The following is a 264166-nucleotide window of genomic DNA, read 5'->3' as shown; positions in this document are numbered from 1 at the left end:
CTATGTCAGCTCACCTAAATAAGTTTAAAGGGGATCTTTCATGTCCTCGGGGCACTGTTGAGAGCTCTTCACTGTCAGAAGGGCGTTTCTGACAGTCTGCAAGCAACGCCCCTCCTGACAGTCTGTCCGGAGCTCTGTACTGTGAGAGGGCTTTCCTTACCGGCCAGCCATGACACTGAGTGGTGAGAAATGCCCCCCCCCCCCAGTACTAGTGCGACCACCCCGGGAGAACCGTGCAGGAGGCTGGACTGTCACGGTGACCTTATAGGCACCAGAACTCCCAGGAGAGGTGCACAGGGTAATAGGCAGAGTCAGTTAGTTGTGACGCCAGTTGGAGTATTGAGACACCCACTGGTCCCTGGGCTGAGATGGTGATGTGGGTGCCAGTGCTCTACTCCAACAAAGAGCATTTGCCCAGGGCTTAGCTACAGGGAAGGCAATGTCCAGGCCAGGATCAGTAGAAGTGCTCACTGCTTTATTGTAACAGGCATCTGCTGGTCACTTGTCCTGTAGCAGTGAGCTGTGGCACAGGGGCTTGTAGCTGGATGACACCTTCCCATGTATTAGCAGAGAGTCTAAGATGGCTGCAGATCCAGCTTCTGGCTTACTGCAGGGGCTCAGTTACCTTGTAGAGGTCGGTGCAGGCTGCCAGGGTTATAGCTCTGCTCAGCCTGATATAATCCTGTCCTCTTACTGATAGTGATGGGGGCGCTGTCACACAGCTTCTCTGTCCTGCTGCTGCTGTGGCAATCCTCACAGCACCCAGTGTCTGACACACAAGATGGCGGCTACTGCCACACTTCTCCTTCCTTCCCTGGCTCTTACAGAATACTACTTCCTGTCCCTGCTATGACTATTTCCTGTTCCAGCTACAGATCCACTCACCATAGTGTGTGTTGCTATGGAGACCACAGCTCACTAGGACAAGTGATACCAGAGAACAATAGCTTAACAACATTACACAAATGAACACAAAATGAACATGGCGACATATACAAACTATCATAACATGTAAGGCACTTATATGGCCAAATAACCATTAGTAACTCCTGTGAGGGGGTTACACTAGTCTATAGACGAGTACTGTCAGGAGGTGGGGGCTCCTCTGTCGACTTTTTAGCAGTATATAAAACCGCATGTAAAACTACAATATTGACGTTTCAGTCATGCGACCTTCATCAGAAATGATCCCATATAGCAGGCAGCACACAGACATGTCTCATTGCACTCAGGCTTAGATTTCCTTGTCGGTTCCTCCTCCTGATCTGCACACAGGTTTCTGATCACTCGGCTCCTCCAAATTGATTCTTTGTCCTCACTTGGCCCCTCGGCTCACTGTGGTATATATATGGGATCATTTCTCATGAAGGTCGCATGACCGAAATGTCAATATTCCCTGATCTAGCTCTCGATCTGTTCATACATGCCATTTTTGCATTATGTCCATGGCGTAATCACGGTGCTGAATACTAAGTCTACTGGTTTCATTGATGACAGCATCGTCTACACAAAAGATACCTGTATGCAAATACACTGTTAGATAACTTGTATCTTACAGAAAGAAAAACTCAATAAAAAAGTGATAATTCAAAAAGTAGGAATGGCATCGTCATCCCCATTGGCCTTTAAAGCAGTTTTCTAACTTGAAGTCCATCCATGTGGCAGCTCTGGCATTCTTTGAAACCTGAAATTATAATTCATGCCATTTATTTATTTATAAGCTTCTTTAGCAGGATTATAAAGGCGACGTATGAAGTCCGCGCAGTCTACTCATTTCCATTGTTCGGCTTCGCAGGTACGTTGCGATGGCTAATTAGAATTACCAGGACTGTTCATAACCGTGTGGGTCCATCATTGAAATTCTATACAACACAAATGTCCCCTGAAAAGCAGGCCTTAATTTGACTCACTAATTTAATTAATGCCGTGCGGCTGTCACAATGAACAGTCCGGCTATATGAAAATATGAAATGGTTTTGTATGGCGTATTCGCTTGTGAGTTAACGTCGCTTGTGAGTTAACGTAATAGCAATTATATGTGTGATGTGTGGCAACTTTGAGAATGTTAAACACATAATAGGGATTGTCAATCTGAAATCAGCAATTTCCGCCTGTGTTACCTTTAACTAGCAGCTCTGCAGCTACAGCTTATTTAACTACCCAGTGGAAGCCCTCCATAAGCGATCACAAAAATGATGGCGCCATTTATGGCAGCCTGTGTTTACTGAAGAGGTGTTTCATGGGTTCCCATGGGTTTGGATGGCAAGTACCTAAACCTGAATATAGATATTCCCTATTGTTATTCACTGCTGTTTGCTCACTACATATATGGCCTGGTTCACATCTGCGTTTGGTATTCCGTTCGGGGAGTTGCATGGGGCCTCCTCGAATGGAATACCGAATGTATAGACAAGTGGTGAGCAATGAAAGCACATAGATCCCATAGACTATCCGTGTGTTTTCCATGTGGTGTCTGCACAAGTCATGTGGAGAGGAAAGTAGTTCATGAAATACTTTTTTCTCCGCATGATTCGTGCAGACACTGCACAAGAAACACACAGACCCCATTATAGTCTATGGGGTCCGTGTGCTTTCATAAGCTCACTGCTTGTCAATGCATTCGGTATTCCGTTCGGGGATCCCCATGCAGACTCCCCAAACAGAATACTGAATGCAGGTGTGAACCAGGTCTATGGTACATTTGTGTGATTTATAAAAGCGATTATTGGGGCGCTGCCTTTCATAAATGTGTCACCATTCGTAGGCAGTAAAGTCCAGCTATGTCTTGAGAAACCGCTTGAACTTCAAGGAAATCAAATCACAATTAGATCCCTAATCATTAAAGGGATCCTATCTTTCAAACACAGATGGAGGCGGCGCTGGAGAGAGTTCTCTCACAGCATTGGGGGCGCCCCCAGTGCTGTATGAGTGCTGAGCCACGCCCCCAGTGCTGTGAGAGAACTCATTTGCATACCGATAAAAAACAGGATTTCTATGAAACGGCGGCGCAGAGAAGACAATCAAAGGTAGGAGAAGAATAGCCTTTCTTAAGGCTATTCCGACGTGTTACTCAGAAAAAAAGTATTTGTATGATAGGATCCCTTTAAAGCTGTCTGATCTGGCAGCATATTATAAGATTATTGGGCAATCAATATGAAAATCATAAATCTGGTTTATTACAAGCTGCTTCTGGTCTTTGTAGTTGGGAAGACCTACCATATAGAAAACATTCCCTATTAGAAGAACATCAGTCGTGTGCTTTGCTTTGTTGTGCTTTATGGGGAGTACGTGATACTTTGGTTCTCCTTCAAGTAAACATTCAGTAATCTAAGGATTGTGTGTCTTGTAATCTTTGCCCATCACCAGTTTAGTAAAAACGAATTGCTATATAGACCCTCCATTAGGTCTATGCTATAGGGTAGAAGCAAATAGATAATGGTTTGAAATCCTAGGACAGAAACTATGGTTGGCCCCTGACCTGCATTTACTTCTCATCACAGTTTAGGAGAATAGAAGGGTGAACTATGAGTAACCCTCTAATTCCTACTTATTGCAAGTGCTTTTAGGTCAGCACTCATAATGGACTGCCTTCAAAGGATAGCTGCCAGGGAGTGCCTTATTTCTTGGTTACTGAAATGGTTAAGTATACATTACCTCCACATCTACACACTATATTGATACTTCAAAATGTCCTCCAGAATTTCTACATCATTCATATTTTCTAACCAAAAATGAGAAATGTGGAATTGAAACATGAACAATTATTTGATTTGTTCAAGACGTGTAGATTATGTTGGAACAGCTGCATTCCAGAAGAAGGCAAAAAATTACACAAGACTTATGCCAATCGTCCCATGTCATGGGAAAAAAAATTCTTCCCAACTCCAATCTAGCAGTCAGTATAAAACTCATAACTTGTAATATTTTTCTGTTTGTGAAAGTCAACCAGACCCTCTTTAATAATGGCACTATTTAAAGGGGCTCTATCAGCAAAACCTAAAAAAGAATGATCTACTTACGCATCGTGCACGCTGGGCGGGCATTCAGGGTGTGTCTTCTTCTTCATCCACGCCTCCTCTTCCTCCGATGTCTTCAGGTCCCATCCTCCTCCGGCGCTCGCTAACTGACATTGATAAAAAAAAAATGGTCTGGGTGCATGCGCAGTAGCCGTAGTAGAAGCCACATGCTACTGCACATGCGCCCAGGCCATTTTTTTTTTTTATCAATGTCAGTTCGTGAGTGCCGGAGGAGGACGGGACCCGAGGACATCGGAGGAAGAGGAGGCGTGGATGAAGAAGATGGCGCACCCTGAATGCCCGCCCATCGTGCACGATGTGTAAGTAGATCACTTTTTTTTTTAGGGTATTATTTTAAACGGGGGGGGGGGGTAGTTTAATATAACATTTACGGTGCCTGAATAGCCTTGATTTTGTTGATAGAGCCCCTTTAATATTCCATATAATGTATTGGGAAGCTGGAAAAATTCAGAATGGGCTGGATTTGGAGAAAGTGTTTTTCCCCGTTATGGCATTCACTTATGAAAAAATAATTTTTATGTTTGTAGACTCACCATTTTCAGACATGAGGATGTATAATTTGTTTATGTATGTTTTTGTTTAATTTTATTTGAAACCTAGGTAAAAGGGGAATATTTGAATTTTTTTGTTTTTATTGTTATATTTTTAAAAATCTTTTTTTCTTTTAATTCTTAACTATTTTATTAGCCCTTCTTAGAAAGCTTGAACCTACAATAGATTAACTCCCAATTTCTACAGCTTCAAGCGCAAACTAAAGACACATCTCTTCAGACAGGCCTATCACAATTCCTAATGTCAACCCCTCCGTACTACAATTAGAATCCCCAAAATGTAACCCTCCTCTGTCCCCGCTCCCACACTACCCCACTTGATATGGTGTCTTTCCAGCCTAACTTATTTGTTCAATCTCCATCCACATGTTACAGGACACCACTAGTGACGGCTCATACAGTATTATTTGTGTATTGACAGTCACCTCTATTACAGAATTGTCTGAATACTGTATAAGCAATGCCGCCCCTGCTACCTCTTGTGTCACCCCCTCTACCTCATAGATTGTAAGCTCTTGTGAGCAGGGCCCTCAGTCCCATTGTGTGAAATTAAGTTCTTTGTTATGTATCAGTCTGTATCTGAACCCTACAAATTGTACAGTGCTGCAGAATATGTTGGCGCTATATAAATAAAATGTATTATTATATTATTAGACTGCAATACAACTGTATTGCAGTCTATGCGAGTTTCACTACATAACTATTGAGGCTGGTCATAGACCATAGATCATTTTTTTTATGAAATATTTGTTATCAGAGTGAACTTTGATCATGAACATTAGCTCCAGGTTTCCTCTTTTTATTAAAGACCCGGCATCTGCCGTAATAGTTTGGTGATTTTGGGAAGGGTTTAAAGACCACCAAACTACAGTTTCAGGTGATTTTTTAGAATAAGCTACCATTTCTAATATTTCTGTAGTCTATTTTGAGATGGATATAAGAGCCACAATACCAAGCATTGCGTGTACACAAATAATGGTGCTGTGCTCAGTATTCAGTGAAGAGGCCACAGAGCTCACCCAAATGCTGCAGTATTTACAGAGAATTGCCCTGCTGCCAGGGGTGACCGAAAATGTATCTACATGCACTTGTAGGACTGGAGACCAGTGCGCTCATCTATTATTTTTTATGGTAAAGCCAATTACTTATATTGCAGAAGATGTTCATTGGTTGTAGAGATATCATCAGTGATCCTGATGAAGAACTTCATTAAAAGAAACCTGTAAGGTGGATTTTCTATCCGAAACATACCCCAGCAATGAACGTACAGCAGTAAGATAAACCCTTTCCAGCCATGCCCTCGCTAATCTCTCATTTGCCGAAAAGTAAAGATTTATGCTTTAAAAAAACTGAGATATTTGTATTCTGTGGAGTTCTAACTAGTCATAGGGGCAGGTAGTTGCTGCTTCTAGTCATATCGTCATCGCCGATAATCATACCTTGGAAGGAGTGACAGGTGACTTACTGTTTGCCATCACCATGTGAGCCCTAACTAGTGCCAAATTTAGGGCATGTATCATTATATTTCTCCATTACTGTCATTATATTACTATATTATATTACTATCATTATATTACTGTCATCCACAAGGCTCTCCATAATGCCGCACCTCCATACATTTCCTCCCTCATCTCTGTCTACCGCCCAACCCGTGCTCTCCGCTCACTCAATGACCTAACACTTACATCCTCTATTATCAGAACCTCCCACGCTCATATACAAGACTTCTCCCAAGCTGCAGCACTTCTCTGAAATGCTCTACCCCGGACAATCAGATTAAGTCCCAATTTCTACCGTTTCAAATGCAAACAAAAGACACATCTTTTCAGACAGGCCTAGCACAATTTCTAACGTAAACCCTTCCATACTATAATTAGAATCCCCAAAATGTAACCCTCCTCTGTCCCCGCTCCCACATTACCCCACATGATATGATGTCATCTCAGGCTAACTTTATAGGTCCAAGCTCCATCCACATGTTAAAGGACACGACTGTTGACGGCTCATAAAGTTTTGTTTGTGTAATGACAGTCACCTCTATTACAGAATTGTCTGACCCCTGTATAAGCAATGCCGCCCCTGCTACCTCTTGTGTCACCCCCTCTACCTCATAGATTGTAAGCTCTTGCGAGCAGGGCCCTCAGTCCCATTGTGTGAAATGACGTTCTTTGTAATGTATCTCTCTGTCTGTATTTGAACCCTACAAATTGTACAGCGCTGCGGAATATGTTGGCGCTATATAAATAACATTCATTATTATTATTATTATTATTATATTTCATGTTATAGCAGGAGTTACTCATACTTAGTAGTTCCCCACTGACTCATGGCGTATACAACATACTACTTTACTGTAACTTTTTTCCAACTCCAACTCCACATTGGCACCAACTCCAGAGTTCTCCATAGCACCGCTTAGCTACTCTGTTTCTTTTGCACAGAAAACCCATAGCTAAATGTGCTAAGTTGTTTCTATAAATTTCATTCACTTCTATTAAAGTTATGGGAAACAGGGTACAGCAGTCCCAGCCACGTCCTTGGCCATGATTTCCAGAAATGGGAATATAATGAGCCACGTATAGCGAAAAACAAGCCAATAAATGCATTTTACTTACAGTTCTATGTAGCATTATTATACCATTTTGCTATTATGAACATTAATCTAACTAAATATTACTAAACCCTTATATCTATGCATGGATAAATGTGTGGCATCGTCCCAAGGGTCTTCCAGAATATATGCAAAAATTAATTTTGCAATTCAGATAAGGATTTTCAGAAGATTCCAGAATTAAGAAGCCTCATTAGAACTGCTCTCCATCATGGTGATTTACTGCCTCTTGTAAAACAGAAGAAAATAAATAAATGGCTCTTATAATGATGGATTCCTTCTGTTGTGAAGAGCAGATTAAGGAGAAAGATCAGTGAGAAGATAACATTGTAAAGTCTAATTCATTTCTCGTAACTCCTACAATATACATTGGTGATAGAATTAGGTATATCATAACCAGACAGCAGGAGCGGTTGATGTCTTGGAATCCTTTGGTAGATTACTGAACTACAAGAAATAGAAATCTATATTTTGTTGACTTGGCCCATTTCTAGTTGCGTGGATAAGAAAATACTTAAAACAGTTGTTGACATTTGGACATTCCTGTTTTGCGAAAAGTGCCCCTGATGGTAAAACAATCTCAGGGTATCCTGCCGACTGAACCTAACAATCAGCTATAACCTGCGGGCAATGCTGGCCGCACATCTTCAAGTCCCCTGCAGTGTCTCCATAGAAAAAGTGAAGCATTATGTAGTTCCTATTACTATCAAAATATTGGTATTCCAGAGCAGGAGGATCTTTATGTAGTAGCACTTTACCCAGATGAGAGTTCACAATGGGGAACCCTCTGTACTACTCAGAATGCCCGAATTACCGGAGTAATTGAAATGGGTTTTCTAAACCAGGCCACCTATTTAAGGTCAGGGAATCATGGGACGTAAATGGTGCGATTTGCCCGGAGCGGGGACACCGCAGGAAAAATCACAGTGTTTTGCAGTCAGGTCAAAGTGGATGGGATTCTACCACCCTTTATCACTTTGTGGTAAAAGTTGTGGTGCAGAAACAACATGATTTACAATACCGGTGCAGTTTTGGAAATCGCAGTATGTCAATTATACCTACAGAAATGCCTGTGGTTTCCCCATGGGTATAATTCAAACAGAAAGTCCATAGAGGAAACCTCTGATAACTCTTTCTAAAGCGCAGCGGGAAGAATCCCGATGCGTTGCCTCCGCAGTTTTTCCTGCAGCAGGTTTTTGATGCCGGACCCCGCGTGGGGCCTTAGCCTAAAGGGTTTTTCCAGGCAAAAAAATGAGGGCATTCACTAGCACAAAAAAAGAAATGTTACCTCTTTATTGCTCCACTGTCCCAGAAGTAGGGGATCAGTTGTCCATCTTCGGCACTCCAGATATATCAATGTCCCCCATGACACCCACCGGACTTAGAGATCATGTGCGGCAGTCAATTACGTCACTGTATTTTGGTATAAGAGCAATGATGTAAGTGACTACAGGAAGCTGGTCATTGATGACATCACAGGAGTGCAGGAACTGAAAGATGAAATGAGAGGGCCAAGACCAAAAGGACCAAGAAGAGGTAATCAGAACCTATCTTATTTAATCTTCAGCCTTCTCCATAACTATTTTTTATTTTGCCCCCAAAAAACCTTTTAATGCATACATAATAAAATTTCTGTTTAGTAAACCGGAACAGAACTTACCTCTGTTCCCAGATTATCCAAATGATGAGTACTTGGACCACTTACTCACAAACTCCTGCAAGATCATTTTCAGAGACACATTTGGGACTGTACCTGTGGGTTAATATAATGTACTTTGACATTCAAGATGGATGGATAGGGTCCAACCATGTATGGTCACATTTTCTTGATGATAGGTTTGCGACCTTTTGCAGGAGGTTTCACTTTTTATGTTTAGATCTCCTTTTTATGCTTCACAAGTTGTTAAACATTAGAACCAAGTGTTACATGAAAAATAACTGGTGGATGTCTTCTATATATAAATTAATGTTATATGAGTTCACATTGTGCCCTTCACTCCCATGGCTTCCTCTTCTAGATGACTGTAGAGGATTATGTTCTCTGCTTATAACTAGAATAGAAAATCAAGATAAGAAAAAGATAAACTGGGAATCGAGAAAAAAGATTAAGATAAGATAGCAAATTCCATTCGAATTCTCAGAAAGGGTTTTAATGACCGTGTCCATAGTTATTACATAGCACATTCATAACATAAACAATATCTGAAACTTCTTCTATCTAAGCAGGGATCTCAAACTTCCAGCAGCGTCCCAACCAAATACCACAGTACAGCACACGTAATACCTATGGCAACACCAAATACTACATGAATCTACCTCTCCTGGGTCACCAGCTGATTGCTCATAGATTGCAAAATCTTATATGAATTGCAGTTTTGTCATCTGTGTGTGTGGCTTAAAGGGATTTTTTCCAGGCAAAAAATCTTTCTTTTTTTTTAAAGGTCTGTTAGTGCTATTAATGGGTTAAAAAGTGCACCCAAATACCTTTAGCAGGGTTTTGAGTGATTTCTGGATTTCTCTGGGAGTTCCTGCATTTGTTTTCATGGATAGCTTCCTGTTCTTTTATCCTACAACTACCATGATGCATTGCACTTCACTCAGATCCCCCTCTCACTCACCCCTCCCTCCCTCTCTCACTTCCTCACACCCCCTCCCTGTTTCCCTAGCTAGTCCATGGACTACTAGCCCAAACTAACTAACTAATGCAGCCCACCCCCCTCCACCCCATCATACTTACCTTTCTGCCTCTTTGGATCTTTTGGGAACTGGAGAGCACTTGCTTCTGTCCTCCTCATCACATCTGCCGGCGCCTGCTCAATACAGCTTGAGTGCCGGCACTCATGCATAGGCGTGGGAGACCAGCAGGTGTCCAGAAGAGGAGGATCTGGCCCCTCTGAAGAAAGTGACGTTTTGTGCCCAGAAGATCCAGACATGAAGACAGGTAAGTATGATGGAGTGGGGTTAGTATTGGTGACATTCTGTTTCTGGAAACAGAGAAATGGAACATCCATGGAAAATCAGAAAATGTACCTGTGACCACTCCAGCAATATGGGTAAATATCAATTTTTTGATAACGTAAGCTAGAAGATAGGCAGGGGGAGAGTATTTAGTTTAGTGTTAAAGTATCATTTTATCTCGGACAACCCCTTTAAAATGTCATAATACCATATCATACAAGAAGCTCAAGCCAGTCCATTACATACAAATGAATAATAAATGAGCCTTAAGGAACACAATGTTGTGAGCATTAGCTCACTAATGTATAGGACATACTGTCGGAGAAGACTCCATGCTGACCAGCAAACATTAGTGACATGTTATATATGAATATATATGGGATTCTAATAGGAGTCTTAAGTATAATCAATACAATGAACATATAGCAACAGACGAAGCAAACAAAGTTTTCAGAAGGTATTGACGTCAATATCTACAAACTTTACATCATCTGCTCGTATTGGGATTGTGTCAGCCGAAAGATTAATGTATTTAATGTGTTTATGGTTAGATTTGGTTCTGCTTTGTCAGTGTACGGACATTAGACCTAATGCCAGAGATGCAGGAAAACAACAGATGCTCCGGTATTATTATCTAAGCCAAATCACACACAAAGAAACCTAAACATAACAACGGTCACGGGAGACATCCTATAGTGCCAATATGGACAGCCACTTGTCTCCCCTAACAAATAGAAGGATGGATAGATCCTAGGACCTGTCCAAGTTAGCAGCAATTTGCATTCATAGCATTGCCCCCAAACTAGAATTTGTTCCCTGTTGTTCCTATGCATCTAATATTTTCAATATTTCTTAAATATTTGCAGATGTCTTTAGAAGCATAGGTGACCTTTTCTCATTGAGTCAGTCAGATTTGCAGCATCCTGCCTTCTCTTTGATCTAGTTACATCGCCTTGAAGTCTGAGCCGGCGCTGCACATTATAAGAAGCTCCGATAAATGACACTTGCATCAAAAGAGTTATTATCTAATTCTTTGTTTAATTTCAATCAAAGCTTTGTCTACACGGCTAAGCATGTGACTTACTGATTATTACTCTGATATCCTCTGCATTAAGTCTTCTGAGTACGCTGGATTATCTGGAGGAATCTTAGAGAAATCTTCATACGGAAATAGAAATCTCGCAGGAGATGACCTTAAAATCTTATCGAAAAGTACAATTCACTTTTCAGCCATAGTAGGGTTAACATTCCACCCATCAATAATCTTCTTATCGTATGGGTCTTTCAGAACAGTGTTCCTAAGATAGGTACCCCTTGGTAATTAAGGGGATGGGTCGATTAGAGTACAAAGACAGGCTATCAAATTTGGGAACAAAGGCGGTTTTTGGGCGACCTAATTACCATGGACAAGTATATGAATGGGTAGTACGGAGATCTTTCCAATAATCTCTTTACAACGAAGGCTGTAACGTCTAGAGGAAGAAAGATTGTATCATGGCCAAAGTCAGAGCTTCTTTATAGTAAGAGTGGTGAGACTTGGGAATACACAGATAAAGGATGTGGCGGTGTCTGATAAATTGCACAAGACGAAACTGGATGAAAGTAAAAATATCACAGAATTTTTGGGATAGGATATAGACCAGTTGCCATACAGTATTTGGAGCTGGGGGCAAATGGCATCTTCCCCATCGATCTCTTTTTGCCTTCCAGTAGATCAACTTAGTAGGTGTATATATAGGACTGGTTTGGCTTGTACATTGATCTAACATTTGTTAATATCTACTCAAATTACTTAAGTACCCCTACATTTAAGATAACACATTGTGCGGCTTAGAAACATTACCCAACTCCGTGGGCCACACATATAGATATATCCTTCCTTACTTCTCTTGCCTGGACATTGTGAGATTTGTAGATTTGTCGTGAGATTAACAGCTTTTGAAAACAACATCATTTTGCGATATTGTATCACAAGGTAATATTCTATATGTGTCTATATATGGCCATCCCCAATGGTTGTGTTGTAAATTGCAGCCTGTCAAGGCTTTTGCTAGTATCTCACAATCTCTCTCATTGCATTTCATTAATTTTATGAAAAATTAGAGTCCTTGACTAAATTCAAACTAAACTCAGATCCTTGCCTATAGTGCGGTAGTAATGAGGAAGCAATGTCAATCACTAGATGACCATACAGCCCAACAAAGGTACTACCATTTTGTACATATTCAATAGACTTGACTTTTATGGGATTCTCCTGCAAACCAAATCATAAAGAAAAGTTAATTTACATTAAATAGGTTTTTCTTGTTGCATTTAGGGAACATTGTTGGTCAGACAAGGATGGAGCTCAAGTACCTATGGTTTGTACCCTGTTTGTCAGTGACTTTATGATGGTTCTGGTTGTTTGGAGTCTATTAGCCCAACCATTTCTCCATCACTGCTGAGACAGAGAACAGGGATGGCTAATGAGTCAGACAGTCATCCATCTTCGTCATGTCACCAGAACAGACAGGAGAAGGGACATGTGCCTGTGTCAGAATGAATGAAGTAGTGAATAGAGATGAGCGAACAGTAAAATGTTCGAGATTCGATATTCGTTTCAAGTAGCCCCTCAATATTTGACTAATCGAATCGAATATCGCACCCTATTATAGTCTATGGGGGGAAAATGCTTGTTTCAGGGGTAGGCAACGTTCAATCAAATTACACTTACCAAGTGCATGAGTGAGGGTCGGGCTGGATCCTCCGAGAAGTCTTCTCTGTGCAGCGTCCCCGCGGCGTCTTCCGGCTCTGAATTCACTCTGACAGGCATCAGGTCTGGGCAGAGCTGACTGCACATGTCCACACTACAAGCAGACATGCACAGTCGGCTCTGCCCAGGCCCGATGCCTGGCAGAGTGAATTCAGAGCCGGAAGACGCCGCGGGGACGCTGCACGGAGAAGACTTCTAACGGTAGGCGAAGAACCAGCGTTGATTGGCCGACTGTATAGTATTCGGCCAATCAATGCTGGTTCTGCATCGAACTTTTCCATTCGAATAGCGAGTGGTACACGATCGAGTACGAGTATTTTGAATACCTTAGTATTCCATCGAATACCTACTCGATCGAATACTACTTGCTCATCTCTAGTAGTGAAGTTTCCTGGACTTCAAGACCAGCACTGAAAACAGGAAATCACCGGCTATTAATGAAACTATATTACTTTTTATCTCACCTGATAACACTTTAAAGGGGTGGTCCACTTGTCTTGAGTTGTAATTGATTTCTCGTCTGGGGATCACTGATGATGAATTTGTGGGTTCCAGCCATGTCATGAATCTCGGGATATGTGATCCGAATTATCATTCTTTCCCCCCTTGGATTTCTTTGCCCCCATCACGATCTCACAGGTAATTGCCTATGAGATCAGGGACGGCGCATGTCGGGAAGGGGTTAATAGGTGACGCTCCACAGATTCCAGCCCAGTTGGAATTTTCTCGTTAGCTTCCACTGTTCCTGAACAACAAATGCAGTTAGTTTTGGTGTTTGATGTGCTATTTAAGCTCTGTAATGTGAAGGTGGGCGGTGTCAGACAGGGGATGTGATTCAGAGCTCCAATCAGAGGCAGCCAGTGTCAGTGTCAGTGTGTGCTCCTCTCTGGCAGTACAGAGCATAATACTATATCAGGCACCAAAAATAACAGCATTGAATGCTCGGGAATGGTGGGGGCTAGAGAAAAATTTCCAATTGTTCCAGAATCAGTGGGGCAGTATTCAGTGAGGTAAAGAACTGGAGGTGGTGAAAGGTCCTCTTTAAATCAAGGGGTATAACTAGTAGGGCATGTATAATAATAACTTTATTTATATAGTGCCAATATATTCTGCAGCACTTTACAAATGAGATGTATCCAGGTGGTATGGGCCATTGAGCCTCTCTGCATGGCCAGGGAACCAATTTACAAAGAAAGCCTAGCTATTAATTTCCATTGATATTAATGATTTTGCAATTTGAGTGCCAAGTAACGGCTTCTGCATTAATGAATGTTTTGCCAGCAATGGGAATGAAAATGTCTATTCATCTCTGGAACCCTACCGCCACTCAGCCACGGCACAGTCAGGTTCTATATGCATGGAGGATGAAAGTACTACAGAAACAGGGCAATGGGGAACCATCATTTTATGCTTTACATGAAAGTCTCCATGGAGGAGGAACTAAGAAGAGCTGAGCTGTTACTCAACTAAGATTCTAAGGGATCTATCAGTATTATTTAATTCATGACCTGCCCTTAGGATAGGCCATCAATATCAGATCAGTAGGGAGCTGACCTTTGATATATCTGATATTGATCTATTCTAAGGATACCTTTAACCTCTTAATGATCAGGCTTGTTTGTTTTTTTCATCTTGATTTTTATTTTCACCATTTGTGTTTTTTACAGATTGGATTTGCCATGGCACCATTGTTAGGGTATATATAGTTTTACCATACAATGTGCTACCTTTATTCTGTGGATCAATATGATTACATTTGATACCAAACGTATATTTTTTATGTTTTACTACTATTGCACAAAAACATCTTTTTTAAAAAAAAAAAAATATGTTCATGTCTCCATATTCCTAGAGCTACAGAATAATGTTTTTTGAGTTTTTTTTCCCCTGAAGAATAGTTTTTTATAAGTTAAAGTTTTCTTGGGTCTGAATTTGGGTCACATATGATACATATTTAATAGTTTTTTTATTTCATTGTTGGATGAACAAAAATAGCAAGTTTTTATTTTTTGTGGCATTCAGCGGTATGGTTAAAATTTATTTATGTTTGTTAGGGAAGTGATGATATTTATTATGTGGTTTTATTTTAATTTTTTACATATTCAATAATTGTTTAAGGGGAAAAATGTCATCCATTGTGGGTATTTTTTTTATCCTTTTTTGTAATAATTTATTATTATACTATAATTTATTATTATACTTCAGCACAGCATTTCTTGTATAAAAGACTGAAATATTTATGTAATTTCCTGCAACCCTGGCAGCCCTATAGCAGTAAATGGAGCGCTGGTCTTGGAAGCTTCATTCACATTGAAGAAGCATAGGGGATTTTCAGACCCCTGTTCTCCTCCTCCCTGGGGGACCTAGTGGTTGGATTGCCAGCAATGTGATACTTATACCTTATCTTGTGGGTTGGGGATCTATCTTTAATGGGACAACTCTGTAGAATATTTAGTAAATTATTTAAAATAAGCTCAGAATTTGTAAAAAAAAGGCGAAAGAAAGAATATCATCTATACCCCGTTGCTCTAATTGTGATGCTTCCTGGTTTCGCTGCCATACTCTTCTTTCTAATCCTTCTTGACATACAATAAACTGGCTGCTGTGGAGACCTATGTGCCGAGAGAAGTCGGGAAGCAGAGACTGGCAGGAATTTGAAACGCTTTCTAACAAGAACTTTGGGGAAACCGTGAAATTTTATTTATTTCTTTTTTACACTTTTCCAAGTCTAAAAGTTAATATGTATCATTTAGATAATCCCTGTAAGGGGGTATTGTCACTCCTTGGGGAGAGACCACCATATAGGTGTGTGGAGACTTAAACCTTTAGCACTCCACTTTGAAAGGGACTATGGGAAGAATATGCAAATCTGTCTTCCATGATGTAATTAGGAAGTCAAGTGCCTCAGTGTTGCAAACCAATAGAGGGCGCTCACTGGAATGTGCAAGCATGTCTTCCCTGATGTAATTAGGAAGACAGAATCTCATTGAAATAGCCCAATAAAGACTGCTCCCTTTAACATCATGCTCGGCCTTATAAGTCTCCACACACCTATATGGTGGTCTCTCCCTAAGGAGTGACGATACCCCCCTTACCCTGTCTAAGCCTCTCACCTCTACCAGGTTAGTCTTCTCTACACCGGGCTGACGAGATGCAATAACATTGAAACGGCTGTCCTCGGTTGAGAGACTATACCTGGTAATAATCCCAGCGTCATTGCAAAACAAAGGCCTCTTGGAAGATCGAGCATGATGTTAAAGGGAGCAGCCTTTATTGGGCTATTTCACTGAGATTTTGTCTTCCTAATTACATCAGGGAAGACAGGCTTGCACATTCCAGTGAGCGCCCTCTATTGGTTTGCAACACTGAGGCACCTGACTTCCTAATTACATCATGGAAGACAGATTTGCATATTCTTCCCTTAGATAATCCCTTTAATAAAAGAATATTTTATAGGCACATCATGGTTTTAGTACGTTACACTATATATATATATATATATATATATATATATATATATATATTTCTAATGTATATTAGAAAATTGCATAATTTTTAATGATAAAACTAGCCATCATTTGTTGGAACCATAATACCCCTTTAAGACATGCCAAAACCAAGGTGCATAACATCCAGATAACCCAACTTGAACTGATAAGATTTATATCTGTCAACTCCATTTAAGCACTTAAGATTGAGCTCTATATTTAGAGGATGACTAAAGCTGCAGTCAGTCCGGCATAAATCCTACAATATAGTGATCTTATTATTAAATGCATGTCCTGCTGCAATGTGATGATACATATATTGTCATCCATCCCTGGGTTCTCCATAGAAGCCATTCTCGGTTCTTCTTGGAGAGTATTACTGACATCAGCGGCTAACCACAGAGACTGAAACTAATCATGTAAGTGGTTATGTGAAATAGGGGAAATGTCATAAAATGCCAAGGCAAAGTATCTACATGTAGCATAATATAAGCAATAATGTAATAGAACGAGGCTGTAAATGGAAATCAGCGATTATAATACTGGTTTGCCAGCAACCTATGCAGCAATGATGACCAAACAATTGTTATATGCATTATTATATTGTTTTTTGTATCTGTCTAAATTAAAGGGGTTGTTTTAATGAGGACATTACTGGAATATTACTAGGATTGCTGTGAATTGGCCTATTGCTTGAAAAAAGTGGCGTTGATTTATTCCTGAATAGGGTTGAGCGATCGTGTTCGGAAAAGATCGGATTCCGATCGGCGATTGAGAAAATTTCACGATCGCGATCGGAATTTCGAACACGATCTTTTTATGTGGGATCGAGATCAGTGATCTTTTCCCACAATGATTTGCTTAGCCTTAACACTGAGTATACGCTGTATACTCAGTGTGAAGGCTCCGCTGCAATTCCATAGGAATTAGAGATGAGCGAGTACTGTTCGGATCAGCCAATCCGAACAGCACGCTCCATAGAAATGAATGGATGCACCTGGTACTTCCGCTTTGACGGCGGCCGGCCGCTTAACCCCCCACGTGACGGCTACGTGCATTTATTTCTATGCGAGCGTGCTGTTCAGATCGGCTGATCCGAACAGTACTCGCTCATCTCTAATAGGAATGAATGGAAGCAGCCGGCACACAACCTTAACCCCCTGTGCGCCGGCTGCCTCCATTCATTCGAATGAGAGGCTAAACTAAACATCTCTAGCAGCTACTTACCTCTAGAGATGGCTGCTCTAGTGCCCTCCTTTTTCTTGTCCTCGTTGCTGCTCCGCGTTGCAGTCTTCTTGCCTCGCTGCCCCGCCTCCCAGGTTAGTGTTTAAAGCGCTAGTTAGGCGGGGCTTGTGGCTTAGGAGAGTGTGGGTGGGTACAGGGCGGGGAGACGTACCTCCCAGTACCCGCCCACACTCTCCTAACCCGCCCACACTCTCCTAACCTGGCAGGGAGGGGGAAGCGAAGGGAGAAGACTGCAGCGTGGGGCGAGGCAAAGGAGAAGGAAGGTACCGGAGCAGCCATCTCTGGAGGTAAGTGGACACCAGGGGGGACTAAGTAGCCACAGGATTTAAAAAAATCCTCTGGCTACTTTAGTGATTCACTACACAGCGTGGATTCTAACAATTGTTAGATTCCATGCTGTATAGTGAATAGGATTGCTTTTAAAATCTGATCTCCGATTAATAAAAAAATCCCATTGACTTGCATTGGGATCGGAATTGGGATCGAGATCGGGTTCGAATGAAAAATGATCGGAAATCGGATTTTAAAATCGATCCTGAAAAGTCAAGATTGGCTCAACCCTATTCCTGAAACAGGAAAATAGAACACAGGAAAAAGCACAAAGCCTGCCGTATTTGTGTTTCCATATATTACCTATTGGCCATTTGTGTAATATCCATATAGACTGCAAAACACCTAAAAATGTAAAAAACAAAAACAAAAAAACCCCACAAAATAATAGTGTGGAGGATATTAAAGTAAATGAAAACTTTTAACACGTTTATGGAGTGGTCTATACAATTTGTCCTTTTGTACACAATGATCTTGCATAAGATTCGGATCTATATTTATAATGCTGACGCTAGGTTCACACCTGTTTTCATGGAGTCTGCTTGGGGAGTCTTACGTGGCTCTATAAATGCAAACTTTAGCCTTATATTCTTTTTTCTTTGCCTATCAGTATGTCTTTGAAGTGCGGAAGAAAACCCATGCAAACACAGGGAGAACATACAAACTCCTTGCAGATGTCCTTGGCAGGATTTGAACCCAGGACTCCAGCGCTGCACGGCTAACCACTGAGCCACTGTGCTGCCTATTTATCCTTATATTCAAGGTGTAACTGGCACAATATATGTAACTTTGTCCCTGAGGTAGACAACCTCCCCTTATGACAATTGCCCCTAAAATGGGGCAATTGGCATAAGCCTGATGGGTTTTTTTTGCCTTCCTCTTGATCAACACTGTAGAGCAGGGGTAGGGAACCTTCGGCTCTCCAGCTGCTGTGAAACTACAACTCCCAGCATGCTCCATTCACTTCCATGGGAGTTCCCAGAACAGCAGAGCCAGTATGCATGCTGGGAGTTGTAGTTTTGCAACAGCTGGAGAGCCGTACGTTCCCTACCCCTGCTGTAGAGGATTGTAGGGTTATAGGTTGGACTTGATGGACTGATGTTTTCATCTAACCTCATCTACTATGTAACTATGTATGTAACCTTTGGCACTTCAACAGTTATGAAACTAACGCCTAGTATGCATGCCTGTTCTGCTCTAGGATGGCCCCAGCAACTGGCGCACCCAGCCAATCGCCAGGGGCCCACCCAGTTTCATAGTTACTCCCCACCCCTTCTGTGCTGACTGGGTTAAGTGTGCCACCCCTGGAGCTAAGAGAAGAGGTAGAGGGAAGATTTTGTTCCCATATAATCCCTTTAATATACTGCAAGTATAATCTTTAACTCTTTCACTACCCTAGACTTCGGATGTTAGATAATAACTTTAATAGCTTGTACAATAGTTTTCGATAATAAAGTTGACAACCCTAATTCACATACAGTGTAATGTCATTTTTTAGCTACTGTATTATCCAGGAATAATATGCAATGATGTCTGAATAATTATTTATATAATATATGAGAATACTTTTACATCTAGTGCGGTCTCCTTGTAGTTCATACTCTTACTTTGTATAATATGTCCAGGATTCACTTATGTGGTCCTGGCTGGAGCTGTTTATAAAGCTGAAATATACAATGTTTTATGTTATGTCTGCTGTCCTGGATGGAGCCAAAACGACTTTCTATACTCTAACCTTTCTATAACCTTAATTTAAAGAAAACATATATTTCTATGACTAAACAGCCATAACAATCTCTATCTGTAACTCTCTTAATAAATAATAGTAAAGGCTGGGGCTGCGTACATTCTTCATAGTGTGACAGATGTCATAAAAACTCATGTGAAAGTTACATTGTATAGAGGTGAACTTTTATTCACTGTTCCATGTGTTGCATCGCTCTGCTACCAGGGTTAGTAATGTCGTCTATAGTTCATTACAGATGAGCGATTTGTTTATAACAAATCGGATTTCCAAAAAATTCGGCTTCACCTGAACGGAAACTTGGGGTTTGCCACCCACAAATTACCATTATATTCGGCTATCTGTTCAAACCACAGAGTATAATAAGTGGAGGCAGACTCGAACTGGTCCACTGGTGCACCAGTGAATCCTGTCCCTGTAGACCCCCACTGCTTTTTTAATAGGCAGTCACCAGCTGGATTATTCTATCCAGTAATGGCCCCTTTTAACTTACCTATCCCTGCTCTTGCTCACTGCTGCCTCTGCTTCCCCTTCAGCCCTCCAGGAGGCCCCATAAGCCGCACATTATGTCATCTTGTAACAACATGTGTGGCACACGGGGCTTAATGGAGGCTGAAGTGGGAAGAGGAGGAGGCTACAGGCAGGAGCAGGGATTGCTAAGTGAATGTAACAGTCAGGTTCTCCCATCCAATCGTTAAATATACTGAGTGTAGGGCCAGGGGGAGGTGTGGAAACATAATAAACAATGATTACTTATCTACCCTCACCTTTACCCAGCCCTATCATGGTGCTATTTGTTTGCCTTCTGGTCTCTTATAGGCTTCTTAGTATGAAATATAGAGATGGCCATACCTTGCAATATTTGTTATTCAAATATTTGGGAGGTTTTGTTTGTTGGTTCTGGAAGTGCCATTATTATATTCTGGGGTTAAGTTTAAAAATAAGAGTCTAAAATACACTATTTATTTATACACTTACATACCCTACATAATGCCATTGTTTGACTGCCACAATCTAATGTCCACTTATAGAATGATAAGTGGTATTGGGGCTATAGATAATATATATAATGGGAGCTCATAGGTGATGTTTGTCATTGTATGACTGCCACAATGTAATGTTCACTTATAGAATGATAAGAGGTATCGGGGCTATATATAATACAGACTGAGCGCCCACAACCTGGAGATGGAGACGGGGTGACACAGGCAGACATACAAGCCACGGGAGACTGTGCCAGTACTGTGACCAGGGGGCCCTAGAAGACAAGACCCACTTCCTGCTACACTGCACCAAATACTCAGCAATGAGGGCTGTCTACTACCAAAGACTCTCTGCCCACATCCCAGACTTCATATCTGCAGACGAGAAGAGGAAACTCTGCATCCTACTGGGAGAAGAAGAGGCCACTGTGGAGATCGCTGCCCAATATGCGTTCAGCTGTCACCAAACAAGAGGAAGATGAGACTCCACGGACTGTTATATCCCAAACCACCCACCCCACCCCACCTCCCCATATAGCGGTCACCAACTAAGAGGAAGATGAGACTCCACGGACTGTTATACCCCAAACCACCCACCCCACCCCCCATACCCACCTGAATCCAATGAATCCAACTCCCCCCCCCACACACTTTACTAGCTTTGGCAATGCCAAATATCTATTCGTACGTGCCAATAAAGCTTGTTTTATTTGATTTGATTATAATATATATAATGGGAGCCCGTAGGTGATGTTTGCCATTGTATGACTGCCACAATGTCATGTCCACTATAGAATGATAAGAGGTATCGGGGCTATATATAATATATATCGGTACTATTCCGTTATCGGGCCAGCAGCAGCGCATTTCAGCACCAGCTTTCGGGACAGCAGTTCAGTTCAGCAGCGGGAATTACAATGACATCCGAGGACTGCTGGCCCGATGCTTGTGCCCAGTAGCCAGTACATCAATGACCCCCCCTCCATCTCCTCCTCCTTCCAGTGCTGCCCCCCAGCTCTCCTTACATCTACCCCGTACCCTCTCCCCGCCACATGACTAAGCCGATGCTGGCCCGATGATAGAGGCCGTGCTTGTGTGTAGTAGGCAGTACATCGATCGATGCCCTCATCCTCCTCTTCCTTCCAGTGCTGCCCCCCAGCTCTTCTTACATCTGCCCCGTACCCTCTCCCTGTAATAGGCCTCACCGTAAATCTTGAGCAATGAATGCTACTAGATAGCCGCCGGACGCTGCAGAAAGTTTGTCCCTCCGGCTCGCTGTAGCTCACCGTTCCTATAGTCGGCGTGTTTCTTGTCAGGGCCTGGATTGAGCCCCGGTGTCTTTCCTTTCGGTCTCGGTACTAGCGCTGAGGTGAGGCCTAGTCGTGTGGCGGGGAGAGGGTACGGGGAAGATGTAAGGAGAGCTGGGGGGCAGCACTGGCAGGAGGAGAAGGATGGGGGAGGGGGGTCATCGATGTACTGGTTACTGGGCACAAGCATCGGGCCAGCAGTCCTCGGATGTCATTGTAATTCCCGCTGCTGAACTGAACTGCTGTCCCGAAAGCTGCTGCTGAACTGCGCTGCTGCTGGCCCGATAACGGAATAGTACCTATATATCATGGGAGCCCGTAGGTGATGTTTGCCATACAGTCTGCCACAATGTAGTGTCCACTTATAGAATGATAAGTGGTATCGGGGGCTATATATAATGGAAGCTTTTCTTGGCATACACAGAAACCAGTAACATGATGTGATTGTAGTCTAAGGCAGTATATTGTTACAATTTATTTTCTCTAATGTGTTTATTTGGATTTCCTCCAGATTCTCTGAGAACAAGTACATTTGTGAATAGTGCCCAGTGCACATTGCAGCAGAACACTGTATGCTGATGCTGTGTACATAGCAGGAGATAAATATCTGAGACACGTACCTTAAGCCACACTTCAATAAGAGTATCAGAACATGTGTATCATAATGCTCTTTGCAATACACGTTACTTAGTCAGTGTCTTACTTCTCCCCATTATGTCCCTGTCGCAATGGAATCTCTGCAGCGTTGCGGTAATAACATCAGATGACATGCTTTTCCTCCACATTCACCTAATTGTTGCTATTTGCAGTATCAGCATGCTTTAAAGCCAGGGGTCAGTGCGGTAATGCATGAATGACGGTACATCATGGCGAACGAACAAAGGAAAGCACTCATGGTACTGGCAGCACAGCGTGCCTTATCACTACATCACATTTTTACTATTTTCCCACTATCTTATTCTTTTGTGAGCCTGATTTCTTCCCTGGTAACATTTCTCTTTTATATTGTCTCTATTCTATTCTGAAATTCTCCTTCTTGTATGCGAATGTCAATCACTCTGTGTTTCTTCCCTGTCCACTTCTCTTCCCAAAACTTTTTTGGGGGGTTTGTTCTTTTTTTGTAAATACCATGGGGGAAATGTATGATTTATTTTACGCCAATTTCTGGTATTAAAAAGTTAAAATTCTTAATATTTGACTGATATTGTGACAAAAATAAATTGACTTTTGATGTTTGTCACGTACACACTTTTCTGTAAAACCGGTGTGTGGTGACATGGCTTAGTGGACGGGGAATGGCTTCCCATATTCGGCATAATTTATGCTGGAAAATGGCATAGATATGGCTGAAATCTAATTTAGATCCTAGTTGGCGTGCATCTGAGATTTGGGGATTTTGGCACATGGATGGCCGGAGATGCTTCTAATTTAATGAAGGGTATAGATGATAGTAGGTGACCACCTTGGCTGCCATCCTGTAACAGGCAGGAAGGAACATGATCTTATTGTGGAACGTGCACAGCTTAACCTAATCTTCCTTTAGATAAATTTGGCATAAATCCCTCCAAATATCTGCTTTACACAGACAGGTGTAAGATATACCTTAAGTCTTAGAAAATGTGGGCCACTGTCTAGTAAAATGGTCTTTGCTGAGTAGGGCTCCCTTCTAAGTTTAGTTATTGAGCCCCATGTCTACTTGTTGCGCCACTTTCAAAGATGTATCTTTAACATGTTTCCTACTTTTAGATGTTGGCTATACTACATTTAGTTGCTTTGTTGCTTCTTTCAAGTAGTAAGTCATGTATAGAAATGAAGACACATATTGAGATAAGAGAATCCTTTAATAGTCCCACCATGGGGAAATTCAGTTTGATACAGCATGATGGATAGTACAAGTAGTATATAGCAAGAGAGAACACATACAAGCTCATGCTGACTGCAGGCATCTTCCAAGCATAAACAATAGACACAAAGGATACCTTAGAAAAATAGTCTGCAGGTTTTTTCCATTCCAAATGGTTAGCTTTTCATAGTGCAAGGGTACTTGAGAAGAGAATTCTTAAAGATTCAGACAAAAGAGTGAAAAAGGAAAGATAAGGTGGCTTTCAGCTTGGAGTATCTGTATCGGGCTGCCACTCACATGGAGGCATCTTGGAAAAAAAATATATAGTTGCCATTAGTATGACCGAACCGTATGATCAGCAGCCATGTCTAATTTCAGTTTGGGAATCCTGAGCAGCAGCAATAAGTCTCATTATGATCCCTATGTAAGGAGCAAACCAGACAAAGGACAAACACCACACTATATATTTTTTAGACTTGTTTTTATTGAATATCAATAAGCAACATTGTAATGAAAATATTACTGGCCCTTTCAATTAAGTAATGGTCGCAGTGACTCTCAATTAAAGCCTGTATCTATTTTACTGATGCTATTAATAATAATTTTTGTAGTTTGCATTAGAGACAGGTTGAACTCACGAGGTTCACTGTGAATATTCATCAGGTTGAGTCCTCTGGTTCATTTTGTACAGATCTTGTTTGGGTAGAACTGGAACTGCTGTTATTATACCCTGGGGTCTCATCAGTCCCCCATAATACAATAAGTGGAGGCCCTGGGGAGGTGAAAATAATAAACGCTTATACTTATCTTACCTCATCTCTCCTGAGCATCTTTGCAGCATCTGGTGGTCCCCAACGTCCTCTTCAAGTCCAATCAGAAGCCTTAGGCCTCGTTCACATCTGCGTCAGTAATCTGTTCAGGGGAGTCCGCATGGGGACCCCTCTGAATGGACTATTGAATGCATTGGCAAGCAGTGTACAGTGAAAGCACTTGGACCCCATAGAAAATCTACTTTCCTGTCTTATGACTCGTGCAGAGACCGTGCGGAAAGCACACAGACCCCATTATAGTCTATGGGGTCCATGTGCTTTCATTGTACACCGCTTGCCATTGCATTCGCTAGTCCGTTCAGGGGGTCCCTATGTGGATTCCCCGAATGGATTACCAACCCAAATGTGAATGAGGCCTTAGAGCTAAGGCAAAGTGAGCATAGGTGTTTTTATTTTCTGTCACCTCCCTTGACCCTCCACTTATTATAGTCTGGGGTCTGAGGAGACCTCAGATTATAACAGCTCTTGGTGGGTGATGACCCCAAAAAGTTTAGTGCTTGGGCAAACTCAAAAGTTTTGGAAATTTTAGGTCAAATCTGGTTCTAAATGTGATAGTTCGCCCATCTATAGGCGGTAATTTATGTACACTACATTGACCCTTAGGCTCGTGTACACATGAAGTCATAGGAGGCTATTTCTTGTTATTTTGGAAGACAAATTGTATATTTATAGAGGCAGTGAAGATACATTTGTAGAATCTTTCCAACAGTCCCAGTTGTCAGGGAATGTGCTGCTTCTTTGTTGGCTGTAAGCAAACATTTGCTCGATTTTGAAGTTGTTATTGACTTTTCTAATAGTTTCTTTTGGTGTGGGGATAACTGGAGATTTCCACTTCTGACTTATTGAAGATAAAGTAGCTGCAAAAATATAACAACTTGCTCTTGTAAATGCAGCAGGGATGAGATCTGTGTCAATCTGATGTGTCCCAGTTCAAGGGAAGTATGTTAAATATATTGTAGAACAGAGAGAAACAGATAATTGTACAAGTTCTATGAATGGGCCGTCCCACGAGGTGTAGAATAAGATTGTTTCGCTAGCAAAGAGGAGATTCCTGTATCAAGCATTTTGCTAGTTGGGTACAGAACCAATGATACGATAATTTTGTCATACAGTTTACGGTGACTAGAGATGGACAAGCCTACTTGTACGGAACCTGGTTCAACCAGAATATTCCAAATTGTTTTTTTTTTTACGAAACTGAACAAATAGAGATTGGTCTCAGGCGAACTAAAATGGATGCCGCATTATACACTTGGCTAGCTTAAGATGGCAGAGTATAGTAGGTGGAGGACGAGTGGCAGCATTTGACGCTCTCTCGGGGATATCATACACCCAGGGTCACTGCTGAGTCCTATGATGGAGCCTCAACAGTGATAGGGGCATGCCAAGCATCAATGTGACTGCTCATGACCCAATCACATGCCTCATCTGTGCCCATGGGCATATGATGTCACCAGGAGAGAGACAGATGCCAACGAGGCCCAAAAGAGGTAAGCGAACAAAAGAAACCCCAGAATATAAAAATCTGAATAAGGGCTTAAATTTTCCCAATCTCAAGCAACTAGCCACTAGAATATTGTAAAGAGCCAAGAGTGTATCTTCCATGAGGCAACCTGAGGAGATAGCCTCATAGAATAAACTGAGTGGCGGCATTTTTTTTTTTTTCATCGGTAGTTATTTTAATTATTATAACAAGTAGTGGTGGATAATTTTCCTTCACCTGTCCATGCTCTTGTCCAGAGTGCCCTCTGCTGCCTCCTCTAGATGGTGCTGCACTTACATCATGACCCTGAAGAATGCCACGATGCTATATACAGTGTATTAAAGTTCTTCAGCGTTGGCCACAGAACACATTGATGCAGCAGTGAAGAGCTGGCTGGACAGGAGCTTGGACAGGTGAATAAAAATTACCTGCCACTATCTACTTACAATAGGGAGTGGCCTAATATATATACTGGGAAGGGTCATATAACCTGTATGGGGAAGGGGGGTCCTAAACTTAGTGGTTGTGGTGGGGGTGTAAAAAAAAGCCGCAAAATCACGGCTGCAAAATAACGCTGCGTATACGATCCAGGCTCCCATTGAAATCAATGGGAGCATTTACGGCGTGCAAAGTCTCACAGGCCGTATACGTGCCACATCACGCAGCACGTTACTCTGTATGAATAGACCCATATACTGATTTGAACTATAAAAAGGGGATCCTAAACTGTGTGTAGGGGGTAAAAAAAGGAGGGTCATATACTGCATGTGGGCTATAAAAATGGGTCATATACTGTGTGGTGGTATAAAAGGGGTAATAAATTGTGTAGGGACCATAAAAAGAGGCTCATAAACTGTGTGGGGTCATAAAAATGGTCATATATTGTGTGGGGGTAAAAGAGGGTCATATACTGTGGGCAACAATAAAAAAGAGTCATATAGCATGTGGTGGCCTAAAAAAAAGGGGTCATAACCATGTGGTGGGCCAGAAAAAGGAGGTGTTATACCATATGTGGCAAGGCAAAGTGGATTATAAATTGTGGGGGGGACCAAAGAAAAAGAGGGTTATGTATCACGTGGAAGGCCAAAACAAAGGGTTGTATATTGCATGGGGGTAAAAAAAAAAAGGGGGCGTTATAGTATATGGGGACCAAATAAGGGTTTTTTTCATCTGCCAATGGGGGCCCCATTACATAACCAATAATAGCCAGGTTAGGTACCTTTTTTTGTGGGGGGGCACCTTTCCATAGTCCCCTCAGACAGCAGAGAGGCTAGGTTCACCCCTAGAAATAGCCACATGTTAAAGCTGTGCACTTACACCATCTTACTCCAATAACACATAATAGTCACTTCTTCTGGCTTTCAGGAGGGATAGTTCCCTATTTGTCGGTACTTTTCTGCTCTATTTGCTTGTTCTTGACTTTATGAAATTTAAATGTAAACCTTATTACAGTAACCGAATTTAGATGCGGGATTGCATATTCCTCCTAGAATGGGGTCAGAGCTGAATTTTTTTGCAATCTCAGCTTCTTCAGTTAAAACTTGATACAAATTGTTCAGGTCTTTTTCGTTGATTCTGCTTTTCCTCGACTCTCAGGCACAGGTTGTACATTTACAGAGAAGTAGAAAACTTATCAAGAAAGATTTAAACATCAAAGACATTTGTATAGCCAGAAGGCAAGAAGCGAAAGTGATGGCTTGATAAAAACCTTTAAAGGGATTTTACAAGAATTTGGCACCTGGCACCCACCTCCCCTACTGTTCAGGAGTGTTGTCCCATCTGAACACTTCAATAGATAGATTGGTGGAGGCGCCAGGTGATGGACTAAGGATAGGTCATCAAGTCCTGTATGTCCAACTTTGTGTCCAGTTAAAAAAAACTGGACGCTCATGGGCGGTCATTTTGCAACCCATTCAAGTGGATGGGTTTGAAAACTGACTGCCGGTTTCCATCTCCTGTCCAGTTTCTCAGGCAGAAGACGGAAACCTGCAAAGCACAGTCACAACTATTACTGGGGCAGTAAATTTTGTTTGTTTAGATTGTTTCCTGTGGTACAAACCTATGTGCACACTGTGCATACTCATGTATACTTGCCAAATAACCAAATTTAGTGGGACAGTCCAGGATTTCAGGTACTATTACACAGTACTGGGCAGTGGGACATATCTCCCAGCTTCAACTCATCTTCCTATGGAGGACACAGATAGAGATACAATGGTAGGGCAGGAAGCTGTCCGCCTCCTGCTTTACCATTCCGCCCCTTGTCTCTGCTCCTGGCAACTTGGAAGTCTTGCAGAAATAATTCAGAGGGACTAATTTGCTGCTGATCCCTATCATTTTCAGATAAAGTGTGTGTTGGTGGCTGGGGACCAAGGTTTTTAGTTCTTGGTTACAATTGCAGAGCAACAGCAGAGAGATCCTTACAGCCGGGAATTGGTCTGGCTGGATGTTTGTGAAAAAGATGGAGCAAAATTGCTGATATTTTGGAACACAAGTAGAATCCTTTATATGATTCTCACATTATTTATTGTAATACAAGGTGGGAAGGATAGGATCAAAGGACAGGAGAAAAATAGCTGGTATTGTTTTGTAATTTCTACATTTAGTTTTCCTGTAATAGTGAAGGATATGGAGGGAGTTCTGGCTGTCTGGAGTAAGGTATGTGGTGTGGGTCAGATTTTATACAAAGCTGCAGGTTTGTCTTCTTTATACTATCTGTGCTTATTTTTTAAAAATCTTATTACATATGATGAAGCACTCTTTTAGTCAGTGGGTGATCCTATCAGTGACAGTCACTATGTAGGACCACCCCCTGACTTCATTATGTGGGACCACCCCCCTGACTTCATTATGTAGGACCACTCCCCTGACTTCATTATGTAGGACCACCCCCCTGACTTCATTATGTAGGACCACCCCCCTGACTTCATTATGTAGGACCACTCCCCTGACTTCATTATGTAGGACCACCCCCCTGACTTCATTATGTAGGACCACCCCCCTGACTTCATTATGTAGGACCACCCCCCTGACTTCATTATGTAGGACCACTCCCCTGACTTCATTATGTAGGACCACCCCCTGACTTCATTATGTAGAACTATTGTTTCTAATCTAAGTATAGAAAGAACAAAGATGTAACTGAATAAATTGCAAGTTATACTGACACTTATCTGCCTGCTGACCTCCTCTAGCTCTGTAATATGGTGCCTGCAGATTTACACTTTAATTCTCTTACAGCTTCTTTACTATTAGAGCCGTGAAGGTGTGGAATAGTTTACCTGGTGTATAACAAAAATAGAGAATCATTTTAGGAAAGATCTGGTTATTCCCATTAAAGGGGTGTTCCAATACTTTTTGCACTGCACAGAAAGGGTCACGGCAGGCTCTACCTGCTCAGGAGGCTGAGGGCCTTTGGAGTCCAGGGGGAACTTCTTAGGAACTTTTTGAGCTCTGTGGTAGCATCAGCCATCTTCTTCGGAGTGACCTGCTGGCGGGGAGTAGCATACCAGCCAGGGACAGAAATAGGCTTGACAGGCTGGTTAGAAGAGCTATCTCTGTCCTGGGGAGCCCCCTGGACCCAGTACAGATGGTGGGTGACAGAAGGATACCGTCCGTGGTGAGCTCCATGCTGGAGAACAACTCCCATCCCATGTATGAGACCGTTGTAGTACTGGGCAGTATTGTCAGTGACCGACTGCTTCACCCCAAGTGTGAGAAGGAGAGCTATCGGAGATCCTTCCTCCCAACCACGGTCAGGCTGTATAATCAACCTCAGGCTAAGCGAAGATCACTCCGCACAGCGAACTAAATGATCCTGAAGTCTTTAATTTCTTTTTAGTTGCTATGACTCCTAGTATCTTTTCTATCTTCTATTCTGAGCTTGTATGTGTTCTTTCTTGTAATATATTACTGTATTATCCATGCTGTTGTCACACACTGAATTTCCCCATGGTGGGACTATTAAAGGATTATCTGATCTGATCTTATTTTACATTGCTCCTAGTGGGCCTATGGACATAAACAAGTACTCACCTTCCCTGGACCTCTGTTCCCAGTGATGGCAGGTTTCAATGTTTGTATATAGGTCTCTTGACTGTGCCAGATGACCATAGCAGCCAATCCCAGGCCTCAGTAGTCACCTCTTCACAAACGGCATGTCAGGTCCATTTGTGAAGAGGTCACCTCTGAGACCTGTGATGTCGCTGGTTGACATCAGCCACAAGAATGGTTGGGGGAACGTGAATATTTTTTTGTTAGCAGCAGTTCATAATAATGAAAAATGTCTCCCAACACTCCTTCAAAGAAAACAATATGTCTGACTACCATATCACTAACAGTCAGGAAGAAATTGTTGGCTATGGTTTGGCACCAATAGGATATTGACTTCCATTTGTAAAAAGCATGCACTCAGATTTATCTTTCTGCGCGTGTTCTTTGTGTTTCGTGCTTTGAGCTTCGCACTTAGTATTTATATTTAGTTCAATGATCCACCATTATAGGAACTTGTGTTGTGAGAAGTAGATGTTATCATATTCCACCAGCTCAATGGTGGCAGGAAGCCAATCCAGGGTAAATTTGTCACAGTTTATTATCAACATATTGTGACGTCAGCTGCTTGTGTCGCTGTGCCAAGATTTTTTTACAGCAATACACAAAAGTGTGAAATAGGAAATGTGGAGCCAGCCATCCAGAGGATACAAACTCTAAATAACATGGCTTTCAAGCTATTGTGGAGAGGAATGAAAGTATTGAAATGGGCACAAATGCCCACAAGCATGGCAGCAAATGAAATGTCCTTCATAATCACTGTATTTTGCTTCTTTGACATATTATATAAAAAACTTCTCAAAAAATAAAGGGAGCACTTAAATAACCTTCTAGATCTGAATGAATGAAATATTCTCATTGAATACTTTGTTCTGTACAAAGTTGAATGTGATGACAAACAAAATCACACAAAAATCATCAATGGAAATGATATGTATTAACCAATGGAGGCCTGGATTTGGAGTCACCCCCAAAAATTAAAGTGGAAAAACACACTACAGGCTGATCCAACTTTGATATTTCCTTAAAAAATGTCAAAATGAGGCTGAGTAGTGAGTGTGGCCTCCACGTGCCTGTATGACCTCCCTACAATGCCTGGGCATGCTCCTGATGAGGTTGTGGATGGTCTCCTGAGGGATCTCCTCCCAGACCTGGACTAAAGCATCTGACAACTCTTGGACAGTCTGTGGTGCAACGTGACACGCTGGAGTCAATACCAGGAGGGAGGGCAGTACACCAGCAGACGTGGGGGGCCATAGGAGGGCAAAAACCCAGCAGCAGGGCTGATACCTCTGCCTTTGAGCAAGGAGGAACAGGAGGAGCACTGCCAGAGCCCTGCAAAATGACCTCCAGCAGGCCACAGATGTGCATGTGTTTGTACAAACGGTTAGAAACTGACTCCATGAGGATGGTATGAGGACCCGACCACTGGTAATAGGGTCCAGCAATGGGAGATGGATGGAGAGTTACACCCACATCATGGGGCCTACCCATATGACGTGATGGTTCCTTTCTCGGTTGTGGGTAGTAAGTGCGCGGACTCTTACCTGTAAAACCCGCTCCAAGAGCTCGGTTCAGTGTGCCGCTGTTATCAATGTGAACATCCTGCTAGAGTGTGTTTGTATGGTGCCTTCTCTAGGTTTGGTGTAGTCTATCTGTCCCCTGATGAAACTTTGACACCAGCAAAATACATAGTGTAGGGTCTTTACAGTTCAGGGCAGCAACTCCCAGCATTATTAGACAGACTTGGTTCCGGAGACTTCATGCCTGGGTGATATACCTGGGGGCCTCTTAAGGGCTAGTTCACATGTGAACAAAGGGGCGGATTTTGACAGCGGATTTCACTTCAAAATCCGCCCCTTTACAATGGTGGTCTATGTAGACCACCAGGCTTTTTTTTTTCCGCTAGCGGCGGACTGCCGCTAGCGGAGAAAAGAGAGGACATGTCCTTTCTTCAGGCGGAAGCCGCGCAGGCTCAGCCGCGCGGCTTCCGCCCCCGGCAGCTCCCTCCTATGTCAGCTCATTCATTTGAGCCGACAGCAGAGGGTTAAGCCGCGACAGCGATGGTCGCGGCAGACGGGTTTTGACAAGAGAGAGACGCGGCTCACCGCGTCTCTCTCCGTTTCAAAACCCGCGCAGGCAGTTCACGTGTGAACTGACCCTTAGGGAAAGCACCAGCTGGTTAGCCTATACTTTGGGCTGATTCCTAGGCTGCTCATTTGCTATCATATGAGGGTCCAGCTCTGCTGTATCATAGGACTGGTTTCCATTTTTGGTTGATTTGGACACTTTTCTTTTGAGCACATATTATATTTGGCTAATTCAATAAAAGTTAGGATTTATTATTTTTGGGACATGGAATTCTATTCAGTGAACTTTTGTATTAATGATAAAGTCAAATCCATCCTGAACCAGTGAAATTATTATGCGTGCAGATATACTCACATTCATAGCTCTGGGTTATAAGTTCACATTGAGTTTTTTGCAGGTCAAAATCACTTACCAACTCTCTCAATCTTTTCAGAGAAAAGAACGCTAGCTGAAAAATCGGCAACTGTCGCCTATTGAAATAGGAGCTGTCGTATGAGCCAGATTCCAACTCAAAATTCACCTGCAAAAAATAATTGTTTTTACATAGCTTTCTTAGGCATAATGGTTACCTCTATGTATTTATTGGTCCACATTTACTTATAATGACATGTACATGTTGGAACATATATAACTATCTGTTGTATACTTACCTGTATTCGTGGACCTGCATTGGAACCCATAGACTTATTATTGTATTATTAGGCGACTAAACTCTGGAGTGTCTTTGTTGTAGTGGGCTGGATGTATTCATACAGTCTCATTGTCCTTGTTCGTCTGTTTGTGTGTATTTTAAATTTATATATGTTTCAGTAAAGCTACATTCCTATTTTTGGACTAATTTTGTGCATACTCTTGATTTTGAGTGTCATATTTACCTGGTTCTTCCAGTTCTATATATTGTCGTTCAGTATGGTAAGGACATGTTTTGTAAGAGGGCCGATGGTACAGCAGACACCCGGTGCTCATGCCCGTGATCGGTACCCACACTCATTGTGGGTATTAACCCCCTCTTCAACTTGGCCAAAGCTGACCAAGACGCCATTTTGCCAGGGATCACTGGCACCCAGGGCAAGTTCTGGGACGGGCATCCTGTTACCATGACAGCTGGGAGCCTTGTGAAGTTTCCCATGCCTGTTTGTAATTTGTTTCTATTCCGGTCTGCTCTCTGCAACCCCTAATAGAAGCGTCAGTAATTTACAAAGCATTGCCATGAATGAGGACAGAGGCCTTAAACAGTTTAAGGCTAAGGCCCCATGTTGCAGAAATGCAGCTTTTTTTGTTGTAGATTTTGTTGTGTTTTTTTGAGCCAAAGCCAAGAATATCTACAAAAGGAATGGGAAATATATAGGAAGTTCTTATAATTCTACCTTCTGATCAATCCACTTCTAGCTTTGGCTCAAAAAAAAAAAGCAACAAAATCTGCCACAAAAAAAGCTGCATTTCCGCAAAGTTTGGCTTCAGCCTTAAAGGGATCCTATCATTCAATCACATTTTTTTCTCATTAACACGTCAGAATAGCCTTAAGAATGGCTGCTTACACAGTATTGTAAGCGGCCATTTTCTCGTGGCCGGCAGGCATGCGCAGTCGACTTGCCCTAGGCCCAAGTCCTAGAAGTTAAAAGCCACCACCGGAGGAAGACACGGTGAAGACCTCGTTCCAGAAGAAGATGGAGGCGGCACTGGAGAGTTCTCTGGCAGCATTGGTGAAGTCCCCAGTGCTGTTTGAGTGCTGAGGACCACCCCCAGTGCTGCGAGAGAACTCATTTACATACCGACAAAAAACGGAATTTCAAGCGAATGGTGGTTTCTGGGAGTCTCTGGTTGCTGCTGCATACTCAGCATTTGTTTAAATGGTGTAACTTCCTGATTTGCAGCTTCCTGTGTAGCTGTTACACTAGTTTCCTCTCACTCAGCCCTCCCTCACTCCATTCCACCCCCCACCCCCCATTTTCCTAGCTAATCTATCCTGCCCACTACTAACCCCCTCCCCTCCCCCTGCCTCACTAGCTAAGATATCCCATCTATTACTAACTCCTCCCACCCTCCCTCAGTCTCCCTAGCTAAGCAATCCCGCCCACTACTAGCTCCTCCCCATTCCACCTAGCTAAGCTATTCTGCCCAAAACTTGCAGAGCGGAAGAGAGGAGGAGCTCCTTACCCAGGGTAAGTTTTGATGAGGGTGAAAAATGTAAGTAAATTAGAAGTTAGGAAGGGGTTTAGTTTAGGGGTTGATTATTAGTTTATCCTGGACAAAACCTTTAATAAGTAGAGAAGAATTATATTTCTTTAGTAAGATATATAACAAAGTTTATTACGTTGAAATATACTATTACTTTATGAAAAGTTCTATAAGTGGAGGTACAATTTCAGGGAATCCAAGACTGTTATAGATTTTAGTGCATAACCCACCTAGACTTCCTTGAAGAGGCCATAGGCAGCCACCTCTATATGCAGATGCAATAAGAGATCAGGAGGGATGAGGTCATGTATGTGGGTTAGGGCTCCCACTAAATACTTTGGGGTCTCTGCCAATCTTAATCCAACCTTGTACATTCCTAATAATACCAGTGCTGACCACCCCGTAGAAAACAGCTGTAATGTTTAGTAGTTATTTTCATGAAAGTAAAAATGGAACAAACCCTTGAAATGCAGAAAACAAAGAAGAGGAATTGTATACAAATCTATAATTTTTTCTCTCTCTCTCTCTCTCTCAGACATTCATTTTGGGCTCTGTTCTGCCCAATCTAACCCGCTTTTGTCTTCTTGCTCATGGCAATCACTGGATATAACATCAGCTCTCACCCTGGCCGGACTCCAGTCCCTTTCACCAGATAATTCTACATGATGACAGATTCATGTGCGAAGAGGATCAGTGAAAACTGTATTGTTTTATCTGCTGATATGGAAATGTAGAACTTGGCAGATGTCTCCTATAAATAAGAACATCAAAGGGGGAAAAGAGGTGAAACGGTTATTAAAGGAGTATTCACTACTATACACCACAACATAATGATTGGTGGAAAATGAGCCGATCCAGAAAACAGAGGGACAGTCACACATATTCCCAGCGGCAAGCAGAACACTCTTCTAGGTCCATTGGCTTGTAGTGTGGTTTTCTGTACAGTGGGTGGGCAAGGAGAATTCCTTTAAATAATAATATAATATTTACCTGACGTCTCAGTGATTAAAAATTCTTCCTCGTGAGCCCTGGTCTAAAGATTTCCCCCATTTCACAAACGGTCCATTATCATAAAATGGCCCAAACCAGTAAAAATTAAAGATTTTTCCAATTAATATTTACCTTAACCATAAAGATACTGTATTATAGGATAGGGGATAACTTGCAGACTGGTGAGGTCTGACCACTTAGACCAACAGCAATGAGAAGAACGGAGCTTTCTGAATGGAGTAGTAGTCAGACGGGTGCACCCAACACTCCAGTACTCGCTATCTCCGGTACTCCTATTGAAATGCAGGAAGCGGTATGCATTATTGCACCATTGATAATAGTCGTACTCCATGCTCCTGACTGCCTCCCCCCACCAAGCTGCAATTCATATCCTATCCTATGGAGATAAAATGAGCCTTCAATGTATGATCTCTAAGGGTTCCACACCTGGGACTCCCCATGTTCAGCAGAATGTAGGAGTGGTGGTAGTGGCGTAACTAGGAATGGTGGGGCTCCGTGGCGAACTTTTGACATGGGGCCCCCCCTCCCTGACCGACAGACTGACATGACGCCGAAGACATCAACCGACCCCCTCCTACGCATTCCTGCGCGTTCTATTATGCCCCATTGTTGCCCCTGCACACAGTATTATGTCCATAGTGGCCCCTGCACACAGTATTATAGCCCATAGTGGCCCCTGCACATAATATTATCCCCCATAGTGGCCCCTGCACACAGTATTATAGCCCATAGTGGACACCCATAAACAATTATTATACTCTGGGGTCTTTTCAGACCCCAGAGTATAATAATCAGAGACCCGGGGGAATAAAAACATAAATAACTACTGTTTCTTACCTGTCCCCGGCTCCTACGCTGTCTTCTCTGCTGGCTGCTGTCGTCCTTCTTCTATGACGTCGGACATCACATGGCCCAGGACACAGGCCGGGTTCAAGTGACATCAGAGACGTCAGAAAGGACGTCAGGAAGGAGGCCTGGCAGGATCATGGAGAAGTAAGTAACAGTATTTTTTATGTTCCCTTACCTCTCCCGGTCCGCCAATCATTATACTCGGGGGTCCGAAAAGACAGTGCTAGTGATAGCAGCGGTAGCAGCTGTCACCGGGCCCCTAATGTCCTGGGCCCTGTGGCAGCCGCCTCTGCTGCTATGGCGGTAGTTACGCCACTGAGTGGTGGTACATAACCACACTACAATGGGTATGGGTATTGTGATAACAGGTCATCGGGCTCCTGCGAGGAGTCGTGTCTTCCGTGGACACCTCACACACCCATTTAGGGCTTCTGTATGTATATTCAGATGTGTAGTCTTTTTAAATGTTTTTTTCTGACGATTAATCTACAGATAAAATAGAACCATGCACTACTGGTGTCTGTTTTTCAAACCCAACACATTCATTCAAGTCAATGGGTCCATGAAAATGAAGGACAGCACAGCAATGCCAATGGATTGTTGGTAAGAGATGCTTGAAAATTGCATTTTTGCAGTCATGTGACTTTTTGGCTTGGGCCAATATCATCCTCCTTCTATTTGGTTAACAACAGATGACCTATGGATGGAAATGAGATCAAATGGAAGAAAAACAGACATGGGTGTGTGAATACAGCCTAAGCCCTGGTTCACATCTGAGTTCAGTTTTCCGTTTGGGAAATCCAAACGGATAGACTTTTCTCTCTGCATATTTCTTGCGGATTGGGGAACGGAATGGCCTGAATGCAGATGTGAACCAAGCCTAACTCTCACTCGTCCAGAAGCAGTACCATAGAGCATGTTATACAGAATTACTGTAGTAGTCTGAGATCCAAAACCTTCTGTTAGCTCCAGCATCCTATTTGTGTCACTGCCTGTTTCTCAGCTTTCATTTCATTTGGCCCCTGTAATTTAATGCTTCAGTAAACTGCAATCTGTCTTGGAAGACCAGGATGGAATTCAGAACATATCCCAGAGTGATTGTCAGTTTAGGAAGGATGGGAGGAATAAAAAAGCCTAATAAGTGAAGAAAATAATATTTTTCTCTAATAAAATCCATTACAAAGTTACTTATATACACTTGCACTAGTTATGTAATGTTTATTTAAAGGGGTTGGCCACTTTCATAGCAATATTGAAAGGAAAATCTTATCATATGTGAAGCAAAAAGTTATACAATTTTCCAATATACTTTCTGTACCAATGCCACATGGTGAATCGCTGACTCTATTGATGATATCACTATTTTTTGCTCTTTGGAGCAATGGGGGTGTTACCGCTTACCTCATTTAAGGATCGACAATGCCCTTTGTGGGGAAGGTAGCTCGGTAGTAGCAATGGTGTGGACCCAACCAGTCAGAGACAGAGACACAATATCTTGTGCAAACAGGTTTATTTGGAAAAACAGCAATATAACAAAACAAATGCAAAACAAAATACAGACTTAACTTCAGGCAAAACGTCAAATAAAACCCTGCTCGTCTGAGCACTAACTAAACAGGTTAGGCTAACTATATGTGTGGCTTACTACCAGCCATACAAACAAACAAATACCAGACAGGTCTCATCAGTCTCAGTATCTCAGGACAGACCCAGGTGCCTCCTCCCACTCCCAGGAACTGCCCTGAAGTGCAGGCTCTGCAGCCTTCTATGGCCCAGTAAGGCTCCTAGGACCCACACCTAGGCTGAGACTTACTCAAGACCCACCCTGGACCATACATATGTCTGGGGGAGATATACCAGGACTCCAACACTCTGCCTGTCACCTTCTCATACCTTGTAGCTCCCAAGATCCATTTGCATATTGATAAAAAGATTATAGCCTGGCAGAAGAGGCAGCAATTCCCAAGGAGAGCATATTGTAGGTTATGGTCACCTGAATCAATCTGAGGGGCTGGCTTGTTGTGCTGAGTTCTGGTGACAGATTCCCTGTAGTATAGTTCTGGGGATTGATAGAGGCCATACAATTATATATCAATACAGAACACAAAAATTTAATTTCATCTTGATAACCTGCTGCTAGGACATTGGGAGTCACAATATTATTTCACCAGTTATTTGGGGTAATTGTACTGAGAAAAGTGTCATGTTGTCCCGGCATGAATGCATAAGTGGGTAAAATCTTCTGCGATGGATTTAATAAATGTTCCCTGAAACCTTTCTTCCTCCGGTCCCAATACAGAATTATCACTTTACTTTTTATAAATTTTTAAGGTGTTTCTCAGAATATAAATTGGCTTATTATAGGAGACAATAGCCTGAACTATGCAAGAATACCTGCTGTAGCAAGGTTACATGTCATGTCAAGCCTTCCAATCTCTATTGCTGTGCAGTCATTAATATGTATTCATTGGCAAACATTACAAGAGTCTTTCTCATATTACATAAACTTGTAATTTCGGATAAGTGGTCCTTTTATCCAGCAGGCTGGAGAGGCTGCAGGTCAGCAGTACTACCAAGTCTCTACAAGACAGTCTGCTCAAATCTGACCTTTGGACTCTGCTTTGCAAATTTGGAAATTCACACGCCTTCCAGCTCTGTGTTATGATGAATCCTACGCTGTCAAATAAAAGGGCAGCGGCAAAACAGCAGGCAGCCGATGGTGTGATTTCTACAAATAACTGGAATTAAAATCCACTCCATGCCAGCAGCTATCCACTAAACACACAGGCAGGGAACAAATAACAATTATCCAGAGAGACGTATAATATATTGTGACAGAGTGTGACAACATGTATTATTCATCATGTGTCACTGCTGTATAGGTGTCTCTATCCTTCTTTCATTGTGGACATACACTACTGAGTTGGATGACCTAATACACAATCATAGCATGGAGCGTTCCACTTTTACTATAAAAGTCTACACCTGTAAGGGAATTGGTAGTTGTGCAATTTCCTAGTGCTGCTGCTAAAACCAGGCAGAAGGAAGGACAGAGACAGTGAGTCCTAAACTCAACCCAGCCCCTGTCCCTGCCTACTTGCCAGACCTGCCCTAGGCGACAGATGACAACTGGGCGGCACACAGAACAAAACAGGACAAAACAACACAGAAGCGAAGTCAGTAGAGATGAGCGAACAGTGTTCTATCGAACACATGTTCGATCGGATATCAGGCTGTTCGATGTGTTCGATTCGAATCGAACATCACGTGGCAAACTCCAAAAAAATTTGATTCCCCTCCCACCTTCCCTGGCGCTTTTTTTGCACCAATAACAGCGCAGGGGAGGTGAGACAGGAACTACGACACCGGAGGCATCGAAAAAAATCGGAAAAAGTCATTGGCTGCCGAAATCAGGTGACCTCCATTTTAGACGAATAGTGGATTTCAAATCCGGGTCATATGAGAATGTGAACTTTGTGACTAAGAGACAGGGATAGCTGTACAGGCAGGGATAGCTAGGGATAACCTTTATTTAGGTAGGAATGTTATTAAAAATAACTTTTTGGGGCTCTATCGGGTGTGTAATTGTGATTTTTGTGACATAAACTTTTTCCAATAGGAATGCATTGGACAGCGCTGATTGGCCAGAGTACGGAACTCGACCAATCAGCGCTGGCTCTGCTGGAGGAGGCGGAGTCTAAGATCGCTCCACACCAGTCTCCATTCAGGTCCGACCTTAGACTCCGCCTCCTCCGGCAGAGCCAGCGCTGATTGGTCGAATTCCGTACTCTGGCCAATCAGCGCTGGCCAATGCATTCCTATGGATTCCTATATTCACACTCGGCTCTGCTACATCATACACTCGGCTCTGCTATATCAGATGGGCTGACCGGCACATCAGATGTAGCAGAGCCGAGTGTGCACACTCGGCATTGCTACATCACACACTCGGCTCTGCTATATCAGATGGGCTGACCGGCACATCAGATGTAGCAGAGCCGAGTGTGCACACTCGGCTCTGCTACATCACACACTCGGCTCTGCTATATCAGATGGGCTGACCGGCACATCAGATGTAGCAGAGCCAAGGGTGCACTAGAACCCCTGTGCAAACTCAGCTCACGCTAATAGAATGCATTGGCCAGCGCTGATTGGCCAATGCATTCTATTAGCCCGATGAAGTAGAGCTGAATGTGTGTGCTAAGCACACACATTCAGCTCTACTTCATCGGGCTAATAGAATGCATTGGCCAGCGCTGATTGGTCGAATTCCGTACTCTGGCCAATCAGCGCTGGCTCTGCTGGAGGAGGCGGAGTCTAAGATCGCTCCACACCAGTCTCCATTCAGGTCCGACCTTAGACTCCACCTCCTCCGGCAGAGCCAGCGCTGATGGGCCGAAGGTTGGCCAATGCATTCCTATTGGTAGCAGTGCTGAGCCAGTTCTGCTGAACTACACCGTGTGCCGGTCAGCCCATCTGATGTAGCAGAGCCAAGTGTGCACACTCGGCACACGGTGTAGTTCAGCAGAACTGGCTCAGCACTGCTAAGTCTCTGCATTCGCATAGGAATGCATTGGCCAGCCTTCGGCCAATCAGCGCTGGCTCTGCCGGAGGAGGCGGAGTCTAAGGTCGGACCTGAATGGAGACTGGTGTGGAGCGATCTTAGACTCCGCCTCCTCCAGCAGAGCCAGCGCTGATTGGCCAGAGTACGGAATTCGACCAATCAGCGCTGGCCAATGCATTCTATTAGCCCGATGAAGTAGAGCTGAATGTGTGTGCTTAGCACACACATTCAGCTCTACTTCATCGGGCTAATAGAATGCATTGGCCAATCAGCGCTGGCCAATGCATTCTATTAGCGTGAGCTGAGTTTGCACAGGGGTTCTAGTGCACCCTCGGCTCTGCTACATCTGATGTGCCGGTCAGCCCATCTGATATAGCAGAGCCGAGTGTGTGATGTAGCAGAGCCGAGTGTGCACACTCGTCTCTGCTACATCTGATGTGCCGGTCAGCCCATCTGATGTAGCAGAGCCGAGTGTGTGATGTAGCAGAGCCGAGTATGTGAAGTAGCAGAGCCGAGTGTGAATATAGGAATCCATGGGAATGCATTGGCCAGCGCTGATTGGCCAGAGTACGGAATTCGACCAATCAGCGCTGGCTCTGCCGGAGGAGGCGGAGTCTAAGGTCGGACCTGAATGGAGACTGGTGTGGAGCGATCTTAGACTCCGCCTCCTCCGGCAGAGCCAGCGCTGATTGGTCGAATTCCGTACTCTGGCCAATCAGCGCTGGCCAATGCATTTCTATGGGGAAAAGTTAGCTTGCGAAAATCGATGAAATAAAGTGACTTTTATGCCCCCAGACATGCTTCCCCTGCTGTCCCAGTGTCATTCCAGGGTGTTGGTATCATTTCCTGGGGTGTCATAGTGGACTTGGTGACCCTCCAGACACGGATTTGGGTTTCCCCCTTAACGAGTATATGTTCCCCATAGACTATAATGGGGTTCGAAACCCGTTCGAACACTCGAACAGTGAGCGGCTGTTCGAATTGAATTTCGAACCTCGAACATTTTAGTGTTCGCTCATCTCTAGAAGTCAGCAAGCCAAGGGTCAAAGCCAGAGATACAATGCAGTACAAAATCGTAATCCAAAAGAATAGTCACAAGGGAAGCCAAAGTTCAGAGGTCAGTAATACAATAGTAAGTAGGAAGCCAGTGAGGACAAAGTCACAGGACAGAGTCAAAATAGCCAGCAAACCTGTGAAGGCTGATGACCTGTATATAGGAAGTCCAGGACCTGGCGCAGACTTGACTGGTAGACAGGCTGTCAATCACGCAGGCAAGGATAAGATTAACTATTTGATGAACAGAGGGAAACAAGGTGATGGGTGTGGTGGAAACTCAATTACAGAAGAGAGGTAATAGAGCAGTGTTCAGACAGAGCAACAAAAAACTCTAAGCAAAGAATCAAACTGAACACGACTCCTGTATCGCAGTGTGCTAGCAGAGGGTGGTGCAGAGATCCGAACAGGCAGAGACGTTACAACACCCTTCTGGGAAGACTTTCCACTAGAATTTGTAGAGTGTCTGTGGGAATTTGTGTGCACTCAGCCACTCAGACCACTTGTGGGGTCAAGCACTGATGATGAATAAGAAAATCTAGCTCTCGGTATTCCTGCCATAATTATCACAAATGATAAAGTGATGTCCCTGTGCACGTGAGTTCCCCCAATCCAAACTCACCAAACTATGTACAGGGACAAAGTCATGCTGAAATAGGAATGGGCCTTCTTCAGACTAATGTCATGACTACTGTTTCTATGTGAGAGAGGGAGACACAGAGTAGATTCTCCTCTACTGACTGTATGTAGTGTATGGGAGTTAGCTTGTACTCACAAGCTCAAAGAGAGAGAGAGATGTAAATTATAGATATAGACTGGAGAGAGGAAAACTAATGAAACTGCAGAATATAAGTCATATAATAGCCAGAAATAGTGTTACTTATCGTGTACACACATAGCAGCTCAGACTGAAAAGTCAAATGAGACAGGTATGCTTTAACCAGTTCTGGGCTGCCCATAGACTATATGTATATCTGAGTAGTTCAACCTTAACTCTGCCCAAGATCAGCTCTGCAGTTATGGTCAGGAGAGTGGATTCTTAATGTATCAGAGGAGAAATCAGCTACAAATAAGTACTATTAAGATTCCCCAAAAGATCTATTATGACTTTATGGGGATAGAGGCAGAATGTAAAAATAGAAAAAATAAAGCAAAATAATTTAAAAAAAAAAAGTTAAAACCACACCCACATCAGGTTGTAGCCCTGCCCCTGATGACAAACTATATAAAAATTACTGTACTGCAGAGGGAAAACTTTTTTAGGCTAAAGCCTCACGGGACGCTATAAAGTGCTGTGGGAAAAATCGTGGCAGGATTGCATTGCGGATCTTCCCACATCACTTTAAACAGAAAGTTCATGGAGTTTTCATTTATTACCTTTGTTACCATTATATCTACAGGGAAGCCCGTTTCTGGAGATATAATTGACATGCTGCAGTTTCCAAAACCACGCCGGTTTTGGAAATCGCAGCATGTCCATGCTGCAGTTTTCACCGAAAAGTGGGGATGGGATTTAAAAGAATCCCATCCCCTTTGCAGTTACTGTAAAATGCCGCGATTTTTCATGCAGCGTTTCTGCTCTGGGAATATCACTGCATTTCCGGCCCGTGGGGCCCCGGCCTTAAAAAGTTTTTTAGTAGTCCTTTGTGCTAATTAAAAAAAAAGGTGACAAATGTGAAAGAGACACATTTTCCCTCCTTTTTTGCTTACATTTTCCTGTATGTATTAAAAAAGAAAAAAAAATCAAAAATCAAAATAAAGCCCTATGTGTCACCAAAAAAGGACAAAAATTTATTTGAATAATCTGAGTTAAAAAAAAAAAATGTTTTAACCCTCAAAACCGCATGTGTGAAAAAAAATAAATAAAAAGTGTCCGGTCCTGAACCAGGGAAAATAGCCCCGTACTGAGGTGGTTAAACAAGTATACATAATAGATAAAATTATGGGGATAATGTCACTCCATAAGGAGAGACCACCTATTAGGTGTAAGGAGACTTAGCCATAGTCGCTCCACTGTAAGGAATCATGGGAGGAATATGCAAATCTGTCTCCCAAGATGTAAATAGGGAGACAGTGCCTCTGCACACATCTAATAGGTGGTCTCTCCTTATGGAGTGACATTATCCCCATAATCTGGTGTCTCAGCCTCTCACTTCTACCAAGTCAGTTCTCTCTACGCTGCGCTGACGAGGTCCAACCAGACCGAAACAGCCGTCCGTAGCTGAGAAACTAACTTGGTAAAAATCCCATATTATGCAGTAAAGGCTTCTGGATAAGTTGGGCATGATGTTCAGGATGTATCGCACGAATCGTTCGTGTGGGCAGTGTGTGGCAAGCCCACAGAACCCATTATAGTCTATGGGGCCCGTATGCTTGAACTGCACAGCGCTTGCAGTTGCACTTGAATTTAAAAATGTTACAAATATTATAAAGCTTAAATAAACCCCCTAAATATCTTTATAACATTTTATATGGTAAGAAACTTATTTCAAGTCTAGAAGTGTAGCACTTTCCAGCACAGTTTCTTCATTGTAGACAGTACTATAATATATAATATAGTATTTTTCTGTGGTTAGAGTAGGGCAATAAAATAGTGAAAAAAAAAGTTTTAAAAAATATAATAAATAAAAGTTCTAAATCACTCCTTTCCCTAGAATACATATAAGGGCGGGTTCACACCAGCACCCGATCTCTGTTATGCAGGTTTCCGTTTTCTGTGGGCAGAAGACGGAAACCGACATACATTGTCCGCCGGTCTGCTCTCCGTGGCAAAACTGTTTTTTCTTTTACTGGACACAAAGTCCTGCAGGTCTGACTTTGTGTCCAGTTAAAAAATCAAAACATTTCGCCGCAGAGAGCAGAAGACGCTAACCGGTGGACACTTTTCAAGCCCATGAATGGGTTTGAAAACTGCCTGCCGATTTCCGTCTCCTGCCCAGTTTCTCGGGCAGGAAATGGAAACTTGTATAACGGAGATCAGGCGCTGGTGTGAACCTGCCCTCAAAGTAGAAAATTACTGTGAAACTCATACACATTAGGTATCCTTGTATCTGAAAGTGCCCGGTCTACTGAATATAGGGGATCTGCAGTGCTCTTATTCCGTTAGGAAGGGGTTAATAGGAGCTCTAAAGATACCCTATATTCAGCCAGGCTGAGTTTCAAGTGGGGGGAAAAACCCCAGTCCTCAAGCTCGGGGAAGGGGCAGACAGACAACCAAAACACCCCTCCCCTTCCCCAGCATCTACTGCACCAAAAAATTCCGTCCATTTTAATTTTTGAAATTTTCCAGTAGCTGCTGCATTTCCCCCCTAGGCTTATACTCGAGTCAATAAGTTTTCCCAGTTTTTTGTGGTAAAATTAGGAGTCTCGGCTTATATTCGGGTCGGCTTATACTCGAGTATATACGGTACTCTCTATCTGACATAGTAGTAGGACAGATAGTGTCTAACTTTTAGACAGTGCAAAGTGTGAGAAGGTGACAGGCAGAGCGCTGGAATCCAGATATATCAGCCCCAGGTTTCTGACATATGTGTGGTCCAGGCGGATCTGGAGTAGGCCTCAGCCCAGGTGTAGATCCTTGGCTCATTACTGGACCATAAAAGACTGCAGATCCTGCATTGCAGGGCAGTTCTATGAAGTGAAAGGAGGTGTGTGGTTCTGTCCTGTAACCCTGCGTCTGGTGAGACAATATTGCACTTGTTTTGTTTGTGTGTCTGGAAGTAAGCCATATGTATAGTTTGTTTACTATTACTGTCTACTTAGATGCTCAGACAAGCAGGTATTTATTTTATGTTTGCCTGAAATTAAGACTCTATTTTAATTTACCCATTTTGTGCCTGAAGCCAAGGTTTATTTGTTTTCCTTTTTTTTTTTCTAAATAAACCAGTTTGCTGCATATTTTTTGTCCCTGTCTTGACTGTTTGGGTCCGCACCACTGCTTCTACCGAGCTAACTTCCCCACAAAAGTTAGACCAGAGAGTCAGGTTTTTTTAATCAGATCTTTTTACGGAAATTTCTTTACATACAGGCTGAACACCACAAACAATATACAAGTGAAATAGAAGAAAATATACAGAAAAAATAATTACCCAGTAGTACCAAAACAATACTGTAACCCTCCAAAAAAAACCATGTCCATCACAGCACACACAACCCATAAATACGGTGAAATATGGCTCAGTTTTTCAGAAATAGAATAGTCAACTAATCACTTATATACAGAAATAGCAGGCTTCCCAGCAAGTACTAGGGAAGAATACTGGCTACACATCATAGAATTAAGACCGTCGTCTTCTTCCAGCGGTTCAAATCCGATTGGTTCAAATCCAGCGCGTGTGCAGTAGCGCTCCCTCCGGAGCTACTGCGCACGTTTCGGCGCCATTTTCCGGCACACGCCAGATTTTAACCAATCGGATTTGAACTGCTGGAAGAAGACGATGATGAAGCCGGGGAAAGGCCAGGACCAGAGGGCGTCACCGAAAGAAGAGGAAGGCGTGCCAAAAGATGACGCCGGATCGTGCATCACCGCGCATTGTGCACGATAAGTATAATTTACATATATGTTTTTAGGGTTTTATTTTAAAACGGGTGGGGAGGGGGGTAGGTTATAATAACATCAGCGGCACCTGAATAGCCCTTTTAAAGGCTATTCACGCATATGTGGGGCTCATACAGCATACTTTTGCTGATAGAGCCCCTTTAAAATTGAAACTTGAAAAAGTTTCTACAGACACAGCATGGTGAGTAGTTGTAGCAACTAATTCATGTTTTTCTTTATTATTTTGTCTTTGTTTAAATTCATTAATCATGATAAATCATTAAAGCAGAAAAAATATTATACCAGGACGGATAAACTGCTGCCTCTGTGTTTTCTTGAGATGGAAATCCCCGCTACCCTGTGACGTCTCGTGTCCCTTTCCTTAGGCCACTGATTTGCCTCAGTGGTCACATTGACCTCAGACGACTTCCTACCAGAAGAAAACAATGGAGCAGCAGTTTGTCCAGGGAGTCACCAGGGATAGGTGAGTATGCTTGCTTATTTTTTTTTCACCTTCCCATGCCTAATATATAAAACCTATCCTGGACAACTCCTTTAATCATTATTACCATTAAGTATTATAGTGCTTCATCAGACATGTTCTGAGAGTAGATATCTGGATATATTCCAGTAGTTTTAAGGATATCTGGATATCTTCCCTTTGTTTTAAAGAGCAACATCAAATGTGGATCTTTAGAGTTTGGTAAAGTAATGGGCTACAAAGAACCAGTAGAAGACAACCACATTTGGAGCTGACTGGACGTAAGGAAGTTGAATTGACTCCAGATGGTTGACCGTATCGGTCCTGCTTCAGATACAGTATGGGTGTGTTGAGAAAGTCACGTTAAGTCTGATAGACTGGTAAAATTCTAGAGATGGTAGACTTTGGTTAAAGTTCCATACAAGTTCCATAAGAACTTAAGACAAAGACTAAAATCCAATTAACCATAAAAGCTTCCAAAATAATTTTATATCATAAGAAGGAGTTGGGTTATGTTGGACTCCACTCTCTAGAGGACCTAGATCTTAGAAAAGTAAGGGGGTAGCAGACCTGAAGGCCACCAAAACGATCATGGAGAGAAAATCAAACATCAGACTCCTCTCTCGGGTGTCAAAATTTAGAGGCCCAATTTCATCTTTGCTATGGGACTCAATTATCAACAAATAGCCAAGGCACTTCCAAATTATGAGTCGGTGGGCCAAACCATTGACTCCTCTATTTTTCCAACTCTCACTGGCACACATGATCAGGCAAATGCAATAAAGTTCCACTAGTTTAGGAATTCTAATTTATTCTAATTGTATAATATTATTTAAAATAATGAATTATTTTATTATGAAGACAGAGTCACGGTAACTTTTCCTGACTATGACTCCTACTCCATGACTCCATTTCTACAGCCCTCTTGGGACACGACACCCATTTTTTTGTACAGTTCCGCTACTTGCCTTGGAAGTAACTGATCGATCTACTGCCGTGTCAAGACTATCTGCAGCTACATGTTCATTGCTAGTAATGAGTGTTTTATAATTCCGTAAAACTTACATCCCAATCTGTAAAAGTACGGTAGCCTTGCCAATCACGGGAGGAACGTCTAGCATATAATTAAAAACTTATGTTATATGCAAGGACTCCCTGAGTGGGAAGCGATGAAGAAGCTTTAACAAAGGATAGCAATTAATTTATTCTGGATAACAGACAGCGCAGGCAATGCACTGACTGGCATGTAAATATCTCATCATTGGCAGACTTGACAGGACCTCATTAGGAGCTGTTAGGAAAATTACAGGTCAGAGCTGTTAAAATGTGATCAGTCAGCACATCACCCTTAATGACGGCACATCTGTGGTGGGGAGAGGCGGCTTCGGTTTTGGGTATTCTATCTTAGTTTGGGATCTCTACTTGATGATTTAGGATATTTGGATAATCTGGGGTGGTGGAGGATTTTATCATAACTGAAGATTATTATTACCATAGTCCACAGAGTGGTCCTCAGCTCCTACTAGACCCCATGTACTCTATGGTAAAATACCAAGTTGCCACCATTATTAGTACCATGGTCTACAATGCACACAGTACAAGCAACCACTCCCTGATTTTCATATAACAAGGTAATACCAGCTCCCAATTAGGAGTATAAACTGTCACAATATAACCTACCCAGTAGACACCAAGAATGGCGCAGTGGTCCATCATGGTTGCTGCCACCTGTCATCTCTATGAGAATGCTGACAATAAGCATAACACAGCTCTTGGACCCTAACTGATCAGACACTTATCATTTAACCATTGGATAGGTGATACATTACATTTTGGGACAATACATTTAAAGAAACACCCAGGTGAAAAACATTATTGTCTATCCCCGTCCCCCTCATCTATTTGTCTTGTCACTCTTCAGGTTTCTTTCACATATGTTACACTCATATTCCATCAATCCAACTTCTGCTTATATCCTTATAAAGTCAATTTTTTTTTTATTACTCTTTCTTATTGTTCTGCTATTAATCCCATGATGTATCAGCACTGCATCACATTGGCAGCTAGAGACTGTACTATATCTACCTGCTGTATGCAATGTAATTATCCTTCTATTTAGATTCTCCTAAATAATCTAAGAAGATAAGTATATAGCTCTGGTGTCAGAAGGCCAACACCATGCCTGCTCCAACCCCAATGCCTTCATAAATGGCTGACAGTCATGGCTAGAGAGCAGCAATAAAGTATTAGGTCCTCACTTGTTTAATATCTTTATTAATGACCTGATAGAGGGTTTACAAAGTAGGGTGTCCATATTACAAAGCAGGGTGTCCATATTACAAAGCAGGGTGTCCATATTTGCAGATGATACTAAACTTTGTAAGGTAATCAATAATGAGGAGGATAGCAGAATATTACAAGGGGATCTAAGGAAGCTGGAAGCATGGACGGAGACTTGGCAAATGAACTTTAATGTTGACAAATGTAAGGTAATGCACTTTGGTTGACGTAATAAAATGTATGACTATGTACTAAATTATAAATTACTGGGTAAGACTGCCAATGAAAAAGACTTAGGGATTTTGGTGGACAGCAAGCTTACCTTTAGTGACCAGTGTCAGGCAGTTGCTGCCAAGGCAAATAAAGTTATGGGATGCATCAAAAGAGGTCTAGATTCTCACGACAAGGACATAGTTATGCCTCTATACAAATCACTGGTACGGCCACACTTAGAATATTGTGCATAATTTTGGGCCCCGATATACAAGAAAGACTTGAAAAAGTGCAAAGACGGGCAACCAAAATGATTAGGGGAATGGGTGGCCTGGAGTACGATAGATTAACAAACTTGGGGTTATTCAGTTTAGAACTACGGGGAGATCTAATAACAATGTACAAATACATGAAGGGACAACACAAAGAACTTTCTAAGGATATTTTTACTCCTAGGCCAGTGACAGTGACAAGAGGACATCCACTACGTCTGGAGGAGAGAAGGTTTCACCAGAAACATAGAAGGGGATTCTTCACAGTAAGAACAGCGAGGCTCTGGAACTCTCTGCCCCAGGAAGTGGTGATGGCGGATTCATTAAACAAGTTCAAAGTGGGCCTGGATGCCTTTCTTGAAGAGAACAATATTACTGGTTATGGACTCTAGATTATAAGGACACGTTGATCCAGGGTTTTATACTGACTGCCAGATTGGAATCGGGAAGGAAATTTTTCCCCTGAAATGGGGCAACTGGCATGAGCCTCATGGGGTTTTTTGCCTTCCTCTGGCTCAACACTGTAGGGATTGTAGGGTTATAGGTTGGACTTGATGGAATGATGTCTTCATACAACCTCATCTGCTATGTAACATTGTAACTATGACTGTCACTGCTTCCAACCAATCCCTAAGGTTATTCATGACATACATATGCATACCTTTATTTTAATTCAATGAGTTCCTCCCCTCTTTAGTGGTACCCTATGCAGTTGCCTCCACAACCTAACCATTGTTTCAGCCCTGTGTTTAGTATAGGCACACTACAACATAGGACACTGTTTGAACCAACAAGAGATCACATGGAGAAGATATGAGTATCTGGTACAGAGCTAGCAACTTTTAGGTAACTGTCTTATAAAGACATCACTATAATAATGCAATGTTCCTGTTTGTATAACGTCAGCTCCTGCTTCCTCTTAGCTTGAAATAACACAGAATAATGGTCATAATTATGACATATCCAGGATTATGGGAATAAGGATGTATTGAGGAGCATGGAAAAATCTTGTTAGTTCCAGGTGGAAAAAGGGGCAAGTCTTGGGAAAATCGCATCACATGAAAACCCCAGACCTGAAAATAAATATATATCAAACAATACTGTATACACCATAAATTACATGACAAAGATGAGCAGATACAGGAAGACATTGCATCAACAAGTGGAGAATGTCCGAAAAGGTTATCTGAATGTATTGCTACAAAACAGAACAGTGAGAGATAGGGAAAGCTGGATAGAGCATTGCCAACCCTACTTTCCCATTCCTTGACCTCAGCTCAATGGCGGTTCAGGTCTGAGCTGAAGACCAGTGTAAATGGCAGCTATTGAAATGGATAAATGATCAATTATTCAGAATTTTTTCCTACAAACCTATATATAAGGATGTGGAATCGGAAACAGCATTGGGTGGAGTTGGAATCATAAAAATGTATTTACTCCAGTTTCAAAATAAAATGATAAATTATTAAATTATATTAATAGTATTACTACTATTGCAAAAAAAAAATTATCATATACATATGTTATAGTCCATCAATCTTTAAAACTGATCTGACCATTTCTTTTCTTAGTTAGTTATTGAAGATCCTGCTCTTATTTTGTCTGGTGTCATACACTGTCTACCAATAAGTATCTGGGCACCGATGCAAATGAAGATATCTGCGGTCGTGATGTACATCACACCTTCCACCATTAAATAGGAAACAACATTGGCATTAGTGCATTGGCATTCAGGGTCGGACTGGGGTGTCTAGGGCCCACCAGTGGAATTGTTTCTAGGGGCCCACTACCAGGACCCTGCAGACCAGCGATACCGAGACAGGGCAGCTAAAGGTAATACCATCTCGGGAGCCATGCTGCTCACCTGCCATACAATGTGCAACAACATACTACCTAAACCTACTGCTACACTCTGTATTTAAAGTGAACAACGCGGCTCCTAGAAATGTTACCATTACCTGTAGCCACACTGTCCTGGAAGAGCTGATCTGTAGAGGTCCTGGCTGTTGTATCATCACAGATGTAATATTGACAGCCTATCCTAAGGACAGACCATCAATATTATAAAGATGGATCAATCCTTTAAAGATTTGTCCAGGAATTGGATCAACCCATGTGCCTAGCAGGAGGTGTAAAATAAAATATAAATAAAAAGTGCCTTCACCTGTCCCCATTGCTCCATTGTCCGCCACCAGTGTCCATTTAGTCTCATGCCGGCACCTCCTTGCTGGGAGTCCTGCACCTCATGGGACCACTGAAACCAATTAGATACAGGATTTCCAGAAATAAGACCATGAGACTGAACAGACAGAGGCAGGAGGATAACGGGGTGCTGGGGACAAAAGCTCAATGAAAAACACTGCGTCTCACTGTTGTGCCTAATCCTTAAAGAGGACCTTTCACCATTTGGGGCACATGCGGTTTAATACACCGCTAGAAAGCGGACAGTGCGCTGAATTCAGTGTAGCTTTCCCGTTCTGTGTCCCGGGTGAAGAGCTATCGGTGCCATTACCATAGCTCTTCACTGTCAGAAGGGCATTTTACAGTCAATCAGTAACGCCCTTCCTCACAGTAGTGTCTATTGCGCTGTACTGTGTGAGGGGGCTTTGCTTACCGCCTAGTGATGATGCTGAGCGGTGAGGAACGCTACTTCCCCCCAGTACACGTCTATGGACGAGCATTATCAGGAGGGGAGGGGGGCGTTCCTCCCCGATCTCATAGTACAGCGATATAGGCGCTGCTGGGAAGAAGGACGTTCCTGACTGACTGTCAGAAACGCCCTTCTGACAGTGAAGAGTTACGGTACCGGCACTGATAGCTCTTCACCCGGGGCACAGAACAGGTAAGCTGCACTGAATTCAGTGCACTGTCGGCTTTCTAGCGGTATATAAAACAGCATGTGCCCCAGGAGGTGAAGGGTCCTCTTTAACATCTGTTTTTTTTGTTTTTTTTTAGGCGCTGCCCCCTGAGAGGCTGGCTGCCTTGATGCAGTGCTCCAAGCTGGGAGCAAACTTTTCTTTCCTTTTTCACTATTTTTCTCTGTATCTTCAAGAATCTGGTAACCAAGCAATCTAGCACTATGAATTTAGCAACTATAAATCGAATGGAAGACCCTGTGGATTTTTTTTTTTTTTTTTGTTCCTTTTGTTTCCATTGTAAAGCATGGACTCAAGACCTGGTTCAGCTGGTTTCCACATGTGCCTGTTACCATCCCCCCAGCTAGGACAGCATGGCTCTCCTTGCGGCATGGAAGAGAAACCTACATGGAAATGCGGACTTCTTCGTTCAAGGAGATGATTTCTGGCGTCAATTGCTGATGTGTGAAGATGCTACAGCTGACTGGTATTTCTTTCTATTACTGTGGACACGTGGGACTCTGTTACAGCCTGGGAACCTACCATCACCCACCTACCCCAGGAGTTATGGAAGCTTGGCAAGAGAGCAGCACCATGTATACCTGGATGGTCTCTGACTTCCTTGGGGCAGTAAACACTGTGGTAAGGAGGAGGAGGACGGCTTGTGATGAAGGACATTTGGGGCATTTTTTGTGGTTAAAAGGACAATAGTGCTGATGCAAGATACCGAACTATCAGCTGTGAGCAGGAGATCTCACCACCTACCAAAGGAACTGCCACATGTTATCATGATAGCTGCATATGTCCCCCACCTCTGCAAAATTTCTGCTTGTTATATCCACATGCTGTGACCCCCCTCCTCGTGTCCTACAACCAGTCGGCTGTATTATTATTATTATTATTATAATTATTATTATTAACATCAATCTGCACAGAGAACTAAATGATCCTGCAGTGTGTCTGTGTTTCTTTCTTTTTTAGTTGCTATGATTCCTAGGATTTCTCTATCTGCCATGAGCTTCTATGTGTCTCTCTCTTGTTATATACTACTGTACCATCTATGAAACTGTATCACTGAAATTTCCCCATTGTGGGACTATTAAAGGAATATCTTATCTTATCTTATCTTATCTTATATACTGTACATCACACTATAAGGATAAGACCTAACACAGCGTCCCACAGCCAAAAAGCGCTGTGGGAAAAACCTCGGCGACAACATATCAGTTTTCCTGCAGTGCTTTTTGCAGAAACTCCACAGAGGTTTCCTCTGAGGACTTTCTGCTTCCATTATACCTATAGGGACACTGTAGGTGTTTCCGTAGGTATAAGTGCTGCGATTTCCAAAAACTGCAACAGTTACCTACACACTCATACATATACATTCATATATACTCACACACTATATATATATATATATATATATATATATATATATAATTAGCATAGCATATACACATTTATATACATTCATATACCATATATACTATATATACTCACATATATACATACACTCACACATTATTATAGCATACTGTATATACACACACATACCTGTATACAAACATACAGTCCTGACACAGTATACAACACACATGCTTTAGCCCTTAAGTACTATCATGGTGTCTATCATAATGATATGTGTATGGTAGTGGTGTATGATAGACACCATGATAGGACTTAAGGGTTAAACAAATGTACACATATACATATTAAATATTACATTTTACCAAAAAAAAAAAAAAGAAAAAAAATATACTCACATTTGTGAAGCAGCAGCAGACTCCTCTGTCCCCACACGGGCCGATTTAAGCCATGACTCACTCTGAAGAGGAGGGGGAGGGGGGAAAGTCCCGGCTTGCAGAGAGATCGCTTCCTTAGATTGCAGGGAGAGCAGCTGCCCCTGGTGTGCTCCCCATGTATGAATAAAGAAGCACGGCTGCCATCAGTTTCCCAGGGCCCCGACACTTACACAGAGGGGCCTCCTGCCAGGGGTATACTATATTAATAGGGAAAGTATACCCCTGGCAGGAGGCCCCTCTGTGTAAGTGTCGGGGCCCTGGGAAACTGCCGGCAGCCGTGCTTCTTTATTCATTACAGCGCTGCCTGCAGCCTGGGGCCCCAAGCTTACCAATCGGGCCCCTGCCACTAGCAGTGCTCAGTTTATCAATGCAAATGCACTAGACAGGGGCCCGAACCAGCCCCTGACATCCCGATCGGGCCCCTGACCAGTGCTTCTGCATTGAGGAAATGAGCACTGTCAGTCAAGGCTCAGGGCCTAACGGGGGATTCCCTGGTTCCCCGGCAGGCCAGTCCGACCCTGTTGGCATTAGTCGCATGCAAGATGCCACAAAGTGCAGAGTTGTCCGATTTCGAGAAAGAGGTAATTGTGGGGTACCACAGAAATGGTCGATCCTTAAGGACATAGCAAGCGAACTGAATTAGCCAAAATCGAGAGTGGCCTATGTAATTACGAAGTGGAAGGCAAACACTGATTGTCGGAATGTTCTCCGAGTCGGCAGACCCCCAAAACTGGGAGATAGAGACCAACGGGTGCTGGCCAGAGAAACCGCACCCAACCGATGGCTCACATACACCAGGAGTGTCACCAGGCATCCGGGAGTATTGTGTCCATCAATACCATCTGTAAGGAAGCATCTGCTGGGGTCTGCCAATTATTGGATATGGATAAATGTTGTTTTTCTATTCTACCACAGGTGTCCATATACTTATTGGTGGGCAGTGTATAAGGGTCATGCCTCAAGGGGCATGGAAGCCATTTTTATCTGATTTATTCCACGCTTGCACTATTAACACCAAAATCACTACTTTTCCCATGAATTAGAAGAGCTTTGCTGCTTCTGACATTTATGAAGGAGTCAGAGTTGGAACTGGAGTCAAGTAATGGAAAATTTGAAGAATCGGAGTCGATGGTGCGATCTAGTGACTCCACAGTCCTGTGCATACGTCAGTCTGCTCAGCTCCAGCTGCTCTATAACCTGCTTCCTGCAGACTGGACTGCATTGTTACGTGATAGGTTGCCTTTAAGTCAGTCACAGAAAAAAAAAGCCAAAATAAGGTGTAGTTGGAAGAATTGCTGACTGTCTCCCACAGCCTCAACCTTTGAACTCCACAGAGTCAATACCACAGGTAAATCCTGCAGCAATAATTGTCATGCTGAGGGCTTAGGAGACTAATCCAATTTTCTGATATAAAAGTTGTTTATTTTTTAGTACATACCTATTTTGTATCCATTTTTCGGATTTGACCAATTTTGAGAACATTGGGTAGAACGGTCCAGTGTTCAAGGTGCACTAGGTAAGGAGGCCTCAGTCCGACGGATTTACTGTAACATCTGCCAGAAACCTGCCATAAGTTATACCTGGAAATTCAGACCAACTACTATCTGTTCCAAAATTCAGTACAGGTATATTGGACAGTCTGAGGTGCGACAAAATTATCTCACGCCAGCAAAGGAATAGATTAAGACTGGTGTCAGAAATAGCGGTCTTAATAAATACGCCCAGATGTCTTCAGGAAGGAACTAGAAATGAGCGAACACTGTTCGATCGAATAGATATTCGATCGAATATCAGGCCGTTCGAGGTATTCGATTTCAAACGAATACCACAAGGCAAATGCACTAAAAATTCGATTCCCCTCCCACCTACCCTGGTGCTTTTTTGCACCAATAACTGCGCAGGGGAGGTGGGACAGGAACTACGACAACGGAGGCATCGAAAAAATAACTGGAAAAAGTAATTTGCTGGCTAAATCAGGTGACCTCCAATTTATACGAATGGTGGATTTAACACTCAGTTAATTTGAGACTGTGAACTATGTGACTGTGAGACAGGGACAGATGTACAGGCAGGGTTAGCTTGGGATTACTTTTATTTAGGTGGGAATGTCACTCACACAGCTCTGTGGGGCTCTATCTGGTCGGGATCCCTGTCAGCTTGGCCATACTCTTATTTTCCACCATAATTTGCAAAAAAATTCTTACAAAATCAGACAATGTGATTTTCTGGATTTGTTTTCTCATTTTGTCTCTCATAGTTGAGGTCTACCTATGATGTAAATTACAGACGCCTCTCATCTTTTTAAGTGGTGGAACTTGCACTATTGGTGACTGACTAAATACTTTTTTGCCCCACTGTAAGTGCTGCACATGAAGCTTATTCTATAATGCCCACATTACATAACAGTAACAATGGTGTCCTTCATTCCCTGGGCTCTGCGTTCTGACTAGTCATGCACCTTCTGAATATTTCATCTTGTTCCTTTCTCTTCGGTCAGTGACATTTAGGCAATGTGAGGGAAGCTGTCACTTCCTAACATTCAGAAAATCTCAGACTCCACAGTCAAGGACATGGCGTCCCACCGTTGCGCCCTGAGTAATGGATCACAAGCCTTCCCAGTTACAATGTGTAAAGTTCTCTGAAGTTGGTCTGTACTGCCAAAATCCTTTGTTGCCACGTGACCAAGTGATCTTATTAACCCTAGCCTCCCAGGACTTACTGCAGGTAACACCGCAGGCTGGCTGTAATGGTTTAACAACCATTGTCTGAGGCCAGGTTTATGCCGACACCTCGGAAAGCAGCAGATAGGGCTTACAAGACATCTAGAGCTTGATCCCTGCTTGCAGTTTACTGTACATTTACCTATTGGACAAGTACACACATTCTAATATTACATCCGGGACTGTGCAAAAGTTTTAGGCAAACACAGAAAAATGTAGCAAAGTAAGAATGCTTTCAGAAATAGAAGTGTTAATATTTTAAGAAAATGTAAAGTGAATGAAGAAAAGAGAAACCTAATCCGTATCAGGCCAAACGAAAAAATGCAGCAGTTTACAGTCCCTGCAAAGTGGATGGAATTCTAGTAAATCCCATGCACACATTGCAGAAACAGCCACATAATGGACTCGCCGCGCTTTCCAAAATCATTGCGGTTTTGGAAATCGTAGCCTGTCAATTATAATTACAGAAACAACAGCGGTTTCCCTATAGGTAGAATGAAAGCAGAAAGTCCACAGAGGAGACCACTGTGAAAAGCACTACGGGAAAAATACGTGATACGTTGCCGCCACAGTTTCTCCCGCAGAAAAGTCGATTCCTGGAAGGGCGGCCACACCAAATATTGATGGGATTAGATATCTCTTTTCTTCACTGACTTCATTTTGTCAATTTTCATTTCTGAAAGCGTTCTTGCTTTGTAGCATGCCTAAAACACATATGCCTAAAACTTTTACACAGACAATATTATAAAGGATTTTTACTTATAGGTAAATAAAGAACAATCATTTTACAATAAAAATTGTGCAACGATTTTACAATATTGATGAACCACTGTCAGGATTAACAATGGGTATCAGATCGGTAGGATCTGACCCCAGCACCCCTGCTGATCACCTGTATGCAGAGACCCATAAGTGCCGCAACGCTTAATTGTTTACATGGGTCTATCACCCTCGACGTCATAAATTTAGCAGCGACGGTATAAATTGTTACAGCTTTGTGCATTCTGTTCCTAATGATCTTAAATATCTCTGCTCGATGTCGCAGTGTGGTACAGAACGAAACATTTCACAGCTGAATTTTCTACAATTGTGTTCAATCTAGGCAATCGTCTATGAGCAAGCGCATCACTGACATATAGTAAATATTTAAAGGCTTGATAATAAGACTAAAGATTGGCCATACACTTTAGATTCCTGACTGCCAGTGTGCGGCCAACCGATCCATGATGGATGTTGTTCATATGGAAGATCCCACTGTCAACATTAACAACATTAACATGCCATACATTGATACCTTCAGCTGACAGCTGGTCAGAAATATTCAGCGTGACCAATATGCCTTTGGCACAGTAGAGACTTATGTTGATCTGCTGTCAGTTCATGGTATTTATTGGTCAATAGATGTGAACCCAGCCTTACTCGGTGCAAGAAATTAAATGGAATCTAAAATCATCACTGGGTCAAAATTACGTAGACACAATGTGAAGCACTTGCCATCAGCCGAGGATTCTGGGATTGGCCATCACATTCTCCCCTCATGCCAGGGCACATTTTACGGTGATCACTATGTGGCTAAATGATAGGTTTGTGCTGAGGACGTGAGTGGCGGCATTTGGTGTTCAGTTCACAGCTTCCAGTAATGGCGCTACAAGTGTAATCCTACAATTAAAACATGATTACCCTTGAAGAGCGAGTAACGCTAAGCTGCTTAGTAACCAAGTCGTCTCCGAATACTCCCAAATAAAATTCTGCAAAACGAGAGGCCATCGGATAATTTTATTTTTTATTGTTGTTTTTTCTTTCTTTCCAATCAATCGCCCTTCACTTAAAGTGATTGAGCCCTGTTTTCCAGCAGGAATACATCAAAATGCGGACAGAAAATCCATGGCGTTGTGCGCATTTACAGTTAACCTTTTCAGCCACTCTGGTGTGTCACGACATTGTGCATTAAGTTTTTCACGTGCTTCCCTTTATACTATAAGCCTCTAGTTCCATTAATAAAGACGCTCAGTAAATGAAATAGAAATATTCTCTTATGGTAGAGCTAATACATTTAGCAGCAGCTGCTATATATATAAAATAGGAAGCGGAGGCTTAATTCACAGAACACAGAGATTATAATGTATTAAGATCGTTCTGTCGTTCATATTAGGAGTACCTAATGTAAAACAGACAGGGATGTATTTACTATATAAGGAGGCAGAAGTATAGGGTGGAAGCTAAACTCGATAACACGTATTTAGTACTTAGGGAAATTGTTACAGAGATAATTAATATTCTATTAAAAGCTTTCAATTAAAGGAGACTGCGCTATATTTCTTGTTATACTGCATTGATACCAGATTTAGGGTGGAAACAACTGCAAACAGATGTCCTCAGTGATTTCCAAGGAACATAGACTACAATGGTGCTGTGTGGCCCACTGGCCTGTTGCAAAAGAATGGACGGCTTCATATGCCCATTAATATCATTGCGTGTGCGTGCAGTCTGTGTTTTAAGGTCTGAAAGATCTTAGGTATTTCCAGGGTAGGAATCGTGGTCAGATTGTTCCCCGCTATTTCTTGGATGAAGGAAATGGTAGAACATTAAAATAATGATCCTGCAATAGAACTCATATAATAGTGCTGGATTGTGCCTAAATAATGCCACCATAGAAGTGACAAATAATAGTATCACAGAATACCACATAATACTGTGAAAGAGAATTTGTATCAAGGAGCCATAAAGCAAAATCAAATCTTAGTCCTGTGCTTGAATATATAAATAGTACGTTATAGTGTCCATATAATAATCCTATACTATGCCCACTATAATAGTCCTATACTATGCCCAAATAATGGTCCTATACGGTATCTAAATAATAATCCCATACTGTGTCCAAATAATAGTCCTATACAGTGTCCAAATAATAATCCTATACTATGCCCAAATAATAGTCCTATACTGGATCTAAATAATAATCCCATACTGTGTCCAAATAATAGTCCTATACTGTGTCCAAATAATAATCCTATACTGTGTCCAAATAATAGTCCTATACTGTGTCCAAATAATAATCCTATACTTTGCTCACTATAATAGTCCTATACTGTACCCAAATAATAGTCCTATACTGTATCTAAATAATAATCCCATACTGTGTACAAATAATAGTCCTATACTTTGCCCACTATAATAGTCCTATACTGTGCCCAAATAATAGTCCTATACTGTGCCCAAATAATAGTCCTATACTGTATCTAAATAATAATCCCATACTGTGTCCAAATAATAATCCTATACTTTGCCCACTATAAAAGTCCTATACTGTGCCCAAATAATAGTCCTATACTGTATCCAAATAATAATCCCATACTGTGTTCAAATAATATTTCTCTATTGTGTATCCAAATAGAGATGAGCGAGTACTGTTCAGATCAGCCGATCCGAAAAGCACGCTCGCATAGAAATGAATGGGCGTAGCCGGCACACGGGGGGTTAAGCGGCCACCGTCAAAGCGGAAGTACCAGGTGTATCCATTCATTTCTATGGAGCGTGCTGTTCGGATCGGCTGATCTGAACAGTACTCGCTCATCTCTATGTCCAAATAATAGTGCCATAATAAACCCAAATTTTACCTGAGCCACCTCCAGGAAAAAAGTTTTTGGCTAGTTTTGAAATTGTGAAGTGCCCCTTCTTGTAAGCGAGGCACAATTTAGAAAGTAGTTTTAAAGGAAGTGATCATATCTGGATCCTAGACTACTTTACAAACCAACTGAGTTTGTCTGTGGGCTGTGTGTCTGACACTGTGATCTGTAGTATGGGGGCACCACAAGGTACAGTTCTTGCCCCATTTCTCTTCACACTGTACACTGCTGACTTTAGGCACAACTCATCCAGCTGTTACTTACAGAAGTACTCCGATGACTCTGCTATAGTAGGCCTTATTACTGATGGCGACAATAGGGAATACAGAGACGTAAAGCGGGACTTTGTTGAATGGTGCCAGTGGAACCACCTCAGGATTAATGCTGGGAAGACCAAGGAGAGGGTGGTGGACTTTAGTAAGTGGAGAGGTGCCCCGAATCCATTGGTCATCCAGGGGACATGCATTGAGATAGTCAGGACGTATAAGTACCTGGGTGTGCTCCTCAATAATAAGCTGGACTGGGCTGATCACCTGGATGCACAGAAAGGGCCACAGCAGACTCTACCTGCTCAGGAGCTGAGAACCGTTGGAGTCCAGGGGCCACTTCTTAGGGCCTTTTTCAACTCTGTGGTAGCATCAGCCATATTCTTCAGAGTGGCCTACTGGGGGAATAGTATACCAGCTAGGGACAGAAATAGACTTGATAGGCTGGTTAGAAGGGCCAGCTCTGTCCTGGGGAGCCCCCTGGATCCAGTATAGGTGGTAGGTGACAGAAGGATACTGTCCATGGTGAGCTCCATGCTGGAGAACAACTCCTATCCCATGTATGAGACCGTGATAGCACTGGGCAGTACTGTCAATGACGGACTGCTTCACCCCAAGTGTGAGATGGAGCGCTATCGGAGATTCTTCCTCACAACTGCGGTCAGGCTGTATAACCAACATCAGGCTAAGCGAAGATCACTCCACACAGAGAACTAAATGATCCTGAAGTCTTTCTTTTTCTTCTTAGTTGCTATGACTCCTAGTATCTTTTTCTATCTATGAGCTTGTATGTGTTCTTTCTTTTATTATATTACTGCACTATCCATGCTGCTGTAACTCACTGAATTTCCCCATGGTGGGACTATTAAAGGATTATCTTATCTTATCAGCTACATAGTCCTTGCCCTGGCTACACCAGTCTCTGGTTCAGCAATAGAAAAGAAGTATAAAAACACTTGATAGTTTTCAGTAGTTGATACCTTTTTTAATGGCTAACTTAAAATAATAACAGATTACAAGCTTTGGGGATTATTCTTAGATCCCTTCCTCAGGCATATCCACTGGCTAACACGGTACAAAAATATTTTTTCCTTATACTATAGAAAAGACTCATTATGTGCTCATTTTAATGGTATACTGAGTTCAGGAAGCAAATGAAAAATTGAGCAATATTTTTATTTGATATTGACTTCAACAATGGAAGCTCAAGTATAAAAAGTTAAAGAATAGAGATGAGCGAATACTATTCTAAACGGCCGTTTCGAATATCACGCTCCCATAGGAATGAATGGTAGCGGCTGGCACGCAGGGGGTTAAGCGGCCGGTCACTGGCGCCGGCTGTGTCCATTCAGTCCTATGGAGCGAGGTATTCGAAACGGCCATTTCGAATAGTGTTCGCTCATCTCTATTAAAGAACCTTTGATGTAGATTCTTAAATGATGGCTTTGTCTTGGAGAAAGTAAAATGGTCACCACACTGTGGTAAATAACTTTTCTCTCTGCCAATTTCAGTATAAAAATGGCAGACGACCAACGAACACCCGGTTGACCCCATTATAGTCTATGGGGACCGTGGATGTCCACGCATAACCATGGGTCCAGGGGATCTAAATGGCAGAGACCCTTGCACAGATGTAAACTTTGCCTTATATAAGTTTAACACTGCTCCTTCGAGTCGATGATTTCTTCTTTAAATATTTCTAAACTTAGAACAATTGGCTCCAAGACTCGCTCAATTTTATACCTGTAGAAAATTATATTGAGTTCTTACAAAAACTAGCACATCGGCTTCTCATGTATAGCCGGCCTTGTGTTTTTTATTCTATCATCAGCTTTACGTCTAACTAAAAGCCAAACGTTCTGACAACGGAAAGTAAATACCTGCACAATTTAACAACTTATCTCCTGATTCTGATGATAAAAAGTTAATCACAAAAATTGCTTTTTATTATCACTGTGCAACAGACAATCAATAGTAAACCGGGAAAACTTCCAACAGAACCATATTCCCTGACCTTGTTATCTGCCTACGACTTACACTCACTGCATAAGATTTTCCATTCCAGTGTACTTGAAAGTCAACAGACCGAGATGCTTTGGCAAAGAGTCACCATCATTAGCAGAAGCGGGTTGGCACAAGCTGGTACTATTAGAATCGTGCGAAACCTCTTTATGAATTTCCCTTCAATGCCACTTAAATGAAGTTAAACGGGAGTCGCGTCCTTAGTCACGGCTTTATATTTCGTCTTTGTGCTTTCCTCAGTAAGGCCTTATTCACACATCTGTATCCACGGTCCGTGCTCAAAATATATGCCTGACATGGACCCCACCATTTAAGACTAAACTGATGCATTTTTCTTGTGTTATGGGTTCACCATTGACCCTATTGCAGAAGATATACCACCTGGTTATTATCATTGTACATGCCATATAATGTTACCACCAGCAAAGTACTATTACTATATGTTTTGCACTATAGCACTCTGATATTAATGTTACATAACTTACATGAACATAACCATTTGTTGACAAATACACGTCCCTAAAGCCCATGTAGAGGCCATGTTGGTTCACCCAGCTGAAGATGAAGGCCAGCCCTCTGTCCAAGATCAGCGTTCTTGGAAACTTTGTAAAGGACAGTGCGCATGTACTGCGCATGGGCTTGACGTCAGTCCTGTACTTCATAGCAAGGCCCTTCTAGGTGTAGACTGTCACGCACATGCACAGTAGATGTGCCCTGAACTTTACAAAGCTTATTGGGGCTGAGGCTGAGACCCCACATTGCGGAAATGCAGCTTTTTTTGTTGCAAATTTTCTTGTGTTTTTTTGAGCCAAAGTTAAGAATGGATACAAAAGGAATGGGACATACATAGGAAGTTCTTATATTTCTCCCTTCTGCTAAATCCACTCCTCACTTTGGCTCAAAAAACCGCAGCAAAATCTGCAACAAAAAAAGCTGCGTTTCCGCAATGTGGGGCTTTAGCCTAAAAGCAAATTTTTCCCATAGAGAAGCATTGACTAGGGTTGAGCGATCGGGATCGGGAAAGATCGGATCCCGATCGGTGATCGAACAAATTTCATGATCGGGATCGGCTGGAAAATGATTGGAAATTGGATTTTAAAATCGATCTGAAACCCTGAACCCAACCCGTAAGGTCTTAGCCTAAAGCAAGAAGGGGGAATTTCTCAAGGCCAGTGACTTCTCTTGAATCATCTCCAGCTCATAGCTGGCAAAAATATCAGGCACCATTTACAATGGGTCAGCCTACACTACATCCCCTTTCAAAAAAGTGACAGGGGGAGTGTAAAAATGTCATTTGCACCAAATTTGGGTTAAATAATCGTGCCATGTTTAACCCAAATTTTACCTGAGCCACCTCCAGGACAAATGTTAGTTGCTGGAGAAATGTAGACCAGTGATTCTTAAAGGGTGAGGTGTTCCTTCTTGTTAGCGAGGCACAATTTGGGGGGTAGTCTTCAAGGAAGTGATCATAAGCTACACAGTCACTACACAGTCCTTACCCTGGCCGCACATCCCATTTTCACAACTTTTCAGGCATGGACGCTAATAAATCTGCCGCAGCGTGTTAAGATATTAAGCGTATAACCTCATGCTATTTGCTTCTAGTGTACACATAATAAGGAAATGGTTTGACTAGAGGAATATTCTCCTTCATTCACCTTCTTGGCCGTCGTCCATTGCAAATATCTTGTACAAACAGTAGCAGAATAATGTATTCAGAAACATTGATCATGAGAATTTTGTGCATGGAAATGTAAAACTAAGACATCTGGCGCCAGCAAGATTCACCTAGAGAATTAGGCTGAGGCCCCACGTTGCACAAACGCAGCTTTTTGTGTTGCAGATTTTGCGGCAGTTTTTTGAGTCAAAGCCAAAAGTGGCTACAAAAGGAATGAGAAATATATCGGAAGTTCTTATACTTCAACCTTCTGCGCAATCCAGTCCTGGATCTGGCTCAAAAAATGGAAACATCTGCAACAAAAAAACCTGTGTTTCTGCAACATGGGGCCTTAGCCTAAAGGGGTTTTCGCTTATCTAGTTTTCATGCCATGATCAGATAGATGTGGTAGGGGTCTTATAGTTGCCATCTAAATAAGAGAATGGGGGATGTACCCAATACAAACCAGGAGGAGATTGATAGCAGCAGATTTACAAGAGCAAACACCTACAAGCAGTTAGGGAGGAAAAATGAAGTAACTTTATCTACATAAGGGATCCCCTATATATAGCTGGAGGGGTCCTATTGGGCAACAAATTAATATATAATGCAAATTACCAATAAGCAGTAAAGTCCAGTGATATCTAATATAGCAACACAGACTGCAGTTATATAATGTATGGGAATGTAATATCGATGGGATGTGTGGAGCACATAGACACTATACTGCACTACAGACGCAACCACGTGATCAAGCCATGTTATGTTAAACACCCCTAGAGGGAATAAAAAAGAGTGAAAACAGTTTTAGAAATATAAAAAAAATGAACAAATATTAGAAGTTTTCATCCCCCCTTTTCTATTTTTCAGATAAATCAAATAAACAACAAGAGAACAGAATTGGTCCTGCCATGTCAAGCTATTAAAATATCATGCTATTTATCTCATATGGTAAATGACCTGGAGGAACATTGAGTTACAACTTCATGTTACAGGTAGAGTAGGAACAAAACACAGGACAATGTATCACGTAATTATATATAACAATTGTAGTGCGTGTCAGGTTCTAGCCTTAGGCCTGCTTCACATCTGCGTTTGGTAATCCGTTAGGGAAGTCCACATGGGGACCCCCAGGATGGACTATCGAACGCATTGACAAACGGTGTGCAGTGAAAGCACACAGACCTCATAGACTATAATGGGGTCCGTGTGCTTTCCACGCGGTCTCCGCACTAGTCATGAAGACAGAAAAGTAGATTGTGAAGTACTTTTCTCTTTGCATGTTCCATGCGGACACCACGTGGAAAACATAGACTATAATGGGGTCCGTGTGCTTTCACTGCTCACCGCTTGTCAATGCGTTCAGTAGACCGTTTGGGAGGGGTCCCCATGTGGACCCATGTGAACAAGGCCTTAGTTCTAATAGTCGAATAGACAAACAGCAGCTTCACCCCCTTCCTATAACTTTATGGTGACTTGATATATTATTATAATATGATATTAAGTAGAGATATAATGTATAACCCTCAGTTGGCCTCTGTACTTGTAGAAAATGTCCCGCATGTACTGCAAAGTCGTAGCACTCAAGCACATTTCGCCCAGTTGACAGACTTTGAGAGGAGTCACATCATTGAATTGAGAGAAGCAGGATGGTCACTTTGATTACCAGTCGTCTAAGCCATTCTGACCCTGCTGCCATTGATATCCAGCCTCCCTCGTCTTTATCTACAGTGGTGTCGTGAACAAGATTCCTGGACTGCTGCAGACTGGAACCATATTGTGTTTAGCAACAATTTCAGATTCTGCTTGGGCTCAATGGTCTGATTCGAGCATAGAGGGTTTGTGGTCAGCACTTTAATCCTGCCTTTGGTGTAGAGCGACACACTTCCCAAATTGCTGGTGTGATGAATCATATGCTGGGAAACAATCATATACATGGTAGTAATATGAGGGACACTAGCAGCTTGAGGGATATGTGCTGAACATCCTACAACCATATGTGATGTCTCTCATGGTAATGCTTCCAACTGGCATTTTTCAGCAGGATAATGCTCGCCCATAATTTTTTTTTTCCGCTTACTTGCCAGGATTTTGACTTATCAATAACTTATGGAACCAGCAGCAGCTTCGGCAACCTATTAGTGTGCAGGATATACAGACCCAGCTATAACATCTATGGGCAAGTGAGCCGCAGGATGCCAGAACCTGTATGTCTCCATGCCCAACCATATCAGGAATATTGTCCCTATTCTTCAGATCAATGTGAATTCTATTTTATCTTCTAATTGTAAGTGCCCCTATGGGGTGAGAATTTTCTCCCATCATTGCTAATATATGTATGTCATGATGGGAAAAAGCATTTTACTTTTCAGAGAGCAATCCAACCAGTGATTCTCTAGCGTGCTATGGGTGCCACGTGGACGACCTCTTGACTATCTTAATAACTACTCTCTGACTTCACGGTTCACTGGTTCCTTTTCAGACTCTGAGATTGATTTATTCTTGGACTTAGAGGGTGGCGGGGGACAAGGTGGTAATAGCATCTTTAATGGGTCTTATTGTGTGCCTATGATGTCTGTCTACTATGTTACCATAATGAAGAACCTTTCATCAACCTGCTTTATTCCAGTCCCAACAAATATTAAGTCTTTGCATATATGGAAGTTTTTTATTTAAGGTGTACTTGGTGCTAAATATGGTGCCATTCTCACCCTGCTGATATACTGCTACATCAGTATTATGAGAGCGAGGGTCCAAGTAATAGTTACTGGAATATCCATATGAGTGTTGCATTAAGTATGTCTAGTGGGCTATACAGTCTATACAGGTATAGTCATCTAGACATTACACATTTACCACTCCAGCTCCTTCTAGCCCCACAATTATGCCCTCAGCAAATATTCTTCTGTTATGTGTTAGATAATGGATTGGTCCTTCAACTGATCAACATGAATTGAATGGTCCATTCAATATGACCGACACCAGCACAGAGACCACCTGAATTGGCATATCCCACCAAGAGCTTCCATTAGGTCATCAGTCTTGATGAGACACATCAACCTTCTACTTCACCTCTGACCGACCATGAAGACATAGTCAATAGATTATTGACTACAAATTTGCAATGGATTCCATGGGGTCACATAAAATTCTTGAACCCTTTCTAGTGTATCGACACTCACACTTCCATATCAGCTCAACTGACAAGATGCCTCTCTCATGTTTGCAAGAGAAAAAGACTTTCTTAGGCTAGGTTTACATCTGCATTGGAGACTCCGCCGCAGAAACCAACAAAAATCGGTGGAGAGAAAAGTCCTGCATGGAGGACTTTTCTTGACTACAGTTTCAGTATAAAGACAGAAGAAATAATGTCAGACCTGACAGACTCCCAGGTTTCTTTTAGAGTTCCAGCTCTTCAACCTTCAGGTCCAGATCCAGTGTTTTTATGCTGACTGCCAGATTTGGAGTTGGGAAGGAATTTTTTCCCCTGAAATAGGGCAATTGACATAAGTCTCATGGGGTTTTTTGCCTTCCCCTGGATCAACACTGTAGGGATTGTAGGGTTATAGGTTGGATTTGATGGACTAATGTCTTTATCCAACCTCATCCACTATGTAACTATGTATATCACTTAAATGTCCATTGAAATATGTTTTGGGAAAACTGGATTCAATGACATAGAAGATAAGTGGCTTAGATGGTTCTGTTCTTTGGTTGTTTATGCTGCCATTATTACATCATGGAGGTAATATACCCTAACTATTATACTGATGCATTGTGGGATTGGGATCCTTTTTAATATTTTGATCATTACAAATTGACATTTTTATGTTACAGAAAATTACCACATTAACCATAATATCACCCAAGCACCTAGTCATGATAATATATTATGTGACTGCACACTCTCATGTATTCCTTTGAGTTTCTGAGAGCAAATCTTGAAGTCGGCAGGAAACATAATGCACTGAGAATGCCCGATCCTGCTCCATATGTCTGTCTTTTAGAGCTGGTTAATGTACTATATCCATTAATAAAAATGGGATTTTCCAATCTTATAAAGTGATGCCGTGACTTTCTGATCTGTGGAAGTCTGACAGCCAGAAGTTCTATTGATCCTGAGAATGAAGGGGCCATAGCCATGTTATAATCTTATGTACTTGTTACTGGAGTTCCAGCTAACACTGAATGCACCAGAGGATGCTGTATCGAAAAAGAGAAGGGACCTGTAATAAAAAGTTGTACCTTTTGTGGCCTATTGCCCCACCCTCTGAGAGCACCCTCACCCAAAATGGTTATTATTGACTCAAATGGACACTTTAGTGTTGTTTGTACCCGTTATATTGTCTGGAAGACCATGCGCTCAGTAGTAACAATCATCTACTCAGTGTCTTTCCTTATCCTGCTCCCTATCTGCTCCGTATAACCCCTCTCTATAACCCCACTCATATAAACTGCCCATAGTTGACCCTCATTCACAGTTAGGTCATCATGTCACCATTAACTTTAGTGTTATCAGCTGAAGTCGGTGCAGCTTCAGGGACCTTTGGTGACATAATCATCACAGTCTAAGGTCCAGGAAGGTTCATTTTAGTATTACCTCTACAGTGTTTTGCTGAAACATAAACTAGTCGTAGATACATGTCCTAGACATGGGCGTCAGTATTAGACATGGCTACAGTTACTAAGGAGAAGAAGATAATAGACGGCGCTCTCAGGTCAAACGAGTAAACTTTATTCGGGAGAGATGCACCTCTCCCGAATAAAGTTTGCTCGTTTGACTTGAGAGCGCCGTCTAATAACAATAATAATAATAATAATCCACCTCACCCCCCGATCCTCATCGGCTGCTCCCCTCTGCCAGTCCCTACACTGGCTACCCATAGCCCAGTGAATCGAGTTCAAGCTACTAACGCTAACATACAAAGCCATCCACAACCTGTCCCCTCCATATATCTCTGAACTAATCTCCCGCTACCTGCCCACACGTAACCTCAGATCCTCCAATGACCTCCTACTCCGCTCTGCCCTCGTCCTCTCCTCACACAACCGTCTCCAAGATTTCTCCCGTGCATCCCCCATACTCTGGAACTCCTTACCAAGACACATAAGACTGACCCCCACAATCACAGGATTCAAGAAGGCCCTGAAGACTCACCTATTCAGGAAGGCCTACAACCTCCAATAACACCATCACCGCACTGCCATCTGTACAGTCTCCCCCTCTCGTTCTGTCTCTACCCCCTTCCCTCATAGATTGTAAGCCCTCGCGGGCAGGGCCCTCTACCCCACTGTGCCAGCCGATCACTGTTAGGCTGTATTCACACAGAGTAACGCCAGGCGTTTTTTGTGTGATTTTTGCACATAGCGCCGCGTTAACGCCGCGTAGCGCTGCGTTAACGACGCGTATACGCCGCGTTAACGCCGGCCAACGCCACCGCTAAATAGCGCGGCGTTAACGCGGCGTATACGCGGCGTTAACGCAGCGCTACGCGGCGTAAACGCGGCGCTATGTGCAAAAAACACACAAAAAACGCCTGGCGTTACTCTGTGTGAATACAGCCTTAGTATGATATGTACCTGTATATTTTGTGTATTGTATGTAACCCCCAAATGTAAAGCACCATGGAATTAATGGTGCTATATAAATAAACAATAATAATAATAGTAATAATAATAATAATAATAAATTTTATTTCTATAGCGCCAACATATTCCGCAGCACTGTACAATTTGTAGGGTTCAAATACAGACAGATATATAACAAAGAACGTCATTTCACACAATGGGACTGAGGGCCCTGCTCGCAAGAGCTTACAATCTATGAGGTAGAGGGGGTGACACAAGAGGTAGCAGGGGCGGCATTGCTTATACAGAGGTCAGACACTTTTGTAATAGAGGTGACTGTCATTACACAAACAAAACTTTATGAGTCATCACTAGTCGTGTCCTGTAACATGTGGATGGAGCCGTCTATTATCTTCTTCTCCATTGTCTATCCCGGTATCCGGTGATCGATAAGTGTGCTGCTCCCTCCACCTATATTTGGGCTATCTTACGTGGTTGTGAGCGTTGTTTCGCAACCACAACAGGGAAGAGGTCATCTGATCGAACTTCTATTTTTCTGTGTGAAATTTCAAATCTAAAGTTCTGTACCTATTGCACTATAAGTTTGCTCGGTGTCTACCTCTTTTTCTACAGTTACTAAGGAGCGGGTTATAACATTGCCTTTTTGGCTCTCCAGGGCCCATGGTCACTCAGATCACTCACCAACTTTAACAAATATCTGTAAGCACATGCACGACTGTTGGAGTGCCACTTTAAATGTAGTATGGTCATATATGGGTGGGTATTTTTCATTAGGGATGGAGACTTCCTATAATTCTTCTAGATTATGGGGATAATGTCACTCCTTAGGGAGAGTCCACCTTTTCAGGTGTGTGGAGACTTATACAGCCATAGTTGCTCCACTGCAAGGGAACATGGGAAGAATATGCAAATCTGATGCAGTAAAGCCTTCTGGGAAAGTCGGGCATGAAGTTCAGGGTGCTTCCCAATAGAGGGCAGCATAACAGAGGCACTGTCTCCCTGTTTACATCTTGGGAGACAGATTTGCATATTCTTCCTATAATTCTTCTACCAGTCATTGTACTGTACTATAGGTCCCAGTGATAAGAACTTTGCTAGTCACATATAGTATATGGTATATCTATCCTAGCCTACTGTTGCTTCTAAAACATCTTCTGAGTACATGCCTGGATTCCTCATAAAATAACAATTCTGGACTACGTTTTCTTAAAACTTTGTGTTTTGCCGTTCCTCTGTTATCCTTCCTGGAAATGTATTTATAGATTGACAACTGGCTGTTACCATCGCCCTAATCACTGGGATGTGTTCTTAATCCGACGCTGTCCAATCCATGGAGACTGTGTCATATCCTATTGTTAATGGTAACATCCAGTTGTCAATATATTTATACATAAGGAGTAAAGGAGGAACGGAACAGTTCTAGGAAAAGGTATTACAGAATGTTATTTCAAGGAGAGGACAAGTATTTACTAAAATAGACAAGACATAAGAGCCAACAGATCTGAGAGCTCCTGCCGACATTACTGCTCATATCATATATGGAAATGTAACGCATAAAGGAAAATTCAGGGCAAAACCGCCACAAAATCCACCTGTAACTTTTTGAGGATATCACTGTGAATTCTTTGCTTATATAGGCCAAAAAAATTATCTGAAACTTTCTGATTTGTCTGCACATACCCTCAGGCTGGGAACACACTGGGATGAGAAGCAGCGGGTTATCTGCTGCGAAGACATCAGTGGCCGACCTGCTGCGATCTACAGTATCAGAGGCAAAGTGGATGGAAATGAGAGGAATCTCTACACACTGCAACTAAAACCTAAACTGCAAAGTGACCCCCAACATACACTAAATGGGATGAACATAGAACAGCTAAACCTGCAAGATATCTGCAGCAAAACAATCAGAGCGCTTGCAGGAGAACATGCTGCAGAATTATCTTGCAGAAAATTCTGCAGCACATTCTCTCGCCTTAGGCTAGGTGCACACAACCAAAGTGCAAAACAGCTGTGAAAAATTGACATTTTTCATGGCCATCTTACATCCGGCTGCTATTTTCACAGGACCTTAATACATTTAAGTGCATGTAGGGATCCGTGACAATGGACAAAAATAGAACATGGGCATGGACAATAATAGAGAATATTGGTCACGTGAATAGCCCACGTGTGTGACAGCCATTAATAAACATCTATCACATGGGCGATATTCATTGTTGTGTGACTATAACTTTAGCCTACATGCAGCACCCTGGAGTGCTGCTATCTTTTGTGTTTGTCTATTGTGCCTCCAGGTTATGTTGGTATGTCCCATCTTCTATGTTCTGTTACCTGTGTTTACTATGCAGCTTTCCCTGTTGTTTTTCCCCCTTCACAGTTGAAAACTCATGCTTGGTTCATCCCTGGCCAATCATGGGCCACTGGGTGAGGTTGTAGGAAGACCATAGTCTCCCCAGCGACTGTTGAAATTCAGTCTAGTGCTAGCAGTCACCCTGTACAGTTCATGCTGGGCTGTGCAGGAGGAAAACCAGGACTGGAGCTCAATGGCCACCAGTAAAGTCTCTAGGATTATTTAGCACTCCAGGCTCATCCAGAGACAGCCCTGAGACAGGGAATTCATTTGTGTGTCTCTACTGGAAAATTTGTCAGCCGTGCCAGGAGGAACAACAGAGGAAACTCATTCGGGCCTAGTCTCCAGGTAACCAGATCCCTGTCAGGACTCCTTGCCCCACTACTAGCACCATCATCCTATTTTAGGAGTGGTGCGAGAAGAGGAGTAGTTATAGACTGTTATCCCTGAGCCTGTGACATCTCTGGGCAGCCTCCTATGACCAAGGCAGGGAGACTGGACTGTAACTACTACCCCCATCTGCAAATTGCTGGTTCTACTGTTCGTTCCAGTTAATAAACTGTTAACTAGTTTTCACTGCCTACCTGGACTCCTGAGTCGTGCCTGCATTACCATTACCGGCTCAGAGAGGAGAGGTCCCCTCTCCAACTAGAAGTGCCCCGAGGGGAAACACTACTACTACCACCACCATCCAGTAGTGCTACAAAACCCCCCTCGACTGTGTCCGGCCCTAGAGTGGGATTGGGGTGTATGAGGAGTATGCTCGGCCTAGCAGGTGGCACAGCCTTCGCCATTACTATGCCCATCATCCGGTCTCCTCCACTGGGTTGCGGCTTACATACATATGAATGTTGTAAAAATGGCCGTTAAAAAGCAGATGAAACGATTCTTATAATTAACTGGCGATTTCTATCCGTGTGTCACTTATTTTTATCTATTTTTTAACTGTTTGACCATTTTAATAGCTTCTCAACTGTTTTTAACTATTTGTTTCTTGTTAGTGTTTTTTATACCTATCCCACAAATTCATTGTACAGACTTTAAAGCTAAGGCCCCATGTTGCGAGCCACAGTGAAGAAGCACTGCAGGATAAACCGCAGCAGAAGCGTATTGTGTTTTTTTCTACAACACTTTTCACAGAAAGTCCACAGAGTTTTCCTGCTTCCATATAGGGAAGCTGCCAGTGTTTATGTACGAATAATAGACATGCTAAGGGGGCATTCACATGGAGTAAAGTGGCGCTGATTCTGCCACAATAACTCGTGGCAGAATCAGCGCTGATAAAAAGACTCCTATTGAGTTCAATGGGTTCCGCACGGAAGATGGAACCCATTGAACTCAATGGGAGTCTGGTTCTGCTGCGAGTTATCGTGCCAGAATCAGCGCCACTTTACACCATGTGAATGCCCCCTAAGATTTCCAATACCGACAAAAAAATGGAGCTGCTGACTTCTATTTGGTCTGTTCAGCCAAAAATAAAACATGTCCTGTTTTTTGACAGGCAATATGCACGGTCATGAATGTGTGAATACACCCATAGACATACGTTGTTGTGAAAATGTCATGTGACTGATGTTTTTCACTGTCATGTACATAAGGACTTAGTGTTTGTTTGTTTTTTGTTTTTTTTTAAAGTGTAACTGTACAAAACTGGTTTCCAGTATTGAAAATCTACAGTATTCTGACTTAGATTCTAAACTGCAGTACCAGACCCAGATCATGGACAAAAGTGGCGCTGTTTCTGAAAAAAAGACCTACAACTCTTCACTCTTATATACAGTATTAACACAGAAGAATCAGCATTGACAGCACCGTACACAGATCATCCTCCAGCACATCATCACCAGCTCCAGTGCAGTTTACAATCTAATTTTCCGACCCCAGACACGCACTCTCTTCCTATCCATGCCCCATTCCTATAACACACACGAAGCATCTGGAACCATGTGATTTGTAACCATACTCAAGAAGATAACTCTGCCCATGTCTACGCCCTGTTTACAAAAATCTTCACAGCCCCATTAGCTATGGCTGCCTGTGCTGTAGATGAGGTGTGCAGCATGTGCAGGATGTTTCTACAAGCCCCCTGTGTGCGGTATTGTGTGCTGCCTAGAGAAAGCCGCCTGCTAGTGCCCAGTGATTAAACCGCACCAGGTGCAACTGACAGTGTATAGTGTCTGCAGTTATAATTAGCCCCTAACTCATGCAAACTATGCCGCTCAATGACCCCCGCCACTCACTGCCTGCCCATGTGGACATAGGTCAATACTGTCACTTGTACAAGTGGGAGCATTGCATAAAACCAGCCAGCTACATTATATAACGATCTATTTATAATAGCAAAGTATCCATTTAATAAACATTGTATCATTACATAAACATACAACATCGTGTCATTGTATTAAATACATTGTATTATTTATATAACGCACAACATTGTCATTGTATCAAATACATTGTATCATTTATATAATGCACAACATAGTGTTATTGTAATAAATACATTGTATTAGATAAACACACAACATAGTGTCATTGTAATAAATACATTGTATCATCTACATAAACACAACATAGTATAATTGTAATACATACATTGTATCATCTACATAAACACACAACATAGTATCATTGTAATAAATACATTGTATAACATAAGTCACAGCTGTCACGGTTTTGCAAAACTAGCACATGTGAATAAAGCCTAAGCAGTGGTCTCTGAATATGATGTAATGTGTTCGTAACAATAACCTTTATTTGTATAGCACTAACACATACCAAGGCAAGTTATATAAAAGCATAGAAATAGAATAGAAACGTCCAACAATAAGAGTGCAGTCCCTGCCCATAAGATCTCGCAATCCATACAGAGAGCAGGCTTCAGAGTGCAGAAATGGTTAACATCCACAGGAACAAGGGGTGTATGCCATGAGGATGTGTGCCAGCTCTTCCCTGTGCACCCCAGTATCCCATAGAGAGCCCTCACCATATGTCTGTGTGTGTGTAGCCCCAGTCTTACCTCTGCTCAGCAGCCTCCTCCAGCCATGCCCACTGTCACCAGTGCCCTCCCCTCTCAGTGACACTGACTTTAAATCCCATCTCAGCCTCTCATAGTAGTAGAACTCTGGAAACATGAATTACACAGAGAGCAGTGGCAGCAGAAGGGGCATCAGCACAAGGGCTCTGTAAGCTGGAGCACCCTGCAGTATTCCTGACTCTATCATTGCAGACCTGAGTCCTCTCCTTTCAGCAGCTGCAGAACATTCCCCACATTTCTCCTGTAAGAATTCCTCTGGATGTGTGAGGAGCAGCACAGCTTGTCCATGGAACTTGTCCTAGCCCATGTAATGCCCACCTCTAGCTGACTGCACCTGGACTGTGAGTTCTTTTATTTTTTTTATCCACTTGGAGGCTGTAGATAGACTTTCACCATGAATATCTCAGTACAGAATGATTCAGACTTCAATTCCACAAATGGTACTGAAAATGAAATTAACCCCTTCCTCCAGCCTCCCTGGCAGATAGCCCTTTGGGCAGTAGCCTATTCCATTATAGTGATTATCTCTGTAGTCGGGAATATCATTGTCATGTGGATCATCTTAGCCCACAAGAGAATGAGGACTGTCACCAACTATTTCTTGGTAAACTTAGCTTTCGCTGAAGCTTCAATGTCAGCCTTCAACACTGTGGTGAACTTCACCTATGCCATCCATAACCACTGGTACTATGGACTGATCTACTGCAAATTCCATAACTTCTTCCCCATCTCTGCTGTGTTCACCAGCATATACTCCATGACAGCAATAGCTCTGGACAGGTGAGACCTCTCTCTATGGTGGAAATGGAAAATATATGTAAAATCTGCAATGTATGGAATAAGTCATAAGTAATGTAACACAAAAGTTTATATATATATATATATATATATATATATATATATATATATATATATATATGATATGTAATATATATATATATATATATATATATATATATATGTTTTTAATAATATTTTTATTAATATTATTTTTATATTACTTTTGGTAAATGTAGCAGAGTTGAATTTGTCATCTCCCTTTTGGGACTGAATTATACAATCCAATCAGGTTCGGAGAATGAGATACGTTCACCTGCAGTCCTATGTAAAACCATAGACATTATACTGTGACACATTGTGCTATATAACAAACTCAGCTCTGCTCTATCTGGCACACTTAGCCATGTCAAATCTGGTTGTCTATCAGTATTCTATTTTCAAGACATACCTATACATCCACATGTATGTGCCAGATGTAGGACACAACAGATGGCAGAGAGTGTTTGCGAATTCTTGCTATTGACCCATGAGAGGTGGGAGAGAAGAGCATGGAAGGGAATTGGGCAATGTCAGACATATGCCTTTCAGGCTTGAAGGACTGCATAGGGTTTGAGGGTTTAGATCAGGTAACAAGCTGTCAGTCTGTGAGTCCAGCTGTTTGTAAGCAACTAACATGTGTGCCATTATAGGACCAGACGTGTAGCCTATTAGACCTATAATATATGACAGGGGGTAACTTATATAGTAAACTGCACAGAACATAGCGTGGAACTATTTTTTACCTATAACAGATGAAGTAAAGCTTTCATGTAGCATAAGTCTATGTATTATGCATGGTTTTACATAGGACTGCATGTGATCTATCATAGTGCACAAGTACAAATACAGCCCTATTACATCTGAACCCAGGGTAATGTGTTGTTTTTCTCGAAATATTGCCTCCTGTGTCACACATGAGTCTCCTTATGACAGCTGATGATGTACAGTGCTGTGTATTGGCAGCTGTACTGATGAAATTCTCTCTGCGCTCTTTATGAGCATGTGGGATGGGATATGAGGAATACTGTGCTATGGTCCAGTCTATAAAGTTATACTTCATCAAGTGAGACGTTCCTGGGTAGATCAAGAAACGCCTGTGTCTTTAAGACATTGCTTGTCAGTAGTAGAAGTATTCCATATTGGAAGGCATGTGAGGCTGCTGTCAGTGTAACACTGTAAGCTCTATTGTTAGCTTTGCAGCAACTGTAACCAAGGTAGGGAATGGTAGGGAATTTGCCAATACTGCCATTGCTGTTTATGGAGCCTGGGCTGTTGTGAAGCGTTCCAGCACATTGTGACAGCCCCTCTGCTCTTTCCATTCACAGTACAGGTGCCTGCATCCTGCCAACAACTCCATCGTATTCTGGGCTCGTATTACTCCAAGTGTTGCAGGCTAGGTATAAAGGGAAACGCGTTTCCTTAGTAAAACCTTAGGTTCATTTGTTACAATGTTTGTCATTTGTGTATACTTAGTGCTTCCTCTTATTCTAGAGCAGTTGCTGGAGGTTTTTTATATAGCTCCTGGTCCTTCGTAGCCCTTTATGGAATACACCTGCTGGTGCCCATCTGGTATTTAGCACCTATGGCACATGCGCTACCAGCCCCCATAACTATGTGAGTGTGTCAGAAATTACATGTGCAATTGTTCTGATAGCGTACAGGTATATGCACATGAGCAAGTTAAGTGCAGATTTTACTTGTGGTGTTCAACGCATTCAATCCACATTATAATCCATGAACATGATGCAGATTTTGTATTTAACTTTACAATCCGTAGAATTGTATCAAAAATAAGCTTCAAAATTTGTACCAAAATCCACATTGACGTAAGAAAATCTGCACCAAAGTCTGTTCCAGTGAGTGTGTATCTCCCAGATTTCAGTGTAAACCCTGACCCTGCGCATGGACCTATCTGTATTCCTAATTTCAGCAATGTGTGATTTATGCCCTAGGCTGGGGGATGTAACATGTAACCGAAATCCATCCTGTGTGTATAAGTAGCAGTCTGTGAGTGTCAGCACCACAGGCGAGAGCAGTTATTGACTTAGTGTAATCCACCTATATGGACATGAAGAAGCCATTCATCTAAATGTAACATATCCACAAGATGAGTGTTAAAACTACAGATTCAGATTTGGTAAAAACACCTTATTGTATTGTCAGCATAGTCAATAAGAGCTTAAACGGAACCTGTCACCATGAAGATGCAACCTGTAGGCGGTATGTTATAGAGCAGGAGGAGCTGAGCAGATTGATATATAGGTCTGTAGGAAAAGATTGAGTATAACCTATCATCTATCCATTTATATGTATGCTCAGAAACAGTGATTGAGTCAAGGGGGCGGTCCTACCAGTGATTGACACCTATCTCTGTATGTACATGTAGGGCTGTCCGTTATATAGAAGTAGACATATACTGTTCTGCTGAATATTTTCCCATAAATCTATATAGTAATCTGCTCTATAACATGCAGACTAGATGACATTTTCATGGGTTCCCTTTAAGTCGTTCTCCTGGTTGTCTTAGTGTTCTCCTAATTTTGAGAATTGTTTTCACCAACCATGGAGACAAGGCGAATACAAAGACACAAAGTATATAGCCAGTCTGGAGGAAGTCCTCAGCTTCCTATATCCTATACACGAATGTGACCCATGGCACTGTGCCCACAATGCCACAAGGGTGGAGGTTACCGATCATTATAAAGCAAAAAGGAACAATGAGAATCTTCAGATATACTTAATGTCTGCTCGATTCTTAGGCTATGAGACTGTAAGCTGGAGAGGGACAGAGAAGAGGGACTTAGTTTAGGAATGCAGATAGATAAGACTAGGCTGGTTAAACCTGCTGAAGATCAGAGACATGGCCGTTCCTCGAGCCCATTCTGAGTTACCAGTCTCCTTGGTGCATAAGATTTTGTTAGAGCTTGCAACACTTTTCTAGTGCTATTTATTTTTACAGCATTAGGCATTTGCTTAAAGAGGAGTTGTCACCAGGTCAGAAACACCCAATGACATACCTCATCTATCACCCTGAGCATTTTGGTGTTTTGTTTATCCAAATCCGCTCAGCTATTCCAAAGATATAAGGCCTTTTTTGGTCTTATTGCAAATTAGTATATACTAGTGAAGTGGGCGGTAAGATTGCAAGACATACAGCAACCCGCTCTCAGAGAAACCACGTGGCTACTAGACCCTAATCTGCATCAACAATAAAAGGGCTTATATCATTGGAATAACTGAACAGATATGGATAAACAAAACGCCAAAATGCTCAGGGTGACAGTGACTATTAGGCTGAAGCCCCACATTGCAGAGATGCAACGTTTTTGGTTGCAGATTTTGCTGCGGTTTTTTAAGCCAAAGCCAGGACTGGATTGAGCAGAAGGTACATGTATAAGAACTTCATGTATATTTCCCATTCCTTTTGTAGCCATTCCTGGCTTTGGCTCAAAAAACCGCAGCCAAATCTGCAACCAAAAAAAATGCATTTCTGCAACATGGGACCTTAGCCTTAGATGGGTTTTCAGACCAATGTTATAGATATTTCCCCAATATATTGTATATTGTTTTCCAGGGCTAAATGATCTGGTTTTTCAGAGTCACAGCATGTCGGTCACCATGTTAGATTTTACAATTTGCTTAGTCCTATTTCCATGTGAGAACGTCTTAGCGTATGATCAATGTATAGTGTCTATAATGACTTACCTGTATGAAGTACTATGTGAATAGCCTAGTACACATTGAATGCATTCCTGCTGATGGTTTCCATCCACAGGATCTCTCAGCATTTATTAGTTATTCAAAGAATTTAGAAATTTGTTGGTAGATTCAACCACTCTGCAAACATAACCTAGTCCACATTGGATGCATTCCTGCTGATGGTTTCCATTCACAGGATCTCTCAGCATTTAATAGTTGATAATAGAATTTAGAAATTTAGTAGATTCAACCTCTCTGCAAGCAATGGAATGGAATCTACAGTCTGATACGTTTGTTGGTCCGCCGACATGGGGCTCCTGACAAATTGGGGAACAAATACATTGCTGAGGCTGTCCATACACATAGGTTTATTTGAAAGGACAGCAATTCCCTAAACCTTCCCAAAAACATGCACACTTGGATTGGAAGAGGGACACATTTAAAAAAAGGAACCCATTGAAGTCAATGGGAGGCTTTTTTTTCTGCACTGAAATTCCACACCAAATTTCTCACCATTGTGAATGGACCATTTTTTTTTTTGCCAACTGAGGAATACAACTGGGCATCATGAATTCCATCATACTTGGTCTTCATTTCTTCATGTTAGTAGATAGGTCTCCATATATATTGGGGCCAGTTTCAGTAGCCTCAGCCAACGTTAGCCCAATGTGTATAGAAAACTTTAACCTTCTTGAAGACTGTGAGAGAACTTGGGTCGTCTGTTCTCAGAAACAAAATGTCTTTTATATCAAAGTGATAGCAGCCATGTGAATGGTGTTATCTCTTGTATATAGGCAGCTTTGGGTTCTACGATATTTACCCTTGTGAGAATATACGCTGTATCAGTGAGCAACATCTTGTGGTTTCACATGTGTGTGTAAGATAAGCTACGTCTTGTGTATCAAGGATCTGCACTTCATGTTAATGTTGCTGTATAATGTGCTTTAGTGGATTCTGTCATTGACTTATGAGAACTCCAACATGCTTAGCGCTAATACTGATGTAAAACCGTATACACTGTGTCTGGAGATTTTCTTTAGTGCACGGCTTTTATTTGTTTAGTTATCTTCAAGATGTTTGGATATAAAGTGGCTGAGGATTCCACTGCTCATGTTAGTGAAACATTGTAGCCTTTTGTCAGTACACTTTGTCTTACATTGTGTCAAATTGATTATGACTCCTGGTGACAATGCCATACCTGCCTAAGAGGAATGTCACACCATCAGTGACGTACAATATGGAGGCTTTTATTAAGGTAGGAGTTAGAGGCATGTCACACACACCAGCATGCAAATAGAAGCGCATGTGTGGATTTGACAAGTAGATTGTTACTATTTAGTGTACGTAGATTATGCTGCCATATTGCACACATAACTAATGGCGCTAGAAAGCTTACATAAAAAATGCTGTCATACTGTATAAATAAGGTTACGTTCACACCTGTGACAGATGACTGTCCAATATAGATCCGTTAGAAAACCCGGATGAGAAAATCTTGCAAGCCCAACTTTTTTGTTAAGCGATTTGAGACAAAAAAAGTGATTTTTTCATATTTGTCCTCTGTTTTTCCATCTTTCTGGTTCTGCGACGGACCAGTAGAACGGACTTCCCGATATAGATGTAAGCGCAAAGCCGTCATATCTAAATATGGCCATACAGCAACAGACTGTTCAAGTGAAAGGGGTTGTCTAGGATTTAGGCTAAGGCCCCATGTAGGGGGTTGCAGCCAAAAAAACGCTGCAGGAAAAAACTGCGGAGGAAACGCATTGTGGTTTATCCTGCAGCGCTTTTCACTGAGAGTCCACAGAGGTTTAGTCGGCAAACATTCTGCTTCTATTAGAGAGCTTTCACACGGGGCAAAATGGCTCGAATTCTGTCGTGACTCTGCAGTGTCCCTGCAAATTCACACGGTGTCCCTGCAAATTACATGTGGGATTGCCGCCAGAATCCACGTGGTTAAAAAGCCTCTCGATAGAGTTCTATGGGGAGTACTTTTTAACCGCGTGGATTCTGGCCGCAATCCCGAATGGAATTCGTGCAGACATCACGTGAATTCTGTGCGGAGTCGGGTCAGAAGCTTTTTTTTCAGCGCTGAAATTCCACACCAAATTCTCACCTTTTTTCTCTGAGTGAATGGACCCTTTAATGAAACCACTAGCGTTTCTGTAGGTATGATTCACATGCTGCAATTTCCAAAACCGCTGCTGTAGTTTCCTGCAATGTGTAGATGTTATTCACTAGATCCCAGGGCTGTATAGCCCACCGGCCTTAAAGGGATTGTTCAAGATTTATTAATTGACCATAAGATAGGTCATCAATTGAAGATCAGAATTGGTCCAACTCCCAGAATTGAAGAGGCTGAAGTCCTGGGGTGAGTTAACAGAGGTATAGAGGATCCTCAAAATAGGTTCTCTTGCATTACACATGACTTGAAGATAAGACAAGATAAGATAACCCTTTAATAGTCCCACCATAAGGAAATTCAGTGTATTACAGCAGCATGGATAATACAGTAATATATTACAAGAAAAGAACACATAGAAGCTCATAGCAGATAGAAAAGATACTAGGAGTCATAGCAACTAAGAAGAAAAGAAAGACTTCAGGATCATTTAGTTCTCTGTGTGGAGTGATCTTCACTTAGCCTGAAGTTGATTATACAGCCTGACCGCAGTTGGGAGGAAGGATCTCTGATGGCGCTCCATCTCACAATTGGGGAGAAGCAGTTGGTCATTGTGTAATTCTTCATTTTCACCTGTGGTAGCGCTGAAGGAAAATTCAACACTCGTTTCTAAGTTTTTCCAGAAATTACATCTGATCATTGATCTCTTAGTGATCAATTTATTGGTAAGGAAAATTTCTAATAAGTAGAGATTTACAAAGCTAGCCATCCCATTAGTGTGTAGTGAAGCTCCCGCTATGTATTGTCTGTACCAATGTAGACAAGTGAGCAATGAACAGTAAAATCTCCTATTCCGCAGCCCATATACTCATGAATGCAATGTATGCGCGGACACAAAAGCAAGTCTTCTATATTAACGGAGAGGACAGGCTGTCTGATACAATATTCTCTACGTTCTGTGCCGCGCTTAATCTCTTAAACTAATGAAATTGGTCTTTTTACACGAACCGGTCTCCAGAGGAAAGCTTGTTTAACCCTGGACACAGGGGAGTAGCTAGTCAGCAGGGCAACGGAGCAGAAAACAAATCCTTAACTCGCTTTGCCTTATCAATATATAATTATCCCACGCCTCATTTATTAGTAGGAAGGTCCCTGGGATCCATTGTGTTGTATGTCAGGAATTTCTCTCTTTATAGGGGCACTATCTAATAAGAGGGGCGCACACACAAGCACTGTCTATACCAATGTACACACATCTGTTCCCTGTTAGCAGGAGATTCATAATCTCTTCTCAAGATCTCGCTGCTTAGAATACTTGACACTGTGGTTTTGTCTGTTTGTTCTTCCTAATATTGTATGTATAGCAATAGGGTTTATTAATATTTAATTTTCATAAGCAGTCAGCCATAATGAGAGCTGCTTTACCACGCTCTGGCTTTATTACTGGAACTACCATTATGTCAGCAGTACTATGGTGGGGGATCCAGTTGTGCTGTGGAGAGCAAATGCTGATAATAGAATCCAACTGATATCTCATATACTGGCTTATTGCTACTCTGTCATTTTTAAACAATATCACAATAGAGACCTAAAGGGTTAAATTCTCAGAAGAATTGCTTAATCTTCGGTATCTAGCTATCATCTATCTATCTATCTATCTATCTATCTATCTATCTTCTATCTATCTATCTATCTATCTATCTATCTATCACATATGTATCTATCTATCTATCTATCTCCTATTTATCTATCATCTATCTATCTCCTATCTATCTATCTATCATCTATCTATCTATCTATCTATCTATCTATCTATCTCCTATCTATCTATCTATCTATCTATCTATCTATCTCCTATCTATCTATCTCCTATCTATCTATCTATCTATCTATCTATCTATCTATCTCCTATCTATCTATCTATCTATCTATCTATCTCCTATCTATCTATCTATCTATCTATCTCCTATCTATCTATCTATCTATCTATCTATCTATCTCCTATCTATCTATCTATCTATCTATCTATCTATCTATCTATCTATCATCTATCTATCATCTATCTATCTATCTATCTATCTATCTATCATCTATCTATCTCCTATCTATCTGTCTATATATCTATCTATATATCTATCACATATGTATTATCTATCTATCTATCTATCTACTATCTATCTATCTATCTATCTATCTATCTATCTCCTATCTATCTATCTATCTATCTATCTATCTATCTATCTCCTATCTGTCTATCTATCTATCTATCTATCTATCTATCTTCTATCTATCTATCTATCTATCTATCTATCTATCTATCTATCTCCTATCTATCTGTCTATCTATCTATCTATCTATCTATCTCATATCTATCTATCTATCTATCTATCTCCTATCTATCTATCTATCTATCTATCTATCTGTCTAACTATCTCCTATCTATCTATCTATCTCATATCTGTCTATCTATCTATCTATCTATCTATCTATCTATCTCCTATCTGTCTATCTATCTATCTATCTATCTATCTATCTATCTATCTCCTATCTATCTATCTATCTATCTATCTATCTCCTATCTATCTGTCTATCTATCTATCTATCTATCTATCTGTCTAACTATCTCCTATCTATCTATCTATCTCCTATCTGTCTATCTATCTATCTATCTATCTATCTATCTATCTCATATCTATCTATCTATCTATCTCCTATCTATCTATCTATCTATCTATCTATCTGTCTAACTATCTCCTATCTATCTATCTATCTATCTCATATCTGTCTATCTATCTATCTATCTATCTATCTATCTCCTATCTGTCTATCTATCTATCTATCTATCTATCTATCTATCTATCTATCTCCTATCTATCTATCTATCTATCTATCTATCTATCTCCTATCTATCTGTCTATCTATCTATCTATCTATCTATCTATCTATCTGTCTAACTATCTCCTATCTATCTATCTATCTCCTATCTGTCTATCTATCTATCTATCTATCTATCTATCTATCTCCTATCTATCTATCTATCTATCTATCTATCTATCTGTCTAACTATCTCCTATCTATCTATCTATCTATCTATCTCATATCTATTATCTATTTATCTCATGTCTATCTACTGTATCAATCTCTCTCTGTCTCTCTCTCTCTCTCTCTCCATTGAAAAGTAATTTTGGTGGATGTCCAATAGCTATTTATGTTGGTGACAGCCATTACTAAATTGGAAAAAAGGTTGATGTCCTTCCAAATTCAATACAATACAATGTTATTGTTAATTAAATTGTTCAATTATATAAAATAAAAAATCAGTTATTACAATATTACATTACTATAATAATACCACCAGATTTAAACATACTGGAAATTTACAAGTCTCCATAGACATATAGAGACTCAGTATAGTGACTCTTCCCTTATTGTATAGTCTGCTCCATCCATGGAATTATAGAACCCCCATAGACATACATAATGGCTCTGCCCATATATATAGTCTGCTGCCTCCATAGAATTATAGCACCCCCATAGTGAACCTGCCCTTATATACCACCTGATGCCTCCACAGAATTATAGTGCCCCCATAGACACACATATTAGCTCTGCCCTTATATACAGTCTGCTTCCCCCATTAAAGGGGCTCTATCATCGGGAAAAGTCATTTTTAGATAAGCACATCCTTGAATAGCCTTTAGAAAGGCTATTCCATGCCTACCTTTTGTATGTAAATTGCCTCAGTGGTTTTTGAATGAGCTTGTTTTTATTCATATGCTAATTAGCTTCTCTGTGCACCCCAGAAGTCTCATCGTGCACCCTCTGCTATTCTTTCCTATGTATGTATACAGCAGGGCTGCTGGTGATGACTTCTTGCTTGTACACACAGGAGATAATAGAAGAGACGAGTCCTGCTGGGAACTTCCTGTGCTGCCTGGGAGTTAATTTTCATATGAACATAAATGGGCTCATTCAAAAACCACGGAGGCAATTTACATACAAAAGATATGTGTGGAAGGGCCTTTCTAAAGACTATGCAAGGATGTGCTTATCTAAAAATGATTATCTAAAAATGGATGTGATTAGTTAAAAATGAATTTTCCCAATGATAGAACTCCTTTAAATTATAGTGCCCTCATAGATACAGTGTATCTTCCCTTATGAACAGTTTACTGATCCTCCTAATAACAACTTACTGCGAAGTTTCCCAATGCTTGAAAAAATCTTCCTCTGCAAACTCACCTACCACCAATCATCCAGAAGCCATGGCGAGCCTACAGGTCACGCTCAACACACTAAGGCTGATTCCACTTCTTTAATCTCCTTTATCATTTCCTTTTATAGATGTCTGTACCTCATAAATGTGTTACCCCTGTCATCTGCTCCACTGGAGTAAAAACGATCTATGATACATAACCTTCCACTTTCAGAAAGGGAAAAATTAACCTTTTCATGGCAAAAATAGTAGTTGCCCCATTGTATATCGTCAAGATGGGATTCTGAAGGGGCTCTGTGGTACAAAAGGGGACAGACTGTTGTCTTTATGGTAGTCTCAGCCCAGAAAGAGAAAAAAGGGAAATATAAATGCTGCTAAGGGTATGGATGGGACACAGCTTATCGTTGTAGGCCCAAGCTGAGCGTTTGCATCAGGGCCTGTTGGCCTTCACTTAAGCCCCAAGTGTAGATGAAACATTTGTAGTGAGAAGAAAGCCTCATGTACAGGAATGAGTGAGCGGTCTGAAGTGGGTTACAATGCTCCATTATGCCCCAAGTATTATGGAGCATTGCCTATCCACGAAAACAAATTGGGACTGAACCCCACCATTGAAATCAATGTACCCACTTGGATGACACTCAAATGTTATCCAAGTGTCATTCAAGTGCCTTCTATTACAAAATCCTGCCCTGCACACATGGTTGTGTCCATGAGGGTAAGTTCCTGGAAAGACTATGGCTACCTTTACTGGATGGTCTGATCAGACCCTGCACATAGTAAAGGGTAGAGATGAGTGAGTACTGTTCGGATCAGCCGATCCGAACAGCACGCTTCATAGAAATGAATGGATGCACCTGGTACTTTCTCTTTGACGGTGGCCAGCCGCTTAACCCCCCGCATGCCGGGTACGTCCATTCATTTCTATGCGAGCGTGCTGTTCGGATCGGCTGATCCGAACAGTACTCACTCATCTCTAGTAAAGGGCACCTGCTGTACAGAATGATCAGTGCCTTGTACCTTTGCATTTTACAATTATTCTTGTTCTTGCCATTGCTATAATATAAAGACCGTTCACGACTGCCTGTACATTGTGTGAAGCCATGGCCAGCGTCACTGCTGAAGTTTTCTGGCCCAAGCCATCAAAGAGTTAACTGCACAGATTGTTTTGGAAAACCAGTCTCCAAAGGAGCTGAACAGAGCCGCATTCGCCGCGGTTTTTCTAGTATAATTGAGAGATGTGAATAATTACACTGTTGTCTATGAACCAAGCATAAAATGAAGTCTTCAATTAAATCTTTAGCAAATTTACAGTATGTTGTGGATAAGATGAATATGTTATAATAGACGGGAAGAGAATACATACCATCTGTAACTTATGAAATTATACACAACAATCGAAGACGGGATGAAGATTGGCCCACATATAGCAATCTGCAGATGCACATTATAAAGGTACAAATTTCCACATTTTTGGCCAAATTGGAAAAACTATGAGAAAAGTGCATAGAGTCTGGCGTAGATTGGCAAAATGGAGAAGGGGAAAAAAGTGCAAAATTTAGGCTAAACCTAAATCTGTTCATAGCAGGAGAAGAAAGATGTTGGAACAGGCTCTACACATGTCTTTCCTGACCTTTCCTCTTGGCCGGACGAGTCAAGGGATGCAAGTTAGTGTTTCAAAACAACACAATTTCACAATACTCTTATATCTGACCGCCCAGTGGTTGTGATGTCACTTAAAGTCTGTTGAGGAGTTTGCTAGCAAGGTTTTGGTTTCTTGAGAATTTCAATCTTCTTCCCATTTTTCTTCCACCTCAGCTTGACTTGGATCTATGTTGTTGTTCTACTGCAATAAAGTACCCAACATACCTGATATTAGGAATTTATTTAGTACTTGCTTTGGTTCTAAAATGTAAAGGGTCCAACTACTGCTCAGCTGACATTACTTAGATGACAACCAGCTACTGTACTTGCCGTAAGTACTTTCTGCAATGGAAAACATAGCACATGGTACCCGAACTCAATCCATACCATGCAGTGGTGAAATGGCTTAGAGGATCCTTAAGGCTGAGTCCCCATGTTTCAGAAACGCAACTTTTTTTGTGGCAAATTTTGCTGCGGTTTTTAGAGCCAAAGCCAATAACGGCCGCAAAAGGAATGGGAAGTTCTTATACTTCTACCTTCTGCTCAATCCACTCCTGACTTTGGAAACCACAGCAAAATCTTTAAAAAAAAAGAGCTGCACTTCCGCAACGTGGGGCCTCATCCTAAAGGAGTTTCCAGGGACTTTCTAAGGGTGAGCTCACTCTACCGCTATTAACAACAGATTCTAGCGGAGCCCCCTTTGTTTCTGTCTGTATTCATCCCATATGAATAACATGGCAGAAGCTTTTCCCATTATGTTTTTTACTTTTCTGACTGACGAAAAAGTTGTGCATGCAGGACTTGATGGAAGGAAGCGCCGTCAGGTTTTATTTTTTGTAATTAATAGTAAATGGGAACGGCGCAGATGGAGTGGGCTCCATCTACATCCAGCCCTCTGCTGCCATTAATCTTCTTTGCTCTCTTCTTATGATGGTTGAGAGCAATGGACTGTAAATACAGTAGTGTAAAGTTCCCCTAATTTGTGACCTATCCTTGGTATAGGACATCAATTAAACATCTGTGGGGTCCAACACCCAGTCCCCCAATGGAGCAGATGGTTGAAACAGCATTCTTAGTGCTGCTGCCACTTGAGGTCATGATTATCAGTCACATGACCTGATCGCAGCTCAGTCCCAGTTAAGCAAATGAGATGAGTTGCATTACCAAGCACGGCGTCTATATAAATGAACCAATCTGTGCCTGGTATGTTTGCAGTCAAACATCTGATCCCAGGTGTCAGACCCATACTGATCATTGATTGATCACCAATGGATAGGTCATCATTTAGTAGGTCCTGGCAAACCCCTTTAACCAAAATCACACTAAGGTAAGGGTGACGTTGTTGACATTCTTTGTACTTATCATCTGTGCGAATCTGGATGAAAGATATGTTAAGTCCTAAAGTTTAGGAACCATCATCCTTGCAGTAACGACTATTCTGGCATCCTATAAACTTATACTATGAAGTTACCGTTTAAAGAGTTTCTTATGTTAACATTTGAAACTTTTCCTGTTACGGCAATTACTTCTTCCCTCACTTTGTAGTTCAATAAGGGTTAACTGTGCGGTGACATGTCCTTGTCACTTAATCTCGGCTCCGTGCTGCAGTATCGTGTTTGGAAACCCTAAGGCAGTTACCATTTAGATTTTCTTGTTATAGCCTCACCATTCACTCTCAATTGTAGATTTCTATTTCAGCGGCATATGGCTCCTTGTTATAGACTTCTTCAGGACTATACTGCTCACTTTGGTTAGTGTCCTGCTGTAAATTGCAAGCGAAATATGTGCAAAACTGCTGAGCCCGAATGTAAAAACCAGAACATATATAGATATGCACTTTTGATGTTGCCAGCAATGATAGAAATCCCTCACCTCACACACACAATTGTACCCCCTAGTAGTCACAGCAGTACCTACCTACTATATTTTAGCAACCAAAACAGTACCCTCTGCCCAGTGGGACACTACAGTGCCCTTTCTACACTCATATAAGTGCTTCTTTCTCCTATCACTTGTATCCGTGCCTTCCCTCCCCATTAGTCACAGCTGAACTTCCTCCCCTTCACGAGTAGTAGTCACAGTCATGGCATTGTCACTGTATACGAAAGCTTGTTCTACTTACCTGAGCTCTCGGGATTTCTAATCTTACCATTTTCAAGATAACTGCTGTCTACAACATCTGCAAAACCATGAGACCCTTAACAACCAATTTGCAAACCATTCCAATTTGGAGAAAGCTACATATTGATGTGTAAAACAAGAAAACAGGGGTCACCTGGGTTAACACATAATGAATACCTGTCCCTAACATAGGTCATCAATATTAGACATACCCTGATGGATCGATCAGCCATTCACAGGCAGCACTAGCTCCGTCCTCTGTATAGTGGCTAGATCTGGTTACTGCAATGGAAAATGAGCTGTTATAATCAATGCACAGTGAACTGAACTAGAATAACTCATTGGTGGTTTCATGTAGAAAAGAATACCTGGCGTCCGTAATAAGGTCCTTGGAAGAACCCAATGGTAACCAATTGCAGCTCTTACCCGGGCACCAATCTGGCAAGGTGGTGGAAAACACAATGATCCATCCTAAGGATGTGTTAACCCAGAAAACCGCTTTATACTAAGGCCCCCACATAGCAAGCCACATCCAGAAAGCACTGCAGAAAAGATCGCAGAGGAAACGCATAGCACTTTTAACAGGAAATCCGCAGAGTTTTCCTCTGCGAACTTTCTGTCCCTATTATACCTATACAGAAAACTCCAGCATTTCTGTAGATATAATTGGCGTGATGTGATTTACGAAACTGCTACGTTTTTGCAGTTTTGTTCTACAATGTGTGAGTGGGATTAGCCAGAATCGCTTCTACTTTGCAGGTAATGTAAAATGCTACATTTAATGCTGAATCTATCGGACATACCTTATGTGGCACTACTTGAGGCTAAAGTCCCATGTTGTAGAAATGCTGCGTTTTTGTTGCAGATTTTGCTGCAGATTTTTTTTTAGCCAAAGCCAAGAATGGTAGAAAATGAATGAGAAATATATATAACGTTCTTATACTTCTACCTTCTGCTCAATCCACTACTGGCTTTGGCTCAAAAAACCGTATCAACTGCAAGAAATAAAGCTGCATTTCTGCAACATGAAGCCTCAGCCTTAATCTATCTAAAATACAAAAAGTCAGACAGCAGCTCCACGCTAGCACAAATGTGGTGACTGGTGAATCCCACCATGGCTGCAATTTAAACACAAACATGGTCTCTGTAGTGTGCATTGAGACATATGCAAGCAATAGGTCACAGGTAGGCAACCTTCAGCACTCCAGCTGTTGTAAAACTACAACTTCCATCATTCATGCTTGCTCTGCTGTTCTTGGACCCCAGAGTATAATGATCGGGGAACCAGGGGAGGATACAAACATAAAAAAAACCTGTTAATTACCTCTCCCTGGTTCTGGCGCCCTCCTCGCTGGTGTTAGCCATCTTCAATGATGGACCAAACGTCACGTGAACCGGGCTTGTGTCGCAATGCATAACGACGCAGGCCTGGCCCACGTGACATCCTGGGCGTCACCAAACAGGCCCGAAGTCTTCTGAAGTGCAGGAGAGGTAAGTAACAAAGTTTTATATGTTCCCTCATCTCTCCTGGCCCTTTACGTATTATACTCAGGGATCTGAAAAGACCCCTCGAGTATAATGATAGTGTTTGTGGGGCCTAGAGCCTCACTTACTGGTCCTGGTTCCTGCTCACAGAGGCCTCTGCAGAAAGGGAAGTGCTGGTGGCCATAAGCCCGAACGACGATCAGTAAGTAAATAGGGCCCGGTAAGTAGATAGGTAACGATCAGTAAGTAAATAGGTGACAGCCTATTAAAAAAAAAACATCAGGGGTCTGCCGGGCCCCCTAATGTCCTAGGCCCTTTGACAGTCGCTACCACTGCTACCCTGGTAGTTCCATTCATCCTTCCATCCATCCATTGCATGTATCATCTCTCTATTCTCTTACAGCAGTGCCTGCCCATAGACAAATCCATCCCTTCCTGCTGACACTTACAGTACATATTAGAAATAATGGTAGAAATTAAAGCGTTCCTAGCAGGGCAGCTGTAAAATCCCTCCCTATTAGCAGTGTGTGCGCAGAATGCATAGAGTGCTATTACACTGTACAGATTATATGTTAGCGCAGACATTACTCTATAACTTGTCAATTCCCAGCACCAACTGCAGCACCTGGAAAATGTCCTGTCTCCTCTGCTGTGTTATTATGAAAGCAAGGCGAGGTTATTATTATTTTCTATCGCTCAGGAGCAGCACGGAACCAACAGTGTAATATATACTGAAAGTTAAGTGTGTACCCAGTGGGGGAGAAAGCGTACTGTCTGCTGCCGAAAACCGCAGCACACAAACCAAGATTGTACCTCTGCCTTTGCCATCTGTTGTTCTGCTGCATTTCTACTGCTGAGAAACCAATGGGAGATTGTTTGGGGAATAATATTTTATAGAGGAAGTTTTACTAGAAATTGTTTTAGTGGAAATTACACATTAAAGCCAGCCCTGCAAATATTGACTTTAGAAAGAGAAAGTGGACAATGGAAAAACATGTCTTCCTTTTGTCATGTCATTGCAAAAATGGTGGTAAGTGAATCTGTTGGTATGACCAAAGTCACGTTCTATCCTGTGGCCCACCAGGAAGGATTACATTGAAAGAGGTTGTTGGAGAAAAATTGCTAAACTAGTCTAAAATTGCTTAAGACCACGTGTCTGGGCTATTGATGACCTATGCACAAGGTGTCCAAAACACGGACCCCACACCAATCAACTCAATCTATACAGGGACCCCGGATTTACTATTAGTTAGTACAAAGTGAGACCGGAAGTCTTGACTGACTGATGCTGGATGATAAATGTGGCATATCTATAGACTAGCTAGTCTACAGGGTGGGCCATAAGTATGGATACACCCAGATAAAATGGAAGTGGTTGCTGATATCACCTTACCGTTTGTGGTGTAATAGAACATGGGATATAGTACATGGTTTTTTTGTGCAATTCTCCATGTGTTTGATGTGTCACATGACCCCGTTCCAATTGAAAAAAGTAAAGTTGAATCCAAAATAGCGGCCATGGGCGTCACCCAGCGTCAAATGTTTCCCCCTCCCATGTACTAATATGCCACAAATGTGAAGTTGATATCAGCAACGACTTCCATTTTATCTGGGTGTATCCATACTTATGGCCCATCCTGTAGATTTTTACCTCCTTTTAGTTGGGTCACTTTGAGCCAGAATTTTTCGACACTACTTTGGTGAATTTTTGGTACATTTAAGCCACGCTCCACATATTTATCAAGTTACAATGCGCCGAGATGAGCCATACTGTGCCAAACATGAACCATGTTTACACCAGTCTCTTTTTGTAACCACAATAGTAAATCTAGTTTGTTGTATATGGCAGCGGGGTTGGTCTTAGATTAATACATTGATCTTCTGCCGGCACCCCTACACAGTGAGCGTAACTAAAGTCTCACAGGCCCTGATGCTCACCATAGGACCCCTGCACTACTTTTCCTCATGACCTTCAGTCGTGTCCCATTATCCTTGCATTTTATCAGCCTATACATTTCCCTTTCTTTCTCTTTTTGGATCCAGACCACCATGAATACTTGTTTACAACATGTCTGTGCACACATGATTCCCATCAATCCCAACCCCTGTCATTGCCTCCCACCTCTCTGATGCAATGAAGCGAGACAGGTGAAGAAGAGAGGTCAGTACAAAAAAATCATCCCATGCCAATTTTAGGAACTTGAGACTTCAACCCTCCTAGTAGTGGCTGGACACCTCTCTGGCAGGCTGTAGAAAAACATCCATAGTGAATGTGTTGAAGGTAAAAACACTGCTCCGACAATACAAAAGGGTGGTGCAGTCTAAATTTATCAGTATATTACTTTCAACCTTTGAGACTCTGCCTATTGCCTAAGCCATTGGTGAGACTATACTTTTAGAATCACTTATGATGGTCACCCATTATACAGTATAGACAATAAAAAATATACAAGCCATAAGAGTTACTCCAGAAGACACCTAAGACTCCACCAGTATTGACAACTTGCAGATCATGGCACAGACCTCATGAGCATATGCTTGACTCTACCAGTTGTAGATAGTTGGGTCCCCTTTGCCAATGTTTCCTTCTGCTTGGCACTTCCAACCACCAAGATTTTGTGCCTATCACTTATGATGAGTACCCATTAGATACACTATAAAAAGAAGACTTGCTATAAGAGGACAACTAAGGCTTTATCAGTGTTGAGAGCATGTTGGTTCGTTGGTTGGTTCTGGCACAGATTTCCATGGAGAGATGACTGAGTATGTATTTGTCTTCTCGGGTAGGGTCTCCATTGGTAATGTGATCGATAGGACTCTCCTGACCAGTGGTAATGTCTCTTACATTCTTCACACTAGTTAGTAAAATCCCAGCAATGTTGTTCTTTCATAGCTTCTTAGCTAATACCAGACACTAGGAGACTTAAGTGCTAAATATTGTAAATTTCCTTAAGCTGCAGTGTACTTTTGTCTAAGTGACTGTACAAATGTGAGACGTTCATTACCAAGGATTTCAGCTAATAAATCAAATGTTTAATCGTTCTCCGCTTCTACGACTTCATTGAAAAAATAAACTGGGCTACTGACAAAAGCCATCCTGTCTGTGAAGAATTTTTATAGTGTGCTGAATATAGAGCGTGGCGGCTCTCTTATAATTCTCGGAGAGGAGCCTACAAGGCAGTGGGGGAGATAAAAGCTTCTTGTCCATCCACTCCTGTCTTTCAATAAATGCATAACCGCAATTTTCAGAAATAATGTGATCCTTTTGCATAACAATGTCACGATCTCCACTGGGTAAAAGGAACAGATCATGTGTTGTTGCTCCTTACGTGACTTCTGCAACACATACTTGGCTTTTGTGATGGGTAAGGTGACTCTTTATGGTAAAGTTAGTGCAGGCAACATTCAGAAAGTTTTGTCTCAACGTGGATCTGTACTGGAACATCCATTCCTGTCCCAACGTCTCATTAGTAGTAAGGAATGAACGTAAAAGGGATCCATTGAATAGATAAATGTTAGATCAGAAGGTGTTCAATAACAGAGACCTGCTCGACCACTAGAACAGGATGTCCCAATCGCCTAATTCACCCATTTGCACGACCACCACACATGACACAATCAACTGCTGTCCATTCCAACTCCTTGTTGAGGTCTAGAGCTTATAGGGGGTTGACTAAGGTTCCCTTTTCTAGCAATTTCTGGAGGTAACAGTGGTCGCAACCCCACAATCTAAGATTTAGTAGCTATCCAGTGGGTAGACCATATGAAGGTCAAGCCTAACCTACGTAGGTCTTATGGTAGATGTCCACTGTCTGTCAATGGAGCCTGTCTATCCAATTACTAGAACTCTAAGGCAAACACAACCAAAGTTATGTCACAGTGAAAGTGATATTATTATACCCTGACACCCCAGAGTATAATAAGTGGAAGGCAAGGGGAGGTATAAAAAATAAATAAAAAAACATTCACACTCACCTTCCATTAACTCTTTTGAGCCTCCTTGTGGCATCCGGCACTCCACCAACTTCAGTGACGCCATGAACCATGGCTAACTGCTGAGACATATGATTGGGCCTCACCACTGACATCGACACAATGTCATAAGTCTATAAGATCTTCACTATTATCAGTGCCCTATGTTTGATGGTTTCCAATTTCCATTCTACAGAGACCACAAACACAATATTGCTTCTGCATCATGTTCATCATCTCTCATTTTGCTGTCACAGTTTTTTAACTATGATAATAATCTTTACTTGGCTAACCCATTAATGGGTTGAGATGTATTAATGAAGTACTGTAATTGTTATTATATATAGGGGAACAATCTGAAATTAGAGAAAGAAAATTGAGGAAAATTCCCATTCTGCACCATTGCCTGGTTCCTCTCATCAGTTAGCTATATTCTGTCATTTACAGCAGCCTAGAGACCACAATTGGCTTTCCAGCTGTAGTCTCATAAACAAGTCTGTCCTGCTTCTGGGCTGGCATGGAACCTACTGGGAAAAGACAATCCTCTTGACTACCCAGCTTCTAATGTGTTGTTATTAACTATTTCACATATGGCGGTAAATTGGAGAATATCAAATTACTCAATTCATATAGGTACACCTAATAAATTTAGAAGTCCATCAGGGTTGACATATTGTCATACAATATAAAGGACTGTTCCAGTAAGAGCACATTTATCCCCAACCATTGGCTATCTCTGATGGTACGCATTCAAATGTATGTCCAGGCACTCTGGTCAGAACTAGAGTACAAAATACCCCATTACCCAAGATCAGTTGGCGTCCCAGTAGTAAGACACTCACCGATCAGCATGTTACCCCCTTTTCTTTGGACATCGAGGAGCTTGCTCTATCTGGAATATTCCTTTAATCTAGAGTATTGCAAAAGTGTCTTCAACGGACCCTAACAGAACATTGACTGTTTACTAAACTATAGCATGTGTGGGGAGTTTATCGGGGATGGGGGTATGGTAAGATAAATGATTACCAAAGAGGAAGAGTAGAACCCATATAAAGGCTGTAACATTGCTATGACTGTTTCCATATCATACAACCAGTCTACTTACCTGTTCTGCTATATACTCCATTCTACATAATATATGCAAGACCAAGTTAGACAAGAATGGCTCCTCTTCTCTCCCCAAAACCCATTACTGTCCCTCGCCCCACAATCTTCTACAGTAAAGATGTTTAGTTAGATGAGGGCAGGTCATGTATAGAGGAGATAGGTGATAGATTAGATAAGGATGTGAGGAGCCATGCTTATGTATCCGCTTACTATTGGATTTCTGCTATATGTTGTGTGCTGGTTCCTAAAGTCACATGTCCTTCTTGGCCAATTCATTGATCCCTACTGCATGCTCCTCTGATCATGAAAATGTCTGCAGATGGAGGTGTATATGAGTCAACCCAACGATAAGCATATCCCTTTGACTGTTCTGACATTGTGCATGGACAGACTCTATTGCATGCTTGGAGAGACCATTGCTGAGGAAACCATCTGACATCCTGCAGGTAATGTGCATGGGTCCCATTATTTAGAATAGGACTCGTGCCTGATGGACTGTGATTGTGAAGGTTATATGTGGCTCGCGATCATCTCTCCATGCCATGTGTGACCGTCAGGATATATAAGGTTTGGGACTAGCGTTCTATGGGAATATTTTCCCCTGGCGGGGGGGGGGGGGGGGGGAATTCGCACAAGTCCTCATGTTGAGGTATTAAAGGAGATATCCAGTTTTTATGAAAATATGGGCCAAATCAAAGGATGCATCAATACAAAACATTTCGTAATATATATTCTATTTAGATTCTGCACCATATATCTGACATATTTTCAGGTCATTAACCTCAGCTGTGACGTTTTGTTTATAAGTTCACTACCCCTCCCTGTGAGCAGGTCAGCCATAAAACAAAACATGACAGCAGCACCTGTTCTTCTTGTCGCTCAAAGCTACTTATACTGACCTCAGATGTGATTTATTACCTAGTCAGATAAGAATAGGATAGGAGAGTGGTTCTGCATGGACAGAAGAAGAAGCGTGACGCCATACAGAAGGAGTGGCACACAGGCAGGGTTTATTTCCTGTGATGTGATTCCAAGCAAGAGTGGAGAAGGAAGGAGAAACACAGAGAGTGAGAGCAGGCAGATGAATCATGGGAAGTGTAGTTCTTCCAAAGATCCACTCCATGAAAATAACAGTCACACAGGGAGCAGATAATAAATTCAAGCAAAGACAGCTCAAGGGTAGCGCGTATATAGCACTGCTATGAATATATTTGCCGGTAATCCTCGGACTTTGGATAGCCTCTTTAAGAGGTGTAGAAGTGTGTGATCCTAGCCTTGGTGGTACTTTGCTATAAATACTTTGCATAACAGGTCTCAGAAGCTCTGGATATAATGCACCATGTTTAGCTTATAACTGTAAGGTGCCTCCAATTCCAAGGCACACAGAGAAAAATCTGTTCCCGGACATCCAGGACAAATTAGAGCCATAGCGTTCAATTGTCCCCCTTATAAAGTAATTTCGGATTGCGTTGGCTTTGGCGTTAATGTGCCAGCCTAACAGAATCAAGCAGTTTGATTTTGCAAACCATGAAACATAGATGTACTGTGATTTCTAAGTGGGCAGACGCCACTTTTACTGATTGCTCGCTGCGAGTGGTAAAGTCGCTGCTAGCTCCATGTGTTATTGATGTGCCAAAGCACACATGGATACATAGGAATATATCCAGAGAGGATTTCACCACACAGGATATTCCTGAATATTTCATCTGGTTTGCAGATGTTACATCTCATTTACTCTGGAACTGTCCAAAACTAGACAATAACCTATCGGATTTGAGTGGTGTTGTGATGTATGATGAGAAATATGACAGTCATGGGCTTTAGGACTCCAACCCCAATGGAACATTCTACACCTTTCAGTAATGGTGTCTAACTTTTTTCCATTTTTTTAATTGAATCTGTGGATAAAAAGTGCGCATAGTTGGCGCAGCAGTCGCTGAGATAAATATGTATTCTCCTGCGAGGTGCTAATTGGCTTCCGTGCCTGTAATCAGTCTAGAATTGGGAATGGAAGTGCTTAGAGAATAAAAGCCGCCGCTTGCGCGAGACAAAGCGCCTGATTAGCCCACATTTGGCAGGTACATCGCAAGACACAGCTGTGCGTATTATACAGGAGCGCAATAGGATTATCTGCCTCCTTCACATGTCCCCGGCCCTCTGTGACATGATGTAGTCTTGTACATTGCTTCGAAAATTGTTAACACATATATTGCCATGCAACGCAGATGAGTACGATAGACCAATAATGTGTACAGGGATTAAGGAGCGTTTACCACCAAAATGAGAAAAAATACCAGAGTGTTCTTTTTGTGGGGGACAACTAGTCGTGATATATATTACAAAAAGGGGTGGATTGAGAATTTTGGGGAAAAAAATGAAATTTTTGAAAAATTTTGGAAAATTAATAGTCCGAAAAGTTGTAGAACACTTAGGGGTTGATTTATTAAAGGGGTTGTCTGGGCTATTTTTTTAAATTTAAAAAATACGCACCTGTCCCCGCATGTGAATGCTGAGGTCAATCATCGGCCTCAATGGAAGGGAACAAGGATGTCCCAAAGCAGCAAGACCAGACCGCTCTGGAAGGACACCTGAGCATCAGGGAGAGGTGAGTATGTTTTTTTTTTGTTTTTGTTTTTAAATCACCTCCCCCACCCTAATTTAACAAAAAATAGCCTGCACAACCTTTTTTAGGATCAGAGCTTTGTGTGCCATTCTTAACCACTTTAGTGGGTTGATGTGAGATGTGCCAACAGAGTCCCAGAGGATCGTAAGTGGGGCACAAATACAATCAGGTGTATCCAAAATTGAGACTTTATCATGCCTTGTTTGCAGGGAACGGGTGTACAAGACATGATGTATGCCTCTTAGTATTCCTTTCTTCCACAGCTAGCCGCATTGATGGGCCTGAACCTATATGTTTTACTAAGCCCTTGTTGAGGTATATTGGTCTTATCTACTGTGACAGGTGTTGGGTGACTACTGGCATATTGTAATGATGATACACACGTGTCTTCCTTACCTTTCTTCCTAGCTAGAAATGTTCACATACATACGTCAAAAGATGATTAGCTTTTCAAGACAACACTATGGCTATATTGTATGTGTGTATATATATATCTATAGATATATATAGTGGGCTAGAGGTTGTCCAGTGTTTTAAAACATGGCTGCCTCCTTACAAAAAATAGGATTACACCAGTCTACAAATTGCGTTATTGCAGTCTCACAACACCAGACACAATCTGTAGCAGAGCAAACCAAAACTTTGGTAATTGGTTAAACCACTGCACCGTGATATCTTATCATAGACAAATAATAACAGAAGCAAATAACACAGAGAACCCTATTGGAGTGCAGTATAAATCTGTGAGCTGAGTGGCCCCAGCACTATCAGGGTTGCACTTCGAGGCTCTTGGGCCCAATGCAAAATCTGAAACAGGGCTCTCATCTATTATGTGCATTTCTAATATTGGTGCCATTGTTGTGGCAGGGGGCCATATACGCATCCACAGACACCACTATTGAGGTTTAACTGCAACAAGTACACACCCTATAGCTATGTGCATGACATCCATCTAATGCTAAGCTCATATATGACATAATAGGATAAGTGAAAGATATCTTTAACCTCTGCATGTTTCTCCTTGTTGTTGAACGTGATCCTGTTCTGCTTTTAATGCTGTCAAACAACCAACAGCCTAACTACATTTCTGTGCAGTCTTCTGATGTTCTGTATTGATTCCTCTCCACCCAGGAGAAGTGAGAACTCTTGTTTTCTCAGATACTAAGAAACACATGTTTTATAATATACCCTGATGCGCCCATTTATCGATTAGAAAAAGCTAATGGCTGGTAACCCCTTCTAGTGTCCAAGTCTATAGAATCCATGGACTATATATATACAAAAATAATGGAAGTGAAATGCACAGTGAATTTATTGTAAGTTACACCAGAGGCTGGTATACATTCTAGCTCAAATGTGTGCCAGTTTCTAAGAGGTTTAGCTTTGACTTTGCTTTGGCTTAGCTTTGACTTTCCATTCCATGGAGAGCTTGAGATGCACTATATTCATTAAGAGGCATGCACCCCTTATCTTACTAAATTTGGGAAATTGTGCTCCCGAATACAGGAGATTCAGACTGGTGTATGCAATTCCAGTCTGGATAAAAGGACAGGTTTCATAATAAGGTATATAGTACGTGATCATGGGTCATCATGGAATAGGTAACACACACTAGCATAGACAGAGGTGGAAGAGCTCCATAGCAAATATCAAAATAGGTCCTTTTATAAGTTAGGATCAGACCACACCATCCATTCTATGGTGACTCTTTCCCATCCATTAAAGAAAGACGAAAGTTTGGCTTCCATAATATGAGGATATATGATCATTTTGAACTTTCCATCCTAAAAAGGTTATATTTTTGGTGTCTTTAAGAGGACCTTTCACCACCAACTCCAACTCTTGACATCCTTTGATAGACAAACCTCTACTGATTTCACCACACTTGAATTTTTTTTTACCTGTCCCCCACCATCCCTGAGCAATCAGTTCTGTAGGTTTTAGCAACCAGTATATGCTAAGTAGGATCTCTACTGTAAAGTGGGTATTCCTGAACTGGAGCAGAATGACGAGGTCTGCCCACCTGACAGCATAGAGTCTAATTAGCATATTAGGTGCTAAAACAAAAATGATTGCTCAGAAATGGTGGGGGATAGAGACAAAGTTCCAACTTGGCCAGATTCAGTGGCGCTGCACCTGTTAAAGGCGGCAGGGTTGGACTTGGTGGAGGTTGTGAAAGGACCTTCAAGGGGTTACTCAGAAACAGAACAAAGGTTCTGCTTTTTTCAGAAACTGAGTCAGACCTGTCCATTTCAGAAAAAAGCTGCATTCACTGAATATAATTCAGATTTTCATTTCACTTCATTGCCTTCTTATATTCATGAACGGATTTTCAATCTTTCTTTTGAGGTTGTACATTCATTGACATCTCCTTAGAGAATTCTAATTTTAAACATGTCTGTTCCGAGGAGGTAAAGATGTAAAGGTCCCATCACAATGTTCTAGAGATCCTCAATTTGCTGGATTTGTATTCATAAAGAAAAACAAAGAATGATCAATAGGAAAAATTACCCACAAGGCTGCGGCTGTAATGAAACGTTGCAGCAGCTGTTGCCAGGTTAGAGATAGTTTGAGTGTGAACAGACAGAATGTTAATCTCTCCCAGGTAGAGATGTAATTGCTGAATATTGTTTGTTGATAATATTACGTTTGCCTGATTTATAGATATACATAAGGAATAAGCTAATAGAGAAAACAAAATAAAGAAGCCATGAAAATTCTACTTACAGAACCAGACTGACGCAATGTGCACTATTATATCCGCCCAGGGTATTGATGCAAAGGGGGCGTTCAACTTTTTATTGATCCATGGAGGTCCAACACCAAGAGCCCCCATGGATCAGTGGTATGAAGCAGCAGTGACGCTCCCTGAGTGCCTCTTCCACTTCACACGCCATATGACATCACGTTCAGTGGTCACATGGCCTTAACATAGCCTAGCCCCATTCAAGTAAATTGGCTGAGCTGTGTTGCCAAGTACAGGTGTTGTACAAATGTTTGGTAAGCACTAAAGAGGCTACAGCTCTTATGCTAGGTTAACACTTGCACTCAGGTTTCCGCCCTTCAGGTCTACTTGGGAACCCGAGAAATGGAAACCCAATCCACTTAATACCCGCAAAACCCAAGGACCCCATTGACTGTAATGGGGCCCATCAGCTTTCCACCCAGTTTCCTGTTTGGTGGACTTTTCACTTTGCATTTCTCAAGTGAAATAGGGGACGGAATCCATGAATGGGCAACAAATGAGAGTGTGAATCCAGCCTTGCCCAAACACTATGGACTCTTCAAAAAGCTGATCGTACAAGGTCTCAGATGTCTTATCCCTGTTGATCTTTAAAGAGGACCTTTCATGGGTTGGGGCACAGGCGGTTTTATATACCGCTGGAAAGCCGACAGTGCGCTGAATTCAGTGCACTGTCGGCTTTCACGATCTGTGCTCCTGGTGAAGAGCTATCGGTGCCGGTACCGTAGCTTTTCACAGTCAGAAGTGTGTTCCTAACAGTCTTTCAGGTACGTCCTTCTTCCCAGCCTGCCTTGGTCTGCACCCACTCCACTGACTTTCGTAAAATTGTCAAGAAGGAACATCATGGTGCATCTTAGGTGCAAGAAAGCACTGTACACCAAAGACGTACCACATATACACCCATCCACACCAGAAATCTGACATAGTTGGGTTAGTAAATTCACCTTGTGTGTCTAAAACACGTGGGATATACAACCCCGTAGGCCACCTTTTGACGCAAATTAACCCAGAATTTAGGTTCATTTCGTTACTCTACCCTAAACTTGCTTTTGTTGCAAGTTTTCAAATTTGACAAGTTATGAAAAAAATCATTATATGGTATAAATTTTCTGTATGTCATTGCAGTTTTGTTGTCAGTTGTTGTGTTCCTTTAAGAAACGCAAGTAGTTTTACCTAAAAACACCTTTGATAAGAATTGGCTTACTCAATATCATTAAGATCCACAATGTAGGTGAGAAAAATCGGTATGTTGTAGTCGACTTGACTAAGGCTGGGTTCACACCGTTCAGGGAAGCAGGGCTTTTCTCTCTGCATTTTTCGGGCAGAAACCCGACAGACGCCATTATAGTCTAAGAGGTCTGTGGGTGTGCACGGGTAACCGCTTTTTAAGTGGATTGGGTTTCCGTTTTTCGGGTCACCAAGCGGACCCGAAAAATGGAAAACCAAAAGCAAGTGGGAATCTAGAGTTAGTAAACCCATGATGGTCCATGGTGGTGACGTCTACCCCCCAATCACCGCTTCATTGAACCATCTTTACCCTGAGAAGGTGATTGGGGGTCTTCTCCACGACACATCTGTTTTTTGGCAGATTTATACACAAAGTGCGGTCCTTTTTGTTCCAGTTCCAGACAACTAAATGTGATGAGTTTGAGTCTGCAACATCTCAAAATGTGTAAAGTGTTACTGCTACGATGTTTGTACTTTAGTCCAGGCATGAATAAAATATAGTATTTTATATGAGCGGCACCAGACTTTATCTTTAATGCCAACAAATACCCGCCTTGCAGGCTGACAAGCTTGTTATGTGCACCCCCTACCTGCGATATTCAGACACGAAAACTGTCTTCAAAGACGTTCCAGGTGGTGAGCCTATTTTGTTATTTTTTTAGTTGACGAAAGCCAGGGTACACATTCTGCTACACTGCGGTTATTACCGTACATGACTCTACTGGGACTCATGGGAGCTGCACTATACAGCTAGTCAGAAGATTTTTCCTATTTTATCTGTTTGAAGCACAAACAAGAGAAGGGTTCAGTAAATAGTCTGGGATTATTGTAATATAATATTAGTAGATTATATACTATATTGCATATCTAATATTGAGGATCACATGATAAGGGTGATCTGTAAGACTATCCATTACCTATGGTAAAACTTCCATCCAGTTCTTTATGTTTTAAGAAAAATCTAACCTGGTTCAATGAGACCATTGGTTGGAAATAAACATGCCAGACTTCTGGTTTTAAGGGATCATGCTATAAGCAATATTTATCTTCTATCCATAGGACAAAGAAGACATTGTTGATCAGTGCGATATGGTGATTGAGACCCCACCGGTACTGAGATCAGGGGGAATTTCTGCATTGGCTTACATCTGGCTGAATTCTTGATGTATGCAGATGAGGCCCCGTTCTCATTCACTTCAATGGGATTGCCGGAGATAGTCGAAGTACAGTACTCCCAGAGTTGGGTCACGTCTGTGTCCACCAAGGGTTCCACTGTATTCACAGTAGACCAGACATTTGCCAAAAAATGTCTTATACATACTGTGCTATATGTCGGGCCATATTCTATTGAAAAGCATAACTGAATAGGACATTTAACATAGAGGCATAACACCAAAGATGCAGAACTTCTACAAATGGCATCTGTGTATGACACGTAACTATAGTACATGAGGTTGTGTGTGTCTGGGCTCTACATTTGGCACTTTCATTACAGGAGTTTGCCAACTTTGCAATTGTCAAAGCAGTGAATGCAGCCTAATAGATGTGTTTTGTGTTTCACACTATACATTATACAGGGGCTAATGGATCTATCAGCTTTCAGTGCTGGCCTGTTAGTACAATGCCGCAGATTTACGGTATTCCACTATTATATTCTATCTATACTGGGAAATCGCTCAAGTGTCTTCTAAATTATTCCTTAGGAAGTATTGCAGCATATGGCTCTGATCTTAGATATCCTGATCTTACCTGGATTGGTGTAGATTAGTGGGTGATACAGTACTAACACTATATCCCTTGATAATGGGCATAGCATGTGCAAGATAAAGCATTAACATAGGGAAAAGTTGCATAATTCCTTAAAGGGGTTTTTTTCAAGGAAAAAAGGGGGGGGGATTTGCGCATCTGCTTACAGTTTCACACGCTGGAGGATTAGATACGCGCGTCTGCACACAGTACCATACGCCGGGGGATTGGATACATGCGTCTGCACACAGTATCACATGCCAGAGGATTGGATACGCGCATCTGCACACAGTTCCACACATCAGAGGATTAGATATGCGCCTCTTCACACAATACCACACAGGGGTGGATTAGTTACGTGCGTCTGCACACAGTACCACACTTTGGAGGATTCGATACATGCCTCTGCATACAGTACCACACGCCAGAGAATTAGATACGCATCTCAGCACACAGTATCACACGGAGAGGATTAGATACGCGCATCTGCACACAGTTCTACACACCAGAGGATTAGATACATACATCTTCACACAATACCACACACCGGAGGATTAGATACACGCCACTGCACACAATACCACATGGGGGAGGATTAGATATGTGCCTCTGCACACAGTACCACATGCCGGAGGATTAGATAGGCGCCACTGCACACAGTACCACATAGGTGAGGATTAGATACCTCTGTCTGCACACAGTACCACATGGGGCAGGATTAGATACATGCCTCTGCACACAATACCACATGCCAGAGAATTAGATACGCACGTCTAAACACAGTACCACACGCCAGAGGATTAGATATGTGCATCTGCACACAGTACCACACCAACAAGGATTAGATACTTGCACCTAAACACAGTACTAAACGGGGAAGGATTAGATAGAGCTTTACTCCAGGTATTCATAACAACTGATCACAGGTTTTTCACTGATATCCAAAATGAGATACACATAATCACATGACGCTTATGGACGTACACAGAAACAACATACAAAATACACCAGTGCAAAATTGGACAATTCTTATGGGGCCACTACACAAACATAAAATGTAATATACCCTTGCAAAGCCGGGTCCTCCTGCTAGTACTCTATATATACCGCTCCCCCTGCCATATACATGAAGCCTTAACTGCTCTGCAACAGACAACATTGTAAAATAGGAACTCTTGTAGTTCTGAAACGTAGACAATCTCAGTGGAATGTTATCATATTGGGATGACTGCTTGATCTGACTCTGAAGGAGTTGCGTGTTCTTAAGATATCAGGGAGATGACACATTCATGGGAAATATGAAAAGCATGCTCCAATTTAAAGAAGTAGAATTATAGATCTTCTTTGGATTGAGTCAGAAGTGATCTAGCATTCAGCATATTAGCGGTGTAAGTCGATATGATGGCAGACGCACTTATCTTTTGTGTGGATCCGGCAGGAAACCAGCATGTCATATCTAAACAGGCCTCCTGCCGCATAGTGATACTGACGACCAGGATCCTGTCTCTCTGGCTTATATATAAATCTTTGCACAGAGATTATCATATTATTTTTTGACATTTATTTCCTTTTTTTTTTTTTTTGGGGGGGGGGGGTTGCAAACATATATGTTCAAAGGTGTCCGATCACAAGTCCAAAAAGGACTCTAAGTGAGCGCCTATACTATAAGTGGTTTACCATCTTATTATTACCCTTGTCTTTGTTGATTTTTAGCTCATCTTCCATACGGCAGGTCTGTGATCTGTGACTACATGTTGCCTGCAGTGACTATAGGTAGTCGGAGGACCGTGAATTGCATAGTTACATGTGCGAGCCAATAGTCCGGGCTGCAAAATATGGAACAGGTCCTATTCCTGTGCGATTTTAAGGCCCTGCTTCCACGGCTCCTTTTCATTGAATGAAAGAGGCCACAGAAGCACGGCCGGGCACATGGGTGACAACCGTGTGTCGCTTATGCCGTTCATTCATGGCCACAGGCTAGTACATGGTCATGTGCAACTATCTTAATATAGATTATCATACTCTGGGGCTTCTTCAGGAGTCCGGGAATGGTGTGTAAAAATTTGATAAAATTTCCATGGCTTCATGGCATCTGTCTGCCATCTTCTACAGCCCTCAAGTCACTACTAAGGCTTGTGAGTGGTGAACCAGGGGCTGGAGAAGATGGTGGAGGGCCCAGGAAGAAGACTGGAATTCCTGAGAATACAGCTTTCCATGGTCTATGACCATTACACTTTGGGCTCTGAAGAAACACTGGAATATAATACTCAGCTTTGACTGCAAGACACACCCCAAAACTGTAGGTTTTGGTAGAACCCAAAATTTTTGGAAAATCCATAATGAACACCAATTTTTACAAATTGGTTTGCCCAACACTATTCCCAACATACCACATGCCACTTATAGTACTATTCATGTCGTAAGTGTCAGCAGGTCCCTTTCAGACTCTGGGGCCTGGATACAACTACTACCCATGCACCCCCTTTATCTATTCTCCTGGTGGTCTTGTTCAATACCATGTTAAGTTAATGTGTTGCCAAATTAGGTAAAGACCTACCTACTCCCATTGCCTTAGTGAGGACATACCTCACCAGTACCTCCCACTACCTATGTTACCGGTTGCCCCAGGTTAATATTAATCCTTGCTGTAATACAATGTTCATAAACCCTTTAATAGCTACAAAATATGCTCCTAGTGTCCTTTTTTTTAACAATGAAATCTTTCTGTTGTATTGGCTCATATAGTTTATTTTTTCCATTGTTTGATGTCATTGTTTACATTCTAATGTAGTTTCTTAATCCTGTAACTACACATCGTTGTTTAATGTGTGAAGCTGGAAGAATTTGGCAGGAATTACTTTGCCAACACCTGTCCAGATTAAAAACCAGTTATATAATGTTCACACCGTATCCCAAGTTCATCTTAATAGTCAGATACATTTCCTTAGTATATGCACAGCACTGTACAATAGTTTAGGTAAGTGCAAAAAAAATGCCGCAAAGGAAGAATGTTTTCAGAAATAGAAGGGTTAATAGATTATTTTTTGTCAATTAACAATATAAGGGTGCATGCACACTACGTAACGCCGGGCGTGTATGAGAGCCGTACACGCCGGCGTTACAGCAGGGCTGCCGAACACTTCCCATTCACTTCAATGGGAGCGCTCGTAAACGCCGCTGTTACGAGCGCTCCCATTGAAGTGAATGGGAAGTGTTCGGCAGTCTGCTGTAATGCCGGCGTGTACGGCTCTCATACACGCCCGGCGTTACGTAGTGTGCATGCACCCTTTATCAGCAAAAGTGAAATCTAAATCCCATCGATATTTGGTGTGACCGCCCTTCGCCTTCCATCACCTCTAGCTACGCAGGTTTTGAAGGATGTTTTGTTACAAACATCTTGGAGAACTAAGCCCAGATCTTCTGTGGATGTAGACTTGCTCCAACCCTTCTGTCTCTTCATGTAATCCCACACGGACTGGATGATGTTTAGATCAGGGTTCATACAGTAATCCCAAACATACAAGTCATTAAGAACTATCTCCAGTGTAGAGAAGAACTAGAAATCCTCGAAATGATGATTTGACCCCTACAGAGCCCTGATCTCAACATCATCCAGTCTGTCTGGAATTACACAAAAACAGAGAAAGATTTGAGCAATAGTTAAAAAGTTTTGAATTCCTTCCTTGTATTTTCCATTGCACTGGTTCTTATGATAACTTGTACACACAATGCACCATCAGTCAGGTAGAACTTTGGGCTTGATATGGTTAACTTTCCACTTACAAAGTTTCTTGTTAAATTTCTCATAAAGCTGAGTTTGCATATTTACCTTATACAAGTCTACCATATTCTGGTGGTGACTTATCTCCTGATAGAGCAAAGGATCTGGTATATATGATATATTCAACCCATGTATCTTTCATCTTCTGTTATTGGAAAAAATCAGAATTTGGGGGTAGGAGTACATTGCTCATCTTAAGCCTTTATCGTTCAACTTTTATCCATAATGAGCCACGGAAAATGGGTCGGACATTGTGACTTATAGGAAATATTTCATTACACCTGAAGATCTCTTCTCAGCTCACGGACTTAAAAAAAAACATGTTATAGGGAACCTGTCAGATCCATGCTATGTTAGCCACAACAGGTAGCTAGTAGTGACGCCTCTCTCATTATAAAAACTATGATTCACTGCAAAACCCTGCGTCATTTTGAGTAGAGCCGGACATAAGGAGAAGTGCCCAGTAGGTGGCTCGCCTCTGGCTTCTTCCCACCCAGTTTGGTTTGATTGACAGATCTTTTCCTATACATGCCCCCCCATCTGTACTCGTCCATGGACTAATACTGGGGGGACATTCCGCTCCGCTCAGCGCCATGGCTGGAAGGTAAAGAAGGCCCCCTCACAGTATAGCACTACACACAGTACTGTCAGGAGGGGCGTTCCCAGCTAGACTGTCAGGAACGCCCTTCTGACGGTGAAGAGCTATTGGCAATCTCTTCCCCCGGGGCACATAACGGGAAAGCCAACAGTGCGCTGAATTCAGTATACTGTTGGCTTTCTAGCGGTATATAAAACCGCATGTGCCTGAGGACATGAAAGGTCCCCTTTAAAGGGATTCTACAATTAAAACTTTTTTTTTTAGAAAGGCTATTTGTCTCTTACCTTTAGACGTGGTCTCCGCTGCGCCGTTCCTTAGAAATACCGTTTTTTACCAGTGTGCAAATGAGTTCTGCCGCGAAGGGGGGCGGGCCCCAGCGCTCAAACAGCGATGAGGGCGTCCCCACCGCTGCCAGAGAAGTATCTCCAAGCGCCGCCTCCTTCTTCGTCCGCCACCTCATCTCCAATATCTTCCGGCGCAGGCTCGTAACTTCTAGCAGAGCAGACTGCGCAGTCGCACAGGTCATGGGAAAATGGCCTCTTGCACAGTATTGTCACAGGCCATTTTCCCATGGCCTGTGCGCCTGTGCAGTCTGCTCTGCTCTGCTAGGTTACGAGCCTGCGCCGGAAGAAGACATTGAACATGACACGGCGGACAAAGAAGGAGGCGGCGCTTGGAGACACTTCTCTAGCAGCGGTGGGGATGCCCTCATCCCTGTTTGAGCGCTGGGGCCCGCCCCCATCGCTGCGAGAGAACTCATTTGCATACCGGTAAAAAACGATATTTCTGAGGAACGGCGCAGTGGAGACCACGTCTAAAGGTAAGAGATGAATACAGGCTATTTCGACGTCTTATCCACACAAAAAAAAAGTTTTAATGGTAGAATCCCTTTAAGGCACACTCCTGTTAGCAAATAGTGGCCACATCTTGATCAACATATTAGATACATCTTTCTTAGGCCGCCTCTTGGATGGCTTAGTTTATTCCACTATGGATTGCTAAAATTGTTATCAGTCTATTGGAAGATCTGTTGCATTTAAGAACTTTTCTGAACCACGTCACCTATTTTAGACAGTCTAATGTGGGACAATAAGTGTCTAATATAAGGGGGCCACACAGTGGCTCAGTGGTTAGCACTGCAGCCTTGCAGCACTGGGTCATGGTGTTCAAATCCCACCAAGGGCAGAAAAACCATCTGCAAGGAGTTTGTATGTTCTCCCTGTGTTTGCATGGATTTCCATCCCATATTCCAAAAAAGACATACTGATAGGGAAAAATGTACATTGTGAGCTCTATGTGGGGCTCACAATCTACATTTATAAAAAAAAAAAAAAAAAAAAAAAAGAATAAGTGTCTAATATGTCTAATATATCTGGCACACAATATGTATAGCAGTTTTAACACAATAAGTCCCAGAATTCTGGTGCATTTTGCTTAATAAATCTGTTTTATACTTGGTTGGTTGCTCTGATGTGCTGCTATATCCCGACACCACACATCTTTCCATTTCCGTGAAGATTTAGTAAAGCAGAAGCCTCTTCATTTCTGCGGCAATGTGATTCATCAAGCAGACAGGTTGATTAAACAATTTAATCATATATCCCCTTATAAATAACAGGGGATCAGGTCGCGTCACCACTGGGGATTTCTCAAGTTAATTGTTGTTGAGCTTTTTTTTCTTAGCCAGGTCTTCGTCTTGTGTCAATCTGTCCTTCACAGCCTTCAATATTATATATGTAGGAAATCTCGCTTTCCCATCATGTCCCGTGAGAGGCATTGATCTCCCTAGGCCAATACTTTGAAAGCACGAGCGTTTCTTATCCTAAACTCATATGTTTTCTATATGAGCAGACAACAGAAAGGGAACAACTATACAATATTCTCCTAGAAAATTCATATTAAAGGGTAGCGCTCATTTTATCCAACTTTTGGATACATTAGGTCATTGATCAGTGAGGTCTTGGTTCTCAGATACCAACTGATCATAAAATGAAGGGGTAGAAGTCTGCTCTTTTCTTTCTGTTCAGCTCAGCTCTTCATGTGATCGCTGTATGGACTGGACTTTCTATCGATCCATAAACCACTCACTGCAATCTTTGAGGAGAGCCAAGAAGAGCAGAACAGAAAGAATAGGAGGGGGAAGACCTTCATTTTAGTGATTGATCCACTCCACTAGGGTCAATAAATGTATAGCAGCAATATCACTCAAAGAATGATACAATGGGATCCAGGTTACATGCTTGTTATGAACAGCAGAACTTATTCTGCTATTTCATTATATACCATCAGTGGTGTAATTAATGTCTTGTGGGTCCCAGTGGAATCTTTGTCCCTGCAGTGAATTCTTGATAGTGATGGTTACGGGTGATAAGGAGTTTAAGCCACCTTAGTGTGGTTAGGGTATCTGTGGGTCTCCTTGTTATATGGGCTGGATGGAAGCTGCAATCTCAATACTGATGCCAGTGCTTATGGGCCCCCTAAGGCTCCTGGGCCCCAATGAGACCGCACCCTCTGCACCCCCTCAAGTTACACCCCTGTATACCATCTTTTATTTGCTTGGAGCAGTTGCTATGCAACTGCAGTAACCATTCAACTGTCTAACAGCCGACTCATCAGTGGATCAGCAGATCACCGTGCTCAGCTCAGACTTGTTTGAGGAGCAGTTCTAGACTGGTTAGCCTCTTCTTAAGTATTTCTGGCTTCTGCAATGAATAGCTGATTATAATGTAAGCTATGTACATTTTATCCCATCTATTCTTGTATATGTATAATTCCCTTACCTAACCACCTATGTAGTATAGTTTGAGCCATCACCCATTCATATGCACCAGTTTCTGCCACGTATTGGTGAGTTCTTGTACTCTGTATTGCCTACTGTGTTGATACATGCTTCATATTATAGTTCTTGAGACTGTCAGGTTGTTATAAAATTTGACCCTATTGTAAGTCCTGAGGGTATCTGAATACCAGGAGACACGTTTAGCAGTAGCTTCCGAGACAGGCAAGTGCTATAGGTGAAGTCCAGTTCTGACATTTAGTGTCCAGCTGGTGTCGTTACTAGAGATGAGCGAACACTATTCGAAACAGACGTTTTGAATAGCACGCTCCCATAGAAATGAGTGGACGTAGCCGGCACGCGGGGGGCTAAGCAGCCAGCTGCCAGCAAAGTCTGCGTGTAGGACGCTTCCATTCATTTCTATGGGAGCGTGCTATTCCAAACGTCTGTTTTGAATAGTGTTCGCTCATCAATTCGTTACATGAATATTGGAATAATGCATTTGCCTACAAAGCACAGTTGAGGGTAAGTATATACAATATCTTCTTCAATAAAGGGGGCTTTTCTCAGGGAATCTGAAACTATTCACGTAGTATAAGAAGACTTGCAGGCCTGGCTATAAGCCTTCTGCAGAAAGCTGAGATCTTCTAATACTACTACTAATAATAAGGTTTTCTGAGCTTACTCAGTGGGACTTGACATCCATTCCGTGGTCTCATCTTGGATTTCCGGGACAATTTCTACTTTCTTCATTATAGATGGTTGCTCACTGCAGTTCAGTTGAGATCAGTTTTCATTCTTCCACACTGTACATTTCATATGACTGTCCATGGTTAGACCATACACTTAATTTATAGAGAGAAAACAGAAAATACACCTATATGTCCTCATTCACACTGACACCATCATGAATGCAGACCGGCTATGAATCCTGGGGGTATATAGCGTCTCGCCCAGCACATGAGAGAGGGGAAACTATTCGGAGATCTCCATTTCAGCTATGCTTTTAGCACTGTATATAAGAGATACGGCTAACTTAAATATTTCTTTTTGCCATAATGCCGTATGATTTGCTCTATGTTAAACACTTGCCGTTCATTGTGTTTCTACCCCTATTAGTGAAGAAAGGGAAGCGATCTCTGTGTTTAGGCAGCCATATAAATTATGGCTGGATTCACATTAATCTTACTCACAGAGGTATTTTTTCCATCCTGTGTGCATGAGAGTGATGGTCCCTTATGCCACTTTAATTGAGAAGCCTTTCTTATCCGCAGTCTCCCTTGCAAGCCTTTCTCTGGGTTTCTCTGACAGAGTTGTCTGACTTTGGAATTTGAAGCAGGGAACGGAATAAATTGTCTTAAGAATATATAGGAAAGTTTGACAGTGACCAGCAATACAGAAGATAATACAGTAGGTATAACAAGACAGAAAGATCTGGCATGAAGTGTAAGGAAGGAATATCACTACACTTTGTGTGGAAGAGAAGTGAAGGAGACCCTTAAAATTCTAAATTTGTATGTGGGTGTCATTATTGTAAGTGAAGCTCTCATGGCAGATGACTAGTTTTGGGTGTTGGAACAATGGCGTTAGATGTAGTACTGTAGCTGAAAAATAACTTATCAAGGACCTGCTTGTCTGTTTTCATAAATACTTGCATTTCCCATGAAATAACAAGACCAGAGTCCCATATAGCGTAAACGCCGCAACAAAAAATGTGGCGTATTTCAGTATCTGCAAAGTGGATAGAATTCTGGCTAATCCCATATACACATTGCAGAAAATAGGAACTACAAGGGCAACACAGTGGCTCAATGGTTAGCACTGTAGCCTTGCAGCGCTGCAATCCTGTGTTCAAATCCTGCCAGGAACAACATCTGCAAGGAGTTTGTATGTTTTCCCTATGTTTGCATGGATTTCCTCCCATTCTGTAAAGACATACTGATAGGAAAAAAAAATGTACATTGTGATCCCTATATGGGGCTCACATGTTACATAAAATAAAAACTAGGATCTACAATTGACGGTATCTTGAACTTTTACTGGGCTTCTTTAGCTCTATCTAGAGGCGTAACATGAAGCTCCTGGGCTCCAATGCAACATGGCCCAGACTTCTGCTATATATAATAGTGCTGCCTTCTTACATTTTAGGCCCCGAGACTCCAGGTATCAATTGCTATGTCTGCTAGAGATGAGCGAACACTAAAATGTTCGAGGTTCGAAATCCGATTCGAACAGCCGCACACTGTTCGAACGGGTTTCGAACCCCATTATAGTCTATGGGGGGGAAATGCTCGTTTCAGGGGTACGCAACATTCGATCAAATTCTACTTACCAAGTCCATGAGTGAGGGTCGGGCTGGATTCTTCTCCCTGCGCAGCGTCCCCACATCCTCTTCTGGCCTTGAATTCACTCTGCTAGGCATCGGGCCTAGGCAGAGTCGACTGTGCATGTCCACACTACAAGAAAATGGCCGCTTACAAGCGGCCATTTTCTTGTAGCGCGGACATGCGCAGTCGGCTCTGCCCAGGCCCGATGCCTAAGCAGAGTGAATGCAGAGCCGGAAGAGGACACGGGGACGCTGCACAGGGAGAAGACTTCTAAAGGTAAGAGAAGAACTAGCGTTGATTGGCAATGTATAGCATTCTGCGAATCAATGCTGGTTCTGTATCGAACCTTAACTTCGTACAGCTAGTAGTATACGATCGAGTACGAGTATTTCGAATACCGTAGTATTCGGTCAAATACCTACTCGATCAAATACTACTCGCTCATCTGTAATGTCTGCACCCCCTATAGCTGTAGCCTTGGCTCTATATATTGTTGTGGCTCTTTCAATCCACAACAATGTGAATCATTCTATAAAACTAGATAAAACCTTAATCCCAGCCCGGTCATTAATAATACTAAAGTTCTATCTAGAACTCTAAAACTGTAACAATCTCTAACACTGAGTCATATCTAAAGCAGAAAATTTCAGCTTTTGGCCACCTTTGTAGATGACAACGTGAGTACTCAATGGCCCATGTCTGTACTTAGCTCGGTGCCAATTTACCCCTCAGTTAAAGATCTGAGACAGACTGTTAGCTAGAGGCGCCCTGCCCAACAATTCCATGTAATAGGCTGGTAAGCTGTTTATCTCAAGTGTCCAGACTGGCTCGCTTAACTCAACCATTCAGCTTGGAGCTAGACTGGCACTGTGCTGGCGGTAGAGAAGGTGACTAGCAGCTTGGCAGCCCTCGGACTATGCCATTCCCTTTCTCAGTCTGCGATATTAAAAATAAATTTTGTAAGAATATATTTAGGTGGAGAACTTTTATAACTAACAGTAAGAACACGTTCCGAATCTTAGTGCACCCTGAAGTCTCCTTCCTAATCAGAATAATTGATTGCAATGATGATGACTGAGGAGTAATCCATTGACCTGAATTTTAAGCACTGAAAGAAATCAATAGACTTCTGGCTACTCTCGTTATGACTGTGACTAAATTGTACTTGTCCTGTTGCCAAATTAGAACTCATTCATTAGCAATGCTAACAATGTGGCTGTTTGTAAAAATGAAGGGATCACTTGATGGTAGTCAGATCTGAATAAAGATGAAAGTCGTACAGAACAGTACAAGAACTAATGTCTTACATGGATTTTCTGTACTTTTACGTGCTATACCATAGTTACATAGTTACATAGTAGATGAGGTTTGATGTAGACATTAGTCCATCAAGTCCAACCTATAACCCTACAATCCCTACAGTTTTGATCCAGGGGAAGGTAAAAATCCCCATGAGGCTCATGCCAATTGCCCCATTTCAAAGGAAAAAATTCTTTCCCGACTCCAATCTGGCAGTCAGTATAAAATCCCTGGAACAACATGTCCATATAACTTAGAGTCCATAACCTGTAATATTGTTCTCTTTGAGAAAGGCATCCAGGCCCTCTTTGAACTTGTTCAGTGAATCCGCCATCACCACTTCCTGGGGCAGAGAGTTCCAGAGCCTCGCTGGTCTTACTGTGAAGAATCCCCTTCTATGTTTCTGGTGACACTTTCTCTCCTCCAGACGTAGAGGATGTCCCCTTGTCACATGTGTGCTAAACAAAGAGTCTGCAGCATAATGGGATGGTGCCGTTTTTACACAATATGGGAAATTCATTATCCCATCGACACAAGTTTTTCTGGCATAGATGGGTACCAATGCAGTAAACATTTATTGCAAAGACGTTTCTCTTGTTGACTCCTACTTTGGTGGGAGGTTGGAATCAGGCTGTTAAGTTTCACTGTCAGAGGAATCCTTGATCAGAGCATATACAGTATATGCTTGGCGAATCAAGAATGGATATATATGGGAGTCGGAAATTGGATGTGTAAGACCAGCTTTACACTTATATGTGGAGATGACAATACTAAGCAGCAATATATACAACCATCTCATGGTAACCGCCAAGTCACTTTTATCTAAAAGGTCTGTGTTATCTATATCTTGTTCATGGTCTACTTGGTATCTGGAAACTTCCCTGTTATCTTATTGATGGCACATAAAACACATAACTATGCAATATCAGCTCGAGTCTTCCAGGCTCCCATCTGTCATTTGTTACAATTATCTGTAGATCATTAGATGATAATGGAGGTATCTCTTTATATGTGGCTGCATTTCCTGGTAGAGTAACTTTCAATGTCCTTTATACTAAATACAGTATAATGGTAACAGGTGAATGCAACTTCAGAGACTCAGATAAAATTGTTAAAATGTATCCTGTCCCTGTCGTGACCTTACAAATGTGGATTTTAATACATAGATTTCCAAGACTTTCCTCATGGATGGAGGTAGTCTGTCACCAAGGACAATGGCCATTGCTGTTGTGCAGGTTTAAGCTTCTGGGCTCTAAGGCTAAACCGGTTAAAAACTCCCAACTAGTGATGGGAGCTGCATAAGATTTGAGTTGCGAATAATCACTGCGATATTTCTTGTGTCAAATGTGCACCACATCGCCGATGCTTTGTCCCTCTCGATAATTTCCATGAAAGTGAGCAGAAATTGGGACATATTTATTATCACTCAGTTCCGGACTGGCGTAGATTTAGGCTAGATTCACACAACATAGATTTACCCATGACATCATAGGAGTCCCTGCCTCCCAGCAATATACTGTCCTATATAGAGATGAGCGAACACTGTTCCGAACAGCACACTCCCATAGAAATGAATGGATGTAGCTGGCACGCGGGGGGTTAAGCGACCGGCCGCCGGCAAAGTGTACGTGCCAGCTGCTTCCATTCATTTCTATGGGAGCGTGCTGTTCGGAACGGCTGATCCGAACAGTGTTCGCTCATCTCTAGTCCTATACTATGCAATTGGTTCGGGACAGTATATTGCTGGGAAGTAGGGATGCTAGGCCTCATACATAACTATACCGCTAGTAGTTCTGCTCCCAGCATACCGTTCAGGCCCGTAAATTGATTATTTCATGTGAAATGTCAATCATTCCACTTAGTCAGCCTTTCATTACATAATGCACAGCGGTTACTTAGAGTTCCAGAAAAAAATGTCTAATAATAGCTTATAAGACAATAAGATACTCTGTTCTACCGGGAATTGCTGATCGTGCAATGTGGGTCCATATCACCATTATCATTACTTCCACCACCACCACAATGACCAGATATCATTGATGAAGACCTGACCCCATACCCTTGGAGATGTCCTTCATCAGAACCATACCGTGTCTCATGAAATATATAAATATACAGATACTGTAGAAAACACAAACCATAGACCCATTTACACCACTTCATTAGTCAGTTGGATTTTTTTAGTAACAGGACAATGACCATTTTGTTCCTGCCATGTCACGCTCAGCCTGTGCACAACTCAATAAGCCAATGGCACAAACAGCGAGCATCTCTCCGTATCTTATGTCCCTGTTCTTCTCCACGTGCTACTTGTGCAGTCAATCTGATTCTGTGGTTTATTACAGTAATATCTGAAGGATCAGGTTTCTCAGTGAAGTTCATCTCTATATTCGGCACATCCACTTTTTGTAATGCACTGCTAACTCTCAGCATGAATAAGTTTCTGTCTGACAGTCTGAACAATTTTCTTTCCAGCAGAAATTGAGTTACTGGAACCATTGGGGCTTGAATATGTGTTTTCCAGTCTACACCGTAGACAATATGAACGCCAACCCTTACCCTTTACTTCCTGCATCTCACTTTCTGGTCTGTCAGAGCGCCAAACTTCTCACTGCCCAGACATATCTTATCACCGCTACCAGCAAAGTGTTCAATAGTCCATAACAATGTCAGCCTGACCAGGCCCAACACAATGGAGCTGGCACCTCGTGTTCTGTCCTTGAAGTAATCTTTTCCTATAGAGAGCCAGAACTTCCAATCTCCCAGTAAACATACAGTACAAACACCAGCCGTAAGACTTTGTTTTCTTGCTTCAGAATCCTCCATTTCACAAGTACGTGATGTTTAGTTTAGAGCTGTCCGATTTGGCGAGAATCTCTTTGCCGCCTTTTTATTTTCTGTCTGACGGATTCATGCAATGTTCCTATGTTTTCGTATCATTTTCTGCAATCTTATACAAGTCCTATAGTATGAGAATGAGTATTAAAGGGAATTTGAATATCATATGAGTGTGTGTAGGGTGTGAATTTTTTACAATTATTTTTAAAATTTTAAATTGGGATAAAATTGGTTGCAAATCCAACACTCTATGAAATATGTAGTTCCTATATACATTTATATAAAATGTGAGTTTCAAGCAGAATCCACCTGAACCATCGGAAAGGAGAGATAGTGAGGGCATGGACTAGCATCTTTGTAGTTTCAGGGGTGAGGAAGGAGCAGATTCGATGGATGTTCTTGAGTTGGAGATGTTGAGGGTTTGAATGTGCGTCTTGAAGGATAGGTCAGAGTCCAGGGTTATCCCAAGACAACAGACCCGTGGGACTGGGGTAAGTGTTGTTCTATTAACTTTAATAGATGGGTCAGGTAGAGTTGCCGTGCGAGGTGGAGTGAAGATGAACTCCATTTTCTCCATGTTGAGTTTGAGAAAGCGGGAGAAGAGAAAGTAGGCTATGGCTGCTGGACAATCTGGAACTCTGAAATTTCTAGCAAATTTGAGGAATAGTATGGGTTGAAATGTGCTTCAGAATCAGCTATAAATTTCTCCATGTGAACATAACCATGCTCAAACTCGACCACAGATATGTTTCTGGTGTGCATCAGAGCAACATGAAGACTGGTCATATTGTCTTCCACTGGAGCTAGTCCTTTTTTTTTTCTACATATAATAAGCACACTTATTCTTGTGGGGTTGTCTTTCTTATTTTTGTGTTTGTGTCAAAAATGGCCTCAAAATCCGGCTCAAAAAACGGCTCCCATTGACTTCAATGGGAGCCGAACACTTCTTTTTTCCATTAGCTAGTAATTAGCTAGTAATTGCCCTATCTTTCCATGGATTCCGCAGCTAACTCAGCCGCGGCATCCGCAGAGCGAGGCTCCCTCCCGATTCAGCCTATTCTTCAGACGTAATCCGGAGCAGAATGCAGCGACATCCCGTCACAGCTAGCCACACGTAAGTGTTCACACACGGAATGCAAATTCCGCCGTGTGAACATATAAGGCTGAGTTCACATTTGCATCAAAAGTTCGGTTATCACACATGGCAGAAAAAATTACCAACATACACTAGGTCTTCTAATAAAACAAGTGGGCACCATGATAGAATCCAACAGATCCCATAAGTCGATGAAGTCGATGGGCCACCGTTGGCATGTGTCATGTGATGGATCTGTAGCAGCCATGTGGCAACTTATTTTCTGATTTTAGTCCTTTTTTACTTTTCAACAACATAATGATATTTATGAAATAATCTTTAAGAAATAGAGACCATTATTAAAATATTGTGCCCAACCCACCATGGGCAAAAAAAAACATCTGCAAGGAGTTTGTATCTTCTCCCTGTGTTTGCATGGATTTCCATCCCATATTCCAAAAAAGAAAAACTGATGGGGAAAAAAAATGTACATTGTGAGCTCTATGTGGGGCTCACAATCTACATTTAAAAAAAAAAAAAAAATATATATATATATATATATATATATATATATATATATATATATATATATATATTGTGCCCAAGACAATGTAATTTGTTAGCACCCATTTGCCACCCATTATAGAGCTGAATATCCATTATTCATTTCCAGCTTGCTTTACGCATTATGCTGACAATTATATTATTCAATTGAATCTGTATAGAAATAATTCTTTCAATTTGTTTTTTTCTTTTTGAAGATTTTGGAAGAATAAACAATATTCTGAAATGGACTTTTTCCCATAGACAAAACACAATAGGTACGAGAGAGCTATTTTTATGATATTACACGGAGCCAATTTTGTGATTCATCCGGTTCTGCTTGGATTATTCTTGTACTTTCAGAAAGAAAAATTGTATGGGATTATTATTTACACAAACACTGGGACTCCGGGATTAGACGGTGTTTATGAATGTTTATGCTACAGCCTGATTCTAGCAATGGACGTAGGCCAGAGGCCAGCTCCACCTAGGAACATGACGGTGCCATTTTCTTATCCTTCTCACATTCTCTGTGTGTGACATTATACATGCCAGCTGAGTTATACTGAATAAACGCAGATCCTTGCCCGGTATTTGCATTGTGTAAATCATCTATCAATCCCCTCACAATATTGTGCTGTTCGGATCCAGACTGGGAGAACGCCAATGTAAAATGGTTCTTAGGAAAGCCTAAAACTTTTATTTCGGAGAGTTACAGAAATGTTTTGCACATACATTAAGGCTGAGGTCCCTATTTTTTTTAGCCAAAGCCAGGAGTGGAATGAGTTGGAAGTCAAGGTATATGAGATCCTTTTCTACACTGTCTACCAATAAATATTTGCAAATGAAGATATCTGGGGTCGTGATGTACGTCACGCCTTCCACCGTTAAATAGGAAACAGGATTGGCATTAGTGCATTGGCATTAGTCGCATGCAAGATACCACGAAGTGCAGAGTTGTCCAATTTCGAGAAAGGGGTAATTGTGGGTACCACAGAAATGGTCAATCCTTAAAGGGGTATTCCCACGTCGCATACTCACCAGTCTTCATTGCTGCAAAATCTTCTGTCTTCCTGCTTTGTTGCGTCATTGGTGGGCGGGGTTACATATGCAAAGCCAGCGGCGAGATGCCGCTGGCCCTGCGTGCACGCTCATAGACCAGTCTAGCCTTCACAATGCGAATACAGACCCGGCATCCGCCTCTCTCTATTACAGTGGATGCCGGGTCTGTATTCGTATTGTGAAGGCTAGACTGGTCTCACCATCTATGAGCGTGCACGCAGGGCCAGCGGCATCTCGCTGCTGGCTTTGCATATGTGAATACAGACCCGGCAACCGCTGTAATACAGAGGTGGATGCTGGGGACGGTTAGATGCCGGCACAGATGCACAGATGCCTGCAACCTCGCTATGCTCCTGCCCTGCATGAAGCCAGCAGCGGCAGGAGCGATGCAGTTATTCCGCTCCTCCGTCCCCCGTCCCCCCCGGAATAGCATCATTGCTCCTGCAGCTGCTGGCTTCATGCAGGGCAGGAGCATAGCGAGGTTGCAGGCATCTGTGCTGGCGTCTAACCGTCCCCAGCATCCACCTCTCTATTACAGCGGATGCCGGGTCTGTATTGGCGGCCCCTTCCCCCCAAAGGGTAAACTACCCCCCTCCCTCCAGGCTCGCTCCCGTGCACTTAGCCCCTCCTCTCTCCCCCCTCAGAGCAGCAGATACATCACTTGACTTATGACCAGATAAGTCAAGGGATGTGTCAAAAAAAAATGAATAAAGTGATATAGTGGACAAACAAAGCAGTTTTGCTGAAGCAGTGTATTTAGGAAAAGTCTTACATCCACATTAACAAGCAGTATAGATAGGATCCTTGTGATGGGACAACCCCTTTAAGGGACATAGAAAGCGAACTGAATTACCCAAAATCGACAGTGGCCTATGTGATTACGAAGTGGAAGGTGAACGCTGATTGTCGGAATGTGCCCCGAGTGGGCAGACCCTGAAACTGGGAGATAGAGACCAACGAGTGCTGGACAGAGGAACCGCACCCAACCGATGGCTCACATACACCAGGAGTGTCACCAGGCATCCAGGAGTATTGTGTCGATCAATCCCATCCGTAAGGAAGCATCTGCTGGGCTCTACTAACTATTGGATATGAATAAATGTGTTTTTTCTACTCTACCAACAGGTGTCCAAATACTTATTGGTAGATAGTGTATTTCCTATTCCTTTTGTAGTCACTCCTGGGCTTGGCTAAAAAAATGCAATAAAATAAAATTGTGGGGCCTCGGCGTAAAGAAAATCTAAGCATTAGAGCAGTGCTCATGGGGTTGTGACCCCTAGTTCATCACAAGAACGTTATGACCATCATGTTCACTGCCTGTGATCTAGAACTCGAGATCATTCTCCATTGCATGGACAGTATGACTGCATCTTCATGGGAGTTGGCCCCTTTGGGTATAATTTGCCTAAACTAAAAATATATATCGCTTGGGGTATGGAATATAGATGTAAAATATATTTTACTAATATTGGGGGGGGGGGAATCTAAATCTATACTATATAAGGATATGAGAATCCTGTCTATATGGGCTTGAAATGGTGCAATATGGTGACATTAAGAATGGAAGAGGAATTTGTTAATATTTGTAGGAAAACTGGGTTTTCCGAGTAGATGTAAGCTTGCGGCAATCCTTCTGTCTCTTCATGTAATCCCAGACAGACTGGATGATGTTGAGATCAGGGCTCTGCGGGGGCCGTATCATCACTTGCAGGACTCCTCCTCCAAAGGGCGGTCACACCAAATATGGATGCAACTTTTTTTTTCATTTACTTCATTTTGTTAATTGATAAAAATAATCTATTAACACTTTTGAAAGCATTTTTCCACACCTGGCTAAAGCTCTTGCACGTTACATAATTATTTTAGTAAATCCCTATTCATGAAATGACAATTGTGGCTCATCCTAGAAATGTATAAATTCCTTGATATCCGAGTTACTCGGTTGAGGTCTGTCCTTCCACGGTATGATACAATGCTGACTGTTTAGGAACAAGCCTCATTGACAATGGGAATGGTAACGCCCAGTTGTCATTTTATGTAAAAATATTTTTTATGGATAAGAGAGGAACAAGATTTTCCATAATTGCAATTTTATGAGGAATACAAGTAGTTACTATGCAGAAATATCAGTAGTGGTGACCGACCATTTTTAAAGGGTTTCTACCCCATGGTAGAGAGAAGAAATCTTCACTTATACAATAAATTTTTCATCTCCATCACTGTCTTGGATAAACGATAGCTGGAGACATAGACATTACAGGCTGTCCTTAAATAAATATAGTGCTGAAAAAGGGATGACCGCTGCAAAATCTCTTGGTTCCTGCCATTGATCATGTATGGAGATTGGAGCAAACATCGGAATATGTTTGCTGGTGGAGAAGATTGGAATTTTTTGCTAGTTCAACACTAAGGAGTAGAGCCCTGGGGATCGCCACTGAGTTAATGACTATATCATAAATGTGTTAGAGCGCCATCTGTGTTTCGTCAGTGGAACTTATCCAGACCCCATAGCTACAGTATATCTGCTTCTCAGTCATAGGTGCTGACATATACATTTATATGGAAATACAGGGCCATATAACCTAAACACATATCCACCTAGCATAACAGCAATACAATAAGAAAGCCGTCAAAGATTAAAGATATGCAGAACTAGGTCCCTCTCAAGGTTACCTCCTCCCAATTCCCATTTCCAAGGAGGTGATTGAAGGATTAGAGAAATAACTAGTAAAATAGAGATAGACGCTAGTAAGAGAGATGTTCCCATACATTAAGGGATTAAAAATGTACAGGAGGAAAGTGCTAGAACACGGAGTCATGGCTGACAAGTGACAGGCTCCTGGGAAAACCGGCGAAAGCGCTTTATAGAAAAGGTGGAGAATTTCTAACAAGCAGAATTGTATTAAAGGCAGTGTGGTCATGCATGAATTCGGGATTGTGTTTTTCAGTAGGATTTGGTCATGAATGTAATTGAAGGCCCCGACCTTACTATCTGCTCAGTCAACGCGGCTGCCAACTTCTAATTCTAATAGCGCAAGCCTTGTGAAAATAGGGATTTTACATAAACATGGTTTCTTCACCATTTGCCATGTTTGCTTCACGTAGAAATACTTCTGTCTAGGTTGATTTCTATTTATTGTATTTATTCAGATAACCCTAGATAGTGTCATTATAAAAAAATACAACAGTCAGAAGGTAGGGGTATGTTCACACAGTGTAAAATATACTTAGGACTAGTTCATACGGGGCCAATGGAGTGGATTTTGACCATGGATTTCATCTCAAAATCCGCCTCCATACAATGGAGCCCTATGTGAAACACTAGCGTTCGATTTTCCACTAGCGTTTTTTTGCCGCTAGTGGAAAAAAGAAGCGAGCTGCCCTTTCTTCAGGCAGTTTCCACGGCTCGGTGAGCCGCGGCTTCGGCCTGGCGGCAGCAACCTCCGGTGTTGGCCCATTCATTTGAACCGACTCGGGGGGGGGGGAAGCCGCGACTGAGAAAGTCGTGGCAGGCGGGTTTTGACCCGAGAGTAACGTGGGGAGCATGACAAAATCCGCCCCCTGTGTGATCTAGCCATTAAAGTTTTCAAAGCAGATTCTGAAGCTTTTTCTAAAATGTTTTTGAAGAGGTTTCTGAAGTAGTTTTTGCTTAGCACTTAGGGTTCTTTTTCATAAAATCTCCAGCATTTTTTGGAAAGACCATCTCAAAAACTTCTTCAGGCTAAAGCTCCACGTTGCGGAAATGCAACTTTTTTTGTTGCAGATTTTGTTGTGGTTTTTTCTGTCTTCCATGTCGCCAAGTTTAAGTTGGACTGCCACTAATTCTTCTCTAAGGCCGAGTTCACACGGGAGTTTTTTGGACCAGATTTTGACGTGGTGACCGCCTGAAAATCCCGTCTAAAAAAACGGCTAGCCGCGAATGGATGCCGGTGCATTCATTTTGCCATCTCCTCGTTTCCGAGGGGAGCGGAGGATCTCCAAGATGTAACTCTGCCAGGTATTACCGGCGCCACTTCTAGCACTTTCTTCAGTGAGGCCTCGTAGTTCTACAAAGCAGCGGCCATGTTGTATGACATCAAGCTACACCCCCCTAGTTGCGATTTTTTTGAGCCAAAGCCAGGAGTGGATTAAGCAAAAGGTAGAAGTATAAGAACTTTCTATATATTTCCTATATAATGAGCATCCTTATAATATATAAAAATACGGATGTCTGAATCTGACTGAATCTGAATACGTGACTGAATCTGACAACTTTTCTCAGCCAGATACAGTATATGGTTAAAGTAGTTGTCATATGCCTCCGCTTATACAATATACAGCAAATAACACTTTTTCTATTTTTTCCTAGACTTGGTTACGGTGCAATTGATCTCAAATTCTTGCCTGGAATTGTTCTATAATACTATTTTCTTTTATGACTTTTATATGACCAAAAAAAAAGAAGAAAATGATGGCGAATATCATTGTATTGTTGTGAACCTCATTGGTATTAGTGCGGGTAGGTCTGCTGCTCAGTCAGTCGGTAAGCCTCCATTACCAGGCGGAACAACATACGCTCATTTCAGTATCTGAGGCTGACCTGCTGTTTCAGGCCATGTCTTACCAGCGGTGGCTTTGGATTAGTATGGTGCTCATAAATGGATTTATGTCTGTGTTCTGTCAAACAAAACTTTAGTCTCTGAAGAATTCGGCCCAAAAGTTTACAAAGTTAAGAAAGTTTAGGAGATGAGCAGAATGTCCTGAGTAACATAGGTTACTATCCAACTTTTGTTATCAGGTTCTTAGCCATAATAGCTCACATTTACTACGGTAGTAATCCATTTGGCAGAGTGAACAAGTCTAGAGGAGAAGTAGAGGATTCAAATTATCCCTGGAGATTGCATGTTCTATGATCTGCACAGGTTATTATACGTTCTCTGTTCTTTCATTCACAGCGATATTCTTTTATTCTAAATTCAGCTTCATCCTTTACGAGATTTACGACACTAAAGAGCAAACGGTAACATAGTCTTGCCTAGGGCATGTAAGAAACTAGATTTCAGGTAGAAGCAGACAAGGAAATTCACTATCGAGGGAGGGCAGGGACGTCAATGCTGCACCGAGAGTAAAGAACATATTGTATTCTCAATCCAATTGGTACATACCCATGGGACAGGTGGGTAAATAGAGGAATGCACAGTGTGGGGTAGCAGGCAATTCAAAGCTATCATTCTCTCCTGGAAATCTATACTAGATCCCGACGTATAGTCATTATAATCATTAAGGGATAACAATACTCTAAGTTCTTAAATCATTAATGGGGTTTTCTAGGCAAATGATATTGATGATCTGTCCTTAGGACCAACACCCAGGACCCTCACCAATCAGCTATTTCAGCTGCCCCTGGAGAACAGTGCCAGAAGCCCAGAAGCAGATAGCTATGTATTCTGGGTAGTGCCCATGTTGGGTTACTGAAGCTCCAATAGAAGTAAATGAATGCTGAGCTGCAGTTACTCAACGCAACCACTATGTGGAGAACAGAGCTATCTGCTTCCAACTCTGTTCTTCATATGGTGGCTGGTGTGAACAGCTGATCAGCAGGGGTCCTTGGTATTGGACCTCCATCCGATCCAATATTAAGGAAACATCATCGATATCACCAAAGCCGACACATCTGGCCAACTTTACTCTTACGTGTATAGGCACCCTAAATCCTGTTTTTTAAACATCCAAATACGGATTAGTAATATCAAAATGCTCAATAAATGGCTATAAAGGGTGTGAAAATGTACTGTCAGTGTCCAGCTTAAAGGGATTTTACCATGGACATAACTATATTTGAATTTGTAGACAATTAAAAGTTAAACATTTTTGTAAATTCTTCTAAATTGTTTCCATGCCCATTTCTCTGTAAGATGTAAGGAAATCATATATACATTTCTGACAACTGCCACACCATAGAAAGTTTACACATTCATAGTTGTATCCATTGATAGCCTATCAGTAGAAACACTGGAAAATTGATGGAGATCCTGAATATGAGGGCTGTTCTGTAATAAAGTGAGTGGGGCTGAGATGCAATACCAAACACAGCCACCATATAGTCTAAGGCGCTATACGTAGTGAAGGGACCACAGCAGCTCTCTTAGCTCAGCGTTTTCTAATAGTTTAAAGGAAAATGGATTTTATAAACCATTTAACCCCTTTAAAGACAGCTCCATGTAAGACTCAGGGTTGTCAGTCACTCAGCATTACAGCACTACAAAAATGGAGGCCACAAGATGAAGACTAACAAATCAATCAATGAGAAAAATGAGAATTCGAAGCAATGGAAGACTTAAATTATACCTTATATCTAAAAAGCCAGTTCATTTTTCCTGCTCTTGTCAGATTTCACAATTGTTTATCACAACAATATGAATCTGTCAGATCAGTTCTGTTGTCTTTATGATCTTATGGACCAAAGGGAAAGTAAGAATAAACTGCAAGAAGCCTCAAGAAATAACTCTGTCCAATGCCTGCACTTAAGCAGAAACTCTCAATATACAGATAGATCTGCAGATAAGATCATTAGAATGGGAGGCCAAGTATTGTAGCTGTGTCCACACTGAAGGAAATCGGTCATGTGAGGTTAATATGATAGAGGGAGAGAAGCTGAGCTCTGTGATATATAGGGTTATATGATAGAGGAGAGAAGCTGAGCTCTGTGATATATAGGGGTATATGATAGAGGAGAGAAGCTGAGCTGTGATATATAGGGTTATATGCTAGAGGAGAGAAGCTGAGCTCTGTGATATATAGGGTTATATGATAGAGGGAGAGAAGCTGAGCTGTGTGATATATAGGGTTATAGGATAGAGAAGCTGAGCTCTGTGATATATAGGGTTATATGATAGGGGAGAGAAGCTGAGCTCTGTGATATATAGGGGTATATGATAGAGGAGAGAAGCTGAGCTGTGATATATAGGGTTTTATGCTAGAGGAGAGAAGCTGAGCTCTGTGATATATAGGGTTATATGATAGAGGGAGAGAAGCTGAGCTGTGTGATATATAGGGTTATAGGATAGAGAAGCTGAGCTCTGTGATATATAGGGTTATATGATAGGGGAGAGAAGCTGAGCTCTGTGATATATAGGGGTATATGATAGAGGAGAGAAGTTGAGCTCTGTGATATATAGGGTTATATGATAGAGGGAGAGAAGCTGAGCTGTGTGATATATAGGGTTATAGGATAGAGGAGAGAAGCTGAGCTCTGTGATATATAGGGTTATATGATAGAGGAGAGAAGCTGAGCTCTGTGATATATAGGGTTATATGATAGAGGAGAGAAGCTGAGCTCTGTGATATATAGGGTTATATGGTAGAGGAGAGAAGCTGAGCTCTGTGATATATAGTGTTATAGGATAGAGGAGAGAAGCTGAGCTCTGTGATATATAGGGTTATATGATAGAGGGAGAGAAGCTGAGCTGTGTGATATATAGGGTTATAGGATAGAGAAGCTGAGCTCTGTGATATATAGGGTTATATGATAGGGGAGAGAAGCTGAGCTCTGTGATATATAGGGTTATATGCTAGAGGAGAGAAGCTGAGCTCTGTGATATATAGGGTTATATGATAGAGGAGAGAAGCTGAGCTATGTGATATATAGGGTTATATGATAGAGGAGAGAAGCTGAGCTCTGTGATATATAGGGTTATAGGATAGAGGAGAGAAGCTGAGCTCTGTGATATATAGGGTTATATGATAGAGGAGAGAAGCTGAGCTCTGTGATATATAGGGTTATATGATAGAGGAGAGAAGCTGAGCTCTGTGATATATAGGGTTATAGGATAGAGGAGAGAAGCTGAGCTCTGTGATATATAGGGTTATATGATAGAGGGAGAGAAGCTGAGCTGTGTGATATATAGGGTTATAGGATAGAGAAGCTGAGCTCTGTGATATATAGGGTTATATGATAGGGGAGAGAAGCTGAGCTCTGTGATATATAGGGGTATATGATAGAGGAGAGAAGCTGAGCTGTGATATATAGGGTTATATGCTAGAGGAGAGAAGCTGAGCTCTGTGATATATAGGGTTATATGATAGAGGGAGAGAAGCTGAGCTGTGTGATATATAGGGTTATAGGATAGAGGAGAGAAGCTGAGCTCTGTGATATATAGGGGTATATGATAGAGGAGAGAAGTTGAGCTCTGTGATATATAGGGTTATATGATAGAGGGAGAGAAGCTGAGCTGTGTGATATATAGGGTTATAGGATAGAGGAGAGAAGCTGAGCTCTGTGATATATAGGGTTATATGATAGAGGAGAGAAGCTGAGCTCTGTGATATATAGGGTTATATGATAGAGGAGAGAAGCTGAGCTCTGTGATATATAGGGTTATATGGTAGAGGAGAGAAGCTGAGCTCTGTGATATATAGTGTTATAGGATAGAGGAGAGAAGCTGAGCTCTGTGATATATAGGGTTATATGATAGAGGGAGAGAAGCTGAGCTGTGTGATATATAGGGTTATAGGATAGAGAAGCTGAGCTCTGTGATATATAGGGTTATATGATAGGGGAGAGAAGCTGAGCTCTGTGATATATAGGGTTATATGCTAGAGGAGAGAAGCTGAGCTCTGTGATATATAGGGTTATATGATAGAGGAGAGAAGCTGAGCTATGTGATATATAGGGTTATATGATAGAGGAGAGAAGCTGAGCTCTGTGATATATAGGGTTATAGGATAGAGGAGAGAAGCTGAGCTCTGTGATATATAGGGTTATATGATAGAGGAGAGAAGCTGAGCTCTGTGATATATAGGGTTATATGATAGAGGAGAGAAGCTGAGCTCTGTGATATATAGGGTTATAGGATAGAGGAGAGAAGCTGAGCTCTGTGATATATAGGGTTATATGATAGAGGGAGAGAAGCTGAGCTGTGTGATATATAGGGTTATAGGATAGAGAAGCTGAGCTCTGTGATATATAGGGTTATATGATAGGGGAGAGAAGCTGAGCTCTGTGATATATAGGGGTATATGATAGAGGAGAGAAGCTGAGCTGTGATATATAGGGTTATATGCTAGAGGAGAGAAGCTGAGCTCTGTGATATATAGGGTTATATGATAGAGGGAGAGAAGCTGAGCTGTGTGATATATAGGGTTATAGGATAGAGGAGAGAAGCCGAGCTCTGTGATATATAGGGTTATATGTGGCTGTTTATGTGAAAAGGGCCCACACTGTCGATATGGAGTTCTTGGTATCATTGTAACGGTTATGGTGTAACATTGTCCGAAACAGCAAAAAATTTTTTATTGAAAGCACAATTGACATATTTTTAAATAAAATTTTTGCATAAAACAAAATTGTGATTTTTTTACCCAAATATGTTTTGGACTATTTTCTCTATAATTAGTATCGACGATCTGGGCCCTTTTCACGTAAACAGCCACATATGATAGAGGAGAGAAGCTGAGCTCTGTGATATATAGGGTTATATGATAGAGGAGAGAAGCTGAGCTCTGTGATATATAGGGTTATATGATAGAGGAGAGAAGCTGAGCTCTGTGATATATAGGGTTATAGGATAGAGGAGAGAAGCTGAGCTCTGTGATATATAGGGTTATATGATAGAGGGAGAGAAGCTGAGCTGTGTGATATATAGGGTTATAGGATAGAGGAGAGAAGCTGAGCTCTGTGATATATAGGGTTATAGGATAGAGGAGAGAAGCTGAGCTCTGTGATATATAGGGTTATAGGATAGAGGAGAGAAGCTGAGCTCTGTGATATATAGGGTTATATGGTAGAGGAGAGAAGCTGAGCTCTGTGATATATAGGGTTATAGGATAGAGGAGAGAAGCTGAGCTCTGTGATATATAGGGTTATATGATAGAGGGAGAGAAGCTGAGCTCTGTGATATATAGGGTTATATGATAGAGGGAGAGAAGCTGAGCTGTGTGATATATAGGGTTATATGGTAGAGGAGAGAAGCTGAGCTGTGTGATATTTAGGGTTATAGGATAGAGGAGAGAAGCTGAGCTCTGTGATATATAGGGTTATATGATAGAGGAGAGAAGCTGAGTTCTGTGATATATAGGATTATAGGATAGAGGAGAGAAGCTGAGCTCTGTGATATATAGGGTTATATGATAGAGGAGAGAAGCTGAGTTCTGTGATATATAGGGTTATATGATAGAGGAGAGAAGCTGAGTTCTGTGATATATAGGATTATATGATAGAGGAGAGAAGCTGAGTTCTGTGATATATAGGGTTATAGGATAGAGGAGAGAAGCTGAGTTCTGTGATATATCTTATATGTGATCGAGGAGAGAAGCTGAGTTCTGTGATATATAGGGTTATAACCCTATATATCACATCCTGCTTTAACATAGGTCAGTGGAAATAACCTGCCAGGTTTGCTCACAATGTTGTCACTATGTGACTATAAAGTTTATGTGAATATCTACTTGTGAGGTCAACCAGTAAAGTAAATACATTGATATATAAAGGGTATGTGCACCTTTAAACCTCTTGGAAGATGTTTTCCCCTGGTAGTGTGTGAACCGAGACGAGACTGCCACCAATTGCTAGAATGCAGAAGCTGCAGAGCTTGTCAAGTACCATGCCCCTTCAACTTAAGTCGGCTTCTTTCCGAGATTTCCTTATCTCCAGGCAAGGCTGATGGCAAACATGTTGAAGTGAGTGGGACATTAATTCACTGCGCCTTTCTTTGTGTAAATCTGAGAGCGGAGCAGACAGTAGCTAAAGGTATATGGTACCCGCTTATGCCTCAGGCCCTTCAAACCAGTGAAGACATATTCAAAGATCTTTATAGGTGTACATACCCTTTAAATAGTATGAAGCTTAGCTATACTAGTAAATGTTTGTAAAAGAGCTTATATACTATAGGGTACAGAGGACTATAGTCTGGACTGTATTATGTCTCTCTAGCGCCATTCAACCCTGGCCTTAAAGGGAATCTATCACCACAAATTTCTATATCAAACTAAAAGAAAAAATATATATCCTTGTACCGTGTTAGCCAGTGGATATGAAATGAAAGAAATTTTTTGAGAGAAGTCCTCAGTAGTAGTCATAGTGCAGTGCAGCAGACTTTTTGCCAAGTACCATCATACTGTTACATAGGACAATAGATGCAACATTTGCATAAAAAAACAGTTTTTTTTATAAATATGCACATGAGGCTGAAGTACAATGGTGTGTGCCAGAGCCTCCAGGAACTGCTGCCAGGCTGTCAATCTAGTGCACAGGGGAAGTGGTAGAAACCTGAAGAAGAAGCCCTTGAAGATTTTGGCACATCACAATTTCTAAAAAGAGCTTTATAAAGAACATGGTGTCGCTACTTGACTATCTAAAGGTATGATAGTACTCAGTATAATACCCACTACAATGCACCATGGTTGGCTTCATATTAAATTTCCTGGTGACAGACTTCCTTCTTCTGCGAGGAGGCCTTCACCGAGTCCGAGAACAGAGGGTAAGAGTAGAATATCCTTTTTAAAGGGATCCTATCTTTTAAACACAATTTTTTCTCCCTAACATGTCGGAATAGCCTTAAGAAAGGCTATTCTCCTACTATTCCTTTTCTTCTCCGCGTCGCCATTTGCCTACAATCCCGGTTTTAATCGGTATGCAAATGAGCTCTCTCGCAGCACTGGGGGTGGGCCCCAGCGCTCAAACAGCACTGAGGGCGTCCCCAATGCTGCCAGAGAGCTCTCTTGCGCCGCCTCCACCTTCTTCTGCGACGAGGTCTTCACCACGTCTTCTTCCGGCGGCGTCTTCTTACTTCTAGGCCTCTAGCCTAGGGCAAGCTAACTGCATATGCCCACGGCAACAAGAAAAATGGCCGCTTCCACAGTATTGTAAGCGGCCATTTTCTGGTGGTCCAGGTCTCAGCACCTGGACCACCACCTATCAAAGGTTCTCAATCTCTGTGACAAGTTATTGAACTCATTAATGCATGTCCATATAGTACAATATGTGATATTATTCATTGTATATACATCTATACCAGACCTGGTTGTATGCGGAAGCAGTGCACCCCAGATTCCATCCTCCGTTTGTGAGCTATCACTCTCCCCTGACTTGTTCCTGCTCATCTCTTTGCAGCAGCAGGAGATGAATGTTCTGGTTTTGCAGGAGGAAATATTGATGTCATGTCCTTTTTATACAAGTAAAGGAAAATCCTGCTGTTTAATTCACTTTTCTATAAAACAAAGTTTATAAATCCATCTACTGACAGATAAATATAATAACTTCTGTAAACACAGGAAACGTATGGAGAGCTGTATCCTTGTAGGGTTGTGTTGGGAGTATTGGCACTTGTCCACAATATGGGGCTGGTCTAACATGTAATTTCCTTATTATACAAGTGCCAAGAAGTAAATGTACAAGCAATCTGTTTAATGCAAGGTGCAAAAGGGCACGCATGAATCAGTAATCTAGGTTATCTAACAGTAGATTACCCCTTTAATTGTCCTATATTATGTCGCTTATACCTTGTACTTTACAGTATAAGCCCCCATATTATACTATGTCCACAAGTCTCTGTCTGACTACTGATCAGGTGACCCAACCTAACAGTAACATAGAACTCAATGATGTGCAAGTTACGGAAATGAGACGCATGGCAAGGCAAAGGATTGTGGTAGTAATATATATTGTAGACGTCTCTCTTCCTTTGTCGTGTCCTGCTCTTGGATAGGAAATCATAAGTCCCCCAACCAACGAGTTTTCTTTAAGGAAGAGTAGTTGTCCCATGAAAGTTGACTGGCAACCCATGTAGGATCTCTAACCAGGGAAATGACATACAGGTATTTCATGTAAACCTCTCGGCCACTGACAACAGCACGGAGCTCTGAACTTGGGTCTGTTTATAGGTTGTCATTTCGAGGACATATAAACAGGAAGAGTGCTGATGTGTCATGGCAGTAAGTTACATTCAGCCTCATGGAAAACAATGAGGCTGAGGATGATTGACGCCAAACAAGCCTAGTCTGACAGTAAATATGGGCGTTTGGTGGAGAACATGACAAAAATTAATTTCAGCGGTGATTTAGCTATGTTCCCTAGAGCTGAATGAACCTCAGAGCAATGGACTTGGATAAAGTAAATGAAGAATATAGCCACTAGTCCTAGATAAACATAGCGATAAGCCCTCCGGCTTCATGGTCATTTCCATGTCTTTTATGTCATTATATTATTTCTATAGTTTAATATAAAACAATAACGGGATATACAGTATATTAGCATTAAAGGAATTATTTGCCTATTATTAGCACATATTTCTAAGGGTTAAAAGTTCTAAGTTTTAATACATCATTATTAGAGATAAGCGAACACTGCCGTTTCAAATAGCACGCTCCCATAGAAATGAATGGACGTAGGGGTTAAGCAGCCGGCCGCCGGCAAAGTCTGCATGCCGGCTGCTTCCATTCATTTCTATGGGAGCGTGCTATTTGAAACGGCTGTTTCGAATGGTGTTCACTCATCTCTAATCATTATAGTAGTTTTACTTTTGTCACATGGGGTCATAAACCACAGTATGGACAAACAGGTCACCTTTTACAACTTCCAACTCTTTGCATGCCTTTTTTCATTCTTGTCATGTAGTTATAGACCACAATAACAGGAAGCCACAACAACTCGAAAGGGGTTGTTCTGGAGTATTATATTGATTGTTGTGACCTCTTTACTGCTTGCCCAGAACAGCGCTGTATATTGTATAGTGGCTGTGTTTGGTATTGCAGATCAATCCAATTCATTTGATGTGATTCAATGTTTCATCAGAGGGTTTATAGAAAAATAAGACTACACATTTCAGGTTGGAATTACTACTTCTCTAGACATGGCAAAAAGTATCCCGTTCATCTGATTGTTCTATATTAACACACTATAGGTGTAGCTTCAAGATCCTGAATTCTGGTGCAAAATCTGTAACAGGACATCCATCTACCATGTGTCATTTATGATACTGGTTTCGTCTTATGCAGCAGAGGAGCCTTTGATCATTGTCGGCCAGACAATATGTGGTTGACAGCTATCTTGATGGCTCCATATGTATTCCCCAGCTAAGCAGTCTATGTGTATTGAACCTTGGTAGTGTCTCATCTCTTTGTGGAAATATGTTGGAATCAGGTTAAAAAGCCTCCCATTGATTTCAATGTGTAGTACGCGTAAGACGGCACCCATTGAAGTCAATGGGATTCTGATTTACAGCGCTCACTCTGACACATGTTTACGTGTCAGAATGAGCGGCACGTTACTCCATGTCAACGCAGTATCTTCCCCATGACTACAATTAGTGAACCCATTTTTGGCAACTCATCACGGAAAAACTAAAATGGTCACCACAACATGCATTGCACAGTGTAAATACAGGAGACACGTGATATCCTGTGATATCCTGGAGTCACTTGACTTCCTGTCAGCCAATAGTCAATGGTAGATGGGCACCTTACAGTGCGTATATTACATACAGTATATAAGACAGTGTTGGCAGGAACAGGAGGCATTTCAGTAATGGTGAAACTAGGAGATCGATGTGTTATTCATCACTGCATGATCCAAAGCAGTGACTCCATTTTCTTCTGCAATACACAGCACTGAGTGCAGCAAAACTTACAAAAGAGCTCAAGAATCAGGAGTAGGAGAAGTAGAACAAAGTTAAGTCAGATTTAATCAATCACAGGCAGATTAGTGATAGAAATCATAGATAGGAATCAGGGAAAATAGCTGCTTTGTGAGCCTGACTACAGCACCCTATACTAATACAAACAGACAAAGCACAGTTAATTATTTTATTGCCATTAATCTATTTTGTCTAGGCAGCTTGATTTGCGACTGTCCACAGAGAGTTTTACATTTTTTTTTTGTTAAATACATACAAACTGCCATTTTAACTGCAAAAAAATGATTCCGCCTGTACTAACCTGAAAAATAAACAGAGACACACCCTGCTAATCTGAAAAATCTCCATTTGTTAAGGTTTTTACCAATGTGCATACAAACTGACACTATTATTACAGCATAAGAAGCAAGCTCATTGACGCATTTTGGGTCTAATACTCACCGACCAAGTCAACTTGTTAGTGCTTTTAGTGTTTTGCTATTTCTCTCTAAATAGTTTTTTTCTGAAAAAGAAAAGATATGTATAGACAGTGTCGTAACTGTTGCCAATCAATATCATAGTTAAGAAGCGTGCAGTAAAATGAGTGGAAGAAAAAACTAGGAAAGGGACAAACAAAAGGAGGGGAGATGAAGCACTCATGCAAGTACTAACGGTAAGAATGTAGGTGGCAACAGCAACACTACTTCTGGTTTTGGTGGCACCTCCAGTAGTAATAAGATTTCGGACATGTCCTGTGGCCTGGTCCATCACATTCCACTATATCACATTTGTTGGTGCCTCAATGTTGGCATAAAAAAAAAGTTAGACTAAAACAAGTCCCCAGGTCAAAAAACCCTGTGCCATTGTATCTTTAATACCAACATCATTTTGATTTCACATCTGCTCTAATGAAGGGATAATTTTTAAGTTTTTTTTGTTTTGGAAACCCAATTCGTCGTCACTTTTCAATAGTCTCACAGTCTTTGTTGTGTGAACATACCCTTAGCATTTCATAATTATTAAACTCTTGATCTAATTTGCTCATAAAAGTGGCAAACGACCTAGTGCACTCATTTTCACAAGATCGTAACCCTACAATATCAATCTGATTGAATGGGTCCTAGAAATTCTGCAATAATCCCTTCCCTAGAGTAAACTGATTCTTATTAGAACTCCTGTACCTTAATTATCTTCTTCTTCGATATGATCAGCCAGCAGACCGGCCATATTTCCTTTTTTATAGCTGCCCCGTATTGAATTTGTTCCAAACTGCTAAGCAAATAAAAAAACCCACTGATACAGAGTAATAAAGCGCTTTATCAGTTATCTCATACAAGTCATAACAAACCTGTCGTCTGCTGTTCACCAAGTGGAAGGGAAAAACGATAATTTTGTGTCTTCTAAAAATATCCCTCTTTGCTCTGGTGGTGTGCAGCGGTGAATTGGAATGACTCGGAGCAGTAATTATTAATTTTTGGAGTAATAAAACATGTCATTTTACAGCGCTGAGATCTGAGCCTAATTCGTGGATGTGTCTGATGGAGTGTCAGAGCAATTAAGAAAAATGCATGTATTGGTTAACAATCAACTGGAATGTTCTCACACTAATCTTTCTACTTGGCGGAATTAACCCTTTGAAGATGCCACCGTGTTAGGCTTGTTCTTTGAAAGCTGCTGGTTGATTTAGTTAACACTACAGTGTACAGGATGGATTGTACTTGATATCATTTACTTTAAATGGAGTCTGCCAGCAGTAATCCCAGTACCTTATAGAGGGGATTATACAGTTTCCAAATACACCTGTTATTCTGCTTTGGAAATTAGATAGGATCCCTGAGAGTGTTCTACACTATGTTTTATAGATAGGTTCCTGGAGCCCTGACAGTGTTCTACACTATGTTTTATAGATAGGTTCCTAGGAGCCCTGACTGTGTTCTACACTATGTTTTATAGATAGATTCCTAGGAGCCCTAACAGTGTTCTACATTATGTTTTATAGATAGGTTCCTAGGAGCCCTGGCAGTGTTATACACTATGTTTTATAGATAGGTTCCTAGGAGTCCTGACAGTGTTCTGTTTTATAGATAGGTTCCTAGGAGCCCTGACAGTGTTCTTCACTATGTTTTATAGATAGGTTCCTAGGAGCCCTGGCAGTGTTCTGTTTTGTAGATAGGTTCCTGGCCCCATTTTCATGTAAATTGCTGTTTATGCATATGCAAGTGAGGGGAAAGTTCTTTGTTGGAGTTTCTTACCTTCCCTGGGCTTTGACCTTTCCAGGTCAAAGTATTTTTCCCTTCATTAGTTGTACTGAATATACTCGGCAGCCTCTCCACTATAAGGTATAGGTACATGTTGCATAGCCCTCTCCCTGTTTATATGCTCCCTTTAAAGTGAGTCTGTCAGCAGGGAAACAAGTATCAAACTAATGACAGTACCTTGTAGGGCGATTTCTACACTTTCCAAAGATGTCTTTCTTATTCTGCATTGCAGCTCTATTTTCATGAAAATCAGGATTTTATTATTATGCAGAGTGGATGTAAATGGGAGTTTCTTCTTCTGCTGTGGCATCATTCTCTGCTATAGATAGCTTCTCCTAAATGCTGCCCAGTTTTGCCCCTATTGCTAAAGTGACGTCGCCCTCTTGGTCACACTTTGTCTGCACTTAGGGATAGTTTTGTAGAGTGAAGAGCGGAGACCCAGCAGGAGAAGAAACACAGCTAAAACAAAGTTGTTTGGTGAAATCGGGGAATATATGCTTTGCTTTATTGTGAATGCACCAGACCTCGGACGTATACGCAATGAAGTTATGGTGTACTTTTCCATCTTCACTGGACAACTGCACAGTGGTCAGAAGCACCAGAGATGAATCCAGTAAGACTCTCTAGGTAAGAATAAAGGATCTTTCTCCAATATGTATATGAACAGCTTTACTAAAGGGCTATGTAAGACACCACACTGGGTGGTTTAGTGTCCCTTTAAGAACTTTAACAATCCCCAACTACTGGTATCTTCGACACCAGTAAAGAAGTTAGTATTGCCCTGTTGCACCATTTTATGCATATAGAACTAATGTCATATAATATGGATCCAATTTCATGGATATAAACTAAAAAGGCAGTTTTCCGTAGGGACATCGCCTGTTTAGTAAAACGGAGCAGATTTGTGTTTTCTTATGGCGTAAGATGGATCCAAATACATTAAGCGTGAAGACGCACATCCGCAAATATGTTTGTTCACAGAAATCAGCATGTCGCCGTTCAATCAGTCCCTCCGATGTTATCTGCTCATGGCGAAGAAATTATCATACCGGCAAATTGCACACATAATAAGCGCCAATCACATGTAGAACAATTGTTACATAATGTTTCCTCTTAGGGATTTGCAGACTGGGTTTAGCAGCGTGATTCTCATATATTTCTTTGCATTGCATGTGAGATAGGTAAGAACGATTGCATCCTAACTGTGACAGAGCGATTATAAGAACCCACATAATGGGCGACATATTTATTTAAATATGCTGTATACTTGCCCAGCGGTATGCTGTAATACAGTGCGCACAGTTTATTATTGCAGAGCACCACTTTATACTCTTCATACCTATTACAGGAACCGCTTGAGCATAAAGGAATAACTAGATCCAAAGCTTAAAAATATGGGAATGAGTAAAGGGAAAACTTGCCTTTTACTGTTTCCTAAACCAATACCCACGCCAGGGGCTCAGTATAACATAACTCAAAATGGGCACCCAGGAGGCCTCCGGCAAATATATTATGGCTTCATTAAAAATGGGGAGATGTATGAAGCTGCCTAGAATGTTATATTTCGCTCTTAAAGCTGTGTGTGATTGGTTGACAAATGTTAGAGAGTGCCCTCTGAAAGATGGCAGAGAGCCCTCTGCCCCATTATCGGTGGGCATAAATGTACACCCCTTTCACAGACCATGCCCCCTTACATAGCCATGATTCCTTTGTACAAACGCAACACAAATGTGGCAATATCTCATCATGCAGCATGCACAAAAACGTTCATGGAGCACGTTCAAGAAGACCTCTACAGCGCCAAGGAGACTTGGCATCCCTTCAGGGAGCCTGGAAGGTTCTCCACTTTCTGGGAGCATCTTGAACATATTATGGTACATACAGATTTTCGGCTGCATGAAGCTACCAATAGGGGGAGCTAACTCACAAGAAGCTGTTTATACTGTGAACTAACCCTGCCCTGTTAGTGGCTACAAGCAGACATGATAGTGTCACAACATACAGGGAAAGCAGTTTGGTGCCAGTCCTCCTCCCAGAGCATGTCCAAGGAGCATTCATTGCTTCTATCGTAGGTACACCGCTGACTTATCCTCTCAGCCATATGTGTCTCTAGATCCGATATCAGCAAAAAGCTGTGATCAATACATTTCTTTACCAACTAGTCAAATAACACCAGAAAGCTAATTCAGGTAAACTATTATATAGCAAAGGCATAAGGACTGAAAGAGGGACAAAATCTTCACGTGTGGCAACAAATTTAGGTAGCATAAGCCACACCTTTCCCATTTACACCAATGCCTCTTTGTGCCCCCCTTGTGGTCTCCACACACTATACTTATTGTGTCCAGGTAAGAAAAAACAATGGTACCGCACACTCAAAGTTCGTTGTGATGTGGTGCTTAGCAGATATAGGATCCTTCAACCCCACATCAATTGCAAGAAAATTCTGCTGCACACACTTGCATGAAAAAGGTGCAATGATTTATTTCACAGTTGTTACGCCATGAACATAAGGCAAAATTGTCATGTGAAAAAAACTAGATCAGAGGAACGTTCCGGTCATACGACCTTCGTCAGCGATCTAGTGAGAGGCAGCCCCGGGTGGTGGTGTCCACCGCCCCCATTGCTGCAAGAGAACTCATTTGCATACTGAAGAAAACCAGGATTTCTACTGATCGGCGGCGCGGAGAAGACATCTAAAGGTAGGAGAAGAATAGCCTTTCTTAATGCTATTCCTACGTGTTAGTCACAAAAATTTGCATTTTAATGATAGGATCCCTTTAAATAACCAGGATACACATTGATATAAAGATCCTAGTTGAGAATATGAAGACATTTCAGAGAACCTGTATTATTACTTCCTCCTTTCACCTTTTCACTCTTTAATCATTTGTTCTGCGTTACTAGAGGTTTTAGTTGACACCATTTACAACTTTATTTGGAACCCAATAATCTATTATGTTCCAAAACAAATAGGAGCAGCAGGATAGACTGGAAGGTTTCCTTTAGCAGGCAGCTTCTTCCCACTCACTGATGTCTTATTATGGCAAAGATAGATGAAGTCTGTTCTCAGGGCTTCTGGGACATGATCCGGGGCACTCAAAGGACAGTTGAAGACAACAGGAAGTGCTGGCAGAACTTCGTGACATACAGCAGTACACAGAGATGGTGATAGGTCAGAAGTCAAAGGGTCCATCCAGTATACAGGCTATTAACCATTGATTTTTACTGATCACATTTACCAACCCAATGTAAAGCACCTCACCCATTGATCAACCTCAGATTATTTGCTAACGTATCTAAATATCAAACCAGAAAATCATCTTGGGATTAGGAGTCCAGTGGGTGGTCTTACTTGGTGATAGACAGCTATCATTCTGTATGCCCAGTCATCACTTAGTAATGTCGCCCACTGGATGATTTATATGAAGAACATACATGATATGCTTAATGCAGTTCCAAAAAACATTTTAACGGGATGCAGAGTTGGCCTTACCATATGACCAACAGACATGATGTCACTTCCTGAGAAGTATAAAGCAGCCATGTTTTCAAGTCCTGAGTAACCCCTTTAATGATAATAAAATTAACACGGCAAATCACCTCCATCAAAATCTGCACCATCCGAATACTAGCCAGTGCTCCTGTAGTGTCTTTCAAGTGTGCAGTGCAATTGTTGTCTCTAACATTGTCCCCATTGGAAACTGGAGGAGGAAACAAAGCAGCGAGACCACGCAGCAATGGGATGGAGCAATGGGGAATCGGTGGAAGTGAGTCGCAATGTTAGTTATTTTATCATGCTTAGTGCTGTCACTTCCCCGCTTCTGGATTTCCTTACTTAGGAAATTGGTGGCCAAAGTCATGGTTAAAAACGCCTCCTTGAGTGTGTTTCTGCATACGATCCCTTTAGGAGTAAATGAATGCTGCTTTAACTTGCCTACCATTTATGTAATACACTGTACTGCTTTTGTCTATAAAGGATCGCCTGCTAGCTGTGGTTAGAAGCAATAAATGGGGTAAAGAGCAATCTCTTACAATATGATGGAACTGAAGACACATATAATAAATGTTTGGTGATGTTAGTGGATGGAGATACAGAAATTATAATATAGGGGAATATTCAGCATATTCTGTTGTCATATATTACATACTAGCATTAGGACCCGGTTTCTTACAGGTATATTTATTTTTTTCTTTGTGTGGTTGCCCCATAAGAATAGGCTGGTGGCTATGGAAAAGTTGAGTGTATGTGTATATGTGACGTTGTGTAAGGGCCCCTTCACACTACTGATACGCTGCCTGATTCTGAACGTTAAAACACGGTCAGAATCAGCGCGTGTAAAGCAGATCCCATTCATTTCAATGGGAGCCGGCATACGAGCGCTCCCCATGGAGATTAATGGGCTGATTTTTACTCTACGAGCGCTCCCATTGAAATGAATGGGAAGCGCTCACGTGTACGGCTCGCCGTGTGAAGGGGCCCGACGCTCGGCTCAGTCCGAGTCGTACACGTGAGCGCTTCTCATTCACTTCAATGGGAGCGTTCGTAGAGTAAAAAGCAGCCCATTCATTTCAATGAGGAGCGCTCGTATGCCGGCTCCCCATTGAAATGAATGGGATCTGCTTTATACGCGCTGATTCTGACCGTGTTTTAACATTCAGAATCAGGCAGCATATCAGTAGTGTGAAGGGGCCCTAATAGTGTTATCCACAGCACTTTGCCCCTTTAAAGTTGACCTACAGCAGTGAAGAAAAATGACTGGGTTGTTAGGGAAACCTGGAGTAAAGCTGTGTGCATGTGAATACTAAGCACCTATGAGATTCTATTGGCTGATAAGGGACATGTGAGCATGTGTAAGGCAGTTGAAATATGAGTCAAAGACTTGCAGGCTTGTATCAGCTAATACAAGTCATTTTTGGGGGGAACAGTACATCCTAGAGAGGTGAGACCTGGTCTAAAACTTTCCTGGAAACCTGATGTACCTGTGTGCCAAATTTGAGGAAGATTGGTCCGGTTGTTTTGTTGCGCATAAAGAACAGACTGACAGACAAATGGTCAGACAGGTGACCCACCATGGTAAATCTGGAGCATTTTCAGACTGCCTGTCTAATTTTATTATTACACTGGGGCCAAAATCACAACATACTGACACAAGAGACTATAATTTTGCCTTTCCTAGTGGATAGTCACACATAGACACAAAGGTATCTGACTTTGTGATAACTTACAGGAGATCATGGGCTTAGAAAAGTTGCTTCACTTGTGACACATGTATCTTAAATTGCAACGCCAATGGGACGGATAAGGGAGGACCTAAATGTAACCTCTAAGTTCTCTAAAAAACAGGGTGACAAACATCATAACTATTCACAAAAAGTCTAGAATGACCATTACCTTGTTATCCATAGAAGGACATTGAGGCCGTGGCAATCTCACAATATCACTGCAATTTTGCCTACGGGCTAAGGACGGAATAAAAACAATTTATTATTAAAACTAATCATTGCAGGAACATTTTGTAATGTTTTTCTTTTCAACCAGAAATGGGTAGTAGATGGCTAAACCAATTTACCCGCAATGTGCTGAATACCCTCCACTGAGCTCAATGGGTTTCTCAGAATCCTTTGAATTAACCTCCTAAATAGAATAAGAAAATATGAAATCCGCCTGTCTAGAGGTGTTCAATACAGCATGGAGTCTGTCATTGCGATTTTATAACAATAACCTTGCTAGTCCCTGGTCAGCCCTGAAAGGAACATGAACTTAAGTGAGCACAAAAGGCTGGAATAAGTCCATGATCAAAAACTACAAGAATGTTCTACTATAAAGGAAGAGTCACAATTGGATTACACAGGCAGAGAATATTACGGACATGTAAGAGTGAATTGGACAGGGAAACTTCATAATGACTTCAATGGAACGGAACATTTCCAACAGATAAGTGAACAGTGGAACAAGCTCGGGACATACGGTAGGGATGATCGTAGGCGCATCAAAGGAGAAGGAGGCGGTGGTTCCTTTCAGGAACTGTAGTGTAGTAAGATTTTTATAAATAGGGCACCTTATTTACCGAGATCTGGTGTCAGGTTATATCACCGTCATCATTATACCAAGCTAGGTACATTTTTCACAGGCAGGTGGTATAGTTCTAAATCATAACCCTCATAGAAAGATTCTCACCCACGCATTTTATGTGAACTTTATCTTAATGAGTTTCTTTTACAGTGCTCATCTTTGGTATAGAATATATGTTTTCCACATTCGCAAAAGTTTGGGTTGCTTAAAACTTAGAAAGTACGGAGTCAGGTTGACCACTGGGCCCAGTTTGCATAATTGAAAGGGCTTATATCTTTGGAATAGCTGAATAGATATGGATAAACAATAGAGATGAGTGAGTAGTATTCGATCGAATACTAAGGTATTCGAAATACTCGTACTCAATCAAGTACCACTTGCTATTCGAATGTAAAAGTTCGATGCAGAACCAGCATTGATTGGCCGATTGCTATACAGTCGGCCAAGCAACGCTGGTTCTTCTCCTACCTTTAGAAGTCTTCTCCGTGCAGCTTCCCCTCGGCATCTTCCGGCTCTGAATTCACTCTGCCAGGCATCGAGCCTGGGCACAGCCGACTGTGCATGCCCGCACTACAAGCGGGCATGCGCAAGTGAATTCAGAGCCGGAAGACGCCGCGGGGACGCTGCACGGAGAAGACTTCTCGGAGGATCCAGCCCAACCCTCACTCGTGGACTTGGTAAGTGTAATTTGATCGAACGTTGCCTACCCCTGAAACGAGCATTTTCTCCCCATAGACTATAATAGGGTTCAATATTTGATTCGAGTAGTCGAATATTGAGGGGCTACTCGAAACGAATATCGAATCTCAAACATTTTACTGTTCGCTCATCTCTAGAAATAACCCTTTACCTTGAAACTGCTCCATATACTTTTATCTATTTTGTCCATACTTTTTGTGCTGGTGAAATTTATTATATTTACATGTTACGCCATTGTTTCTCAGCCTGTGCCCTCCATTTACTGTACAGGCTGAAAGTGGCGTCTTACATTGAGTAGGGCCAGGTTGCTATCAAAATATATTATAGTTTATTGATATTCATTCCTCTTGAAGGGGTTTTCCAGGATGTCACATATTGATGACATATCCCTATTAGCTCCGGACCCCCACCAACTTGATATCATTTATTTATTTGCGCCCATGAAGACTGCAGCCACTTTAAATGGGTGCCAGACCTCCACCTATTACATATTGGTGACCTATCCTAAGTCCTAGAAAACTACTTTAACTATGAGTTATTAGTAAGAGCCACAAAACTTTCCAGAGTTGCTTTGCTTTGTGTAAGGAGAGGAGAGAACATTGTGGAAGCACTGCAGGCGACAATTGAAACTTTACATCTTTAGGATTTACTGTTCCACGTCTGGGCTTTGCTGACTGTTCAGATCTACACGGTGCATTATGTTGCAGCAAATTACAATTATGGAGAGGGTGCCCACTGTTCCTATCATCAGTGACTTCCAGAATAAAGCTATAAATAGCGGTATCTGCATCTTCAGGCTTTGCCAAGTAGTGTCATAGCTAATTAAGATGTGGATAGACAAGGTGAGCATTTCCATTGCAGCAAAGACTTATAAACCTGTATTAAAGCTCAACTTCTTATATCCAAGCTGGTACAGTTTGAGAATTTAGATTGCTCATTATTTCTGGGATTATACAGACATCAGTCTTATGTCTACGGAATCAAGAAAACGCCTTTTCCAAAATTTTCTTACAGCTATTTTTTCTGCAGGAGGTTTATATATACGATTAGGTGACAATTACTATATTTGGGATGTTATTGCTATGACTGTATATGCAGGCAGGGGTGAACCTATAGACTCTCTGCTGCTTGAGGCCAACTAGACAAAGGTGTCCCACCTCCCCCCCACCAAAAAAAAGATACCCAACCCGGTGGTCTTTGGTTGCATAATGTGGCTTCCCATTGGCAGATCAAAAAATCCCAATAGTATAACACCCCCTTTTTCCAGACCCTCACGCAGTATATGGCCCCTGTTTCTGGATCCCCACACGGTATATAAACCCCTTTTTCTGGCCCTCATATGGTATATATCCCCCTTTTTTTTCCCCTACACAGTATATGACCCCCTTTTATAGCCCCATACATATATGACCCCCTTTTTTTACACCAACCTCACACACACGCAGTTTAGGACCCCTTTTTTATAGCCCACACGCAGAATATGATCCCCTTTTTGTACATCGCCCCATCTAACACAGTTTAGGAGACCCCATTTATTTTTTTATGCCTAATTCAGTACATGTAAGGCCGCTACCTATTGGATTATTGTAATAATTATGGATAATTTTTACTCACCTGTCTGCAATCCAGCACAGGCCGGCCTTCGCTGCCACCTCCAGAGCACCATGTAGCCAACACTGAAGGACGGCAGGATGCTGTATGTAGTATACTGGCATTCTTCAGCATCGTGACGTAAGTGCACCGACACCTGCGACAAGGTGGCGGAGGATGGCCTGGACAAGATCACAGACAGGTGAGTACTGGTACTTATTATAATAATACAAGAAGTAGCGGCTGATTAAAAATGCTGCCCCCCAGTTTATTCCATTAGGCACTGTCATAGAAGATGCTCCCCTACACACAGCCATCCTTTATCTTAAGAGTGGGTTATATCCAGGATTACTGACTGCCTTCATTCATAAACTAACCAAGGTCTCAGTAGGGTTGACTGATCGGAAAAGATGGGAATTCCGATCCCGATCTTTTCCGGCGGGATCGAGGTCGGAGGTTATCTCAAGAGCAGCTCAACCCTATTCATGTATATATCATAAATAGGGTTCAGCGATCGTTATCGGGAAAGATCGGATCCCGATCGGCGATCGAGCAAATTTCACCATCGGGATTGGCTGGAAAATGATCAAAAATCGGATCCTGAAATTTTAAGATCAGCTCAATCCTAGTCTCATGCACATGACAGAAAGCTGATAGGCTCCATATTATAAAGTCGCACACAGTTTGTGTGCTACCTTCATATGTGAAAAATCCATAACATTGTATATTACATTATAAAGGACAAAAGCCATACCTGATACACAATGGAAACCCCGCAGTAATAGGAATTGGGCCAGGGTTTTATTGCCTTCTACTGCATAGATATAATGAACCCTACAAATTATTCTACTATAAATGCAAATATTGCAGGTTCTCCGGTGTTACTGCTGCCTCCAGGCTCTTTATATGTTGGAACGTAAAGTGAGTCTCGTTCCCCTGGTGACACTTCCTCTTGAGAGGAGATCTAATCCTATCTGGGAATTCTACCATTCTTAGAGCAATTGTCATTCTGCGCTAAGTATAAGGTTCCAATAGTAACAGTAAGACTTGGCTCCCAAATGTCACATACGCTCTTTAGATTCCAACTGTGTTTGTTTCATACAGTGACTTTGTCTTAGACGTCTTAATGCCATGAAGTGATGTGCTAAGCAGGTCATCTATTTTCATCTGTTTTACTGGAAGGACACTTTTATGGCCACTTAAATCTTAAAGCATGTGTTTGAAGCCAGTCCGCCCATGACCGTTTGTTATATCCACAGCCTATAATGATCCCAAAGGTATTTGTAAATGGGTGACTAGGGGATGCATCCTCATTATGGTCTTACATCAAAGCACCCCAAGGGTATGACCATGCACTATAATGCCTAGGAAAAGATAGCCATGAGCACAGTTTGTGTTTGCCCCAGAGACAAGTGTCCCTTGGTGTACACATGCCACCGGTTTAGAACCTAGAGTATAGACCATGACAACTGAATTCTTATATTGGATAGAATTGTTCATGAACCCTATATAAATATAAATACATTGTGGGAGGAAAGGCTCAAAAGTAGCAGCAGCGGACCCAGACAGTCGGAGACAGACGAAAAAATTCACGTACAAACAGGTTTTACCCTGTACATTTATTTTGCAAAAACGGCAAAACAAAATAAGCCTTAACTTCAGGAAGAACAATAACAGAAATCCTGCTCGTGTGAGCTACTAACTAAATGTACAAAACGAAATCCCTAAATGTACATGTGGCTTGCTTCAGCCACACGGTCAACACAGCACAGTAATGGCAACAGTTCAGACTGGACTCTCATCAGTTTGTAGTGAGTTAGGACAGAACCTGGCTCCTGACTGGCTCCTCCTCTCTCCCTGTCACCTTAATATATATATACACTCACCGGCCACTTTATTAGGTACACCTGTCCAACTGCTCGTTAACACTTAATTTCTAATCAGCCAATCACATGGCGGCAACTCAGTGCATTTAGGCATGTAGACATGGTCAAGACAATCTCCTGCAGTTCAAACCGAGCATCAGTATGGGGAAGAAAGGTGATTTGAGTGCCTTTGAACGTGGCATGGTTGTTGGTGCCAGAAGGGCTGGTCTGAGTATTTCAGAAACTGCTGATCTACTGGGATTTTCACGCACAACCATCTCTAGGGTTTACAGAGAATGGTCCGAAAAAGAAAAAACATCCAGTGAGCGGCAGTTCTGTGGGCGGAAATGCGTTGTTGATGCCAGAGGTCAGAGGAGAATGGCCAGACTGGTTCGAGCTGATAGAAAGGCAACAGTGACTCAAATAGCCACCCGTTACAACCAAGGTAGCCAGAAGAGCATCTCTGAACGCACAGTACGTCGAACTTTGAGGCAGATGGGCTACAGCAGCAGAAGACCACACCGGGTGCCACTCCTTTCAGCTAAGAACAGGAAACTGAGGCTACAATTTGCACAAGCTCATCGAAATTGGACAATTGAAGATTGGAAAAACGTTGCCTGGTCTGATGAGTCTCGATTTCTGCTGCGACATTCGGATGGTAGGGTCAGAATTTGGCGTCAACAACATGAAAGCATGGATCCATCCTGCCTTGTATCAACGGTTCAGGCTGGTGGTGGTGGTGTCATGGTGTGGGGAATATTTTCTTGGCACTCTTTGGGCCCCTTGGTACCAATTGAGCATTGTTGCAACGCCAAAGCCTACCTGAGTATTGTTGCTGACCATGTCCATCCCTTTATGACCACAATGTACCCAACATCTGATGGCTACTTTCAGCAGGATAATGCGCCATGTCATAAAGCTGGAATCATCTCAGACTGGTTTCTTGAACATGACAATGAGTTCACTGTACTCCAATGGCCTCCACAGTCACCAGATCTCAATCCAATAGAGCATCTTTGGGATGTGGTGGAACGGGAGATTCGCATCATGGATGTGCAGCCGACAAATCTGCGGTAACTGTGTGATGCCATCATGTCAATATGGACCAAAATCTCTGAGGAATGCTTCCAGCACCTTGTTGAATCTATGCCACGAAGAATTGAGGCAGTTCTGAAGGCAAAAGGGGGTCCAACCCGTTACTAGCATGGTGTACCTAATAAAGTGGCTGGTGAGAAGCTGACAGGCAAGGGGTTCTTATATATTATCCCATTCATCACAATACAATAGACCAGTGCTTCTTCAACTATCAAGGACCTCACTGGTGAAGTCCCCCAAGTTGATGGTGAAATGTAGTACTTCATGCGCTGTCGTCACTGCAGATGTTTCCTTTCTTACATTTCCTCTTTTCTAGAGTTGTTACCATGTCTTTGTTCTTGATAAATATGGACGTCTACAAATTTAGCTAGATTGGTTGAGTCTGGGTATGTTTTTAATGTAAATCTACAAGGTACCTAATATTGAAAACTTCTTATACTATATCACCTTTGGGTTGACTTTCTTTTACTGAATGATATGATGCAACAACTGTCCAAGAGTCATGGTTCAGGATTAGGACTTTCTTTAAGAGTTCTTAATGCTGACTATATGGTCTGTGAAACATTGCGGCAGTGATACTTACCTTGGATAAAAGAAAAGGTGTTTATGAGGTTGGAAAGTATTTTAATTTTTGGTGATACAGAATCTGATTTCTGGTGAAAGTAACATTGATTTGAAGGGCAGCCAATAAGTTGTGGGTGTCTATTGATGAAACGTATGTAACGAGTCTAGTTGGTTGTGGGATGGATAGTAATTTAGAGGTTTGCTTGTTTCTAGAGTAGACGGTTATTTTGGAAATACTTATAAGATATGTTTGGTATCTTTTCCCCATATAATGTTAGGGCTAGTTCACACGGGGGCAAGGAGGCGGGGGCAATGGTGGTCTATGGAGACCACTAGCGTTCGTTTTTCCACTAGCTGCATGTTGCCGCTAGCGGAAAAAAGAACGAGCTGCCCTTTCTTCAGGCAGATTCCGCGGCTTGCTGGGCCACGGCTTCTGCCTGCAACCTCCGGAGCCAGCCCGTTCATTTGAGCCGACTCCAGAGGGGGAAGCTATGACCGCGACGGTCGTGGCAGGCGGGTTTTGACCCGAGAGTGACGCTTCTCTCCGCATCACTCTCAGTGCCAAAATCTGCCCCACCGCCCCCGTGTGAAGGAGCCCTTAATCTCATAGGTCGAAATCAGACTTTGCCGTGTTACGCGTATCCTTCCATGCTTATAGTGTTAGTAGAGCAGTTGACATTTGGATCATATACATTGTTGCTGACCAGTTACATAGAACCTGATGACTGTATCTATATATATAAGGATCAACTACATTCTTCAGATTATGATATTGCGCATTGGACCAGACCAGAAACACAATGCATCCTGACCCTAAATGGATTCATTTTTCAAGTAAACTCAAGAGCTCTTTGACAGCTTCAGCTTTCTCCCTTCATTCTTCTGCATTGTCCTCGATTAAACACAAAGCCAACCTCATCCCTTTAATGATTGCTATCAGGTGTCTGCCTTTAAATGGCTTTTTATGTCCCTTCTATCTCACTGCGATAGAAAGCTTTAGATTAAAAAGGCAATTGCTGGAAAATGAAGCGATTAAGTGAAAAACGAAGAGGGTTTGCTCCTGAGTTGGTATGTCATAAAACTAAGGATAAACTAAGGATGTCCCTAGAGACCGAATAGATGGACATGACTTAAAGTCATCGTTGTTTTAGCTTTTGTTCCCTAGAGGATTCCATAAAGACATTAGTGCATTATAAACTACAGACGCATAGAAAAAAACGAGTCCCAATTGGGGCCCGAAATTGGTGGTAGTCCACAACATATTTCTCACTCTCATGGAGGAAGGGTTAAAGGGTTATTCTGGGCTTTGTTAATTGATATCCTATGATTAGGATAGGTCATAGGTCATCAACTGAAGATCCATTGAAACATGTGTTTTTGAAAGTTTTTGAAAAGGTTTTTCCCCACCCCCGCAGCGCTTTATTGCCGGATGTCCCGTGGGGCCTTAGCCACAGACATCCTTACAGTGGAATCCAATGTCCGCAAACTAAGTAAACTATTAAAGGCTCATTCACACAGGGCAAGAGGGGGCGGATTTTGGTACTGAATCTTCGTCATAATCCGCCCCCTCACAATAGAGGTCTATGTAGACCGCTAGCTGCCCTTTCTTCAGGAGGATCCTGTGGCTGATTCAGCCCCGGATTCCACCTCGTGGCAGCACCCTCTGGACTGGGTCCATTCATTTAGGGCCTACTCCGGAGCAGGAAGCCGCGACAGTCGTGGCAGGTGCATTTTAGCCCTATTCTGATGCGGCTTCCCACGTTAGAATCAGGACCAAAATACGCCAATCCGCTCCTCGTGTGAACGGGGCATTACTACTTTTACTACTGATACAGACATAATATGTTTGTGATTTTATTTGAACTTTTTCTGCAGTTTACTAAATTATTCACACATTGTAGTTTACCTGCATGTAGAATTTTAGACCTTTTGTAAGATATAATCTATTTTTACCACCTGTGGACATAATTCATTATTACATTGTGTATAATCTGAACAATAACATTTTCTGCCTCACTTTCTTTTATCATCAAAGTTGCTTGCTGTTCCTTTCAGGGTTTTGTTTGTGAGTCCTTTCCATTATTTCAGTGTAAGCTCTAAGGTGGAACGTCCCTCGTTCCAAACCGTTTGCTGCTCTTTTACCAGCGCGTGAGTCCATTGGGTGTAATGCTAGCCGAGCTTTGTCGGTGTTTATTTATGGACGTTGTGTTCCGAGCTTTATAAAGGATTTCCAGTTAATCCAATTTACATAATTACCCATTATTAATTGAGATGATGGGTATAGAAGTCATGTCATGAATTTTAATGAATTTTTCATTCTATATCAGCCGGTAAGAACAGTCAGGGGCTAATACGCCATCATAAAGGAATGTATCCCTTATATTATCACATAAGGGTTCGCGTCATTTATTTATAGTTGTAATAGGCAGTAATAGTATGTTTCCGCTTTAACCTGGACATTAATGCATTGTGTTATATGTGTTACATGTGTATTATTGTGTTTTATGTCTTCATCTTGAAAAATACTAAAAATAACATCAGAATTTCTACTCTTAGTGGAAGGGGTGTAGCGGTAAAGGTTGCATCAGTAACAGTCACTACCAGGCAGACGCATAACTTGAAGCTCCTGGACCCCAATGCAAAATATATAATGGCATCCCCCACTTACCTTGTGCTATCTATGACACAAGAGTCTTCTTTTATTGTAGAGATGCCTTTTTACCCCCTGAGGCTCCAGAGTCCAATAGCAATTGCTACCTCTGCACACCCTATAGTTACACACCTACTACCAGGCCCTGGACCATAAGGTGGCCCCAATGGTCCCTATGCTACATAAAATATGCACTAGGTAGGTAGGGGCCCCAGGAGCTTCAAGTGATATATTCCTGCCAATCTAATGGCATGACTGGCTCTTTTTGCTGGCAAGGGATATTCTAGGATTCTCCACACAATAAACGCAGACCATGATAATGCTATGAACCATCAAAAGGATTAAATTCACCAAATTTTCCCTATCCTCTACCAAACTTTGTTTCCTGTGCCAAGTATGCCAAATGCCTGGTGGTTAGTTGAGGACGTCTATTAGTCTACTTCCACCTCCCACCATTGACTGATTTGTACCTCTGTTTAACTGGTTGACTGACCCACGGAGTTAGTGACATTACTGCTAAATGGATGATGCCACTAACCCCAGTCTGATTGCCCAGGGGAATCTCAGTTTGCCACTACCTGATTCTATCTTTATGTCGGGATCATCAGATCTGCAGACACGTAGTTCAACATGGCTGTCATCAACTATAGAGCCAGTGCGCATTGGTGCAACTAGGCAAATTGTTAGTAGTTTGAGCAGGCTATGGGTTGGGTGATTGGTCCATATTAGTAGCTACTGAACATATAACCAGTGCCAAAGCTATACATAACCGGGAGACTCTTATAACACTACATACCTACAAAAACTCAATGGGTAATAATAGTGATAATCAATTAAAATACATATAGATGGATCAATGAGAAAATCGTAGCACACTGGAAAATAAGATAGATACAACCTAAAGGAAGACTATCACCTACCAATGTCTCAACTCAATGAGAGTATATTGTAAGAAGCAGACTACATAAACTGCCTCACAACCCAATATAGTACCAGTCAATATATACAATGGAGCTATACTCACCCATAACATCTATTTTATACTTATATCTATTTATAATATACTTATATAGCACCATCATATGCCACATTACAGATATTGTCAGTCATTGTCCCATATAGTGCTCACATTCTAATGCATCTACATTCCCTATCAATATGTCTTTGGAGTGTAGGAGGGTACCCGCAGAAACACGGGGAAAACATATAAACTCTGTGCAGATATTGTTGTTAGACCCCGGCAAAAAAATCTTAACTCACCCTAATAAAATCTATGTCGCCTTGGCACCTTGATTTGTGCCTGTGGTGAGTGAGTAGCGTGACTCGCGGCATGTAAAGCGTACCGAGAGCTGCGCCATCTTGGTCCCAGTGATCTGCAGGGTCTCACATGTCGTAGTCCCGCAGATCTAATATTGATGGCCTATCCTAAGGATAGCCCCTCGATGTTAGGCACCAGATAACCCCTTTGACTACGTGAAGACAGTAAACTATTATACATTCATTTCATAGGTAAATTCCTATATGCAAACTCCAAATTCCTTAATTTGCAAGTGGTTTAGATGAAGAAATGGCTGTACGCCAATGAATACTGAACCATGATGAAATGTTTGCTCCTTGGACTATTTTCAAGTGTAAACATTACCTAATTTTGTCTGCGGATAGAGAATTTAGGAGATTGCACACCTGTTCGTAGCAAGAAACAATCCTTAGCAGCTACAGTAAGGTGCACACGAGCTCACGTGCTGTGAAGTGCGGCTGTTCCAGATGTCCAGCTGAGCCGAGCAATCTGCTTTTATTGAAATAGCATCTGCCAGCAATACATAATGCAATAAGGAGCACTTCATCTTACCTATCTCTGTATTTTTTCCTAGGTATATGGCTATAATTCATCCACTCAAGCCAAGACTTTCTGCTACTGCCACTAAAATTGTCATCTGTGTCATCTGGGGCTTCTCCTTTTGTATGGCCTTTCCACTGGGCTATTATGCAGATGTGGACTATATGCAGGGGCGAGAGGTCTGCTACTTGGACTGGCCGGGCTATGAGCTGAATCGGAAATATGAAAAAATGTGAGTGTGAAAATTTCAATTTTTTAACCTTTAAATGTATCCAGTACACAAAAGGAGTATGCCAACTATCAAGCTGGTGCCATAACATTTGAGGTCCGGTTAACATCTGCGTTCGTTTTCCCTTCGAGGATTCTGCCTGGGGGCACCCCAAACTGGATACTGAATGCATTGACAAGCGGTGAGCAATGAAAGCACTCGGACCCCACAGACTATAATGAGGTCCATGTATTTTACGTACAGTGTCCGCACGAGTCATGCAAAGTAGTTCATGAAGTACTTTTCTCTCTTTGCATGTTCCATGCAGATGCCACATGGAAAACACACGGACTCCATTATAGTCTATGGGGTCTGTGTGCTTTCATTGATCACCGCTTGTCAATGCATTCAGTATTCCGTTCAGGGGGTCCCCAAGCAGAATCCCCAAATGGAATACCGAAAGCAGATGTGAACTGAGCCTACGTTATTCTAGGGGAGGGGATCAGTTGTGGTCATTGGCTCTACTAAAATGATCCACACCAAATGTTTCAAAAACTGACCAAAATAATAATCTAATTGATCATACAGAAGCTATAAAACTTAACTTGACTGCTCAATGGCTTTTGTGGCTTATTATGATAAATTTCTTAATGTATGTCTGTAGTGGTCAGAACTTTGTGTAATACAGACCTTCAAATCTGCATAGACATAGTTATATGGTAAATTTCAGCCTGTTTGCAGCCACCACTAGATGGAGCTCTCAATAATAACACAATGGGGCATGTTTATCAACAGAAATCGGACACTTTTCTGTCTACGTTTACACCAAAATTCATAGTGTGACATATTGACGAACAGCGTGCACCAGAAAGAACAGGAACATATGACAGGCTTGACACCTTTGAAAAACATGCCACCGAATGTGCGTGGTCTTAAGTTTCTAATTTGATGATGTTTATGGATATTGCAGACTTTTTGTGCAAAAGTTCACCAACTTTAAAATGGTGTAAATGTATAAATTTCTGACAATGTACTTCATTCGCCATATATTTCTGTCGTACCATACATTCGTCTGCTGTCTGGGATTATTAATGTCTGCTTATGTTGTGCCATAAATTTTAGGGTTTTTGATGTGTGCACCAAATATCTATTCTAAGGCCTGGTTCACATTAGCGTTTGGTATACCATTGGGGAGTCTGCATGGGGACCCTCCCGAACGGACTACCGAACGCATTGACAAGCGGTGTGCAGTGAAAGAACACAGACCCCATAGACTATAATAGGGTCCGTGTTCTTTCCGTATGGTCTCCGCACGGAACTTGCAGACAGAAAAGTAGATGTGAACCAGGCCTTACAGTGTCAGAGTTAAGTTTCTTATGTCTACACATTTTGTGTACATTACGATGTTGCCGGTACAGCTGTGTTTCCCTTGGCAGGTCGAGTCGGTGCCTGGCTCCATCTGTCACTCCATCACAGAATGCAGATAGGTTGACATGGCATCTGAAGGCCTAACCATGGCTTCCAGGTCCGCCATGTACAAAAGCCTATTTTCCATATAGTGACAGGTATAATACACTGAACCATATCAGGACTGTAGTGTATTATGTAAGAATGTCCAAGTCTTTGTGAAAAGGTTGCTATTAAAATTTTAATAACACGTTGTAGAAAAATTCCAATTTTTTTCTTACTCTAGGTTCACACTAATGCTAGATGTCCAGTGTTCTGGTCCTTAGGACGAACAGGACAATGGACAAATGGACCGCTATAATAGCGGTCATATACAAAGCCCGGCTGACGCCATTGATTAAAATGGGGTACATCTAGTGTCCTTAAAAGCAGAGGACAAAAAAGTCTTGGTTGTAAAAGCTCACAATTGGTTGATCACTAAAGAGTTAATACTGTAACTACTTCACATCGCAGGTATATAAAGTCAGTACCTGGGGCATTTTCTTCTTGACGTCCTGCTCTTATGTCTTCGTTTGGCTGTATTTGTCAAGCCTCACTATTATAGACTGCAGGTCTTCTGCTTGAGAATAAAAAAAATGCAGAGATCCGCTCACATTGGTGAGTTTTAATAAGTCTGCCACAATACCCTTATCTGCTATTATCGACTAACCTCTCAGTCTATGCCTGTTCATGGAGGAATCTTGTCCAAGCATGCATCTTTACTAATGTCTCATTGAGAGGCAGCTTTGCTTATTGCGCTGAGATATTAAAGCAATAAATTAAGTTTCCTTCCCATCTGTTTGTCACCCGCCACGTACGGCTATATTTCTGGAGAATAACCGTAATACGTTATGCTGGCCAATAAATATGGCAATAGCGTTGGGAATTGATTTTAAAGTAAATGTTTACGGCTCCCTGGATTTTTAATGCTGAATGCTGCTCAATACAATACAATCCATGTAGCCGTATAGATTTTGTGGAACGTTCCCTAAAAGCCATAGTTAAAGGGCTATTAGCTAACTAGTATCAGACTGAAGTACTTCAGGCCCACCAAAAGACAAGTCTGAGGGTCCATGATCTGGCTATGGAACAAGTACAAGTCATATTTCATATGAATATATGTAGAATCAGGGGCATAATTACTGGCATAGCAGCGGTTGCGGCTGCCATAGGACCCGGGACATTAGGAGGTCTACCACTACAGAATTTGTTTAATATGCCCTCTTTACTTACCGATCCTGGCTCACAGCTGCTGGCGCTTCCCCTTCTGTGGAGGTGGCTGTGAGCAGGAGCCAGGATCAATAAGTGAGGCCATGGGCCTGCAAACCCCAGTATCATTATAGTCATACCCCCGAGTATAATGATCAGAGGGCTAGGAGAGGTAAGGGAAAGTAAAAAAACACTGTTATTTACCTCTCCTACACTCCAGAAGGCTTCAGGCCTACTTTGTGATGTCCCAGTCAGTTGTGGTCTTTGGGTGGGGTTGGCCGGGGAGTAAGAGGGGGGAGTTGGTATGGGGGGGTAAGGCTCATTCGGGGGGTGGCCCCATGTCAAATGTTCACCTTGGGGCCCCGCCCTTCCTAGTTGCACCACTGTGTAGAACAGTCTTTCTCAAAGTGGGCGATAACGCCCCCTTGTGGGCGCTGGAGGCCTATAGGGGGGCAGTAATGGGCACAGAGAAGATTGGGGGGCGTCAAAGCGGTTTAGGGGGGTGATGGCTAATTTAAAGGGGTGGTATCACAATGATTACTATCTATACTGCTTGTTAATGTGGATTTAAGACTTTTCATAAATACACTGCTTCAGCAAAACTGCTTTGTTTGTCCACTATCTTACTTTATTCACTTCATTATGGACACTAGCACCTGGCCCCCTGCTCATTGCTGAGGGAGCCACATGACGTAGCTCCCTGCTGTGTGGGGGGAGAGAGGGGGGGGCTGAGTGTACGGAGCCAGCCTGTGTCTGCACCACACATACACATCACATACACATCACCTAGCTCCCTGCTGTGAGATAGAGGGGGGGGGGGGTGGAATAAGTGCTGCTTTCTTATATAAAGCAGTCTAAATCATACTGGGCTAAAGGACCTGGTCTCTCTGTTCACTAGGATAAAGCTTTATTATATAAGATAAGATAAGATAAGATAAGATATTCCTTTAATAGTCCCACAATGGGGAAATTTCAGTGATACAGTTTCATAGATGGTACAGTAGTATATAACAAGAGAGAAACACATAGAAGCTCATGGCAGATAGAGAAATCCTAGGAATCATAGCAACTAAAAAAGAAAGAAACACAGACACACTGCAGGATCATTTAGTTCTCTGTGCGGAGTGATGTTAATAATAATAATAATAATAATAATACAGCCGACTTGGTTGGAGGACACGAGGAGGGGGGTCACAGCATGTAGATATAACAAGCAGAATTTTTTTGCAGAGGTGGGGGACATATGCAGCTATCATGATAACATGTGGTAGTTCTTGGTAGGTGGTGAGATCTCCTGCTCACAGCTGATAGTTCGGTATCTTGTATCAGCACTATTGTCCTTTTAACCACAAAAGAAAATGCCCCAAATGTCCTTCATCACAAGCCCTCCTCCTCCTTCCTTCTTACCACTGTGTTCTACTTCCCCAAAGAAGTCTGAAGCCATCCAGGTATACATGGTGCTGCTCTCTTGCCAAGCTTCCATAACTCCTGGGGTAGGTGGGTGATGGTAGGTTCCCAGGCTGTAGCAGAGTCCCACGTGTCCACAGTAATAGAAAGAAAGAAATACCAGTCAGCTGTAGCATCTTCACACATCAGCAATAGATGCCAAAAATCATCTCCTTGAAGAAGTCCACACTTCCATGTAGGTTTTCCTCCATGCCGCATGGTGAGCCATGCTGTCCTAGCTGGGGGGATGGTAACAGGCACATGTGGAAACCAGCTGAACCAGGTCTTGAGTCCATGCTTTACAATGGAAAACAAAAGGAACAAAATACTCCACAGGGTCTTCCATTCGATTTATAGTTGCTAAATTCATAGTGCTAGATTGCTTGTTACAGGATTTTTGAAGATATAGAGGAAAAGAGTGAGAAAAGAAAGAAAAGTTTGCTCCCAGCTTGGAGCACTGCATCAAGGCAGCCAAGCCCCTCAGGGGGGCGGCGCCAAAAAAAAAAAAAAAAAAAAAATATAGAGCAGGCTGCTAGAGGGCAGAGGAGCCAGGTCCTTTAGGAAACTCCGTACAAGGTAAATCCAAGTCTACAGGACCTTTTGATGACATCACAGGCCCTTCAGTCATCCCATAGGATCACGCTATGTGGTGGGCGGAGCTACACACTAATTTGGGGGCGGGGCTAATTGACGCGAGCAAACAGGAAGAAAGAAGATTTTTAGGCAGCTTAGAAGGCAGATCAAGCTTCATGAGGCTACCCCTTTAAAATTGTTTTTTTGCTTTTAACACAAACTTTACCGCTTTACCGAATTTTGGCTACAAAAGCCAATCCCGCAATTGTACCCTGGATTGTGGTCCATCGTTCAACAATTTTTGATAGCATTCCCATCATCGTATTTGTGTGAACGTGGATTTAGTGCTGTGGCAACGTTGCTAACTAAAAAGAGAAATCGGTTGCAGATTACCGAACGCGGTGACTTACGGCTGTTTTTGAGTAAATTCGAGCCTGATATTAACAAACTTGTTAAAAATCATCAAATTCATCCTTCACATTAGATTAGTTTTAAAATTAAAATTGAAATGTTTGTTTTAATAACATGAATAAAAGTTTTCCTAATATTACAAAATGGTGTTTTACATTACCCTCATCAGAAAGTCTTATTTTCACATGACACACATAATTTAATTATTAACATAATGTCTGCGATTGTGATTCTTAAGATGTAGTAAAGTAAAAAAAAAATGGGGGGGGGCGCTAGAGAATAATTAATTCTCGAAGTGGGCGGTAGTCAAAATAAGTTTGAGAACCTCTGGTGTAGAATTACATAAATATCTGATCAGGTGGAGGGCCCCTGCAGGGATCAGATCACAGTGCAAAGAGCTAGAAACAGATTGCTATTCTCTCATAGTGGCCATTGACTTCAATGGGTGACTTGCATTTATGGCAGTGGGTCACTATAAAGGGCACTAAGCCATTGGCTTCCAGCTCCATACATAGCATAATATAGTTGTTTCCAAAGAACTGATCTGTAAGGGGGGCGGCTGTCATCCTCAACTCCCCCCCCCCCCAATTATATATATATATATATATATATATATATATATATATATATATATAATCCTATACAACCCCTTTAAAGTTGATGGGACTGGCAGCAGCCAAGTAGGCACACATACATGACTGCCATTTTATTATAATAGTAGACATGGTACTCCTACTCATGGTCATTTGGGTTTGCAGTTGTCACACTTAGTAGTCAGGTTCTGATCAGTATTTTTTAGGTTTCCGTCAGGGATTCCAGTATTTTTTATGTAAAGAATAACTACAAGGTCCCTAAAGATTCATAATGTGTTTAGTACACCAACAACTTGAGTTCATACCCTGATCGTGCACCCCATAGGTGCTCGGTGGATGGATGGTCCATGCACCAAAATATAGGCAAGGAGAGAAACTGGAAACGGCCGTTCACAGCCATAATGATAAGTGATATTTTTTTTATGGAGACCAGTCTATAGCAATGACTTAAGATGACACAGCAAACAAGAAAACGGACAAATTGGTGAATTTTTAATGGCCATTTTTTGCATCCATTTGTGGCCTTATGTGATTGATTTTAATAGAGCACTACAAAATAGGTGAATTTTATTGGTTTTTTCTTTTTTGACGCCAACCACTGATCACTCGGATGCAAATCCAGCCATTAAAAACTTAACCATTGACTTCAGTCAGCGCCATGTGGTAATAGATAGGACAGCCCAACAAAACAGGCCATCAAAAAAACACCATGTGAACAGGCCCATAGACTCTCATTGTTTTCCACTGTCCTGTGAATAAGTGCTGATAAAATATTCTCAAAGTTTATGTAAATTGCAAATTCATAAAGAGCTTCACTTATGTGGCATACATACAAATAAAGATCAGCAGATGCGATGTCGCCATGTAGTGTCCCTGTACATAGTGGCAGACAGCTGGCGTCATTCAAGTGGAACACTAATATCTGAAGACCTTTTAATGGAATTTCTAGAGACCCTCTAATGCCCAGCAGGGGTGTCCAGGCATATCATATGTGCTGCCATCTTGGCAAACACTGAGTCATCCATCATACAGCTCATCACTTTCCCTAACTTATAGTTAGAATATCTATAAAATATTAGATTACTTCAGTTTTCACTTCATTTTCTTGCCATATAAAGATCAAAACTAATCAACTGTTTAGTGAAACTACAAGGTTTTGATGTACAGAAGTTTCCGATTCTATTGTGTATTGCAGCAAATCAGACAAGAAATATTATGGATCAAATTGTAGGAAAACTAAGATGGATTATATATGGGGTAAATAGCCAGTCCGATTAGAGATAAGGAGGAGGGACAAGTGGAGAAGGAAACAGATTGCTTTACTAAGATATCTTACAAAGTTTTGTGCAGAACTATCACAGACATAGACCAATATGATTTATGGAGAACCAATACTATAGATTGCGAGGCTGACATAGAGCTCACAATGTACATTTGTTCCCTATCAGTATGTCTTTGGAATATGGGATGGAAATCCATGCAAACACAGGGAGAACATACAAACTCCATGCAGATGGTTTTATGCCGTTGGCGGGATTTGAATACCAGGACTCCAGCGCTGCAAGGCTGCAGTGCTAACCACTGTGTCACCGTGTGGCCCCGAACAAAGGTGCTTTATTGGCACGTCCTTATAGGTATTTGGCATTGCCAAAGCAAGTAGAGTGGGTGGGGTTGAGATGAGGGAAGGGGAGAGGGCGGGCATGGAGTGGGTGAGAGGGTGGGTGGTTTGGGGTACAATAGTGCTTGGGGTCTCATCATTCTCCTCGTTTTCCCCTCAAATTCTCTTTCTTGTACGTTGGAGAATTCCATATTCTGAACTCCCTATAGTTTTCCTATTGGGATTATTCTATTTTTGAGACGAAAGGCAGCTGCCAGGACATCAAACTCCTGCTGGTGCCATACGAGTGTATTAACAGAATGCTGACTGTTACTGATGGCTGCAAATATTCCATCTATAACTCAGTGAGTATCAGATGTACCGTCAGATACACATTTGTCTCTATGCCTTGTGAGATGTTAATGCAATGCATGTATTACTTGTATTGCACTTTAACCTTGTATTATTTTATCGTTGTTTTCATGGTTAGTACTGGGAATTCACCAGACAAGAGTCTCTACTATTTGTGTAATTGATCTTCTGTCACCTTCACTCATACGTCTTCACACCCCCTCGTGTTTCACGTCTTAACCGTTGATAAAAACAAAACAGTAAATTCTCAGTGACCCGTGTCATCCATACGCCATGTGATATTGCAGTGATGGATGCCGCTATTGTGAGTTCTCGTATACTGTCCAAGTAGCTGCACCTTAATCTGGATGCAAAGTGACGCCTGAAGCGTTCCTGTTTATTGCACCGGATAGCCCTCTAAACACTGGCACAATGCCATTACTTCACACTGTCTCCGCTTTACTATCAATCCTCCAGACTTTAGATCACCAATAATCTGATACTGAAGACCTATTACCCCTTTAAATGTGGCTTGGATTTAGGAGACTACCTATACCAGTGATGGTCAACCATCAAGATCAATGGTGGTTTAAAATATGGCTCTGAACTCTATTATAGCGCTGTACATGTGCATCACCACGTGGTGGGGCTAATTCTCCCAGGTGCTTATTGTTGCCAGCTAGGGGACTTTAAGGACTTTGAGGAGCTCAAACATTGCAGAAAATCTTTAGAATTAGAATGCTAAAAAGTCATTTTTCAATGTGAAATAAGCAGTTCCGAAACTCTACACAGTGACAGTGACTGCCTGGCTCACACAAGGGTTTGTGCAATATACAGTGACTGCCCGAGTCACACAGGGGTTTGTACAATACACAGTGACTGCCCGGCTCACACAGGGGTTTGTATAATACACAGTGACTGCCCGGCTCGCACAGGGGTTTGTACAATACACAGTGACTGCCCGGCTCACACAGGGGTTTGTACAATACACAGTGACTGCCCGGCTCACACAGGGGTTTGTGCAATACACAGTGACTGCACAGCTCACACAGGGGTTTGTGCAATACACAGTGACTGCCCTGCTCACACGGGTTAGTGTAATACACAGTGACTGCCTGGCTCACACAGGGGTTTGTACAATACATAGTGACTGCCCTGCTCACATAGGGGTTTGTACAATACACAGTGACTGCCCGGCTCACACAGGGGTTTGTACAATAAAAAGTGACTGCCTTGCTCACACAGGGGTTTGTACAATACACAGTGACAGCCTGGCTCACACAGGGGTTTGTGCAATACACAGTGACTGCCCAGCTCACACAGGGGTTTGTACAATACACAGTGACTACCCGGCTCACACAAGAGTTTGTGTTCAACTCCTCAGGCACATGTAAGGACTGACATGGAGATACACCACACTGACAGGTGACCACAACAGTTTCAGCAGAGTAATGGACGGAATGAAATCTTTTATAGGAAGACCTTACTGTCCGGCATCGGAAGTAACATAGACATATTTGGTACCACCAGACCCCTTTTCAATGATTCTCACCCACATGTCCTACAAGATACACAGGCTAAAGCATGCTAAGGCTAAACCTTGCTAAGGCATTACACGCATATACAGGCGAAAAAATGGGTATCACAAACCTATATCTGGTATAAAAAGCTAAGAAAGAACAGCTTTATCATAGTAACAATGGAAATGAACATTGTATAACAAGTCATATTTAGTGATATCACACTTGACAAGTTTAGATGATCTGTCAGCCCCAGCGGATCCTTGTCAATTCGTGTAAAATGCTATGAGGGTAATGTATAAATCTAATATATAATTCTTTTCATCAGCGGGAACGGGGCATCATGTCCGCACAGTGAATACAAATGCACCACTAAGTACATAGATCAGGAGAATACTTATGGAAGATGTGGAGCAGAACACCACAGGAACAATTACAATTCATTTAGATGACATTTGTTCCATTACAATACTCTGGGACATAAAACAGTGCTGTCCCTATGTGATAGGTTGTGATCTTCTCTATTTAGATTTGGATGGGATCCCACACAGCGAGAGCGCAGATCGAGGCTCAGATAGATCAATGTCCTGGAGGAGCGGAGCATCTTACAGACACCAGGGAGCAAGTGCTATATCAGAAACCCTACGCTGGCGTAGTAATGCTAAAAGTAAAATACAGATAGAAAGATCGATATCCTGGACATTTTGTAAGCTGGGAAAACGAGGCGATTACCCAAAGCCTCAAGGTGTCCTGAACTCCCATATTACCACTTGGATTCCCACAGAACACAGCTAAAAAAATACTTTTCAATGAGTTTTTCCTGCCTTTTTCTTCCTTTATTAAAGTTATAGGGAAAACGTGAGCATTTCCGCAGCATTTTTTTCCACAATGTGTGGATGGGATTAGCCAGAATCTCATTCACTTTGCTGAGACTGTAAAACGCAGTGTTTTTTTCTGTTGCGTTTCCACAACGTGGGGCCCTAGTCAGAGAGTTTCTGGTTCAGTAAATAATTGTTATCCTTTCTATAATAAAGATACAATTTCCCACCATAGTTTACATGTTCTGCCTTGTATAGTTTAGCTGCCACTTTGGAGAAAGGCAGTGGCGAAACTAGGAATGGCGGGGCCACGTGGCAAACTTTTGACATGGGCCCCCCATCCTGAAGACCCTGAACCATCGCCCCGCCCCTGCATTCCTGGGCACACTATTATACCCCATAGTGGCCCTGCATACAGTATTATCCCCCATAGTGGCCCCTGCACACACTATTATGCCCCATAGTGGCCCCTACACACAGTATCATTCCATATAGTGGCCCCTGCACACAGTATTATGCCACATTGTGGACACCCCTGAGCAATTATTATACCTTGGGGTCTTTTCAGACCCCTGAGTATAATAATAGGAGACCCAGGGAAGGATACAAACATAAAAAAAACACTGTAAGGCTGTATTCACACAGAGTAACGCCAGGCGTTTTTTGTGTGTTTTTTGCACATAGCGCCGCGTTTACGCCGCGTAGCGCCGCGTTAACGCCGCGTATACGCAGCGTTAACGCCACGCTATTTAGCGGTGGCGTTGCCCGGCGTTAACGCGGCGTATACGCGGCGTTAACGCGGCGCTACGTGGCGTAAACGCGGCGCTATGTGCAAAAAACACACAAAAAACGCCTGGCGTTACTCTGTGTGAATACAGCCTAACTTACCTCTCCCTGGCTCTGGCGCACTCGCCGGTGTTGTCGGCCATCTTCAATGAACAGGGGCTTGCACCACAACGCATAAGGACACAGGCCTTGGCCCATGTGACTAAGTAGGCCCGAAAGCCTGCTGGAGCCAGGAGAGGTAAGTAACAGTATTCTTTATGTCCCCTCACCTCCAGAGTATAATAATAATGTTTGTGGGGTTTGCGGGCCCGCAGCATTACTTACCGATCCTAGTTCCTGCTCACAGCCGCCAAAAGAAGAAGCCGACACCCGTGAGCAAGAGACAGGATTGGTAAGTAAATAGGGCCCGTTACTTACTGGAGTTACTCCAGCAGGTAAGGGAGTATTAAAAAAAAATCTGCAGCGGTAGCCCCCTAGCCCTCCAGGCCCCCTAGTGTCCCAGGCCCCTGAGGCATCTGTTACCACTGCTAAACCTGCCACCCCGATAGTTACGCCCCTGGAGAAAGGTGATCACACAATCCCACCAATAACATCTTCTGCCATGTTGGCACTGTGACATGCAGAATTTTCCCTTTTTTTTGTCTGCTATGCCCCCCTTGCTAGTCATTTGCTATGAATATGCAATATGCAGACTTATAGGAGGCATTGTCTATCTGGCAACGGACAGAACTTTTGGGGGTGCATTGTTATTTGAGAGCTGTGTGGCATGGGTATTTGTACAGTGTGTGATTTGTGTTATTTGGGCACTATATGGTACACCCTGGCAGGGAGAACACCAGTAGGCAAGTCTACACAGGTCACCATCCAAGCTGAGACTTGCCCTGCCAAGCAATGAGTCTGGGTCATGTCAGGTATTCACCTCAGAGTTGAACTGCTGCTAAACTGAGGGCAGAAAAGGGTGAAAAAAATTTGGCACTCCAGGATCCATTCTGGAAAGTATGTTAAGGTCCAGCGATGGCGCACCTTCAATAACTGTTGACCGAGAGCTTGTTCAGGCGCCAGCTATTCTTCCTGACTTCCTATACAGTTTGCAGATGTTTTTAATACAGAAAGGGGAATATGCTATATTTCTCTGGTATCAGCTTGCCGCTTATCAGAAAATAATCAGGCATGTACAATTCAACACGCCCAACCCTTCCCCTAAAATCATCTGTCAGGGGAGATCTAGGTCATCCCATACACATGATAAAGAAGTTAGTCAACTTGTTACTTGCAGATAATGGACACAGAAATGGCAACCGGGTTGTAGATTTAGATTTCATTATGCAGTGGTATAACTAGGAATGGCAGGCCCCCGTGGCGAACCTTTGACGGGGCCCCCACCCGACCGACGCCGAAGACCCCGTCCCACCCCACCCCCGCCCACATTCCTGCGTGCACTATTATGCCCCATAGTGGCCCCATCACCTAGTATTATGCCCCATAGTGGCCCCATCACCTAGTATTATGCCCCATAGTGGCCCCATCACCCAGTATTATGCTCCATTGTGGACACCCATTAACAATTATTCGTAAGACCGAGAGGGGGATACAAACATAAACACTGTTACTTACCTATCCCTGCGCTCCCCGCTGTCAGCTATCTTCAATGACGTCAGGGACGTCATGTGACCGGGGGCCTGCATCACGACGCATAAAGACGCAGGCCCCAGTCATGTGACGTCTGAGACGTCACACAAGTAGGCCCCAAAGCCTTCACGGAGCGTGGAGAGGTAAGTAACACTGTTTGTTATGTTCACTTACCTCTCCTGGGCCTCCGATCATTATACTCTGAGGTCTGAAAAGACCCCTGAGTATAATAATGATATTTGCAAGGCCCGCGGTGTCACTTACCAATCCCGGACCCTGCCAGGTTCGGTAAGTAAGCAGGGCCCGTTACCGGCTGGAGTAACTCCAACCAGTAACGGCCTATTAAAAAAAAAATGCTGTGGTAGCGGCTGTCGCCAGGCCCCCTAATGTCCCGGGTCCTGTGGCAGCTGCCTCCGCTGCTTCCCCGATAAATACGCCACTGTCATTATGTAACTTTGGGAATGGTGAACAACTTGGAACAATGTACAAACAGAGAAGGACTCATAGCAAAGGACTTTGTTGTCATCTATCTTCAGCCACGTGGATGGTGTAAAGGGGCGCCTCTAGCTACTTCATACAGATTGGTTGTGATACTGCACCGAGGACTCCATGGTCCAATTATGGGAGACCCAGATGCCATTGTATACTTCTCCAGGCTCCGGTGGCCAGCCTCCTCATAGTCTGTTTTCTCAATCCATTGGGGCACCTACATCCAGTGCACCAACAAACCATTGAACCAAGCCTGGGTTCTCAACCACCAATGGCTCTGCCTCCGTCTAAGTGAGTCAGCCCCATCCATAGGTTCATTGCCCTCTACTGTGCCCTGGGTTCACTCTTCACCTTACTTGCTTTTCTGTTACGTATGTGGACAAGTACTTCCCGTACATGACAAAATATAAAGACAAGATGTATATAATGACAAGATGGTGCTGCTTGAGTGGCAGCCTCAATATAGAGCTCCAAGCTGAGAGCAACCTTTATCTTTCCTTTTCACTCATTTTGTCTGTATCTTCAAGAATCCTCTACTCAAGCAACCTAGCACTATGAATTAGCAACTTTTTTGTGATTAAGGAAAATAGTGTTGATGCAAGATACGAACTATCAGCTTGTGAGCATGAGATCTCACTACCTACCAAAGGAACTACCACATGCTATCATGATAGCTGCATATGCCCCCCACCTCTGCAAAAAAAAAAGTTTCTGCCTGTTATATCTACATGTTGTGACCCCTACTCATGTCCTCCAACCACGGTCGGGCTGTATTATCAACATCACTTCATACGGAGAACTAAATGATCCTGCAGGGTGTCTGTGTTTCTTTCTTTTTTAGTTGCTATGATTCCTAGGATTTCTCTATCTGCCATGAGCTTGTATGTGTTTCTCTCTTGTTATATACTACTGTACCATCCATGAAACTGTATCACTGAAATTTTCCCATTGTGGGACTATTAAAGGATTATCTTATCTTATCTTAAAGTTGCTCTATATTCAGAGTCAGAAATGGGATCTTGCCATACATAAATATGCCCTTCTCTATCTTGCCCTTCTCCTTAATAACTCCTTATTACGTATGACATATGGGGGTGATATTGGTTCCCTCTCATTGCAGAGTAAATCTCATTCTTCACTGTATCTTTTTTAGACCAGAACAGGATGAGAAGAACTAAAGTCCTTTCTAAATATGAGTTTATATGACACCGCTGTGCACGACTTGTGGGAAGATTGTTCTACTATTTCTTCGCAAACTGGGTCACGTTGGCACAGCAGCTGACACTTAGAAATTATTTATTTTGCATCATGTAGTGCTTCTTCCTAGACCATCTGTGAAATGCAATGAAACTTTTAAAGGAAATCCGTTAGTAAGTTTGGGATCGAGGATACTGTCATGTTGCAGGAGGCTATATCTGTGAGAGAGACTTGTCACTGAGCTAATTGTAGAACAGGCCATAATGCCAATAGGAACCGCAAGGAAGAAAGGGAACAGCCAATCTACAGTATGTACGAGCACCATATTAGAGGACTATGTGCAAGCCAGGCTGAGGATGCGTGTTATGGGAAAGGGCTGAGTCCATATCTATTGCTATTTTCATTTTTTTCTTCCATCATAAGAGCAGAACACTAAAATTGATGGATGACCAAATCCCTCGTACAACGCACGCCAAGGTTGCCCAGTGGAACCTTTGACTTCCAATAAGATGCGTCAGGGTTACAGTACAGCGTCCACCACCTTGACTATATACTACACTAGTCTTTCCATGAAAAGTGACAGGGTGTGCAGTGGAGGCTCCATTTGATGCAAATGGCTATGACCACAGTGGCCGAGCTTATGGTATATGAACCACATCTTCGGCACCTGTTGCCAATATGGACCCTGCAAGGGGATTCTTAGATTGTGCCCTGCCTTGTACTTCAGCAGAGTTGGGGATGTTTATTGTCAAGGTTCACAATGGTGTTTTCCAGTACAAGTGTTAGTACGTGGAGAAGTGTAGTAAGACTGGATTGACATGAACAATGGCCGTGAAGAATGGACATTTTTCATGGCCACTTTGAATTAGAAGGGCGCTCCTTGTTATGGATGCCTTAGAAGTTGTAGTGCATGGAAGGATCCATGAAAACAAGTAAAATACAAAATTATCATTACAACAGACTGTAAAAATATCAGTCTTATAAATAGAGTAGTCACAGCCACATGATGTAATAACAGGTAAGTAAAAAGTCAACTTACTCATTCAGTTGCATCGAGACCAAAAAGGAAGAAACACGGAGATGCACGGAAAACCTTCCAGCTAGGTGAAGAGGAAATGGCAATACGTAGATATCCAGCACTCCAAAAATTTCTTGTTATATAAAAGTAAGAATTTTATTTTGGAGACATGCTCCTTTAAAATCACGTATATACAACATATATGAGGCACAAACCGGATGGAAGAATTGAAAAAACCGACGCGTTTCGGGGTCTTTTACCCCTTAGTCATGGGTGACTAAGGGGTAAAAGACCCCGAAACGCGTCGGTTTTTTCAATTCTTCCATCCGGTTTGTGCCTCATATATGTTGTATATACGTGATTTTAAAGGAGCATGTCTCCAAAATAAAATTCTTACTTTTATATAACAAGAAATTTTTGGAGTGCTGGATATCTACGTATTGTAAAAATATCAGTCAGGCAAATAGCCCCCATTCACATATAATAAAATGAATGTGACTGTGCGATAGATTAAAAAAAAAAATAAATGGCCAATATTTGCTGTCATGTGACTATAGAGTAAGAATAACTATCCAAGATGGAAGTGGAATTAACCAGCGCCAGTAGGGAATCGCCAATTTCTGTTTCTATGTGGACCCCTCTCCAACACGCCAGAAATAGATCTCAATGAAACCATTTTCTGCCACATACCATTAGCACTATGGCAATAGATTTGATTTCACCCTGTGTTTTCCTTGCATGTCTATTTCAAATCCCATTCACATCGACATACCCTTTAGAATGTCTTCACACATGCCGAAATTTTATGGTATGGTCTTGCATTCAGATTCGATTTGCTTTGGATTCCACTGAATTTCACCCTTTGAAATACAATGTGTCCATAGCGTAAAATTACAGTATATGTGAAGTCAAGGTTCAGTGTTATAGCTGTAGGATAAGAAGACGCTGTCCATCATGTACATAGGGGCAGAGATTCAAGAATGGAGATGGAGCCCTTGAAGACCCTGATATACCCCCTTATCTGCATATTTCTCTAATGTTTTTTTAAGGAAGTGGTACAGCTGTTGGTCTATCTAAGGTATGATAGTGCTCAGCCTATGTCACCAAAATTCACTTTGGCTATAGTCAATAGTTATAACAACTGTGTATCTATGTGGATACTATTATCTAGTAAGGAATCCATAGCCTTATGTTTTATTGGTTCCTATAGACCATACCATACATTTGTGATTTGCTAAGACACTATAAAGTGCATCACTCTCAGCGTCTCACCCATCCAGTACTGCAGGGGGCTTAGAATCTGTGACTTGTGATTAACATGAATTTTAAAGGGATCACGTCCTAAATCCCAGCAGCATAAGATCATGCTTATGGTTTAGGGGCCCCAAACCTGGTAACAGATTCAGAATCTATCATTAGACATCTGCATCCTGTGTGTTTGGATGTTTGTTCCTCAATCGGCTGAACGGATTTGCATGAAATTTGCCACATACATAGATAGGAACCCCGATTAAAACAAGACTTTTTACCCCGGTAAATGACATCACTACACACCCGCAGTGAAGGAATGTAGGTTCACACAACACTAAAGGACCTGTGATGACATCATCACAGGTTCTTCAGCCATTCTAGGATAGGATCATGCTAGGCAGTGGGTGGAGCTACACACTATTTTGTGGGCAGAGCTGTATAGGATGAAGCTGGACAGTGTGAAAGCTAATGAAAATGGAGTCTCATGGAAGATCAGGAAACTACAGAACATGCAGGCTGTGTGTGGGCAAGAGGACTATATCGGGTGTAGAGTTTCAGTGAGTATGATGGGGGAATGTGTTGTTCTACCTCTGATGGGGGAGGGGGAGAACTTTGGCACATTTCAGCAACATCCTTTAAGCCCTTTGTAACACAGAAACTGCTCAGACAGTCACATACCAAAACCTCTGTAATGACAATTCCCCAATGTAGCAGTGCTTACGCAGCGCTGTAGCACACCTCTGTACGCTCTCCATATGCAAACATGTACATACAGATGGGTATCCTACGCATATGCAGCGATGTAGCAGAGCCAAGACGCGGGAGCAGGCTGATCAAACTTTGGCACATTTCAGCAACATCCATTCAGCCCTTTGTAACACAGAAGCTGCTCAGACACTGACATAAGAACACCCCTATAATCCAAATGGCCAGATGTAGCAGCGCTTAGGCAGCGCTGTAGCACAGCTCAGTACGCTCTCCATATGCAGAGATGTACATATAACTGAGTATGCTGTGCATATGCTGCGATGTAGCAGAGCCAAGATGCAGGAGCAGGTGGATCATCCACAACAACAATTGGCTAAATATAAGCGGCTCAGCACCAACACTAACTTGCAGACAAAGTCGCGGGCATATGCTAGTATGATATAAAACAAATCTTATACCTGATAATATTTGTCTAGAATGGATAAGCAGTTTATGAGTCCTGTGCTCCCAGTTTCTTACTGGACTCATAAAATGCTAGTTTTAATATGAGGCACGGGAAAAGGATTATACAACTATATGCATATGGGTTTTCAAAGTACCTATATGAGCCTCATCGAGTCTAAGAGATTCATTTCATAAGTTGTATTGTGAAATCTGGTGACAGATCCTCTTTAATCTCTCTATATTATAAAAATGAATGTCTGTCTGTCTGTCTGTCTGTCTGTTCTCTAATGCGAACCAAACGACTGGACCGATCTTCACCAAATTTGGTACAGAGATACTTCAGGTATCCGGGAAGGTTTAAGATGAGACTCCAACTCGCTCGGACGTAGCGTTGCTGAGATACAGCATTCCAAACACAATGCCCCCCCCCCTTAGCCAGTACAAACCTGCAAGACTTTCACTCATATTCCAACTGCAATACACACGGTCACTCCACATGCACAATACAACAATGATATCCAAACTGAGATACACGCATCAGAGGATTAGATACACAGATCAGCACACAGTACCACATGCCAGAGGATTAGATACACGCATCTGCACATAGTATCACATGCCGTAGGATTAGATACGCCTGTCTACACACAGTTCCACACGCCGTAGGATTAAATACACGCCTCTTCACAGAATACCACACAGGGGAGGATTAGATACGTGTCTGCACACAGTACCACAAGCCAGAGAATTAGATAGGCGTCTCAGCACACAGTACCACACGCCAGAGGATTAGATACGTGCATCTGCACACAGTACCACATGCCGTAGGATTAGATACGCGCCTACACACAGTTCCACACGCCGTAGGATTAGATACGCGCCTCATCACACAATACCACACAGGGGAGGATTAGATACGCGCATCTGTACACAGTTCCACACACCAGAGGATTAGATACGCGCGTCTGCTTACAGTTCCACATGCCAGACGATTAGATACGCACATCTTCACACAGTTGTACACGCCATAGGATTAGATACATGCGTCTGCATACAGTACCACATGCTGTAGGATTAGATACGCGCATCTACACAGTTCCACACCCCGTAGGATTAGATACGCTCCTCTTCACACAATACCACACAGGGGAGGATTAGATACGTGCGTCTGAACACAGTACCACACTTTGGAGGATTAGATATGTGTCTTAGCACACAGTACCACACGGGGAGGATTAGATACACCTGTCTGCACACAGTACCTCACACCAGAGGATTAGATACACCTGTCTGCACACAGTACCACACGCCAGAGGATTAGATACGCACGTCTGCACATAGTACCACATGCCGTAAGATTAGATATGCACGTCTGCACACAGTTTCACTTACCGGAGGATTAGATACGTGCCTCTTCACACAATGCCACACGGGGGAGGATTAGATACACACATCTGCACACAGTACCACACGCCGGGGATTAGATATGTGCATCTGCACACAGTACCACAACAACAAGGATTAGATACTTGAGTCTAAACACAGTACTACAGGGGAAGGATTAGATACAGCTTTACTCCAGGTATCCATAACAACTGATCACAGGTTTTTCACTGATATCCAAAATGAGATACACATAATCACATGACGCTTATGGACATACACACAAACCACATACAGAATACACCAGTGCAAAACTGGACAATTCTTATGGGGCCACTACACAAACATAACATGTAATATACCCGTGCGAAGCCGGGTCCTCCCTCTAGTATTTTATAATAGTATTATATTTTTCCCCACTGTGGGACTATTAAAGTATTATCTTATCTTATCTTATTTTTCTGACATATAATTGCGTTCAGTTTTCCTTTTTTTTTGGGTTCACTTGGAGACCTGAAAAATGTAAACCTGCAGACCCCATAGACTATAATGAGGTCCGCCGGGTTTCTGCCTGCTTGCAAGACTTTTCTCTTTGCACTTTTCAAGAGGAGTTGGGGATGGAATCCTTGAATGGAGACTAGGGTTGAGCCGATCTTGAGATTTCAAAATCTGATTTCCGATCATTTTCCAGCCGATACGATCGTGAAATTTGCTCAATCGCTGATCGGGATCCGATCTTTCCTGATCTCGATCGCTCAACCCTAATGGAGACCGAACATAGATGTGAACCTAGCCTTACTTCTTCATTATATAGTCGTAGGGTTCGGTTTATGGGGAAAATGGGTGTTTACATAGGGTAAGACCACCCCCTAAGTAGTACGCTACACAGTAGCGGTGCTGAGGCTTATTTTCTAAGAAATTCTTCTAGTCTGGTTTTAATAACCACTGATGTGCTGAGAAGCCGCCGTATAACACACATCATTACACACAGTCGCTGAGCAAGAATCATTTTCCTCGGCTCCAGAGCTCAAATGAAATGACACGACGCTTACCAGGTGTGAAATGCCAGGCTGGAAAAGAAGGAGATGGATACTGATGCAGAGCAAAGAAAGAAATGACTCGAAACTTCAGCTGAAGTGCAGACATAATGGGGTAAATTTATTAAAGTGGCACATCTCGTGCGCCATACTTTCCAGCTGCTGTCTTTCAGAATGGGCATCTATTGGGTTGGCAGGGGCACGGCTTGCTCCTCGCAGCTGTGAGTATATTTATCAATGTCAGACCTGCCTCCAGACCTGGCATAGAGCTTGTACCTCTATACGGATATCCTTCAGTATCAGGCCATGTTCAGTTGAGAAATGGATAGTTAGTGCCAAGAAAAGGATGAGCGCCGTAACAGAACAAAACAGGGGAACGTTTCCCAAAGGCTTTGTTTGCACAGAGCGATATTACAGCTGTCTGAACACAGCCTTAGAGACATTTATCATAAGCTGGGTGACATTTTAAAAAATATCATCCCTAAAACTAATGGCAATTTTCTACCGCTCCAAAGTCTGTCCGTGCAACAGTTTGATGAATGTGCTCAATGTATCTTAGTATTCTACTTAAAAGGACGCCATTGCCAAAATCGTTTTAGCTTTATAAATGAATTGCATGTTTAAAAAAAACAAATTTTTTTTTTTTTTTTTAGATTTATTTTGTATTACATTTTGTTTGCTATTTGGAGGCGGCTGCAGCCCCTGCTCTCCCTTTACAGATAAGTCAATACCTTCTGGAACGTGAGATGGACAACGACTCCTCCAACCCTCAATAAATAACTCCGTCCCCTCAACATAGTCTTTGAGATAGTACAACAGACCTGTCATTGTGATATTAGTCAAAGTGAGGTGGAAACATTTACTGTAAACTATAGAATAAGATAACATCACTGTATTTATTATCCCTGTACTGTGACATCACTGTATTTATTATCCCTGTACTGTCACATAACCGTGCTTATCCTCCATATACAGTCTGGCGGTGAGAATGATATGCATTATCCAGATTCTATGACATAACTATAAGAATTATTCCTGTACAGTGACATCAGTATGTGTAATAACTTCACAGTGTTTAATACCTCTAATATGCCTCTGCTATGACATTATGGTTTATATTATCTCTTGACTGACATCACTTTGCATATTAACAGTGTTCTGTGACATGACTGTATTTATTATCCCTGTATTGTCACATTACTGTATTTAATATCCTCGTACTGTCACATCACTGTATTTATTATCCCTGTATTGTCACATCATCATTCTATTCTATAACTTAGAACCTGAATAATAAATATCATTCCCACTTCCAGGCTATTATGACATAATTATAAGAATTATTCTTGTGCAGTGATGTCCTTGTCCTTGTGTCCATTTTCAGTGTCATATATATATATATATATATATATATATATATATATATATATATGTATAATATTGAGATTCTGGCTGTTCTTTATGCACAACCAAACGACTGGACCAATATTCACCAAATTTGGCACACAGATACATCAGTGTTCATCAGGTGAACATACCGTTCATGACATACAGTATTCCCAAAACAATGACCTGCATTAGCCAATACAAACCTGCAAGTCTTTCTCTCATACTCCAACTGCCGTACACACGGTCACTCCACATGCACACAGCATTACTCCAGGTTTCCATAACTGATGTCCAACACTGATATCCAAACTGAGATACACGCATCAGAAGATCAGATACATAGCTCAGCAAACAGTATCGCACATCAGAGGATTAGATGCACATCTCAGAATGCACTATCTGTTATGTCAGTCCAGATAGCTGCAACGGGGCTAAGGAATACCAGTAGGAAATCTCGCCCTGCACTACTCCCACTAGCTAACCCGGTCCCTGCCTCACGGGTGTAGGTCGGCTGTTCTCAGGCTAAGCCTGACCCCGACAGCTCCTCTCTCACTGACACCGTAGGCCTAGAGGGAAGTGGGAGAAGGAATGCCCTATAAGATCTCTAGGGACTGGAGACTAAAGGGGGTCACCCCTAACGAACAAGTGAAGCTGCTACTGACAGGGACTGACAAGGGTGTGCACTGACTAACAACACAAGCAGCACACAGGAAACATGTAGGAAAGAATTCCCCAAACCAATATGGGAAGGAACCATACACTAGGAAACAAACACAGGGAAACTGAGTAGAAATCAAAGGATAAGGCAATTCACTCACACAGTCAATTATACACAGAGGGAGGATTGGTGAACACAGAAGGGAAAACACAAACCAACTCGTTCACCCAAAACCTCCCAAAAACCAACCACGGAACTTCCTCTATCCAAGATAACCACCTACTCCTCCTGCTAAGGCCTAGCTCTGTAAAAGCGACACTCAGCACAGAACCATGGGAGGCATGGGTTTAAATACAGAGTAGAGACCACTCCTCCCAGGTGCAAATGGGAGGACAGACTAATCAACCAGGAAAGAAAGCAATGAACCTAAATACTCCTAACAGGATCCTCCCCTCAAGGAGAAGACTCCGGATTCTCTAGGAGCATCCTTCTTCGGGAACTCCTTGTGGAATTTCTCCACGAGTCTGGGGGCTGACATATCCGACTCCAGAACCCAAGAATTATCCTCAGGACCGTATCCCTTCCATGCCACCAGATACCGTAGCTTCCCCCGAACATATTTGCTATCCAGAACTCGGGATATCTCATACTCCCCGGACTCAGAAACTGGTGGAACCTTAACAGGAGACGTTCCCTTCTTGGCCTTCTTTAACAAGGAGACATGGAACACCCGGTTTATCTTCCACCTTTTAGGTAGTTGCAGCTGCGCCGCCACTTCATTTACCATCTTGATGATCTTAAAAGGACCCACAAACCTGGGACCCAGCTTCTTGCAAGGAACCTTCAACCTGATATTCTTGGTGGACAACCAAACCATCTCACCAGGGAAGAACTGCAACTCTCCTCTCTTCCGATCCGCCTGGACCTTAGCCTGGTGCGACGCCCGCACCAGATTCTCTCGGATACGGGACCATACCCCTTGCAGCTTTTTAGAAAATAGCTCCTCCTCCGGAACTGGGGAAGAAATGGAAGAAAATACTCCGAAAACAGGATGTCTACCACCGGAGCAAAAAAAAGGTGTGGTACCTGTGGCATTGGAATCATGGTTGTTTAGGGAAAATTCTGCCAGGGGGAGAAAGGCAGCCCAATTATTCTGGTTCTCTCGAACAAAACACCTCAAAAACTGTTCCACATCCTGATTCTTCCTCTCTGTTTGTCCGTTAGACTCTGGGTGAAACCCGGAGGAAAACGACAGTGTAACTCCCAACCTGCTGCAAAAAGCCCGCCAGAATTTAGCCACAAATTGCGGTCCCCTGTCCGAAACGATATCCTCAGGAAGACCATGCAACCTTACAATTTCTTTAATAAACGCCTCAGATAGTGTCTTGGCACATGGCAGCCTGGAAAACGGGATCAAATGGCACATTTTCGTGAAGCGGTCAACGACTACCCAAATGACCGTGAAACCCTTAGACACCGGAAGGCCCGTGATGAAATCCATAGACAGATGAGTCCAAGGTGCCTTAGGAGGTTCCAATGGATGTAGAAGACCGTGGGGACGGGTATGCGACGCCTTGGCTCTTGCACAGACCGAACAATTTTGAACAAACTGCAAGACATCCTTACTCCACCCTGGCCACCAAAAATTCCTAGACACCAATCTCATGGTCTCTGAAACCCCCGGGTGACCAGCAAGAACCGACTCGTGACACTCCCTCAGGAGACTTTGTCGGAGAGTAGTTGGGACAAAAAGCTTGTTTCTAGGTATCTTGGAAGGTGCAGCGTGTTGCGCTTCGATCAAGGCCTTCTCCAATTTCGCGCCCAATACTGCTACCACCACTCCATCCCCAAGAATAGTGGCAGGCGCCTCTCGTTCCTCCTCAGTCGACATATACCGGGATAAAGCATCAGCCTTGACATTCTTTGAACCCGGCACATAAGTCACGGTAAAATGGAACCGCGCAAAAAATAGAGCCCATCTGGCCTGCCGTGCATTTAATCTCTTTGCCGACCCAAGATAAACCAAATTCTTGTGGTCAGTAAATACCTGGACTGGCCTTCTGGCCCCCTCCAGGAAATGACGCCAATGTTCGAACGCTAGTTTTATTGCCAGTAGTTCCCTATCTCCGATGTCATAATTCCGTTCAGAGGCAGAGAATTTCTTAGAAAAGAAGGCACAGGGATGCGTACCCTCCTCGAACTCCTGAGAAAGTACTGCTCCCACCCCCACCGAGGAGGCATCCACCTCCACTCGGAAGGCCAACCTCTCATCCGGCTGTCTCAAAATGGGAGCGGACGAGAATCGCTTCTTCAGTTCTTCAAACGCAGCTAGCGCCTCTGGCGACCACTTAGCACAGTCAGCCCCCTTCTTAGTCAAGTCCGAGATAGGTTTCACAACCTCAGAAAATCCCTTGATAAACTGGCGATAATAGTTGGAGAACCCCAAGAACCATTGGACCGCCTTTAGGTTCTCGGGTCGCGGCCACTCCAAGACTGCCCTGACCTTCTCAGGGTCCATCTCGAACCCCTTGTCCGATAGGATATAGCCAAGGAAACATAACTTATTGACCGCGAACACACATTTCTCCAGCTTAGCACTTAATTGGTTAACCCTCAGGAGATCTAAAACCTCTCTCACTCTCTCCCAATGAGTCTCCAAATCCGGGGTGTAAATGAGTATATCGTCCAGATAGACCACAACCCCCCTCCCTATGACGGCACTTAGTACATCATTAATAAAATTCTGAAAAAACGCAGGCGCATTGGTTAGACCGAAAGGCATCACAAGATTCTCAAAGTGTCCTAGGGGTGTGTTAAACGCTGTTTTCCACTCATCCCCCTTCTTGATTCTCAGCAAGTTATATGCCCCACGTAAATCTATTTTACTAAACCAGCGGGCTCCCGTAATCTGGCTGAATAGATCCGAGATCAACGGAATGGGATAGGGATTCCGCACCGTGATTTTGTTAATCTCCCTAAAATCCAAACAAGGGCGCAACCCTCCATCTTTCTTCTTTACAAAGAAAAACCCCACTGCTACTGGGGACTTAGATGGGCGAATATGCCCCACCTCTAGACTCCCCTCAATATACTCCTTGAGCGCCTCCCTCTCCGGAATAGTGAGATTGTACAATCGTGTCTTGGGTAGCACTGCATTTGGTATAAATTTAATCGAGCAATCATAGGTGCGATGTGGTGGTAATGTCTTGGCTGCCCTTTCCTCAAAGACCTCCCTGAACTCACATATTTCTTGAGGCAAATTGTCTATAGACAAAGACATAACGGATATGGGCAGACATCGACCATTACACCCCTGCCCCCAAGAAACTACTGACTCGGTCTCCCAGTTGATAATAGGGTTATGCTGCTTCAGCCAGGGCCACCCCAACACTACTTGTGCTGGTAATTTAGACAACAAGAACAAGTCAATCTCTTCCCGGTGGCCACCCACAACAAACTCCAGACCCTCCACCTGTTTGGAGATGACAGCTTGCTGTAGAGGGGTCTTATCAATAGCCCACACCGGTATCTGAGACTCCAAGACCAAAGGACTCACCCTTAATTGCTCACAAAACTCTGAGTCAATAAGGTTGACTGCCGAACCACAATCAACCAAAATCCGGCACTTCTGCCCATTTACCCATCCTTCAAGGGTCAACCCGGCAGTCTGAGTACAGGAAATATGCACACCTCCCTCCTTAGTAGGTTTTCTCCCTTTACCCTCAATAGACCTGGGGTTATTACTCTCCTTGGCGAACCATTCTCTGGAGGGGCATACCCTTGCTACATGTCCCATCCCTCCACACACAAAACAGCGTACTGTGCGGGACCCTTCACTCTTGGGTCTAGCACTTCGCACAGTGGCCCCAATCTGCATGGGTTGGTCCCCCGGGTCCTCTCTAAAAACGGAGAATTGAGGAGGGTTAAGCCCCCCAGGACTCTTGTCTCCACGCTCCCGGAGGCGCCGTCCAACTCTAATTGCCAGCTGCATGGCCTCATCTAGATCTCCCGGAACAGGGTGAGAAACTAGATGGTCTTTAACCTGGTCCGAGAGCCCTGTCTCAAACTGACTAAGTAGAGCGGGGTCATTCCAGTGTACTTCTGCTGCCCACCTACGAAACTCTGTGCAATATTTCTCTATAGCGTGATCCCCTTGCACCACACGTCGTAGGTTATACTCAGCCGTGCGTACCCTGTCTGGGTCGTCATACAGTAACCCCATTGTGGAGAAAAACGCCTCTACAGTTAGTAAGCAAGCTGAGTCGGCTGGTAACGAATGTGCCCAGATGAGGGGATCATCTCTCAATAAAGTAATAATAATCCCAACTCTCTGTACCTCAGAACCGGAGGAAAACGGCCGTAGCCGGAAATACAAAAGACAGTCCTTTTGAAATCGGAAAAAATCTGACCTCTTACCTCGGAAGGGTTCAGGTAAGCTGACTTTTGGCTCCAGAGGCCGACCCACAGGGGCGCTACTCACCTGCCTCTGTATGCCCTCCACCTGAGAGGCTGTGTGTTGAGCCAACTGCTGTACTTGAGATACGCCAGAAGCTTGGATGGCATCCATTCGTAGCTTGATCCCCTCCATCTCAGTGGAGATCTGCTGCACCGCCTGGTACAACTGTTTCAGGTCCGTCATAATACAAACAAACCTTTTTTTTTTTTTTTTTTTTTTTTTTTTTACCGGCTGAGTGTACTGTTATGTCAGTCCAGATAGCTGCAACGGGGCTAAGGAATACCAGTAGGAAATCTCGCCCTGCACTACTCCCACTAGCTAACCCGGTCCCTGCCTCACGGGTGTAGGTCGGCTGTTCTCAGGCTAAGCCTGACCCCGACAGCTCCTCTCTCACTGACACCGTAGGCCTAGAGGGAAGTGGGAGAAGGAATGCCCTATAAGATCTCTAGGGACTGGAGACTAAAGGGGGTCACCCCTAACGAACAAGTGAAGCTGCTACTGACAGGGACTGACAAGGGTGTGCGCTGACTGACAACACAAGCAGCACACAGGAAAAATGTAGGAAAGAATTCCCCAAACCAATATGGGAAGGAACCATACACTAGGAAACAAACACAGGGAAACTGAGTAGAAATCAAAGGATAAGGCAATTCACTCACACAGTCAATTATACACAGAGGGAGGATTGGTGAACACAGAAGGGAAAACACAAACCAACTCGTTCACCCAAAACCTCCCAAAAACCAACCACGGAACTTCCTCTATCCAAGATAACCACCTACTCCTCCTGCTAAGGCCTAGCTCTGTAAAAGCGACACTCAGCACAGAACCATGGGAGGCATGGGTTTAAATACAGAGTAAAGACCACTCCTCCCAGGTGCAAATGGGAGGACAGACTAATCAACCAGGAAAGAAAGCAATGAACCTAAATACTCCTAACACTATCAAACCTCAGGAGATTGGTTACACAGCTCAGAACTCACTATCACGCATCATAGGATTAGATGCACAGCTAAGCTCACACCAATATATATCAAATGATTAGATACACAGCTCAGCACACATCAGTTGATTAGACACACCACTCCACACACAGTGTCACACATCAGAGGATTAGATACAAAGCCCAGCACACAGTATCACACATCAGAGGATTAGATAAACATATCAGCACACAGTATCACACATCAGAGGTTTAGAAACACAGCTCAGCATACACCATCACACATCAGGGAATTAGATACACAGCTCATCACACAGTATCACACATCAGAGGATTAGATAAACAGCTCAGCACACAATATCACACATCAGAGGATTAGATGCACAGCTCAGCACACGCTACCACACATTAGAGGATTAGATACACAGCTCAGCACACACCATCACACATCAGAGCTTTACTCTAGGTTTCCATAACAACCCAGCCATTTTTCTTCACCATGATAGGTCATCTTTAAGGGAGCAGGGCGCTGTTGATGACACTGTTGCACAAGTTCACATTCACACAACTTAACTCCAGGTAACAACTGATCATAGGTTTTTCACTGATATCCAAACTGAGATACGGAAGAGCACATGATGCTTATGGACACACACGAACGACATACTAAATAGACCAGTGAAAAACTGGGAAATTCTTATGGGGCCACTACACAAACCAAAAAATGAAATATGCCTGTGTGAAGCCGGTCCTCCTGCTAGTAATCTTATAATTATGTTAATATTACTTTCATACAATACAGAAATATTACGTTATTGCAGCATGACAAATGTTCAAATAATGGGGAGATTTCAAAGTCATCCTTTTGCTGTACAAAGTCATAATTTATGTAAATTAAAATGAAATGTGTGGAAAAAAGTCAACCAGGTATGAAAAAGTAAACATTTATAATAGGGTAATTATCATAAATCATAATTGATAAAACATTTGATGCACAATGTAACATTTTAGTATACTGTACAGTGCTGGGTCAGTGCAGCTCTATTACACCCACCATAAATCATAAATTGTGTACATAAGGTTGTCAGATTTGGGATAAAAATTGGTTACAGGTAGAGGGCATGTTAAAAAAAATGGCACCGTACTTATCTCCTGAATTTCTCAAAATTCTAGCACTCAGCCTCAGCTTTTTGCTGGCGGGGCTGCAGCACTGATATCAGGTTGGCGGCATGTGACTGTGTCAGTCATTGACTGGCATCACTGGTGAGACCTGCAGTACTTATGTGCCATTGACATAGATGCTTAGAAATATAGAACATGTGCTTGAACCATTTCCAACATAACATAAGCAGGGCAAAGGATACATGATCAAGTCTTGTATCTAAGTGCGTTCATGTTTCCAAGTCTAAGTGGTTTGTTGGCATTCACATTTGCACCCAGCACCTTGGGTTGGGCACATACTATACCAGCAACCCTTACCCTAAAAACTGTGCTGCGGGCTATGACATTGATTAAAGAGAAGGGCTATGATCAGATGGCGACCCCATAGACTTGCTTTACTATGACCATAGTTTGTGTAATCTGACAAGGCATTGTGTAAATAGGATGCACGGAGTTTATAAGGAGCCGTCTTTATATACAGCGAGGTCGAGTTTCCCATACTGAGTAATGATTTCCTTCTGCCTTCATTATACCGTATGGTTTTTATCAGTTTCTTCTCCAAACACTTCTACGGAGAGGAAGGTCCCTCCCTTCCTGAGTTTAATAAATCCCACCATCCATTCCCCTTATTTACCTTCCATCTTAAAGCCTTCCATCATTTGCTATTTCCCCGCTCTATACATTTTTTATTAAACTCTTTTGATAACTTGTGTTTGCATAAGAAATGTCAGGCTCAGATCTGTATTTATTTCTTCACATTTGCAGTTATGATAATACATTATTGGACTTTAGTGCCTATTTTTATTTTAGTTACTAGGACTGTGAAAAAGCCTAAAGGGACTTCTTCTGTTTGCAAAAATGACTCAAATTTTATGAAATATCTTCAATTTTTCCTAAAGTACCATACAGACGACTGGGCTATGTTCATGCTATGGAAAATGATGAGGCTCCTTGTGGATTACACCCAGATGAATGGGCTTAATCCGCAGGAAGTCTCAAGCCACGGACATTGTGGATGAATCGGCCATAGATCAAGCAGGACGCTTATTTTTTCCTGTGACCTCTGCCTCCCGTTGCTGAACTAAACTCATAGGGGCACATGTATTAAAACTCTAAATCCTTCCACCAGTCTTAATTTTTTCCGTGCCATTCGCACAACACGCTAGAGTTACCTAGAGGGTCTGACATCAATTCTAGCACATGTTGCATCAGGTCACAGATCTATGCCAACCAATGGCTGGTATAGATTTGTGGTATAACGCATGCCAGTCTTCTGGCATGAGTTATAGTACACATGGTGGACCAGGCGTCCCTGGCCCACCCAGATTGACACCCTACTTCACCCACTGCCTAAAAAAGTGGCGAGCGGTGTTCAGAGTAAAGATGCAACACAGTGCACTGGAGATACACCAACACAGGTCACAAGTTTCTTCCAGAATTCTGGAAGAAACACAATAGTAAACTAGGACCATAGATCATAAGCGCTCACGAGCAGGTGGTTCATTCCTCATTCTCTCTTGTTATATACTACTGTACCATCCATGAAACTGTATCACTGAAATTTCCCCATTGTGGGACTATTAAAGGATTCTCTTATCTTATCTTATATGTCAATTCTTTCTCACAGTTATGTCAATACACAAACTGAGTTTTCCATCCCAGTTCATTTGATGCTGTCCTAAAACTATGAAACTGATTCCACCAAGTAACAAAACAAGGGTTGTCCAACAAGTGGTTGAGAATGCTGTAAAGATATAAAAAATGTATAGTCACTGGTTCGCCTGCCACTCCCATTGCGATGCTGACCATGTCGCCACTGGTCTCTACTTTATGGCCCTTCCCGATACACAGAAAGCCAAGATGTCATTGACGCTGGGTAGTGGGGACTACCCACTTGGCAGTTCACTGGTATCTAGTGCCAAAACCTGTCACTGTAAAGGTATGCTGCTCTTTTCAATGAAATAGGATTTTTTTGTAATAAATGTGCCCCAATTCTCATATTCTACACATATCATATGTTACAGGTGATTTATTACATACATGACACCTGCCCTATTGTTCTACAGAGGCCTAACCAGACTTAAATCATGGCATGATCCAAGTGTTCTAGATATTCTAATCGTAATACAGACACCATAAGGCAGCCATATTACAACCATCTGACACCAGCCTTATACTGTGCGCTTTATGGAATAGCTCAGCAGTCTCATTGTTCTAATAAGAACGTGAAGGACTTTATTCCCCATAATCTAAAAAAAGGGACAAGGCAAAAAGGAAGAATTTCTGCTGCAAAATCATTTGGGATGTTTACAGAGTTCCCTCATTCAGAGCAGAGATATAATTTATTACAGACCCTGTATATAGATTGATACCTTGGTAAAGGTGTTCATTCTTGGAGAACCCAAGACACAAGACACTGATTGCCAGACAGGTGAAGCAGGTATCAACCCAGAAAGGGTAAAAATTCTTGTCTATGTCAACATTTAGATGTATTCTTTGGGGTAAAGCTCTGTGTAGCTGCTCACTGTTGGAAAATACAGTATAGTACCGTATAGTACCGTATAGTATTATATAGTATAGTATAATACCGTATAGTAAAGTATAGTATCGTATAGTATAGTACCGTATAGTATAGGATCGTATAGTATAGGATCGTATAGTATAGTACCGTATTGTATAGTGTAGTATTGTATCGTATAGTATAATACCGTATGGTAAAGTATAGTATCGTATAGTATAGTACCGTATAGTATAGGATCATATAGTATAGTATCGTATATTATAGTATCATATAGTATAGTATCATATTGTATAGTATAGTATCGTATAGTATAGAATTGTATCATATCGTATAGTATAGTATCGTATATAATAGTATCGTATAGTATAGTATAGTACCGTATCGTATAGTATAGTACCATATAGTATAGTATCGTATAGTATAGTATAGTACCGTATAGTATTGTATAGTATAGAAGCGTATCGTATAGTATAGCATAGTGCCGTATAGTATAATATAGTACCGTGTAGTATAGTATCGTATATTATAGTATAGTATCGTATAGTACCGTATTGTATATTATAGTATCGTATAGTATAGTACCGTATAGTATAGTATTGTATAGTATAGTATAGTACTGTATTGTATAGTATAGTATCGTATAGTATAGTACCGTATAGTATAGTATAGTACTGTATAGTATAGTATTGTATAGTATAGTACTGTATAGTATAGTATTGTATAGTACAGTATAGTATTGTATAGTATAGTATAGTACCGTATAGTATAGTATAGTATAGTATAGTATAGTACTGTATAGTATAGTATTGTATAGTATAGTACAGTATAGTATTGTATAGTATAGTACAGTATAGTATTGTATAGTATAGTATAGTACCGTATAGTATAGTATAGTATAGTATAGTACTGTATAGTATAGTATTGTATAGTATAGTACAGTATAGTATTGTATAGTATAGTACCGTATAGTATAGTATAGTATAGTATAGTATAGTATAGTATAGTACTGTATAGTATAGTATAGTATAGTATAGTATAGTATAGTATAGTACTGTATAGTATAGTATAGTATAGTATAGTATAGTATAGTATAGTATAACCACTAGAGTGACACTATTAGGTCTTATTCACACATCCATATCTGGGCCGTGAAAAACAGACAAATCAGTCAAAACAGAATTTTTTTTAAAAATGGATGAATGTCTTTACACAATGTAATCTGAATTTTAATCCGTGTTTACATCTGCTAACAATGGACCTAATGATCTCGATTGAGTCCATCAAAATGGACAGCTATAAAGCTGGTTTGCCTATATAAGGGGCTGCGTTTTGCTGCCCATCAGTATACTCTTATTGTTTATAAATGGCCATGTGATTATCCGTAGCCCCTGTATGTCCAAGTACGTCATAAGGAAAAGAGTTATCTATATGTTACAAACTCTTTAAGACGACCTCATTTCTAACCTAGTGAAGCCATCTACATTCAGCTCAGCGGAACACATTTCATGCAGGATGCAGATGTTCTTTGGAAGTCCAGAAATAGCAAATAAAGGACAGGTGGTCACTGGAGTATGACTGGAGTGATGAGACTAGAATAGAAGCCAATGAGGCTCTGCCACTTAACCTTTACATTACTAAAGTGTAGCCACTTTACCTATTTTACTGTAGAATGAAGAATACAGAGTTCTGTTACTTTATAGGTTAAGAATAGAGATGAGCGAACAGTGTTCTATCGAACACATGTTCGATCGGATATCAGGGTGTTCGCCATGTTCGAATCGAATCGAACACCGCGTGGTAAAGTGCGCCAAAATTCGATTCCCCTCCCACCTTCCCTGGCGCCTTTTTTGCACCAATAACAGCGCAGGGGAGGTGGGACAGGAACTACGACACCGGGGGCATTGAAAAAAATTGGAAAAAGTCATTGGCTGCCGAAATCAGGTGACCTCCATTTTAGACGAATAGTGGATTTCAAATCCGGGTCATATGAGAATGTGAACTTTGTGACTATGAGACAGGGATAGCTGTACAGGCAGGGATAGCTAGGGATAACCTTTATTTAGGGGGGAATGTTATTAAAAATAACTTTTTGGGGCTCTATCGGGTGTGTAATTGTGATTTTTGTGAGATAAACTTTTTCCCATAGGGATGCATTGGCCAGCGCTGATTGGCCGAATTCCGTACTCTGGCCAATCAGTGCTGGCCAATGCATTCCATTAGCTTGATGAAGCATAGTGTGCACAAGGGTTCAAGCGCACCCTCGGCTCTGATGTAGCAGAGCCGAGGCTGCACAAGGGTTCAAGCGCACCCTCGGCTCTGATGTAGGAGAGCCGAGGGTGCACTTGAACCCTTGTGCACCCTCAGCTCTGCTACATCAGAGCCGAGGGTGCGCTTGAACCCTTGTGCACACTCTGCTTCATCAAGCTAATAGAATGCATTGGCCAGCGCTGATTGGCCAATGTATTCTATTAGCCTGATGAAGTAGAGCTGAATGTGTGTGCTAAGCACACACATTCAGCTCTACTTCATCGGGCTAATAGAATGCATTGGCCAGCGCTGATTGGCCGAATTCCGTACTCTGGCCAATCAGCACTGGCTAATGCATTGTATTGGCGTGATGAAGCAGTGCTGAATGTGTGTGCTTAGCACACACATTCAGCTCTACTTCATCGGGCTAATAGAATGCATTGGCCAATCAGCGCTGGCCAATGCATTCTATTAGCGTGAACTGAGTTTGCACAGGGGTTCTAGTGCACCCTCGGCTCTGCTACATCAGATTGCTACATCTGATGTAGCAGTGCCGAGTGTGCATCAGATGTGTAGTTGAGCAAAACTGACTCAGCACTGCTAAGTCTCTGCATTCGCATAGGAATGCATTGGCCAGCCTTCGGCCAATCAGCGCTGGCTCTGCCGGAGGAGGCGGAGTCTAAGGTCGGACCTGAATGGAGACTGGTGTGGAGCGATCTTAGACTCCGCCTCCTCCAGCAGAGCCAGCGCTGATTGGTCGAGTTCCGTACTCTGGCCAATCAGCACTGGCCAATGCATTTCTATGGGGAAAAGTTAGCTTGCGAAAATCGCAAACTGACAGGGATTTCCATGAAATAAAGTGACTTTTATGCCCCCAGACATGCTTCCCCTGCTGTCCCAGTGTCATTCCAGGGTGTTGGTATCATTTCCTGGGGTGTCATAGTGGACTTGGTGACCCTCCAGACACGAATTTGGGTTTCCCCCTTAACGAGTTTATGTTCCCCATAGACTATAATGGGGTTCGAAACCCATTCGAACACTCGAACAGTGAGCGGCTGTTCGAATCGAATTTCGAACCTCGAACATTTTAGTGTTCGCTCATCTCTAGTTAAGAAGTAACTTGTGGGTTAATTCCTTGTGATGTGTGCCCTATAAGATCTTATTTTCCCATATTGGTAGTATCTGTGATATTGTAACTTTGGGACTTCCAGTAAATATCAAGTGTTGTAACTCTTAGAAACATCACGTAAAAACGATATTATGCCCTGTGCATGGTCTGGGGATGAAGGGCATGGCTGGAAATAAGCCCCTCGGAACCTGTAGTGGAAGTCCGTAATGGGGTTGGAGTTGTAGAATTGGGCGGAAACAGGAGCTATGTACAAGGGAAGCAAAGGGAAAAGTGTATTATTGCAAACATTACATTCATCGGCATTTTCCTTTTTGGAGGGCAAGAGTTTGTATTTATGGCCACTCAATGGGCTTTGATAGTCTAACACATCTTATATATTAACTTTCTACGTACACCAATGGGATCCCAATTTAGCAGGCTATAGCTTCAGTCTATAATTACTACAGTGATTCCTGGATTGCAGCAACTATAGTAGACTGTATCGTGTATTGTGTCAATGAGCCCATCATCATGCCAGTCAGCATTGGCTCATGAGCATTGAAGCATCTGGTACATTCAGTAGCTACAATTATATTCTACAGTATTATGGATGGGAATGGTTAAGAAGAATAAGTGCTTGTATTTTCTGCCATAGATCAGTTGAGCCAGATTGAATAGAAAGGACAGATGTGCCCTTCCTTACCTTTCCTCTTGGCTTATCAGTGGTGCTAGATGATCAGCTTCAAAAAAATAAAATAAAATACTTTGCTCTGTTGGACGTTGTTTATGTTGTATGTGTTTGCCCAAAAACATATCAAATTAGCATTGAAAAAATGGCGGTACGCAACTAGTCAAGGATAGAGCAACGTGCAAACATGGGAGATTTATGGCCAAAACTGGTACCGGGACCTTGTGATTGGCATTGCTATGGAGTACCATGGCTGAAGTTTAAGGAGGTCCTCTTTGGACCTCCACCAATTTATCCTTTAATAGGTGCAGCTCCACTGATACTAGCACCAATGGAATTTTTTCTCCAGCCCCTCACCATTCTCGAGCCATCAGTGCAGTTCATTTTGGTGTCTAGAAAATCATGTGGGCGATGTTAGGCAGGAACAGATTAGGGGGTGTGATTGAGAGCACCAATCAGAGCAAGCCAGTGTCAGTGCTCTGAATTACACCCCTGGCCTGCTCCTGTCTGACACCACCCACTTGACATTAGAGAGTCTAGTTAACATATCAGGCACCAAAACTAACAGTATGGTCGGGGCTAGAGAAAAAGTTCCAACATCACCAGAATCAGCGGAGCTTTGCCAATAAAATGGTATTGCCGCAGCTGTTCTGATACCACAACATTTTATACACTTCTATTAGCCTATTTAAAAGCAACAGTAAAATTTATCACGTGGAAGTCCCTCCACCATGAACACAATATACATGCTATATACAGCGGTAATTCATGATTAAAAGCTAATTCTGTCTCTTTTGTATGAAAAGAAATCATGTTATACATGTAGTAGCTGGTTTTTCCAAGATGCCTGTTGATTTAGCCTCCTTTAGGTTTTCTCTCTTGTAAGAACTCAAAGCTTTTCTTATTCATCACAAGACGTTCCTCATCAGTGATCTCAGCAAGAAAGAAATGTAGGAAGTCGAGAGCACAGAACGTTGCTTGGAGAAGAGAAGAATGAAGTAGTGATATGTTAGAATAGCACAGAAGAGGGACAGGAGGGAATGTTCTCACCACCATGGCCAAACCCTTGGGTTATTGGGCAGGTGGCATTGTCAGAAATAGATGGCTGGAGACGCAGACGTGATACAACAGCTGAGATTCTACTTGGCCAAAAAATACAACCGCAAAGCTCCTTACTCCTGTGATTTCCAGACTTCTGTAAGGTGTCTGGAGGACTCTAGAGAGTGTTACATTAAAGGGGTTGTCCAGAACTAGGAAAGAATATCTGTTGTTATTCCAGACCTGTCTATTGTCAGGTCAATGGTGGACCCCTATGCAAGTATTCTGTCTGGACACCTCTCCATCTTAAAGCAGGCAATACTCATGAAATTGATTGTGGACATTTCTGACTACGGTTGTTTAAAAAATTACTGCAATTACAGGTCATGATGGCCGACAACAGACTTCTTTGTGCCAATAAAAGATCCATGGTATTGGAAATTTTCAGCAATTGGTTGCCATAGCATGATCGATCGAATTTGGTTGATCACTTGCTATTTTGCATAAACTCAATAGTATATTTTTTCTTAAACAGCTCCCAATTGGACAGTTTAATTGATTGCAATGATTATAGGATTATTCATACAAACAATCACAATATCAATTTATTGGTAACATCTTAGCTGACTTTTCTCATATGTGTATGGCTAGTTTTAAGACAGGTCATCAATATCAGTATGGTGGGGGTCTAACTTACAGCACTTGTATTGATCAACTGCATAGTGTATGGCGCTCTAAGCAGACAGCTTGGCATGGTCGCTACACAGTATACAGAGGTGTCTTCTTTCTACTCATTAGACTGTGTAGCTCTCTGAGAACCGCTATCTTTAAGTAGGGCAGCAGAGCAATTAGAATCCTAACACTTAGGCCCATACACATGACATGAGTGTGCATCCAATGTGGGGCCGCGTTTGTGTCAGAATGCACTCAGGTGGTACTTGGAGTTCGATTCAGAACTGACACTGGATGTTCTTCTGCATTGGACCCCAATGCAAAATCTGTAATGGAGCCCCTGCCTACCTTCTGCCATTTAGAATATTGGTATCATATATTTTGCATAGCAAAAGGGTCCTGGGCATGATAGTGACTGCTAATGCTGTACCCCTTATAGCTACACCCATGCATCCTATGTAGTAAGTCATGCTTGGCTGCTGCCTATCTTCTTCAAAGTTCGATGCTTGGTTGCTTTTTAGGACACAGCAAGTGGCATCTTGCTGCATTATCTAATGGGAGTCTTGGGTTGTCTTAAATCCACCTTTTATCTCATTAGAACCTTACGCTTCTGTGCTTTCCTTACGCTATTCTTTACACTGCAGCTCTGGATGTGCACTGGATTCTATGCTAGTTAAAAATATAAGTTACTAAACCATGTGGGAGTTATTGAAGATCAGGTATTGATCTGCTGAGTATGACTCCATTATGTCATTGTATTATTGCACCCCTGCTCCTACTTATAGCACAAGTGGTTTATGTAGTAAGATGAGCTCAGTGGCAATCACTCCCTCTGCAACCACCTGCTGCCCTGTCCTATATAAATCACCTGCTTCCCTATACCATTATTCCCTCTGTAACCATCTACTTTCCTATATCATAATATAGGGAACTCCAAATGTCCATCTGGTACAGAATACTGTGCAATCCCAGACAGACTGGATGATGTTGGGGGCCATATCATTACTTCCAGGACTCCTCCTCCAAAGGGCGTTCACATGAAATGACAATAATAAACTATTAACACGTCTATTTTTTTTTACATCTAAAACGCCTAAAACTTTGTTTTTCCTATATGACATACTTATATAGTATAGATGATACTGTACAAGTACATATGCATGGTGAATACCTTGCATCCTATCCCACTGTCCTGTATGCAGTTGTTTAGAGATGGCACTGGGGACTAGAGGACGTACTGCCATCAGCTGTGTGAAGAGGAGCGCTGTGCGGAGGTTTCTGCCGTCCGTAAAAACAAGAATAGCTGGCTTCATGAACTAGTGTCCTATACTGGGATCAGTCTCTGCTGGGTATAGCAAAATCACGGGCGCAAAATAACACGGTGTATACGCTCCTAACTCCCATTGAAATAAATGGGAGCATTTTGAGTGCGTAATCTGCCGGCACGTGTATACGTGCCAGATCACGCTCCACGTTACATTGTGTAAACGCACCCAAGATGTCTGTCACATCTCTACAGTTCAGTTTTTCTCTACAATGTTCTGTATGGTGCGGTGCTGCTTCTGAGTGAGTGAGTGAGTGAGTGAGTGAGTGAGTGAGTGAGTGAGAGTTAAGGAGCAGAATCTTCTGCTTTCTCTATGTTCAGTTTATGGGATACATCAATAAATTAAACATTACGGATGGAGCCTGCAGAGGGAAAAACTGCTAAAAAAAAGTTCTAAATACAAGTCTTGTGGCCAGATTTAGTGTTATTTGTCATGCATACATGAAAAGTCATCTGATAGGTTTGGTACTGTACACTTTAAGATCCAGTAGGCCACTCCAAATATGTACTCTGTCAGAATATTCCTAGGTGTAATATTAAGGTGAACAATTTCCAATGTCAGTTTATATCGCTCATAGTAAAATCCGCCATAACATAGCATCTACTTGCCCGGTATTGGAATATATTGGCAAATTACCATTCTAAACTGCGGATGATATTACCAGCATGTACAATGCCTATACATAGATGTCACCGGACACCAAATGTCAGTGTGTGACTTGGCACCCATACGTGGAGTGTCTTGGCACCCAATCTCAGAGTGACAATTCTAGGACACCAAAGTGTTGGTTGACAAGAAAACTTATTTCTTGACTTACAAAAGGTCAGAGTAACAATAGATCTTGAGTTCATTTCTTATGCACCAGAATCGGGCCCCCCATTCCAGTTTTGGCGTGTTAGTAGGTCTACATTTTTTGCACATATGACTTGGAGCGTTGCCTAGTATGAAGTATAGACAATGTTAAACAAAATCCCCAAGCGTTTGACTAGAAGATACATTCTACTGTGTTTGCTTCCGAAAAATTCAGGTTATCTTAACATCAAGTCGGATGATGATGAGGGATCAGAAGGGGGCACAAGCCTTGGGTATACAATGTCTTTAGGACATATAGTCGGCACTTATCACTATATATTTCTGTCTCCCTTAAACTGCCAGCAGGTTACGTCTTTTCTCCATGTCCTGAAATATTTGTTTGTGCGAGTCACAACCTAACAAACCAGAAGATTTTCCATTCTGAACGTGACTTGGGTTTAGGAGTCTCAGCTTTGGCCTGAGCTTAAAAACATCTTTTCTGGATCTGACACCTTAAGACCCATTTTGAAGTCCAGCATCACAATATGGCGCTGATGACAAAGTGCAGGACAGTTATATTCTCCAAGGCCAGCTGGCGTTGCGAACCCGCTTGGTAGATTTGGCTGAGCACTAAACCAGGGACCTGAAGCTATGGCATTATTCTAAGCGGTATATCACATTGTAAGACTTGTGTATTACCTGCGGATGAAATTATAACACAAGGATACGAAAAAAGTGTTTACTCAGCCAGATTTTTATTAAGTTATTGCATATCGTATAATAATATGTTTCAAATGAATGAAAAATTAAGCAGCTTTGCAAATGGACTTCAATAAAGCTAATGCGTCTCCATGGCAACAGACAACAAAGAAATCCTAAGTAGTCTGATCCTATTGTTATGCTTCTTTCTATCTATACCCTACTTCTTGCTTATTTGCCAAATGTATAGAAAGACGTTCTTGCAGATGGAGGGAGCATGAACGCAGGATCTGCCAACCCAGGTTGGTTTGTTGTTGGATGTCATGGAGAACCATAGGAGCACATAGGAGCTATAGACATCCAATTATAGAATATTAGGATATTAATTATCGTGTAAGCGAATAACTGGTTAGGTAATGGAGGGGGTGTACATCTCACTCAGACTACTCAGGTGGGTGAGATGAGAAAACTCCAGAAGGAATGTTTGTTCTCAGCAGACAACTTTCATCTGCTGAGCATTTTGGTAAATTCTCAGTACTGGGCTGGATTTTTAGGAATGGCAGGTAGGTTGGTAGCGGGACCTGTCATTCCACCCCCCTCCAGTCCACACTTTGGGGATGTTCCGGCAGCGACTCAGCTGCAGACAGTCTCCTCGTCAAGGAGGCTTAAGAAGTAGCTCCAGCAGCAACACTTTGGCAGAGCTTGGCTGGAGAGTGAAAGAGAGAGGTCATGTTTTTGGAGCTGTGTCCTGAGTGATTCTGCTGGCTTTTGATTTCTGTTACTCTAGGTGAGGTAACCTATTCTATGTTTAGTTAGAGCCTAGGATTTATTTTTGTATTGTTTCCTTTTATTGTTGCACTACCTTTTTGAGTGAAAATAAAACTCTACCTTTGTTTTGGACTAAAAGAAACTGGACTTTTGTGTCTATGTCACCCCACCTAGCAACCCCAGACCCTGACACAAGACTATTTGGGGGTTTGACTCACTTACCAGATTTTCCTCTGAACATGGAGTGTTTGTACTCTCAATGGGTAAATCGGGGTAAGCTGATGCCACACACCTTTAGTGGTCATGCTCGGTTAGTCTTTGCTCCAATGTCTTTCATCAGGAGAAACTTGTACACCCCAATTCATATATCACAGTAAGTTAGACCCATCAAAATTGTCATATTTTGTGTAGAAGGCCTTAACAAATAGTAATAGTTATGGTTGCTCAATGGTCTTTTTGCTACTTTGTCAAACTATGGTTAAATGCTTTGCAAAATCTTGCCCATCACCCAATGTTGGAATGCACTGAGATTTCGGACCGTACATCCACCAGTATTGGGCACAAGAATTATGGAGTCTACGGTACGTTACCATCAATGCTGCAGTTGACAGTCATAAGAACGTGGCTCCATTCATGTCTCTTCCAATTCTCTTTCGAGGGTTTTATAATCTTAGCTGGTCATCTAGTCTAGAAGTGTTTAGTCTGTCTATGAATGTATATCATACATGAGTGTAATGGCTGTATACATTCAGTAGTACACTAGCTTCCAGTATAATACTCTGCACGGTAACTTTCTATACATGTCATAACAGTTTGATCTTACTGAAAAATTAATGGGATTTTACACTTTTTTCTCTACAACTGTAAGATGGTGAAGCCAACCACTATGTATTGCCTTATGTAGGTAGAAACTGTGAATTGGTATATATATATATATATATATATATATATATATATATACAGAGGTGTAACTAAAAGCTCCTGGGCCCCGATGCAAGATATGTAAGGGGCCCCTCACTTACTATCTTACTATGTGTTACCTGGGTATGGGGGTGGTGTACAGAGTGCACTCTGTTCTCCTAATTCCATCCAGGAGATTAGATTTGCATATTTTTTACCTATGTGTTACCTGTAATACTGGTGTCTTATGTTATAGAGAGAGCCCTGTGGGGCCCAGTAGTGATTCCTAACTCCGCACCCCCTATAGTTAAGCCCCTGAATGTGTGTACATTTTTAATATACTGTATATATATGAGTAGCATATTGTGTACTCGTATGACAGTCAAACATTTAGGAGAAAGCTGTGCATTATATATCATGGATGTTCACTTAAGGCTGGGTTTACATCTACATCCATTTGGAGACTCCACCGCAGTAACTGATAAAAATCGCTGGACGAAAAAGTGCTGCAAGTCTGACTTCTTCATCCAGTGATTTCATCCACGTGACTGTTGTTCTAGTCCTCCGACAGACCAGAGCAACGGACATTGCAGTCATGCCACTTTCTCATAATTGAGGCACCTAGGGGCAACACAGTGTCTAGCAATGCAGCCTTGCAGCTCTGGAGTCCTGAGTTCAAATCCTGCCAAAGGCAACATCTGTAAGGAGTTTGTATGTTCTCCCCGTGTTTGCGTTTATTTCCTCCAAAACTCCAAAGACGTGCTGATAGGGAAAAATGTACATTGGTGCCCCTATATGGGGCAATCTACAAAAAAATAATAATTGAGGCATATGGAGGAAAATCTGTACGAGCTATGACAAGAGATTTCTGTGATAAATGTGAGGGTCCTGGCATGGGTGACACAAACAAATTTACAATTTTTTTTATGCCTACAGTAACCCTTAAAAAAACGGATATATTTTAGCAACATAGGCATTCACAAGAAGAGAACACAACTTGATTCGGGTGTCCCTAAACTGTCTATCTTTGGTGTTGGCCTGTTATGCTGGGTTCTGGTGACAGATGCTGGTGTTGCGGAAACGCAGTTTTTGCCACTGCGGAAAAACCACTGCATTTCCAGTATCTGCAAAGTGAATGAGATTCTGGCTAATCCCATCCATATATTGCAGAAAATAACTCGCTGTGGAAAGTCTGCATTTTCTGATATGCCCCTGTTTTTTGAAAATCGCAGAATGTCAGTTATACCTGAGGAAATGATGGCATTTTCCTTATACAGTACAGACCAAAAGTTTGGACACACCTAGGCCCGGAGACTGCCTGCTCTCTGCCTGAGCGTGAGGGGAGGCTGCCGGAGCAGCGCTGCTCCAGTGGCCTCCCCAAACCACCGCTCGGTGATAAGCCAGTCCAGGACAGCTTGTCCTGGACTGGCTTAGGTTAGCAAAAATGCCGCCCTCCCTGAGGCCCTGGCATAGTGCCGCCTGAAGCGCTCGCTTCAGGTCGCCTCATGGGAGGTGCGGCACTGGACACACCTTCTCATTCAAAGAATGTTCTGTATTTTCATGACTATGACAATTGTAGATTCCCACTGAAGGCATCAAAACTCAGAATTAACACATGTGGAATTATATACTTAACAAAAAAGTGTGAGACAACTGAAAATCTGTCTTCTATTCTAGGTTCTTCAAAGTAGCCACCTTTTGCTTTGATTCCTGCTTTGCACACTCTTGGCATTCTCTTGATGAGCTTCAAGAGGTAGTCACCTGAAATGGTTTTCACTACACACGTGTGCCCTGTCAGGTTTAATAAGTGGGATTTCTTGCCTTATAAATGGGGTTGGGACCATCAGTTGTGTTGTGCAGAAGTCAGGTGGATACACAGCTGATAGTTCTACTGAATAGACTGCTAGAATTTGTATTATGGCAAGAAAAAAAGCAGCTAGGTAAAGAAAAACGAGTGGCCATCATTACTTTGAGAAATAAAGGTCAGTCAGTCAGAAAAATTGGGAAAACTTTGAAAGTGTCCCCAAGTGCAGTTGCAAAAACCATCAGGCACTACAAGGAAACTGGCTCACATGCGGACCACCCCAGGAAAGGAAGACCAAGAGTCACCTCTGCTGCGGAGGATACGTTCATCTGAGTCACCAGCCTCAGAAATCGCAGGTTAACAGCAGCTCAGATTAGAGAGCAGGTCAATGCCACACAGAGTTCTAGCAGCAGACACATCTCTACAACAACTGTTAAGAGGAGACTTTGTGCAGCAGGCCTTCATGGTAAAATAGCTGCTAGAAAACCACTGCTAAGGACAGGCAACAAGCAGAAGAGACTTGTTTGGGCTAAAGAACACAAGGAATTGACATTAGACTAGTGGAAATCTGTGCTTTGAAAAAATAAAAAGAAATTGCTTGGCACTCACCAAAAGTAGCGTAAAAAGTTGAAACTTTATTGAAGAATGTCCATACAAAGTTTAAAAGCGGGAGGAGGCACGCTCAGCAACCGGGCGACAGCTGTTTCGTATACAAAATATACTTTTTCAAGCTCGTTACGAGTTAGTTAGCGTTTTTTTGTCTCCTGTACAGATGTATATCTCTGTGTGAGTAGTGCCACCCATGTCTACATGCTCTTTTGGATTCGAAATCTGTGCTTTGGTCTGATGAGTACAAATTTGTGATCTTTGGTTCCAATCACCGTGTCTTTGTGTGACATAGAAAAGGTGAACGGATGGACTCTACATGGCTGGTTCCCACCGTGAAGCATGGAGAAGGAGGTGTGATGGTGTGGGGGGGCTTTGCTGGTGACACTGTTGGGGATTTATTCAAAATTGTAGGCATACTGAACCAGCATGGCTACCACAGCATCTTGCAGCGGCATGCTATTCCATCCGGTTTGCGTTTAGTTGGACCATCATTTATTTTTCAACAGAACAATGACCCCAAACACCTCCAGGCTGTGTAAGGGCTATCTGACCAAGAAGGAGAGTGATGGGGTGCTACGCCAGATGACCTGTCCTCCACAGTCACCAGACCTGAACCCAATCGAGATGGTTTGGGGTGAGCTGGACCGCAGAGTGAAAGGAAAAGGGCCAACAAGTGCTAAGCATCTCTGGGAGCTCCTTCAAGACTGTTGCAAGACCATTTCCGGTGACTACCTCTTGAAGCTCATCAAGAGAATGCCAAGAGTGTGCAAAGCAGTAATCAAAGCAAAAGGTGGCCACTTTGAAGAACCGAGAATATAAGACATATTTTCAGTTGTTTCACAATTTTTTGTAAAGTCTATAATTCCACATGTGTTAATTCATAGTTTTGATGTTTTCAGTGGGAATCTACAATTTTCATAGTCATGAAAATACAGAAAACTCTTTGAATGAGAAGGTGTGTCCAAACTTTTGGTCTGTACTGTGTATATATATATACATATATATATATATATATATATATATATATATATATATATATATATTATCATACAGCACAAACCACTGTGATACATTTGTTGCAGCTTCCGCTTCCCGATTCAACATTGTAATAGTAAATCTGCCCCAATGAGTTAATTGGTTCAGGCAGATGAGACTTCTCTTCCCTCCATTTGCTTCGTATTGCAGAAAGATTGAAATTTAATGTATCTTGGATGTGAAATTTCAATCAGATTAAGCCAAAAATGAAAAAAAAAAGTTGTAATAAAAAGAAAGGATTTTCATCTGTGTGTGTCTGTTATTGTATCTGTTATCTGATGGATACCTTTATATTGGGAGATTACTGTACCTTCCTGATGGCAGGGCATATGATCATGTCCACGCTGTATTGCCACCTTTCTGTAAAATGATGAATGGTCAGAGATTTACTGACTGCCGGAGAACCCAGAGATGCAATTCACCGTGGGCAGGGAGGGCTGGCGGATGCTATTGTAATTGAAGGGATTTATCATGTATACACCGGTTACTGCCTGTCGTGGTGAAGCTTGCTGTAAATGCCTGGGGTGGGAAGATTTACTGTAGAGACTGTCAGCGCTAGACTGGAACGAAGAATCCACAGTGGGCGATAATATTCTCCACATTGGTCCATATGCAGCTGGAAGCCATTGCTCATGATAGGGATGAGGGTTTATAGCGCTACTTGCTTTTCAGGAATAATAGCAATGATTTCCAGTAGCTATAGAGGTCATTGTGGTCTTAGATGCGACCTGACCCAGAACATTATATACGTGCTCTGTAGTGGCCATACACCAATTTGCACCATTATTTTTAGATTGACTAGAGATGAGCGAGTAGTATTCGATCGAGTAGGTATTCGATCGAATACTACGGTATTCGAAATACTCGTACTCGGTTGAATAGTGCGCAGTAAAGGCAGTAAAAATTTGATTCCCCTCCCACCTTCCCCGGCGCTTTTATTACACTGTATTTTTCAACCCACTTCTGATTTTGGCTTACAGATACCAATGCCAAACACTGATGTGTGAATAAGGCCTATCTGTGAGTACAGAATTGAAGAGTGACCCTATCAGAATATTGCAATTTCCTTATTGTGACTGATATAGCAGGCGCTGCACAGCGGAGATCCTCAGACATTAGACTTAAATTGCTTTTCTCTGTTTTCCTTTTTTATTGTTTCTCGCACAATATCTGTAACGCAGAACGTGCAGACAGATTACACTTCAGTGCAGCCTGGGGAGAGCAAGGCAGTAAGCAAGCCTGATCTATAATGAGATTAACCTCTTCACTGCCACTGTAATGAATTGGTATAGGCAAGGCCATGCAACACACCTAATGGAATTATTTAGCATGGTATATATATCAGTGTGGATCCAGTTCACTTACTCCCTGTATTCCAGTCTAGCTGATCTGTCACTGTATCTTCTGTGGTTGTCTGACCCCACTTGTGTTATGTTTATGTACTTTTATCCATGGCACCATCATACAGCCACTAATGCCAGGGGAGTGATAGTATGGCACTCTTGTGGCCTATACTGTTCCTTCTTGTACCATGGCCAATGAACCACTTGTCTATCCATCATCCATCACTACAATTATCCGCTCCACAGGTGTTTATTGAGGTACCCTGGTTTGGGAATCCAGTAGATGTGTTGGTCATAGGTGTCCTTTTCCTCCTTGCAAGTACACTGTAATATTAAGGCCCTCCCAGGTCTCCTGGCCTCAGTAGTTATTGCCTCTTCCAAGTCTCCTACAGAGAGCAGGAGTAACCCTTAAATAGGTGCCATCTACCAAATGGTGGCAAACACCATGGAGGAGAGACAAAAACCTAAGCTAACGTAGCTAAAATTGATCTAAGTTAGGTGTGGACGCATCTGTATATGGAATACCTATAAAATGCACCATAGATGTGGGTACCATCTATCTCCTGACCCCTGATCTGTAAATGAAGGTGATGTCATTTCCCCTCAGGGGTGATGTGACTCCACCCTATAAGATACTTTCTCATATTTATGAAGTTTAGACGGGGGCGTAACTTGAGGGGGGGCAGAGGGTGCAGTTGCACCTGGGCCCATAAACCTTAGGAGGCCCATAAGCACTGGCAAATGCACATACAACTGAAAGTTGTCAGTATAGGCCGCGGTCAGAGTGACCTCTGTCCCGACGCAGGTGCGATGACGTTAGTCATCACGCCTGCATTCTGAAGGAGGAGAACGCGCGGCGGCTCTTCATGGGTAAGTATGATAGAGTGAGTGTGTATGTAAGGCGGGGGGTGATAGATATGTACTGTGGAGCATATAATAATGTGTGGTGGTACATATGTACTGAGGAGCATATAATAAAGTATGGGGGTAAATATGTACTGGGGATCGTATAATAAAGTGTGGGGGGTAAATATGTACTGGAGAGTGTATAATAAAGTGTGGGGGATAAATATGTACTGGGGAGGATATAATAAAGTGTGTGGGTAAATATGTACTGGGAATCGTATAATAAAGTGTGGGGGTAAATATGTACTGGGGATCGTATAATAAAGTGTGTGGGGTAAATATGTACTAGGAAGTGTATAATAAAGTGTGGGGGTACTTATGTACTGGGAAGCATATAATAAAGTGTGGGGGTACAATTGTACTGGGGAGCATATAATAAAGTGTTGAGGGGTATATATGTACTGGGAAGCATATAATAAAGTGTAGGGGGGGCTACATATGTACTGGGGAACATATGATAAAGTGTGGGGGGGCGTACTGAGGAACATATAATACAGTGGGGCGGGGGGCATACTGAGGAGCATATAATACAGTGGGGGTGTACTGAGGAGCATATCATAAAGTGGGGGGGCGTACTGTGGAGCATATAATACAGTGGGGTGGGGGACGTACTGAGGAGCATATAATACAGTGGAATGGGGGGCGCACTGAGGAGCATATAATACAGTGGGGTAGGGTGTACTGAGGAGCATATAATAGTGTGTGGAGGGGCGCACTGAGGAGCATATAATACAGTGGGGTAGGGTGTACTGAGGAGCATATAATAGTGTGTGGAGGGGCGCACTGAGGAGCATATAATACAGTGGGGTAGGGTGTACTGAGGAGCATATAATAGTGTGTGGAGGGGCGCACTGAGGAGCATATAAAACAGTGGGGTAGGGTGTACTGAGGAGCATATTATAGTGTGTGGAGGGGCGTACTGAGGAGCATATAATACAGTGTGGCTGGGTGTACTGAAGAGCAGATTGTACTGTGGGGGGTGGTCGTGCTAAGGAGCAGATAATACTGTGTGGGTGGGGGCGTACTGAGCAGCATATAATACTGTGTGTGGAGGGCGTACTGTGGAGCATATAATACTGTGGGGGGGCGCTACTGTAGAGCATATAATCTTAAATTTTTTGAAACTATATTTTGGCCCTCCAGTGGTTTGAGGGACAGTGAACTGGCCCCCTGTTTGAAAAGTTTGAGGACCCCTGGCTAGATATACCAATATGTCTATAGTGGAAACACTTTAAGCTTTACTTTGCCATATCTCGACTACAGTATGTAATGCATTTTTGCCTATTTTCACTGTTCTTGGCAACCTTATTTTCAACCATGTTCTCTCAGGACTTTGACTCCTATCGAGGCTGTGTAAAGTGCAGGTGGCATGCAAGTGAGACCATTAGACATGTCTTTATCAATCTGTGCCTGCCATAATTGACCTAATGTACATTCTTTCTTGTACTACATTTAGGAGAACATTCTGTGCTCAGCCCTGGAGAACACCAGGTAAATTGTATATAGACCACATAAAAACCTAGTAAATAATACATAATAGTAAAGGCTCCGTTCACAGAGTACAAGTAGAATGTATTATTTATACCAGCCCTTAAAGGATTTTCTGGGGATGTTTAAAAGAAAGTGGCCAAGAGCAGGAAGTCTTCCGAAATGAAGAAACAGCCATTACTCACCAGTTATATGCCATGCATGTTACATCGCTGCTGCTCTGGTGCTCCGAGTCCTGTAGCGGCCACCTCACTTACATACGACCCCTGCTTCAAGTCACTGTGAGGTGACATAAAAATACATCTGTATATCTTGTCTAAAAGTACACAATGTAAATGTGATATAGCACAATACTAATAGAATCTCTGCAAAGTTATCTTGTGCCGAATATGTGATAAAGTTTGAAGCCATGTTTGAATATGTGGTTACGAAACCAGGGCATTTACACCACGTGAGCCTTGGGCATTGACTAAGGCGAAAACGCATCGCGTTATCACAGAGTTTTCCTCTGCGGATGTTCCGACCTCATTATTCCTATATGGCAAACTCCAGCATATCCACAGGGATATTTGACATGCTGCGATTTTAAAAACTACAGTTTTTCCGCTACAGATTTTTTATTTTTTGCAGCGTATGGATGGGACTAGCCAGAATCCCATTCATTTTGCAGGTACTGTAAAACATTACTTTTTCACAACGCTGGGCTTCAGCCTAACTCTAGGTTCACACTAGCATTCGAGTCCCAGATTCTGCTTAAAATCGGTGGGGCTTTTCTCAATGCAAGCAAGAAAATATCCACCATTATATAATAAATAAAACATAACATTTAATAATCAACTAAAATATAACTAACCCCAATGATTGGATGATATAAAAATTGCAAAATAATTGGAACGCTCCAGATGAAAGGTGTCATACCAAAGCTTTAGGGCCACAATTTATCCAAATGCAAAGGGAACCAAGAATGGGTTTAGGAAATTGACCCTGTATAATCCTGTCACCCAAGCATATTACAAGGGCAGCCCTAATGTTAACCCTAAAATTGCCCTGTTAATATCTCCTTCCCTCAAGTATAAGGGTCCATTCACACGGAGGAGAATGGTGAAGAATTTGGTGTGGAATTTCAGCGCTGAAAAAAAGCCTCCCATTGACTTCAATGGGTTCCTTTTTCTGCTAGCAGAATCTTATGTGGATTCCACAGTCAATGGGAAACTTTTTCTTCAGCGCTGAATTTCCACACCAAATTCCTCACCATTTTCCTCCCAAAAACTGGTAAAAACAGGTCTGTGGGTTTCTGCATGTAACTGCTTTTTAAACAGACAGGGTCTCCGTCTTTTGGGTCTTCATGTAGACCTGAAGGACGGAAACCCGAACACTATTGTCAACCTAGCGTTACCGAATGTTTTTTTGCGTAATTTAACCTGCGGAGACACTGCCTTTACCCATAGACTTTGGGTTTAAGGGGTGTAAATGAAAAACACAGCCAAAAAGCAGCGAAAAAAGTGTTTTTTAGCTGCATTTTGCTATGTGTTGCCTTAACCAAAAAGTTGTTATCTCCCGTAGGACCTGGGGAAGGAAAAAATTCTCTGTACTTTGCAATTACAGACTATGCATGACAATGAATAGGAGGAAAAAAAACTAATATAAAATATGCCACACACCCAAAACTATACAACAAAAAAGGACAATTCCTAGTGTGATGTGTGCTGCATTTGTATGCGGATGTCTCAGAAAGGTCGTTTTGGTGCTTTTAGATGTTTTTAACATTTCTGTTGTCTTATGTGAGTAGGAATTGCGATAAAAGCCAAACTTTTTTCACATAACTCACACTTCTTTTGAGTGATTTGTATGCAAACAATGCATCATGCACCAGCTTTAGGTTATACAATGACAGCACAAATGGAGGTTTTTTTTTTTTGTTTTTTGTTTTTTTTAAATGTAGATTGTGAGCCCCACATAGGGCTCACAATGTACATTTTTTCCCTATCAGTATGTCTTTTTTAGAATATGGGATGGAAATCCATGCAAACACGGGGAGAACATACAAACTCCTTGCAGATGGTTTTTTGTCCATGGTGGGATTTGAACACCAGGACACCAACACTGCAAGGCTGCAGTGCTAACCACTGAGCCACCGTGTGGCCCCACAAATGGAGGTTTTGATAGCGGTAGAATAAATCCAATCATTTGCCGACTTTGATGATGTTTTTATGTGTGTTTATCCTCATAGATGTCGGGGTAATGAGAGTTGTAACACGGTCCAAGTCCTTTTTTTCTATATCCCATAGTCAAGTATGCTTGACACATAATTTCTATTTAACAGATAAATCTTTACATCTATTTGGAGAGCTGTTGGGTTACAATGATATAGCAACTCATTGACTCTAGTTATTGAAACTGCAACTACAAGAGTCATTGGCCTAAGGAGGGGGTGAAATAAAATATCAAAAGACCCGTTATTTCCATGATGGGCTAAAGCCCCACATTGAGGAAACAGGTTTTTTTTGGTTGCGTGTTTTAGTATTCTCATTATCTTGCAGGGTTCTGTGCTGCACCTTTGTTTTTATGCTACCAGGGCTTGGTGTGATTACGATTACAATGATTTTTTTCCACTCTTGCAGACGTTGCCCCGTATTACAATGTGCAAGGTAATGTTCTAGTTATTAACTTTGCATGGACTGTTTCTTTGCTCACAGAACAAATCTGCTGCCAACTATGTGAAACACAATCCCTCCTGAGAAAAAAAGGTGGAGGGAGGCAGTGGAAATAAGAGGCATGAGATGTGTGATTCCCATGCTACATAGAGAAAGAGAGGGCAGATAACTCAGATGTTATGGTAAAGACCCAGGAGCAACTTTTAGAAAATAGCAGGATCTGGCTGATAACAGAGAACAGTAAAACTAGCTGTGTAATTCCCATACAGTGGCGTGAGATAGGTCCCAGACACCCAAACACCTACACCAGTGCCAGCTGCAAGACCAGACTTTGCTGAATTTCAAGTCCAAGTTATCAACACAGAAACCATACCAGAAATAAGCAATCCCCAATCAGAAATAAAACCAGAACCCACATTAAAATTACAAGGTTGATCAGGATTAGAAGGACAGATCAAGATGGTACATGTACTACATAGCAATCAGTTCAGGAAGAAACATGTGAGCCAGGGACAGGAGACGTAGTTTTTCTGTATCTATCCAAGGGTCAGTTCTGAGAGATCACATCAGAGTCAGAATCAGGAGACAAGTGAATTTCTGATATCAAGCCAAAGGTCAGTTCCAAGAGATAACGTCAGAGTCAGATATGAAAGCCAGACAAGGTAAACAAATTGCAGGCACTTGGCTAAGGAGGAAGGGAGTTTAAATATTCCTCCTCAGCTGCAAATTGGATAATTGGACAAACCTTAAACTGAGATTCCTAATATTAAACATTCAACACAGGTACATAGTAAACACCTGAAGGAGTGACCACTGGTAAAAGTGATTTGAAGATCACAAACCCTTTTAAGAAAAAGGATAGGCATTTCAAGGGAAGTCTACGATATTGATTCAAGGGACAAGAAGATCTCTGCATGTATTACAGGATAGTAGCATTGTGTTAATAGATTGAAAAAAGTACTTGCTAGATGTGGAGGAGGAGAAGATGCAACAGGATCTGTTCCTCAGTGTCTATAGTGTGGCAGAGAGACAGCCAACGAGGATCATCTTGCAGGCTCTTAACCTGTATGTGACACTTTCGGAGAAGAGGTCCACTTTAATTGGAATCTTGCAGTTATACAATCTCCCCAATTTCTGTTAGATAATGCAAAATCCTGCTGGTAAGGTGACAGTATTCCGTGTATTTTGTCACTCTACAAGCTCAGCTCCAGGTTCATGCAAACACAAATTCATGAATAATATCTAGAGCGCCTGTAATACCGAACATGGCCCATTTATGCCAGTATGGATAGCAGTTACAGTATATCCTAATATCCCAGTGACACATCACTCTCCTCAATACCCTGTGCTCCTTTCAAAAACAGCTGGAAATGGGGTTAATTTCACCCTTCTGTTAATTACTGTAATCTTCTGCTAATCCGATAATGTGCACAAGATTTAGTGTGTGCTCCACAGCATGCCGTGCTGGGAGGACATCTTATTCTGTTCCACGGGCCTAGGATAATCCTGTTTCTACACTGCTCCAAATCTTGTTCCATTTTTCAGTCTTCCTGCAGTGCCCAAGGTCCTGTACAGGACACAAAGTAGTCGTTCATTTCTTCTTTACCCTTTTCTTCCTCACTTGTCAATGGCCCTGCATGCAAAGCAAATATCAACATACTGTATATACTCGAGTATAAGCCCCCCTTGGCTTATACTCGAGTCAGCAAAAAAAATATATATTTTTTTAGGAGGGGGGGGGGGGGGTCTATGACCAGCTGCAATATCAATGCATAGAATCTCCCTTAAAATGGTAGGGGAAAAAAAGAATCTTTAAAAAAAAAATAAATAAATAAAAGTTGTAAATCCCTCCTTTCCCTAGAATACATATAAAAGTAGAAAATGACTGTGAAACACAAACACATTAGGTATCCCTGTGTCTGAAAGTGCCCGGTCTACTGAATATAGGGTATCTGCAGTGTTCCTATTCTGTCGGGAAGGGGTTAATAGGAGCACTGCAGATACCCTATATTCAGCCAGACTGCATTCCAAGTGGGGGGGGACAGTCCTCAAGCTCAGGGAAGGGGCAGACAGACAACCAAAACACCCCCTCCCCTTTCCCAGCACCCAGCGACTACTGCACCCTAAAACCATTTTAATTTTTGACATTTTTAAGCTGCTGCATTCCCCCCCCCCCCCCCCTCGGCTTATACTCAAGTCAATTCCCTTTTTCCCAGTTTTTTGTGGTAAAATTAGGGGCCTCGGCTTATATTCGGGTCCGCTTATACTCCAGTATATACGGTAAAAAAAAAATATATATATATCAAAAAAGTATATTAGAATTCTAATTTGATTATCTAAAACAGGGGGGCCAAAGTGAAATACACAATGGGCCAAAAATAAAAACTTGGACAAAGTCATGGACCAACCTTGATATTTATTGAAATAATATGTATGATTGAGGAGGTTTTTCCTTCTCATCAGATATAACAATGGACCTTTTCATCTGGAAATAAACTTAAGTTTTCCTTAAACATAGAATCTGGAACAAATAACTCAATAGAGTTTGTTACACTCAGATCTATTCAACAAGACACTCTAGAAGACACTAGGTATGTTCTCAAAAGCTAAATATAATTGGGCAACACGGTGGCTCAGTGGTTAGCACTGCAGCGCTGGAGTCCTGGGTTCAAATCCTGCCACAAACAAGATCTGCCAGGAGTTTTTATTTTCTCCCTGTGTTTGCGTGGATTTCCTCCCATTCTACAAAGACATACTGATAGGGAAAAATAAATAAAAAACGTACATTGTGATCTTTATATGGAGGCTCACAATCTACATAAAAAAATTTACTTATACTGCAGGCCAGAATTGACGCACGGGCCACAGTTGGGCACCTATGAAGTAGAAGATTCTTTACCCAGTTGAATAATGTGTTACTATCATTCAACAAATATAGTACTCAAAGCATAACTAAACTTTCCAACAACTTTTCCGGCAGTACTTGTGACATTAATAAATTATAATACTGTGTACTTTATTACAAAAATGTTGGCTTCTTTCTGCAAAACCCTGAATTCTCTATTGAGAGATTAAATATCTATTGTGTGTCATAGAGACGGACTCTTAGGTAATGCAGGGAAGCTGAAGCTGTGGGTAGGGCGTCACATCAGAAATATCTTGACATTATAAAACCTAGAAATGTTTAAGATCTAGCTGTAACTTCCAGATATCATCAGTTACAAAAAAAACTGTCAGGACTGGGAGAATCTGCTGCTGCATAGAACTTTGCCAATCCCGACTGTAGGTTTTATAATGCCCAAACTATGTGTATGAAGTGACGCCACCGCTCTCTGTTTCCTTGCATTATACAAGAGTCTGTACAACCATTCACCCATAGTCCAGTGAAAGCAGGATGTCCCAGAAATGTGTTAATAAAGTATATTACAAAATTTATTAATGGAATAAAAGCTGTCCGAAAGTTTGGTTGTACTTTAAAGTACAGTCAACTTTTCAAGAAACTTTGCATAAATCAATATTATAGTATGTGCACATGTAGCCTATATGTCTTATATTTACCCCTGCCCTCTCTATTCATAGTTGTAGTTCTCTCTGAGCTGGTGGATGGAGACTAGTAGCCAGTGGCGTAACTAGGAATGGCGGGGGCCCCGTGGCGAACTTTTGACATGGGGCCCCCAACCGACACATGAAGGCCTCGACCGACCCCCTCCTACGCATTCCTGCGCGCTCTATTATGCCCCATAGTGGCCCCTGACCACAGTATTATCCCCCATAGTGGCCCCTGCACACAATATTATCCCCCATAGTGGCCCCTCCATACAGTATTATCCCCCATAGTGGCCACTCCACACAGTATTATCCCCCATAGTGGCCACTCCACACAGTATTGTACCCCATAGTGGCCCCTGCACACAGTATTATCCCCCATAGTGGCCCCTGCACACAGTATTATCCCCCATAGTGACCCCTGCACACAGTATTATGTTCCTTAGTGGCCCCTGCACACAGTATTATCCCCATAGTGTCCCCCTCCACACAGTATTATCCCCCATAGTGGCCCCTGCACACAGTATTATCCCCCATAGGGGCCCCTGCACACAGTATTATCCCCCACAGTGGCCTCTCCATACAGTATTATCCCCCATAGTGGCTCCTGCACACAGTATTGTACCCCATAGTGGCACCTGCACACTGTATTATGTCCCTTAGTGGCCCCTGCACACAGTATTATGTCCCATAGTGGCCCCTGCACACAGTATTATGTCCCATTGTGGACACCCATAAACAATTATTATACTCTGGGGTCTTTTCAGACCCCAGAGTATAATAATCAGAGACCCAGGGGGAGAAAAAACATAAAAAAAAAACTCTGTTACTCACCTATCTCCCGTCTCCTACGCTGTCGGCCTCCGAAGTAGTCGATCTTCAATGACGTCAGACGTCACATGAACTGGGGCGCAGGCCGTGGTCATGAGACGTCAGACGACTAGGCCGAAGCCTGCTCGGATCGTGGAGAGGTAAGTAACAGTGTTTTTTATGTTTCTTACCTCTCCCAGGCCGCCGATCATTATACTCAGGGGGGTCCGAAAAGACCCCTGAGTATAATGATAGCAGCGGTAGCGGCTGTCACCAGGCCCCTAATGTCCTGGGCCCTGTGGCAGCTGCCTCTCCTGCTACGGCGGTAGTTACGCCACTGTTAGTAGCAATACACTGCACACAGAAAGTAGATAGGAATCTGCTCTATATATGTCTCTCTCACAGAAACAACCACAAGATCATGAAGCAAATATATAGAGGAGTACTGGCCTGTACTGATATGATTAAAGTACTTTGCTTGTGATAGAAATCCCCGATTTAGTTCCAGCATCAGACAAAACCTGTCTTTCTTTCCTTCACACTCCTTCCCCTTCCCTTCTCCAAAGACTTCTGCAGACATGTCTTTCTGAGTTATGAGACCTGGAAACAGATATAGCAGGCTGGTGGGAGTGAAACTCAGTATATCAAAGCAAGGGGAAGCATGGAAACAGCCTGATAAGGGGAAAGAAGCATTTTCCACTGATAAGATATATTAGAAAGTTTCTTATAATCACATGTACTATTCATTTATATAACATTTGTGAAAAGTCAGTGTCTACAGCAACAATCACATTCGATGTATTCTGGCTGAACCCATTGATTCTGACCATTTAATGTGCACGGAGGCAAAATAAGTATAGGGCAGCCAAGTGTGCATGTATAAATAGGAGTAACATGATATCTATTTGCTAAACTGATGGCCATTTTTAAACTCCATATCCTATGTAGAGCACACCTCTTTGACAAAGTAAAGGGGTGACCAGTTGTACATTTCTGAATTGGTTAGCTTTGTATGGCATTACTTATGTGTGCACATAAAGTGCTTCTAGGTGGTTTGGGTCTTGCTTGAGATAAATCTATCATTGCAAATGAATAGTAAATTCACCCATGGTTACATATACAACCTATATCTTACATTACCATCTTCATGTGACCATGTGCAGCTGTTTTGTTCCACAGGAAATGTAGGGTTGAGTAACAGATCATGATGAAATATTGGTAGCCGGTAATATATCAGGAACGTCATTTCCAGAAGTACCACATTTCTGATGCTGAATTGCCCTCCTCATGATTGCAGCATCAGGCACGTGGCACTTCTGGTTAGGGCGACCAGCACGGTGCAATTGGTAAAAAAAAATGGTGGGGTGACGTAGGGTGAGTATGGTAACAACAAGTCTTAAGATGTACACAAGTTCCATTGTTATGAAGGATAATAGTTGGTCATAGTCTTTTCCTCCACTACTTTTGGGTTGACTTCTTCCCAGGGTAGGGACAAGTTATTTTGGTTATTTTGGCACATGACCTCCACTACCAGCTACCATGTTCAACAAATGTCAAACCTCAATGAGAGGACTATACAAAATGACTTTAAAAATGGTCTTCGATAAGAGTGCCTATATGCTAAATACATATGGTGAAACTAAAAATACCTAACAGAAAATCTGGTCCGGGTAAGAGGATAGTCTTCTCAAAGAGTGAAGAGGTTTCACTGTATAAATAGTCCAGAGTGCAGGAAACAGTCCACTGGCAGGGGGATATACGGCAGTCATTTCAAGGTTCATTCTACACTGTCTACCAATAAGTATTTGGACCCCCATGCAAATGAAGATATCTGCGGTCGTGATGTATGTCACACCTTCCGCCGTTAAATAGGAAACAGCATTGACATTAGTCGCATGCAAGATGCCACGAAGTGCAGAGTTGTCTGATTTCGAGAAAGGGGTAATTGTGGGGTACCACAGAAATGGTCGATCCTTAAGGGACATAGCAAGTGAACTGAATTACCCAAAATCCACAGTAGCCTATGTGATTACGAAGTGGAAGGTGAACGGTGATTGTTGGAAGACCTCCGAAACTGGGAGATAGAGACTGACGAGTGCTGGCCAGAGAAACCGCACCCAACTCACATACACCAGGAGTTTCACCTGCTGGGGTCTACCAACTATTGAATAGGAATAAATGTTGGTTTTCTATTCTACCACAGGTGGCCAAATACTTATTGGTATACAGTGTATAACTTGCATGAGTGGATTTGGGTAAGTTTCCTGTAGCTTTCAGATGTTTCAGCAATGATTCTTCCATACACTTCTCTTGGTATTGAATTACTTTTAGTGACCCTCCAGCTCCCCCTAACTAAGGATCATTTATAGAGATGAGCGAACACTAAAATGTCCGAGGTTCAAAATCCGATTCGAACAGCCGCACACTGTTCGACTGTTCGAACGGATTTCGAACCCCATTATAGTCTATGGGGGGAAAACTCGTTTCAGGGGTACGCAAAATTCGATAAAATTATACTTACCAAGTCCACGAGTGACGGTCGGGCTGGATTCTCCTTCAAGTTTTCCCCCGGCGCAGCGTCCCCGCGTCTTCTTCCGGCTGGAATTCAGTCTGCCTAGGCATCGGGGCCTAGGCAGAGCTGACTGCGCATGCGCGGTTATGCGCGGACATGCGCAGTCAGCTCTGCCCGGCCCGACGCCTGAGCAGAGCCGACTGCGCACGCGAGGGCATGCCCGCACATGCGCAGTCGGCTCTGCCTAGGTCGGATGCCTAGGCAGAGTAAATTCAAGCCGGAAGACGCCGCGGGGATGCTGCACGGAGAAGACTTCTAAAGGTAAGAGAAGAACCAGCGTTGATTGGCAATGTATAGCATTCTGCCAATCAACGCTGGTTCTGCATCGAACCTTACACTTCGAACAGCTAGTAGTCTTCGATCGAGTACGAGTATTTCGAATACCGTAGTATTCGATTGAACACCTACTCGATCGAACACTACTCGATCATCTCTAATCGTTTGCCTTAATACATGTCAGAGTAACCCAATGCCCATTTTTAACATACTAGTTAGAAGCCTATGGCTAGGTTCACACGGCAGAAAATGAAGAGAAATTCCTCTTCATTTTCCACCGCTGTATTTGGCTGCAGGATTGCAGGGCATCAGCACTCGCGAGCCATGGAATCCGTGGCCTGGCCATGTAATAAGCTGATTTTTTTCTGTTTCCTGTTATGATCTCTGCCTCCCATTATAAAAAGGGAGGCAGATTCGAGACGGAATCTGCCACCAATTCGGGGCACAATCCACTCCCAAATCCATGTGAACCTAGCCTAACTAGGCTTATTTAGAAGTCTGTATGCATTTTGTCTTCCTGATGGACCTAAAATAGACTTGTGTTATATTCAATAGCCAATCTGAAGAGTCAGAGGTGAAGAGGAAGAGCCTGAACAAATGATAGAGAAATGGGATGAGTCTTAGACTACCCTGGACACCATGCAGGCCCTGTAGCTAAACTGTAGTCTCAGATCCCAACTCTGCCATAATAGAACAGAGCTAGCAAGGAGACAAAGAGGATGCACTGAGGAATATACATGAGAGGTATACATACCCTGTGGGATAAAGACTATAATTTACGAGCTCCTGGACAGTCTCTTTAATACAGACCTGCAGGGACTCCATGTCCTACTACACAAGGTCCATGCATATGGTTCTGTTTGCCAGAAGGCTAGTTCACACGGGCACAGAGGGGGCAGATTATGGCACGGAATCCACATCATAATCCGCCCCCTCCCAATGGTGGTCTAGGTAGACCGCCAGGCTACTTTTTTCTGTGAGCAGAAATATGTACATGCGTAATATGCATATGCACACATGTATTTGCGTGTGAACTTAGCCTTATAATACTACCCAGATCCTAAAGGTGTTCATGGAGGATCAGTGGTGTTCTTCAAAATGTAGTCCAGTAACTCAAGAAAATTGTGCTTTTAATACTAAACCAAATGAAACCTTCATCTTTTTTCCTTATATTCACATTCAGCTTTATACTCGCTTGTCAGCTTTATACTATGCTTCAAGACTGGGGAGAAGTTTTATTTTAGGAAATATTCATATTCAATTTCAATGAGCTGAATCTCTTATTTTTATTTTATAGGTATAATACATTACACATTATAGATATTATGTTCTGTCGGTATTGTATATAACATAATTATATTCTATATACTTTTTAGTCAAAGACACTTTAACGACAGGTGATCATAAGACTACATTCAATGCCATAAACAGCCTGTTTAACAGCCATCACACGGCCACACTGCTTTCTATGTCTGTGAATAGGGGCTATTCACATGAAGGATAATGATTTAATGGTCCAATATTGCAGATCATCAAGACATAGGTTACACTCTATTTTTATCGGTCTTCACACACCCTCCATACACTGTAATGTATAAGGGATCTATGAGAATGGATGTTTTGCTCCCCAGTCATGTGAATGTAGGTTCACATGGAGCTGATTTTGAGATGGATTTCACAGAAAGAAACTTCAAACTCCATCCAGAACCTGCCTCTTATTGTTTCCAATGTCAGGCGTTGATGGACACTTCTTTTTTGTCAGCAATCTGCACCATCTTGCTGAAGATTCTGCGGCTGAGCCACATATGTTGTGTGAGAAGGTGGAGATTGGTGGAGTCCCGTTATATCAGCCCCAGGTTTCTGGCATATGTGTGGTCCAGGGCGGATCTAGAATAGGTTTCAGCCCCAGGGGCGGGTCATAGGCTCATTATTGGACCATAAAAGGCTGCAGAGCCTGCACTTCAGGGCAGATCCTGGGAGCGAGAGGAAGTGCCTGGGTCTGTCCTGACATTGAGAACTGGCTGAGATGATGCAGTATTTTTTGTTTGATTCGTGGGGCTGGTAGTAAGCCACATGTACAGTTAGTATTTTCTGCTTACTTAGTAGCTCAGACAAGCAGGATTTTGTTTCATATTATTTTTCCTCAGGTTCAGGCTGTACTGGTTTGCTGCAAGATGTGTGTCCCTGTCTCTGACTGGTTGAGTCCGCACCACTGCTATCTTCCCCACAGTTGCTTTTCCCTATTGTGTGTGAGGCTATTCAGCAACCAGCAGAAAGCAGACTCTCCACCACAAGTTCACAGTGCTGGAATTCGTAGAGCAATATGGGGTAGAAGACCACCTATAATTCCTCTCCAAATTCCTTCCTGTGTACCTACCCAGTGCTGAAATAGTAACAATATACTGTACAGTTCCCAAATAACAGCTCCAGTCCTAAAGTAATGAGAATGTTGGTGGTCACAAGTCTTGAGTGTTGGGTAACTACTAGAGATGAGCGAACACTAAAGTGTCCGAGGTTCGAAATCCGATTCGAATAGCCGCACACTGTTCAACTGTTCGAACGGATTTCGAACCCCATTATAGTCTATGGGGGGAAATGCTCGTTTCAGGGGTAGGCAACATTCGATAAAATCATACTTACCAAGTCCACGAGTGACGGTCGGCTGGATTCTGCTTGAAGTCTTCTCCCGGCGCAGGGTCCCCGCGCCCTCTTCCGGGTGGAATTCACTCTGCCTAGGCATCCGGCCTAGGCAGAGCCGACTACCCATTCATTAGAGGCACCTGATGCACCCGAACAACTGACAGAACACACACCTTATAAGAATGAGGGTAGATTTCTGGATTTCTCTTAATTGAGTCTTATTTTAAGCAAATGTTTCATTTCAGATGCTTCTATCATCTGTGAGTACCGGATAACGCAAAAATACAGTAGGAGGAAATTTTTCTCTCTTCTCTGCCACCTGTTTTTTACTTGACCTGACCTGACAACTGAGTCTTAAAGCATTTCGCCCGTCTTCCCAAACATTAACTAGATAATTAATGTTAATGATGTTTTTTTACATCCTCGTAATAAATTTGGGGGAATTTAGCGGATGATAATGGAATGCAAAGCTATGTATCCTCTGGAGAGTTTGTGCAGCGAAGCTGGAATATTTATCAGCTCTGTATACATTTCCACAGACTCTGTGCTAATGATGAGTGAAGACAGAGGTGCCTCGGGCTGCTTCTCTAAACCTCCTGTGTAGGTTCCCTCTATTGTGTAGAAAGCCGGAGACCTCGCAAGGAAACTGCAGGAAAGCTGCTCGGTAAATGTTTAAATCACCCATGAAAACTTCACAGCCATTCCCAGTGGCTGCTTCCATAAAGCAAAGACAGCCGGGTGTTTGGGATTTACATGAAGAATCCAACATTCTTTTTCCACTTGTCAAGACGGCTGCTTAAGCCGCTGATAAGGATTCTGGGTAATTTTAAGCAAATTAGTTCAGTGACCTCAATATCTTCCATGACCACGTGTTTACTTATTTATGACAAAAAGGAGACGGAAAGCGGATCCAGCCGTAAACTCAACTCTTTTTTGGTTAAAAGAATCTAATTAAAAAATAGAATGAAAAAGTCTAAAAATTCTCAGTTTTAGGATATTCTTATACAAGTCAATAATACAGTGGAAAACAGCGGGGGGGTTTCTAACACTCTATGGCAAAACTGCACGTCCTAAGACACTGCACGGCCGCCATGGTGAAGGTCTCCGTTGCACCATTACCACCCCATAGGAATGTCCCTTAAGCCTGGTCTTAAAGTGATAGTCCAGGAGTGGAAGTAAAACAAAAAAAGATATACTCACCTATCGACAGCACTCTGTGGTCTGTTACCCTTCCACGTGGTAACTCCCCATGCCAAAATGTTGGCCAATAAAGTGGCTTTACCAGTCATTGACAAGGAATCGGTGAAACGTGTTGTCACAGATATGGACCTAGCCTAAGTGGTGCATGATGTCATTCATCATATGAGATAATAGTGAAATAATATACAAAAAGCAGCTTTGGTCCATGAAAAAAATTCCCATTAGTAACCAAACAAAGACCCCACTCTTCACTTTTTTTGGTTTGACTGCTCTTTGTTTTCCCCCACTTAAGTGTAAGTTCAAACATGAGTTTTTTGGACCTGAATTTGATGGGGACGCCGCCCCAGATTCCCGTAGAAAAAATGCTAGCCGTAACTGGATGCCGGTGCAGTGCGGGATTCCACTCCGGATTAGGCCCAAATAAATTGGCCTAGTCGGGAGGGAGGTGCCGCGAGGCGGACGCCTGCCGTGGAATCCGCCTGAAGAGCGAGTAGGTCGCTTCTTTTTCACGCGAGTAGGAACAAACTACCTGTGGAAAAAAAGAAATTGATTTAAATGAGAGGCGGTTTTTTGAGCCGGATTATGACGCGGATTCCGTGTCAAAATCCGGCCCAAAAAATCTCATCTGGACCCGGCCTAAGACATCTGTCTTGCCAACCTAAGATGGCTCAGAAGACAAGTCTGTTACATCTGAGGGATACTTGATCTTCCCAGCAGCATCTCTATTGCTTCTTGCATAATATATCCAATTCTTATAATTTATTCCAGTCATGTAAAACTCTACATTTTGAATGGAAAATCGAAGATCGTTCTGAATATTACTTCACAAAAAATATGGTCATTGCCATTGAACTGCGGCTTGTAAATGCCAGACTTAGGGTGCATTCAGACTACGTAACGCCGGGCGTGTATGAGAGCCGTACACGCCGGCATTACGGCAGACTGCCGAACACTTCCCATTCACTTCAATGGGAGCGCTCGTAACAGCGGCGTTTACGAGCGCTCCCATTGAAGTGAATGGGAAGTGTTCGGCAGTCTGCCGTAATGCCGGCGTGTACGGCTCTCATACACGCCCGGCGTTACGTAGTCTGAATGCACCCTTATATTATTAAACATTTCCATCACATCCATTCAGCACTGGCCAGAATCAAATTAGATCCTACCAAGACATCTCCATGAGTGTTCATTGTATATTCATGAGTTTTCATGTTACATTGCACAGCGGTCCATCTAATTTTGGGATTTTTGGTCTATTGCCTTTGTCTGTGTGTTTGAATAGGATGACAATCAGATATACTGTATGACCAATGAGCAATGCTTTGTCAGTTGTGCAGTCATGGGTTGGGTTGTGGGGTTCCTCACAAGAGGCAAAATTGGAACCTCCACTTTGAGCACCATCCATATAGTGTTCTTTATCCAGCTTTTTCCAATGCACACTAATTCATTGTCCACGTTAGCATATTCAGACATCCCAAAATGACTGCTGTAGCAATGAGAGCATACATTTGTCTTTCCTTTGGGTAGGTTCCCAGGTAGGAATGTGGAAAGGTATTGAGGGTGGTCTTTTAACACAGATTCCTCCCCAAATTCTGGGTCTATGGATCCCGGATCTCAGACACAATGGGGCTAAATCAATGTGAGTATTTCAGTATCTGCTGGAAGATCGAGCAGGATACTTCTTTCTTCAACATATTGGATGGATGGAATTCGGAGCTGATTTTGAGGTAGAATCCAACTCCAAATCAGCTCCAGATTCCTCCAGGGAACCAACTCTTACCTTACTCCTTGTTGAGATAAGTGGGGTCAGATCACTAACAAAAAACACCCAAATACTTTTGGGCATTATGCCAATCATCTCAATATCCAAGAGGAAAGCTAAGAATAATCTATAATATAACATTGATTCACTCCCATGTAGTCACATAATAAAAGGTAGTCGGGGTGAATGGTACAATGTGTAAAGGAAGCGTCTAGCCGTAACACTTGATGATTTGTTCTTTCTGGATAGTGGTTATGTCCTTGCCATTATAGCCTCAAGGGTCCATTCATCTTGTGAGACTTGTGGTGGGTGGAATTCAATGCATATTTGTAACAATAGTACCAACGCACTGCACCATAACTGGTAATACATCTATGTCCAATCTGTGTCTCAGCGGTCACATTTGGTTCTAGGAATGTCTTTTATTTGATTTATGAAATTCCAATGGTTCTTACACAAGATGTTATCTCATACAGAAGCCTCCAAAGCCTCCACCCATCTCAGCAGAAATATATTTGAAAACAAAGTTGAAAATCCTAAAATTTATCCAGCATTATGATATTTAGAGCTGCCTAGGACCATTATTTTTGGTGCTATGGGTGACAATTTTCATCTTGTACGATGTTGGATATTACGAGGTATTGCTTTTTCAATATATCATAATAAAAATAAGCCCTAGAGACCTTCATAAGTTTTGGCTATACTATAAAATAAAATCAGGCCAAAATCTGAAAACCAATTTGGCCATAAATAGGAAATAGATATATCGTCATTGAGGACACAGCTGTTTATTACACTTCTTAGAAAAAAAAACACGTTCTCCATCCACCATTAATTTATTAGATCAACGTAACCCCAAGACTACGCTGAAGACAAAGACATTACACTTCTGGGATCTGCAGCTGATGAAACATAAGCATTAGTAAAGGCAACTACTTCCTTAATGTCACTATTGTGAATTTCTACACCCTGCAAGCATTGTTTAAAGGAACGCTCCAGACTAATACACTTGGGCAGACTGACTAATCCTGTCAAAGGTTTAGACAGTGGTCATGAATAGAGATGAGCGAGTAGTATTCAATCGAGTAGGTATTCAAACGAATACTACAGTATTCAAAATACTCGTACTCGTTCGAATACTATCGCTATTCGCAGTAAAGATTCGATTCAGAACCAGCATTGATTGGCCAAATTCTATACACTGTATAGCATTCGGCAAATCAACTCTGGTTCTGCAGCAGGCTCGTCCTTGCTAGTCAGGAGAGCTGGCAGCTTGCGTTTATGCGGGAGCTTACTTTTTCTCATAGGAATGCATTGAACAGCGTTGATTGGCCAGTGTACAGCATTGGGCCAATCAACGCTGGTTCTGCCGGAGGCTCGTCTGTGAGGAGGCGGAGTCTAAGATTGTACCACAGCAGTCTCCATTGTGGTCCCATCTTAGACTCCGCCTCCTCACAGACGAGCCTCCGGCAGAACTAGTGTTGATTGGCCGAATACTGTACACTGGCCAATCAATGTTGGTCAATGCATTCCTATGACAAAAAAGTAATCTCCCTCGTAACAGCAAGCTGCCAGCTCTCCCGACTAGCAAGGACGAGTCTGCTACAGACTATAATGGGATTCGATATTCGATCGAGTATATATAATATAGAATATTGAGGCTCTACACAAAACGAATATCGAATCTCAAATATTTCACTACTCGCTCATCTCTAGTCATAAGTTTTAAAGGTGTATTGGCCAGTTCCACTTAATCCAGTGTGCTCTTCTGATGACCATGTCTATCAGGACCTTGTGACGGAAGACGTTGGGTAAAATTAGGATCGGGCACTTGGATTGCATACTTTTAAGATAAGCAGCTACCAGTTTTCTCTCCCCTTCTATTCAGTACATAGGTACCAATGTGGAAGTAGGTTGATATACAGTAGCTGTCAGCTGAATGAGTGCTTGACCATCCGAATGAGCTATCAGAAGTGTATCCCTGTAGACTAGAAAGTCAAAAAATGAGCCAGATTTATCAGAAGGCCTTATACTGGATGATAAATTTGGGGACTCTGTCAATTCCCATCTCTACTATAATTTTATACTATCTATTAATTTGCGCCAAAATAGGAAGAAATTGGAGGGATTTTGGTGCACCATGATGCAGTTTAATCCAACCCACGCCCCTTTGCTGCTATCCATTTATGCAAGTCATACAGTCTACGCACCTTGTCAAGGGTATAACTTGAAGCTTTGGGACCCCAATACAAAATTTTGCATATAACAGTACCTGAACCTACTATAGAACATCTATTGTCTTGTATCTTCTTATATGGCAGACGAGCTGATAGGACTGCTCAGGGTCTGGTTGAGATGGCTACCCCTTCACCATGTACAGCTGCAAGGGAGCAATATGGCATAAAGCCGCTTATAAACAACAATCCATTGTATGGTATTTGCGAGCAGTGTTACAGTGTTGGCCAAAAGTATTGGCACCCCTGCAATTCTGGTTGCTTTGCTGCCTCTGGCACTGGACTACTTGACCGTGTGCATGGCATTATGAAGTCTGAAGACTACCAACAAATTTTGCAGCATAATGTGGGGTCCAGTGTGAGAAAGCTGGGTCTCCCTCAGAGGTCATGGGTCTTCCAGCAGGACAATGATCCAAAACACACTTCAAAAAGCACTAGAAAATGTTTTTGAGAGAAAGCACTGGAGACTTCTAAAGTGTCCGGCAATGAGTCCAGCCCTGAATCCCATAGAACACCTGTGGAGAGATCTCTTAATGGCAGTTTGGAGAAGGCCCCCTTCACATCTCAGGGACCTGGAGCAGTTTGCCGAAGAAGAATGGTCTAAAATTCCAGCAGAGCCTTGTAAGAAACTCATTGATGGTTACCGGAAGCGGTTGTTTACAGTTATTTTGTCTAAAGGTTGTGCTACCAAGTATTAGGCTGAGGGGGCCAATACTTTTGTCCGGCCCATTTTTGGAGTTTTGTGTAAAATGATCAATGATTTGACTTTTTTTTCATTCTCTTTTGTGTTTTTTTCATTGCAAGCAAAATAAATGAAGATATTAATACTAAAGAGTTTGTGCTTGCAATCATTTTCTGGAAGAACACGAGTATTATCTGACAGAATTGCAGGGGGGCCAATACTTTTGGCCAACACTGTATATAGCAAGACTATGTGGGCATTCCATTTCTTGATGATGGCTGTCACAAATGTTGTGTTATGATAAATATGGGCACCATTTTCACGTCGTTGGGCACCGCACTAATGGGAAAGTTAAATCATCTAATCCTGTTTCTTGGCTGTAAAAAAAAAAAAAATCAAATTCTAAACTGTTTATCTCTTATAATAACATATTGTCAATGCATCCAGCAGATTACAACCTGCCTGGTGTCTGCTGGAATTACACTGTATATTTATCAGAAGAGCGTGTTAGGATGTGTGTCCCTCTTCCAGGAACACATCAGTCAGTAGAGGCGCTCAGAAGATGCCACACAAGCTGTGTCTGAAGTTGTTTGCCAAGTCAAGTAATGTGTTGGACAACCAGATTTATACTCACAATTGTGATGTTATTGTCTGTTCATCACTACGATATGTGAGGAGTACAAGTAGTGTGGCATATGGATCAGCAATGTGTCCAATTGTAAATCTACATGAGAGATAGAAGTTTTGGCACACCAGTTGTGATAAGTGAGGGTCCCTATGCTGAGATTGTTGAATCAAAGTTGTACCATTAGAACTCTGTTTAACTCAATGTTAAGGGGTATTCCCATGTACATAATCATATCTATATTTGTAGATAATTAAAAGTTAAACATTTTTGCAAATATAAGTAATTACAAATTCTGCAGAGTTTTAAAGGTTTCCTCTAACTCTAACAGTACGAGTTCACCTTTGAGGGAGAAGCACATGAAACCCTGCTCACCTGCAAGAGCAAATAATGACGGGATGTATTAGGTATACTTGTGGGTACCCATAACATTGTGCGACCAGTGGCTGGTATAAGAGGGCTAGATTTCAGAGAAGCAGGGTTAGTTGTACTGCAGATGCTATGTGTGACCCTAATAGCAGTAAAGACAATGCATTGCAAGCTCATATACCTGTTCAGCATTTGCCGCCATTACTCTCGAGCACTTCATAGCTTACACATAGATTAATAAAGACCAAACCCCTATTACTATAGCACAAACATAAAGCCGTTTCTACACAATGTGACTGCAAGTACCTCACATGATATTGTTCTGTTCATAGACTCTATGTTAGAAGCTTATCCGTCAGCATTTTACCTGGTGATATATCTTATTCATATTTCCTATAGGTACCAGGTGTCTGTTTTTTGCCTCATCTACGTACTGCCTCTGCTGGTTATAGGGTGTGCATACACCTTCATTGGTATGACTCTTTGGGCCAGCGAGATCCCTGGTGACTCTTCAGACCGATACCACGAGCAGGTGGTAGCAAAACGCAAGGTGAGAATCTCTTGTTCTATCTATAAGAGATAGGGACAACTGTGAATTAAAGAGACTGCTAAAAACTGCAAAAAATTGTCATTCAAGTCATATAAGATAAGATAATCCTTTAATAGTCCCAGTGTGTTACAGCAGCATAGATAACAAAGATACAGGATAATACACAGTAATATATTACAGAAGTAGACACACATAAGAAAAAAAACATACTAGGAATCGGAAGGAAGGAAGGAAGGAAGGAAGGAAGGAAGGAAGGAAGGAAGGAAGGAAGGAAGGAAGGAAGGAAGGAAGGAAGGAAGGAAGGAAGGAAGGAAGTTTCAGGATCATTTAGTTCTCTGTGCGGAGTGATCTTTGCTTGAAGAACCTACGAACAGTAGTATATCCTGAAAAGTCAACTGGAAGGTTACATACCCTTTAATCTGGAACATATCAGCTTTTGTGCGATTACAAATCCTAAACTCCATCTAGATCAGGGGTAGGAAACCTTCGTCTCTCCAGCTGTGGTAAAACTACAACTCCCAGCATGCGTACTTGCTCTGCTGTTCTTGGAACTCCCATGGAAGTGAATGGAGCATGTTGGGAGTTGTAGTTTCACAGCAGCTGGAGAATCGAAGGTTGCTGACCCCTGATCTAGTGAAAGGCGACAATGATTCTTAGAATCCTCCAAGCTAATACTTACCGCTAGATCCCATATCTGATTTACTTCTTTCTCTCTGCCCCCCAGGTCGTGAAGATGATGATCGTGGTAGTGTGTACATTTGCAGTTTGCTGGCTGCCGTATCATATCTACTTTCTGCTGCAGACCCTCAGTCACACAAATCAGAAGTTCTACCAGCAACTTTACCTGGCCATTATGTGGCTGGCCATGAGCTCCACCATGTACAACCCCATCATTTATTGTTGTCTGAATGACAGGTGAGTGTTAAGCCCCAATTGCCATGGCCTGACTGGGTCTTATTTCTTACCCTTTGTTCACATCTGCTTTCAGTATTCCGTTCAGGCAGGGACCCCCTGAACGGAATACCGAACGCAACTGCAAGCGGTGTGCAGTGAAAGCACACGGACCCCATAGATTATAATGAGGTCCGTGTGCTTGCCACTAATCATGCAGACAGGAAAGTAGATTGTGAACTACTTTCATGTCCGCATGATCCCTGCGGAGATCTGGCGGCAAGCACACGGACCCCGTTATAGTCTAAGGGGTCCGTGTGTTTTCACTGGCACACCGCTTGCAGTTGTGTTTGGTACTCCATTCGGGGGGGTCCTCATGTGACTGAATAAGATAGGTGATATGAAAGAGGCCTTACAAGCGTACAACATATATAGCGATGTGCCGAACGTGTTTCTCTTCAGTCATTCAGTCTCTCAGTACTGAGCAGTAATAAAGGTCTGGAGACGATATATTGGGAGCAGGTAAATAGTTGTAAGGTAACACAATAAATATAAGGGATGATTTTACACGGCCGTTTTATACACTATATAAGCAATTTCTTTATAAGTCCAGAGATATAAAAATGTAATTGGCGCTGCCGGCCACCTGCTGCCGTAGAGAAAACGCATTTAGCTTTGTGTCATCCATTACAGCATGCCATGAAGATGTCTTGTTACAGAAGCAGCGCTTATCATATTATTATTTCTACAAAAGTTCAGAGCAATGCTTCTAACCTTCTACCCACCCTGGGTTTTGATTTTCTTTATCGTACATCCAATGTTCCCTCAATATTTTCAAGTCGACATTTGTAGGACCGGAATAAAAACCTGATTTATTCTCTGATATTCTTTTGTCTTTGAAATTTTCACTTTATGTATAAAACATTTTTATACTACTGTAGGTCTTAAACTGTAATGCCTGAGTGCTTAAGTGTACCGTAAGGAGACAACAGTATACGGAGGTTTAGCTTAAAACTCTTGAGTTCCTCTGCAGAATTTGAAAGATGGCTTCTTACTATCTATCCCGCTATTCACAATCCTAGTGTCATCTTCTGCGACATAGAGGCCATTGGGTCCCCTCTGTTCCATTTGTGACTTATACCTCTGTGCCCACTATAATGATACCCCTGCCAGCATATATGGCCGGTAGTAGATGGGGTACTTGTTACATATTGAGGCTTTACATTACACTTCTGTTAAGCACTCTGGTATATACAGGTTTTTTTTTTTTAATACAGCATAGCCTATTAATAAAGAATAAAGTAGTCTCTCTTGTGCATGGCTTGTGTATACCTGTTCTTCTCCCATAATCAGTGGTGTAACTAGGAATGGCGGGGTCCAGTGGCGAACTTTTGACATACCCCCCCCCCCTCCTGACCGACACCAAAGACCTTCACCGACCGACCCCCCGCCGCATTCCTACATGCTCTATTATGCCCCATAGTGGCCCCTGCACACAGTATTATCCCCCATAGTGGCCCCTGCACACAGTATTATGCCCCATAGTGGCCCCTGCACACAGTATTATGCCCCATAGTGGCCCCTATTATAGGTAACGGCCTATTAAGGAGAAAAGTAGCCCCTAATGTCCCAGGCCCTGTGGCAGCTGCTACCTCTGCTACCCTAGTAGTTACGCCACTGCCCATAATGTGATTCCCCTAATTCAGCCTCCATTTCCCATAATCCTATAATTTTTCAGACACAGAGGTTGCAGAGTTTCAACTATCTTTTGCCAGTTACAAATTCTGCCCCTTAACTCACACTGCAGTCTCATCCTGTCCCCCAGCTTCCAGTTTCTAATAGCTTTCTCCCTGCCTGCCCTTATAAGCAGGAGGCAGGTGAATTCGGTGTCGAGTTGCATCCAATGGAAACGTAGAGATTTTGCACAGATAACTCACAGCTAGTAAAGTCAGATGTGCAATAAATTATTATATGGACTCCCTCACTTTATCAGTGCATGGTTCAATCCTTAAAGGGATTCTTTTTTTTTTTTTTTTTTTTTTTTAAATGTAGATTGTGAGCCCTATATAGGAATCACAATGTACGTTTTTTTCCCTATCAGTATGTCTTCTTAGACTGGGAGGAAATCCACACAAACACAGGGAGAACATACAAACTCCTTGCAGATGTTGTTCCTGGTGGAATTCAAACCCATTACTCCAGTGCTGCAAGGCTGCAGTGCTAACACTGAGCCACTGTGTTGCCCCTCAATCCTTAAAGGGATTCTATCATTGGATTTTTCAATTTTTAACTAAACCTACCTTCATATAGCATTTAGAAAGACTATTGTAGACATATCTTTTGTTTTGTGATTAGTGCAGCCAATTTCAAGAAAAGCTTGTTATCTTCTTATGCAAACCAGTCTTCTCGGAATACGGTGGGCGTTCCCCCTGTGTTGCGAGCACCCCCCGCGTTGTCATCCTGGACCTGCATCGCTGCCCCATCTTGCTTGCTGTTCACTCCTTTTTCTCTTCTTTCTCTCTTGTCCTGTCGGCGCGAATGAAATTTTGTGCATGTGCTGTATGCTCAGGCCCGAAGCTGAAGTGGCCAAGCACTTCATTTGCGTCGATGAGACAAGGAAGAAAGAAGAGAAGAAGGAATGAACAGAAAGCTATAGGGGTAACAGTGATGCAGGCCCAGGATGACAACGCGGGGGGTACTCACAGCATAGGGGGAACGCCCACCGTGCTCTGAGAAGACTGATTTGCATAAGAAGATAACAAGTTTTCTTGAAATTGACTGCATCAATCACAAAACAAAAGGTATGTCTACAATAGTCTTTCTAAAGGCTACATGAAGATAGGTTTAGTTAAAAAGGTAAAAATCCAATGATAGAATCCCTTTAAGTAAGACAAAATTCATAGTTACAGCCGCTCTCTATACATGGCAGGACATACAGAGGAACAAGGAGGGCAGGGCTTGGTGGGGATAGGAGTTGTCTGAGCTGTCAGGAAAGATGTGATAGATGATAATTTAATCATATAATTCGGTGACACTCAACCATACAGGAGAGAATGACCTCAGGTCTAAACACCAAGCAAACTGTGCCCTGGTGGTCAAACTGGTAATCACATGCCCCAACTGCCCATAACCAAATGGTTCAGAGAGTATGAGTGCAACTGAGCCATAACAAATTACACTTTTATAATATTGATGGGGAGTTAGCATTATATGTCCCAAAAAATTCCTGGACACTATCATGGAGTTAAAATTTAACCATCAACACCCTCATTGCTCCAAAAAGACCATTTGCATATTGACAAAAATTACAATCTTGGCAAAGGAGGGACTAATTCACAAGGGGAAAACACTATTTGATTTAGGTGACCCTGATCTATCCATGGGGTGGGTTGATATGTTGGGTTCTGGTGACAGACTCCATTTACGGCCGATTCGTGTGATGGATAATATATGAGTCTGTGGGTCTCGAGCTTCCATGCTGCCTCAACTTACTCAAGCCTGAATTTATAGCAGACAAGGAGAATATAAGAAGATAATTTTCATTTCAAAGAGTGTTATCTTTTTATGATTGTTCTAAAAATAAATGTAGGTAGAATATTTCTTCAATCCCCGAATCCCCTTGTATATTGTGAGATCATTATCACATTGCAATAGCAATTACATTAACATTTTATGAATTTCCATGAATATTTGGGAATCGTCTACCATGAGCTATAAATATGTATATAATTAAAGTTCACATTTCTTTATCCTAAGGTTCCGCATAGGCTTTAAGCATGTCTTTCGATGGTGCCCGTTCATCCGTGCGGGTGAGTATGAAGGTCTGGAAATGAAATCTACACGCTACCTTCAAACCCAAAGCAGCATGTACAAAATCAGTCGTATTGAAACCACCGTCTCATCCGTCCTAAGTGCCGCCGACGAAGAAGCAGAAGAGAATGGGAAGACCAACAAACGTCTGTCATTGGACCTCACTTCCAATGGTTCTTCTCGCAGTGTCTGTAAGACCATGTCTGACTCATCCAGCTTCTACTCAAATAATTTATCATAAGTTATGTCCCACCAACACCAGGATATTCCTGGCTGTTCATTCCGTGGTTCGAACCTCTGCTAGGCTGCTTGACCCTAACTGTGGGGTACTATCATTTTCTATCCATCTTTGCCCTGGTTACAAGTGAAATATGTTTTGTTTACAATTTCAGGGGTTTTTTCTATTCATTTTTGTTATTGAGAGGTGTTTACATCTTGACACATTTTCTATAGATTTTTTTTTTCAGGTTTATCTAAAAATTTAAAATTTTAAGGTCCAGGAATCCCTGATCCCTCTACAGCCAGTGCTAACCTGTTTAGATTTTCCATATAGCTCTATTACAAAATCCCAATAGGAAATATAGAAATTGAAATATTGCACCTCAGGGAGTGATCCGTGTGTATTCAGTACAATATCCACAGATATTAGGCAGTAACTGGGAAAGGTTGTTTTTTCTTCATTTTCTTGTGTTGGTAACTTATTTGTATCCTCAAATATCCAAGTAACGTAATGCTGATGAAAAGCCCAAGAAGGTAAAAAAGTTAGGTAACATAAATTATTCTTTGGAAGGACTTACAACTTAAAATTCAGTCCTTTTTTAGGATATGGTTGACCTGGAAACCCACAATGTTGAAAACCTGCGTGTTCCTCAAACTATTATATAGATTTCTCTTTAGCATCAAGACTAATTTGGTATTTTGACCACATATAATGATGTATACCAGTGGTCCCCAACCTCTTTTGCACCAGGGACCGGCTTCAATCAAGACCATTTTTCCATGACCGACAGGGTGGGGTAGGGAAGTAGCAGGGCTTTGGCCATATAGGGGCGGGTTATAGGCGAGCTCTACTGTGTGGACAGGAAGGTGCTCGGTGGGGCAGGCGGGTGTAACACAAACATCTGAGCAGTCATGGCAAATTGCTAGACACCAAGACTGGATACTTTGCCCTAGGCCACATTGCTATGGTAATGTGTAAACTATTGGGTAGTGTGGTGTACTTAGCAGCTACCCATTAGTTTACACGTTAAAATAGCAACGTGGCCTAGCACGAAGTATCCAACTAAGCCTGAGGTCAGCCCGCGGACAAGCATAAAAACCCCAAGGGCCCAGTCCTGATCTGAGGACTCATGGTTGGAGATCCCTGCTTTACCGTATGTAAATTAGTTATCCTTATGAACTATACCGCTACCTATATGCAGCAACCCTCTAAGTCCAACCCATGAATGAGCTTTGAAACCAGAATTTCCTCCACAATGACGTTGTAACCATTTATAGAACACTGTTTCAGAATTCTTGCCCCTCATCAGTACAGAGCAGGATACTAGCTGGATGGGCAAGAAGCCATTCAAGGGTAGTTTTTCCTTGCAGAAATCTACCGAGGGTGGGGAGTTTTACAGACAGTGTGGAAAATAGGTATAGAAACTAGCTTACATGCAGAAGGAAGAACAATATCTCTTTGATGCCACCTATATGGTAGGTAGGTACTTGGAAAGTTAATACTCAACCCCTAAAAGAGCCTTAAAGTATGACTAGGAATTTTAGCCAAACCATATTATCCTCCAAAAAGGATTCAGTAGAGACAGTAGTTCAGGGTTCTTGCCCCTCTTTACCACTACAGAGTGGGTACTGCTTGTCTACGGAAGAGGCTTTTGATACAGATCTCAGGGGGCACTGTTTCTCCTTACAAACATCCATTTGGATCCAGCAACCACTTACATGGAGATAAGCCATGATCTACTCAGTCGACTATATAAATGTATCACATTCCCATAATATTAATAATCACTCTCCTAGGCAGAGTAAATAAAATATCTTCATACATTCGGCTGAATACCGTACACTAGTTATTAGAATACCTTTTTACTACTAATTCTAGCAAACATTTAGGCACCCGATGATAAAAATCAGATCATTTTACTCTCCGCAGGTTAGAAACTCATTCCAAAAATTTCAAAACATCAACTAAAAAGTGTAGACCATGCCAAGCTACCGATGTGCCAGATTCTGTAAATGTTCCTGTTGAATGAAATGTTGGGATCGTTCATCTCCGGTGACAGTAGTGGGGTCAGCACAAGGTGTATATAAACACTGCTTAGTGACTGATGTTACACACTCCTTAAACAAGAACTTCAGTCCAGATACTAATCGTTGCCTTCAAGTAAGCTCACCCTTTCTGAGTGACTGACCTGTTTCTGTCTCTGTCTCTAAACTACTTCAGGACAAACCACTGATTTAAAGCACATATCTAAAAAAGGAAAATAACAATACTTTGTTAAAAAAAAACTTTAAAACCACTAAAAAAAGTCAACTTGTACAAAGGGATTAAGCTCCAAACATAGAATTAAACATAATTGAACTCTTTCCAAAATTGAATCTGTTTTTCTGACTTGTGGCATGTTATGCAGTGACATCTATAGGCTCCAGGAGTTACTGCAGTTCCTTAGATTAAATGTTTCCAGTTTTGTTCATAACTTGGAATGAATCTTAGAAAACTGCAGAACTTAAGTGGGAAGGAACAGACCTTATCCGGCTAAGTTGACTTTATATACTTTTAGTTAGACCTGGTACACATCTGCGTTCAGTATTCTGTTCGGAGGAGTCCATTTGGATTCTGTGTCGACACTGCACAGAAAATACATAGCATAGACCCCATTATAGTCTATGGGGTACGTGTGCTTTCATTGCTTACCACTTTTTAATGCGTTCGGTTTTCCATTCGGGGGATCCCCAAGAGGATCTGCAAACGGAATAGCGAACGCAGATGTGAACTGGGCCTAAGGGAGATACAGTAATTTCAACAAATACACAATAAATTAGTTTCTATTACCAAATGAGATATTTATACTTACAAATGTAATGTTTTAATATATTTTATGTTACTAAATAGTTATTACTAGAGGTGAGCGAGTACTGTTCGGATCAGCCGATCCAAACAGCACGCTCCATAGAAATGAATGGATGCACCTGGTACTTCCGCTTTGACGGCGGCCGGCCACTTAACCCCCCGCGTGCTGGCTACGTCCATTCATTTCTATGCGAGCGTGCTGTTCGGATCGGCTGATCCGAACAGTACTCGCTCATCTCTAGTTATTACATTCCTCTTCCTTAGAAATGGGAACATAAATGCTGGTAGCTCCCATAACCCTTCAACCAATTATAGGTCACATAACATTAAAAATTCTACTGAAATTCAGTCTAGTTGTTAAGGTTGGTAAGGGTCCTTCATAACCAGGGGCCATTTCTGATAGATCTTAATTTTCCAAAACGGCCACGAATTCGAAATCCATCATCTTTTGGGTTTTCTAACCAATGATATGTGAATAGAATTGCCCACATTGTTCCAAGAAATGAAACTTCCTGACAACGCAATTGCTCCCCTAAGACAAAAAAAAATAAAAAAAACATGAAAAACCAAATGTGCAATACAATATAATACATGACATATTTAATTTCAATTAATATATTCAATATTAATATATTAAAGCCTAGCTCTAGTATCCTATTTTCCTAAATCATGCTCACAGTCCTGGAAGCTAACATATGGGGAGCTGCATGGCAGGTAAAAAGTTGGTGAACCAACAATATAATGTCTCCAGGGCTTCTCCCAGTAATTACATTTCTCCCCTATACTTCAAATAGGGGATCCGTATGACTAAACCCCAGCGATCCTGCAAGTAGGGTACACCTATATGAATGGCGTGATGGAGTTAGCCCTATAGAATTGCATAGAGCAGTGGTCATGCATGTATACTACCACTCCATTCTCATAATTGCAAGGTACTAGAGATGAGCGAACATTTGGATCAGCCGATCCGAACAGCACGCACCCATAGAAATGAATGGAAGCATCTGTGACGCTGACTTTGCCGGCGGCCGGCCGGCGTCACAGGTGCTTCCATTCATTTCTATGGGTGCGTGCTGTTCGGATCGGCTGATCCGAACAGTGTTCGCTCATCTCTACAAGGTACCAGTGGATAGGGGATAAGTGTTATTAGTGAGAAAACCTCTTTAGGCTAAGGCCACACATACCAAAACACAGTGGGGAAAAACACGGTAGAAACGCAGAAAAAAAAACTTTGGGGAAAATGAAGCATTTCCAAGGTAAAACTAACATATGTTTTTCAAAAATGTATACTTTCATGAAAACGTGGTTATTTCAAAGAGTTTTTACTCCGCAATGTGTGCATGATTGGAAAACGCAGTGTTATTTTCTTTTGTATTTCCACAAGATCTAAAAATGCTGCGTTTATGAACAGGCCGAGGCCACACATTGCTGAAATGCTGCAATTTTTTTGCAGATTTTTGAGCCAATGCCAGGAGCGGATTTATCTGAAGGGAAAAGTATATGTGTTTCCTTTATATTTCCCATTCCTTTTTATGCAACTCGGCTATGGCTCCAAAAAAAAACATGTTGCGGAAATGCAGCTTTTTTGTTGCAGATTTTGCAGCATTTTTTTGTGCAGAAGCCAAGAATGGATTCAACAGAAATGGGAAATATATAGGAAGTTCTTATACTTATATATTCTGCTCAACCCACTCCTGGCTTTGGCTTACAGAAAATGTAGGAAGATCTGCAACAAAAAAAAGCTGCGTTTCCGCAATGTGGGGCCTCAGCCTCAAAATTTGCAACCAAAAAAGCAATGTGTAGATTCAGCCTTAAACCAGTTGTACATGACTGTGTACTGGCTCCTGGTTTTGTTTGAATGGCACAAACGGTACACAGGTGGCACACGGATGTCATCCACGTGCCACCCATGCACCGGCCATGCTTCTGTGGCCTCATTCATTCATTAAGTAGGAGCCATGGAAGCACAGCCGCAAAACCGGATAGGAATAGAACCTGTCTTGAGTTTTGAGGCCTGGACTGTGAGCCCGCACACGGGACTGTGTTATACACGGCTGCATGCATGGGTCGACAGAAATGAATGGGTCGGTGTGCTATCTGGGAAAACCCGTATGGCACCCCGAACTTGTCCTCGGCCATCTGTAAGGAGCCCTTGTCCTCTATAATTTCTATTAGTCCATTAGTCAGTGTGTTGCCCTATTGCCAAACAGTTCCCAATATCTCAGCATCTTGGATGACTAAGTATGATGAAAGATTCAGGTTACAAGAATTTTTTGGGTTTTGAGCAGAATGAAGCTTTTGTAGTAACATGCTACTGTTCCGATTTGAATGTGTAAATTAAGAGTTACTTGACATGTATATTGTGATGGGATTTATCAATTCTGCTGTGTGTCTCTTTTTTACTCTATTTTATTATAAGTGCCAAATGCTTATTCTTTACAACGAAAACACATAAAAAAAACAGTATTTACCGCACATTCCTACAGCTTCCATATAAAGGAGAAACACAAGTATTGATCAAAATCTAGTCAATTCTTCATCGATGTATATTTTGCATTCGGAGGACACTGCCTTTTATTACGATTGTTTGCAAACGCTCCATTATAGCCGCTGTGGTTCTATATTTTTTCCAAAAAGATCATATTATGTGCTAGACGTGAAACCTTTAAATGTCTTCAAATTATTATAGTGTTAAACAAACATTTTAACAGGGTATTTATTGAACATGAATGTGAAAAATATGTGAATAAAATACATCTTGAGCCACCCATGTTATGGTGCAATGGAACATTCTGGTGAGGATTGGTGAATATGGCGGATAGGATGGATCCAGTGTTCCGTGCTGGAAAGTACCATTCTAAAGGGAATGTATATAGTCTTGTCCAAAGCCATCAGAAGGTTACTGCTTTAATTCATAGTGCGTATAAACCCTTAGAATTTAAGGGAATTTATTTTTGGTGTATGTTTTGCAACCTAGCACCCAGGCTTAAGATGTTGTGCGGACTTCCTGATAAACACAGTATATAGCTCTGTAAGTTGTGCTCCATGAGCTGTCATGTAGATGTGCTGTATATGAGTATGATCTGCCTTTGTTATATCTGTAAAACGCTGTAAATGTTTTCACTGTTCAGACAAAAGCAGTATTTTCACAAATAAACATGTTGTTTCATTACGTGGTCTGTAGTGGAGAATCGTAACGTTGTATTGGCAGGGATTAATGTGGAGAGAGTCCCTTAATAGTAATGGGATTTGATCTTAAAATAAGGCAAATTCCTTTAATTTTGGCCCTACACATGTTGAAACGTATGTATATCTAATACAGATGTGTCTTTCTTTACCTTTTCTCTCGGCTCAACATATCCCAAGATGAATGGTGTGAGATAACCAGCTTTGAGAAAAGACATGATTTTGTCAGGAGTTGTTTATGCTGTATGTGGCCACCCAGTGGTTGTGATGTGAACTGCAGCCTGTCAAGGCTTTTGTACAGTATATGTGAGAAATTGGAGTCTTTCATGGAAGGGTAAGGGTGGACACATCTGTAGGTTATTTGGGGACCTGCAATACATTTTAAAACATGAGACAAATTTTGCTTTTACAGATTTGATTCTGTATTCTGGATAAGAAAATTAGTTTTTACCAGGCAGATCTGGAAGGTGGCTATGGAGATGGTTAACCTATGGGTAATGAACAACATAGTGTCTCTTCAGGACTAAAAATTCTAAATTGTATTTAAAGGGATTCTATCCTTAGAATACCCCCTTTTTAATTAAATACACGTAGGAATAGCCTTAAGATAGGCTATTCTTCTCTTACCTTTATTATTCGGATCCGCACTGCCGTTCCTGAGAAATATCTTCCTTCTTCCATATGTAAATGAGTCTTCAGACAGCACTGGAGGCGTACCCCTGCACTCAAACAGCAATGGGGGCGTCCCCTGAACTGTCTGAAAACTCTCCAGCGACGCCTGTGTCTTCTTCTCCGGATCATCTCTTTTCTCGCGCTCCCATCACATCTTCATCCAAATGCGTTGACTGAGCATGTCCATCGGCCATTTTCCTGTGGCCGAACAGGAGAGGTGTTCCCTTCTAAAACATTACCTATCCTGGATCCCATTGGTTTCAATGGTCAAAATAGTAGCTTGAAAACACAATAAGCACACGCAGATCCAGAGATGGAGATCTTGGTTTTGTCCACCAGAGTAGCAGCCTTCTATAGGCCAATGGCCCCAATTCAGAAGAACTTCAAGGTCCAGCACAAGATAACCCCATTTGGTTACACTATTGTCTACTTGATTCACAACTTGCATGTTCTGTACAATGATACAATGAAGCGTGTATGGTTCTAAAGATCCCCAAAATGGATGGATTCATCCCCAACAATAACTGTGTATCTATTTAACACAATCTGCATTTATCTAAAGCTTAGTTCTCATCACCCTAGTATCTCTACCAAATTTCACACCCAGCTTCCAAGTGTACTCATCTGCTAAAGGTGACAGATACCACAGCATTTTATTACACTCATGACAGATACTCGGACACTTACTTAGATGTTCTTTCTGTTGTCAACAGGCGTCGCGGTTCAAAACTCCAAACTTTAATTGGTTGTTATTGGCTTTTTCTCAGAGACAGTGTTTGTATATGAAGTTCCAAGTGTCCATATGCTGTAAAAAGAAAAAAAAAACGAGATTTGATTTACTGATTTCCTAGCTCCCAATTGTTGTCATAGCATTAGAGAGGACAGAACTCAAAAACAAAACTTGAAACTGTTGCAAACAATGCAAAATCTTCTCCCCGCTGTTCTGTTGTATCCCAGTTAATTATTATATGTAAATGAGCCCACTGAGCACTATGGGCATTCCCCAAGGCCTGCTAGCACCCCTCCACGTCATACCTTTATTCACGCCCCTCCATTGCTTGTGCCCCAATATGGGACTGTCCCACTCTATTCAGAGCGGTTAAGGGGGCCCCTGCTACCATAGGGCGTAATGTGGATGCGCCATTTTCCCTATGGTTAAAGTGACTCCTTCACTCCATAACAGGTTGCCCTGTGTACAGCGTATACATTCAGAAACAGAGATCAGTGCAGGGGTGGGGAAAGGAAATTACAGGAGAAAGGATCATTTTTATTAAAATATATGAAAATATTTACAAAATATGAACATTCTCACTTGCTCTGATGATTTATGGAGTGAATCATAAAAGTTTCTGTTTAGACATCCGCATTGCTAATACAAATGCACACAGTCATATTACTGTATTACATCCCCATACACAGCGGTGGGTCCATATGGCGACGCAAAGAAGAGCCAATGCTTATAAAATGCAGCTGTACGGGGTCCAAGCATTTGCTTTTCTGTGGACATGGGCCCGTATAGGTGGCACATAATATTATGGATATATCTCCTTTAATCCCTTTCATCAGGACCTAGGCATGGAATTGCGGTATAGAAGAATCTGCAAAGCACCTATCTGTCTCACCTCTCTTTTCCAACACCATCATCTGCATGAGAATGTCTGTAATGAATTATATATGTCATATGTGCAGTTACCCTTTCACATCCCTGGGAATGCCTGAAGGTAAACCAAATCCGGCTTGTTGCATCCAAGTAACCTTGAGTAATATAAAGCCGCCATCCCACAAGCATGTGTATTTGACTATATGTGTAAGGAGGAACTCGGGCTTTATATTGTGAAAGGTTATATTACTTGTACTACAGAAAACAGAAGAAACACATATACAATGTCCGACAGCAGAAATAAAAGGAGTGCTAAGATCTTAGGAGACATGGAATTTATTCATCCTGTCACAATATACTGTCAAGTAACGTTCCCTGCAATCTCTGTGTCACAGTGCGGCAAAGCAGTCTTGCAGATACCTAATGCAGCCTGACACAGCGTTTAGCAAATGTGTATTAATGTGACCCTGCTGAAGCAAAATGGATTTCTAAGTCATATTTATAGATAGCAATAGACGATTGCAGGCGGGGATCACTGCCTGCCTGCCCGCCCGCCTGCCCATCTGCCTGCCCGCATTCATACTTTGTGATCGATATGACAGGAACCCACAAATCATAAAACATGTCAACAAATATTATAGTTGCTGCTATTAGGCCTCATTGTCACATCCACATATCACGTACGCGTGGCATCCGAGAGCCTCATACTTACCCATTCATGGCAATGTGTTCATTCAGTGGGAAACCTGTGCGTCAGTGTAAAAAAATGAATGAATGTGTGAATGAATGTGGTGTATATGTCGAGTTTTGGCAGTGATGTAAAAGTCGCATTTTACCGTCCCTGCAAAGTGAATGGGATCCCATCAACACAATCCGGAAAAAATACAGGCAGCAGAAACGTTACAATTCCAAAACGGTTGCAGTTTTGGAAATTGCAGCGTGTCGATTATACCTACGGAGATGCCAGCAGTTTCCCTATAGGTGTAATGAAAGCAGTACTACGGGAAAACCGTGAGGCATTACCGCTGAGGTTTTACCCACAGCGTTTTTTTGCTACGAGCTTTGGGTTAAAAGAGTATTCTCCCTAAAATGTTTTACACCTATACACTGGAAGGGTAATAGATGGTGAACTACGGAGATGTGATCCCCACTGATCGCTAGGACAGGAAACCTTGGTCTCCCATTTACCCCACTGCATGACATTTTTATTAGCTCATGAATCTGTCACCTTACAAATCTTCTTCTATCTCTGCATGCTCATAGGAAAAAATGGCATCACTTCCTTATGCTCAGTATAAAAGTATAAGCCAACATACTCATCGTCTTTAAAGTTACTTGTCAGGGTCCCCTGCAGTGACAAATGCCAGATAATCTATTACTTTAAACTCCTGTATCTACAAAAAAAAACAAAAAAAAAACACTATGCACCAGCGACACTATTAGGGTTGTGAATTTTAGACTCCTGGAATAAGACTGTGTGAGGAATACACTCAATGTCAGACAGCTGCATTGGGGGGCTAGAGAAATTATATCAGCTGTGCCAGAGAGGTGTACCTATTAAAGAATGTAGAGTCGGACAAGAGTTCCTAAAATATCCAAATGTAGCCGTTTTATGATGTTACCCTAACTCCCATAGAGGTTAATAGGAGTTATGGAAACAGTGTAGCACAATGAGTTACACTGTTTCTGTAACTCCCAAGGTTACATGATAATCCCCATTCTGCTTCCATCTTCTCCCGTTTTTAAGTAAAATGTGGGACCTTGATGAAAACAAAAGCAAAAATGGTAGTATTCCCTGCCAGCCCATTTATGTGCAAAGGTGGCTGAGCTACTGGTAATGCTAAGAAAACCAGTAATACTTGTTGAATCCGCCCATTTTGAAGGACTTCCAACAAGTTTAGGTGGAATCTCCTACAGAGACTCCAACACTGATATGTATCTAGCCTTAGTTTGGTTCCTCGTGCGGATCCGAACGATGGAGAGTCAAACACTACTATGGACCTAGCGTAAGGATAGAGTTCTACATATAAAATGTTTTATTTGGACTATAATTAATTTCTCCAAGAAATTAAGAGACCGAACAACTTTGTCCAAAACCTTTCTGACCATCCAGTTCCTTTTACTACTACACACCAGTGTTCCTATGACCCCCTGGATCCAATTTAGGTAACTTTTACTCTACCACAAGGTTCTTCTGCCCCCATACAATTTGTTTATCTACTGTTAATATTTTGGAGTTTTTTTCTATTATAGAGGTGCATATGGGTTCTAACAAGTCCTTCAAGTTACCAGAGTATATTCTGTAATGTAGGGTTAGGGTGGAATACTTAATCTGATCATATAAAGATTAGTATATATCCATTCCAGCTTTAATATGTATGGCCAAAGAGTGACAACCTCCTCATATTATCCTGACAGGAGAGGACCATAAAGAGCTTGATAAGATGAGAACAAGAAAACCCTCCGAGTCTAGGAAAATGGAAAACATGAATGGCCAAGTGAAAAGCACAGCAAACAATGGCACCCTACAAGAAACAAAGGAGACAAAGGATGAGACTCCCTGAGCCCATAAGGACATGACTGAATGGAAAACCAAAGCACAAAGATGTTTTGTTTTTTTTGTTTTTTTATTGTTATATATTTTATGCTTTGCAATTTTGGGGGGAATTGTTTATAGTTATGGATTTGGTAGGCAGACTAATATGATAGATACTTTCTATACGTCATTTTTTATAAATGAAGACCATGTATTGTATGTTAGATCGGTATTGGCCAAGACTAGGGTTGAGGCGATCTTGACTTTTCAGGATTGATTTTAAATTCCGATTTCCGATCATTTTTCATTCGAACCCGATCTCGATCCCAATTCCGATCCCAATGCAAGTCAATGGGATTTTTTTATTAATCGGAGATCGGATTTTAAAAGCAATCCTATTCACTATACAGCATGAAATCTAACAATTGAATGCTTTAATTGTTAGAATCCACACTGTGTAGTGAATCACTAAGTAGCCAGGGGATTTTTTTTTTAATCCTCTGGCTACTTAGTCCCCCTGGTGTCCACTTACCTGCAAAGATGGCTGCTCCGGTGCCCAGTGTTCTTCTTCGCCTCGCTGCCGCTCCATGCTGCTCTTCTCGCCTCACTGCCACCTGCCTCCCAGATTAGGAGAGTGTGGGCGGGTACTGGGAGGGGAGACGTCATGTCTCCCCGCCATGTACCTGCCCACACTCTCCTAAGCCACAATCTCCGCCTTCCTAGCTCTTTAAACTCTAACCTGGGAGGCGGCGGCAGCGAGGCGAAGAAGAAGGAGAACACCGGGCACCGGAGCAGCCATCTCTGGAGGTAAGTGGCTACTAGAGATGTTAGTTTAGTCTCCCATTAGAATGAATGGAGGCAGCCGGCGCGCAGGGGGTTAAGGCTGTGTGCCGGCTGCTTCCATTCATTCCTATGGAACCACAGTGGAGCCTTCACACTGAGTATACACTCCACTCAGAATGAGCAGAGTGTATACTCAGTGTGAAGGCTAATCAAAGCATTGTGGGAAATAGTACCGATCTCGATCCCACCTAAACACGATCGCTCAACCCTACCCAAGACCTAAAATGAAGAGGGCCAAGCTGATTTTAGAGATATGAACTCTGAATGTATATTAAAGAAGCACTGTGAAATATATATAGGATTACTATGAATACAGTTAGTAGGAAAGAATCATAGACCTGTATTATAGAAATCAACAGTTTGGCCTTAAAAGGTCTTCTTCAGGCTCGATGATTTCTGAACTAGGCCAAAATATTGGATATATAATCCATTTGTCAATGTTGCTTATTTTATCGGAAATACCACAGGAAGTTTATAGGATGGCCAATAGGTGACCATCAATATATTCCAAAAATCAATGTGACAATCATGCATATGTGGGGTAGGACATGATGGTCTCCGAACCAGAGGATTTTTCACCATCTCCAACAATTCTATTCATCCTTTAATAGGTGTTGCGTCACTAATTCCGACGCAGTTGGAAATTTCTTCCTACCTTCCTACCTTCCTACCATGTAATGCACAATGAATGACAATCATTCACCCTCCAAGCACATAACTAACCTGACGTAACATTCAGTATCCATTCACAACGGTTTACAGAAAAACGCACTTTGTATCTACTAAACAATAGGGCACTTAATTCCTCCAAAACTGGTGTTGGCTTTGCCCGATTGTAAATATAGTAAATGATGAATGCACATGCAGAAGACAATGGCGTGGAGCATTCTGGTTATTACGCCCAAATATGCTCAAATTATAGTTTGTCACAGAAAACACGTAAGAATTTAGGTTAAAAATTACTTATTTTTTTGTAATTTGCTAAGACTGTATGAATGTCGCTTTTAATCTGGGGATACACCCAGCGATGAAGCTAACCCGCTGCGATGTACAGTAGCGGTGTACTGGGTGGGATTTCAACAAATCAAATTTACACACTGTAGAAAAGCAACGCGAAATGTCTCGCATTGTGGGCTTTGAACACGCTGAATGTCAGTTTTTGACATGTTTAACCGTGGTATTAAACCATCGCAACGCATGGCTGACAGCTGCAGTGAAAGCTAGCTTGTTTCGGACACCCAGTAGCAAACCCAACCCATATGGCCTTAGCCTTAAGACTAAGGCCCAAGGGACGAAACCACGGCAGCAACACATCGCAGTTCTTCCCGTAGTGCTTTAGACAGAAAGTTTGTGGAGTTTTCCTCCGCAGACTTTCTGGTTCAATTATATCTATAGGAAAACCAGCAGTGTTTCCATAGGTATAATTGACATGGTGTGATTTCCAAAACCGGGCCGGTGGGGTGTTCCGACCGTGGTTTTTACCGCAAAGTGGACATGGCATTCACTAGAATCCTATCCACTTTGCCCTTACTGAAAAACACAGCAATTTTTCCCATGGTGTTTTCGCCACGGGCAAAACGCAACGTTTCTGTCCTATGGTACCCCAGCCTAAAGAGGATTTTTCACCATCTCCAACAACTCTATTCATCCTTTAATAGGTGTTGCGTCACTAATTCCGACGCAGTTGGAAATTTCTTTCTAGCCTGCACCATTCCCGAGCAATCACTGCAATTGGTTTTGGTGCCTGATATGCTAACTAGACACTCTAATGTTAAGTCGGTGGTGTCAGGAAGGAGCAGGAAAGGGGGAGTGATTCGGAGCATTGACACTGTCCACCTCAGATTAGAGCCCTGAATTACATCCCTTTCCTGCTCCTGTCTGAGACCACACACTTGGCATTAGAGAGTCTAGTAGACATATCAGACACCAAAACTAACTGCGCTTATTGCTCAGGAATGGTAGTGAAATCAGTGGAATGGCGCCTAATTTGGTGGAGGTGGTGAAAGGTCCACTTTAAAGGGATTTGCTTAATATAATTTGTCCTACACTGCAGTACCATGTGACATCCTTATGACTGTGGCCATATGTGGTGCTTGAACTAAGTCTTATTTACTTAAATGAGCTGACCTCTAGTATGGCGCATAGTCACTCATATAGATGTAGATGCACCTTCGTTCTGCTAAGCATTTGAGACTTGGAGAGTAGACTCGCCATCCTCCTATATTGACAGCCCAACCCCCGAAAACCCCTTTAATACATCCTGCTTTTGCTTTATTAAGATGCTGCTTTGCAAAGACAATACAACGACACCCTGTTTATACGACACTTGTGTTCAATACTTTCCTCTACTGTAAAATGGGATCTACCTCCGACATATCAAGAGCTTTTCTGACAAATCGATAGGTTTACAGAAGCAGAATATCCTAGAAGGTACTTAGACGGTGTTTGTACTCTCTGTGGGGTGCCAAGATGTGACTTTTCTATCCTATGCTAAGTGACATTTGTCTGGTTTATTTTGTGAGAAGTAAAAAGTGAATTATTTCAAAAACTCCTTTAATCTTGTGTTGTCTATTAGTCAGAATGCGAAGTAATGTAAATCTATAGCGCATTAGCAGGGTGGCGAGAAAAATGCGCATTTATAGATTGTGGTTGGGGTGGATCGATAGGAAGAGACTGGTTATCGAGAGTGCTTTACAGGATTTACTATGTCCTTCTTATACTAATATAACAACAACATAGTCCGTAGCACGGTGCATAGGACATTGTAAATCTCTGTCCCTAATGTGGCTCACAATCTAATTCCACACACGTACACGTATACATATATACCTGATCATTGGACAGATCGGAACCCAACATCCCAGCACTACAACACAACACAGCTAGCCATTGAGCCACTACTCCGTAACCATGTTGTTCAGACGACCTGAGGTCTTTTACTATAGCATTGCAGAATAGGATCCCATAGCTAAAGGGGAAAAACAGCTTGAGTCACCTACTTTATCCCTATAGGAAGGTCAGGTAAGTACACCCAAACACAAGAAAAGCTGAAGACGCAAGGCAAATTACACGTACAGTAAGGTAAGAAAGCAATAGGCTTGGACCAAGACTGGACAACAGGATTTCGGTCAAGTCATCTGAAAAAAAGAAAAAGAATAAAAAAAGAAAAGAAAACAACACGTTATTAACTTAAGAAGATCTTCGGTAATTTACTTAGGATGAAGTTCCTTGTACAATAAGCTTACGTAACAGGATTTTTGCAATAGAGCCCAGTGAGTGTTCACTGTAAGTGATCTGTACTGCACGTCATCCAGTAATGTAATTAGGAATGGCTGGGCGCCAAGGTGAACATTTGACAGGCCCCCCCAAAGACCCTGATTGACCATCCAACAACCCCCCACCCTGCATTTCTGCACACACTATTATGCCCCATAGTGGCCCCTGTACACAGTATTATGCCCCATAGTGGCCCCTGCACACAGTATTATCCCCCATAGTGGCCCCTGCACACAGTATTATGCCCCATAGTGGCCCCTGCACACAGTATTATCCCCCATAGTGGCCCTTGTATACAGTATTATGCTCCATAGGGGCTCCTGCACATACCATTATGCCCAATAGTGGCCCTTGTATACAGTATTATGCTCCATAGGGGCTCCTGCACATACCATTATGCCCAATAGTGGCCCCTGCACACACTATTATGCCCCATAGTGGCCCCTACACACAGTATTATGCCCCATAGTGGCCCCTGCACACTCTATTATGCCCCATAGTGACCCCCACACACAGTATTATGCCCCATTGTGACCCCTGCATACACTATTATGCCCTATAGTGGCCATTGGATGCAGTATTATCCCCATTAGTGGCCCCTGTACACTGTATTATGCCCCATAGTAGCCATTGCACGCAGTATTATGTCCCCATAGTGGCCCCTGCACACAGTATTATACCCCATAGTGGACCACCCATGAACAATTATTCTCTGGGGTATTTTCAGACCCTAGAGTATAATAATTGGAGACCCAGGGGAGGATACAAACATAAAGAACACTGTGACTTACCTCCCTGTCTCCGGTGCACTCCCCGCAGATATCGTCCATCTTCATTTATGTATGGGATGTCACATGACTTATGTCGCAACCCATAATGATGCAAGCTCGGCCCTCGTGACATCTGGGACATCATCAAATAGGCCTGATGCCTTCCGGAGCCAGGAGAGGTAAGTAACTGTTTTTTATGTTCCCTCACCTCTACTGGCCTTCTGATCATTATACTCGGGGGTCTGGAAAGACCCCCTAGGTATAATGATAGTGATGTTTGTGGGGTTCGCGGGCCTGCTGCCTTAATTATCGATCCTGGCTACTGCTCACAACTGCCTCCATAGAAGGGAAAGCTCCAGAGCAGGAGCCAGGAACGGTAAGTAAATAGGACCCGTTACCAGCTGGAGTAACGGCCTATTTAAAAAAAAAAAACGCAGCAGTAGCGGCTGCCACCGGACTCCCTAATGTCCCGGGCCCTGTATGGTAGTTATACCCCTGACACCATCCCTTCTGCAGTCTTATCACAGCAAACTGTATGGTGACAAATTGATCTATCCTACACTGAGGAAGCTGCTGTCTACTACATAAATATGCTACTTTAGCAGGGGCGTAACTGGAGGGGGTGCAGAGGGTGCAGTCGCACCGGGGCTCAGGAGCCTTAGGGGGCCCATAAGCACTGGTATCAGTATTGAATTTGCAGCTTCCATCTGGCCCATAAACCAAGGAGACCCACAGATTCCCCTAACCACACTAAGGTGGATTGAACTCCTTATCACTATCAATAATTCGCAGTAAGAATGAGGTAGGAAGCCCCTGACAAAAGAATCAGGGCTGACTTGCGACTGTAGGGCCCTATATTAACACTGGCGTATGAAATACCAGTCTTAATAAATTTGCCCCTTTGTCTCCTATGTTATTGATATTTTAGATCACGTTTAGGAATTCTAGCAATATTTACAGCTTTGCACAAATTTTCGGAAACAGCGGTGACAAATACCTTCTGGACTTTTTGAAAGAAACAGAATAATAAATCCTTAGCTCTCTGCCGACTCTGCCCACATGGTGAGGATGAGCATCGAGCGTCTAAATGTTTGGAAACAAGGAAATGTCTAATGCTGCTCAGGGCATCGACTTAAAATAGTATGTGCAAACACTTGGTGGAAGCAGCCATGCGTGACCTCTACACAAGCCTGTGGCCATGTCACCCTGCACACGAGGTCGCACACATCTCCACTCACATCACTGACGACCTTTACTCCCTTCTAAAAATTGACAATTGCAGAATTCAGATTTTTTGAAAATAGAAATCTATACATGGCTAGCAACACTGCTGTATTTTATAATTATACCTTATCCAGTATATATATTTGATTCATACACTGGGACAATCTTCTTAAATATACAGTAATGTGCAAAAGTTTTAGGCAGGCGTGGAAAAATGCAAAGATTGATTTCAAAAATAGAAGTGTTCATAGTTTATTTTTCTCAATTAACCAATTGCAAATTAAATAAAGAAAAGAGAAATCTAATCCCATCAATATCTAGTGTGACCTTTGCCATCCATCAGTTCTTTTCGGTACTTGCAGACAGTTTTTGAAGGGACCCTGCAGGGAGGTTGTTCCCGCCATCTTGGAGAACTAAGCCCAGATCTTCTGTGGATGTAGACTTGCTCCAATCCTTCTGTCCCTTCATGTAATCCCAGACAGACTGGATGATGGTAAGATCAGGGCTCTGTAGGGGTCATATTATCACTTCCAGGACTCCTCCTCGAAAGGATGGGATTTAGATTTTTTTGCTCATTCACGTAGTTTTGTGAACTGACAGAAATAAACTTTTAGCATTTCTATTTTTGAAATAATTCTTACATTACAGCATTTATTACATGCCTGCCTAAAACTTTTGCGCAATACTGTAAATGCTGAAAGATTGCAATAAATGCCATATGTATACCATATAGTACAACTTTTTATGGTTATCTACTTTTTATATTAGACTAGCTTTTACCCGCGACTTCGTCCGCGGAACCCCGACCCCCTGCGGGACCCACCTGGAGCGGTGCGCAGGCTTGTTCCTTTGCCTTGTGTCCGCAGTGAGCCCTTCCTACACCTGTGGGTCCATGGACCCTCCTGGCGCCCGCCACCCACCTTTCTCCCTACCTACTTCCCCATGTGGTCACTCCTTCCTCCTACCCCGTGGCCCTTTGCCCCCCCAGGAACGTGCCCCCTTCCCCCCTAACCCCATGCCCCCTTCTCGCGTGTTACCTACTCCGTACCCCCTTTATCCCCCTACCCCATGCCCCCTTTCCCTGTCTTACCTACCCGGGCCCCCCCACCCTGCGGCCCGCAGGAACGCTTTACCTGGTCTCCCTCCTGGCGCCCGCCACCCCCCTTTGTCCCTACCTGCTTCCCCATGTAGTCACTCCTTCCTCCTACCTCATGCCCCCTTCCCCCCTCTTACCTACCCCGTGCCCCCTTTTCCCCCCACCAGACCCTGCCGACCGTGTGTCCCCTTTCCCCCTACCAACCTGTGGCCCCGTCCTCACCACACCATGGGCTTCCCGTGCACCAATGTTCCGACTTGTAGTGTCCAGAGACGGCAGACGCTGTGGGACAGCTGACCGAACCGGCGTTCCAGAGCGTGACGCAGGCGACCCACTGTCCGACCGCAGCAGAGTACTGCGGTCCCGTGGTGAGGCCACACAGGTGGGGCAGTGTATGCACTTGTCGCTGCCCCAGAGTAGAGGCCCTTGTGCAGGATGCTCCGGACCTCTCATAGATGACATGTTGGTGTGGACGGCGGCCGGACGATAACTCCGCCCACATAGAGAAGCGGCACCCAATCAGCTGAGCTGCTGAAAGGCTGGGATGACGTCATCCCAGGTCCTACAGCGTGCCAGGTCCTGCAACGAATTGAACCGTGGGAAGCACCGGGCACAGGAGTGAATTGCGGTGTTGTACGGGAATTCCATGTAGCCTATCGTTCAATCCGGGACCCAAGGTATGTATGTGCGCATTTTCAGACAAATCCATTCGGCCCGTGTAGGTGTGATTGAGGAACAAACATCCAAACACACATACTTTCACCTTTATAATATTAGTAGGATAGCCACACTAGTTGTCTACAGTTTAGAGCTTCTCTTATGACTATTGTACGGTATACAGATATCCTCAACATACCAATCCAAGTTACACTATTGTCATTAGATACAACATAAATCCAGCACTGTATGAGAGTTACCCTGGTCAATATTCAACATAGGACCATAAAATATGAGAATCTCAGCTTTCATATGACACCAAGAAGTTCTACTTGTTGGATTTCCAGAGATATCACCAATTGAAAACCTATTAGAATATATATTTATATATATATATATATATATATATATATATATATATATATATATATATATACACACACACCAGAAGCATGTATCTATGTAGCAGGTTTCATGAGAAAAGCCAAAATCTGTTAATAAACTACACACAAAATAAATTTATCAATCAGACAAATGATGGAAGGAAATCAAAAGTTGGTTGAATTTTAGGAACGTTTTAAACCAGAGCAAGATTATTCCAACACACCAGAAAACAGATAATATCACATGCAACTTTTTGATCCTATATGTACAAGGATATCCGTAAAGGAGATGAATAGGGATATTATATGAGCATATACAGTCCTATGAAAAAGTTTGGGCACCCCTATTAATCTTAATCATTTTTAGTTCTAAATATTTTGGTATTTGCAACAGCCATTTCAGTTTGATATATCTAATAACTGATGGACACAGTAATATTTCAGGATTGAAATGAGGTTTATTGTACTAACAGAAAATGTGCAATATGCATTAAACCAAAATTTGACCGGTGCAAAAGTATGGGCACCTCAACAGAAAAGTGACATTAATATTTAGTAGATCCTCCTTTTGCAAAGATAACAGCCTCTAGTCGCTTCCTGTAGCTTTTAATCAGTTCCTGGATCCTGGGTAAAGGTATTTTGGACAAACAATTCAAGTTCAGTTAAGTTAGATGGTCGCCGAGCATGGACAGCCCGCTTCAAATCATCCCACAGATGTTCAATGATATTCAGGTCTGGGGACTGGGATGGCCATTCCAGAACATTGTAATTGTTCCTCTGCATGAATGCCTGAGGATTTGGAGCGGTGTTTTGGATCATTGTCTTGCTGAAATATCCATCCCCGGCGTAACTTCAACTTCGTCACTGATTCTTGAACATTATTCTCAAGAATCTGCTGATACTGAGTGGAATCCATGCGACTCTCAACTTTAACAAGATTCCCGATGCCGGCATTGGCCACACAGCCCCAAAGCATGATGGAACCTCCACCAAATTTTACAGTGGGTAGCATGTGTTTTTCTTGGAATGCTGTTTCTTTTTGGACGCCATGCATAACGCCTTTTTTTATAACCAAACAACTCAATTTTTGTTTCCAAAATGAAGCTGCCTTGTCCAAATATGCTTTTTCATACCTCAGGCAACTCTATTTGTGGCGTACGTGCAGAAACGGCTTCTTTCTCATCACTCTCCCATACAGCTTCTATTTGTGCAAAGTGTGCTGTATTGTTGACCGATGCACAGTGACACCATCTGCAGCAAGATGATGCTGCAGCTCTTTGGAGGTGGTCTGTGGATTGTCCTTGACTGTTCTCACCATTCTTCTTCTCTGCCTTTCTGATATTTTTCTTGGCCTGCCACTTCTGGGCTTAACAAGAACTGTCCCTGTGGTCTTCCATTTCCTTACTATGTTCCTCACAGTGGAAACTGACAGGTTAAATCTCTGAGACAACTTTTTGTATCCTTCCCCTGAACAACTATGTTGAACAATCTTTGTTTTCAGATCATTTGAGAGCGGGCTGTCCATGTTCGGCGACCATCAAACTTAACTGAACTTGAATTGTTTTGTAGAAAGAAATGGTCCAAAATACCTTTATCCAGGATCCGGGAACTGATTAAAAGCTACAGGAAGCGACTAGAGGCTGTTATCTTTGCAAAAGGAGGATCTACTAAATATTAATGTCACTTTTCTGTTGAGGTGCCCATATTTTTGCACCGGTCAAATTTTGGTTTAATGCATATTGCACATTTTCTGTTAGTACAATAAACCTCATTTCAATCCTGAAATATTACTGTGTCCATCAGTTATTAGATATATCAAACTGAAATGGCTGTTGCAAACACCAAAATATTTAGAACTAAAAATGATTAAGATTAATAGGGGTGCCCAAACTTTTTCATAGGACTGTATGAGCAGACTATGTTACTGGATGATCACCCTGGGACATGAAGCATCATATACTCTATTATATGACACTAGTGTTGGATCTGCACCCATTTTAATGGAATATATGGAAGATCTGAGGAGGCTCCTGAATAACATGGAGAAGACCTTGTGCCAAAGAGGTAAGAGGAATACAATAGCTTAATAATGACATAATAGGGTGCCAAGTATTGCATATTATAGTGCACATGATATGACATATAAAGCCATACAGTGAACATATATCAAAGTAACACAGATTCGATTCGTTGGAGGTCATAAAAGGGTGAAGGTCCCATGGCGAATCCCTGTCTCCAAGCCTTATATGTCAATTATATATCACCCGTCAAAGACAAAGAACAAAGTGTAACTCGTCTATCAGGCAATATTATACACTAATATTACAGTTTATGATGGATAGCAATAAGAAGAACTAATTGATATTGAGTACAATTTGTAGACTTGAAAGCAAATGAAATAATTGACTGAAGTTTCCCCGTGGCACATCGGCAGTAAATAGGACAAACCGCTTTATACAATGAGATGAGATAGATGTGTGCACTATACATATGCTGACAATGCAACACCAAGGTTCAAACTCAGTATAAGAAAAAAGAGCTTTACTTGGAAATGTCTATCCAAATACAGAATCAGTCTCCCAGACATAGAATGGAAGGGAACCACCTCTTCATGACCATCGCTCTAGTCAAACTCCTCCACACTGTATTTGTGAACTGAGAAAAAATTTGGAACTTGGGACCACCAACTTGAGACCAATGATGGGGTCCCCGAGTCGTAGATATTTTATCACCTGACCTGTGGATAGGCGCACAGTCAGTACAGCATGGAAGTCAAATTTACTGAAGGTATAGTGGTATAACTGCAAACTATTTGGGAATAATTCAGCCAATAACTGCACAGTCTTCTCTTAGTACTTTGCTGGTGTCCGGTAATGGTGAATTCCCCTTGTGGTGCAGTAATGTATGATCCCTCCTTGGCACGGGGGTATTGTGGATCCTAACTTCACAAACTTTCCTCATATATGTTTCCCTCTCAGCCCAGGCTCTAGTCTTCTAACCAGTGGCGTAACTAGGAATGGCGGGGCCCCGTGGCGAACTTTTGACATGCCCCCCCCGACCGACATAGGCGCCGAAGACCTCGACCGACCCCCTCCTACGCATTTCTGCGCGCTCTATTATGCCTCATAGTGGCCCCTCCACACAGTATTATGCCCCATAGTGGCCCCTGTACACAGTATTATCCCCCATAGGGCCCCTGCACACAGTATTATCCCCCATAGTGGCCCCTTAACACAGTATTATCCCCCATAGTGGCCCCTGCACACAGTATTATGCCCCATAGTGGCCCCTTAACACAGTATTATCCCCCATAGTGGCCTCTGCACACAGTATTATCCCCCATAGGGGCCCCTGCACACAGTATTATGCCCAATAGTGGCCCCTGCACACAGTATTATCCCCCATAGGGGCCCCTGCACACAGTATTATGCCCCATAGTGGCCCCTGCACACAGTATTATTCCCTATAGTGGCCCCTGAACACAGTATTTTACTCCATTGTGGCCCTTGCACACACTATTATCCCCCATAGGGGCCCCTGCACACAGTATTATCCCCCATAGTGGCCCCTGCACACAGTATTATCCCCCATAGTGGACAGCCATAAACAATTATTATACTCTGGGGTCTTTTCAGACCCCAGAGTATAATAATCGGACACCCAGGGGGGGAGACAAACATAAAAAACTACTGTTACTTACCTGTCTCCGGCTCCTACGCGGTCTTCTCCGCTGCCTTTCCTCTGCCGTCCTTGTTTAATGACGTCTGACGTCACATGACCCGGGACGCAGGCCGGGTTCATGTGACGTCACAGACGTCAGAAAGGACATCAAGCAGGATCGTGGAGAGGTAAGTAACATGTTTTTTATGTTCCCTTACCTCTCCCGATCCGCCGATCATTATACTCGGGGGTCTGCAAAGGCAGTCCCTGTAGTCTCATTTTGCAGAGACCACTACTTCACTACTCCGTTTGTCTTTCCATGCCAATGGAGAGACCGCTCTTCTCCCACACATGACTCTAACTCTGTTGACGGCTTTCCTAGTCAAGACCTGTATTATCATAAAGTACATATAGGAACGTTGTCAATTCCACTTGTAATTCACCCTCTCCCCATTGGTGTGAAACACAGCCCCTTATAAAGATTATCCCTATACCTATGCGTTTTCAAGCTTAAAGCCCAGCTATTAAGTTATTCAAAACCTATTGTAATGTGTGTACTGTACTTCCCTAGTGCCAACTGGGAAAGACATGGCCAAATTAAACTCATTAAACCCTGGCAAGCCATTATAGCCCATACGTGCAGATGATACAGTGTAGTACATACAGTATAGGGGTGAGATTTACATTTTTAACAACTGATCCTTACTTTGCATGCAGGATGTTAAACCAAATCATTAACCCATCAAACCCTCCATTTTTAACAAATTTTTTCCTTTTCCCCTAAGTCTTGCTATTGAGTAATAGTGCCCTTTTTGGGGTAAAGTACGGCCATGGCAGCCCTTTAATGCATCCACCACAGTAAGATGCCACCCAAATAGAGTGATGTTTCCTTAGTTCCTTTGACAAAGTCTTCTGCACCCTTAGTGCCCCTCACACAATATGGTGCCTCCTATGGAGTATGACACATCCTTAGTGTCCCTATAAAGCTCAAACATCCCATACTAGTCCCATACAGTCTAATGCTCCCACAAAGTAGGATATCCTCTTGGTGCCTCTAAACAGTATAATTTCCTTTAGCGCCCCCACACAGTATGATGCCAACATAGTGCCCCTACTAAATATAAAGCCCATTTAGAGCCTCTGTACAGTATCATGCCCTCTTAGTGCCGTTGCACAGTATATAGCCCCCTATGATGTCCTCTTACTGTACTGTACATTGAAAGAGTGCCCTAAATCTAGAAACAGTACTTGCCCCTATTTCCACGGGAAAATGAGTAAGCTCACAAGGTGGAATTTTTGCCATTGAACCATTAATGGCTGGAAAAACACATAAAAAGCAGTTAAAAGCTTACGGTGTTATTCACACCTCACAGTCAGACACATTATAGCACAGTCCCAGAAACAAATAGTGACAGACTGAATCCATCCGATAGGGCCCCGCCATCATATACCTATATACTCTGACACCATCTTATCAGTGGTGACACATCCAATTTACAAGAGGAGCTGCTAGCACCGAATGTCAATTCCTTTATACAGGCAAGATATACAAGACAATTTAGCAGAGATTTAGAATGTGTGTGTATATATAGATAGATAGATAGATAGATAGATAGATAGATAGATAGATAGATAGATAGATAGATAGATAGATAGATATGGACATCCCACAGTTCTCCGTTCTCATATAGTAAGTCAATCCTGTGAATGTCTCGAAAGCAAATTATCCTTCTGTTCCTATAACTCAGCAGGTTCCAGAATCATTAGGATCCTTATGGGTGTAATATGTAGATCATACGTATATACATGCTTAGAATCTTTAATGTATCTTCCTAACTAGCTATACTTGGGCCTGTTTGATCACCGCACTGAATATTTTATAAGAGGTTTCTTTTTATCCTTAAACACCTATTTTCAGCATCTCGGAGAATGTGTTGCATTTTCTCATCTGGTTTCCCAAATGGTAACGTCTGTTTTTTTGCCATTTCCTCCTTTCAGGTTTTCTTTTGAAATATGAATGTATGGGGATCCGCTCTAATGAATTAATAAGAGGTTTCTATTTAAGGGGATTTTTTTTCCCATTATATCTACCTGCTTTCTAAATAGCAGAATGTATTATGAGCAGTCATAGTAATAATAATAATTTTCATTTGTCAGGGCCATAGTTTACTTGGTACTAATTTGGGGGTACATACAAATTTTTGACCACTTTGAATTCCAACTTTTGGGAGGAGATTTTTTTTTAGGTATTTTTTTTATTTTGTCACTGTATTCTCCTTGCATTCATTCTACAGAACATCTTCAGACATGGTGTGTTGTTATACGATCTTCATTATATTTTTACACTTTTTGAAATAAAAAAGTATTTTACAGTGGAAATTTTTTTTTTCTTATTTGCTATCATTTCACTTCACCATTTCTTAATGACTTACCGTATATACTCGAGTATAAGCCGACCCAATTATAAGCCGAGACCCCTAAATTTACCACAAAAACTGGGAAAACTTATTGACTCGAGTATAAGCCGAGGGGGGGGGGAAATCCACCATTGCAGATAAAGAGTCTGGTCATGTGCATTGCAGCTTAGTAACTCCATGGGGATCATAGTAATAACAGTTAACCCCATCATGTCCCTCACATTAACCCCCTGTGTGCCTCACATAAGAGTTACTTAAGAGATATATAATGCACTACCGTCTTTTTGTATTGCGTTATACTCTCCCTGTCTGTGTAAGGCTGGTATAAGTCCTGGCATTCTCTTCAGCCCTTATACAGTCCTATGAAAAAGTTTGGGCACCCCTATTAATCTTAATCATTTTTAGTTCTAAATATTTTGGTATTTGCAACAGCCATTTCAGTTTGATATATCTAATAACTGATGGACACAGTAATATTTCAGGATTGAAATGAGGTTTATTGTACTAACAGAAAATGTGCAATATGCATTAAACCAAAATTTGACCGGTGCAAAAGTATGGGCACCTCAACAGAAAAGTGACATTAATATTTAGTACATCCTCCTTTTGCAAAGATAACAGCCTCTAGTCGCTTCCTGTAGCTTTTAATCAGTTCCTGGATCCTGGATAAAGGTATTTTGGACAAACAATTCAAGTTCAGTTAAGTTTGATGGTCGCCGAGCATGGACAGCCCGCTTCAAATCATCCCACAGATGTTCAATGATATTCAGGTCTGGGGACTGGGATGGCCATTCCAGAACATTGTAATTGTTCCTCTGCATGAATGCCTGAGGATTTGGAGCGGTGTTTTGGATCATTGTCTTGCTGAAATATCCATCCCCGGCGTAACTTCAACTTCGTCACTGATTCTTGAACATTATTCTCAAGAATCTGCTGATACTGAGTGGAATCCATGCGACTCTCAACTTTAACAAGATTCCCGATGCCGGCATTGGCCACACAGCCCCAAAGCATGATGGAACCTCCACCAAATTTTACAGTGGGTAGCATGTGTTTTTCTTGGAATGCTGTTTCTTTTTGGACGCCATGCATAACGCCTTTTTTTATAACCAAACAACTCAATTTTTGTTTCCAAAATGAAGCTGCCTTGTCCAAATGTGCTTTTTCATACCTCAGGCAACTCTATTTGTGGCGTACGTGCAGAAACGGCTTCTTTCTCATCACTCTCCCATACAGCTTCTATTTGTGCAAAGTGCGCTGTATAGTTGACCGATGCACAGTGACACCATCTGCAGCAAGATGATGCTGCAGCTCTTTGGAGGTGGTCTGGGGATTGTCCTTGACTGTTCTCACCATTCTTCTTCTCTGCCTTTCTGATATTTTTCTTGGCCTGCCACTTCTGAGCTTAACAAGAACTGTCCCTGTGGTCTTCCATTTCCTTACTATGTTCCTCACAGTGGAAACTGACAGGTTAAATCTCTGAGACAACGTTTTGTATCCTTCCCCTGAACAACTATGTTGAACAATCTTTGTTTTCAGATCATTTGAGAGCGGGCTGTCCATGTTCGGCGACCATCAAACTTAACTGAACTTGAATTGTTTTGTAAAGGGGAATGGTCCAAAATACCTTCATCCAGGATCCAGGAACTGATTAAAAGCTACAGGAAGCGACTAGAGGCTGTTATCTTTGCAAAAGGAGGATCTACTAAATATTAATGTCACTTTTCTTTTGAGGTGCCCATATTTTTGCACCGGTCAAATTTTGGTTTAATGCATATTGCGCATTTTCTGTTAGTACAATAAACCTCATTTCAATCCTGAAATATTACTGTGTCCATCAGTTATTAGATATATCAAACTGAAATGGCTGTTGCAAACACCAAAATATTTAGAACTAAAAATGATTAAGATTAATAGGGGTGCCCAAACTTTTTCATAGGACTGTACTTGCAGGGCTTAATAGGTATATCATTATATCTGGCCATTTTCTGACTTGTGTTCTGAGTTTTTCAGCAGTGTAATGTGGACGGGCAGTGGATCATCGACCTGCTCTTCTATTGTACTGATTAGGTTGGGGGCCACCTCCAATGGAGTGTTATCCTAGCAGACCCCCTGGTCTTCCCCCTTTAACGCCCATAAGGAGATCTGGTCTTCACTGTGGGAAAATCGACAGGCCTCTATCTCCTGGTTTGGACAGATCAGAACTATTGTGCAAAGCACCAAAGAAACAGGACAATGTGAATACAGGCTAAAACTGTTACAGACAGGTGTACAGGCTAAAATTAGACAAGGATAAAGGACTGGACAAACTATACAGAAGCCAGGTCTAATAGGAATCTGGACGTAACACAGATAGCCAGAAGAAGCTAAAATAATGCAAGAGCCTAGAGGTTACAGGAATCAGGAAGAGAAACCTAAAGGCCAAAGATACACAAGAATAAAGGCAGAATAGGACTGAAAATATGTAAGACAGGACATAAACACCAGCGGAACAGACAAAACAGAAGCACACATGAAAATAGAACAAGATCACTGCTCAGCCAAAGGGAGACTAGCACTGCATTCACACTTGCGATAATTAGTATGTTGCTCGAAGGCAGGAACTCCTGACAGCTTACGCCCAGTTCACATTTGTGTTCGGATTTCCATTTGGCGAGTCCACTTGGGGACCCTCCAAATCGATACCTATACACATAGAAAAGCAGTTACCTGGGCAAACACACAGACCCCATACACTATAATGGGGTCCATGTGCTTTCCACTTGGTTACCGTTCGGTTTCCACACTTGCAGGACTTTTCTCTTACTACTTCTTAAGATGGCAGTAGACCGTGCACCCCGAAGAATTTACCACTGAGAGGACTGTATACAGGTGAGGCACAGATACTTCATCCTTCATTTTTTTATATATCTGACATATACAGGCACGTAGTAAATTCAATGTACTTCCTATTTGTATGATACTGAATAGAGATGAGCGAACACTAAAATGTTCGAGGTTCGAAATTCGATTCGAACAGCCGCTCAATGTTCGTGTGTTCGAATGGGTTTCGAACCCCATTATAGTCTATGGGGAACAGATACTCGTTAAGGGGGAAACCCAAATCCGTGTCTGGAGGGTCACCAAGTCCACTATGACACCCCAGGAAATGATGCCAACACCCTGGAATGACACTGGGACAGCAGGGGAAGCATGTCTGGGGGCATCTAACACACCAAAGACCCTCTATTACCCCAACATCACAGCCTAACAACTACACACTTTACACACTCAATACCACCTCTCTGACAGTAGGAAAACACCTTGAAACATGTGTATTTGGCACTTGCAGTGAGGAGAGCTTGTCACCAGCAGTGAATTTGGCCCTTGTAGTAAGTTGAGGTTGGCACCAACATTTGTTTTGAAAATCAGGGTGGATTGAGCCTCTAACCAGCAGAGTTTGGGCAAATTCATGGTGGAGGGAGCCTCTAAACACCCCAGTGTGGGCAAATTCATGGTGGAGGGAGCCTCTAAAAACCCCAGTTTGGACCAATTCATGGTGGAGGGAGCCTCTAACCAGCCCAGTGTGGGCAAATTCATGGTGGAGGGAGCCTCTAACCAGCCCAGTTTGGACCAATTCATGGTGGAGGGAGCCTCTAACCAGCCCAGTTTGGGCAAATTCATGGTGGAGGGAGCCTCTAAAAAACCCAGTTTGGACCAATTCATGGTGGAGGGAGCCTCTAACCAGCCCAGTGTAGGCAAAGTCATGGTGGAGGGAGCCTCTAAAAAACCCAGTTTGGACCAATTCATGGTGGAGGGAGCCTCTAACCAGCCCAGTTTGGGCAAATTCATGGTGGAGGGAGCCTCTAAAAAACCCAGTTTGGACCAATTCATGGTGGAGGGAGCCTCTAACCAGCCCAGTTTGGGCAAATTCATGGTGGAGGGAGCCTCTAAAAAACCCAGTTTGGACCAATTCATGGTGGAGGGAGCCTCTAACCAGCCCAGTTTGGGCAAATTCATGGTGGAGGGAGCCTCTAAACAGCCCAGTTTGGGCAAATTCATGGTGGAGGGAGCCTCTAACCAGCCCAGTTTGGACCAATTAATGGTGGAGGGAGCCTCTAACCAGCCCAGTTTGGGCAAATTCATGGTGGAGGGAGCCTCTAAACAGCCCAGTTTGGACCAATTCATGGTGGAGGGAGCCTCTAAAAAACCCAGTTTGGACCAATTCATGGTGGAGGGAGCCTCTAAACAGCCCAGTTTGGGCAAATTCATGGTGGAGGGAGCCTCTAACCAGCCCAGTTTGGACCAATTCATGGTGGAGGGAGCCTCTAACCAGCCCAGTTTGGGCAAATTCATGGTGGAGGGAGCCTCTAAACAGCCCAGTTTGGACCAATTCATGGTGGAGGGAGCCTCTAAAAAACCCAGTTTGGACCAATTCATGGTGGAGGGAGCCTCTAAACAGCCCAGTTTGGGCAAATTCATGGTGGAGGGAGCCTCTAACCAGCCCAGTTTGGACCAATTAATGGTGGAGGGAGCCTCTAAACAGCCAAGTTTTGGGAAATTCATGGTGGAGGGAGCCTCTAACCAGCCCAGTTTGGACCAATTCATGGTGGAGGGAGCCTCTAAACAGCCCAGTTTGGGCAAATTCATGGTGGAGGGAGCCTCTAAAAAACCCAGTTTGGACCAATTCATGGTGGAGGGAGCCTCTAACCAGCCCAGTTTGGACCAATTAATGGTGGAGGGAGCCTCTAAACAGCCAAGTTTGGACCAATTCATGGTGGAGGGAGCCTCTAAAAACCCCAGTTTGGACCAATTCATGGTGGAGGGAGCCTCTAACCAGCCCAGTTTGGGCAAATTCATGGTGGAGGGAGCCTCTAAACAGCCCAGTTTGGGCAAATTCATGGTGGAGGGAGCCTCTAACCAGCCCAGTTTGGACCAATTAATGGTGGAGGGAGCCGCTAAACAGCCCAGTTTGGACCAATTCATGGTGGAGGGAGCCTCTAAAAACCCCAGTTTGGACCAATTCATGGTGGAGGGAGCCTCTAAAAAACCCAGTTTGGACCAATTCATGGTGGAGGGAGCCTCTAACCAGCCCAGTTTGGACCAATTAATGGTGGAGGGAGCCTCTAAACAGCCAAGTTTTGGGAAATTCATGGTGGAGGGAGCCTCTAACCAGCCCAGTTTGGACCAATTCATGGTGGAGGGAGCCTCTAAACAGCCCAGTTTGGGCAAATTCATGGTGGAGGGAGCCTCTAAAAAACCCAGTTTGGACCAATTCATGGTGGAGGGAGCCTCTAACCAGCCCAGTTTGGACCAATTAATGGTGGAGGGAGCCTCTAAACAGCCAAGTTTGGACCAATTCATGGTGGAGGGAGCCTCTAAAAACCCCAGTTTGGACCAATTCATGGTGGAGAGAGCCTCTAACCAGCCCAGTTTGGGCAAATTCATGGTGGAGGGAGCCTCTAAACAGCCCAGTTTGGGCAAATTCATGGTGGAGGGAGCCTCTAACCAGCCCAGTTTGGACCAATTAATGGTGGAGGGAGCCGCTAAACAGCCCAGTTTGGACCAATTCATGGTGGAGGGAGCCTCTAAAAACCCCAGTTTGGACCAATTCATGGTGGAGGGAGCCTCTAAAAAACCCAGTTTGGACCAATTCATGGTGGAGGGAGCCTCTAACCAGCCCAGTTTGGACCAATTAATGGTGGAGGGAGCCTCTAAACAGCCAAGTTTGGACCAATTCATGGTGGAGGGAGCCTCTAAAAACCCCAGTTTGGACCAATTCATGGTGGAGGGAGCCTCTAACCAGCCCAGTTTGGGCAAATTCATGGTGGAGGGAGCCTCTAAACAGCCCAGTTTGGGCAAATTCATGGTGGAGGGAGCCTCTAACCAGCCCAGTTTGGACCAATTAATGGTGGAGGGAGCCGCTAAACAGCCCAGTTTGGACCAATTCATGGTGGAGGGAGCCTCTAAAAACCCCAGTTTGGACAAATTCATGGTGGAGGGAGCCTCTAAAAAACCCAGTTTGGACCAATTCATGGTGGAGGGAGCCTCTAACCAGCCCAGTTTGGACCAATTAATGGTGGAGGGAGCCTCTAAACAGCCAAGTTTGGACCAATTCATGGTGGAGGGAGCCTCTAAAAACCCCAGTTTGGACCAATTCATGGTGGAGGGAGCCTCTAACCAGCCCAGTTTGGGCAAATTCATGGTGGAGGGAGCCTCTAAACAGCCCAGTTTGGGCAAATTCATGGTGGAGGGAGCCTCTAACCAGCCCAGTTTGGACCAATTAATGGTGGAGGGAGCCGCTAAACAGCCCAGTTTGGACCAATTCATGGTGGAGGGAGCCTCTAAAAACCCCAGTTTGGACCAATTCATGGTGGAGGGAGCCTCTAAAAAACCCAGTTTGGACCAATTCATGGTGGAGGGAGCCTCTAACCAGCCCAGTTTGGACCAATTAATGGTGGAGGGAGCCTCTAAACAGCCAAGTTTGGACCAATTCATGGTGGAGGGAGCCTCTAAAAACCCCAGTTTGGACCAATTCATGGTGGAGGGAGCCTCTAACCAGCCCAGTTTGGGCAGATTCATGGTGGAGGGAGCCTCTAAACAGCCCAGTTTGGGCAAATTCATGGTGGAGGGAGCCTCTAACCAGCCCAGTTTGGACCAATTAATGGTGGAGGGAGCCGCTAAACAGCCCAGTTTGGACCAATTCATGGTGGAGGGAGCCTCTAAAAACCCCAGTTTGGACCAATTCATGGTGGAGGGAGCCTCTAAACAGCCCAGTTTGGGCAAATTCATGGTGGAGGGAGCCTCTAACCAGCAGAGTTGGTGGAAATCAGGGTGGAGGGAGCCTCTAACCAGCAGAGTTGGGGGAAATCAGGGTGGAGGGAGCCTAGTATTAGCAGAATTGTGCAACGCTTATGGTGGATGAGTATGAGGATGCGGAGGAATTGGAGAGGTTGAGTACAGACATGGAGTTTCATGTTGGGGTGCTTTACACAGGTGGGCACAAAAATGACGGCTCTACCCAGTGGTGGTTCATTTTTATCAAAGTGAGCCGGTCGGCACTCTCAGCTGACAGACGGGTGCGCTTGTCAGTGATGATGCCACCGGCTGCACTGAACACCCTCTCAGATAGGACGCTGGCGGCAGGACAGGACAGCACCTCCAAGGCATATAGGGCAAGTTCAAGCCACAGGTCCAACTTCGACACCCAATACGTGTAGGGCGCAGAGGGGTCGGAGAGGACAGGGCTGTGGTCGGAAAGGTATTCCCGCAACATGCGCCTATACTTCTCACGCCTGGTGACACTAGGACCCTCCGTGGCGGCACTTTGGCGAGGGGGTGCCATCAAGGTGTCCCAGACCTTAGACAGTGTGCCCCTCGTTTGTGTGGACCGGTGAGAACTTGGTTGCCTACTGGAGGAACTGCCCTCCCTGCCGCCAACGTCACATGCTGGAAACATCTCCATCATATTCTGCACCAATTGCCTGTGGCAAGCATTGATGCGATTGGCCCTCCCCTCTACCGGAATAAAAGACGAGATGTTGTTTTTATACCGGGGGTCAAGGATAGCAAAGATCCAGTACTGGTTGTCCTCCATGATTTTGACAATACGCTTGTCGGTTGTAAAGCACCCCAACATGAACTCAGCCATGTCTGCCACAGTGTTAGTTGGCATGACTCCTCTGGCCCCACCGGAAAGTTCAATCTCCATTTCCTCCTCATCCTCCATGTCTACCCATCCGCGCTGCAACAATGGGACGATTCGAAGTTGCCCGGAAGCCTCCTGTATCACCATCACATCATCGGACAACTCTTCTTCCTCCTCCTCCTCCTCCTCCTCCTCCATTAAACGCAGTGAAGCGGACAGATGTGTGGACCTACTCTCCAGCTGTGACGGATCGGATGCTATCCCTAACTCCTCTGTGTGATCTGAGTTATCCCTGATGTCAATCAGGGATTCTCTCAGAACACACAAGAGCAGGATTGTAAGGCTCACCATCGCATCCTCAGAGCTCACCCTCCTTGTGGACTCCTCAAAGACCCGTAGGATGTCACAAAGGTCTCTCATCCATGGCCACTCATGGATGTGAAACTGAGGCAGCTGACTTTGTGGCACCCTAGGGTTTTGTAGCTGGTATTCCATCAAAGGTCTCTGCTGCTCAACCACTCTATTCAACATCTGAAACGTTGAGTTCCAGCGTGTGGGGACGTCGCACAAAAGCCGGTGTTGTGGCACATGCAGGCGTTGCTGGAGAGATTTTAAGCTAGCAGCGGCTACTGTCGACTTGCGAAAGTGGGCGCACATGCGCCGCACTTTCACCAGTAGCTCTGGAACATTGGGGTAGCTCTTTAGGAAACGTTGCACCACTAGGTTGAAGACGTGGGCCAGGCATGGAACATGTTGGAGTCCGGCAAGCTCCAGAGCTGCTACCAGGTTCCGGCCGTTATCACAAACGACCATGCCTGGGCCCAGGTGCAGCGGCTCAAACCATATTGCCGTCTCATCGAGGAGGGCATCCCTCACCTCGGAGGCAGTGTGCTGTCTGTCCCCCAAGCTGATCAGCTTCAGCACAGCCTGCTGACGTCTACCAACGCCAGTGCTGCAACGTTTCCAACTCGTAGCTGGGGTCAATCTAACAGCGGAGGAGGAGGCGGTGGCGGAGGAGGAGGCGGTGGCGGAGGAGGAGGCGGTAGAGGAGGAGGAGGAGGGGGGTGTTCTTCTCGTGTCCCTGCCAGGAATGTTAGGCGGGGAGACGAGGTACACCGGGCCAGTTTGGGAAGCAGTCCCAGCCTCAACTACATTCACCCAGTGTGCCGTCAGTGAAATGTAGCGTCCCTGTCCGCATGCACTTGTCCACGCGTCGGTGGTCAAGTGGACCTTTGTGCAAAGCGCGGAACTAAGGGCCCGCCTGATGTTGAGTGACACGTGCTGGTGCAAGGCGGGGACGGCACACCGGGAGAAGTAGTGACGGCTAGGGACGGCATAGCGAGGTGCCGCAGTTGCCATCAGGTCCAGGAAGGCGGGAGTTTCAACAAGCCGGAACGCCAACATCTCCTGGGCCAGCAGTTTAGCGATGTTGGCGTTCAAGGCTTGCGCGTGTGGGTGGTTAGCAGCTTATTTCTGCCGCCGCTCCAATGTCTGAGAGATGGTGGGTTGTTGTAAAGAAACGCCTGATGGTGCCTTTGATGGTGCAGGAGAAGGAGATAAGACAGGACCAGGGGAGGATGAGGTAGAAGTCAACAAAGTGGCGGAGGCAGATGAAGTGGTGTCCTGGCTCGTCATCTGGAGTGCATCGCCAGCACAGTCAGCAGTGGCAGTGGCAGAGGCAGAGGCAGTGGCAGAGGCAGTGGCAGTGGCGTGAACGGCAGGCGGCCTTTGTCCTGCCGTTGCTGCCTGCCACTGATTCCAGTGCTTGGATTCCAAATGACGGCGCATTGAAGTGGTGGACAGGTTGCTCTTCTCAGAGCCCCTAATCAATTTCGAGAGGCAAATTGTGCAGACAACACTATATCTGTCCTCGGCGCATTCCTTGAAAAAACTCCACACCTTCGAGAAACGTGCCCTCGAGGTGGGAGTTTTTCGGGGCTGGGTACGAACTGGAACATCTTGGGAGATTCCGGGTGTGGCCTGGCTTCGCCTAAGCTGCTGACCTCTGCCTCTGCCTCTAGCTACCCTTTTTGGTGCTGCACCTGCCTCAACATCCACACTACTTTCCCCGCTTGACATCCCCCCTGTCCAGGTCGGGTCAGTGTCCTCATCATCCACCACTTCCTCTTCCAACTCCTGTCTCATCTCCTCCTCCCGCACAATGCGCCGGTCAACTGGATGCCCTGACGGCAACTGCGTCACATCATCGTCGATGAGGGTGGGTTGCTGGTCATCCACCACCAAATCGAACGGAGATGGAGGAGACTCTAGTGTTTGAGCATCTGGACACAGATGCTCCTCTGTTAGGTTCGTGGAATCGTGACGTGGAGAGGCAGGTTGAGGGACAATGAAAGGAGCGGAGAACAGCTCTGGGGAGCAGGGACAGTTTGGGTTATTGTTCTGTAAAGCTTCGGAATTTTGGGAGGAAGGAAGACAAGACTGTTGGGTAATAGGAGGAGAGGAGGCAGAGTCTGACTGGCTGCTGGACAATGTGCTGTAAGCGTTCTCTGACAGCCATTGCAAGACCTGTTCCTGGTTCTCGGGCCTACTAAGGTTTGTACCCTGCAGTTTAGTTAATGTGGCAAGCAACCCTGGCACTGTGGAGTGGCGCAATGCTTGCTGCCCCACAGGAGTAGGCACGGGACGCCCTGTGGCTTCACTGCTACCTTGCTCCCCAGAACCATTCCCCCGACCTCGCCCACGGCCTCGTCCACGTCCCTTTCCGGGAGCCTTGCGCATTTTGAATTCCTAGTTAGAAATTGGCACTGTATACCAGTAGTAAAAATTGTGGGTGCACGCAACCCCAATATATTCTTTGAATTACCAGTCAGAAACTGGCACTATATGGCAGTAGCAAGAAATGAGGGTATTTGTATTCCCAATATATTCTTTGAATTCTCAGTCAGACAATGGCACTGTATACCAGTAGTAAAAATTGTGGGTGCACGTAACCCCAATATATTCTTTGAATTACCAGTCAGAAACTGGCACTATATGGCAGTAGCAAGAAATGATGGTATTTGTATTCCCAATATATTCTTTGAATTCCCAGTCAGACAATGGCACTGTATACCAGTAGTAAAAATTGTGGGTGCACGTAACCCCAATATATTCTTTGAATTCCCAGTCAGACACTGGCACTATATGGCAGTAGCAAGAAATG

General features: G+C 42.4%; 1 protein-coding gene across 3 annotated transcripts; it reads left to right on the top strand.

Annotated features, from left to right (window-relative positions):
* Nucleotides 1-75756: 75756 nt before the first annotated feature.
* On the top strand, nt 75757-239439 carry LOC142202747 (substance-P receptor). 3 transcript variants are annotated; one of them, XM_075273048.1, is made up of 6 exons: nt 75757-76445; nt 154742-154939; nt 223138-223288; nt 224013-224203; nt 227936-227988; nt 238933-239439. In XM_075273048.1, the coding sequence occupies exons 1-6, from the start codon at nt 76060-76062 to the stop codon at nt 239076-239078; spliced, it is 1125 nt and encodes a 374-aa protein (XP_075129149.1). In that variant the 5' UTR covers nt 75757-76059; the 3' UTR covers nt 239079-239439. The 3 variants fall into 3 exon arrangements, with proteins under 3 accessions (XP_075129149.1, XP_075129148.1, XP_075129147.1); XM_075273047.1 differs by having other exon boundaries at nt 227936-228180; nt 238933-239056; XM_075273046.1 differs by lacking the exon at nt 238933-239439 and having other exon boundaries at nt 227936-231110.
* Nucleotides 239440-264166: the final 24727 nt, after the last annotated feature.

Source organism: Leptodactylus fuscus, chromosome 5 (assembly GCF_031893055.1).
Source record: "Leptodactylus fuscus isolate aLepFus1 chromosome 5, aLepFus1.hap2, whole genome shotgun sequence".
Taxonomy (NCBI): Eukaryota; Metazoa; Chordata; class Amphibia; order Anura; family Leptodactylidae; genus Leptodactylus; species Leptodactylus fuscus.
Note: the sequence above shows the minus strand (reverse complement) of the source record. Positions and strands in the feature narration are given on the sequence as shown.

What these genes read in the sequence shown, in the direction of transcription:
- LOC142202747 (XM_075273046.1), top strand. Translation starts at nt 76,060, where the DNA reads ATGAATATCTCAGTACAGAATGATTCAGACTTCAATTCCACAAATGGT. An exon ending in ACAGCAATAGCTCTGGACAG is followed by an intron (nt 76,446 to 154,741) that starts GTGAGACCTCTC and finishes ATTTTTTCCTAG; the next exon opens with GTATATGGCTATAATTCATC. An exon ending in AATCGGAAATATGAAAAAAT is followed by an intron (nt 154,940 to 223,137) that starts GTGAGTGTGAAA and finishes TATTTCCTATAG; the next exon opens with GTACCAGGTGTCTGTTTTTT.